At 47.4% G+C, this 288,358-nt stretch overlaps 1 long non-coding RNA gene across 3 annotated transcripts; it reads left to right on the top strand.

Moving 5' to 3' along the window:
• Positions 1 to 88,988: 88,988 nt before the first annotated feature.
• On the top strand, positions 88,989 to 264,387 carry LOC138250407 (uncharacterized). Of its 3 annotated transcripts, none has more exons than XR_011194959.1 (4): positions 89,007 to 89,062; positions 90,231 to 90,355; positions 263,058 to 263,130; positions 264,149 to 264,387. It is a non-coding gene; the product is annotated as an uncharacterized lncRNA (long non-coding RNA). The 3 variants fall into 3 exon arrangements; XR_011194961.1 differs by having other exon boundaries at positions 90,211 to 90,355; XR_011194960.1 differs by lacking the exon at positions 90,231 to 90,355 and having other exon boundaries at positions 88,989 to 89,062.
• Positions 264,388 to 288,358: the final 23,971 nt, after the last annotated feature.

Below are 288,358 nucleotides of genomic sequence, written 5' to 3'. Positions count from 1 at the left end.
CCGGGGGAGATTCCGCGCGAACAAAAACACGGCGGAAACAGGACTTCAAAGGGAAAACGCTCACCTCTACACACCCCACGAGGAATCAGGACGCCATGGACCCTGAGCTCCAGATCCTGCCAGCACTCACCTTCTTGCTCCTCTACCAGGAGCACGAACGCCGGCGGCGAAGACCACAGTGAGTACTGCACCTACGACACAGGGGAGGGGGAAGGGAAAAAACAGGGACACACACACGCAATATGAAACACCCCCCACCCCCACCCTCACCCACGACAACACACACACTAATACATATTGATACATTACAGTTACAGCCCCCAACCCCCTGGAAGAATGCAAAGACAAAAGGAAATGAGTGTAACCATTGTAATATATTAAAATCCAGGACGCAAAAAAAAAAAAATATATATATACACTATAAAAAAAATATACACCAAGAATAGTAGTCCAGGTAGTGCTGCATTGAAGTCCGTGGAACACTGGGCCCACACGGTATGGGCGAGGTCCACACTCAGTCCCCGAACATGACGGAGAGAACACTGCAGGGGCATCAGATAGCAATAAAACAGGCACCTCAGGGGGAAGGGAAAGGGGGGCACTTCAGCCGGGTGAGTGCACGATGCCAAATCCACAAGGGGGCCACATGCCCACTGTTCCATCCTGGGAGTGCAAAGCCACAGTCTCTCAAGTCTCTACAGTGGGTGGTTTGGCCACTGTTCCATCCTGGGGAGTGCAAAGCCACAGTCTCAAGTGGATGCCTTTCTCCACTGGTTCTGGAGGGGGCTTTGTGCCCAGAATGCTTCATTCTGCCAAGGACTGAGGTAGTGGATGTGATACTCCACTGGTTCTGGAGGGGGCTTTGTGCCCAGAGTGCTTTATCCTGCCAAGGACAGAGGTGGTGGATGACAATATCACTGGTTCTGGAGGAGGCTTTGTGCCCAGAGTGCTTCATCCTGCCAAGGACAGAGGTAGTGGATGTGATACTCCACTGGTTCTGGAGGGGGCTTTGTGCCCAGAGTGCTTCATCCTGCCAAGGACAGAGGTAGTGGATGTGAAGCTCCACTGGTTCTGGAGGGGGCTTGGTACCCAGAGTGCTTCATCCTGCTCGTGACGGACTCAGTAGCGTCAGTGCCCTTGGCGCCCATGGGCCAGCGGCGCTAGTGGCGGAAGTGCCCTGTTCAGCGGTGCTTATGGCGGCGGTGCCCTGTTCAGCGGTGCTTGTGGCGGCGGGGACCTTTGCAGTGACTCAGCTGCTGGCAGTGGCTGGTGCTGGTGGTCCTCTCTGGACACGGGGCTGGTGCTAGCGGTCCTGTCTGGCCCAGCGGGGCTGGTGCTGGCGGTCCTTCATGGCCCAGTGGGGCTGGTGCTGCCAGTCCTGTCTGGCCCAGCCGGGCTGGTGCTGGCGGTCGTTCATGGCCCAGCAGGGCTGGTGCTGGTGGAGGCCTCCTGGGCAGCTGTGCCGGTTGCTTTGTCCTCCTGGGAAGCGGGATGATGGCGGTGGCCTCCTGGGCAGCAGGGCTGGTGGCGGTCGCCTCGTGGGCAGCAGGGCTGGTGCTGGCGGTGGCCTCCTGGGCAGCGGGGATGATGGCGGTGGCCTCCTGGGCAGCAGGGCTGGTGGCGGTGGCCTCCTGGGCAGCAGGGCTGGTGCTGGCAGTGGCCTCCTGGGCAGCGGGGATGATGGCGGTGGCCTCGTGGGCAGCAAAGGCGGTGGCCTCCTGAGCAGCAGGGCTGGTGCTGGCGTGGCCTCCTGGGAAGCGGGGATGATGGCAGTGGCCTCCTGGGCAGCAGGGCTGGTGGCGGTCGCCTCCTGGGCAGCAGGGCTGGTGCTGGCAGTGGCCTCCTGGGCAGCAGGGCTGGTGGTGGCGGTGGCCTCCTGGGCAGTGGGGATGATGGTGGTGGCCTCCTGAGCAGCAGGGCTGGTGGCGGTTGCCTCCTGGGCAGCGGGGATGATGGCGGTCTTCTCCGCCGTGCTGCTCTTCCCAGCCTCGCTGACTTTCTTGTGGCCCTTCCCCACCTTGGAAGGTGTCGCAGCTGAATCCACACTCCCACCTGTACCCCTGGCTTTGGTGGCTGGAGTCTTCCCCCTCTCCCGCCGAGCACTGGGCAACTTTTTATGCTTGACAGGTGGGGGACTGTCCGTGCTGTGGCTCGGTGCTACACTGGCTGCCCTAGTGGCTGGTGCACTCCAGATTCCGGTGACTACAGGCACCACTGGTCCTGGAGATGTTGTGGCTGAGGTGCTAGTTTGGGACCTAGGAGATGGACGGGGTGGGGGAGGTGTGTGCAAGAGGTCAAGGTTGGACAGGAACACTGGGACGGGTAGCTGGAGGGGGTTTGGGAGTGGAGGAAGAGGTTGTGGTTGTAGGAGGTGCTCTTTTGGTGACTTTGGGTGAAGGTGCATACGCTGGAGGCTGTCGTGAGGTGGATGGCTGTTGAGTGGGTGTGTGCCTGCGTTTGTGAATCTTGGGAGGGGGCGTCACAGACACACTGGGAGAGGACACAGGGGACGTGTGAATTGCAGTGGGGGTGGTGACTGCATGTGAGCAGGGTGTGGTGGTGGGTGTGCTGGTGATGGAAGTAGTGGCTGTAGATGTAGTGCATGCAGGTGTGACTGTAGACGAGACAGGGAGGGAGACAAGGAGGAGGGGGACACAATGGTGGCAGTGGATGTTGGTGTGTCTGCATGTGTGTGATGCTTGCGTGAGTGCCTGTGGGATGTGTGGTGCTTATGTTTGCCAGAGCTTCCCTTGTGTGTTGACGTGTGTGCATGCTGGTCTGAAGGTGTGCTTGGGATAGGCTGAGCTAGAGGGGATTGGGTCTGGGTGGAGGAAGTTGGAGGGGGGAGGCTAGAGACAGGGACAATGGCTGCTATCAGTGCTGAGGCCAGAGTCTGAAAAGCTCGCTGAAGGGCCGCCTGACCAGAATGAATGCCCTCTAGGAATACATTTGTTTGTTGAAACTGCCTTTCTACACCCTGGATGGCATTCAAAATGGTAGACTGCCCAACAGTGAGGGACCTGAGGAGGTCAATGGCCTCCTCACTGAGGGCAGCAGGGGTGACTGGGGCAGGGGCTGAGGTACCTGGGGCAAAGGTGATACCCACCCTTCTGGGTGAGCAGGCACGGGGCAAAGGCTGCGGGGCTGCTGGAAGGGCAGTGATGGTAGGGGGGTTGGCGGCTGTACCTGTAGATGTGGGGGGCACAGATGTTGCCGCCACCACAAGGGAGCTCCCATCAGAGGACGAGTCTGTGTCACTGGTGTCAGCTCCAGGCCCCGCCAGGGAGCTCCCCTCGCCCTCCGTCACACTGGTGAACTCCGAGTCCGTAGTGTCGCCCTCCAGGGCCATGTGGGATGCAGCTCCCTCCTGCTCCGGTGCCACTGCTCCTCCGCCTGATGATGTTAATGCAAACAAGAACAGTGAGACCACAAAAAGGGGTGGGCGACAGAAGAAAGACATGTTGAGTGCATGCATTACCGCTACCGTTGGCGGACACGACAGACACAGAAGCCCCCTGTACTAAGCCGCGGACTTGGCCTCCACTGTTCAATCCCTGGGACATGGCCTACAAGGCTATGGCCGACATCTGCACACAGGGATGACACAGGAGCCTGACTAGTTGTACTTGGCACTGTACACAGGTGGGGTGGGGTGCCACAGGGTCTGCCAGAACAAGGGGACCTAACTAGCACACTCACCCTGGCCTAGGGAAACCCACAGCCCGCCTCCCCCACCCATACACCTCCACTGCACGCAAAATCAGCAGAATGAGAGTGTGCTCACCCCCTTGTGGCTACTGTGATGCCCTCAAGTGCCCATCCAACTCCGGGTACGCCACCGCCAGGATCCTGAACATCAGGGGGGTCATGGTGCGACGGGCACCCCTCCCACATTGGGAGGCCATCCCCAGCTGGGCCTCCGCCGTCTTCTTGCTCCAGCGGCGAATGTCCTCCCATCTCTTATGGCAGTGGGTGCTCCGTCTGTGGTAGACCCCCAGGGTCCGGACGCCCTTGGCGATGGCACGCCAAATACATTTTTTCTGGTGGGCGCTGACCTACATGAATTGTACAGGGGAAAGGATAAGTTATTACCAAATACACAGTCAAAGTCATTGGCCCCCATCCCTACCCTTGCAATAATGCACATACACTCACCGTCGTTTCATGCACGCCTCAATCTCCCCCCCCATCTTTCATCCACCCCACTCCACACAGGCATAGCCCATACAGCATGCTCCCAGTGTATTTACCTGTTTGTCTGGAGGACCGTAGAGTAGCATGTACTGGGGGAGGACCCCATCCACGAGTTTCTCCAACTCCTCCGTGCTGAAGGCAGGGGCCCTTTCCCCAGACGCACAAGCCATTGTCTCTTCCAGACCGAGGTCACAGCAGCACTTGCAGTGTAGGTCCTCTCCTGTCGAAGATCACGTATCGAGAGATTGAACAGATAGAAAATGGCGGTCACGTCCACGGGGGTTCATACCGTCACCGTCGGCGTACATCGTCATTCGCTCCTGGGACCATAGGGTCCAATGTTAACAAATGCAGCATTGCACCACGGTCTTCGACCGCCTACCGCAACGGTGTACAACGCCAGCGCAGTCACCTCACATCCCATTGTCCCACTTTACAGGCCAGGCAGCTGCCATTTCAGGGGCCCACATGGCTTCATTTCCAACTGCGTCACTCATACCTAGGCCTAGACACAACACACATACAGGCCACCTTTTGTGTATGATAGGTGTTCTGTGTAAACTGTGGTACGTACCTCTGACTTGTTTGACTCTGTGCTCGCTCTTGTCCCTCATAGGCACTGTCCGCTGGGACATGTGAGGAGATGGCGGCATCCTCCGGTGTACCGACCGTTGGTGGACCTGTCGACAATGGAGGAGCGACATTTGATTATCACATACAGGCTTGACCGTATCACAATCCAGGAACTGTGTACCCAGTTGGAGCCAGACCTGATGTCAGCAATCCGCCATCCCACAGGAATCCCCCCTCAAGTGCAGGTGCTGTCAGTACTCCATTTCCTTGCAAGTGGGTCATTTCAAACAACAGTGGCCATAGCATCAGGGATGTCCCAGCCTATGTTTTCCAACGTGTTGTCCAGAGTGTTGTCTGCCATGCTGAAACACATGCAGAGCTACATCGTTTTCCCTCACATGGAGGATTTGCCTACAGTGAAAGGGGATTTCTATGCCCTGGGACATATCCCCAACATCATAGGTGCCATTGTTCGGACCCATGTGGCTGTGGCTTTGGTACCCCCCGCAGGAGTGCATCCGCATGAATTTGCAGATGGTGTGTTTGGCAGACCAGTACATCTCCCATGTTAATGCCAAGTTCCCTATCTCAGTGCATGACGCTAACATCCTGCGGAATGGCAGCATCCCTTATGCGATGGGTCAACTCCAGAGGCACAGTGAGTGGGTATTAGGTGAGCACCTGGAAGCAAGTCTGTGGGAATGGTTGTCTGGATCTGTGGATATCCCTACAGGTTAGTGCGTGTCTAACAGTTGTCCCTCGCCATTTGCAGGTGACTCTGGTTACCCCAACCTGTTATGGCTACTGACCCCAGTGAGGAATCCCAGGACAAGGGCAGAGGAACGCTCCAATGAGGCCCATGGGCTAACTCAGCGGATAATAGAGCGGACCTTCGGCCTCCTGAAGGCCAGGTTCAGGTGCCTCCATATGACAGGTGGATCCCTATTCTACTCACCAAAGAAGGTGTGCCAGATCATCGTGGCCTGCTGTATGCTTCACAACTTAGCTTTGCGACGACAGGTGCCCTTTCTGCAGGAGGATGGTCCAGATGGCGGTGTTGTTGCAGCTGTGGAGCCTGTGGACAGTGAAGACGAAGAAGCAGAAGAAGAGGACATAGACAACAGGAACTCAGTGATCCTGCAATATTTCCAGTGAGACACAGGTAAGAATACAAACCTGCCTACTACATGTACTTTAACACTACTACCTCTCTACTGTCTGTTTTCACCCAGTGTATGGTCACTGAGTTGTCACTTTCCCTTACGATTTCACAGATGTGGGTCCCATTGTGTGACATCTGCTTTGTTTCCTCATGGACTAGAGCTGTGTGACATAGGTATGTTGACATTACATATGAAATAGCATTTTGACACTGTAATTGCTAATACACTATTTCGAAATAACAGACTGACTCCAGATTGTTTTGTGCTTGAAGGGTGTTTATTTAAGTGCTCAATATTGGAGGGGGTTGTAAAATGGTGAGGGGTGATGGTGGGGGAATGTCCATGGCAGAGTCCAGTCTATTTGTCTCACAGGTGCATTGCCCAAATGGGCATAGGAAGTGGACCTGGGGCAGTTTGGGGATGGACAGGGTGGAAGTTCTGTGGGTGATGGTATTGTGTGCCTGTGGATGCTTGGTCATTGTTTGTGGTGTCTCTCTCTGGCCTTCTCTTGGTAATTGTGGTCGTAGGGGTTTGTGGGTGATGTGGGTGTGTGTTTTATATTGTAATGGGTGTGTGGGAGTGGTGTGCGTATGTGTATCAGGTGTGTGTGTTTTGAATTGTCCGATGTGGCTGTGTTTTGCAAATGTGTGTGCATTTTGAGCGCGGCAGTGTGTACTGCCAATGGAATACAGCGGTTGAAAGACCGCTGCGTGGATTCGTGGGTCGTGATAGTGTGGGCGTATTTCTGTAGGCGTGACGGTGGAGGTTTTGTTTTCGCCAGTTTATCACTGACCTTTGATGTGGCAGACTTGTGTGGGTGTCTGAATTTTGGCAGATTCCGAGCTGTGGGTCATAATAGCTGTGGTGGATTTGGATTTCCATGGCCGCGGCGGTGTGTTGGCGGTCTTCTGCATGACGGTAAGTGGCTTTTACTGCCAATGTTGTAATGACCACCTAAGTCACAATTTGAATATAGGTACGGGGCGGGTTCTCGATCCACATTCCTCCAGCCATTGGAGCAGTTTGAAGGTTTTGAGTCACTGGGTGCGAAATGTGAAAATAAAGGCAATGAACTGTTGTTGAGTCTGTGACTTGATCAACTCATATACTTGAGGCTACAGGAAATGACAGTTGAGCGCAATTCAAACCATGGTTGGGCGCTGGTCCAGTGGCATCAATCCCATGTGCAGGCTACCTGAAGTTTCAGGGGTGCAGGCAGTGCTGTGTAAAGTCCTTTGCCAAGTGCTGGTATCTCATGTGACTGCAGCCCAAGTTTGGCTTACAGGATAGCATTAGCTTTTAAGCTCTCTTACCTGTGGAGATTCCTTGTGGTTCAATGATTCAAAAGGGAAGATGATCCCGAAATTCTCAGTACTTGTTCTGCTTTATTCAAGGCTAATCCCAATAATTCACTCACCATTAGCAGAATCTTTTAGAAGTTCTTTCTAGGAGCAGGCTCTTTCATACAGTAAAACTGGTCTCTAGGAATCACGCAGCAGGACAAGAGAAATGGAGGCAGAAGTTCAAAACAATGCCGGAGACAACTCTTTGCAGTACTCCGCAGACTTGCAACATTCTTCTGTACAGCAAACAAAGAAGTCTTCTTTTGTTAGTCCATTTTAAAAAGGTGCTCCCATTTGAGTAAATCGAATACTGAGTTTTAAACCATACCTCAATTATTGGTCTTGATGGTCTAGAACAGAGTTCTGCAAAGTCGGTCCTGGAGAGCTGGGTCCATGCCAGGTTTTTAGCATATCCACATTTAGAAAAAAGATGTTTCAGAAATCTACATTTTTCTAAATGTGGATATTCTAACAATCTGGCATGGACCCGGCTCCCCAGGACCGACTTTGCAGAACCCTGGTCTAGCTAATAAATATAACATTCCCAGATTCACCATGCACAATTTGCAGCAAAAATATTTACTTCCTTTCCTAGTGACTTGTTTTGTGACATCATAAACATTATACAGTCCCACGCTCCCTAAAAACAAATGGTGAATTGCTACCTCTCCCCTGTGGCTTTGTCTCAGGATTTGTTTTGTTTCTACAGGATTTGAAAATAAATGTTCTTTCCTTGTCCACAAAGAGGTCCTAATCTCCTGTAGTGCATGCTTCCAATTAGTCTGGAGTACTGCCTTCTCTTAAAGGAAAACATTGCATGTAGTCATATTAAAACACAAACAGCCCTCCCTCCAGGCAGACCACAGTGGCCTTCCCTCCACTATCACTTTTCTATTATATCTGGCCTGTTCATTGCAATAAGAGCTCCAACAGTGTTGACTTTGGGGTGACACCCAACAGGAACATTTTTGCATTTTAGAATGGACTTCAGCTGAGCACCTGTAAAATTTGCCTTATTCGGTAAAAGCCTAATAGGTAATCAGAATTTAAATACACCACTGCTACTCTCAGCTTAGTTTACACATGAAGTGCAGATTTGGTGGTGATGTTTCTTTCCTATCACAGTTTATAGAGATATGCTATGATTACTTTTTATACAGACAGGAAAATGCTTTTTGCAAGAGCTGCTAGAGAAAGCAAGTGATCCAAAATCACATCCTATATTTTAGGAAGACGTCAAAAATATCTCTTCTCCTTCTTACCATATCTGCACCCTCCGCAAATGAGCAAATGTTCAGCAGAAAGACATTGCATCACTAGAGTGATATTTATGGATCTTTAGGAATACAAATTTTGCTCATCAGGTTGAGCCTGTTCAAATGACCAAAGATGAATGTTCAATTACAGTATAAATCCATTGCATTTGACGTGTGAATGTTCGGGGCTCACAATCACAATATATCATACTACATGACAATTACAGACTGAAACATTGCAAAAATCCAGGAACACCTGAATATTTAGATGTACAAAGAGTGCACTCATGTGATCCATGGTAAATCAATATTGAAATGGGTCTGGTCGGGTCTCAGAAACTCATTATTTATGAGAACAACCTCTGGAACAGTAAATAAGAACCTTTAACTACCTAATTCTAGCCATACATATACGCCATTCATGTTTTCACAGTGGGAAGTGTCTCTTTTAGCAATCAATCGGCCCAAAAATAATTACTGTTTGCCTCCTATGTGCTCTGCCATGGTCCCCTACCAGTCCTTGAGTAGTTTTGGCATTTGATTTCCGATGCTAACAGACAACTGCAAGCAAAATCCAAAACATAAAGAAGCAAAAAACATACACAGAGTGGCGAGAATCCTCTTTTACGGATACACACCTCAAACAGGTAGAGATTGAGTGATGCTTTTTGTGGCAGTCTCACATATGCATGAATTAGGCAGAGCCTCAGTGAGATAGCTATTTCCTTCCACAAATGTTGGCCTACCTTCCTCTGTCCTCAGTTAACTCCCCCAAAATAAACTCCCAATGTTTCAGAATCACAAATGGGTCTGCGTTGTTATTCACAGGTGATCTCTACACTGGGAGTCTCCTTACTACTGAGTTAATCTATTGTTAACTTCACCTCTAGCAGGCTTGACTCTGGGACAGTGGTGTAGTGAAACTTAGGGGGGCCCCCTGCAAAGTACCTGCAGGGGGCCCCCTCCCCCTGGACCCTGTCAGAGGCCTGCCACCTACGCACAGTATACTGTGCTGAGTGGGCCCCATGAAGCTCGGGGGATACCCCGCACCGCAGAGGCTGCAACGGTCTTTGTTATGCCACTGCTCTGCGAAAGCTCCAAGCACTGTTCAGTGGGTGCACAGGACTTTACTTAGCTTGAGATAGCTGTGGAAACATGAGCTCTGCATTTAATACTCATGATGTAGATCAGCAAGTTATTGAACATCCCAATATGAGCCCATGCCCCCCTGCCCATGTCATAGAGTCAAACGGCTACTACTTATCCACCCCTAAATTGTCAAAAATATATCAGCCACCATTACTTTGCCTGAATTATTATTATTTGGGAGCCACATTAATACCTGAGTATCATCAGCATAGATGTGAAATTAATTCCATTGTCATCAACAGCTCATGAAGCAGCTGCACATAAGTATAGAACAAGATAGATGACCGATATTATCCTTCTGGCACTCCACAAGAAGAATAATTTTTCTGGATGGAAAATTTGAGCTACTTTAGAGACATCTCCATTACCACAGCCTTTGAGTTAATCTCTCTAGCAACATGGAGTGATCCAGAGTATTACCACTCAACTGAAAGATTCAGAAGCATCAAAAGAGCAGGATCCCTAGTGTCAAGTTACGAAGGGACGATTGACATCAATCAATACTGTCTCTGTATCTCTACATGTGCTGAAGCTTTATGCTTATCCAGAGGATGCCTTTGGACTCAACAGATTCTTTAAATAAGTTGTAGCAGCTTTTTCTAATACATTGAAAAATTAGTGTATATTTGAGATTGTGCTGTGTTTCTTATGATCTAATACCAGTGTAACTGTTTTCCCGAGAGGCCGTGTCATCCACATCTCCTTTTAATGAGCTAGTAAGCTTCCTTCTCTTAATGAACAGTTTACAACATTGCTTACAAATGGGACAACAATTCATGAGACAGTTAGATGGACAGAGATCACCCAAACAAGAATTTAGTTGGGGGTCCTTCTTTATTGAAATAGTTTCCTCTAAACAAATCTACTGAAAAGAGAATATGAGAAGACTGTTTACCTTCTCTCTCTGATCACAACCTTCCTCCCAGATAGCCATTGTGCATAGTCTCTTTTAGCATCTCTAGTTGGCTAGGAAATGCTCCTAGATTGTATCACACTAATTATTAAGCAATTCCTGTGGCAACAACTCTGTTTAGGACATATCATAGCTTTCAGGAACTGAAAGAGGATTTTTGACAAATGTGAAGCTTCTTTAATTTACTCCACAAAACAATCAATCTTGGCCATCTAAATAGTTGACTTATAGGTCTTTCTACTGTTCTTCAGTTTTGCTATGTGTGTCAAACATGTTCCACTTCCCTTACTTATTTCTGCATGACTTTAAGATCACCATTGGCAGAAGGTGTGTTGTCCTCCAGGTTTCCGCAACCTAGAGGTGTTCCTATGACACATGAACCTAAGTCGAATGGCTCATTATCTGTTCTGTGAATGCACAGTCCTGCCAAGTCGAATTCACCAATCTTCAAAATAACTTGTTCTCCACATTACCACAAGGCCTTATATTTTCTTTAACGTTTGTTCCCACCAGACACATGTATACAGTTAGGAGAAATGTTGCAATCATTTGCAGCAATGCTCAGCTTTCGATAAGTGCCTGATATATTGATTGATCATCACTCACTCATGCTGACTTTGACTAATGGGTTTTGCTTGAGCCTGCCTCTAACCTATGCACCACCACACTGTAGGTGCACATGTGGGCCTTGTTAGTGTGGGATATAGAGCTGGAAGAACCTGAGGCAAACCATGTGGAGAGGGGAGACCTGCAAGATGGCGCACCAGATCAGCCTAGTCAATTGCAGCTGATTATAGTGGCAGATTTGTGCAATGCATTGTTTTTACCCATCTCCTGGTAAGTGGTGAAAAACAGGTCCCTGCAACCTGCTGCTGCACAAGGAGGGGGGGCACCCTTCAATTGGCCCCTTTAGAAGCAAGACTATGAGTATCTAATGGATATGGGAGTCTCAGGAGCCCATCACCACAATCTGCTGCAGATCCCATCATGTTTTGTGAGGTCACTGACCTCCAGAAATCAATCTCAACCTGCCATTGTCAGTAGAATGGAAAAATAAGAAACAGAATACAATGAACATAAGCGAGGGCCTGCGTATATGTAGGCCAGCAGAAAGTGAGGAGAGTAGTTGACTGGTTGATGCTATTGAGCATTCCATTGTCCAAATTCTCAAAGGTGTTATGGAAAGCAGGGCAGCACCCATTAATATTCTGTTGCGTTACGTGAGCAAGAGAGAGCTGGAGAGCGCCATTTTCACATAGATAAGGGGCCCTCTTCCTCTCCTCCTAACACCAATGCTGATTTCAGCTGCCAAACACCACATATACCTTAGTGCAATAGTGCTGGGGGGTGTGTGTGTGTGTGTGAGTCCAGCATAGGTTTTGTACAGGAAGGATACTCTTTGTATACAACATACTATACCTAGACAAGTTTAAAAGCTGTTCCTACTTTGTATGTGTGCTGTACAATGCAACACACATGCAAAGTCGGAAAAGCATGGAGAAATAAAAACATTTCTCCATTTAGTGCCTGTTTTCAAAAGGCATTAATTTTTGGCTCTAAACCCTGTCTACTAATGTTAGTAAATAGGATTTAGCATCAAAAAGCATGGGTGGTAGCATGGGAAAGACCCAGGTATCACCCATGTAACACCACTTGATGCAAAGTAATACAAATCAGGGTTTTGCACTTCTTTGCATTACTTTTCCTTACAAACCAATGCAAATTCCAATTTGCTTTGGCTTGTTGATCCCCCAAAAAGTTTAGCGTCAGTTTAGCTTTAAAAAAAATAACACTAACCCAATGCTAGACCTTTGTGAATCTGGCCCCAAGAGCCTTAAGTCACCAAAAGCAGACAAAAGGAGCAAAAAGCAGAGAAAGAAGCCTACAGTAAAATTATATACCCCTAGCAGGCTTTTTTTTAGAAGACTGGGGATAATATTGGTCTTGCTTTAAAAGTACTTTATCACAGGCGCTGTGTTTTAACCCCTTCGCTGCCAGGCCTTTTCCCCCCTCAGGTGGCAGGCCTTTTTTAGGGCTATTTGGGGCAGTTGGCGCTTAGGCCCTCATAACTTTTTGTCCACATAAGCTACCTATGCCAAATTTGCATCCTTTTTTTCCAACATCCTAGAGAATCTAGCGGTACCTAGAGTTTGTGGGTTCCTCTGCAGGAGACCCAGAAATTAGCCAAAATACAGCAAACATTTTCATTTTTTCAAAAATTGGGAAAAAGGGCTGCAGAAGAAGGCTTGTGTTTTTTCCTCTGAAAATGGCATCAACAAAGGGTTTGTGGTGCTAAAAAAATAACCATCTTCCCAGCTTTCAGGAGCACACAGACATGAATCAGAAAACAACATTTTCCAACACAATTTTGGCATTCTACTGGACACACCTCATTTTTACTATTTCTCGTGCTATTCACCTCCTTTCAGTTAGTGACAGAAATGGGTGTGAAACCAATGCTGGATCCTGGACAGCTAAACATGTTGGAAAAGTAGACAACATTCTGAATTCAGCAAGGGGTCATTTGTGTAGATCCTATAAGGATTTCCTACAGACAAAAACAGCTGAAATTAAAAAAATATTAAAATTGAGGTAAAAAATAAAGAGCCATTTTTCTCCACATTTTACTCTGTAACTTTTTCCTGCGATGTCAGATTTTTTAAGGCAATATACCGTTACCTCTGCTGGACTCTTATGGTGTGGGCATATAAGGGCTTGTAGGTTCATCAGGAACCCTAGGTGCCCAGAGCCAATAAATGAGCTGCACCCTGCAATGGGTTTTCATTCTGTTCCGGGTATACAGAAATTCATTTGGTGAAATGTAAAGAGTGAAAAATAGGTATCAAGAAAACCTTTGTATTTCCAAAATGGGCACAAGATAAGATGTTGAGAAGCAGTGGTTATTTGCACATCTCTGAATTCCAGGGTCCCCATATTAGCATGTGAATTACAGGACATTTCTCAAATGGACCTTTTTTTACACACTGTCTACCCTTTGGAAGGAAAAAATATAGAGAAAGACAAGGGGCAATAACACTTGGTCTGCTATTCTGTGTTCCCCCAAGTCTCCCAATAAAAATGCGTCCTCACTAGTGTGGGTAGGCCTAATGCCCGTGAAAGAAAACGCATCATGGACACATCACATTTTTACATTGAAAATGTAACATTGTTTGTTGGAACGTACCTAGCTGTGGATTTTGATCTCGAGCTCAGCCTGCACCTAGGGAAACCTACCAAGCCTGTTTATTTTTGAAAACTACACACCTAGGGGAATCCAGGATGGGGTGACTTGTGGGGCTCTCACCAGGTTCTGTTACCCAGAATCCTTTGCAAACCTCAAAATGTGGTCAAAAAAGACTTTTTCCTCACATTTCGGTGACAGAAACTTCTGGAATCTGAGAGGAGCCACTAATTTCCTTCCACTCAGCGTTCCTTTAAGTCTCCCGATAAAAACGGTACCTCACTTTTGTGGGTAGGCCTAGTGCCCACAAAAGGAATGTCCCAAAATACTATGTGGACACATCAAAATTATCAAATACTAAACTACCAGTTTTTGCAGGAGGGGAGACCTGCGTTTTTGGTCCTGGACTCAGCAGCCATGTAGGGAAAACTACCAAACCCAAACATTTCTAAAAACTAGACACCCGAGGGAATCCAGGAAGGTGTGACTTGCCTGGATCCCCCAATGTTTTCTTACACAGAATCCTCCGAAAACCTCAAATTTAGCTGAAAAATCAAATTTTCCCACATTTCTGTGTGGGATTGCCGCACTGGGACATATTTCCTACCACCCTAATGTTCCTCTCAGTCTCCCGGTAAATAGGATATCTCACTTGTGTAGGTGGACCAAGTGTCTGTGACAGGAAAGAGCCAAAAACATGTTGAAGTTGAGGGGGAACCAAAGCAGGTCCAAAAGGGCAGTTTGAAAAAAAAAATTTTTAGGCTGACAAGTGGAGCAGAATTTTTATCGGTAAAGATGAGACAATGCTGGGTGGTAGGAATTTGTGGATTCCGGCAGATTCCGGAAGGTTCCATCACAGAAATGTGGGAAAAATGTGTAATTTCCAGCAAGGTTGGAGGTCTGCAGGGCATTGTGGGTAAGAAATTGTGCAGGGTGCATGTGAAGCACACCACCCTGGAATCACCCAGATGTTTAGTTTTCAGATGTGTCTAGGTCTTGTGGATTTTTCTATATGGCAACGTCCCAAAGTCCAAAAAGTGCAGCCCTCACCATTCCAAGTGGGATGATTTTGAGAGTTAGCCAAGCTCTCATGGCCCTAATGCAAAACCAAAACCCCCAAAAATCAAATGTCCTCTTGCATGCCGTGAGATAAGCTGTTTTAGTGTGTGGGGGGAGAGCTGAAAGACTGTTACACCCTTCAGTTGGGGTGGAGGCATAACCAGGCCCATACTGGTTGGTAGCCACCACCCCACTATTTTTATTTTTTTAATTCCCTGGCATCTAGTAAACTTTCTGCCCCCCCCTCATATTGTAAAACAAATCTTTCCTGGTCTCTGGTGGGCTTTCTGCCCCCTTTTGGGGCAGATGGGGCTTCCAAAAATAGGCCAATCTGCCACCCAGGAGGGCAGATATGGCCAACAGTAATGTACCCCCATGGGGAGCGATCCTTGCCCAAGGGGCTTCCCCCCAAACAAAACACACATACACACACACACACACCAATCCCTGGTTTCTAAGTGGTTTTTGGGCAGATTGGCCTAATAGAAATAGGCTGATCTGCCCCAAAGGGGAGCAGAAATGGCCTAAAATAAATCCCCCCCCCCCCTCAGGGGAGTGACCCTTGCTAAGGGGTCGCTCCCCTAACATGAAATTAGCACACAGAAATAAAAATCCCTGGTGTCTAGGGTTTTCTGCCCCCGGGGGCAGATCAGCATAATTACAATAGGCTATTCTGCCCCCAAGGGGGGGGGGGGCAGAAATGGCCTACAACAAATTTCACCCCCAAGGGAGCAGCCCTTGCCTAAGGGGTAGCTCCCCTCATGTGAAACTGACAAAAAGAATCCCTGGTGTCTAGTGGTTTCTGCCCCCTTTGGGTGCAGATTGGCGTAATAAATATAGGCTGATCTGCCCCCAAGGGGGGCAGAAATGGTGTAAATACAATTTGCCCCCCAGGGGAGCGACCCTTGCCTAAGGGGTCGCTCCCCATATATAAAACAGTAAATAAACAAAAAATATATATATATCCCTGTTGTCTAGAGGTTTCTGCCTCCCCGGGGGCAGATCAGACTAATTATAATAGGCCGATCTTCCCCCAGGAGGGGCGAATAAGGCATAAAAATATCTTGCCCCCCTGGGGAGTGGCCCTTGCCCAAGGGGCTGCTCCCCTTATATACATAAATACATGTAAAGAAAAAGTTCATGGTGCCTAGTGGGCATTTCTGCAATGCTTGCAGAGACATGAAAGGAAAGGAAATGCCTTTCCTTTCCTTTCATGCCTCTGCCTGCCCCCGCTTCCCGAGCAGAAGAGAAATGTTTAGCATTTCTCTTCCGCATTTGCGCTAGAAGCATGCTTTCAGCGCAATGGGAGGTGACCTCTGATGAGCTCAGCACAAGAATGCGTGCTGACGTCATCAGATGGCACTGGGGGTGGTTCAGGGGGGTCAGGGGTGGAAGGGGAAGTGATTCCCCTTCCATCCCTGACGCGTGGAGTGGGTGGAAGGCCCACAGGTGGGTCGGGTGCAGGACAAGCTGGGCACGTCCTCGGCACACAGCAACCGTGGCCGTGTACAATAAACTTAGCCAAATAAGATGACTCTCAGTGCTTAATAGAATGTACTGCATCAATATGGTGCAGGATCATCTTAAAGATTTTGTAGGCCCTAGGACAAAAGTATTTTGGTGGGCCCTATTCAGAACAGCTTTTAACTTATGATCCAGTTTCAGCTCTTTCATGCAGTGTTTGGACAGGCCACTCATAGTGCATAGATGCTCATCCAAATTCAAAATATGTTTACATCTAATATTCAGGGTTAGTGGCTCTTTCAATATTGTAAAACAGCAGCAGCTCACTAACATTACAGCAAATAATCTCTGTGACATTCTCCCATTTCTCAGCTGAGGTCCTGTTTTGTTCTAAAAGAAATGTTTTTATGGATTCTGTATGAAACATAAACACATTTCTCTGCAAAATGTCTGTTATATACTTTCACACATCACCCACAGTACAAATAAATTAAACTGGTATTTAAAACAATCTGTTTAAGAAGTATTATTATTAAACTTAGCTAAGCTAAGGGTATCTATCCTGCACATGATACATACACAAGACTTCTAGACAGGGGCCTGTGCAGGCAGCAACTAAGACCAACATCTTCGGAACTAAAAGGTTTCCTGCGTAGCCCAGTTTCCTGCCTACAAATGAATGACTGAAATTAGAACAGGACTAATCAGAATTCCAATAAAAAACAATGTTGAGCACAAACTTTATGCAGCGTTGGATTTGTGCTGGCTGGTCAGAAATTGTTTTCAAGTATCACCCCCTTTATTGCAAAAACATTTAAAAACGACTACGACAAGAAACTGTTGTAATCATTGTCCCTGTAAATTACCCAAACATTTCAGAGCAGATGGAGCATCAGGGAAATTTAGAGTGGCAGTTAACTGCCACTGTTTCAGGCATAGGCTGTGTGAAGAAGACATCCATACACATCTGATTCATATCACTTTAGAAGAACTGAGTGTTAACACTAGCAAGAAGGATGAAGTAGCACGTGTTGTTTCACTTCATCAGACCTGTTAACCATTACAATCAGTTTCTTTCAAGGTATCAGTCCCATTCCTGAAGCAGAAGCATACTGAAGTCATTACAAGACCAGCCAGGTTAGAAATGATATGTCATTTTCAATAAAAGTACGTAGTCACCAGGCGTGGCTCCTCTGTATGGGCGGAGGAGCGTCCCCCCCCCCCCTCCCACCAGCAGCAACCTCTGCAAATCATTTTACATTGAAAGGATAATAAACTGTGTTTATTCTCCTTTCCATGTGAAAGGGGTGGGGCATTGGGGGTTACGAGCTGAGGGGAGTGCACTATGCACTCCCCTCAGAGCACATGTGTGTTTGGCCTGCAATCTCGGCTGGCCAAACACACATGCGCATATGGCTCTCTCTAGCCTAGCAACATGGTTGCTGAGCTGGAGAGGACGTGCACAGGCTCCCCGTCTGCCTGGGAGTGCCCTGGCTGGGTGCTCCCAGCCAATCCTGATGCTGCTTTGAGCAGTGTCAGGATTGGCACAGGGCAGGCTGGGAGCCTGTGCCTGCAGTCGACGAAGGACAGAGGAGTGGCGCCCGGCAGTGAATAAAAAAATAATAATTTTCTCCAAAGCCCACGTGCCCTCCGCGCCTCCCACCCCCCCCACGCCACCCGACAAAGCCACGTGAGCCGCTCCTGATATTCATATGCACAAACATATCCCTACTAGTCACACAATTGTTTTACAGGGCACACTTTACACTGTGACTATAACATATTAGAATACCTTTCTGTTTAGGTGTATTTCCTTCACAGAGCAGTACTAGAGCCAAGAAGACATCGGAATTATCTGAAACCATCAAAACAGAAGGTAAATATTTATACTTGGCTTATGCCATTTTAACGTCAAAAATGTTGATGCTAAAATGGCGCATAGCTAACTCCATATTTATATTTTGATGTTAAACCCATCTAGCATCAAAATATTGGAGTTAGCCCCATGTTTAGGATGTGTGAAACCACATTGCATCAATGAGATGCAAGGTCCGCGTTCCCATTGTTAGAAATGGGGTCTTTGGTTGGCAGTCAGGCTACCCACTGTCCAAGCAAGGACCCTCACTCTACTCAGGGTAAGGGAGAAACACACTTAGATAACCCCTGCTTACCACTTTGGTAGCTTTGCACAAGCAGTCCGGCTTATCTCAGAAGCAGTGTGTAAAGTATTTGTACCAACACACACAGTAATACAGTGAAACACTACAAAATGGACACAACACAAGTTGAGAAAAATAGGAAATATTTATCTAAATCAAACAAGACCAAAACAACAAAAATCCAACATACAGAAGTTAAAATATTAATTTTCAAAAGAATAAAAGTCTTACTCTTAAAACAATGGAAATGTTGATTTTGCACAAAAAGTGCCTGGTTTGTATAAAAAATAAAGCAGCATGGGTGAGTGTGTGTCAGAAAAGGCAGCAATTCATTGATTCCTTCCTTGCAAGGAAGGCCGTGCATCATTTCTTCTCCGGTCGGGTCAGCAATGCATAATTTTTCTCCCTCACAAGAGAGCGATGCATCTATTTCCGGACGGGGCACCTAGAATCCACACAGCGTTGGGTCGACTTTGGTGCCCAGGGACGATGCATGGAAAATCCTGTTACAAGTGTTAGAAAACCATGCTCAATAGGGTTTGCATCATTATCACCAGTCACAAGCAGGTGTTGCACATCGTGTCTCCAGCTGTGATGCGTCTATCTCCTAGCAGAGATGCAGGTGGAGCATCGATTTTAGCCATGAGGCAGGCAGCACGTTATTTATCAGTTGGGTTGCAGATGGTGCGTCAAACATTTCCCTGCATGGCATTCTGTTCGTGGATTTTTCAACTTTCGTCTGCCAACTTCACCTTTCAAGGGCCCAGGGACTGGAGAGAACACCACTTGGCAGGGCAGAATTCTCAGCAGAGAGTCCAGATGTTAGCAGAGGAAGTCTTTGATGGCCCTGAGACTTAAAAACAGGAGGCAAGGTCAGTTCAAGCCCTTGGAGATTCTTCACAAGCAGGACTATACCACAAAGTCCAATCTTTGTCCCCTTTCACAGGCAGAAACAGCAACTGCAAGATAGCCCAACAAAGCACAGTCACAGGCAGGGACAGCAGACCTCCTCAGCCCTTCTCCTTGGCAGAGGTTCCTCTTTGTTACAGAAGTGCTCTAGGTTTGAGGGGTTTTGGGTCAATACTTATTCCTCTTTCTGTTTTTGTAGTAGGCCTACTTCAAAGGAAAGTCTCTGTTGATCACAAGATCCTGCCTTGCCCAGGCCAGGCACCAGAAACACACCAGGGGGTTGGTGACTGCATTGTGAGAGGGCAGGTACAGCCCATTCAGGTGTAGTGACTGCTCCTTCATTCACTCTAGCACAGATGGCTCATCAGGATATGCAGGCTACACCCCAGCTCCCTTTGTCTCACTGTTTAAAGGGGAGTTCCAAACAGGCTAACTGTCAAACTGGCCCAGACAGGCAATCCACAAACAGGCAGGGTCACAGAATGTTTAAGCAAAATAATGCCTTCTTCCTAAAAGTGGCATTTTCAAACTAACAATCTAAAAACAACTATACTAAAAGATGTATTTTTAAATTGTGAGTTCAGAGACCCCAAAATCCACATTTTTATCTGTCCTTAAAGGGAATCTGCACTTTAATAATATTTAAAGGCAGCTCCCATGTTAACCTATGAGAGGGATAAGCCTTCCAACAGTGAAGACTGAATTTAGCAGTATTTCACTGTTTGGAAAAACATTAGTGCATGTCCCACCCTTAACATACACAGCGCCCTGCCCATGGGGCTACCTAGGGCCTACCTTAAGGGTGCCTTATATGTATAAAAAGGGAAGGTTTAGGCCTGGTAAGTGGATACACTTGCCAGGTCGAATTGGCAGTTTAAAACTGCAAACACAGACACTGCCTTGGCAGGTCTGAGCCATGTTTACAGGGCTACTCATGTGGGTGGTACAACCAGTGCTGCTGGCCAACTAGTGGCATTTGATTGGCAGGCCCTGGGCACCTCTAAGGCACTTTACTAGGGACCTACTAGTAAATCAAATATGTCAATCATAGATAAGCCAATTGAACATACATTTTACATAGGAGCCTTTGCACTTTAGCACTGGTTATCAGTGGAAATGTGCCCAAAGTATCAAAAACAGCAAAAACAGAGCCCAGCACATATCAACAGCATGGCAAGAGGAGGCAAAAAGTTAGGCGAGACCACACCAAGGATGCCTGGTCTAACACCCGTCGATAACACAATGCTGACCCCCAGCACAATATTTATTCCCGATGCAAAAATGACACAAACAAAGTAAGAGGACTCAAAAATGGTGCAAAGTCCAATTAGCACCAAAATTTTATGTCTGTCAGACCAGGCATTAAAAAGAGGCTCACACACCACCACTCAAGGAAAAAACACAGAAGGAGCCTTGGAAACTGCCAGAACAGCATGGAAGTGCTACTGCACCAGCTTGGCACATGCTGCAGTCATCTGCGAAGACAGCAGATCCAACCAGCACCACCGCAGCAACCTCCAACCCCACCACAACGGCCACAGTGGCAGCCCAGAAGGAGGGAGAGAATCTTTAGACAGCCAATCACCATCTTTGAAATGAGGGAACAAGATGTGGTCCGGATGTACAGACTGATCCTGGAGTCCATTGCACGCCTGCTGCACCTGATAGCGCCACACATCACAGCAATGCTGCAAACTCCCCATATCATTCCACCCATGACAAAACTCTTTGCTGTCCTCCACATGATGGCTTCTGGACCATTCCAGACAACTGGTGCTCTAGTGGCTGGTATCTCACAGTCATCCTTCTCCGTCTGCCTACCAAAGATCCTTGAAGCAATCCTGCGCCTCACGTTCCAACACATCTGCTTCCAAAACAATCAGCAGCTGCAGAAGGTTTTTATCAGATTGCTGGGTTTCCACATGTGCTGGGTGCAATGGACTGTATCTATGTCCAACTGGTGCCACCTGCAGCAACAGAACAGGAACCGCAAGCATACCCATTCCATCAATCTGCAGGCCGTCGTGGACCACCGTGGGCTCTCCATCAGCATCCCGGTGAAAAATCCCGGCAATGTCCATGACGTATACATCTTTCACCAATGCACCATCAACCAGCAGTTCCAGAATGGTGAATATGGGGATGGGCTACTCATAGGTAAGCAACCATACCAATCATACCACACTACACACAATCCACCAAGGACAAACAAGACAAACAAAACAATTAATACACATGGGCAGGTCCACAGAGATGTACAGGCAACAGCACATAAGTTACATGCCACACTACACTGCACACATTGCATGTCACAAAAAAATACACCCAAATCTACATAACACAGCAACACCCTGACAAGCAAACCACGTGTGGACATGTCCAGCCAAGTCTCCTTTGCATACAGAAGCTGCTCACAAACCACTACAAGTGTCCACAGGTTGACAACTAAATACAGATCACACACACTTATGACACCAAACAAAGAAGTGCATAGGCATGCCAATGGCATAGGCTATGGTTATGATGAGGAAGTCACACATAGGCACAGTCCCACGTAAACCATGGTGTGCAAGCCTCGGGCAGAACCTAAATCCAGTATCACTCAAGTGGTGCCATAACCAAGTATACATCAGCTGCACATACCTGACATACCTGTAGTGTGCACATACACCTGCCTGCTGCATTGTGCCTTACACATACGTATACAAAAATATTTGCAATGGAAGACCATGGTTGCAGAATCATGAGAAATGGGGCTGCATATTTTGCCCTTAAGAACACCATGTCTGTTCCAACTACCAGAAATGGTCCACCATCGTGTTGTGTCTGTGAAAAAACACTCACATTCATGGATGACATAGTAGGAAGCCGTAGGAGTATAGTGGAGATACCTGACCTTATATGTACCATATTAAGGAACCCATGTGAAAAATAGCTGTGGCCCCTCCCAAAGACTGCACTGTGCATGTGTAGAAAGTGTCTGTCAGAAATCAAGTAATAGAAGCTAAGAGATACTTCTGCAACAAATTACATCAGCCTACCAATGTGGAACACACACTCACATACAATTGATGGTTGGCACAACCATCATCTGCCACAAAGGGTCACTAGGGCCTGTAATTAACGGAAAAGGATGGAGTGTGACACTGCACCAAAATTGGCAGCGCCGCGCTTCGTCATTTACACAATGCAGGGATGTGCAGTATTTAATTGAATACAGCGCACCCCTGTGTTGTCCACTGCCCTGGTGCTAAATTTGGCTACCAGCTCCAATGCAGGCATCCTTGCACCACTATGCAAGGATGTCTGTGTTGCGGGTATGATTGTTTATGTGTGGGAAGGAACCTAACCGCACAAAACTACCATGTCTGGCATTTTGCTCTTTCTATGCATGCTGCAGAATGCAGCACACATCAAAATTGCAAAAAAAGGAGGAATAAAAGTATTCCTCCTTGTTGCACCTTGCTAATGCCACCCCTAGGTTGGGGTTTGATTTTGGTACTGCCTCAGGTTTACAAAAGCTCGGAAATCTGAGGCAGCATCAAAAGGCAATGGATGTTGCTGTGGCACTCCCACAGCAACACCCATTGCATGCCCCTTCCACGCAAAGGGCTGTATGTGAAGAGGCCATATTTACAAGGTGGCATGAAGCTACAAAAAGTAGCATAATGCCACCTTTTAGATACGGGGCAGGGCATAGCGTCACCAGAGCTTCAATAAAAGTGTCGCTCTGGTGGTGCCGGGGGCTCTTAAATATGCCCCTAAGTGTCACACTGCATGCATAGTGTGACATGGTCATATGGACTTCACAGTCTGGCTTTGTAGGGCAACTATGCTGTATCAACATCTGACGACATTGTGCTGCTAGGAAGTGGTATGAGTCATGTACGAATTGCACACTCTTACAAATAATGACTACACAACACATGTCCCTAAATCATAACCATCAATTTTGGGAACACCATAAAAATTTGCCAGGCCCTTGAGCCACTACCCAAGTTTGTCATGTCCGTCAACACAGTCGAAAGAAACCATTCCACAAGAACAGGATCATACACTACACCAGAAGCATGTCTGTGTCATCACTCCAACTAAAAAGTGCAACTGCCATGGGTTGATCTAAACCACTATCAACACTTACCAACACATCTCCTCTCTGTCCTTTGCAGCTGACCAAGGGTGCGGCATACAGCCGTGGGTGATGACCCCTTTTGCTAATCCCACAATGGTGGAACAGTGGGCCTACAATGAGGGACACAGGAAAACCCACAAGGTAGTGGAGAAGACATTTGATCTCCTGAAAACCAGTTCGGGTACCTGGCCCTGACTGGAGGAAGCCTCTTGTATGCCCCGCCACATGTTTGCAAGACCATCTTGGCATGTGCAATCTTGCACAACATTTGTGTCTGGAGAAATATCCCCTGGGATAAACAGGATGATGTACCTAGTGAGGACAAGGATGACAGTGGAGCAGATAATGTGGCGTGGGAACAAATTAACACTGCTGCAGGAGTTTGTAGAAGACTCCCCATTGTGGAGAACTACTACACATAACCGCAATACTTTAAACATCACTTGTAAATAGCACTAATAAACCACTTTGCACCTCAATCTCCTTGGCCTACTCATTCTCCACTACATACACCATTGGAACGTGACTCAAACCTCAGTAAGCAGGTAGGTAACACAAAAGAGACCAGTATGGTAGCAACATTGTTTGTGACATGAGTGGGTCTACTGTCACCATCTCAAATATCTTTGACATGCAAGTTGTGGGCATGTGACTGCTGAAGGTCTAGATCCATGCACCACCACATATATTGTCCCTTCAAGTGGGCAAGGAGCCAATACATAGCCCATCCACCATAACAACACCATACATAACAGGGTGAATGCAAAGGGGACACACATGAGGTAGGGGCGGCAAATAAGTAGAAATCAAGTTATGTAGGAACATAACACTGTCACAACTCATGGTAACAGTAGCATTGCCTGTATGGTACATGTGTGACAAGGGTGCAACATCATTGTGAACTGTGGTCCCTCAGTAAATGTCCAGGCATTGTAACCAATGTCTGATGCTGCACCTGCACAGTGTATCTATGGGATTGTGTCCCAACACTGCCAAAGTGCACAACCCTGGCACGTGGTGGACTGAACCTCACGTATGGCATACATACGTTGGCTGTGGAGTGCGCAATGGGTTGCCTACATAAGCAGCTGTGGTTGCAGAATCACTATCCAAACCCATGCCCATAGTCACCATCCATGAATATTTTGGGGCAATGCACCACCACATATTCAACTGCGTTGAATGGAAACAGAGTACTAAATATTCACTATGTACATAAGGTGCACACTTGTCACTCAAATCTGCTGTCCTGACACATGGCTAGACCAAATCTAGGCAAACATGTGCAGACTGATGTATAGGTGTATGTTCTAGGTAGAAACGGATTTACCAGGATCAACAATGCTTAATGTGTTAGCATGTATATCTAGTATACTGTGTACAACTACATCATACAGCACAAAGCAATACACACCACCCATTGTCACCCACATGACAGAACAAGTTCACAATAGCAACATTAACAAATATTCCCAAACATGTTCTGGCCACTGTTAGAAATGGGGTCTTTGGTTGGCAGTCAGGTTACCCCCTGTCCAAGCAAGGACCCTCACTCTAGTCAGGGTAAGTCACACACAATCCAAATTATCCTGTGCCCACCCTCTGGTAGCTTGGCACTGAGCAGTCAGGCTCAACTTAGAAGGCAAAGTGGAAAGTATTTGTGCAATAAATCATACAATAACACAATATAGCACCACAAAAATATACCACACAGTGTTTAGAAAAATATATAATATTTATCTGGATATTTGCAGGTCAAAACGATAAAAGATGCAATTAGAAAATGTAGTGATATCACTGGAAAGTGATATAAAGGGGGTCATTACAACCCTGGCAGTTGGTGTTATAGTGGCAGTAAGACCGCCAACAGGCCGGCGGTAAAAAAAATTGCAATTACGACCGTGGCAGGAAACCGCCGACAAAGACAGCCACTTTAACACTCCGACCGCAACGGCGGTACAAAAAAACAGCTGGGCGGTCACAGTCAACAGACAGGTGGAGGACAATGTACTGCCCACAGTATCACAACCTACCAATCCGCCACCTTTTCTGGGGTGGATTCACCGCGAACAAAAACACAGCGGAAACAGGACTTCGAAGGGAAAACGCTCACCTCTACACACCCCACGGGGAATCCGGACGCCATGGAACCCGAGCTCCAGATCCTGCCAGCCCTCATCTCCTTGCTCCTCTACCAGGAGCACGAACGCTGGCGTCGAAGACAACGTTGAGTACTGCACCTATGACACAGGGGAGGGGGGATGGAAAAAACAGGGACACACACACGCAACACCTCCACCCCCACCCACACCCACTACAACACACACACTAATACAGCATGATACATTACAGTTACACCCTCCAAACCCTCCGGAAGAATGCAAAGACAAAAGCAAATGAGTGTAACCATTGTAATCTATTAAAATCCAGGACGCAAAAATATATATACACTATAAACAAATATATACACCAAGAATAGTAGTCCAGGTAGTGCTCCATTGAAGTCCGTGGAACACTGGGCCCACACGGCATGGGCGGGGCCCACAATCAATCCCCGAACATGACGGAGAGAACACTGCAGGGGCATCAGATAGCAATAAAATAGGCCCCTCAGGGGTAAGGGAAAGGTCGGGCACCTCAGCCGGTTGAATACAGACACCAAATCCACGAGGGGGCCACATGCCCACTGTTCAATCCTAGGGAGTCCAAAGCCTCAGTCTCTCAAGTCTCTACAGCCAGTGGGTTGCCCACTGCTTTATCCTGGGGAGTGCAAAGCCACAGTCTCTCAAGTCTCTCCAGTGGGTGGGTTGCCCACTGCATTATCCTGGGGAGTGCAAAGCCACAGCCTCTCAAGTCTCTACAGTGGGTGGGTTGCCCACTGCTTTAACCTGGGGAGTGCAAAGCCACAGTCTCTCAAGTCTCTACAGTGGGCTGGTTGCCCACTGCTTCATCCTGGGGAGTGCAAAGCCACAGTCTCTCAGGTGGATGCCTTTCTCCTCTGGTTCTGGAGGGGGCCTTGTGCCCAGAGTGCTTCATCCTGCCAAGGACAGAGGTAGTGGATGTATCTCTCCACTGGTTCTGGAGGGGGCCTTGTGCCCAGAGTGATCATCCTGCCAAGGACAGAGGTAGTGGATGTATCTCTCCACTGGTTCTGGAGAGGGCCTTGTGCCCAGAGTGCTTCATCCTGCTTGTGACGGACTCAGTAGCGTCAGTGCCCTTGGTGTTTGTTGCAGCGGTGTCCTTGGCAGCGATGCTTGTGGCGGCGGTATCCTTGGCAGCGGTGCTTGTGGCGGCAGTGTCCTGTTCAGCGGTGCTTGTGTCGGCAGTGTCCTGTTCAGCGGTGCTTGTGGCGGCAGTGTCCTGTTCAGTGGTGCTTGTGGCAGCGGTGTCCTGTTCAGCGGTGCTTGTGGTGGCGGGGTCCATGGCAGTGACTCAGCTGCTGGTGGTCCTGTCAGGCCCAGCAGGGATGGTGCTGGCGGTCCTGTCTGGCCCAGCAGGGCTGGTGCTGGCGGTCCTGTCCTGGGCTGGTGCTGGGAGTCCAAGTCTGGCCCAGCGGGGCTGGCGCTGGTGGTCCTGTCTGGCCCAGTGGGGCTGGTGCTAGCGGTCCTGTCTGGTCCAGCGGGGCTGGTGCTGGTGGTCCTTTCTGGCCCAGCGGGGCTGGTGCTGGCGGTCCTGTCTGGCCCAGCATGGCTAGTGCTGGTGGTCCTGTCCTGGGCAGCTGGGCTGGTGCTGGCGGTGGCCTTCTGGGCAGCAGGGCTGGTGCTGGTGGTGGCCTCCTGAGCAGCTGGGCTGGTGCTGGCGGTGGCCTCCTGGGCAGCAGGGCTGGTGCTGGCGGTGACCTCCTGGGCAGCTGGGCTGGTACAGGCAGTGGCCTCCTGGGCAGCAGGGCTGTTGCTGGCGGTGGCCTCCTGGGCAGCTGGGCTGGTGCTGGCGTTGGCCTCCTGGGCAGCAGGGCTGGTGGCAGTGGCCTCCTGGGCAGCAGGGATGATGGCGGTGGCCTCCTGGGCGGCGGGGATGATGGCGGTGGCCTCCTGGGCAGCAGGGATGATGGCGGTGGCCTCCTGGGCAGCGGGGATGATGGCGGTATTCTCCGCCGTGCTGCTCTTCCCAGAATTGCTGACTTTCTTGTGGCCCTTCCCCACCTTGGAAGGTGTCACAGCTGACTCCAAACTCCCACCTGTACCCCTGGGAGCGGCTTTGGTGGCTGGAGTCTTCCCCCTCTCCCGCCGCGCACTGGCCACCTTTTGATGGTTCACAGGTGGGGGACTGTCCGTGCTGTGGCTCCATGCCACACTGTCTGCCCTGCTGCCCGGTGCACTCCAGATTCCGGTGACTACAGGCACCACTGGTCCCGGAGATGTTGTGGCTGAGGTGCTAGGTTGGGACTTGGAGAGTCGGGCCCTAGGAGACTGATGGGGTGGGGGAGGTGAGGGAAAGAGGTGAAGGTTGGACAGGAAAAGTTTCTTGAGAACACTTGAACGGGGAGCTAGAGGGGGTTTGGGAGTGGAGGATGAGGTTGTGGTTGTAGGAGGTGTTCGTTTGGTGACTTTGGGTGAAGGTGCATGTGCTGGAGGCTGTCGTGAGGTGGATGGCTGTTGGGTGGGTGTGTGCCTGCGTTTGTGTATCTTGGGAGGTGGCGTCACAGACACACTGGGAGAGGACACAGAGGACGTGTGAATGGCAGTGGGGGTGGTGACTGCACATGAGCGGGGTGTGGTGGTGTGTGTGCTGGTGATGAAAGTAGTGGCTGTAGATGTAGTGCATGCAGGTGTGAGTGGAGACAGACTGGGAGGGAGGAGGGAGACGAGGAGGAGGGGGACACAGTGGAGGCAGTGGATGTTGGTGTGTCTGCATGTGTGTGATGCTTGCGTGAGTGCCTGTGGGATGTGTGGTGCTTTTGTTTGCCAGAGCTTCCCTTGTGTGTTGACGTGTGTGCATGCTGGTCTGAAGGTGTGCTTGGGCTAGGCTGAGGTTGAGGGAATTGGGTCTGGGTGGAGGAAGTTGGAGGGGGGAGGCTAGAGACAGGGACAATAGCTGCCATCAGTGCTGAGGCCAGAGTCTGAAAAGCTCGCTGAAGGGCCACCTGACCAGAATGAATGCCCACCAGGAATGCATTTGTTTGTTTCAACTGCCTTACTACACCCTGGATGGCATTCAAAATGGTAGACTGCCCAACAGTGAGGAACCTGAGGAGGTCAATGGCCTCCTCACTGAGGGCAGCAGGGTTGACTGGGGCAGGGGCTGAGGTGCCTGGGGCAAAGGTGATGCCCACCCTCCTGGGTGAGAGGGCACGGGGCAAAGGCTGTGGGGCTGCTGTGAGGGCAGTGCTGGTAGGGGGGGTGGCAGCTGTACCTGTAGATGCGGGGGGCACAGATGTGGCCGACACCACAAGGGAGCTCCCATCAGAGGATGAGTCCGTATCACTGGTCTCAGCTCCTGTTCCCGCCGTGGAGCTCTCCTCGCCCTCCGTCCAAATGGTGAACTCTGAGTCCATTGTCTCGCCCTCCAGGGCCATGTGGGATGCAGCTCCCTCCTGCTCCGGTGCCACTGCTCCTCCGCCTGATGATGCTAATGCACACAAGAACAGGGAGACCACAAAAAAGGGGGTGACAACAGAAGGAAGGCATGTTGAGTGCATGCATTACCGCTACCGTTGGCAGACACGACAGACGCAGAAGCCCCCTGTACTACGCCGCACACTTGGGCTCCACTGTTCAATCCCTGGGACGTGGCCTACAAGGCTATGGCTGACATCTGCACACATGGATGACACAGGAGCCTGACTAGGTGTACTTGGCACTGTACACAGGTGGGGTGGGGTGCCACAGGATCTGCCAGAACAAGGGGACCTAACTAGCACACTCACCCTGGCCTAGGGAAACCGACAGCCCACCTCCCCCACCCAGACTACTCCACTGCGTGCAAAATCAGCAGAATAAGAGTGTACTCACCCCCTTGTGGCTACTGTGATGCCCTCAAGCGCCCATCCAACTCCGGGTATGCCACCACCAGGATCCTGAATATCAGGGGGTTCATGGTGCGACTGGCACCCCCCCACATTGGGAGGCCATCCCCAGCTAGGTCTTCGCCGTCTTCTTGCTCCAGCGGCGAATGTCCTCCCATCTCTTACGGCAGTGGGTGTACCATCTGTGGTAGACCCCCAGGGTCCGGACGTCCTTGGCGATAGCACGCCAAATATCCTTTTCCTGGTGGGCGCTGACCTACATGAATTGTACAGGGGGAAAATTAAAAGTTATTACCAACTGCACTGTCACAGTCATTGGCCCCCATCCCTATCCTTGCCATCCTGCACATGCACTCACAGTCGTTTCATGCATGCCTCAATCTCCCCCCATCTTTCATCCACCCCACTCCACACAGGCATAGCCCATACAGCATGCTCCCAGGGTACTTACCTGTTTGTCTGGAGGACCGTAGAGTAGTGTGTACTAGGGGACGACCCCATCCACGAGTTTCTCCAACTCCTCCTATGTGAAGGCAGGGGCCCTTTCCCCAGACTTACGAGCCATTGTCTCTTCCAGACCGAGGTCACAGCAGCACTTCCAGTGTAGGTCCTCTCCTGTTGAAGATCAGGTATCGAGTAATTGAACAGATAGAAAATGGCGGTCACGTCCGCGGCGGTGCGTACCATCACCGCCGGCGTACATCGTCATTGGCTCCTGGAACCCATAGGGTCCAATGTTAACCAATGCAGAATTGCGCCCCGGTCTTCGACCGCCTACTGCGACTGTGTACAACGCCGGCGCAGTTACCTCACATCCTTTGTCCCACTTTACAGGTCAGGCAGCCGCCATTTCAGGGGCCCACATGGCTTAATTTTTAACTACGTCACACATACCTAGGCCTTGCCTCAACACTCATACAGGCCAAATTTCGGATTATGATTTGTGTTCTGTGTGGGCACGTACCTCTGAGTTGGTTGACTCTGTGCACGCTGTTGTCCTTCATAGGCACCGTCCGCTGGGACATGTGAGGAGATGGCAGCATCCTCCGGTGTACAGACCGCTGGTGGACCTGTCGACAATGGAGGAAAGATATGTGATCATCACATACAGGCTTGATCGTGCCACAATCCTGGAACTGTGTGCCCAGCTGGAGCCAGACCTGATGTCAGCTATCCGCCATCCCACAGGAATCCCTCCTCAAGTGCAGGTGCTGTCAGTACTCCATTTCCTTGCAAGTGGGTCATTTCAAACAACAGTGGCCATAGCATCAGGGATGTCCCAGCCTATGTTTTCCAACGTGTTGTCCAGAGTGTTGTCTGCCCTGCTGAAACACATGCAGAGCTACATCGTTTTTCCTCAGGTGGAGGATTTGCCTACATTGAAAAGTGACTTCTATGCCCTGGGACATATCCCCAACATCATAGATGCCATTGATGAGACACATGTGGCTTTGGTACCCCCCGCAGGAGTGAACAGGTGTACAGAAACCGGAAGAGTTATCATTCCATGAATGTGCAGATGATGTGTTTGGCCGACCAGTACATCTCCCATGTTAATGCCAAATTCCCTGGCTCAGTGCATGACGCTTACATCCTGCAGAATAGCAGTATCCCTTATGTGATGGGGCAACTCCAGAGGCACCCTGTGTGGCTATTAGGTGAGCACCTGGAAGCAAGTCAGTGGGAATGGTTGTCTGCGTCTGGGGATATCCCTACAGGTTAGTGTGTGTCTAACAGTTGTCCCTCGCCATTTGCAGGTGACTCTGGTTACCCCAACCTGTCATGGCTACTGACTACAAGTGAGGAATCCCAGGACAAGGGCAGAGGAACGCTACAATGAGGCCCATAGGCGAACTCAGCGGATTATAGAGCGGACCTTCGGCCTCTTGAAGGCCAGGTTCAGGTGCCTCCATATGACAGGTGGATCCCTATCCTACTCACCAAAGAAGGTGTGCCAGATCATCGTGGCCTGCTGTATGCTTCACAACTTAGCTTTGCGACGACAGGTGCCTTTTCTGCAGGAGGATGGCCCAGATGGCGGTGTTGTTGCAGCTGTGGAGCCTGTGGACAGTGAAGACGAGGAAGCAGAAGAAGAGGATATCGACAACAGGAACTCAGTGATCCTGCAATATTTCCAGTAAGGCACAGGTAAGAATACAAACCTGCTTACTACATGTACTTTAACAGTACTACCTCTGAACTGTCTGTCGTTTTCACCCAGTGTATGGTCACTGAGTTGTCACTTTCCCTTACGATTTCACAGATGTGGGTCCCACTGTGTGACATCTGCTTTGTTTCCTCATGGACTAGAGCTGTTTGACATAGGTATGTTGACATTACATTTGAAAGAGCATTTTGACACTATAATTACTAATACACTATTTCGAAATCACAGACTCCAGATTGTTTTGTGCTTCAAGGGTGTTTATTTACGTGCTCAATAGTGGAGGGTGTTGTAAAATGGTGAGGGGTGATGGTGGAGGAATGTCCATGGCAGAGTCCAGTCTATTAGTCTCACATGTGCATTGCCCAAATGGGCATAGGAAGTGGAACTGGGGCAGTTTGAGGATGGACAGGGTGATAAAGTGGCCTGTCCTCCCACTGTCGCACAGCAGCCCTCCCAGTTCCCCTGTGTTTCTGGGCCTCCGTCCCCTGGACCGTGTGCCTATTGCCCCCAGGTCCATGTTGTTGTTGGGGTGGTGGGTTAGCCTGGGTTCCCTGTAGTGGTGGACACACTGCTGATTGACGTGTCCCGGAGACAGAGGTATGGGCCCGCTGGGTGGGTGCTGTGCTGGTGTTTCCAGAGAGGGGAAGCTCTGTGGTGGCCTGTGACTGTGTCAGGGGAACCAACTGTCCAGAGGTTCCCGATGGGCCGGGCTGGTCATCTAGATCCATTTGGACAGAGCTGCTCTCTTGTGGGAGAGAAGAAATGACACACACCGACCCGACCGGAGGAGGAACGACGCATGGTCTTGCTTGCGATTGAGAAATTGACGCATAGCTGGCCTTTTTCGATGCACACTTGCCCATGTGGCTTTAGTTTGATACTACCCAGGTACTTTTGAGTGCTAACAGCGTTCCCTCTGTTTTCTAAGGATTAAGGCCCTAATTATGACATTGGCGGTAAATCCCACTTACTGCTGCAGTGACGGCCGCCAACATACTGTCATCGAGGCAAACATCCATTCGCCATATTATGACACAAACATTAAACAGACAGAATACTGCCCCAAACACATATACACAAGACCAAAGGTTAGGGGTAAACTGTTGATACGAACACCCATAACATTACGCCAACAAAACAACACCCTCCACATTATGACCCACAAATCACCACAGTGGACAATTAACAGCGGTAAACCATTGGCAGTACACACCGGTGTGGTCAGAAAGGCCACCCAAATGTATAACCACACAACATTGGCCAAAACTAAAATCTCACACCTGACACTGATACAAACACCACACCCTACTCCCACAGCACTTTAAAATGCACATCCACATTACCCACAACCCTTTACGAATATAAAAAATAGCCAAGAGATAGCTACACAAATCAACTACACTCACACCACAAACACCAATCCATCCGTCACACACCCCACCATATTACTCAACTCACACTGCACAACATACACCACACAACATCCATGTACCCACAAAGACACCCCCGTTTCACAGATGAGGAGTTAAGGGTCATGGTGGAGTAAATTGTCAGGGTAGAGCCACAGCTGTTTGGAGCACAGGTACAGCAAATCTCCATTGCAAGGAAGATGGAGATATGGCAGAGAATTGTGGACTGGGTGAATGCCTTGGAACAGCATCCAAAACAAGGGACGACATCAGGAACACTGGCAAGTCAATATTTACTACCTATCCCCCCATACCTGCATGCCAACACTACCCCTCACCCTGTCATCCAACACTCCACTCCATCCCACACAGTGCACCACCACAATTGACTAACCTGAATGCCAAGCCCTGCATGCCATACCCACTGCATGAACATCCCTCCCAGCCCGCAATGTACACCCACCACCAATGCATGCACAGCATGGAGAACTAACAATCCCACAAGACATCACCATACACAAATAAAGGTGCAGGGCAACAGCAACTATATAGGGGAAGCTAGGGAGGTAGAAAATGTCACAGACATGTAGCATAATACTCCACTTACATCCCCACAGGTGTCCCAGCCAATCTCAGCGGCGAGGAGGTGCCACGGCTACCCAGTCTGCCACCAGAAGATGCCCCCAGTGATGACAGTAATTCTGGACTTCTGTATTTGGATGAACTTCCTGGCCCATCAAGGACTACTGGCCAGTCTAATACCCCAGCCGACACCCGTCCACCACAGAGCCTCCCCCCTCAGTATCCAACACCACAGCAGCCATCCAACATCCCCACACCTCTGTCCCCAGGACACGTCAATCAGCAGTGTATCCATCTGTACAGGGACCCTACTCCACACCTCACAGTCAAGACAATTAGGGTCCTGGGGTCAGTGGCAGTGGGCACACCGTTCAGGGGACACAGGCACAGGGGTACAGGGACACTTGGAGGACAACTGTGCGCCAGGGGGAGGACAGGCCCAGGGAACCGACTACCCAGGAGGCACGCACCAATGTCCCTGGGGCTGACCAACAATTCCAGGACAGGATGGGTCAGATTTTAAACATCATGCAAGAGAACGAGCGGCTGCAGGAGGAACACCACCAGGAGATCATGAAAGATTTGCAGGCCCTCAACACCACCATGGTTTCCATAGCAGGGGTGCTGGGTGATATGTGCAACATCATGAGGGACTACACAGCACACCAGCGGACCCTTTCCACTAGACAATCAACTAAACAGCCCTCCACATCTGCTGCAGCTAGTGGACAGGTGGCCCTGCCACAGAACCAACTGGCCACCAGCATCCCTCCCCCTGCAGAAGGTGAACCACCCCGCAACCGTTCACTGTGATCCAGACAGACACCAGAGATACTAGCAAAGACCAAGACCACCACCAGGAAATGAGACCCGCCTGAATGTCCCCCTTGTGTTCCACTCTGTCACATTATCCACTTTGAACCTCCATTGGCCTCCTTCCTATGGCCCCTTGGACACTGGACCTGTGCTACAAACAGACTGGACCAATACCCTGGACTCACCTCTTCCATCACCACATTCCATTGCACTTGTCCTTCTATATTTTTCACTACAATAAACACCCTTGAACACAACTTGAGGGGTAGTTCTTTATGTGCCGAAAATGTAAAACAATATAAACAGTTTCATCTTGTGCAATTGTCCTGAACTTTGTGATTGCATCCAAATAATGGCCTGTAGCTGTCTGTACTCATCACATCCGAACACATGTGTAACCACACCAACATCTGCAGAATGAGAAGACATAGGTGACAATCAGTTCACATGGTAAGCCAGTGACTGCCATCCTGCTACAGCCACACTGAAAAGATAATCAGAGGAATGCTCAGTTCCACTGTCTTACCTGTGTGTTATTGGAAGTACTGCTGTATAACTGCAGTCCTGTTGTCTACATCCTCATCCTCTGCCTCCTCATCCTTACTGTCCTGAGGGTGCACTGCTGCCACAGGAGCATTTTCACCCTCCTCCTCCTGCAGATAGGACACATGTCGTCTGATGACCAGGTTTTGCAACATGCAGCATACAACAACTATCTGGCAGACCTTCTCAGGGGAGTAGCAGAGGGATCCAACTGTCAAATTGAGGCATCTGAACCTGGCCTTCATGAGGCCGCAGGTCTGCTCCATTATTCTCCTGGTTCGCCCATGAGCATCATTATACCTACTCTCAGCCCCTGTCCTGGCATTCCTTACAGAGGTCAAGAGCCACAATGGCTTTGGGTAGCCAGAGGCACCTGCAAAAACTGAAGAACAAACATTTACCTTGCAGAGTGGCATGGGGCATGACTCCTGAAGGCATACACTGACATGCATTGGGAGGGGACTCAGGCTCACCTGCTACCCACACCCTGGGCCTCTGTAGATGTGTTGTCACATTTGGGATGCTGCTATTCCTCAAAACCAAGGCGTCATGCACTGACCTAGGGTACTTGACAGTGACGTAGGAGATGTACTGGTCAGCCAGGCACACCATTTGCACATCGAGTGAGTAGAACCTCTTCAGATTCCTGAACATCTGTTCATTGTGCCAGGGGTGGGAATGCTATATGTGTTCCATCAATGGCCCCAATAATATTTGAAATTTGTCCCTTTGCATAGAATCCAGCATTCACAGTGACCAAGTCTTCCACCTGGGGGAAAGCGATGTGGCTGCACATGTGTTTGAGCAAGGCAGACAAAACCCTTACCAGCACTATTGAGGACATTGGTTCTGATATTCCTGCTGCCAAGCCCACTGTCACTTGGAAAGAGCCAGTTGCCAGGAAATGAAGCAAAGATAGAACCATCCTAGTGGGATGATGGATATCAGATATCAGATATCAGATCAGGCTCCAATTGAGTACACAGCTCTGTGAGTGTGGCCCTGTTGAGTCTATAGGTGAGTATTATGTGCATGTCCTCCAGTGTAGCCAGGTCCACAAGGGGGGAGGGGGGATCTGTACACAGGGGCTTGCCTCCGCCTCCTATTCTTCCACAGTGGTAGGTACCTAAGGGACTCAAGAGTGAGAAGGGAGTGACAAACTGAACAATGGAACCACCACCTCAGTGTACATTCAGCTTGTATGTAATTGGACTATTTAAACAGCAATGTATGTACAATTGACAGCAACAACACAGTTTTCAATTTCAGAATGTTGACCAGCACCATGAAATGATGACCACCTGTCCTGTATGCAGGGACAGGTGAAAGTGATGGAACTCCTCCGGCGTTGGGCGTCGTGGCAGAAGGTGGTCTTGCACCGCCATGCGATTCCTCAATGGCTAAAATGGGGCTCTATGGAGTACAGTGTCCAATGAGGATCACTGATGGTGGTGATGGTGTACACCACCGCGGACGTGACCGCCATTTTCTGTCTATGACCTCGTTTGATTCCTGACTTTCCACAGGATAACACATCCACTGCATGTGTTGCTGTGACCTGAGTTTGGATCCTGCCATGCTCTGTGTGACAGGGGAAAGGCATCAGACCTATACTTCAGAGGAGTTGGAGCACCTGGTGGATGGCGTCTTACCCTGTATGGACAGCTGTATGGGCCACCAGGCCAACAGGTGAGTACAGCATGGGAATGATGCAAGCAACAAGGTTGCATGGAGATGTGGGTGTGCTGGCAGTTTCTCATTTGGGTGGGGGAAATGGCTGGTGGTAGTGTACCTACAGGGCTCCAAGTGATGTGTGTGCCATTTGAGGGGAAATGGTTTTTGTGGGCCATATGTGTGACAAGCTGAACTGTATGGTTAATGGTGTCCTCTTGTTTGCATTTCCACTGCAGGTCAGCACCCATCAGAAGAAGGGATTGTGGCGTGCCATCGCCAAGGACAGGTGGACCCTGGGGGTCAATAGCAGGCGGAGTACCCACTGCAGGAAATGGTGGGAGGACCTGAGAGGCTGGGCCCGCCAGACCACAGAGGCCCAGCTGGGGATGGCCTCCCAACAAGGGAGTGATGCCCCTCGGAACCTGACCCACCTGATGACCCGCATACTGGCGGTGGCCTACCTAGAGCTAGATGGACGCTTGAGGGCAGCACAGCAGCCACCAGGGGATGAGTACATTGTGTGTAACAACAATCTTTACTGCCTGGTATGGGATCCTGGTGGTAGGTTTCAGTTGGTGGGTACCCCTCAATGCCAGCTCAGACATTGCTGCATGGTCCAGCTCAGGGTAAATGGGTGAATGGAAAATTTGTGTTAACTAGCTAGGTGGCATTCCATGTCAGAAAGGGTTTAGTAGGTCCCAGGAGGGGTGCAGATGGCAGTGGTTGGCTCTCATCTTGCTGTGGTACCTGGCCAATGGAATGCCAGTTTGGTGTATAGTGCTCAACCTTGATCCCTGAGCGAGATGGTAATGTGTATGCTATCTGTGGTGTTGTCATTGACCTAGTGCTCTCTTTCTCTCTCCTACCCTATTTTCTTCTGTCATCCTGTCCATGTGTGCATTAGCATCAACTGGCGGAGGAGCACGGGCACCAGCTACTGAGGGAACTGCAGTCCACAGGACCCAGGAGGCAGAGTCCAGCGACGCGGCAGGGACCAGTGGGACGGAGGGAGAGGGGAGCACCACGGCAGGGACAGGTGGTGACAACAATGACTCAGATTCCTCCTCCAATGGAAGCTCCCTGATGGTGGCAGACACCTCTGGAACCACCCCAGCTACAGGTACAGCTGCCACCCCTCCTACAAACACCCTCCCAGTAGCCCCCCACCAAGTTGCCTGTGCCCGCTCACCCAGGAGAGTGGGCATCTCAGTCACCTCAGGCACCTCAGGCCCTGCCCCAGTGAGCCCTGGGGCCCTCAGTGAGGAGGCTATTGACCTCCTGAGATCCATCTCTGTAGGGCAGTCAACCATAGTGAATGCCATCCAGGGGCTGGCATCCCAGATGCAGCAACTGCAATGCCTACCTGGAGGGCATCCATGGTGGGTTGGCGGGATCGTTTCAGTCTCTGGGCCCCCTCTCTGATGGCAGCCAGTGCCTCTGGTCCTACTGCCCCCCTTCCAACTACCACTTCCCAGTCTCCTCAACCCCAACATATCCCATGCACATACAGACAAGCACGCACAAAAAACATCACACAAGAGTGGCACAGACAAAAACAGGCAGCACGCTTCAAGCCACAAGTACTCACACAAACAACAGACAGTTGCACACACAACAACATCCACTGCATCCACTGTATCACCTCCTCCTCCTCCCTCACAGTCACATACACACTCACACCTGCATGCACTGCACCAACAGCCACCTCACCACATTATGCAGCACATACACCTCACCTGCAGACACCTCTACAGCATCCATCCTCACGTCGTGGTTGTCCTTTCCCACCCTGTCTGCCCCCCAAGAGACACAAAAGCTCCCACTCAGATACCCAACAGCCATCCACCTCACACACACACACACACACACACACACACTGTCCATGCACCTGCACCCAAGTCCAGCAGACATACACCTCCTACAGCCACACCCTCTACCTCCACTCCCTTCCCTCCTCCCACATCCCACCTCAATGTCCCTAAGAAGCTCTTTCTTGCCCAACTTGACCTCTTCCCTCCCCCTACATCCCCAGGTCCTGCCCGTAAGAGCAGGGTCCCAACGCCCCAGCCCAGTCCGCCACTGCTCCCACCAAAAAATCAGCTGCTGGCACAAACGGGTGGTGAAACCCAAGGGACAGTGGACTGGGTCAGTGGAGGCACCTCCAAGACCTGGAGTCAAGGACACTAGTCACATGTCAAAGGATAAGGGGGGCAGTCACAAGAGGGAACACATGGATCCCCCTCCACTACCAAAGAAAGCCAAGGAGCCCACTCCACCACCAAAGCCAAGGTTCCCCCTCCGCCACCAAAGAAAGCCAAGGAGTCTCCTCTACCACCAAAGAAAGCCACGGAGCCCCCTCCGCCAGCAGAGGGCAAGGAGCCCTCTTCACCAGCAGAGGCACCCAAGGAGCCCCCTCCACCAGCTGAGGACAAGGAGCCCTCTCCACCAGCAGAGGCACCCAAGGAGCCCTCCCCACCAGCAGAGGCACCCAAGGAGCCCTCTCCACAAGCAAAGGCACCCAAGGAGCCCCCTCCACCAGCTGAGGACAAGGAGCCCTCTCCACCAGCAGAGGCACCCAAGGAGCCCTCTCCACCAGCAGAGGCACCCAAGGAGCCCTCCCCACCAGCAGAGGCACCCAAGGAGCCCTCTCCACAAGCAAAGGCACCCAAGGAGCCCCCTCCACCAGAAGAGGGCAAGGAGCCCCCTCCACCAGCTGAGGGCATGTACCCCACCCTCCAAAGACTGTTGGGCACGGAGCCCCCTCCAGAACCAGTGGGCATGTTACCCACTTCAGAGACTGTGGCCTTTCACTCCCCTCCAGTGACAACTGGGCAGGGAGCCCCCTCCAGAACCAGTGGCCATGTTACCCACTTCAGAGAATCTGGCTTTTAACTCCCCTCCAGTGACAATTGGGCAAGGATCCCCCTGCAGAACCAGTGGGCATGTTACCCCCTTCAGCTGAGGTGCCCCCCGCCTTCCCCCGAGGTGCCTGCCCATTTCCAACATGATGCCCCTGAACAGTGGAGTCCAGATTATGTCAGGAGTCAAGTTAGGCCTTGGGTTGTGCCTTGTGGCCATGTGGGTCTTTGGTACTTTGTACTGGCCCTTGGCCCAATTTGGACATTGATGCCTGCATTAACATTTCATATTTCATTATGGTGGCTGTTGGCAGCAAATTACAGTGTTCATACATCAGAATTGTTGTCATTAAATTATTTCCATGTGGGTCCGGTGACATTTGTTTCGCTCTGCAGCTGGTTCAGTGTATGGTGTGTGTGTGTGAATGGTGTGTGTTGTGCGTGTAATTTTGCTTTTCCTCCCCCCTTCCCCTGTGTGCAAGGTGGCTGTACTCACCATGGTCTTCTTCGCCATCGTTGGTGTTCATGGTGGAGCAGGATGTAAAATATCATTGGAAATATTTGCAGCTCGAGCTCCATGGTGGGGTGGTTCTTCCCTATGTCTCCAATGGTGAGTCCTTTCCCTTCAGTGCAGTGTTTCCGGCAGCCTTTTGATGTTGTTGGTTCCGCCCCGGAAAAGGTGGCGGATTGGGTTGTCATAATACGGTGTGCGGAACATTGTCTTCCGCCTGGCTGTAAGCGGCTACCGCCATGGTGCCTGTTGTTTCCGCCCTGGCGGTCGGCATGGTAAAGTGGCTGTCTATCTGAGCTCTTTTCACTATGGTCATAATTTTGCAGTATTTACCACCAGCCTGTTGGTGGTATTACCGCCACTTTATCATCGACCGCCAGGGTTGTAATGAGGGCCTATGTGTTTTCTGTTTTTGAATGAAACCGCCTTCTGTATTTGAATTGTTGGTGTAACCTTGTCTTTTCTGGGTTTGTTATGTCCTCAGTTTGATAGAAGGACCCCATGAGGGGGAAATGAATTTGTTACTTACAGTATTCTGCATTACCCAGATTAGGGGTCCTCCTCATCCCAGTCCTCTTCTCTCCCACCCTTGTTGCACCTTGTGACTATAGCTTGGTAACATAACAGGAGGAGGTGAGGGCGAAAGGAGTTTTTATAACAACAAAAAAGGAGGGAGTGCATTAAAAATAAAAATAAAAATTAAGAAAGGACCTGGAGGGGCATTCCCCCAGTTTGTTAGGACTGGGACAAGGAAGACCTAATCGGGGTGCTGGCGATTACCAGTAAGTAACAAGGTCAACTTCTCACACAGGGGAATGCCTTGAATACAGACTTCAAACACTGCTGCAATGGTATACGGTCTTCAAAGCTGCTCTTAATTCACCTTGGGCCAGATGTAGCATTTTCCGATTTTGCGAATCGGAAATTGCGAGTCGGTGTAACTCACAATTTCTGATTTGCAAAATCAGATGCAGTACGGTGTCTCAGACACCGACTGCGAGTCGCTATGGGGTTGCAATAGCGAGTCCCTGCACTCACAGGGATGGTGGCCTGCTGTAGTCAGCAGACCACCATGTCTGTGACTGCTTCTTAAAAAAAGAAGTTTTTTATTTTTCTTCGCAACCCGTTTTCCTTAAAGGAAAACAAGTTGCAAAATAAAAAAAATAACAAAACCATTTGGTTTCGGTTTTTCAGAGTACGCAGTGGTCCATTGGACCACTGCCTGCTCTGAAAACCCCTTTTTGGCAACATTCACAAAGGGGAAGGGGTCCCATGGGGGCCCCTTCACTTTTGCGAATGGGTTACCACCAGTGTGACACTGGTGGTAACTGCGAATTGCTTTGCGACCGCATTCGCGGTCACAAAGCAATTTAGCGACACCCCTTCCTATTTGCGAGACGCATTTACAACTTGCGAGTCGGTACCGACTCGCAAATTGTGAATGAGCATCGCAAACAGCATTTTGCATTGCATGGCGCAAACTGCGATTTTCGCAGTTTGCACGATACAAAATGTTTGCTACATCTGGCCCCTTGTTCCTAACAACACACTTTCCATGTCAAAAAGGTGAATGAAATATAAATGGAATAAAGTTGCTTCCACAAAAGCCACATATTTCAAAGAAGGTATAACAACGCCACTATATATGTTACCAGAGAATCTACAAACAAGCAAATCGTTTGGTTTACTATTAATAAAAAAGAAAGCCAGAAGAAAAGCTTTGCTTCCTCAAATGCATATATATTTTCATTCAAAAATCACCTTAGTTATTCTAGCAATAAGTATCACTCTGTACTGTAGAGAAGAATAATTACCGTTCATTGAAGTGCAAATTTCATACATAAACTAAAAGTATGCCTAAAAAATACATATTTTGCACTCTTATTGTAGATTAGATAAGTATCACTGTTTGGTGCTTTTCCTTCAGAATAGCATCACACACAAAGATGAAAATTGTACACAAACCATACACTCCTAATATACTTTGCTTTAATCAATGCCCAAGTGTAGGTACAACTATAAAACTGCAAAAGCACAAACAGAGCAAACATCCGTCCATCACTTGAGACGCCAAGGAGCAGATATGAAATTTTAGTGCAAAGGGGCAAAGCATTCAAACTTGTTGTACTTTATTGTGCAAGGGGAAAAAACAGCACAGAGCCACCTTTATTTAAAATCAGTGGCAAAGCCAATAGGCCTGGCTTTGGCCACCTGCCTGTTGGCAATTCTAGTTTGGTTTTGCCATAGTTTTAGAAAACATTATTGTTCAAGCAGCTGCTGTGCCCTCATAAAAAAAGAACATTAGCTAAAGACAAAAATGTTTTTTTTGCTCTCAGAAACGCAGACAGTGCCATAGACCTCCCTGGCACTAAAGGGAACTAACTTTGTTTGTGGATGTGCTCCTTGTGAAAGGACTGCATGCATTAAGTAATATTGAAAGAAAAGGGTGATGGACGGAGTGCTGAAACTTTTCAAACACTCACCCCCCAGTCACAGATCTAGGTTAAATCCATTGTTCTTTTGCTTACCATGCCACCCCAGTTTGAACTCAGCCATATTCAAATCAGTTTTGACCTTGCTCCCCATTTGAACAGTCCAATGTAAACTGCCAGGCCAGGTCATCTCTGGACTGAAAACAGGCATCCTGGGACCGGTTTGATAGAATCACCCCTCATCAGCCACGCTAGCTTGAATCCAGTGGCACAGTGAACAAGAGACCCACATCTGTGCATACCCTAATTACTTTAGCAACACAAAAGGATGATGGAAGGAGTGCTGAAACTTTTCGATCACTCACCCCCAGTCACAGATCTGGTTTCAATCTATCATTCTTTTGCTCACCATGCCACCTCAGGTTGGATCCAGACATATGCAAATCAGTATGCTGGCCCATTGCCCCATGCTGTATGCTGTGGGTGGTGGAAGCAAAATGTCAATAACACAACAACAGACCAATAGATGACGAGAGGTGGCTAAAAGGCAGCTTAAGTAGGTATATAATACATATAATTTTAGTAAAATCAAAAGGTCTTGGGTAATGCCAGACCTTAGTATGACCTGCTGCTGTCATACCCAGTGCTGGCACACAAACTGGCTTCCTAGTGCCATGCACAAACGTTAAATCATGTACAGGTGTGTATGCATGACCTTTAACATACGATTTGATTTGGAAGCATGAGCTGGAAAGTAAATGTGCTTCCAATACTTTTCTCTGCTTTGCACACTTTGCCTCCCTTAGTACTGGCACAAAGCCTTTTCAAATCTGCTCCCAAAATTCTTTCCACCCAAGCTGCATTATAATCTTAAATGGGGACACTCATGTTTATGACATTTACATTTTTTATTTTAACATGACACTTCTAATTTGCTAATGTGTTTCGCTGTTAGTCTGTGTGAAGTGCTCATCTGCCCCCGGGTAGTTCACGCTGTATAGAACTGCTTAAAGAAATACAAAATAAACTAACTACAGGGGTGCCAGGCAACTGTCCAGCTAGAACACTGAATGGGCTAATTATAGATTAAAATTGTTTTGACGTTAGGAGAATGCAGTTTCAAATATTCTTTATTTTCATTATTGAATCATTATATCCTCTTCCAAGACTAGACTGATGTGAAATCCACGCTCTACTGAATTTTGAGAGACTTCGGCCCATATTTATACAAAATTACAGAAAACTGCGCAAACACAGTTTTGCGTCATTTTATTCAACGCTAGCTAGTGCCAGCCCCCTGCAATATATTTTAGGTATGAAGAACAACGCTAAGGAATGGTGAGTGTCAAAAAAATGATGGTAACAGTTGCACCCTGTCATAATGGAAAATTACATTGATACTGCAAAAGTGGTGCAAAACCGTTTTGCGGCCTCTAACCATGTCGCAAAAGGGTTACCACCAGTTTTACCCCGCATTAGCTCCAAATTTAAAAGCAGAAGCAGGAAAGAGTGCAATTGCAACCGAAAATGGAAGCATTAGGCCAGGAGAGACCCCAGGGAGACCCCAATCACCCAAGAACCAGCCAGGAGGATCCACAGAGGTCTCTGGAGAAGAAGAAGAAAAAGCGCAAGTGTCGCTTTAGTGAGGAGGAGCACGACATCCTTGTCAGAGAGGTGACAGAGCACGAACACCAGCTCTTTGTCACCTCCAAATTGCCAATTGGTAAGAGAGAGGCTATATGGCAGCAAATAGTGGACATCATCAACAGTGTGGCAGAGGTGAAGAAAACTGTCCCTGAGTTCAAGAAGCGCTGGCATGATTGCAAGCGGAGAACTAAGGAGAAATTGGCCAAGAACACAAAGACAGCGCTGCAGACTGGAGTTGGAAGTCCTGCACCAGAGGAGGACCTGGGTGAGCTGGAGGAGATGGTTGAAGCGGTCATCCTAAAAGAGCTGGTCACAGGATTCCAACGGCAGGACAGTGCAGACTACCAGCCACCACCAGAAGTGCAGGGTAAGTTGCATGGGGGAATTAACTGGAATCTTAAGAGTGCCAAAAGGGGGAGGTAGATAGGGTACACCCAGGGCATGCTAAAGGATTGTATGGGGACAGATTTGCACTGAATCAAGATGCCCCATCCCCACACAAGCCACACATGTACACAAGCCTTGGTTGAGCTATGCACTCCAACATATAAACAACGTGCATAAAAGCCAATCACCAGGGCTATATTCCACCACATAAATATGCTGCTCGTTGGCTGGACCGGACATGTAAATACTGTGCCATCTGAACACCCCTTGCTTATTGTCGACGCTCCTGTACCCACACAACTTAGACATCTGAGACTAGGACAGAAGTCAATACCATTGAGTGGGCTCAGGGTGGTGTATCTCACAAAAATGCTCCCCTACCTCTTTGTTGCATTGTCATAACACATGTGTGCTTCATCTTGCAGCACACATTGAAAGGCCACCTTAGCTAACGTGACTTGTACATGTGCAGGAAGGGGCACCACCCTGCACATAAACTATTCAACCCCTCAAGTCAGCCACTCCTTCATCATGCTGCAACAATTACCATCTAGGTGCAGGGAGAACAAATCAGTGCATCTGCAGGGGGAATTGCAGGACTGTCCTGTGTCACAGTAAACATGGCATTTCCTTGCGTAACTAACCTGGTGCAGTGTTGAGCTACACATATTGGTGCTGACCTGAACCGTGCCACAATAGAAAAATCTGCACTAAAGCTTGCAACCTGTGGAACACAACACATACTTGGTGAACCCACAATATTTCACACACAACCATATTACCCACATGGGAATGGGCAAACTATAGAACAAATACACACATGGTACATGTCTGTGAACATTATGGTGCCCAGTATGACATTGGTGGCTGGCAAAGTCCTATGTTGGAAAAACCGCCAGTGCAGTCTTCCCTCTGTAGGAATCACAAAATGTATGCTGGGACAGTGGGTGGAAACCGTGTTTCGGCCTGCCAGCTCTGTGGAAAACTCACCACAACATTGATGCTTGCTTGTAATATAGCCAGCGCCAATGATGGGTTGCGCTCATCACTACTGGCAAATTGAGTAGTGGAAAGCACAAAGGGGCTTCCCAATGCCAAGTGCATGGGCAGTAATTTCCTCAAGCCTTCGCATGGTGGATAGACTGCCATGCAAAGGCTGGTGCGAAAGTGGGAATATAATCTGGAGGGCAGCGCTGATTGCAGTGCTGACCTGGAGGATTAAGACCGGCAGAGGTGGGTGCCTCTGTCTCAAATTAGGGTGGATCATGCACATACATTTAGAAAATGCAGTCTCGACCGAAAATCATAAACATACGGGCTGTGACTGGGTCTACCCCTGTGGCAGTGGTAAGTTAGCTGCACAGCCCCAACACCGAATCCCTTGCACTATAGTGCAAGGATGGCTGCATTGAGGGGGAAAATATTGTTGTGTAGGAGGGAACACCATCCTGCACAACAAGAAACTCATAGGGCAATCTGCTCTGCTCATGTATGCTGTGGAAGGCAGCACACATAGACAAAGGAAAACATGAGGCGGAATTAAAGTATTTGTCAATATTGTGCCCTGCTAATGCCATCCATAAGGTGGTGTTAAATACTGGTGCTGCCTCAGGTCTATCAAGAAACATGTAAATCTGGGGCAGTGTCAAAATGCAATGGATGTTGGTATGGCTTACACACATCAACAGCCATTGCACGCCCCTTCCACGCAAATTGCTGCATGGGAAGGGGTCATATTCACAAGGTGGTGTCAAGACAAAATAAATGGCTTAATGCCACCTAGTAAATAGGACGCAGCCCAAAGCACCACCAAAGCATCCCTTTAGGTGACAGTCCAGTGGCACAAGGGGCTAAAAATATATGCCACATAAAGTACAATAACAACCTTGGCCCTTTAACTAGTAACTGAGCCTCCACTACCACATAAATGATGTACCATGTCAACTGCTACAACAATCTAAGATTGATTTTACACTATCTCATTGCAGAGGATGATGGCTTCCTCATTCCAACCTGCCTGTCCTGGATTTCAATGATGACCTGAATGACCAGCTGACATCCATCAATGAACCAACTCTCCAGGATGTCGTAGGATCCCTCTGACACCACCTCCAGTTGCAAGGAGGACACAGAGAGCTGCGGGGTCTCCACATGAACCACCCAACAACCAAAATATACCACCAGCCAGTACGGACACAGCCCTGGACTCCAAGGACCCAGAGACCATCTCTCAGAGGACAGTGGTAGGACTCCAGCGGGAGGGGGACAAGCAGGTGCAGGGGGGGGATGGAGACCATGGCAAGCAGCCTAGAGGGAGTGCAGATGTGCCTCATAACATTTAATGAAAACACAGCTGCCATCCAAGGCACACACTCCCCACTGCGTGGACTCCAGCAGTCCCTGGCAGACATAGCTGCTGCCAGGAGGGAGAGGCCACAACAATTCCTCTCCCAAACTGGCAGCAGCATAGCAGACAACAAGCTGGAGTCCATTCAGTGTCTTACCCACCGGTTCTGGAGGGGGCATCATGCCCTGTGATGTAGATATTGGGGAGTGCAAGGTCACAGTCTCTCAGCTGGGTGTCACACCCACAGTATTTGCAGGGGGCAGGCAGCACAACAGCCCATGGAGGCAGGTCTTCAGAATGTCCGCCGGCGGTGACGGCTGCTCAATGGTGGCAGTGGTGGTGCTGCCGGTGCTGGTGGTGATTGTGGGGAGAAGCTCCTGCCCATCCCCTGCAGCCTCGGACGGCTGCTCAGTGGTGGCAGTGGTACTCCTGCTAGTAGTGGTGGGGGGAGGCTCCAGCCCATCCCCTGCAGCCTCGGCTTGCTGCCCACTGCTGGTGGTGCTACTGCTTGTTGGTAGTGGTGGGGGGGGCTCCAGCCCATCCCCTGCAGCCTAGGACACTGCCCACTGATGGTGGTGGTGCTGGTGGATGTGGAGGAAAGCTCCTGCCCATCCCCTGCAGCCTCGGACGGCTGCACAACCATGGTTGGTGGTGGGGACTCTGACTGAGTCCCAGCCCCAGGCCTCTTGTCCTTCCTGCCTGCTGGTGCAGGCCCCTTGCCCTTCCTGGCAGCACTTGGTGCAGGCTCCTTGCCCTTCCTGGCAGCACTTGGTGCAGGCTCCTTGCCCTTCCTGGCAGCAGCTGGGGAGGGCTCCTTGCCCTTCAGGGCAGCAGCTGGGAAGGGGTCCTTGTCCTTCCTGCCAGCACTTGGGGCAGCCACCCTTTCAGTGAGGCATCTTGGTGCCCTGGATCCTTTACCATAAAGAGTTGTTGTGGACACTACTGGACCCGTGGACTGGGTGGCTGAGGTGCTTACCTGGGTTATAGCCACCCTGGCCAGATGTGAAGGACAGGGGTAGCGGTAGGAGAGAGGTCAATGGTGGAGAGGAAAAGCTGCTTTGGGACATTGGGATGGGAAGAGGGAGAAGGTTTGGGAGTGGAGGAAGAGGAGTGGTTGTAGGCGGTGTCTGTCTGCTGTGTTTGGGTGCAGGTGCTTGGGCTGGATGCTGTTGTGAGGTGGATGGCTGTTGGGTGTCTGAGTGCTTGCGGTTGTGTGCCTTGGGAGGGGGGCAGAAACAGTGGGAGAGGACACAGGGGACGTGTGCATGGCTGTTGGGGTGGTGTCTGCCAGTGAAGTGTGTGTACTGATAAGTGTGCTGGTGATGGCGGTAGTGGATGAAAATGTACTGAATGCAGGTGTGAGTGTAGACGCAACTGGGAGGGAGGTGGAGGAGGAGGGGGACACAGTGGAGGCAGTGGATATTGTTATGTCTGCATCTGGATGGTGTTTGTGTGAGTGCCTGTGGGATGATGTGTGGTGCTTGCGTTTGCCTGTGCCACTCTTGTGTATTGTCTTGTGTGCATGCTGGTCTGCTTGTGTGCTTTGGATAGGTTGGGGTTGAGGGGAATGGGTCTGGGAAGAGGAAGTTGGAGGGTGGAGGGGGAAACAGGGACAATGGCTGCAATCAGAGAGGAAGCTAGAGCCTGGATTGATCTTTGTTGGGCCGCCAAGCCAGTGGTCTGTTGCATTTGGGCTGTCAGCCCCTGGATGGCATTCACAATGGTTGACTGCCCAACAGAGATTGATCACAGGAGGTCAATAGCCTCCTCACTCAGGGCAGCAGGGCTCACTGGAGCAGGGACTGAGTGCCTGGGGCAAAGGAGATGCCCACCCTCCTGGGTGAGGGGGCACAGGAACTCGCTGAGGGGCTGCTGGGAGGGCGGTGCTGGTACGGGGTGACAGCTGTACCTGTAGCTGGGATGGGCACAGAGGTGTCCACCACCATCAGGGAGCTTCCATTAGAGGAGGTGTCTGTGTCCGAATTGTCCCCTACAGTCTCCGCCGTGGTGCTGCCATTGCCCTCCATTCCACTGGTGCCCTCACCATCGGTGGACTCTGCCTCCTGGGTCCTGTGGGATGCAGCTCCGTCCGTCACCGGTATCTCTGCTTCTCTGCCAGATGATGCTAATGCACATAAGGACAGGATGACAAAACAAAAAGGGAGTGTGAGGGGGAGAGACAAAAGATACACTGGGTCAATGGCTGCACAAACACCACCATTGGCGTACGCAGCACACTCACACACAGGGAACAGACCTATATACTATGCAATGCACTACCAGGAACAATGCTAGTCACCAGGGCACGGGGAGGGACACTGGGACCCACACAGCCCTGCCTAGTTTGGATGACTACAAGCTTGGTACGAGGAATATCACATCAGAACCCTGCCCAACATGGGACAAACTCTTCAATGTCAGGCCTGGACTAGGAGCACCCACAGACACACATCCCCCACCCGGATACCACCCCATCAGGCGTAAGTTGTAATGATGGGCACTGTACTCACCCCCTTGTGGCTGCTGTGATGCCCTCAATCACTCATCCAGCTCCGGATAGGCCACCACCAGTATGCGGGCCATCAGGGGAGTAAGGGTTCAGCGGGCACCCATTCCTCGTTGGGAGGCCATCCCCAGCTGGGCCTCCACCATCTTCCGTGCCCAGTGACTCAGGTCCTCCCACTGATTATGACAGTGGGTGCTCTGCCTTCCATAGACCTCCAGGGTCCGCACGTCCTTGGCGATGGCACACCATATACCCTTTTTTTGATGGGCGCTGAGCTGCAGAGGAAATACACACAGGAAAATGTATAATTCAGACCATCCTGCCTGTTATACTCATGGCCTACCATACCCCTTCCCATCCCCATTTGCACAGACATGGCCCAGCACACAAGCTGCATGCCGCCCGGGGGACATCCACGAACCCTCCCGACATGAGGCCTCAACACACATCACTTCATGCATTCATGCACCATGCATCGTGCTCACAATGTACTCACCTGTTGGTCTGGAGGCCCATACAGCAGTCCATACTGGGATAGGACCCCATCCACCAGTCTCTTCAACTCTGCCGAGGTGAAGGCAGGGGCCATTTCCCCAGTCACACGGGCCCTGGTAGGTTCCAGACACAGGTCACAGCACCACATGCAGTGTAGGTCCTCTCCTGTTGAAGGTCAGGTAGCAAGTGAGTGAACAGATAGAAAATGGCCGTGACGTCCGCAGTAGTGCATACCGTCACCACCGTCGTACATCACCATTGGCCACTGTACCCCAGAGGGCCTAATGTTATCCAATGAGGCGTTTCACGGCGGTTCCCAATCACAACGTCAGTGGAATTACCGCACTTCCACCTCTCCACAGGACGGGGGACGCCATTTCAGGGGGGGCAGGCCCTGGATTATAACTGCATCACAGTTCACATTTGGAGATACAGGACAAATGCCACTTATACATTTCAAATTAACATCATTCATTGTACTGTTGTGGCTACAATGTACAGTTTGTGACCGGCTCCTCACGCTTCTGATCCATTGATTGCTACCGCTGCGGATGAATAGGAGATGGAGACATTCCCCTGTGTACAGACCCCTGGTAGACTTGGCAACAATGGAGGACAGGCACATTATCCTCACCTACAGATTTGACAGGGCCACAATCACAGAGCTGTGTGCCCAACTGGAGCCTGACCTGATATCTGCTATCCGTCACCCCACTGGGATCCCCCCTCTTGTGCAAGTCCTATCTGTGCTTCATTTCTTGGCAACTGGTTGTTTCCAAGTGACAGTGGGCTTGGCAGCAGGAATGTCACAGCCAATGTTCTCAATAGTGCTGCCCTGATTAAACACATGTGCAGCTACATTGTTTTCCCCCGGTGGAGGATTTGGCAACCGCAAAGGCTGACTTCTATGCAATGGGACATATCCCCAACATCATTGGGGCAATTGATGGCACACATATTGCATTTGCCCCCCCCCTGGCAAAATGAACAGGTGTTCAGAAATCGAAAGTGTTTTTACTCAATCAATGTCCAGATGGTGTGCCTGGCGGACCAGTACATCTCCCACGTCAATGCTAGGTATCCTGGGTCAGTGCATGATGCCCTTATCCTGAGGAATAGCAGCATCCCAAATGTGATGGCCCAACTACAGAGGCACAGGGTGTGGCTAACAGGTGAGCCCTGGTTCCCACCCAATAGATGTCGGTGTATGGGTATGGTGTGGGCCATGTGGCATAGTGTGTGGCTAAATGTTGTTCCTCAATATTTGCAGGTGCCTCAGGTTACCCCAACCTATCATGGCTACTGACCCCTTTGAGGATTCCCAGGACAAGGGCAGAGGAATATTACAATGAGGCACATGGGCGAAGGCACATGGGCGAACAAGAAGGATAATTGAACGTTCCTTTGGCCTCCTGAAGGCCAGGTTTCGGTACCTCCATCTAACAGGTGGATTCCTTTGCTACTCACCCAAGAAGGTCTGCCAGATAATCGCGGCATGCTGCATGTTGCATAACCTTGCTTTGAAACGCCATGTGCCTTTTCTGCAGGAGGAGGAGGCTGGAGATGGCCGTGTGGCAGCAGTGAACCCTGTGGACAGTGAAGACGAGGAGGCAGAGGATGACGATGAGGACAACAGAACTGCAGTGATTCGTCAATACTTCCAATGTCACACAGGTAAGACAGTGGAACTTCCCATTTCATTGTCATTTGTTTGTTTCACATTGTCACTGGCAGGCTGTGATTTCCCACTTCTATGCCCACTCACTCTACCCTTTGGAAACTCTTTTTGCAGATGTTGGTGCCTACAGGTCTATCCTATGTGAACAGTACTGTTCATTTGATTTGGAATGTTTGAACCTTGTTAAACAAATAAATACTTAAATCATTTCACATACTCAATACTTGTATTTTTTCAAAGTGTGTTTATTGAAGTGCCAAGAAGAAGAGGGGGAAGTGCAATGGGATGGGGTGATCATGGAGTAAAGCCCAGGGTATAGTTCCAGTCGATTTGTAGCACAGATGCATTGTCCAAGGGGACATAGGAAGGGGAGCAATGCCAGTTCACAGTGGACAGGGTGACTGTGTGGGACACAAGGGTGACAATTAGGAGAGTCTCATTTCTTGGAGGGGGGCCTTGGCAATAGTCTCTGGCTTCTGCCTGGATCATAGGGAACATTTGCGGGGTGGTTCAACCTTCTGCAGGGGAGGTGTGCCGGTGGGCCTCCTGTTCACTAGCTACAGTGGAAGTGGAAGGTAGTTCAGATGTCTGGCTAGTGGCAGGGGCCCGCTGTTGTGAGGCTGCCTCCCTCATAATGTTGGCCATGTCTGCTTGCACCCCTACAATGGAGACCAGGGTGGTATTGATGGCCTGCAAGTCCTCTCTGATCCCCTGATACTGTCCCTCCTGCAGCCGCCTGTTTCCCTGCACGTTGGCCAGGATCTGGCCCAGTGTATCCTGGGAATGTCGGTATGCTCCCAAGATCTCGGTGAGTGCCTCCTGGAGAGTCAGTTCCCTGGCCCTATCCTCCCCCAGGCGCACAACACTCCTCCCAGTGCCCCTGCAATCCTGTGCCTCTGTCCCCTGAACCGTGTGCCCACTGACTCCAGGTCCCTGATTTTCTTGGGAGCAAGGTGTGCACTGGGGTCCCTGTAGTGGTGGACACACTGCTGATTGACGTGTCCTGGGGACACAGGCATGGGTACGCTGGGTGGGTGCTGTGGTGGTGTATACTGAGGGTATAGGCTCTGTGGTGGTGTGTGATTGTGGCTGGGTAACCGACTGTCCAGAGGATCCTGATGGGCCAGGTTGGTCATCCACATCCAGGTGACCAGAGAAGCTGTCATCACTGTGGGCCTCTTCTGTGGGCGGTCTGGATTGTGCTGGCACCTTCTCTCCACTGACATTGGCTAGGATACCTGTGATGATGTAAATGCTGTGTTATTGTTTCTGTGTGTGACATATTGTGCATGGGTGGGTTGCCCTCTTTGGTTGTATTTGCCCTGACAGCTTTAACTTGTGTGAGTTGGTATGTGGTGGGATCGCTGATTTTATCTAGTGTGCATGCTTTGGTGATAGGTGTCAATGCAGGTCTGCGAGTGGTGTCCATGAATTGGTATGGCATGCAGGGCTTGGCATTGGGATGAGTGAGATGTGATGGTGGGGCCTGTGGGAAGTGGTGGAGTGATGGGAGTGAGGGTGAGTTAGGGGGTATCTGATGGCATGCAGGTAGGAGGGTGATAGTAGTATAGAGTTGACTTACCAGAGTCCAGTCCTCCTCCTGCTCCGGCAAGGCCCTCAGGATGCATGATTGCCAAGACTTGCTCCTCCCATGTAGTTAGTTGTGGGGGAGGAGGTGGCAGTCCACAGTCAGTCCTCTGTACAGCGAGTTGGTGTCTTGCTGCAATGGAACGTACCTTCCCCCGTAGGTCGTTCCACCTCTTCCTGATGTCATCCCTTGTTCTGGGGTGCTGTCCCACGGCATTGACCCTGTCCACGATCCTCTGCCATAGCTCCATCTTCCTAGCAATGGATATCTGCTGCACCTGTGCTCCACAGAGCTGAGGCTCTACCCTGATGATTTCCTCCACCATGACCCTTAGCTCCTCCACAGAGAATCAGGGGTGTCTTTGTGGTGCCATGGGTGTTGTGTGAGTAGTGTGCGTTTGGTGTGTGTAGGGTGATGTGTTAGGGTGTGTGTTGTAAGGTGTGTGGGTGGTGTATAGGTGTGAATAGTGTGTGGCTTAAACAAGAAAATGCCTACTTTCTAAAAGTGGCATTTTCAAACACACAATCTCAAAACCAAATTTACTACAAGATGTATTTCTAAATTGTGAGTTCAGAGACCCCAATCTCCACATGTCCATCTGCTTCCAAAGGAATCTACACTTTAATCACATTTAAAAGTAGCCATCATGTTAACCTATGAGAAAGATAGGCCTTGCACAGTGAAAACCGAATTTGGCAGTATTTCACTGTCAGGACATATAAAACACATTAGTAAAAGTCATACCTTAAACATAGACTGCACCCTGCCAATGGGGCTACCTTAGGGGTGTCTTACATGTAAGAAAAGGGAAGGTTTTAGACCTCGCAAGTGGGTACACTTGCCAAGTCAAATTGGCAGTTTAAAACTGCACACACGGACACTGCAGTGGCAGGTCTGAGCCATGTTTGCAGGGCTAATAATTTGGTTGGCACAAACAGTGCTGCAGGCCCACTAGCAGCATTTGATTTGCAGGCCCTGGGCACCTCTAATGCACTGTACTAGGAACTTACCATTAAATTAAATGTGCCAATCATGGAAATCCAATCACACATACAGTTTATATAGGAGCACTTGTATTTTAGCACTGGATAGCAGTGGTAAAGTGCCCAGAGTAACACAAACAGCAAGTCCAGAACACATCAACAACCTGGGAAAAAGAGGCAAAAACTTAAGGGAGACCAGGCCAAGGATGCCAAGTGTAATGCGTGTCCCCCCCCCAGCTGAAGTGGGGGGCAACTACCCAACCTCATGGGAGTTCTCATCACTAAGGCAGATGAATCTGGAGAGACCATCAGCATTGGCGTGTTCTGTGCTAGGGTTGCGTTCCACCATAAAGTACATCCTCTGCAGGGAAATGGACCACCTCAACAGTTTTGGATTCTCACCCCTCATCTGCATTAACCATCTGAGGGGCCTGTGGTTGGTCTGAACCTGGAAGTGAGTCCCAAACAAGTAGGGTCTTCGCTTCTTCAGCAACCAGACCACAGCAAAAGCTTCACGCTCTATGGCACTCCACCTACGTTCCCTGGGAAGTAATTTCCTGCTAATGAAGGCTACAGGTTGATCTAGGCCCTCTTCATTAAGCTGTGAGAGTACTGCTCCTATACCATGCTCGGAGGCATCTGTTTGCACAACAAACTCCTTGGAATAGTCAGGTGCCTTCAGCACAGGTGCTGTGCACATGGAAGTCTTCAGGGCATCAAAAGCGGTCTGGCAAGCCTCCATCCAGATCACCTTCTTTGGTTGCTTCATGGAAGTCAACCCAGTCCATACTCTTGACAAAGCTTCTGTAATAGCCAGTGAGGCCTAAAAAGGCTCTCACCTCAGTCTGGGTCTTGGAAGAGTCCCAAGCCAGAATGGTATCAATCTTTGGCGGTAGGGGCGCCACCTGACCACTCCCCACTTGGTGTCCCAAATACACCACAGAACCCTGCCCTATTTGGCACTTGCTTTCCTTAATAGTGAGGCCTGCCTTTTGCAGAGCCTCCAACACTTTGCAGAGGTGTTGCAAATGTTCCTCCCATTTGGAACTAAAGACAGCAATGTCATCCAGGTAGGCGCCACTGAACTCATCCTGCCCAGCCAACACCTGGATGACCAACCTCTGAAAGGTGGCAGGGGCATTTCTCATACCAAATGGCATCACTTTAAACTGAAAGTGCCCATCTGGGGTAGAAAATGAGGATCTCTCCTTGGCCCCCTCAGTCAAAGCAATCTGCCAATACCCAGACGTGAAATCAAACGTGCTGAGGTATTTGGCTGTTCCTAACCAATCTATGAGTTCAATAGCTCAGGGGATGGGGTGTGTGTCAGTCTTACTGACCACATTGAGGCACCGGTAGTCCACGCAGAACCAGAGTTCTGGGGTGGCACCGGGTGCAGAGGCCTTTGGGACCAAAATCACAGGGCTGGCCCAAGGACTGCTGGAATCCTCTAATACCCCTTGGGTTAACATCTTGGATACCTCATCCTTAATGCTAGCTCTGACCTTGTCAGTTACCCTGTAAACCTTCTCTATAATGGGTGTACTGTCCCCAGTGTCCACATCATGTGTGCACAAGTGTGTGACCCCTGGGATTAAGGAGAACAGTGAGGCGAACTGTCCCAGCACCTGACAACAGTCCTTCTGCTGCGCTGCAGTCAGGGAGGGGTAGAGATTCCCTCCCTCCATAGACCCATCTTTCTCTACTGCAGGCAGGAGGTCAGGAAGAGGCTCACCCTCCTCCTCCACCCCATCATCTGTCGCTAGGAGCATGGCCAATTGAGTCGGTTCAGAGTGTGGCTTGAGCTGGTTCACGTGCAGGACTCTCAAAGGGTTCCTAAGAGTCTGCAAGTCCACTAGGCTCTAGGCTCCACTGGTGCCATCACCCATACTTGTTGACCAGGTTGAAACTCGACCACAGTGGCATTATGGTCATACCAGCGTTTCATATCCTCCTGGCTTGCTTCTAGGTTCTCCTGTGTGAGACCCCTAAAGTGGGCATTCTGGTAACTGAATACATCCTTGGGGGGGTTTACTAGGAGCTTTTTCCAAACGCCTCCTTCACCAGACTTAAAGGTCCCCTCACAGGGTGGCCATAGATCAGCTCAAAAGGACTAAAGCCAAGTCCCTTTTGAGGCACCTCCCTGTAAGCTAACAGAAGGCCTAACAAGAGGACGTCCCACTTAGCGTGAAGGGCTCTGACAGGCCCATTATCATGCCTTTCAAGGTACGGTTGAATCTCTCAACCAGACCATTACTTTGGGGGTGGTAAGGTGTTTTGAACTTGAATGTTACCCCACTTCCTGGGGTCAGTCAGATTGCTGTCAATTAGGTGCTGGTGCAGCTCTGTATAAGATAAACTGTACAAGTGCCCCAAGCAATCAAATTGTAAAGTACCTCATACGTTGTCACCTTACTGCCCTTTACTCAACCATCCAGTGACCTGCAGAATGAATCAACACATTCCAAACGTGTTTGGGATTCCTTCCTCTTATAGGACTTGAACTTTTCCTTGTACTGCTCAGGGGTGAGACTATATCTGGTGAGTAGGGCATCCTTCATGATAGAGTAGGCGAGTCCCTGAGGAAGGATTTCAGAGGATCCCTGACCTCTATCTCAAAGTGCTTCCACAGACCCACCCCCCAATGAGCTTCAGGGACCAGATTCATTTGGAGAGCAGATTCTTACCTCTTGAACCACAAGAATATGTCATCCTCCCTTTTGTAATCTTTCACAAGATCTTTAGGAATGTGCACCCTCCTCTCAGGCTGCACTGTGACATTTGCTGCCACCATCTCTACTGGAATAGCTCCTTGGATCTAGCTCCCTCAAGCTAAGTTCATGAGCCAGCAGTATCTTGTTTTCCTCAATGGCCATCTTTCTCTCTTCCCTCTCCTGCTCCATCTTGAGCTTCTCCAGCTACAATTGGTATTCCCTCTCTGCCTGTCTGTCCTGTAAATCTTCAGGTGTCAGACCATTGGAGGGCATACTGCTACCTGCCCTGGAGACTCTCTTCCTGGACATAACAGGCTCACTCACTATACCATTGTGAATGGATTGCACCTCCTCCTCTTCCTCATCCTCCTCCTCTGTGTGCCCCTCAGCTTCCTTGGCTTTTACCCAGGCCCTCAGTGCCTTCTGCAGCTCCTCCTTCCTGGTGGAGCATTTAATGGGACAAGCAAGGTTTTTGCAGAACTGTTTTAACTGGGCAACTGTCTAGCTCCCCAATTTCTCTAAATCAAAAGCAGCTCCAGCTGATGCATCTTTATACTGAGACATGATGAGAAGTTAAAAGTACAAAGTTGCAAAGGCAGAAAAACAGGTTCCTAAATGCAGTTCAAAAAAAGTCAATCAGGGGATCAGAAAAATATGGAAGTAGAAAAAAAAGAGTCCTAAAAGAGAAAAAGCTAAACTCACAAGACAAGTAATGTGTGGTCACGTAGTGGTCTGCACTGAAAACAGTAGTGTACACTTAATCACTGTATGTCATGTACAAATACAAGTCCAATCCCATTGCTGCTACCAATGTTAGAAATGGGGTCTTTGGTTGGCAGTCAGGTTACCCCCGTCCAAGCAAGGACCCTCACTCTAGTCAGGGAAAAGGAGAATCATCCTTAGCTAACCCCCTCTCACCCCCTTGGCAACTTGGCATGCTCAGGCAGGCTTAACTTCAAAGTCTAGGTGAAAAGTATTTGCACCAACACACACAGTAACTCAGTGAAAACACTACAAATTGACACAAAACTGGTTTAGAAAAATAGATAATATTTATCTAAACTAAATAAGACCAAACTGACAAAAATCCACCATACACAAGTCAAGTTATGAATCAAAAAGCAAAAAGAGTCTTAAATCCTTCAGATAACAGTGCTAACATTGTTAGTGTGAAATAGTATCCGGGATCCGTCAAAATAACACTACACTTACAACTGTACGTTGAAAAAGGCTAGCGATGCATCGATTTCTCTCTCGCAAGCGAGACCATGCGTTATTCCTCCTTCGGTTGGGTCAGCGTGCGTTGTTTTTCCTCTCCGCAGCAGAGCGGTTCGTCGATCTGGACAGGCACCTCAGGTCCAGGCAGGCTTTGCATAGTTTTTCCGCGCCCAGCGATGTTGCGTTGAAAGTCCGGTCGCATGGTACCCCAAAACCATGTTGCTTGGGGTTGCAACGTCGTCAGCCTCCTGAAGCGGGTGTTGCATGTCATTTCTCCAGCCACCTGCATCGATCTTCCAGCCGCAATGCAGGTGGAGCGTTGATTTCAGCCATGAAGCTGGCGGTGCGTCATTTTTCAGCCGCATCTCAGAAGGTGCGGTGAAAATTTCCCCTTAAGGCGATCTGTGTGTGGACTTTCAGTCTTGGAATGGCAGCTTCACCTTTCAAGGGCCCAGGAACTGCATAGGGCAGATCTTGGCAGGGCAGGAGTCTCAGCAGAGAGTTCAGGTGTTGGGAGGGGAAGTCTTCGATGGCGCTGAGCCTTAAACAACAGGAAGCAGGCTCAGGTCAAGCCCTTGGAGATTTCTTCACAAGCAGGAATGCACAACAAAGTCCAGACTTTGTCCCCTTTCACAGGCAGACACAGCAACTGCAGGATAGCTCCACAAAGCACAGTCACAGGCAGGGCAGCACTTCTCCTCAGCTCTTCAGCTCTTCTCCTTGGCAGCGGTTCGTCTTGATTTCCAGAAGTGATCTGATTTTCAGGGTTCTGGGTGCAATCAATACCCGGTGAGATCCCTCTATTCTATAGCAAACGCTCTACCTACCCATCTAATCCCTCTACCTTACCCTGCAGTAGAGTATGTCAAGTCAAGTTTCCTTTCCTTACTGTCAAGAGAATGAATTTGTTGAAAATAATTTGTGGTGGTGGGTGAGGCCAGTGAGTAAAGTAGGACTAGGTGCCTGATTTGATTTCAAGTTTGGTGTAAGGGATACTCTGTGATGATCCTGCCAAATACAATCTATGTAACCCTTTCCTTTCCCTGTAATAGAGTGCATCATTTTCCCTACATTCTATTTACGGCAGACAGGATAATAATATTCACATTTCATACATGACGTGTGCAAGGTAGTATCTAATTCATTATTCATCTGCCTCTTTGGAGGCAGGGTAGAAAGTCAAAGGCATTTGGAGAAGAGCAGGGCCATTGGAATTAAAGCTAGATGATTGTCAACTACAGCTGTCCCAGCTGCAAACAGTAGCAAAATGCCTAAAGCGCTGGCTAGCATGCCTCCATTAATTTAGTGTAACATATACTCCATAGTGCATAATGCCTTGCTCATAAATGAGAGGTAATTTGTTTTTATTTTACCACTCAAAGTGTAGCTACTATTGTTTGGGGAGAGGGTGGGCCCATTTTGGATGGAAAGGGTGGGTTTTCTTATTTATTAAAAAGGAGATAATTTATATTACTTAATGTATGTCTCAAATGTTTATTTTGGTGTTTTAGTTTGGGCTGCTGTCTTTTAGTGTAGCCTGTTTTTTACATCTGCTAGAAAAACGGTATGTAATTTACTTATACCCTTGCTTTACTGCCCTCTGTAACTATATTCACCACCAGGGGATGATTGAGCTGCTTATTTTGCTTTCAAAAACCTAGACACACAAACAACATATTTCCAGTAGAAGTTAATTACTAACTAAGCAAGTTCACTTTGATCTGTAGTTCTTTTCTTGCCTGAATAGATGAAGCGAGGGCTGATACCTCAGTTTTCGTACTGCAGGGTTTTTCCAAGATGGCATCTCATCTTAACTTAACGGGGTGATATTAGAAGGCTAGTGTGCTAACAGGGAAGACACAAGGTGCCACTCCCACCTATGGAAACTCCAACTACAGGATTAATGAAAGAGTTATCCACCACTGTCAACTAGATTGAAAGAAAACAGACTTTTAGTTGGTCATATATTATATCATAAATTTAGAAATACTAAGACCAAACAACCACAATGACAGTATTTGACACACAACAAAGACGATCTGATATGGTAATAAAAACTATGAATATCAACTTCTTCTGAGCAATGGGGAGCAAGTATTTCAAAACTAAATTTAGGAAATGAAATCCTTGAGTCAGGAGAAGTGGGCTCAAAGTCAGGAGTGGTTGTACAAGGTTAAGCGTTTACACAATACACAACACAAGGCCTTAATGACAATGGTGGTGTGGCTGATGTGGAATTATGCTCAGGTAATAGAAGGTCATGCAGAGAGTTAGTGTTTCACCACATCCGCCCCAGAAAGTGTGTGATCCATTTATGGTATTAAATTAAGTCACACCTCAAAAATTTACATAGCCTTGGTGTAGAGGTTTAGGGGCCCAATGAATGCATGGGAAAGGGGATTTGGCTTGAAAAGTACAACCTATGGAGGATTGAAGTTAACCACCCAGTTCTAAAAATTATGATTGTTAAAAGGAAAGTGATACTTTATTGCCAAATTGGGTGGTGCATCTCCATTCTTCTTGGAATGTCTGTCACTTTTGGGTGCCTGACTGAACCTGTCCAATAGGTAAGTTGAAGTGTTGAGTTTTCACAAAGTTTTGTTCATCCAGGAGAGGACTAGGAGAAAGCCTGCATATTGAAAAACAGGAACTGTGTTACAGAGTAAAGGAGAAGGACAAAAGGAAGCAAGGTAAGATTAATGAGGCGTCTGGAGAGTACCAAGAAGGCTCAGAGGCAGAGCAAGAACATAAAGACGGGTTTCATGTTTGAGCCAGCAATGCAGCAAACACACACTCAGCAGCATTTCCCAAATCAGTGCACCTCTCTCCATTCATCAGAGCTGAGTGAGTACTAGGCCTCAGAGTCTTCACCTTCATCATGGTTTCTCTTTGAAGTTGATAATGTTCTCCTTTTAGTTGTTGATGTAGTCCCGCCCTGAGTCCTTCCATTCTCCTTCTCCTGATTCTGAGTAAGTTCATCCTAGTCCGAAACCAAGCAAGGTAGACACGTGTAGTGCACTGCTTTTGAAGAACAAACAGAGAAACGGAATTCTAGATTTGTGTTCGGTAACTAAAGCGACCGGTCTGGTCTCTGAGGAACCAGAAAAAAAGGGTGGACCCTGCAGGTAAATTTCACTAGGTTTGAAAGCCTAATCACTTTCAGGAACCAATGATCACCCATCAGCCCCCAATCATTTAAATTCATCAAAATCAAGTTTGTAAATATTTGGAACCCCTCTCTCTGTCAGCCACCACATACATCATCAATCATCACTCACATTCACTTAATATATTACCACTAATTGATGCAATAGTTATTAGTTACCTCTTCCAATCCAAGCATGCTGATTGGTACAAAATATTTTCTCCTCTTTGATGGTAGCAACACATTGGAATTTGGCACTGGCAGTCTTTTAATCATTGATCTTCAGGGGCAGCCCTGCTAGATGATGTAAAAATAAAACAAGGATAGGCAAATGCATGTAAGGGAGGCAGGCATTTTCTCCAATGTCCTGAAGAGAATGTGGGGGCTTCTTCACTACACACACAGGTCCAACTCCAATCCGGCCATATATGTGACTGAAAAATGATGTGGCAGCATAAATGCAATACAAATAATATTCCACTGGCCATTTGTTTTGCAAAGAAAGAAAGAAAGAAGTTCAGCAAGAAATAATTAAAAGGTTCTATGGTGGCACTGGCATACTCATTCCGGGAAGTAGAGTTTGCCCTCAAACTCCGGTGGTTCACCCTGAAGTTAGTCAGCAAACACACTTGATTCTGACTAATCATTCTTCTCTTCAGTGGTGTTTTGCGATACAGTGTAATCAGGTGGTATAAAATGCTGGGTCTTTTTGACAATGGTTAATCCCTCCGTGTTTTAAAGTGAGAGACTGGTCCTTCCCACTGTAACAACTGCGCCAGCTGCACTGAACTCACGTTCAGCAGACACACTAGTTACAGGACAAGCCAGATACTTTATTGCCAGCCTGCTCAGCTCTGGACAATGGCATTTCTTCCCACACCAATACACCAATGAGTTTTGATCCACATACACCCTTTTTTGGTCATCCAGATACTCCTGGAACATTGTCTGAAGTGTTGTTGGTGCTGCCACTTGCTTGACCTCTTTTGCTTTCACCTCTGCACTGGACTTAAGATCTGCCACTTGAAACCAAGCCAATGCAGAGGTTGAGTTGGATTCTTCTGATGCTGTTGTTGTTTGTGTTCTTGTTGCTGATGTTGGCTGCTGTGAGACAAGACTGCCCCCTCTGGTAGTTGAAGGAGGCACCCCAGGACTGCAGAGTGGGACTTTAAGTTCCAGCTGTTCTTCTTCCAGTTCTTTCGCTCGTTCAACAATCCACTTTTTATATTTTGAAACATCCCCTTCAGAAAGTGAGAAGGTTTTTTTTGCAGTGTGGATCAAGTAGGGTGACACAGATCTACTCTTTGGACATGTCATTTTGCAGCCTTGCCTTACAAGTCAAGCAAGAGTTTAGGCTCTCAACCAAAGCATGAGCTTCTAAGTTTTCTTTCACACCTCTGATGTGAACCTTTCACACACCTTCTTTAGCTGCTCCTATAGCAGATGCAACAAGGGGATAGCTTGGCCCATTGTACTGCCCCCCTTGCTAACTCAGTGCGTGAAAACCTCAAAAGGGAGCGGCATATGTGTCAGACATTTAACTAGGCCCATTTGTCCGCATCCATGGTCATAGCTTTCCCAATTGCATCCCCTCCTCTTCAAATGAATTAGTCATTGATTTGTCTGTGTTGTTCAAACAGACGTTGCAACATATAATAGGTTGAGTTCCAATGTGTTGGCACCTCCTGTATCAGGGTTTGGTACTCTATTTCCACAGTGAATAATCCACAACCGCTTGCAGGCTTTAAAAGAATGGCTGAGATGAGTGCAGATTCATCTGCTGGCGGTCAGTATGTTGCTGTCTTCTTTTTTTAGAAAGTCCTGCAGAACCAGTTTGATACAGTGCTCCAAACACAGGACCCTGAAATACCTACTATCAGCCATGGCCTTGACTATGTTACTGCCATTGTCTGTGGCAACAAATCCAATTCTGAGACCTCTGTCTCGCAGCCATTAAGACACCTTGCTATTAAATTCATCCAAGATGTTAGCAGCTATATGTGATTTCTCCATGGCGAACATGGCTACTGTGGCTTGCTGACAAACTCTGTTAAAAATGTGTTCAGGGCCAAGACCTGATAGTTTTTGCTTTACCCCCACAAAAAAGATCCAGTTTGCAATGATGCACATGTAATAAGTAGCCTGACAACTGGTCCACATGTCTGTTGTTAGATGGTTAGTGTGGACAATACTTTGCTGCAAAGCTTGTCCAACCAATTGCAGCACATAATCATGGAGCACTGGGACAGCAACTATGGAAAAATAGGCCACAAACTCTAAAAATCACACTCCTTCCACAAGAGAAAAAAGGAGGAGGTCAAGCACTAACATTTTTGCCAGCTTCCCATTGTACAAACAGGATGGATGTGGTCATAGGGTACCTCCTGATTAAACATGCCTGTAATTGTAGCCTGGATTTTCTTTTTTTGTGGGGCCACTGATATAGGCTACTTTTGAGGTATAAGTGGTGGAAGAGTCAATGTGTGTCATGATGCAGTCACCGTATGCCATGGTGTCTCCATCTGACTCTGAGACTTCATGTGCCATTGTGTGGTTGCTGAGTTGGGTGAGTCTGGAACACTTCTGGGAACAGGGCTGCTTGTGTGAGGATATCACCCTCTTTTTCCTCACCATCCACTGTGATTTGCACAGTTGTAGCTGATGTTTCTGGTCTCTCCTCACTTCCCCGCCTCAACCACATTCTGCAATTTTTTCAAGGTGCTTCTTCCACCAGACTGCATGATGTTTTTTCATAATCGTCATCTGGCCTCTAGTACCATAATGTGAACCAGGCTTACCTTGACAAACACTTGTGTGGCAAATTGAGCATATTGCAATGTTCTCCTCCTGTTTGCTGTACGTAAAAAAGAACCAAACTGGGAAGAAATACTTTCTTACTGGGCCACTGTCAATGCCTGAAGAAGAACTGGAGGTAGGTGGGTGTATCGATTGCCTCTCTGCAGTGCCTAGTTCTACTGAGGTAGGAGTTCTCCGCTGGGGCCTTACAAATATGGGAGCTGGCAGGGCTTGCCGTGCTGCATCCCTTGGGCCAGGTTGGTTAGTGATGTCAGACTCCTCTGTGCCAGCTTCCATAATGTCTGACTCGTCATTGTCATCCTCCTCATCATCACCCCTTCCATGATTCTAAGGTTTACTGGAACTTTTCTTTTCCCTTGCCTCTTCTGACATCTACCGAACTCTGCCGGGTCCACTCCATGTGCTGGAGTAATACCCCTCCTTTTTCATGCTGAAGATCTGGAAGCCATTGATTCCAAAAGAGGAAGTTCTTGCTCTGCAGGAAACTTGACCTCCTATTCTGCTCCAACTTCAGGACGTTCTACTGTTACTGACTGCAGTCCACTTTGCTCTGTTTTCTGAAATGTTTGGGTACTACTTTGAGAAAGATACAAATCGAATCCAATGTCACTACTCATTGGCATCTCCATGAGTTCAGTGGTTGCCTCACTGACAGACATGGTCTTGCGCTTAGGTTGGGTTGCTGCTGTTGATGCAGGAGTGCTGCTCCCAGGTTCCTCCCCGGAGGCTAGTGTGGCAGGCACACATTTCCTGAAAAAGGTTGAGGTCGGCATGCCACTGGTGGAAAGCTGCTTTTTCTCACTGACCACTTTCTTTGGGGGCCATCTTAAAGCTCTCAGTTGGCAGTGGCACTAAGCTGCACAAGCAGAAGAGATTGGAAGACTGAAGAAACTGTGCAGGCCTTCTCTTTGGCAGTACTGCAGATGATGTGACGTATCTTCTTTTGTGCACCTAAAAGCAACCAAGCAAGAAAAAACTATAGTTAGTGAAATGTGGCATTGTTGCAGGTTGAAATAGTACAGACAAATGCAATAATAGTGTGGTTGGTTACTGATGAAATAAGTACTAATTTAATAAAACATTGTTAAGTCAAACCACACCTCACACCATACAATTTAATTTCAAATCAGGCAACACAACATTCAAATAAAGGTCTTTGTTTCAACTTCATCTGTTTTAAAGGAAACACCTGTGGTAGTCAGAAAAAGGTGCATGGGTAAATGGAATAATCGTTAAAAAACCTATGGTGGCAAGGTAATCCGGGGAAAATGGAATAATATTTTTTAAATGATTTATGCTGCTGATGTAACTGCAGTGCACCGCAGCCAGGGTGTCCAGGAGGAAAGGGAATTATTATACACCTAAAGAATCCGAATGCTGCAGCACGGCTGTGCACCTTTCGTGGATTGGTGGAAGGAGGAACTTATCGATGGATGGGTCAAGGCAAAATGCAGAATTAAATGAAATTAAATTAAAAATTAAAAAATTTAAAATAAAATACTGAAATAAAAATAAAAGTAAACATGAAATTAGAAAAAATTAAATAAAAAAATTGGAGAAAAAAAACTTAAATAAAGAATAAAATACAAAATAAATATAAAACATTAATTAAAAAATCAAAAGAAAATAAATCAAATAAAGTTAAAAAAAATAATAGCAAATTAAAATACAAATTACAATACAGTCTTAAAATAAACAAATGATCAATAATTACCAGTGTTTGTGTGCAGGTCTACAGCAAAGGCATACTGGCTGCATGCACAAAATGGCTGCCAGCCACATGGTCAAACAAAAACTAGGAGCAAGGAGGCACTGCAAACAAAGAACACAAGCAAGCCTATGGCAAAGGGACACTGGCTGGGTGTCCAAAATGGCTGCCAGCCACATGGTCAAACAACAACAAGGAGCAAGAAGGCATGGAGAACAAAGAACACATGCAAGCCTTTGGCAAAGCTACACTGGCTGGAAGCACAAAATGGCCGCCAGCCAAGTGTTCAAACAACAACAACAGCAAGGAGGCATGGGGAACAAAGAACACATGCAAGCCTATAAAAATAAAAAGATAACAAATAAAATAAAAACTTAAATACAAAATAAAAATAAAACATAAAAAAATTTAAATAAAATAAATACATTTAAATTAAAAATTCAAATAGAAAATTAAAATACAAATTACAATATACTCTTAAAATATATGACTGATCAATAATTGCCAATGTTTGTGTGCGAGTCCACTGCAAAGGCACACTGGCTGCATGCACAAAATGGCTGCAAACCACATGGTCAAACAACAACTAGGAGCAAGGCACAAGGAGGCATTGGGAAAAAAGAACACAAGGAAACCTCTGTCACAGAGACACTGACTAGAAGCACAAAGTGGCCACCAGCCACAAGGTCAAATAACAACCATATGGAGCAAGGATTCATGGGAACAAAGAGCACATGCAAGCCTTTAGCAACGACACACCAGCTAAATGCCCAAAATGGCTGCCAGCCACATGGTCAAACAACAAGGAGCAAGGAGGCATCAAGAACAAAGAACACATGCAAGTCTATCGCAAAGCTACACTGGCTAGATGCACAAAATGGCTGCCAGCCACATGTTCAAACAACAACGACAAGGAGCAAAGAGACATGGGGGGCAAAGAACACATGCAAGCCTATAAAAATAAAAAGATAATAAATAAAATAAAAACTCAAATACAAAATAAAAATAAAACATTAAAAATTGAAAATAAAATACATAAAATAAAATAAAATAAATTAAATAGAAAATTAAATTAGAAAATTAAAGTACAAATTACAATATAATCTTAAACTAAACAAATGATCAATAACTGACAATGTTTGTGTGCAAGTCCACGGCAAAGGCAGACTGGCTGCATGCGCAAAATGGCTGCCAGCCACATGGCCAAAAAACAAGTAGGAGCAAGGAAGCATGGCAAATAAAGAACACATGCAAGCCTATGGCAAAGGAATACTGGCTGGATGTACAAAAAGTCTGATAGCCACTAGGTCAAACAACAACAGCTAGGCAGAAGAAGGCATGGGGAGCAAAGAACACATACAGGCCCCTGGCAAAGAGACACTGACTGGAAGCACAAAATGACCAGCAGCGAGTTGGTAAAACAACAACCACAAGGAGCAAGGAGGCATGGTGAACAAAGAACACTTGCAAGCCTATGGCAAAGACACACTGGCTAGATGCACAAAATGGCAGCCAACAACATGGTCAAACAACAATAGAGAGCAAGGCAAACAAAGAACACATGCAAGCCTATGGCAAAGTACACTGGCTGGATGCACAAAATGGCCATCTACCACATGGTCAAACAACAAGGACCAAAGAGAAATGGCAAAAAAAGGACACGTGCATGCCTATGTCAAAGGGACACTGGCTGGATGCACAAAATGGCTGTCTGTCACATGGTGAAACAACAACAAGGAGCAAGGAGGCATGGTGAATAAAGAGCACATTGCAGCCTGTGTCAAAGACACACTGACTAGATATACAAAATGGTTGCCAGCCACATTATTCAAACAACAACAACAAGGAGCAGGGAGAACAAAGAACATATGCAAGCCTATGTCAAAGACACTGTGGCTGGATGCACAAATTGGTCATCAGCCACAAATCATCAAACAACAGCTACGTGCAAGAAGGCATGGAGAACAAAGAACACATGCAAGCTTACGGACAAAGACTACATAAAATCATCCCTTGCCACACGGCATGGTGAACAAACCAAATGGTTGATGATGACAAACACACACCCTCTGGCCAGAAGGAGTCTTGGTGATAACACAGAAGAAGACACTAACCTTAATTCAGCATTGCAAAACACAGACATTAACTGAGCTATAAAAATGTCACAACAACATACATCCTTCTATTCCATCAAATTTTACCCCACAACCTATACACTTTTTGCAAAAATGCAAACAATAGCAAACATTTTTATTTAATACAATGCCATCCCAGCCCTAATTGAAACTCTAAAAACATATACCACTGAAACATTTATTACATGCACTGATGACTACTAGCACTGGACCTACTGGCTAGATGACCATTTGGAAATCTAGGCCACATAGAAATTAACATTGCAACTGATACAAACATGTAGAAAAAGTACTGGGCTGTGCAATAATTTTCCTATACAAAAGATGAACAATCAATGAAATGTAAAACAAATAATAACTAGGCACATACTTTAACTCCAGCATATTCACCACAATAACATTTTAAAATCACATTAAGGTACAATGAAATACTGGTGCATGCCCAAACAAACAAAATCACACTTCTACAATAGTTTTTTAACTTACTTGTGTGATTTAATAAAAACAAAGTACTTAAATCCAAAGATGTATCCAGGAGACAAAGAGAGTGATCTTTCCACCTCCAAATCCAAGTGAAAAGTGAACAGTAGATTAACAAAGCACTGGGAGGAGCGAGCAGGACAGGAACAGGAAGTTGGAGTCTCTGGTGTACTTCCTGTTTGAAGAAAAAAAAAAAAGGCTTCTCACACTAAAACACAACTTGAAGGGTCCATTGAAGAAGAAAATCCATGTAGAAATCTCTTTTTGGCTAGATTTAGATACATCTTGAATAGAAAATCTACTCCAGGTACATTTGCACTAACGAGCAGGACTGTTGTGGCCGCCGTCGTGGCTGGAAGCAGCGTGAGTAAATGCAAAGTCTTGTGTGCAGCCGGAAACAGTGCAAGCAAATGCAAAGTCCTGCGTGTGCTCGCTAGTGGCCCGAGAGTATTGTGTTACTTGCTTGTGAGCGCCAACACCAAATGTTGTGTTTGAACACGAACAGTGCTCTGTTCCAGATTATGGTATTCAGGAACACTGTGCTACTCTGCATAGCACAAAGTGCCTGAATTCCACAAACTCCGTCTTGGGAGTGGAGATCTACACCGGGGCCTAACCATATCATTTAGTTCTGGGCCAAACAACTTCAAGCCCAAAAACGGAAGTTTATGAATCATCAACCTCTTACTGGCCTCCAGCTTCTATGATTTTCAGACAGAAGGACCTATGCCTGGAGTTGAAAGCTTCCGCAGCCATCGTGAAGGCCCAAAGACTGTCAGAAATAGAATCAGATTAAAAACAATGATGGCACCTCCATGTTGTTTAGGAGAGCAGTAGGATCCTCCTGTGCTTAAAGAAAGTCAAAGATAGTATGGAACTCTTTAAGGAGTGCCTGCATAGCATAAGCACCCTATGTATTTGCCCCATTACCATAATTAGTGGCAGCATACACCTTTTTGAAGGCAGACTCAACTTCTTTTCCACAGGATCAGAGAGGACAGCATCCTCCAAGGCCAAACAACTTCAAGCCCAAAAAAGTAAGTTTATGAATCATGAACCTCTGACTAGCCTCCAGCTTCTATGTTTTTCAACCAGAAGGGCCTATGCCTGGAGTTGAAAGCTTCTGCAGCCATCGTGAAGGCCCAAAGTCTGTCAGAAACAGAATCAGATTAAAAACAATTATGGCATCTCCATGTTGTATAGGAGAGCAGTAGGATCCTCCTGTGCTTGAAGACAGTCAAAGAGAGTATGGAACTCTTTAAGGAGTGCCTGCGTAGCATAAGCAGCCTATGTATTTGCCCCATTACCATAATTGGTGGCAGCATACACCTTTTTGAAGGCAGACTCAACTGTTTTCCACAGGATCAGAGAGGACCGCATCCTCAAAGGCCAAAAAAAGAGGAAGCGGACATGGATGCCAGAATAGTATCCACCTTAGGCTTCTGAGGGAACTGGTCCTTGAACCCTTCCAGCAAATAGTGTTTTGCAAGAAAACAAGTCACATCAAATTCATCAATGTCTTTTCATTCCTGTTTCCCCGAGGTCTGAATGCCGTTGTGAAGAGGCAAAACATCTGTTGTCACAGTATTATTTTGGGGAAAAAGTACTCTTCCACAGCATCAGGGGAGAAAACTCCAAGAGGTCTCTAATATAAGCCAAAACCTCTTTAAAGTGATCTGCCAGAATATAACCGCCTTTGGAATCATCAGGCTTCTCTGCATCCTCATTCAAATGCAGGGGTTTATCAGGGATTCCCTTCTCCTTGATGGTTGTGTCAACAGCCTCCTTAAAGAGGGCCTCTAAATCCTCTCTAGAAATCTGGAGGATCTCCTCGGTATGTGCCATTGGAATGAGGATTCTTGCTTTTATGCAGGCGCTTAGCCATGAGAAACACACTAGGCAGCAGCAATGCGCTAGTAGTGCAACCTGTTTCCTGTTTTTTACAGTCACCAAGCAATCAGATCTCATCTTGCAATGTCTGGCTACTCCGTACCTTGCACTCAACCCCCGCTCACCCACATACAAAAAGACACTGGCAGGGGCTTAGGAAGCCTTGTAACACAGCTCCCGGCTGAGAACGCTGAAAACTGCTCCCTACCCCAGCTCAGCACATGGGCAGGAAGCACGAACAATGGCCGGCCCAGAATGTGCCTCCACCGGCTCCAGTGAAGTAAAAAGGCAACAGCTCATCCACACGAGGCCCAGCTGCCTCCAGAAACAAGAGATGGTTAACCGCTTAAGTGCGGGCGTCGGCCACTGGCCGACGCCCACACTACCTCCCTGGTGCGAGTCACGAACAGTGGCCGACACCAGGGAGGGGGTTAATAAAACCTCGGGTGCGTTGCACCCGAGGATTTCTTTTTTTTTTTTTTTTTATCCCTGGGAGACACGGAAGCTCTTCTGTGTCTCCCCCTGACCCCCCCCCAAGTAAAAATCCCTGGTGTCTAGTGGTGTTTCCTGGCCCCCGATCGCAGCACAGCTGCGATCAGGGGCCAGGAAACACTTTCAGAAGGCCTCGTAAGAATGCTGCGATCGGGGGCCAGGAAACACCACTAGACACCAGGGATTTCACTTGGGGGGGTCTACCCCCTCGGAAAATGGGCCACCACCCTCCCCCCCCGGGGGCATATTATTTAAAAAAAAAAGATAGGTGCCCCCTCCAGGGGCTACATTTTTTTTTTCTTCCAAAAAAATAAATAAAATAAAATAAATGGATAGGGGGTCGCCCGGGGGCAGGGCGACCCCCTGTGGGGGCAATTTATTTTTTTGTTGTTGTAGGGTTTCCCTGGGGACCATTTTGGCCCCCCAAGGAAACCATACAACAACTAAAATATATATATATATATATATATATATATATAGATCTATATATATAGATATATCTATGTAGATATATCTATGTACATGGATATATCTATAGATAGATCTATATATATATATATATATATATATATATATATATATACATATATATATATATATATATATATATATATAGATCTATGTTTTAATGCCATAAAGAAGCGCAGAAGGTTTATATGCCTACTGCAATGAGCAAATCTGTATTTTATGTAAATAGCTGAGTACATTAGTAAAGTCAGCCATTATCTGCGCTATAATATCAATGAAATGTATGTGCGGGGAGGAGGGCGGCTATGGAGAGATGAAGGGCACTTTTGCTGGGTGGTAATGAGGGAATCCGAGGAGGAGGGAGTGGGAGCACCAATAATGATTGTTGGACAGGGCGCAGGAGGTGCTAAAGACTGTGACGAATGGTATGTGACAAGGTGGTTTTTGAGTGTCTTGAAAGAACGTGCTGATTGAGGGAAGAAGCGCAGGTAAGGTGGCCTCTACTGTTGCAGGTATCTCACACACACCATTGATATTGTGACTGTCTACGTAGGCTAGTGTTTTAGAGCAACAGTTTAGCCAATAGCAGAGATGGCATCTTGATGGATGACTGCTGCCGTCACTTGGGTCATAGAGGACAGCTCTGACATAGGATCAGAGACTGAGACATCAGATACTGAGACAGCATCTGAGGGATAGGACAATGGCGGAGACTCTGGGAGTGATTTTTCAGTCGGAGGAGTCCCATTCGATAACTCCTCTTTCAGTACATTATGAGGGAGGTGATGAGGACAGTCCTGCTGTCCCTTTGCAAGCAGTCTGTGTAACTGGGTAATAGTGGGTTAGTCCAACCCAGAGAGCAGGTGAATGCGGCGGCAAGCAGAAAGAGAGAGAGAGTGCTCTCTTGGGAGCTCCCCAATTTAGTTCAGCCCCAAATTCCACAGCCCAAATCGTATTGTGGAGACATCAAAGTGATCTATCGCAAAACAAACTGGTTTTGTAAGGCAGGCACCTGTGTTTTTGGTCCTGGGTTCGGCGGCCATATAGAGAAACACACTAAACCCAAACATTTCTGGAAACTAGACATTCGGGGGAGTCCACAGAGGTGTGACTTGTGTGGATTCCCCAAAGTTTTCTTACCCAGAATACCCTGCAAAGCTGAAATGTTGAATAAAAACTCTATTTTTCTCTCATTTCTGTCACACAAACTACAGGAATATGCTGGGATCCACAAAATTCCTACCACCAGGTGATTCCTCACCTGTCCTGATAAAATCACTACCCCACTTGAGTGCCTACACCTAGTGCCGGCATCAGGAATGGATCACCCCAGGGTCAACAGCTCCCTCATGTAAGGACCAACATTGACCATTGTGTGATCTATTCCTGTCGCGGGCACCAGGCCTACCCACACAAGTGAGGTACCATTTTTATCAGGAGACTTGGGGGAATGCTGGCTGGAAGGAAATTTGTGGCTCCTCTCAGATTCCAGAACTTTCTGTCACCGAAATGTGAGGAAACGTGTTATTTTAGCCACATTTTGAGGTTTGCAAAGGATTCTGGGTAACAGAACCTGATCAGAGCCCCACAAGTCACCCCATCTTGGATTCCCCTAGGTCTCTAGTTTTCTAAAATGCACAGGTTTGGCAGGTTTCCCTAGGTGCCGGCTGAGCTACAGGCCAAAATCTACAGGTAGGCACTTTGTAAAAAACAGCTCTGTTTTCTGTCAAAAAATGGGATGTGTCCACGTTGTGTTTTGGGGCATTTCCTGTCGTGGGCGCTAGGCCTACCCACACAAGTGAGGTATCATTTTTATCGGGAGACTTGGGGGAACATAGAATAGTAAAACAAGTGTTATTGCCCCTTATTTTTCTCTACATTTTTTCCTTCCAAATATAAGAGAGTGTGTAAAAAAGACGTCTATTTGAGAAATGCCCTGCAATTCACATGCTAGTATGGGCATCCCGGAATTCAGAGATGTGCAAATAACCACTGATCCTCAAAACCTTATCTTGAGCTCATTTTGGAAATACAAAGGTTTTCTTGATACCTATTTTTCACTCTTCATATTTAAGCAAATGAATTGCTGTATACCCAGTACAGAATGAAAACCAACTGCAGGGTGCAGTTCATTTATTGGCTCTGGGTACCTAGGGTTCTTCATGAACCTACAAGCCCTTTATATCCCCGCAACCAGAAGAGTCCAGCAGACATAACAGTATATTGCTTTCAAAAAGCTGACTTTGCAGTGAAAAGTTACAGAGTAAAACATAAAGAAAAATGGCTATTGTTTTCAGCTCAATTTCAATATTTTTTTATTTCAGCTGTTATTTTCTGTAAGAAAACCTTGTAAGATCTACCCAAATGACCCCTTGCTGAATTCAGAATTTTGTCTAGTTTTCAGAAATGCTTAGCTTTCCGGGATCCAGCATTGGTTTCACACCCATTCCTGTCACTAACTGGAAGGAGGCTGAAAGCACCAAAAATAGTAAAAATGGGGTATGTCCCAGTAAAATGACAAATTTATGTTGAAAAATGTGGTTTTCTGATTCAAGTCTGCCCGTTCCTGAAAGGTGGGAAGATGGTGATTTTAGCACCAGAAACCCTTTGTTGATGCCATTTTCAGGGGAAAAAACACAAGCCTTCTTCTGCAGCCCTTTTTCCCCATTTTATTGAAAAAAACTAAATTTTCACTGTATTTTGGCTAATTTCTTGGTCTTCTCCAGGGGAAACCACAAACTCTGGGTACCATTAGAATCCCTAGGATGTTGGAAAAAAAGGACCCACATTTGCATGGATAGCTTATGTGGACAAAAGGTTATGAAGGCCTAAGCGCGAACTACCCCAAATAGCCAAAAAAGGGCTCAGCACTGGGGGGGGGGGGCTGAAACGGCCCAGCAGCTAAGGGGTTAAGTAAAAACGGAGATTATGCGTTAAAAACGCACATAAATCCATTTGTAGGAAAGTGCGAAAGGACCAAAGCGGGGGAGGTGAGGGGGTCGTTTTTATTTATTTTTTAAAGGGGAGAGTGTAGTAAAAATAAAGAAAAGACTTTCATGCTAGGGCAATTGTGGGATGGGCATCCCCTCAGTTTGTTAGGACTTGGACTAGAAGGAACCCATGAGGGAGTAATGCACCTGGAATTTACCGAACTCTATTGACCTAGATTATCCTAAATCAGCTTGAATTTCGATGGGATATAGGATTCCCTTTGGAACAATACTATAGTTGGACCTTTCCAAATCTGAGACAGATTTTTGATCGAACATCCTTTCAGAATTGTACCTAGTGGTTTTTCACAACTAAAACGCTAATTAACACTCATGTTAGAAGGAATATGTGAAACTGCTGCCGTCCATAGTGGCATAGAAAGGGCGCCGTAGGTGTTAATGCAATCAAGAAAAAATGCCCACTTTGCTGTAATTGCGGTGCATTATGATACTCACATATCTGGGCATCGATGCCACTAAACCTACTGCACTAATAATAGCTTGACTGTCCCTTTTGTTTTGTGTTTTACTAGTAGAGACATTAGCATTTTTTGTCATTTGATAAATCCTATTTAACAATATTTGAGTCGTGAACAGTAATTTTGGGTTGCTTGAGAAGTGAATGTAGTACAGTGCTCAAGACCACTTCAAGTTAAGATCATTAGGAAACTTTAACTGATGTAATTTAGAAGATCGGTGGCAATGGTGTATGTTTCAGTTCTTTTCAGAGCAATCCTAACTCAGGAAGCACGTGCTCAATTATGCCATCTGTAAGATACACAAAGCCAGAAAAAAGAGATAAAACACATTTTCATGTTTTTTTCCTTCTGTCAATGAGCTTTTAACAACACCGAGGCAATGCCAGCATAAGGATCACACGTCTGTAAAATGCATATGAAATCACTGGAAATTGGGATAGATCTGAACATCCACTAGCTGTTTAGAATGCACTGCTATTTTCTCCTATAAATAGGTTCATCCTAAATGACAAAGGGTGTTCAATATTAAAGGCTTGTGGGAAAGTCACTGGCAGATTAGAGGTGCTATACAAATTAGAGGACTAGTGCCCTGACATCAATGTGGCCATTATTACAAGAGTTCCAGCGGATCTAGGGATAAGTATTACACCCAGTAAAATCAGTTACTCTTGGGTTAAGTATTTATCTGTTGCGGTAATTATCAATTATTATTATTTTACCCCTTCAAAATGGGGTATAATGCGGATTTGAGTGCCTACCAAATTAATATTCACATTACTTTCTACTACAATGCACCATTCTGATGTTCCTTGAATATCACCGACAAAATACCGAACAGGACTGGAGGACTTTTTAGGACAAGCAATGAATCAATAAAAACTAATGTAAGTGAATACATTGTGCTTCACTCTACTGTTTCCCTGTCCGCCAGCGACTTGTGAAACCGACAAGAATACGATTTTGCTGCCTCATATAGTGGCCCCTGAGCAGCAGATAATGTGATTTAAACTATGGATGACTGAAGCGATCTGGGTAAGAAAAGATTACAATCGAAAGAGAAGCCCGTGTGCCCAGCTACTGCTTAAATGCAACCAAATCATAGAGAGAGGTTATGTTCTGACTCTGGAAATTGAATTATGTGTCTGATGCATTGTCCAGGCATTGCCTAGTTATGAAAAGGAAATGCACTGTCATCAGTGCAGGAGTGAGCTTGTGCCTGGCACTGGGGACAGAAAGGCATGAAAAAACGGACACGTAGGTCACCTTTCTGACCAGACTGAGAAGAAAAAGGGCATAAGAATCTCCCCACAGATGGGTAGACTTTTAGACTGCAACTTCCTGCTGGAGGCTGTTTAGAAGCATATGTACAACCTGTGCAACCTCCCAAGCCACACCCTAAGGGGATACGTAACTTCCTGTGTGGCAAAGTCACCGCCCCTCTCAAGAGTCTTTGCCACTGCATCAATAATATGGTGTGGGTGCAAGGAAAAACGAGTTCCATGCCGCCATGTAAATGAAGGAATACCCCCTTAAGATTCATGAGTACAACATGTACAACCACATGATCCATGTTACAGCATGGGTGGTGTAAGCATGTGCAGCACTTTATGTAATATGAAAGTACCCTGAGGGCCCAAAAAAACAAACACAAACACAAAAGACTATTGAATTTTTTTCTCACTTCCATAATACTTCCCCAGATATGTAAACAACTGGCATCCAGTCAAAGTCCTGGTGTAGTTGGTAGCGACCCTTGACCCCAGGGTAGGTCGCTCCCCCGTCCTCACAGCGCCACCAGACCTGTGTGCCTTCTCCCTTTTGCTGTCTGCCTGCTTGGTTTTGCCTGTGTGTGCCCCTCGCTGCCTGCTTGTTGTGATCGCGCTCCCCTTCTCTCCGTGTACCCCGAGTGCCTGCCTTCGCCGAGTGTCCCCGCCGTCCCCCCCGTCCTTCCGCTGCCTTTTCTCCTCGTTTTCCGCGTTTTTTCCCCGTTTTTCGTACCTTTTTCGGTACTTTTTCATTTATAGGCCTCCTCGCCATTCTCGAGGCTTCCCGCCGTTGCTTTTCCCGCTTTTTCACCTACCCGCCCACCTCCCGCCTCCCAGCTAACCCCGCCTCCCCGGCTACCCCTTAAATGGCGGCCGCTGCGAGGCCGTGGTAGCGACCCTTGACCCCAGGGTAGGTCGCTCCCCCGTCCTCACAGCGCCACCAGACCTGTGTGCCTTCTCCCTTTTGCTGTCTGCCCGCTTGGTTTTGCCTGTGTGTGCCCTTTGCTATCTGCTTGTTGTGATCGCGCTCCCCTCTCTCCGTGTACCCCGAGTGTGTGCCCTTTGCTGTCTGCCTGCTTGGTTTTGCCTGTGTGTGCCCCTCGCTGCCTGCTTGTTGTGATCGCGCTCCCCTTCTCTCCGTGTACCCCGAGTGCCTGCCTTCGCTGAGTGTCCCCGCCGTCCCCCCCGTCCTTCCGCCGCCTTTTCTCCTCGTTTTCCACATTTTTTCCCCGTTTTTCGTACCTTTTTCGGTACTTTTTCGTTTATAGGCCTCCTCGCCATTCTCGAGGCTTCCCGCCGTTGCTTTTCCCGCTTTTTCACCTACCCGCCCACCTCCCGCCTCCCAGCTAACCCCACCTCCCCGGCTACCCCTTAAATGGCGGCCGCTGCGAGGCTGCGCAGCGGGAAGGCAAGCCCGTCTGCGCCCGTCCGCGCCTGGACCACGCCCAGCGCCCGACCCCCTGGTCCCCGCGCCTCCCGCCTGACCTACGACTCCACCACGCTCACCAAACTCAACCCCGGCCGCACGCCGGGCTGCTACTGCGCCACCCCGAAACGGACCCACGGATCCTTCACCTGCAACAAATGCCGCTTCACCTGCCTTCGGGCCCACTCCGCTCCCGCCAAGAACAACCCCCCCGGAAGCAATCTCCACTGCATCCTGGTCAACACCCGATCCATCCACAGGCACGCCATCGAACTGTGGAACCTCATCAACTCAACAAACCCGGACATCGCCTTCCTCACCGAGACCTGGATGAACCCCTCCTCGGCACCCGACATCGCCATAGCCATCCCCGACGGCTTCAAAATCATCCGGAAAGACCGCACCAACCGCATCGGAGGAGGCATCGCCATCGCACACAAAAATTCCATCCGCATCTCGACCCACACCGACGACTCACTCCCCGATGCCGAACATCTCCAATTCACGATCCACAGCGACCCCAAGACCACCCTCAGAGGCACCCTCATGTACAGACCACCAGGACCCCGCGCCAAGTTCAGCGAAGACATCGCAGACTTTGTCAACCCTCACGCACTCTTGTCCACCGACTACATCCTCCTAGGAGACCTCAACTTTCACCTGGAGAACCTCACCAACAAAAACACCACCGCCCTACTGGACAACCTTGCCAACCTGGGACTGAAACAACTAGTCAACACACCCACCCACCACGCCGGACACACGCTCGACCCCATCTTCTCCTCCAGCAAACACATCACCGTCAGCCACGCCACCGAACTCACCTGGTCGGACCACAGCTGTGTCCACTTCAGCTTCAAGAAGACCACCGTGCTTCACCACACCCAGCAACCACCAAGAAGACACTGGAATCGTATCACCACTGAACAGCTCGCATCAACCCTCTCCCAGAACCAACCCACCAGCACCACCGACCCAAACGAAGCTGCCAACAACCTCACAAGCTGGATCTCTGACTGCGCCAACCTCCTGGCCCCCCTGAAGACTCAAGCCAACACCAACAACCACAAGAAAAACTCCTGGTTCACCCCCGACCTCAAGAACTCCAAGAAAGAATGCCGCGCCCGCGAGAAGGCGTGGCGCCTCAACCAGACCGAAGAGAACATGTCAGCTCTCAAGGACGCCACCCGCCAACACCACCAACACCTCCGCGCTGCACAAAAAACAGCCTACCGGAACAGACTTGACAACAACGCCCACAACAGCAAGGAACTATTTGGCATCGTCAAAGAGCTCTCCAACCCGGACGCAGAAAACAACCCTATTCCCCCCTCACAGGACCTCTGCGACTCCCTCGCAACCTTCTTCCACCACAAGATCATCGACATATACAACAGCTTCCCGACCGCCAACGCAAACCCCCACCCGGAACCCGCCACCGACATCACCACCATCCTCACCTGGAGCCCTACCACCACCAAGGAGACCACCCGCGTCATGAACTCGATCCACTCCGGATCCCCATCAGACCCCTGCCCGCACCACATCTACAACAAGGCCGACAACATCATCGCACCGCACCTCCGAGACGTCATCAACGCCTCCCTCACCGCCGCCACCTTCCCGGAGAGCTGGAAACACGCAGAGCTCAACGCCCTCCTAAAGAAACCTACAGCAGACCCCACCGAACTCAAAAACTTCCGGCCCATCTCTCTCCTACCATTCCCCGCCAAAGTGATTGAGAAAATCGTCAACGCTCAACTCACCACCGCCCTGGAAACCAACGACTCCCTCGACCCCACACAGTTCGGTTTCAGGGCCAACCACAGCACCGAAACCGCCCTCATCGCAGCCACGGACGACATCCGAGCCCTGACCGACAAGGGAGAAACCATGGCCCTCATACTCCTGGACCTCTCTGCAGCCTTCGACACGGTCTGCCACCGCACCCTGATACACCGCCTCAGCAACGCCGGCATCAGAGGCAAGGCCCTGGAATGGATCGTCTCCTTCCTCTCCGGAAGGACTCAGAGAGTCCGCCTGCCCCCCTTCAGATCCACAGCCACGGAGATCATCTGCGGCGTACCCCAAGGATCCTCCCTCAGCCCCACTCTCTTCAACGTCTACATGACCCCCCTGGCGAACATCGCACGCAAACACGGACTCGACCTCATATCCTACGCCGACGACACCCAGCTCATCTTATCCCTCACAAACAACCCCACCTCAGCTAGGACCAGACTACATGAAGGAATGAAGGAAGTAGCGAACTGGATGACAGACAGCCGGCTGAAACTGAACACAGATAAGACGGAGGTCCTCATCCTCGGCCCTACTCCCGCCGCATGGGACGACTCCTGGTGGCCCCCCGCCCTAGGCAGCACTCCCCAACCCACCGACCACGCACGCAACCTCGGCTTCATCCTGGACTCATCCCTCTCCATGACCAGACAGGTCAACTCGGTGACCTCGGCATGCTTCAACACCCTCCGCATGCTCCGCAATATCTTCCGCTGGATCCCCACCGACACCAGGAAGACCGTCACCCACGCCCTCGTCACCAGCCGCCTGGACTACGGGAACACCCTATACGCCGGCATCACCACCAAGCTGCAGAGGAAACTACAACGGATCCAGAACGCTGCCGCACGACTCATCCTGGACATACCCCGCCACCACCACATTTCCGGACACCTGAAGAGACTTCATTGGCTCCCAGTCAACAAGCGGATCACCTTCCGACTCCTCACCCACGCACACAAAGCCCTCCACGACCTCGGACCCAAAATCATCAACAACCGCGTCTCCTTCTACACCCCTCCGCGCACTCTACGCTCGACCGGACAGGCCCTGGCAGCCGTACCCCGCATCCGCAAAGCCACCGCCGGAGGAAGATCCTTCTCTTTCCTAGCAGCGAAAACCTGGAACTCTCTGCCCAGCCACCTTCGCGCCATACCTGACCACCTCTCCTTCAGAAGGCAGCTCAAGACCTGGCTCTTCGAGCACTGACCCCCCCCCTCCAGCGCCTTGAGACCCTTTATGGGTGAGTAGCGCGCTTTATAAATGCGATTGATTGATTGATTGTAGTTCATGCATTTTTGGAGAAGTTCCCGCATTTGAACCATATGCACATTCAATCTCATAAAACTAAGGGTCAGATTTACAAGGCCGCAGTGCCTCCTTGCACGACATTAGGGTATTTTCTTTACGCTAATGTGGCTCAACAAGGCAAAAATCGCCACACCATATTTATGTAGTGGTGCAATGCATGCATTGCGCCACTTTGCGACCCCTTGCGCCACATTATGCATGCGCCAGCCATAATGTATGCGAGGGGGACGTTCCGGCGTTAGGAGGCCCACAAAAATGGGGCAAATAAATCTCCAAGATTTAATTGCTCCATTTGTGGCATCATTTTTAATGCCTGCTCAAAGTAGTTGTTAAAAGGACACACCCATTGAAATCTATGGGCTTCCTTGCACTTTGCTCCACTAGCCTCAAAATTTTGGATAAAATGTATGAAAACATTTGACACTAATAACTTAATGTGCGCCATGGTGTCGTTAGGTGGAGCAAGATATCTGGCGCCTCAGTACTGACGTGCCAGATTCTTGTGTATCTAGGCCTAAGGGGCTTATTTACAAGCCCCTTGCTTTGCCAGCGCGCCATTTTTTATTTGGGAAAAAGTGACGCAGCTGTGGCACAAGGATCTTGTAAATAACCCCCAAATTTTGACTTTGAACACAAGCAAGTACACACAATTGTGGACAGTGCTTTTGTAATTCGGTCAGTGTATTAACGCAGCACTGTTAAACATGTTCTTGACCACCACTTTTAAGGCACAGTCCAATTCGAATTGAGCATCTTCTTCTTCAAAAAGTAATACTTTTAATATTTCCAGTTGCACAAATAGGGTCTTGTTATCTATTACTTCTTGTCCTTGAACACTTGACTTGTTTAATGGCTCACTACACCCACTTACTCAGAGGTTTTGTGAGGCACATTCCCACAGCAAAAAACGTCATCACTTGTTGGTAAAAAAATTCAGTTTCTCGGCACAGTAACGGAAAACGGAAGTTTTGCTGTACGTTTTCATTTCGCAATACTTTGAGAAGATCCAGGGGCACATAAACCCAGATAGCATGCAATACAAGAATACAATTATTAAAAAAACTTTGTGTGGTCCTTCACAGTACACTTTTTCTTTGTAATACTTTTTTGTTTTATGGTTTTTAATCTTAGATTGCGGCGGAGTATGCATGCCCTTTGCTGTGTGCTCAGTCAATTCATGGAATAAAAACAGTTGCTAATTGTGCTTTCACATCCTGTCTTAGTCATCAATAGTTGTTATGCTTGAAAATAATGCACTTTCTGCTTGCATGAATTACATTTGTTTTGACTCATTTGTTTACTTTCTGAAATATTATTCGGTTGCAATTCTGTTAAATGTCACAATACCACGGATGACTTTTAATAATTTTGATGACTAATATTAAGGTAATGCCCGTTCCATGAGTGACGCTGGGACTCGGACCTATTTTGTTTATAGCAGTTGTCCTCACCATGGTTATTTGTTTTAATTTTATCAAATTAATTTAGCAGTTTTAAATTCCTGTACAGAAAAGGCATAATTTCTCCAAGGTTAAAAGTCAATAGGAGAATTTTCAACGTATTTCTTACCTATTCCCACCACACCATCACCTTTGCATACATGATTCAAAGATGCTTCCTTTGAAACTAATGGGCATGTTGTTTACGCGGTGCAGGTTCTGAGGTCGAACAGAAGTATTTGTCTTGTCTTTTTGAAGACTAAATTGCAATGATTTCGGTGACAGGTTGTAGACGCGCTTTAAGATATAATTTGAAAGCTTTCTTGCCTAAAGTGAGCCAAATGCGCCGCAATCTGTGGTTTAAGGGCCACATGCCCAACCTGATATTTTAGTTTTAGTTTTAAGTCCGACTGCAGACAGCTTTAACCGTTTAAAAGACCTCATGTCATTACTACACTCTACCAATCTAGAGAGTGCAAAATAGAACCTACCGAGATGTACAGAAAGGGACACGCGATGAGCCTTTTTAGTTATTGGCCTTTTTGTACGAGCTTACTTCTGCCATTGGTATGCTGGCCGATCTGTCATGTTTTGGGACCTACTCACAGAATTTCGTGGAAGTTTGCATTGTCTTGGTGACTCCTCAAAAAGTAGCCTTTTACATCGAGCATGACAAGGTCATACTGCTGCCTATTCAAACAGTACTTTTTTCTTTCAACAGAGCCATGAAACAGGAAAGTGAAAGTAGCAGTATATGTGCGTCATCTTACTGTGCATTTATTGATAACACTGTTCCAGATTTCAAAGTTCTGTATACCGATGTTATTGCTACCCAATTGATCGATCTATGGCAGAGTCATAGACAGGATTCAAACTCAAACCTGCAATCCCATAGCCCTGTCCCAGTAACAAGCATTAACTAGCTACGCCATTGTACTAGCTTGTCAATTGTGCTTATCTTAATAAGTAAGGCAAGTACAGACAATCCATTCAGAGCAGAGCTTCTCTTACCAGACCATCTCTGACCTCCCACGAGGATACTCAATTTATTAATACACGTACATAATTTGGTGTAATTTGCATGATATAATTCGGTGTACTTTGCATTGGTTGTACTGGGGTCAGGAACTGCACATCTCAATTCGAGAAAGAGAACAGCGACAGCTTATTAACATTATAAAAGTTCCAAACTACCTGTGTAATGTAATAAACGTCCACAATTATCAGGTTACTTGCGAGGAGCTTCTCTGCCTGTCCGTGCTCCTTTGCTTTCTGTTGCAGCAGCAGAGTTGGGAGATCTACCGGGAGCATGCCTGGGTACCTTATCATGTACATATGTAATACTTGGCGAGGGATTCAAAGTTGAAGGTATAGATAGCCATTTTCTCAGTATAGTTGAGCATGTACTTCAGTCACAGCATCTTTGATGTCATCCGTGTTCAGCAAGAGAGTCTATCTTAAAGTGTTCAGGAAACCCAGCAGTGTTTACTCCGTGACTAAAATATCTACTTTGAAGTATTAGAATTTGGATATTATACAGCTTTGTCATTGTGATGTGTCCCCTTTTGTGGGCAAACTGGAAGACCACTGTTCTGCACATGTGCTGGCATTGTTGCGATTTGGAAATCATTGCCCTCATGACGACCCTGGTGGGCCAAAGACTGCCAGGGCAGCTGTGACAGTGTCACCTCCGACGGGCCGGCAGTGAATACCACCAAATTAGGAGTTTGGCAGTTTGGCCAAAGCCAAATTGCCGAGCCTCCACCCATCTCACCACATTACTGTGTTCCGCCAGGCTGGAGGGGAGCCAGAAAAAGATGGCGGTCTTGCACCCTGATGTCAGGAATAAGCATTCCTGTTGCCAGGATACACTCACACACACGTCCACATACCCGCACACATGCACTCACACACTTCTGCACACTTCTGCACACAAACACACCTGACTCACCCACGCAAACACAACATACACACCCATTCACACTGACAAACACACACAAACGCTGCACTCATTCATGCATTCACTCCTCCCCTCCCCCTCCCCATGTGCATATCTACATTCACTCCCCCACCCCATGCGCATACATACATTCACTCCCCCTCCACCCAGGTGCGTACATACATTTACTCCCCCCTCCCTATGCGCATACATACATTCACTCCCCCTCCCCCATGCATAGACATACATTCACTCCCCCTCCCTCATGAGCATGTATGCATTCACTCCACCCTCCCCCAGCTCATACCTACACACACCCCCTGCACCGCATACATGCACTCACCTGCTCTCCCCCATCCACTCACCCCCTCCCCGTCCACACACAATCACTCACACACACTGACACGCACCCACAAACACTCCCCCCTCATTCGCGCCATTCACACACGCACTCACACACACAGACCCCCCAAACTGTTGGACGATCCACTTACCTCGTACGTCAAGGAGGTCATCCGGGAGGGGACGGGTCCTGGAGCTTCCACTGCCAGCAGCATCGCGCCATCTGGACACGGCCACACCGTATTACAGGTTCTAATACGGTGTGCAGCCTCTTTTTGGCATGGGCGTATCAGTGGCGGTACTACATCTGCACTGCCGACCGCCAGCATGACTGCTCTCGGAATTCCACCCGATTTCAGGTTGAAGTCAGAGATCAGTCGTATTAGGACGGTCTTAAGGCTGCCAGCACTGGCGGTATTTCGGCGCACGCGGCTTTGGAGGTCTTTGGAAAAGACCGCTGAAGTCGTCATGAGGGACCATGTGTGTTATGCCTTGATGAAGCTCTGTTTTGGGCAAAACACATTGGCTGCATTCCTCTTTGTTAAGAAGAATACTCATTCTACTTAATGTCCCATTTCATTGGAGTTTGTGAAATTGTATTTCATTGCATATCTTTATGTTGCCTCTCTATCGTAAACAATATTGCTCACAATATTTTAAGCAATATTAAACAGTATTGCAACACTGACTAACAACCACCCACCTTCCTAATAGCATTAAAAACCTTTTTTGGACTATGGGACTTTCAAAAATTGGATTTTATGGGCACATTCAAACAACGTTGTTTCAATGCCTCCACAGAAGAATTAAAGGTAAACAAAGACCACACACAAATAAGACACTTTAGGAGCAACACAAATGCAAAAGGAGATAGATACTCTGCAACCCAAAACGATAAAGGTTAGTTCACTAACTGAGAAATTAGTTTAACAACAATCTTTACTTATATGATAATTTCTAACAGAGGTTTTCAAATAAATAATTTTAAGGGCAGATTCAAACAACAGATTTTAACGGTGCATTTGAACAAGGCTCTTTCACTGCTTCCCGATATAACAGGCAGTTTTATGACTAAATAAAGTGGAACTTTCAAAGAGTGTCTACGGAGAACAGCCAGGCGAGCTATTGCAGTGGTATAGCCTTTAGCTAAAATTAATGTTCTAAAAACAAGTGTCGTCATCACTTTGTAAACACTGGTACATTTTGAACAGTGGTTTGGTGTGTTTATTTTAGGGTGTGCATTGGAAACTAGAAGTGATCCATACCCTGATCTGGTGATATTTGAAATCGTTTCCCAGCCCAAGGAAGTTCTACGCCTCCAGTTTCCTCATCGAGTGCCATACGTGTCATTTGTTCCAAACTCTAAGGGCCAAATGTAGCAAGCATTTTGCATGGTGCAAACTGCGAAAATCACAGTTTGCGCCAGGCAAAATGCTCAACGCGATGCACATTCACATATTGCGAGTCGGTACCGACTCGCAAAATGTGAATGCGACTCGCAAATAGGAAGGGGTGAGTCTTTTGGAGATACTTTAATATCTTTTTTTACTGGAAAAAACATTTATGTTTGAACCAGATATTTTCTACAATAAATATAACTTGTTTCATGTGATGTTTGCTGCCTCGATTGAGGCACTCTTCATAACAGATGTCTGTTATCAACCTCTAAAACATAGAAGTTTGAGCTGGATTCTTGACTGTAACTTACAGGTTACAGGCAAACAACTGTAATGGATCCCTAAACTCAGTGCATTTCCCAGCTTACACCATTACCATCTACCACAACCAGGTAGGTCTGCCCTTAATATGCTAGGACAGCTTTAGGACCTTGGCTTATGTATAAAACCTGTTCTCTTAAATACTTTCACTGGTTTTAAGTTGCCGCTCTGTCGACTGGATACCACCAAGCAGCCAGGAACGCTGTCTGTAAGCATTATATGCCAGCGCAACACCGCGCTGATGTCACCAGGTAGAGGCACCTGTCACTAAATTTCAATTAGCTGTAAAGGAGCCAAAAGCCATGTATATGAGTAAATGTGTGATTCAAGAACCTTAAATGAGGCAATGTTGGTGGAGAGATTTCCCTTACTGAGAATTGAGGATCTATTGTCTGCAATGGGACAAGCAAAATGATTCACCAAGCTGGACCTTTTGACACCCTATCCTTAAATTGTTTTATCATCAAGGTGTGGACATTATGTTGCACTTATCACTCCTGGATTTGGATTGGTCCCAGAGGTGTAAATATTCCCAATGATCATTTTAAACATGCTCAAAGATGTCGCCTTCAACAACAAAATACTAATTTTTAGGAACAGTTTCTAATAACATGATGAAAGAAAAGTAAAAGTCCTACAAGTACCTAAGGAGCGGGTTTTACAAATTTGTTTTTAGAAACACTAAGGAGGAGTATCGGTTCTTATGATTAGCAGTGTAAGTCCCAAACCTAGGAGCATATTTATGAAAAGTGGTGCTGCACCTAGTGCTGCACCAGCGCTACTTTTCTTGCGCCCCTTAGCGACCCCCTAGCACAACCATGTGTACACCGTATTCACACTATGGTGCATCATGGCGCTAGTTAGGGGGACTAGCGTCAATATTTTTTACACTAGTCTAGCGCTTTCCAGGGCCAGCGTCAAAATTGTTTTACACTAATCCTGCAAAGCACCCAGAGACTCATTTAATACAATAGGAGCCTCTTTTTAACTCCTGCAAACAGCAGGTGTTAAAAATGCCGCTAAAAATGGCTCAAAGGAATCTCATAGATTCCTTTGAGCCATTTTTATGGCCCCTTTAGAACTGGAACGCCCCTTTGCAAAGATTTTGCCTGGCGCAGGCATAATGTGGGGATAGGTTGTAAATACAACGCGGGGGAAATGCCACGTTAGCGTTGCCTTAGTCTAAAAAAAATGACGCTATGGTGGCACTAACGAGGCACTCAGGGGCTCTTGAATATGGCCCCTAGTTTGGTTGATGATATTGTGAATGCAACTCCAGCCTGCTGATAAGGATCAATTCTGTTTATTTCATAGCATGTGTGAGTTTTTTTCTGAGTACATGAAAGGCTTTGCCAAGTAGACTGCAGATTTAAGACATTAATAAAAAATGTCCTATTTGTGTGGGATGAGAGTTTTGGTAAAGCTTTGAAAAAGTTACAGTAATTGATCTCTGAGGCTCCTGCATAGCAGTCTTTTAGTGAGGGGCGTGCCTGTTGCATTACTGTTGATGCTAGGGCATTCGTCTTAGGGACTGGTCTCAGTCAGGTGGAGTGAAGCATGGCATTTTGTGGGGGATCTGAATGTAGGGCATTCAGGTAAGTAGAACACAGGTTGTTAGACCTGACAGCCTTAGGGTGTTTTTTTGCCTACCTCCTTCACTCTTCTGACCTCGTTGTGGCTGGAATTTAGGACTCGGTGCACTTTACCACTGCTAACCAGTGCCAAAGGGCTGGTGCTCTGTTCCCTAAATCATGGTAACATTGGCTTAACCCAGTTGGCATATTTAACTTACTTATAAGTCCCTAGTAAAGCACACTACATGTGTCCAGGGCATGTGAATTAAATGCTACTTGTGTGCCTTCAGCACTGATTGTGCCACACTCTTAAGTAGCACTCTAACCATGTCTCAGGCCTGCCATTACAGCCCTTGTGTGTGCATTTTTAACTGTCATGTTCACCTGGTAAAATAACCCTCATGCCAAGCCCAAGCCTTCCCCTTTTACACATATAAGTCACACCTCTCTAATATCAGACGGGCTAAGAAAAGAACCAGTAACATTCCTAGAGTCCCTTCTAACTAACACTACACGTGGGCAGCAATCCAGATTGACTTGTGTGACAACTTTTACCCCATTGAGTAATCAGATCAAGAAAATTGTGCAGAGACATTGGCTGATTCTCAATAGTGCTGGGGAATCACTAGAATGTCCTTTATTCTCCTTTAAGAGAACACAAAATATTAGAGATCTAGTGGTCCACACTAGACCAGCATCACAGAAACAGTCCAACCCCACCAGTATTAGACATTGGTTGGGAGTCATAGGGCATCACCACTGTGGCGGGTGTAATGTTTGCCCTTTTGCTATGAGCACGGAAGAATTGGACCTGGGGGAACCCAGGAAATGGCAATTAAGATCACACACTAACTGCCGAACACAAAATTGCATATATATGATTCTCTGCCCATGTGATTTGAGATACATAGGTATGACTACTAGAATGGTGAAGATACGTATTAACGAACACCGGAGCACAATTAGATGTAAAAGAACCGCTATGAAATTGACTAACCATTACATTGAAAAACACCATACCCCTGAAGATCTTAGATGGGTCATTTTGGAAACTATCAAGGACAATAGAGACTGCGCCAACAGGTTATTTGAGAAGGAACAACGTTGGGTGTTCAGATTAAAAACTCATCTCGGGCTTAACAATGAGATTCCCTGGACGAGCTTTATCCATAGATAAATATACCAATATTTTTTGGTGTATGGATTGGTTCTCTTCTATCCCCAAAAACCTGGCCTTAAGTAGGCACAGTAGAATTGTTCGTTAAATGCTCTGACATGGCTATATGTACATAACAATTTTTTTTTCATTGTGACTTTTATTTTGAAACCTGATTCAATCTCCTAATAGGACCCCTCCCTTTTTTCTGATTTAAGGTCTTGCTGTGAGAGTCCTTCTTCACTTTCAGTAAATTTCGATTTTGGGAACATTCCCTGTTTTATACAACTTTAACTGTTGCATTGTCCTTTGTTTGTGTCTATTAACACACTCTTGTTATAGTCCTTTGTCTCTTCTTCTGGCTCTCCCAGGCTCCTGTTGTCTTTATAAGGCTCCTCCCCCAGCTAATCTCCAATATTCCGGGAGCACAGAAGGAATGTAGGTGGTGCCGACAGATGTGGGATTTCCATATAGTGAGTACTTTCACACCCGCTTGTTGTATTTCGCTGTGGACGGTAGCCCCTTTGTTGGATCTTTGTGATCCATATCGTCACCGCACATCGGACTCAGCTGATGCCTGAATGCGTGAGTCGTTACGCACTCTTTAAATGAATGCGCTCAGTAGTGCCGATAAATTTTGACGAGCACTGCATTATGCTGTTGCTTAAACTTACGAGCTACATGACCCGTGTTTTCCAGCCTCATCACCGTTTTTGGTATGTTATTTGCCTTTGCAGTGATAGCCGGCTCTGAACATTGCTTGTTCCGTTTCTTCACTCTAGTTAGATGCTTTAGTATTTGAATTTATGATTTAGGAACATGTTGAAACCTAGCGGCATGTTTTTCCTTTTCATTTTTCTTATCCTTTTACTGACATTGAGCTTTAGGCCTTAAAGCGTTGATGCCTTTACATCTTAGCAGTATGAAAGATCAGAGCCACTATGTGTATATATATATATATGTCATGTTTGTATGTATCCCTTGCTCTTTTGGTTCTTATGTCATATTTTCCACTCGACTGGCGTTTACCAGCCTGTGGTATGTACATATTGGTTGTAGGGCTATTTAGCTAGTATCCCCGACACAACACCACTACAGGACTTTCATTTGTATGTCTACAATATATATGTCCATCAATACGATGGTTATTGACATCTGAAGGCATTTTTGTCTCTATATATATCTAAACCTTAACGGACCACATAAGCCTGGTGCTCTCCCCGATGGGGCCTATCTTTTAGTATATGGAGGGTAAGCACTATGATGTATTTATCTTGTTATATATTTTTTGACACTATTCTTTGACACACTTCACCTAAGGGAGTTTTTCACGTGTGTGCAGATGCGAATTGTTGACACTGAGCACACTTTGGATGTTTGCTATATCATTTTTTACTAATTAGCGAGAAACATGTTGACCAAATTTCAGAAGTAGCACAGGGGACCCTGTGTCTACTCTCACTATAACTCCATATTGAGTGATTTAGTGATTTTTCTACATTGTGTATTTTTTGGGGGGAGTTTAAACATTGTTTTATTTCCTCCCCCACTTTTGTTTTTAATCACGTCAGAGGTCAGACATTCTAATGAATTGTGTTTTACCTCTTGTCATTTTTAACAGTTTTTTCATATCAATCCTAGATCAGTATTTGTGCTGACCGTCTTTTTCACAAAAGATCTCCGGCTCTCCTTTGTGGGGCCAGTCAGGCATTGCAGTGCCGGCCTGACGAGGAGCATAGCCCTGTGATGAAGCATGTCACAGAAAGGTGAGTGAGGGCTCTTGCTTCAAATATTTTTGATTTCTAGCAACCTGCAATCTTTAGAGACATTTTGCATGGAACTGTGTATATCTTTTTGATTTAACATTGGGATTACCTTATAACATCTTGTCAGTCTAATTCACAATCTGGAAGAGATAAGTTTGTCAAATTTGTGACCAGATTTATCAGAAATTCCAATAATGATTACCAAATTGCGATTTTTTGTGAATTGCAATTACAAAATCACTATTGGAATGTTTGAAGCTCCAGGGGTTTTGTACAGCGATCCGCAAGGGCACGCAAATTGACCTACCTCATTAACATTCATGAGGTAGGTGGCAATTTGTGACCCATTGCGAATGGCTGCAATCACAGGGATGGTAGCCTGCTGGATTGCTTTTAAATAAAGTCATCTTTTTTGTTAAATGCAGCCAATTTCCCTTAAATGAAAATGGGATTCTTTTAAAAAAGAAAATTGAAAAGTTTTCTTTACATTTTTTAAGAGTAGGCCACGGGACCACTGGCTGCTCCAAAAATGTTTTTCACATGCATTCACCCCTCCCCCTTTGCGAATGGGTTACCACCAATTTGAAATAGGTGGTAACTGCGATTGTTTTATGACCGCATTCACGGTCACAAAACAATCATACATACCTCTGGAATTCGATATCAGAAAGGGACACCCTTGACATGCCTCTTGCTAATACCGATTCGGTATAAGTTGCAAATCCAGTTCTGCTTACTGGATTTTTGGCAATTTGATCTTGTTTTATGTTTTTCAATTACACTCTATTTTTATAACCTGGGGTGGATTATTTCTATGTGGTGTATTCACTGTTTTACTGTTTGAAGTGTTGCACCAATGCTTTACACATTGCCTTTTAAGTTAAACCTGACTTCTCAGTGCGAAGCTACCAGAGGGTAAGCACAGGTTAACCTAGGGTGTGTTTGTGACTTGCCCTATCTAAGATTGTGGTTTCTGCTTGGACGGAGTGCATACCTCTGCCAACCAGAAACTCAATTTCTAACACAGATATAAGTAAGCAAAAGAGAACCGCTTGCTTACATCTGGGGAGTGTAACAATTTAAAGCTTACTTGTGGAGCTGACCATTTGTCATCAGACCTGAAACCCAGCTGGTAATGCATTTGTGAGAATTCAGTTTTAAAGTTGAATACATACTAGATGGTTGAAGTGTGAGGATAGATTGTTTATTAAGGCTACCCGTTTGGTGGATCAGAATGATAGGGTGGATGATTGCTGATTTGGGAGTGTGTGCTTTTATTTTCATGGATGAGAATGAATGGAAGGAGGAGATGGTTAAGGATGGCATAATGTGGAATGTCTTAAGTTTTTAGTCCAGGTGCAACCAAGCGAAGTTAATCTGCAACGAATTGGGAGGATAGCACATGAGTTGTAGGACAATGGATTGTTGGTTCACTGTGAAAACTTGGTTCCTCCATAAGGGATACTTGAAAGGATTTTCAAACACCATCTTCTTTATTTTCTCCTCCCTTTTTTCTATGTCACTAACTCTCCTATTGGACATTAAAATGGCATGCTTCTTTCTCCCTGCTTAAGGCTTGTGAAGCTCATCACAACGCCAGGTGGCTTACAGAACTCATTGGAAAAAAACATGAGTTTCCTGTCACTTGGGAAGCACTCTGGAACAAATGTATTTTTTTCCCAGACCCATGGTCTGATGATTGCTCCTTCGACTTAAGCAGATTTTTAACAGTCTTTGATGCAGTCATGGGCCAGTGAATGTTTCCTTTTTTTCTATTTTGTTTCATACCCCTGCACACCCTTGTGGACCTAGGGTACACGCTCTTGTGCCCATGTAGATGTGTGCTGCCATTTGCAGCCAGCCAGCAGTGCAAAGGATACTCAGCACACTTAGGGTGACAAATGCAAAAAGAACAGATGCTGGATCGAATTCTGAACAATGTCAAATATTCACCTCTAGTCAGAGATCTGAGCCTAAATCCATTGTTCTTTTGCCCACCATGCCACCCCTGTTTGGACCCAACCATATGCAAATCAGTCTTGACCTTGCTTCCCATTGGGTAGTGTATGCATAGATGTGGGTCCACTGCTCACTATGCCGCCAGATTCAAGCTAGCCTGCTGATGAGGGGTGATACCCCAAAACCAGTCCCTGGATGCTTTTTTTCTGCTCCAGGGAGGACCTGGCCTGGCAGTCTGGGCTGGACTGTTCCCATGAGGAGCAGGGTTGAGACTGATTTGCATTTGACTGGTTCCAAACTGGAATGGCGCAGAATGGATATAGGCCCAGATCTGTGACTCAGGTTGAAGTTTTGACATTGTTCGTCATTTCATCCATCATCTGTTCTTTACTTTTAAAAAGAGAGACATGCACACAGCCCTTCTCCCTGTGCCAATATTAGCCCTAGGGACCCCATTCCGCAGGGCCTCGCCAAATAATAATGGGGGAAAGGGGCCACATGGTCTCCCTCCACAGACTGATTTCAGTCTGCAGCCCACCAAGAGCACCCACTGCATCCTTGTTGGGGGGCAAGGTCCCCAAGAATCCAGTCGGCTCCCCACCCCTAGCGGGAGCCGGCATTGCTCCTGTCCACGGGAAGCAACTAAAAATGCTGCTCCCTGTAGGTTGAAGCAATATTTTCCTCTGTTTCCTGGCCTGCTTCAGATATATGAATATAGATAGATAGATAGATAGATAGATAGATAGATAGTGTGTATGTGTATATATGCCTTGCACAGTTTTTACGTCAAAAGTTTTACTGCAAATATTACATTGACATTATCAATAATGTTCTCAAAGATGTCATAAGTGCTGTAATTTGTGGAGTAATTAGCAGTGTATGGCCAGGGTGCGGGTTATAGTTACCTTAGGACACAAGTTATAGTTCCTTGAGATAACTCTAACTATAACAGGTGAATTTCTATGGTTCTGTGTGTTTAAAATGTGAGCCTAACTATAACGTCCCTGTAACCTTTGTTTCTGTCAGTGAATTTTCTATGTTTTTTTACCCTAAAGTAATTTTCATTATTATACATTAATCCACGCACTGCCACGAATGACCTTTGGTCATGCACAGTGGGGGTTGGTCGCAGACCCTGCGGCCATCCATCCTAGCCACCCAACCCCACACTGTGCATGGCCTTTGGCCATCTGCGGCAGGGGTTGGCTTCTGCCTGTCTCTCTGGGTTTGACAATAGGTGTGACAGGGTGTATCTGGCTGTGAGATTGGCTGTGAGAGTGTCTGTCGGGGTGTGAGAGTGGGTACGTCAGTGTCTTAGCGGGTCTGTGAGTCGGTGTGTCAGTGTCTGTGTGGGTCTGTGAGTGGGTGCATGAGGGTTTCAGTTGATCTGTGAGTGGGTGTGTGAGAGTCTGAGTGGGTTTGTGAATGGGTGCGTGAATGTCTGAATGGGTCTGTTAGTGGGCATGTGAGAGTCTGAGTGTGAGAGTCTGAGTGGGGCTGTGAGTGGGTGCACAAGGGTCTGAGTGGGCCTGTGAGTGGGTGCGTAAGGGCCTGAGTGGGTATTTGAGTGGAAGAAAGAGATTGAAACATAAAAATTGAGAGAAAGAGAGAGAAAGAGATTGAGGAAGAGAGAGAGAGAGTTTTTTAGGCTTTGATGAATGATATACTTAGAATGAGATATTTCTGGACAAATTGAAAACAAAAATGTATTTGTAAATTAAAAAGAGTGAGATCACCTTTCAGTATGAACCTTAAACTTTTGAAGTTTAAAAGTTTAAAAGAAATTAAAGAAGGAAAATGTCCACGGGAGCACCTGGAATAGAACCCACAACTTTCAGTGTGAGGGTCTGGAACCATAACCTTTCTGCCACTTGTGACTCCTTACTATAGTTCTTCTAGACATGCCTATGACAGTTAACCCATCCATGTGATTGGAAAGAAACCTGAATGTTCCTTCACTGGGAAGGATTACCAGTCAAAACACTAGTAAAAAAACAAGCACACTGCCAAGTGATACTAGGATTTAAACACTTATCCTACTGAGTGATAGCACAAGACCTTGACCATTAGGCCAGAAGTGACTCTGTTCTGCTCTGCATCCAAACGTAACTATAACATTTATACCAAACTCCTTCCTAGTCTGACTCTTTGAAGTCATTGTGTGGAGAGACCATTACAATGACAATCTCTCACTCTCTTACTACTTTCTATCCCTTTACAGGATGGAAGAGAGAAAAAATGTGACAAGACTGCGGGGGGGGGCCTCAAGGCCCCTGCAGTCCTAGCCAGGTCCCCACATCCTGCTGGAGCTGGAATTGCTCCCACAAGCAGGGAGCTTCTTTAAATAGTAGCTTCCTGCTTGCAGGAGCAATGTTTTCACCTATTTTCCTGCACATATATTTGTGTGGAGGGAAACAGATGAAAACTCAACTTTCTGCCAGCGGGAGCTGTCTGACAGCTCCTGCTGTCAGAAAGCAGACTTTGTTTGCTTTTAGCCCCCGTCAAACAAAAGCAAACAGCTATGTCCCGGGGGTGCGTACCCCGGGACATAGCAGGACTCAGCCCTATGTCGTGGCAGTCCCCTGGGCCATCATTGGGTCCTCAAGGGGGCCGCTCGGCCCCCCTCCAATGAGTATTGTCCCATGTGGCCCCCGCATTTACTGCTATCATCACCCCGGGGAGGTGGTGGTCTCCAGGGCTGAGGAGGGGCCATGTGGCTGCCTGCACACATCAACATTTTTGCGCCGGGAGGTGGTGGTCCCTGGGGCAGCAGGGGGCTGCAAGGCCCCCCATTCAATTACAAATTGTGCCCCAGGGAGGTGCACCCCCCTGCATTTACTACTATCTGTGCCTCAGGGAGGTGGCAGTCCGCAGGGAGGCGGTGATCCCAAGGGTTTCAGACACACACATCTACATTTTTGGTCCGGGAGGTGGTGGTCCCTGAGACTGTGGGGGGGGGGGCATGTGGCCCCCCTGCATTTACTGCTATGTTCAGCCCGGGAAGGTGGCAGTCCCTGGGGTTGTTGGTGGTCACATGGCCAGAATGACATGCACTATGTAAACTGGTGGAGTGAGTGCGGCTCCGTTGCTGCCAGTCAGCAGCAATGCCCCACCCCCACAAGACTGCTCGGGCTAGGAGCAGTGAAAAATAAAATGGTAATTAATTTTATTGCCATTTAGATTTTCACGTTTGTTGCACTGGTAGCGGGGGTGATGCTCCTCTGCCCTAGTGGGGGGGCCGCCGCTACCCCTGTGCTTGTAAACTCACTTCTTTTTCCTCAGGTCAGTTACACTTCAGCATCACATTGTCACATAACATAAAATAACAGAACATTTTTATTATGAGTGCATTTTCTTTGATGTTACTTGCATAGTACTGTTACCTCAAACAAAAGTTATCCAATAATTTATCCAATCACTAGACACTTCAATAACATTCTGATGTTGTGCTCAAATTCACTGTTAATATTCAGTCAAAAATAAAGTTGTTAAGGATTCTTTCTGAGATGAATTCAACTCAAGTTTTAAAATTGAACTGCTCCCAGGCACTCAGAATTTTTTCAAATAATGATGATCGAGGGGAGGGACTTTGTATGTTTGAAGAGCAGCTCTTTTTAGCACTGAAGTCTGTCACTAGGCCACATGATAAGATGTAGAGACCATGACTCTTCCACTCTTGTTCTATTTTTACAATGGTCCCATACCCTTTTCTTCACATTTTCTGTCTTCCAAAGCAGTTCCAAAGCAAAATACAAAGAGCAAGCGAAGCATGCATGAAAGTAGCACCCATCCAATTAGGTTCCTTTTATCATAATATTTAATTTTTATAGTGCTTAAAACAAGCCATAGCTCTTTGGTTTTACCAGTATCCGATGTATTTATAGGGCACTGAATATTTCGACTTCAAGAGATTTAAGGGCAGTGTTCACCATGCTGGGACTCAAACGTAGGGCCATGAACTTCGAGCAGGTGTCAACACTGAATGCTGAACCTTCAAAGTCTGCTGACCTACTTTATGGCTGATGGTTTAAATTCACTTATGTGAAGTTTGACACCCACATCTGAATCCTGTCATGGTGTGGCAGACATGGGTGGCTGGTTAACCACAAGCACATTTCAAAATTGGAAGATTTGTACCTTTGTTACAACACTGTGTTTGTCTGTAGCCTTTTCTGGTGTAAGTTGGTTAGGAAATCTTGATTGGTCAGTTGCAAAACCCTCATTCACCTGGTTCCCACTGCTCCATTGGTACCTCTGCTTTGAATGCATCCACAGAACTATTTTACCTTAAAATATATACATACTCTTTAGGCTTGTTTAACAAATGTATATATTATTTATGGCCTTATGGTTAAATGCATATATATATATATATATATATATATATATATATGGTTGTTTTTTTACTTGTAAAATACTTTTTTTGTGGAAAAGCATAAAGGCATCCATTGTAAATATATATATATATATATATATATATATCTATATATATATATCTATATACATATATACATATATATATATATGCACACACACATACCTTTTAACTAATAACACCTGAATCACTTTTTCAACCCATAACCAACCGAAACACTAAAAGTTCCCTTACTGCCCAAAATCCCATACCCACCCCAAACCTGAAAAATTCCTTTATCACCCAAAAACCCATACCCATACTAGAAACTAAAAGTTACCTTACACCCAAAAAAACATAACCACCATAAAACCTAAAAGTTCCCTTAACAACCAAAAACCTATACCCATCCTAAACCCTAAAATGTTCCCTTACCACCCAAAAACCCATATCCATATTCACAAATGTAAAGTTACACTTTTGGTGTTAGTTTACTGACTCTTGCAGTGTAAGTTTATGCCCAGTAACTTTTCCATCGATAAAATTATGAGTAGTAACTTTGTGACCAGTAAGTAATCCCTGTCACTTTAAAAGGAGTTACTACTACTAGTTAGTCACTATTCATAAGTTTACTAGTGGTAACTGTAAATTTCTGTTAGTTGAGTTCAACTGCAAGAGTGATCTTTCACCAAAAGTGTAACTTTATCATTGTGAAACAGGTCAGATAGTGCACACTAGTACTACCTATCATGAGACAGACGTTGTTCTGACTGCACTGTGATGATTTTATACTTTTCATGCCTGAGTCGGTAAGTGGGAGTGACACAGGCTATTGTTCAGGTAAGAAGATCCCACAGTGAGTTGGTGGCACACCTTTAAATATCACACAGCCTGGGGGAAGAGGGTAAGGGGCTTGACAAATGGATGGGAATGGAGAATTGGGTAAAGGTGCAACAAAGACAAACACAACAGTCATCAGGTCAAGGAGCAACCACATCATCATCAATCTGTTCTGGGCGAAAATGAAGAAATGACAGTCCTTCAACCCCAGAGGCCCAAGTTATCTAATTATTCTAAAACTTATTTTTGAAAAACATAAATTAGTGAGGACCCACACAGTTCTACAAATTGTGATTTTTAAGACATAAAAAATTATACTGTATATAAATGCCAAAATAAACAGTCCGTCTGCAGTCTTCTTCCCAGAATGTCCATGTTTGGTGTTGGACTGAACCAGTCGGATAGTAAAGCGGTAGTGTTATGGTACTTATGTGCAGAAGAGGAGAAGGCCTGTGTATTGCAAAAAAGTAAATGTTGTTGATATTGTAGAGTCAGGGAGAAGGTAAGCTTCATGGTGGGTGAGGACCAAAGAGGGAAAAGCAAGAGCTTAGGGTGATGCAGTCTTATGTGACTAACTGAGAACTGAGAATAATTTTACAACAAATCCGAGACAAGTAGCTGCATCTACCTGTCTGGCCACTCTCACAACTGTCAACTGTCATAATAGTAGAGTGCATCCACCATGTGACATGTCTACAGTTACAGTCCCCCCTCAGATCACAGCCATTTAATTTAGAGAAGTTTGACATTTGAGCTAACACACTACTCAACATTTGAGAAATCAATGCTCTTCTCTTAAGTCCACAGTGTGAGAAGGCTTCTTATTGTCATGTTGTTTCTCACTGAAGGGGCTAGGCATTGTTCATAACCTGCTTTTTTTAGCTGTTGGAGTAATTCCATGACTGACTCCAAGTCCAGAATGAGTTTGAGAGAGATAGACCTGTAGTGCTGTTGATAAACAAAAGGAGCAAAAGAAATATAGAATGTGAGCATTGTTTGTATGGATTTTAACTTAAAGCGACTGGTCTAGTTTCTATAGAAAATGAAAAAGAGAAGTATAGCAAGGATTGGACCATCTAAGTAATTCTAGTGAATTGTAATGGGGCATTTATTCAGGCATAATGACCCATGGGACTGCAAATATTGCAATTCAGGTTTATAAAGTACTTGAACAACACCTTCGCTGCTACCACAGGAATCATCACTCACGCAATATATCACTTATTGATGTGCAATAGTTACTCACCTCTTCCAACAAGATGGTGGTACACATTTGTCTAGTGTATCTTCTTTTTTTCCTTTTTTCTTCATGTCCTTTGAGTGAGTGGAGAGGCTTCTTCTATGCACACTTGTCCAACTCTACTCCATTCCATACATGTGAATACATGCGAGGCTGCACCAGTTAGACAACAAATGTATAAATGTTTTTATATTTTTTTTTGTTGCCGTAGTTCAACGATGGAAATTCTATTGTGGCCTACTCAGTCAGGGGAGTACAGTTCATCCTCAAACTCCAGAAGTTCATCAACTCACACACTGGAGTGTGACCAATCTCCCTCATCCTCCTCCTCCTCTATTTCATTGACAGTGCAATCTTGTGGTATGTAGTGTTGGTTAATTTTAATCATGGTGAATCCTTCCAAGTTTTGAGGCAAGTGACTGGTCCTTCTGACTGTGACAACTGTTCCAGCTACACTGAACACACTTCCAGAAGACACACTGGCTACTGGATAAGCCAGTAAATTTATTGCCAGCCTGCTGAGCTCTGGCCATCGGCACATTTTTCCTGGGTTTGATCTCGCTAGACATCTTGCACCATGCTCTGAACGGTCATTGGTGCTGCCACTTGTTCTACCTCTGTTGCCTTCACCTCTGTATTTGACCTAAGCCCTGCCCCTTGAAACCAAGCTATTGTGGAGGTTGGTTAAGACTCTTCAGTTGCTTGTGTTTATGCTGGTGTTGCTGGTGTTGGCTGCTGTAAGACAACAGGACTGCCCTCTCTGGAGGTTGAAGACTGCATACCAGAATGTCTGCCCAGGCCTCTAACGTCCCACTGTTCTTCTTCCAAGTCTCATGCTTGGTCAATAATCCAAGTTTTGTATTGTAAACCATCCCCTTCTGAAAAAGGAATTAAAGTATTTTCTTGTTCTATGGATCAAGTACTGTTGCACAGATCTACCCTTTGGGGGATACAATCTGTCTTTGCAGCTTTGCATTTAAAGCCAACCAAGAGATTAGGCTCTGAACCAACCCATATGCTTCTTCATTCACATGAGCCATCATTTGCAACACCTTTTTTGACAGGTCCTGTAGCAGACCCAACAATGGGATTGCTTGTCCCAACGTACTCTCTTCCTTGCTGACTTCCCAAGTGAAAACCTCAAAAGGAAGTGGCATTTGCATCGGGCATTTGACTAGCCCTCATTTTTCCATCTCCGTGGTCATGATTTTACCAGTTGCATCGCCCATTCTTTTAAGGATATAGTCGGTCATCAGTCTGTACTGCTCAAACAGTTGTTGCAACATGTAGTAAGCAGAATTCAAATGTGTTGGCACCTCCTGTATGAGGGCTTTAGACAATAATCTATTAGCACACTGAATAATCCTCAACTGCTTCCGGGCATTAAAAAAAATGACTGAAATTAGTGCAGGTTCTTTTGCAGGTGGGCCAGTATGTTGTTGACTATGTCTTATTTTTTTAAGAAAGTCTTGCACAATCAGGTTGATGTAATATCCCAAACACAGGGCACTGAAATATCCATCATATGCCATGGCTTTGACCATATTGCTTCTATTGTCTGTGGAAAAAAATCAATTTCTAAAAAAACTGGGTCAAAGCCAATTCAAACACCTGGCTGTTGAAGTCTTCCAAGTTGTTGGCAGCTGTATGCGATTTCTCCGTAGTGAATATTGATACTGTTGCATGCCGCCAAATGTCCTTAAAGGTTTCTTCAGTGCTCAGACCTGCAGATAGCTGTTGGGTGGCCTCCACAAAAGAGACCCACTGTGCAGTGATACACATATAATCATTTACTTGACAACTGGTCCACATGTCTGTCATCAAATAGTGTAAATAGCACTCTGCTGTATAGCTTAGCCAACCAATTTCATCCCATCATAATGGAGTTCTGGAACAGCAATTCTGACAAAATATGGCCAGCTGGGAATCTTCCATTTCGGGTACCCTAATTTCTAGAAATCCCACTCTTTTCACAAATAAAAAGGGAGGAGGTCCAGTGCTAACATGCTAGCCAACTTCCTGTTGTACAAACATGCCATTGGGTGGTTGAGATCATAGGGCCCCTTCTGCCTAAACATGCCCTTAATAGCTTTGATTTGTTTCTTATGTGGTGCTACTGAGACAAGCCACTTCTGGAGAGAGCCAGGAGGTGGTAGTCTCAATGTGTGTCTTGGGGGGGAATCACTGTTTGCATCTGAGTCTTGTGTCACTTGGAGGTTGGTGATGCAGGCGATGCTGACACACTGCACGGGACAGGACTGCTTTGTGTAAAGCTGTTATCCTCTTCTTCTTCATCACCTCCTTCTATCACTGTGATCAAAGCTGCTTCCCCTCTCTCATTACCACCAGCTACCTTTGAAGGTTCTACTCCCACGGGATTGTGTGATGTTTTTTCATATGGGTCGTTTGGCCTCCAGTACATAGTGTGAACCTTGCTGACCTCAATAAACGCTTGTGTGGCAAATGGAACATATTACAATTTTATTGTCCTGCTTGCTAAACATAAAGAAGTCTCAAACTGAGGATGATAACTTTTTAGTATACCAATGCCTGTAGAACTGGAGGTAGGTGGATGTGTCATTTGCCTCTTTGCTGTTCGCACTTCGACTGAGGTAGTGATGGATACACATATTAGTGGGGGCCTTGCAAATGTAGAATCTGGCAGTGGTGGTGGTGGTCAAACCATTGCCACTTTACTCTGAGCAGGTTGAATAAGAGGATGTCCTCTGAGCACCCTGCATACTGACAATCATTGGTTCATTCTCATCACTGTCACATGCTATAATTGTGAGACTATCAGGTACTTTCCTTTTCCGTTGCCTCTAGTGGTGGGATCAGCTGGGATATCGTCCATGTCCAGATCCTCAGAAGGGGACTTGGAGAAGATAGTGGAGTAACCTTTCTTTTTCTTGCTGGAGATTCTGAAGCCAATGGTTCAAGAGCTACATCTTGCTCAGCAGGAAGCTCAACCACCTGTTCTGCTACTACTTCAGGAAGAACTATTGCTGGCTGTGGCTTCTGTTGTCCACTTTGCTCAGTTTCCTGTGACAATTGGGTTCTGTATGGTTAAGACAAAACCAATTCAGACTCAGAGTGACTGGCAACGTGAACCTCCAGCAATGACCATCTGCGATGCCTACAGGAACTTTGTGTCACAGTGACTACCATCCACGACTTCTTGCCTGCTCTTTACACGTGCATTGACGACAATCTGTGACGCTCTCCCTGCTCCTAGCAGCCTCTTCCACTGTGAACAGAACTCTTTGTGCTGGACTTTGAAAGTAACTTGTTCAGCACAGCTAACCATATTCTGGTATCTGACTTGCATTCCATCACAGTCAGACAGAACTTGTGACTTTCACTCGGTATCACATGACCAGATAACCGCGATTAGCAGTTTCTGCATTTTGGTGCTATTTTCTCTTGAATCATTAAAATAGAATATCCCCAATTCTACTTATTCGATTTTTTGTTGTTTGGGTGTCAAATGATGCTTTCAATTTTACTCAATATTTTCTAAGTTGGTGTGGGATTTCTCTACTGTTTTCACTTTATTACATTACACACTGCCTCCACGTTACTTTTGTGCTAGGCTACCAGAGGGTTAAGCACAGGTTAATTTGGGGTTTGCTTGTCTTTCACCCTGACAGGTTGCTGCTTGAGTGGGATTTCACTCTCCCCCCAAGCATTAACCCAATTGTCAACAATGCCAATCAAAAGTTATGTTTTAGACACACTTTATCTAAAGTACAAAACAGTTTGATCAATACAGATTTGCATCTCAACCAAAAAGAAATTGAATCTTTTTTTCAGATTCCAAAATTTAATTATATGGCCTACACAGGCCACAACTAAGTTAGTTTGAGTATCAACTGTGCACAGTGCAGATATTATTCTGAGAAAGGCAAGCAGTCCCTCTCCAAGCCTCCACACGTGCTCAAACATATGAACATATGATGTGCACCACCTGCTCAGAGACATTTATCACAGCTGTATATATACGCTCATGGTTAGCCTCATATCCCTTTTAACAGGAGCATTAAAATTAGTAAGACTACATTTGAGAGGATTACAAACAGGTCCAAAATCCAGAGATAAAAAGTGAAAAAATTTGGGTTTTCAAGGGTTGGAACCCACTTTCCTACCAACAGAATATAGCTTTGAGCGGCCAGTGGCTCAGCCTGAAACCTGATAAGAGTTACACATGCATGTGTTATTAAGTTCCAGTATTAAGCCCAAGATTTTTACTATCAGTTCATGCAATCCAGCGTAGCAAGGCAAGTTGTTGTGCTGCATTGCGTGAAGGAGAGAGAGCTGAACTTATGCGAAATTATGGTGCTCTTCAGCTATCCCCCAGAAATAGCACACTTGTAGCTGCCTAGTGCCAATGCATGCACCCTTGCGCCAAAAAGAAAATAACAAGGTGAAATAAAGATATATATCCTCGTTACCTCAAGCTTGGGTATGAACACCATTTTGGCATATACTCAAGTTTACTGAGGAGTTTAGTTAACCTTTTGGTTTGCGATCCACTCGTGTAACTCCTCACTTACTCATCCTTGAGTTCCTTTGCAGGTGTAAAGTTACACAAGGTGATGCAAATATTGGTTTTGCTTGGCTTTGTAGATATCACATAAGCAGTTGTGTGGCCTTGCTTCAGTTTGCATGATGGCAGGGCATGAAAATGCTTGGTAAATTTGTGTCCATGTGTTTTGTGATGTACCTTGTTTATACATGCCAATAACTCAAATTATATTATTCCTTACTGGTTTTGGAACAAGAGGTACAACCTCTTCATGCAATTATTTTATGAACTTAAATAACGTCCCTACACCCTAACCTTTCTTAATCCTCTACTGTATAAAGGCGCCTCTGTCATAAAAATCCTTCCAAATTTTACTATGCCTTTTGAGCTTCCATGCTTATTAAATTCAGCTGATCAGTGTTATGCTCAGCTATGCTATCATGAGAAAATGTTCAGTGCTCTCTGCGAGGTTTACCGTTTTTCCCTGACATATGTTGAATGAATTGGGAGCAGATTGTGGTAAGTAGCTCCGAATATTCGTTTGAAAAGTACATTAAAATGCTAACTAACCTGTTTTGTAAGAATAAATTATTAGCGTTCAAGTTTATTTCAAGGGCACTGCCACAGAGAGTAGAGCATCAAGCAAGCACTAGATCAGGCATTATTGCACACTCAGCAGCAGTAGATGGGAGATTACTGTGCACGTTGTAAGCACCGGGTGATTATTGAACATGCTGTCTACAATACCTTGATATTTAATGCCTGCACTACAAATGTGAAAAGGTTTATACACTCACAAAGGTAAGCATCAAGGTCATAATAAATTCATTTTTAAGATATGCCTATATTAATTCAGAACACTGTAATTGTTGAATCAAGCCACCAAATATGTTTATATGTGTTCTTTATCTGCAATTTTCCTAGCACAAGTTAAGGTGAAGTGGTGCTAACTAAGTACTTTGTATGTCAACCCCCTTAGTTGAATACACGTGGACCTGACCACCCTCTCCCAAAGGTTTATTTTGCCATCCTCATCATGTTATTTTGTAGTTTAACTGAAACAATTGCATGTATGGGCTTGGAAGAAAAGGCTGTCCCCACACTAGCCAGATATAGTTATGAGCTAGATTACACATTTCTCCTTATATGAATTGAATGCAGGGAGTGATTGAAAATTGGACCAACTAAACGAAGAGACAGTTTGTAAAAATGATGTTTCGTACCGACTTTTGCAACTTGTCTCTGATTTTGGGATGTGACCTGGTACTGATTGGTTGCATCACAAAATCAATATTAGTAGGGTATGGCAGTACATCCTGCCTAATGAATAGTATTTGTGTAGGCTACTATTTGGGATCACTCCTGATTAACAACGAGCACAGGATGGTGGCCTGTAAGAAACAGATGATCACTATGCTTGTGCTTGCATTGCCAAACAAGAACGTTTTGCTTTTAAAAGCAGAACATGTTCCTGAAAGGAACCAGAGCTGTTTAAAAAACATACAGATGTTTCCTGTTTAGGAATACATTAGTGTTAGGAAGCAGTGGTCCCCTTTCCACTGCCTGCTCCCCTCTGGGTTACTCAATATGATTTTCCCAGGAACGCTCTTCCACTTTGTGAATCAGTTACTACCTCCTTTGAAGTTTCAGTAACAAACCATTGATACATACTTTTAGAAATGGGGTCTCTGGTTGGCAGTCAGTTTGCACTCTCTCCAAGAAAGGACCCTCAATCTAGTCAGGGCAAAGGAGATACACACTTAAGATAACCCCTGCTTGCCCCCTTGGTAGCTTGTCACAAGCAATCAGGATTATCTCAAAGTCAATGTGTAAAATATTTCTACCAACACACAGAGTACTACAGTGAAAACACAACAAAATGGACACCACACCAGTTTAGAAAATTAGCCAATATTTACCTTAATCAAATAAGACCAGAACAACAAAACACAAGTAAAGATATGAATATTTAAAATAAAGAGTCTTGCTCCATAGATAACCATGGATCCATTGATGTTACACAAAGTACCTGGTTTGCATAAAAAATAAAGCCCCACGGGTGAGTATGCATCGGAAAAGTCAGCGATGCGTTTAATTCATTACAAGTGAGGCTCTGTGTCGTTTCCTCTCCAATCGGGTAGGCGTTTGTTGGAAAACGGGTTATTGGTAAGTGCAGGTAAGTACCTACACTTAACAATAGGCCACTAACCTCCACTTAGGTCCAGTTTGGTCTCATTAAATTAAACCCAGCTCAACCCTTGGTAGGTTGGCAATGGGTGTCAAAGCTTAACTTAGGAGACAGAGTGTAAAGCATTCAAATATCACAAAACAGTAATTAAATAAAATACAGGAAGCAGTTTAAAAATCCAAAACCAATTTATAAAAATAGATTATATTTTTATCTTTAAAATGACACAAAAATGTATAAATTCGGATAAGGTGAACAGGATATATGAATTTTTAAAGAATTATTGTTTTTTTAGCGCCTAGAAACAAAAAGCACCAATCGGGTCATCTGGTTGCACCTCGAGGCAAAGTCTAAGTTTAAGGCTGACCGCGATGGAGCCCTGCTCGGCTACAGCTCGCGGGAGGCCTTCGGACTTAGGGCCAGATGTAGTAAGCCGTTTGCATGTCGCAAACTGCAAAAATCGCAGTTTGCGGCAATCAAACGGCCGAACGCGATGCTCATTCCCAAATTGCGAGTCGGTACCGACTCAAAATTTGGGAATGCGACTCGCAAATAGGAATGGGTGTTCCCTTCCTATTTGCGACCGCATCGCAATTCAGAGTTGCTTTGTGACCGCGAATGCGGTCGCAAACCAACTCACAGTTACCACCAGTATCACACTGGTGGTAACTCATTCGCAAAAGGGAAGGGATCCCCATGGGACCCCTTCCCCTTTGTGAATGTCGAAAAAATAATTTTTCAGAGCAGGCAGTTGTCCAATGGACCTCTGCCTACTCTGAAAAAAACGAAACCCAATGGTTTCGGTTTACTTTTCATTTTGCAACTCATTTTCCTTTAAGGAAAACGGGCTGCAAAATGAAAAAAAAAAACTGCTTTATTTATAAAGCAGTCACAGACATGGAGGTCTGCTGACTACAGCAGGCCACCATCACTGTGAGTGCAGGGACTCGCTATGGGGTCGCAAAATGCGACCCACCTCATGAATATTGATGAGGTGGGTCTTTGCGACCCCATAGCAAGTCGCAGAAGGTGTCTGAGACACCATTCTGCATCCAATTTTGCGACTTGCAAATTGCGAGTCGGTCAGACTTGCAATTTGCAAGTCGCAAAATTGGATTTCCCTACATCTGGCCCTTAGTCTCTTTTCTGAAGAATTTCTTCAGCGGGACGAACCTGCCAGTCCAATCTGACCTCCTGGAACTCTTCTCCGGAGACGTGTCGCGGGAGCCCTCGGTGGAGATTTTTACCTTCAGAATTAGTTGTTTTTTTGAGGTGAAAATCCTTCGACCGGGGTAAACCTGGATCTTGATCCGACGTCCTTGGAGCCCTCCTCGGATACGCTGGCTGGGAGGTCACGGTCAACTTTTTACCTTCGGACTTAGTCTCTTTTTTGGAGATTTTCTTTACCGGGACGAACCTGCAAATCAGGCCGGGTCATGGTTGAGGCAAGCCGGCTAGAGTTGCCATGGCGGGTCGGTCCCTCTATGGAGCTTTTTTTCAAAAGTTCTCCAAACTTTGGGCTCATCTCCCAGATGTTCTTTTAAGGTTCTTTTGGGATCCAGAGCTCACCCCCAAGGGTCCAGAAGTTCTGAGGTGATCCTTGGGGGGTGGACTACAACTCGCAGAATGCACCTGGTGCAAACTACTTTTTGGCCACTGGGCAGTGGCCAGCTGGTTGATTTCTTCAGGAGTTGGTGAAGGGGGCTCTGGTTAGCAATTTTTCACCTGTAGCAAACAGGGAGTCCCTCCTTGAATCATTTGAAGCCAGGCAAAGTCCTTCTTGTGGTGAAGCCCAAGTGTGCAGCTGGTGCAGTCCTTCAGAGTGAGGTTCCAGGTGCAGGCCAGGGGTCCAGCAGGGCAGTCCTTCTTCTCCTTTGGTTCTTCCTTGTTGGAATCTGATGGGGATCTGAGGTGTGGGTGCAGGTCTGCCAGTTTTATCCTTGCTCCTGGGTGAAAAACAGGAAGGTCCTGATTCTCCAATCAGGTGCAGGGTCGTCCCCCTGTGATGACCACTTCCTGGGAAGTGTGGCAAAAATCAATCCCAGGAGGCAACATTCTTCAAAACTCCATCATGGCTGAATCTGTTTTTTGGAGGTTACATCTGGCTGAGCCCACCCACTGGTGTGGCTAAAAATCATAAACACACCCCTCGCCTGCCCTCTCCTAATCTAATCAAGGTGGCACCTAGTTGTCTGGGGTTGCAGGAGGTGGGGGTGTTGCTGGGTTGCTCCAAATGTCCTTCTCTGCCTTTGAAGACCAGTTTGGCAGCCCTCCCCCTTCCTGCCTCACCATCTGCTGAGGAGAAATTCCCTCCCACGGGCACATCTCTTTGTGTGAAGCCAGGCCAATTCACACCTCATCAAGCAGCCTGGCCAGGCTGCCAGAGGCTGGCCAATCAGAGCACAGCAGCAAAAACAATGCAGGGCTTAAATTGGCAACTTTTCAGGTAAAGTTTAAAACTCTTTACCTGAACAAGTTATATTAAATCCAACAACTGGAAGTTGTGGGGTTTATTATAACAATTAATTTGATACCAAACTCTTGGTATCCATTACTTAAGGGGACTTTTAAAATTAAAATAAAGTCTCCCCATTCTAGCCTATGGAGGCCATTCACTACAATGAGGGAAAAACGAATTTGGCTGTTTTTACCTCACCAGGGCTTATAAAGCTATTTTATAAGGTCCCTGCTTATAGTTACATGACACCCAGCCCTAGGGGCACATAGGGCACACTTTAGGGGTGACTTTTATGTAAAAATAAGGTAGTTTAAGACTTGGGACTACTTTTAATTCCAAAGTCAAATTTGCATATAACTTTAATTTAAAAGCAGCCAGCAAGGGGGCACCTCAGCAGTGCACCTATGGGTGCACTACCTATGCTGTGGTCCCTAAACCTACATGCCCTACCATATACTAGGGACATATAAGTAGGTTAACTTAGCCAATTATAATTAGCCTAATTTGCATATCCATTTTACACAGAGCACTGGCCCTGGGACTCGTAAGCAGTACCCAGGGCACAGCCAAGAGTCAGTAACCACCAGTACCTGTCCAAAAAGTGTGGGGGTGACCAGGGCAAAAAGGAAGGCTTTCCTACAGCAATGCATCATTTTTCTCTCCCGCAAGACAGCAATGCGTCGATTTATGGACAGGAACCTCAGATCTGGGCCAGTTCACTTTGATTTTGGCACCCAGCGAAGATGATTGCAAAATCTAGTTGCACGATGATGAGGAACCGCACTGTGTGGGCGTTGTGTTTTTTCAGCAGCTGTAAGAGGGTGTCCTTTCTCCAGCTGCGATACATGTGATGCACCGATTTCCCAGCCACGATGCAGGTGGTGGATTGGTTTTTCAGCCGTGATGCAGGTGGTGCATCATTTTTACAGCTGCGTTGCAGTTAGTGTGCCAGAATTTTCCCTGCATGGCTCCTGTGCGTGGAACTCAGTCTTGGTTCAACAAGCTTCACCTTTCAAGGGCCCAGGGACAGGGGTGGGTACGACTTGGCAGGGTAGGAGTCTCAGTATAGAGTCCAGGTGCAGACAGAGGAAGTCTTTTTATTGCCCTGAGACTTCAAAACAGAAGACAAGCTCAGTCCAGACCCTTGAAGACACTTCACAAGTAGGAATATACCACAAAGTCAAATTTGTATCCTCTTTCAGACAGCAACTGCAGGCCAACCCAGCAAAGCAGAGCCACAGGTAAAGGGGCAGTACTCCTCCTCCAGCTCTTCAGCTCTTCTCCTTGGCAGAGGTTGCTCTTGAGTCCAGAAGTTATCTAAGCTTTTGTGGTTTTGGGTCCACTACTTATACCCTCTTCTGCCTTTGAAGTAGGCAAATTTAAAAGGAAAGTCTCTGTTGTTCACAAGAACCTGCCTTGCCCAGGCCTGATCCCAGGCACACACCAGAGGGTTGGAGACTGTATTGTGTCAGGACAGGTTCAGCCCTTTCAGGTATAAGTGTCAGCTCCTCACTCCCCACTCTAGCCCGGAGGACACATCGGGCTATGCAGGCTACACCCCAGTTCCCTTTGTGTCACTGTCTAGTCGAGATTCACAAATGGCCCAACTGTCAGTCTGAGCCAGACATGGAATACACAGCCAGGCAGAGACACAGATTGGTTAAGCAAGAAAATGCCCTCTTTCTAAAAGTGGCTTTCTTAACCTGACAATCACAAAAATAACTTTACTAAAAGATGTATTTTTAAATTGTGAGTTCAGAGACCCCAAACTCCATTTCTCCATCTGCTCCCAATGGGAAACTTCACTTAAAAGACATTAAAAGGCAACCTCCATCTTAGCCTATGGGAGAGATAGGCTTGCAACAGTGAAAACCGAATTTGGCAAGATTTCACTGTCAAGACATGTAAAACACATTAGTACATGTCCTACCTTAGGAGTGACCCATATGTACAGAAAGGGAAGGTTTGGAGCTGGCAAGGGGATACACTTGCCAGGTCGAATTGGCAGTTTAAAACTGCACACATTGACCCTGCAGTGGCATGTCTGAGCCGTGTTTACGTGCTACTCATGTGGGTGGCACAACCAGTGCTGCAGGCCCACTAGTAGCATTTGATTTACAGGCCCTGGGCCCCTCTGGTGCACTTTACTAGGGACTTACTAGTAAATCAAATATGCCAATCATGGAAAAGCCAATTACACATACAATTTACACAGGGAGCACTTGCACTCTAGCACTGGTCAGTAGTGGTAAAGTCCCCAGAGTATCAAAACCAGCAAAAACAAAGTCCAGCAGAGAGTCAAAACATAGGAAGCAGAGGCAAAAAATACAGGAGAAAACCACGCCATTGGTGCCAGGTCTGGCACATACTATCTCAAACTGCAATTACTGAACAACGTTACTTTTCAGATGTCTCTTCCTAATTCCAGCACCTTTTTTTGTGAGTTGCATTTTCTGTTCCAACTTCTGAAATGGGCATAGTAGAAAGGAAACCCCCATTTTTCAGTCTCAACGCCTGTGATTTCACAAACCGCATGGTTTCCAATTCCAAAATGGCTTCATACATCTGGCTAATGGTTTTCCTATAAAGTTCTCTTTTTTTACTTGTCCATAACCAATAAACCTATTTGAAAGTATCAATAATCCCAAGTTTAATTTAAATACATTCCTCGTTCCAGTTCCCAAAATATGTTATGCCTTTGTGGGATCTGAACCCTAATATTTACCTGAACTCCAGCATTTAGATCATCCCAAAATATTTACCTTCAGTGGCTCAAATCCAGCACCCTTGATCTAGAACTAGGAGTCACCACCATTCTTAACATCATGCACAGCAAATAGGAAATTAATTAATAAGTGACAGGGTCCACTAAATAACTGAGTTCCTGTCCAAGGAGAAAGTTTTTAAAGTTTTATGACAATATCTCAGTTAGACAATACAGAAAAATAAGAATGCAGTGCCAAGAAAGCTCAGATACAGAATATATAGTCAAATACATTTCCAAGTCTCAGTCAGCAGCAAACGAGTACTAAGTTCTAACCATCAGATTTGCAAAGAATGCTGACAGCGGAAAAAGGAAAAGCCTAATAATAACCAGACAGCGTCTCAGGTAAAGTCTAGCAATAACACATATTAGATAAATCAGAATTGCGATCATCAAAAAAATATTATAGCACTAACCCATTTACAAGGCAGAGGAAATCTTTCATTATCTTCTACAACAATAACATAGTCCAGAGATGTACAACACAATATGAAATATTTTCAGATAAAGACTCAGACATCAGTGTGCTAGCAACCCTACATCGGAACTTCCAGTGGAAGTGTCCTTCAGAATGATACTTTGGGAATATGAAGAAAGATTGCATGCTCCGTAAGGCAAATAAACAATTGCATTACAGTGTCCTATACTCCATGAAACTGTTAGGAGAGAAGGCATGTGGGGGGAAATTGAGTGGGAGGGGTAATGAGCAGGAGCAAGATGAACAAAACACCAGAATGGTGTGTCTACAAAAATGTGGCATAGCTAATCTACATTAATAAACACACTTCTAAATATTCTGCAGCACACATTGAAAGATGAATACACATCAAAGAATTGTATTTGTGTAGGAAGGTATTAATTCCTGCCCAACAACAATCCTGCCTGAAACACGGGCACCCTTGCACCATGACTGCATTGGCGCAACACAATCTCAAGTGCAATAGCACAGGGCGAGAGCTGAAGAGCATTAGCATCAGCAACATTTTCCTGGTCCCTTTCAAAACAGTAGAGATTCTTCACAAGGAAAAAAATAGTCCAATAATTATTTGATCAAGGACAGTCATTCTCTTGTTCTTGATAGTCGATACTGCATGATCCCTTTTGGATTAGCATTTAACCCCTTCTGTGCCGAGGACGTAGTGGTTACGTCCTTCGGCACAGTGCTGCTGTGCCGAGGACGTAACCACTACGTCCTCGGCACACAGCCCAGAGGGAGCGCTCTCGCTCCCTCTGTGTGCTTCCCCCCCACCCCCCAAGTCAGGGATGGAAGGGGAAGCCCTTCCCCTTCCCCTTCCACCCCAACCCCCCCACCCCCCCTGTGACGTCAGCGCGCGAGCACGTACTGATTTGTCACAGGGTCTCCCCCATCGCGCTGGAAGCTCTGCTTCCAGCTCGATTGAAAGAGAAATGCTCAGCATTTCTCTTTCAATCACGTGGGGGAGGCCCGGAGAGGCTTCAAAGGGAAGGAAATGTATTTCCTTCCCTTTGAAGTCACTCCCAGGGTTTCAAAAGCCGGATTGCTTGCAATCCGGCTTTTGAAACCCCACTAGACACCAGGGATTTTTTTGTTGTTGTTGGAAATGGACATAAGGGAGCGACCCCTTGGGCAAGGGTCGCTCCCAGGTGGGGCATTTTTTTGGAAAGTCCTTTTCTGCCCCCCCTGGGGGCAGATCGGCCTATTATTAGGCCGATCTGCCCCCAGGGGGGGCAGAAACCTCTTGGCACCAGGGATCATTTTTTTTTTCTTTTTGTTTTGTTTTGGTTCTTTTTTAGGTGGGGAGCCCTAGGGGGCAAATTATTTTTAGGCCATTTCTGCCCCCCTTGGGGGCAGATTGGCCTATTTTGATGAGGCCAATCTGCCCCCAAGGGGGGCAGAAACCACTAGACACCAGGGAGTTTTTTTTTTACGTGAATTTCACGCAAGGGGGGTGACCCCTTAGGCAAGGGTCACTCCCTGGGGGGGGGAATTATTTTAGGCCATTTCTGCCCCCCCTTGGGGGTAGATCAGCCTATTTTGATTAGGCTGATCTGCCCCCAAAGGGGGGCAGAAACCACTAGGCACCAAGGATCTTTTTTTTTTGCGTCGTCACGCAAGGGGAGCGACCTTGTAGGCAAGGGTCGCTCCCCGGGGTGGTTGGGGGGGGGGAATTTATTTTAGGCCATTTCTGCCCCCCCGGGGGCAGATCGGCCTATTGTTATTAGGCCGATATACCCCCAGGGGGGGCAGAAACCTCTAGGCGCCAGGGCAATTTTTTTTTGTTTGTGTTTTTTTTTTTGTTTGTTTTTCTTTATAGAGATGGGGAGCGACCCATTAGGCAAGGGTCGCTCCCCTGGTGGGCAAATTGTACTTAGACCATTTCTGCCCCCCTTGGGGGCAGATTGGCTGATTTTAGATCAATCTGCCCCCAAGGGGGCAGAAACCACTAGGCTCCGTAGATTTTTTTTTTGGCGCCAATGTCACGCAAGGGGAGCAACCCCGTAGGCAAGGGTCGCTCCCAGGGCAGGGTTGGGGGGGTGGGGGGTCAAATTTATTTAGGCCATTTCTGCCCCCCCTGGGGCAGATCGGCCTATTGTTATTAGGCCGATCTGCCCCCGGGGGGGGCAGAAACCTCTAGGCGCCAGGGCAAATAGTTTTTTTGTGTTTTTGTTTTTGTTTGTTTGTTTTTTTTAGAGATGGGGAGCGACCCATTAGGCAAGGGTCGCTCCCCTGGGGGGCAAATTGTATTTAGACCATTTCTGCCCCCCTTGGGGGCAGATTGGCCGATTGTAGGTCAATCTGCCCCCAAGGGGGCAGAAACCACTAGGCTCCGGGGATTTTTTTTTTGGCGCCAATGTCACGCAGGGGGAGCAACCCCGTAGGCAAGGGTCGCACCCAGGGCGGGGTTGGGGGGTCAAATTTATTTAGGCCATTTCTGCCCCCCGGGGCAGATTGGCCTATTGTTATTAGGCCGATCTGCCCCCAGGGGGGGCAGAAACCTCTAGGCTCCAGGGCAATTTTGTTTTTGTGTTTTTTTTTTTTTTTTTTTCTTTTTTTTTTTTTTTTTAGAGAAGGGTCGCTCCCGGGGGGGTTGGGGTGGTGGGGGACAAATTTATTTTAGGCCATTTCTGCCCCCCCTTGGGCCGGCTGAGCAAGAGGCCAAAATCCACAGGTAGGCACTGTTTTCTATGAAAAAATGTGATGTGTCCACGTTGTGTTTTGGGGCGTTTCCTGTCACGGGCGCTAGGCCTACCCACACAAGTGAGGTATCATTTTTATCGGGAGACTTGGGGGAACGCTGGGTAAAAGGAAATTTGTGGCTCTTCTCAGATTCCAGAACTTTCTGTCACTGAAATATGAGGAAAAAGTGTTTTTTTAGCCAAATTTTGAGGTTTGCAAAGGATTCTGGGTAACAGAACCTGGTCAGAGCCCCACAAGTCACCCCATCTTGGATTCCCCTAGGTCTCTAGTTTTAAAAAATGCACAGGTTTGGTATGTTTCCCTAGGTGCCGGCTGAGCTAAAGGCCAAAATCTACAGGTAGGCACTTTGCAAAAAACACCTCTGTTTTCTTTAAAAATATGTGATGTGTCCACGTTCTGTTTTGGGGTATTTCCTGTCACAGGCGCTAGGCCTACCCACACAAGTGAGGTATCATTTTTATCGGGAGACTTGGAGGAATGCTGGGTGGAAGGAAATTTGTGGCTCCTCCTAGATTCCAGAACTTTCTGTCACCGAAATGTAAGGAAAATGTGTTTTTTTAGCCAAATTTTGAGGTTTGCAAAGGATTCTGGGTAACAGAACCTGGTCAGAGCCCCACAAGTCACCCCATCTTGGATTCCCCTAGGTCTCTAGTTTTCAAAAATGCACAGGTTAGGTAGGTTTCCCTAGGTGCCGGCTGAGCTAGAGGCCAAAATCTACAGGTAGGCACTTTACAAAAAAAACACCTCTGTTTTCTTTAACCCCTTCTGTGCCGCGGACGTAGTGGTTACGTCCCGCGGCACAGTGCTGCTATGCCGAGGACGTAACCACTACGTCCTCGGCACACAGCCCAGAGGGAGCGCTCTCGCTCCCTCTGTGTGCTTCCCTCCCACCCCCCAAAGTCGGGGATGGAAGGGGAAGCCCTTCCCCTTCCACCCCCGACCCCCCCACCCCCCCATAATGACGTCAGCGCGCGATCGCGCGCTGACTTCATTATGGGTTGCTCGCCGCACAGGAAGCCATTTGCTTCCTGTGCGGCGACGAGAGAAGAGGTGAGTTCCTCTTCCCGGTGGGTGGGGGGTTGGGGCTAAAGAGGCACCGGGGAAAAGGAAAGGCTTTTCCTTTTCCCCGGTGTCTCTTTGAGCATTCCTGCTGCCCGATCGCATTGCGATCGGGCAGCAGGAATGCCCACTAGACACCAGGGATTTGTTTTTTTTGTTTTACTTCTGTGTTTCTGGCATGCGGGGAGCGGCCCCTTGGGCAAGGGTCGCTCCCCTTTTGGGGGCAATTACTTACGGCCATTTCTGCCCCCCTTGGGGGCAGATTGGCCTACTTTTTAGGCAGATCTGCCCCCAAGGGGGGCAGAAAACACTAGATCACCAGGTTTTTATATTTTTATGTGCATTTATGTGGAGGGGGGTGCCCCCTTGGGCAAGGGGCGCCCCCCCCAAGGGGGCAGAGAACTGTTGGCCTTTTCTGCCCCCCTTGGGGGCAGATCGGCCTATTTTTTTTAGGTCCATCTGCCCCCAAGGGGGGCAGAAGCCACTAAGGCACCAGGGATTGTGTGTGTAGTGGATGGGGGGGCGCCCCCTTGGGCAAGGGTCGCTCCCCTTTGTGGGGCATGTCTTTTCGGGCCATTTCTGCCCCCCTTGAGGGCAGATTGGCTACTTTTTAGCCAGATCTGCCCCCAAGGGGGGCAGAAAACACTAGATCACCAGGGTTTTTTACTTTTATGTGTATTTATGTGGAGGGGGTGCCCCCTTGGGCAAGGGGCACCCCCCCCCAAGGGGGCAGAGAACTGTTGGCCTTTCCTGCCCCCCTTGGGGGCAAATCGGCCTATTTTTTTTAGGTCCATCTGCCCCCAAGGGGGGCAGAAGCCACTTAGGCACCAGGGATTGTGTGTGTAGTGATGGGGGGGCGCCCCCTTGGGCAAGGGTCGCTCCCCTTTGGGGGGCATGTCTTTTAGGGCCATTTCTGCCCCCCTTGAGGGCAGATCAGCCTATTATTTTTAGGCTGATCTGCCCCAAGGGGGGCAGAAACCACTAGAACGCCAGGGATTTTTTTTAATGTGTTTATTTTTGTGGGGGGGCGTCCCCTTGGTCACGGGGCGTCCCCCCAAGGGGGGCATGGACCTGTTGCCCATTTCTACACCCCCTGGGGGCAGATGGGCCTATTTTCTTAGGCCCACCTGCCCCCAAGGGGGGCAGAAGCCACTTAGACACCAGGGATAGTGTGTGTGTGTGTGTGTGTTAGTGGATGGGGGGGCCTTGGGCAAGGGTCGCCCCCCACTTTGGGGGCACATGTACCCAGGCCATTTCTGCACCCCTTGGAGACAGATCAGCCTATTATTTTTCGGCTGGTCTGCCCCCAAGGGGGGCAGAAACTACTAGAACGCCAGGGATTTTTTTGTATTTGTTTATTTTTGTGGGGGGGTGTCCCCTTGGTCACGGGGCGCCCCCCCAAGGGGGGCATTGACCTGTTGCCTATTTCTACACCCCCTGGGGGCAGATGGGCCTATTTTCTTAGGCCCACCTGCCCCCAAGGGGGGCAGAAGCCACTTAGACACCAGGGATAGTGTGTGTGTGTGTGTGTGTGTTAGTGGATGGGTGGGGCCTTGGGCAAGGGTTGCCCCCCACTTTGGGGGCACATGTACCCAGGCCATTTCTGCACCCCTTGGAGACAGATCAGCCTATTATTTTTAGGCTGGTCTGCCCCCAAGGGGGGCAGAAACTACTAGAACGCCAGGGATTTTTTTGTATTTGTTTATTTTTGTGGGGGGGCGTCCCCTTGGTCACGGGGCACCCCCCCAAGGGTGGCATTGACCTGTTGCCCATTTCTACACCCCCTGGGGGCAGATGGGCCTATTTTCTCAGGCCCACCTGCCCTCAAGGGGGGCAGAAGCCACTTAGACACCAGGGATAGTGTGTGTGTGTGTGTGTGTGTGTTAGTGGATGGGTGGGGCCTTGGGCAAGGGTCGCCCCCCACTTTGGGGGCACATGTACCCAGGCCATTTCTGCACCCCTTGGAGACAGATCAGCCTATTATTTTTAGGCTGGTCTGCCCCCAAGGGGGGCAGAAACTACTAGAACGCCAGGGATTTTTTTTTATTTGTTTATTTTTGTGGGGGGGCGTCCCCTTGGTCACGGGGCGCCCCCCCAAGGGGGGCATTGACCTGTTGCCCATTTCTACACCCGCTGGGGGCAGAAGCCACTTAGGCACCAGGGATAGTGTTGTGTGTGTTTTTTTTTTCTTTTTTTTTTTTCTTTTTGAGGGCTGTCCCCTTTGGCAAGGGTTGCTCTCCATGGGGACACACTACTAAAGGTATTTTCTGGCTTCCTTGGGATAGACAGGTCTATTTTATTAGTAGGCCCATCTGCCCCTATGGCAGAATCCACTTAGGCACCAATTTCTAAATGTTTGATGGTGGGGTGTTTGTCAACTGAAGAAGTCTTTGCATTTGTGATAAAAAATGTTTTCCTCCTTTTTGTTCTAGTTCAAAGCTTTTGCTTTATTTGCTGTGGCTCCTTGCGGTTTTGGCGGTGGTTGACCTGCAGTTTGCACAGTTGCATGTTTTAGGTAAGTAAAAACAATTTACTCCAAAGGAGTACTGTTGCCATGCATGAATGACATGTTTGTAGGGGGTGTACTAAATGCAGGATTGTGTGTGAAATTGTCCTTAGGTTTGTGCACAATGATATTTGTTTTGTCTTATTTCTAATTTGCCTTTCTTTCTTTATTTTTAGTGGGATATCATTGGTGATTGCTGTGTAGTTGCTGGTGAATCAAGCTTTTTCAGGCAAGTGAGCGGTATAGTTTTTGAGTTTATAACTCTTACTAACAAAGCTACACTTTGTCACTTGTCTTACACAGTGCTGGTTGTTGGTGGTGAATTTGTCCAGTTAATTTTAGAAGGAGAGATCATGGCTAGCCGCAGGATGACCGCTCAGCAGGTGGTTGGTATGCTTTTTGAGTCACAGTCTGATCATGACTATGAGACAGACTCTGCATCTGAGGCAGAGGAGGAAGTCAGAGATTCTAGCAGTGATGTTTCTCTTGGAGGGGAATCTTCTGATGATGAAGCCACACTCAGTGCAGATGAAGGTTCTGTTTTAGAGGAGGACATTGATGTGCCAATAGTGCAGCAACCTGGGGCTGAAAGGATTCCCGTTATAAGACCTGATGTCTGGGTTGCCCCAAACATGGAGCAGCCAGAGTTGCCTGCCTTTACTGGTCTCCCGGGGTGTAACGCCAATACAGAGAACTTTATGCCTATCAATTTCTTTGAGTTATTCATGGATGATGTGTTTTTGGAAGAGATTGTTGAGCAGACTAATTTGTATGCGGAGCAGCATTTGAGGGACAACGCTGCTAGACTTAGGCCACACTCTAGAGCTGCCCAGTGGATTCCCACAAATTTGGAGGAGTTAAAAAAGTTTTTGGGTTTGACTTTTTTGATGGGGTTGATAAGGAAGCTGTCACTGGCTTCTTATTGGTCTACTAGTCCCTTGATGGCAACAGGTATATTTCCAGCGACCATGAGTCGTAATCGGTATTTGCTTCTTCTTAGGATGCTGCATTTTGTTGACAATGCATTAGCCTTGCCACGAGATCACCCAGATTCTGACCGTCTTTTTAAGATTAGGCCTGTCCTTGATCATTTTGTAGATCGGTTTTCGGAGGTCTATGTTCCAGGCAAAGAGTTAAGTGTGGACGAGTCTTTGGTCCTCTTCAAGGGTCGTTTGGTTTTTAGGCAGTACATTCCTAGCAAAAGGGCACGATATGGAATTAAATTGTATATGCTGTCTGAAAGTAGGACAGGATATGTGTATAGTTTCCGTGTGTACACTGGTAGGGATTCCAATATTGACCCCCCTGGTTGTCCTCCCACTTTTGGAGTTACTGAGAAAATTGTGTGGGATCTTGGTAGACGACTGTTCAACAAAGGTCACCATTTGTATGTAGATAACTTCTACACTGGTGTGCAATTGTTCAAGGAATTGTTTAGAGTGGACACAGTTGCTTGTGGCACAATCCGTTCTAACCGGAAAGGCTATCCAAGGGAGCTTGTCTGTAAAAAACTTGAGAGAGGACAGTGCTGTGCCTTGCGGAACGAGGAGCTGCTAGCTTTGAAATTTTCAGATAAGATTGATGTCTACATGCTAAGTACCATCCATGATGAGAGTACTTCCCCTGTGACTGTTTGGGGCCAGGTTGCTGAAGTGCGCAAACCTGTGTGCATTTTAGATTATAATAAGCACATGGAAGGTGTAGATAGAGTTGACCAGAGGTTGGAACCTTATACTGCTATTCGTAAGTCTTACGTTTGGTATAAGAAGTTAGCACTTCACCTCTTCCACTTAGCAACCTTCAATGCTTTTATTGTGTTTAGGGATAGGTCTCCAGAGTCAAAGATGACATTTGTGAAATTTCAGGAGTCAGTGATAGAGAGCCTTATTGTGGTGGAACAGGCCAGAGTTCCTAGAGAAGCAGTGGTGGAGGATGTGGCAAGATTGAAAAATCGCCACTTTGCTGAGCACATTCCTCCCACACCCAAAAAAGACTTTCCAGCTAAGAAATGTAGAGTGTGTTTTCGAAGAGGTATCCGGAGGGAGTCTCGAATGTACTGCCCAGATTGTCCTTCAAAGCCTGGGCTGTGTGTCGGTGCTTGTTTTAAGAATTACCACACCCAGAAGAATTTCTGGGAACAACCATGAGTGTAAACTCATGTCTGTTTTGTATTTTCATGTGTTTAGTTTCATGGTTAGCATTTCTGTCATGTTCTTAGTTAGAGCTTTTGTGTTTGTAGTTTTCTAATTCTTTCTACTTAGTTAGGGGTTCCTCTGTTGAAAAAAAAAAAAAAAAAAATGATGCAATTGTGGGTGGAGTGGGGCTTGGCTGAGAGTGTACATATTGACTTGCTGTTGGCTACTGCAACACACTGCCAGCCAAACACCAGTCCACACACTCCCATCAGCTGGTGTGATTGTTGTATCAGGCATGTGGGCGTATGTAAGTGATGGGCCCTTGAGTGGCGCTGTCTGTCGATGTGAGTGTTGTAATGTGCTGGGCCCGTGGCTGGCGGTGTGAATGGCCTTGTGTGTGTCATGTATGAAAGTTGTGTGAATGGACTGTAAAGCGGTTGGTGCCTTGTCGCGGCTTTACAGCTCACGAGCTGTGAGTCATTGGTTCAGTTTTTTGCCTTTCAGTTACTAACAGTGCATTTCATTTTTGTGAAAGCTCTTGTTAGTAAAATTTGATCCACTGAACCCTCACTCACCCTCGTGCCAAATCCAACCAGTATGTGTGGTAAAAATGACAAAACCTGCTCCGCTGTAATCAGGCGTCGCAGCACACCTGTGACACGCTAGGTGCCTCAGGTGGGACCCCGATGATGAAGCATGCCACCAACTTGGTTGGTGGGTGAGGGGTCTTTTTCACATAACCTAACTGTTTCTTTTCAAAATTTTAGTGTTTGGCACATCACGGACGTATGTGGGCACATCAAAACGATATATTACAAAACTACCTGTGTTTGGGGGGGAGAGGGCACCTATGTTTTTGGTCCTGTGTGCGGCCTTCATCTAGGGAAACCTACCAAACCCAGGCATTTTATAAAACTAGACACCCCAAGGAGTCCAGGGAGGTGTGGCTTGCGTGGATCCCCCAACATTTTCTTACCCAGACTCCTCTGTAAACCTCAATGTGCTTAAAAAAAACATATTTTCCTGACTTTTCTTCGTAGGATCACCACTTAAGCACAAAATTCCTACTCCCCAGTGTTCCCCTCAGCTTCCCAAGTAAAATGACACCTCACTTATGTGGGTCCCCAAAGCAGAGTCAGTCTAAAGATGTATAAAAGAATATGTCCTTATAAACTTGCTGTGCTATCCCCTCTATCTCTACAAGTTTTGGGCCTTATTCTGTTGCAGGCACCTGGCCCACCCACACAAGTGAGGTATCATTTTTATCAGGAGACTTGGGGGAACGCTGGGTGGAAGGAAATTTGTGGCTCCACTCAGATTCCAGAACTTTCTGTCACCGAAATGTGTGGAGAATGTTTTTTTTTAGACAGAATTTGAGATTTGCAAAGGATTCTGGGTAACAGAACCTGGTCCGAGCCACACAAGTCACCCCATCTTGGATTCCCCTAGGTCTCTAGTTTATAGAAATGCACAGGTTTGGTAGGTTTCCCTAGGTGTCGGCTGAGCTAGAGGCCAAAATCTACAGGTAGGCACTGTTTTCAATGAAAAAATGTGATGTGTCCACGTTGCGGTTTGGGGCGTTTCCTGTCGCGGGCGCTAGGCCTACCCACACAAGTGAGGTATCATTTTTATCGGGAGACGTGGGGGAACGCTGGGTGGAAGGAAATTCGTGGCTACTCTCAGATTCCAGAACTTTCTGCCACAGAAATGTGAGGAACATGTGTTTTTTTAGCCAAATTTTGAGGTTTGCAAAGGATTCTGGGTAACAGAACCTGGTCCAAGCCACACAAGTCACCCCATCTTGGATTCCCCTAGGTCTCTACTTTTCAGAAATGCACAGGTTTGGTAGGTTTCCCTAGGTGGCGGCTGAGCTACAGGCCAAAATCTACAGGTAGGCACTTTGCAAAAAACTCCTCTGTTTTCCTTCACCAATTTGGCTGTGTCCACGTTGCGCTTTGGGGCATTTCCTGTCGCGGGCGCTAGGCCTACCCACACAAGTGAGGTATCATTTTTATCGGGAGACGTGGGGGAACGCTGGGTGGAAGGAAATTCGTGGCTCCTCTCAGATTCCAGAACTTTCTGCCACAGAAATGTGAGGAACATGTGTTTTTTTAGCCAAATTTTGAGGTTTGCAAAGGATTCTGGGTAACAGAACCTGGTCCGGGCCACACAAGTCACCCCATCTTGGATTCCCCTAGGTCTCTACTTTTCAGAAATGCACAGGTTTGGTAGGTTTCCCTAGGTGGCGGCTGAGCTACAGGCCAAAATCTACAGGTAGGCACTTTGCAAAAAACACCTCTGTTTTCCTTCACCAATTTGGCTGTGTCCACGTTGCGCTTTGGGGCATTTTCTGTCGCGGGCGCTAGGCCTACCCACACAAGTGAGGTATCATTTTTATCGGGAGACGTGGGGGAACGCTGGGTGGAAGGAAATTCGTGGCTCCTCTCAGATTCCAGAACTTTCTGCCACAGAAATGTGAGAAACATGTGTTTTTTTAGCCAAATTTTGAGGTTTGCAAAGGATTCTGGGTAACAGAACCTGGTCCGAGCCACACAAGTCACCCCATCTTGGATTCCCCTAGGTCTCTAGTTCTCAGAAATGCACAGGTTTAGTAGGTTTCCTTAGGTGGCGGCTGAGCTACAGGCCAAAATCTACAGGTAGGCACTTTGCAAAAAACACCTCTGTTTTCCTTCACCAATTTGGCTGTGTCCACGTTGCGCTTTGGGGCATTTCCTGTCGCGGGCGCTTGGCCTACCCACACAAGTGAGGTATCATTTTTATCGGGAGACGTGGGGGAACGCTGGGTGGAAGGAAATTCGTGGCTCCTCTCAGATTCCAGAACTTTCTGCCACAGAAATGTGAGGAACATGTGTATTTTTAGCCAAATTTTGAGGTTTGCAAAGGATTCTGGGTAACAGAACCTGGTCCGAGCCACACAAGTCACCCCATGTTGGATTCCCCTAGGTCTCTAGTTTTCAGAAATGCACAGGTTTGGTAGGTTTCCCTAGGTGGCGGCTGAGCTACAGGCCAAAATCTACAGGTAGGCACTTTGCAAAAAACACCTCTGTTTTCCTTCACCAATTTGGCTGTGTCCACGTTGCGCTTTGGGGAGTTTCCTGTCGCGGGCACTAGGCCTACCCACACAAGTGAGGTATCATTTTTATCGGGAGATGTGGGGGAACGCTGGGTGGAAGGAAATTCGTGGCTCCTCTCAGATTCCAGAACTTTCTGCCACAGAAATGTGAGGAACATGTGTATTTTTAGCCAAATTTTGAGGTTTGCAAAGGATTCTGGGTAACAGAACCTGGTCCGGGCCACACAAGTCACCCCATCTTGGATTCCCCTAGGTCTCTAGTTTTCAGAAATGCACAGGTTTGGTAGGTTTCCCTAGGTGGCGGCTGAGCTACAGGCCAAAATCTACAGGTAGGCACTTTGCAAAAAACACCTCAGTTTTCCTTCACCAATTTGGCTGTGTCCACGTTGCGTTTTGGGGCATTTCCTGTCGCGGTCGCTAGGCCTACCCACACAAGTGAGGTATCATTTTTATCGGGAGACGTGGGGGAACGCTGGGTGGAAGGAAATTCGTGGCTCCTCTCAGATTCCAGAACTTTCTGCCACAGAAATGTGAGGAACATGTGTTTTTTTAGCCAAATTTTGAGGTTTGCAAAGGATTCTGGGTAACAGAACCTGGTCCGAGCCACACAAGTCACCCCATCTTGGATTCCCCTAGGTCTCTAGTTTTCAGAAATGCACAGGTTTGGTAGGTTTCCCTAGGTGGCGGCTGAGCTACAGGCCAAAATCTACAGGTAGGCACTTTGCAAAAAACACCTCTGTTTTCCTTCACCAATTTGGCTGTGTCCACGTTGCGCTTTGGGGCATTTCCTGTCGCGGGCGCTAGGCCTACCCACACAAGTGAGGTATCATTTTTATCGGGAGACGTGGGGGAACGCTGGGTGGAAGGAAATTCGTGGCTCCTCTCAGATTCCAGAACTTTCTGCCACAGAAATGTGAGAAACATGTGTTTTTTTAGCCAAATTTTGAGGTTTGCAAAGGATTCTGGGTAACAGAACCTGGTCCGAGCCACACAAGTCACCCCATCTTGGATTCCCCTAGGTCTCTAGTTTTCAGAAATGCACAGGTTTGGTAGGTTTCCCTAGGTGGCGGCTGAGCTACAGGCCAAAATCTACAGGTAGGCACTTTGCAAAAAACACCTCTGTTTTCCTTCACCAATTTGGCTGTGTCCACGTTGCGCTTTGGGGCGTTTCCTGTCGCGGGCGCTAGGCCTACCCACACAAGTGAGGTATCATTTTTATCGGGAGACGTGGGGGAACGCTGGGTGGAAGGAAATTCGTGGCTCCTCTCAGATTCCAGAACTTTCTGCCACAGAAATGTGAGGAACATGTGTTTTTTTAGCCAAATTTTGAGGTTTGCAAAGGATTCTGGGTAACAGAACCTGGTCCGGGCCACACAGGTCACCCCATCTTGGATTCCCCTAGGTCTCTAGTTTTCAGAAATGCACAGGTTTGGTAGGTTTCCCTAGGTGGCGGCTGAGCTACAGGCCAAAATCTACAGGTAGGCACTTTGCAAAAAACACCTCCGTTTTCCTTCACCAATTTGGCTGTGTCCACGTTGCGCTTTGGGGCATCTCCTGTCGCGGGCGCTAGGCCTACCCACACAAGTGAGGTATCATTTTTATCGGGAGACGTGGGGGAACGCTGGGTGGAAGGAAATTCGTGGCTCCTCTCAGATTCCAGAACTTTCTGCCACTGAAATGTGAGGAACATGTGTTTTTTTAGCCAAATGTTGAGGTTTGCAAAGGATTCTGGGTAACAGAACCTGGTCCGAGCCACACAAGTCACCCCATCTTGGATTCCCCTAGGTCTCTAATTTTCAGAAATGCACAGGTTTGGTAGGTTTCCCTAGGTGGCGGCTGAGCTACAGGCCAAAACCTACAAGTAGGCACTTTGCAAAAAACACCTCTGTTTTCCTTCACCAATTTGGCTGTGTCCACGTTGCGCTTTGGGGCATTTCCTGTCGCGGGCGCTAGGCCTACCCACACAAGTGAGGTATCATTTTTATCGGGAGACGTGGGGGAACGCTGGGTGGAAGGAAATTCGTGGCTCCTCTCAGATTCCAGAACTTTCTGCCACAGAAATGTGAGGAACATGTGTTTTTTTAGCCAAATTTTGAGGTTTGCAAAGGATTCTGGGTAACAGAACCTGGTCCGGGCCACACAGGTCACCCCATCTTGGATTCCCCTAGGTCTCTAGTTTTCAGAAATGCACAGGTTTGGTAGGTTTCCCTAGGTGGCGGCTGAGCTACAGGCCAAAATCTACAGGTAGGCACTTTGCAAAAAACACCTCCGTTTTCCTTCACCAATTTGGCTGTGTCCACGTTGCGCTTTGGGGCATCTCCTGTCGCGGGCGCTAGGCCTACCCACACAAGTGAGGTATCATTTTTATCGGGAGACGTGGGGGAACGCTGGGTGGAAGGAAATTCGTGGCTCCTCTCAGATTCCAGAACTTTCTGCCACAGAAATGTGAGGAACATGTGTATTTTTAGCCAAATTTTGAGGTTTGCAAAGGATTCTGGGTAACAGAACCTGGTCCGAGCCACACAATTCACCCCATCTTGGATTCCCCTAGGTCTCTAGTTTTCAGAAATGTACAGGTTTGGTAGGTTTCCCTAGGTGGCGGCTGAGCTACAGGCCAAAATCTACAGGTAGGCACTTTGCAAAAAACACCTCTGTTTTCCTTCACCAATTTGGCTGTGTCCACGTTGCGCTTTGGGGCAGTTCCTGTCGCGGGCGCTAGGCCTACCCACACAAGTGAGGTATCATTTTTATCGGGAGACGTGGGGGAACGCTGGGTGGAAGGAAATTCGTGGCTCCTCTCAGATTCCAGAACTTTCTGCCACAGAAATGTGAGGAACATGTGTTTTTTTAGCCAAAAATTGAGGTTTGCAAAGGATTCTGGGTAACAGAACCTGGTCCGGGCCACACAAGTCACCCCATCTTGGATTCCCCTAGGTCTCTAGTTTTCAGAAACTCACAGGTTTGGTAGGTTTCCCTAGGTGGCGGCTGAGCTACAGGCCAAAATCTACAGGTAGGCACTTTGCAAAAAACACCTCTGTTTTCCATCACCAATTTGGCTGTGTCCACGTTGCGCTTTGGGGCATTTTCTGTCGCGGGCGCTAGGCCTACCCACACAAGTGAGGTATCATTTTTATCGGGAGACATGGGGGAACGCTGGGTGGAAGGAAATTCGTGGCTCCTCTCAGATTCCAGAACTTTCTGCCACAGAAATGTGAGGAACATGTGTTTTTTTAGCCAAATTTTGTGGTTTGCAAAGGATTCTGGGTAACAGAACCTGGTCCGAGCCACACAAGTCACCCCATCTTGGATTCCCCTAGGTCTCTAGTTTCAGAAATGCACAGGTTTGGTAGGTTTCCCTAGGTGGCGGCTGAGCTACAGGCCAAAATCTACAGGTAGGCACTTTGCAAAAAACACCTCTGTTTTCCTTCACCAATTTGGCTGTGTCCACGTTGCGCTTTGGGGCATTTCCTGTCGCGGGCGCTAGGCCTACCCACACAAGTGAGGTATCATTTTTATCGGGAGACGTGGGGGAACGCTGGGTGGAAGGAAATTCGTGGCTCCTCTCAGATTCCAGAACTTTCTGCCACAGAAATGTGAGAAACATGTGTTTTTTTAGCCAAATTTTGAGGTTTGCAAAGGATTCTGGGTAACAGAACCTGGTCCGAGCCACACAAGTCACCCCATCTTGGATTCCCCTAGGTCTCTAGTTTTCAGAAATGCACAGGTTTGGTAGGTTTCCCTAGGTGGCGGCTGAGCTACAGGCCAAAATCTACAGGTAGGCACTTTGCAAAAAACACCTCTGTTTTCCTTCACCAATTTGGCTGTGTCCACGTTGCGCTTTGGGGCGTTTCCTGTCGCGGGCGCTAGGCCTACCCACACAAGTGAGGTATCATTTTTATCGGGAGACGTGGGGGAACGCTGGGTGGAAGGAAATTCGTGGCTCCTCTCAGATTCCAGAACTTTCTGCCACAGAAATGTGAGGAACATGTGTTTTTTTAGCCAAATTTTGAGGTTTGCAAAGGATTCTGGGTAACAGAACCTGGTCCGGGCCACACAGGTCACACCATCTTGGATTCCCCTAGGTCTCTAGTTTTCAGAAATGCACAGGTTTGGTAGGTTTCCCTAGGTAGAGGCTGAGCTACAGGCCAAAATCTACAGGTAGGCACTTTGCAAAAAACACCTCCGTTTTCCTTCACCAATTTGGCTGTGTCCACGTTGCGCTTTGGGGCATGTCCTGTCGCGGGCGCTAAGCCTACCCACACAAGTGAGGTATCATTTTTATCGGGAGACGTGGGGGAACGCTGGGTGGAAGGAAATTCGTGGCTCCTCTCAGATTCCAGAACTTTCTGCCACAGAAATGTGAGGAACATGTGTATTTTTAGCCAAATTTTGAGGTTTGCAAAGGATTCTGGGTAACAGAACCTGGTCCGAGCCACACAATTCACCCCATCTTGGATTCCCCTAGGTCTCTAGTTTTCAGAAATGCACAGGTTTGGTAGGTTTCCCTAGGTGGCGGTTGAGCTACAGGCCAAAATCTACAGGTAGGCACTTTGCAAAAAACACCTCTGTTTTCCTTCACCAATTTGGCTGTGTCCACGTTGCGCTTTGGGGCGTTTCCTGTCGCGGGCGCTAGGCCTACCCACACAAGTGAGGTATAATTTTTATCGGGAGACGTAGGGGAACGCTGGGTGGAAGGAAATTCGTGGCTCCTCTCAGATTCCAGAACTTTCTGCCACAGAAATGTGAGGAACATGTGTTTTTTTAGCCAAATGTTGAGGTTTGCAAAGGATTCTGGGTAACAGAACCTGGTCCGAGCCACACAAGTCACCCCATCTTGGGTTCCCCTAGGTCTCTAATTTTCAGAAATGCACAGGTTTGGTAGGTTTCCCTAGGTGGCGGCTGAGCTACAGGCCAAAACCTACAGGTAGGCACTTTGCAAAAAACACCTCTGTTTTCCTTCACCAATTTGGCTGTGTCCACGTTGCGCTTTGGGGCGTTTCCTGTCGCGGGCGCTAGGCCTACCCACACAAGTGAGGTATCATTTTTATCGGGAGACGTGGGGGAACGCTGGGTGGAAGGAAATTCGTGGCTCCTCTCAGATTCCAGAACTTTCTGCCACAGAAATGTGAGGAACATGTGTTTTTTTAGCCAAATTTTGAGGTTTGCAAAGGATTCTGGGTAACAGAACCTGGTCCGGGCCACACAAGTCACCCCATCTTGGATTTCCCTAGGTCTCTAGTTTTCAGAAATGCACAGGTTTGGTAGGTTTCCCTAGGTGGCGGCTGAGCTACAGGCCAAAATCTACAGGTAGGCACTTTGCAAAAAACACCTCAGTTTTCCTTCTCCAATTTGGCTGTGTCCACGTTGCGCTTTGGGGCATTTCCTGTCGCGGGCGCTTGGCCTACCCACACAAGTGAGGTATCATTTTTATCGGGAGACGTGGGGGAACGCTGGGTGGAAGGAAATTCGTGGCTCCTCTCAGATTCCAGAACTTTCTGCCACAGAAATGTGAGGAACATGTGTTTTTTTAGCCAAATTTTGAGGTTTGCAAAGGATTCTGGGTAACAGAACCTGGTCCGAGCCACACAAGTCACCCCATCTTGGATTCCCCTAGGTCTCTAGTTTTCAGAAATGCACAGGTGTGGTAGGTTTCCCTAGGTGGCGGCTGAGCTACAGGCCAAAATCTACAGGTAGGCACTTTGCAAAAAACACCTCTGTTTTCCTTCACCAATTTGGCTGTGTCCACGTTGCGCTTTGGGGCGTTTCCTGTCGCGGGCGCTAGGCCTACCCACACAAGTGAGGTATCATTTTTATCGGGAGACGTGGGGGAACGCTGGGTGGAAGGAAATTCGTGGCTCCTCTCAGATTCCAGAACTTTCTGCCACAGAAATGTGAGGAACATGTGTTTTTTTATCCAAATTTTGAGGTTTGCAAAGGATTCTGGGTAACAGAACCTGGTCCGGGCCACACAAGTCACCCCATCTTGGATTCCCCTAGGTCTCTAGTTTTCAGAAATGCACAGGTTTGGTAAGTTTCCCTAGGTGGCGGCTGAGCTACAGGCCAAAATCTACAGGTAGGCACTTTGCAAAAAACACCTCAGTTTTCCTTCACCAATTTGGCTGTGTCCACGTTGCGCTTTGGGGCATTTCCTGTCGCGGTCGCAAGGCCTACCCACACAAGTGAGGTATCATTTTTATCGGGAGACGTGGGGGAACGCTGGGTGGAAGGAAATTCGTGGCTCCTCTCAGATTCCAGAACTTTCTGCCACAGAAATGTGAGGAACATGTGTTTTTTTAGCCAAATTTTGAGGTTTGCAAAGGATTCTGGGTAACAGAACCTGGTCCGAGCCACACAAGTCACCCCATCTTGGATTCCCCTAGGTCTCTAGTTTTCAGAAATGCACAGGTTTGGTAGGTTTCCCTAGGTGGCGGCTGAGCTACAGGCCAAAATCTACAGGTAGGCACTTTGCAAAAAACACCTCTGTTTTCCTTCACCAATTTGGCTGTGTCCACGTTGCGCTTTGGGGCATTTCCTGTCCCGGGCGCTAGGCCTACCCACACAAGTGAGGTATCATTTTTATCGGGAGACGTGGGGGAACGCTGGGTGGAAGGAAACTCGTGGCTCCTCTCAGATTCCAGAACTTTCTGCCACAGAAATGTGAGAAACATGTGTTTTTTTAGCCAAATTTTGAGGTTTGCAAAGGATTCTGGGTAACAGAACCTGGTCCGAGCCACACAAGTCACCCCATCTTGGATTCCCCTAGGTATCTAGTTTTCAGAAATGCACAGGTTTGGTAGGTTTCCCTAGGTGGCGGCTGAGCTACAGGCCAAAATCTACAGGTAGGCACTTTGCAAAAAACACCTCTGTTTTCCTTCACCAATTTGGCTGTGTCCACGTTGCGCTTTGGGGCGTTTCCTGTTGCGGGCACTAGGCCTACCCACACAAGTGAGGTATCATTTTTATCGGGAGACGTGGGGGAACGCTGGGTGGAAGGAAATTCGTGGCTCCTCTCAGATTCCAGAACTTTCTGCCACAGAAATGTGAGGAACATGTGTTTTTTTAGCCAAATTTTGAGGTTTGCAAAGGATTCTGGGTAACAGAACCTGGTCCGGGCCACACAGGTCACCCCATCTTGGATTCCCCTAGGTCTCTAGTTTTCAGAAATGCACAGGTTTGGTAGGTTTCCCTAGGTGGCGGCTGAGCTACAGGCCAAATCTACAGGTAGGCACTTTGCAAAAAACTCCTCTGTTTTCCTTCACCAATTTGGCTGTGTCCACGTTGCGCTTTGGGGCGTTTCCTGTCGCGGGCGCTAGGCCTACCCACACAAGTGAGGTATCATTTTTATCGGGAGACGTGGGGGAACGCTGGGTGGAAGGAAATTCGTGGCTCCTCTCAGATTCCAGAACTTTCTGCCACAGAAATGTGAGGAACATGTGTTTTTTTAGCCAAATGTTGAAGTTTGCAAAGGATTCTGGGTAACAGAACCTGGTCCGAGCCACACAAGTCACCCCATCTTGGATTCCCCTAGGTCTCTAATTTTCAGAAATGCACAGGTTTGGTAGGTTTCCCTAGGTGGCGGCTGAGCTACAGGCCAAAACCTACAGGTAGGCACTTTGCAAAAAACACCTCTGTTTTCCTTCACCAATTTGGCTGTGTCCACGTTGCGCTTTGGGGCGTTTCCTGTCGCGGGCGCTAGGCCTACCCACACAAGTGAGGTATCATTTTTATCGGGAGACGTGGGGGAACGCTGGGTGGAAGGAAATTCGTGGCTCCTCTCAGATTCCAGAACTTTCTGCCACAGAAATTTGAGAAACATGTGTTTTTTTAGCCAAATTTTGAGGTTTGCAAAGGATTCTGGGTAACAGAACCTGGTCCGAGCCACACAAGTCACCCCATCTTGGATTCCCCTAGGTCTCTAGTTTTCAGAAATGCACAGGTTTGGTAGGTTTCCCTAGGTGGCGGCTGAGCTACAGGCCAAAATCTACAGGTAGGCACTTTGCAAAAAACACCTCTGTTTTCCTTCACCAATTTGGCTGTGTCCACGTTGCGTTTTGGGGCACCTCCTGTCGCGGGCGCTAGGCCTACCCACACAAGTGAGGTATCATTTTTATCGGGAGACGTGGGGGAACGCTGGGTGGAAGGAAATTCGTGGCTCCTCTCAGATTCCAGAACTTTCTGCCACAGAAATGTGAGGAACATGTGTTTTTTTATCCAAATTTTGAGGTTTGCAAAGGATTCTGGGTAACAGAACCTGGTCCGGGCCACACAAGTCACCCCATCTTGGATTCCCCTAGGTCTCTAGTTTTCAGAAATGCACAGGTTTGGTAGGTTTCCCTAGGTGGCGGCTGAGCTACAGGCCAAAATCTACAGGTAGGCACTTTGCAAAAAACACCTCAGTTTTCCTTCACCAATTTGGCTGTGTCCACGTTGCGCTTTGGGGCATTTCCTGTCGCGGTCGCTAGGCCTACCCACACAAGTGAGGTATCATTTTTATCGGGAGACGTGGGGGAACGCTGGGTGGAAGGAAATTCGTGGCTCCTCTCAGATTCCAGAACTTTCTGCCACAGAAATTTGAGGAACATGTGTTTTTTTAGCCAAAATTTGAGGTTTGCAAAGGATTCTGGGTAATAGAACCTGGTCCGAGCCACACAAGTCACCCCATCTTGGATTCCCCTAGGTCTCTAGTTTTCAGAAATGCACAGGTTTGGTAGGTTTCCCTAGGTGGCGGCTGAGCTACAGGCCAAAATCTACAGGTAGGCACTTTGCAAAAAACACCTCTGTTTTCCTTCACCAATTTGTCTGTGTCCACGTTGCGCTTTGGGGCGTTTCCTGTCGCGGGCGCTAGGCCTACCCACACAAGTGAGGTATCATTTTTATCGGGAGACGTGGGGGAACGCTGGGTGGAAGGAAATTCGTAGCTCCTCTCAGATTCCAGAACTTTCTGCCACAGAAATGTGAGGAACATGTGTTTTTTTAGCCAAATTTTGAGGTTTGCAAAGGATTCTGGGTAACAGAACCTGGTCCGGGCCACACAGGTCACCCCATCTTGGATTCCCCTAGGTCTCTAGTTTTCAGAAATGCACAGGTTTGGTAGGTTTCCCTAGGTGGCGGCTGAGCTACAGGCCAAAATCTACAGGTAGGCACTTTGCAAAAAACACCTCCGTTTTCCTTCACCAATTTGGCTGTGTCCACGTTGCGCTTTGGGGCACCTCCTGTCGCGGGCGCTAGGCCTACCCACACAAGTGAGGTATCATTTTTATCGGGAGACGTGGGGGAACGCTGGGTGGAAGGAAATTCGTGGCTCCTCTCAGATTCTAGAACTTTCTGCCACAGAAATGTGAGGAACATGTGTATTTTTAGCCAAATTTTGAGGTTTGCAAAGGATTCTGGGTAACAGAACCTGGTCCGAGCCACACAAGTCACCCCATCTTGGATTCCCCTATGTCTCTAGTTTTCAGAAATGCACAGGTTTGGTAGGTTTCCCTAGGTGGCGGCTGAGCTACAGGCCAAAATCTACAGGTAGGCACTTTGCAAAAAACACCTCTGTTTTCCTTCACCAATTTGGCTGTGTCCACGTTGCGCTTTGGGGCGTTTCCTGTCGCGGGCGCTAGGCCTACCCACACAAGTGAGGTATCATTTTTATCGGGAGACGTGGGGGAACGCTGGGTGGAAGGAAATTCGTGGCTCCTCTCAGATTCCAGAACTTTCTGCCACAGAAATGTGAGGAACATGTGTTTTTTTAGCCAAATGTTGAGGTTTGCAAAGGATTCTGGGTAACAGAACCTGGTCCGAGCCACACAAGTCACCCCATCTTGGATTCCCCTAGGTCTCTAATTTTCAGAAATGCACAGGTTTGGTAGGTTTCCCTAGGTGGCGGCTGAGCTACAGGCCAAAACCTACAGGTAGGCACTTTGCAAAAAACACCTCTGTTTTCCTTCACCAATTTGGCTGTGTCCACGTTGCGCTTTGGGGCGTTTCCTGTCGCGGGCCCTAGGCCTACCCACACAAGTGAGGTATCATTTTTATCGGGAGACGTGGGGGAACGCTGGGTGGAAGGAAATTCGTGGCTCCTCTCAGATTCCAGAACTTTCTGCCACAGAAATGTGAGGAACATGTGTTTTTTTAGCCAAATTTTGAGGTTTGCAAAGGATTCTGGGTAACAGAACCTGGTCCGGGCCACACAAGTCACCCCATCTTGGATTCCCCTAGGTCTCTAGTTTTCAGAAATGCACAGGTTTGGTAGGTTTCCCCAGGTGGCGGCTGAGCTACAGGCCAAAATCTACAGGTAGGCACTTTGCAAAAAACACCTCCGTTTTCCTTCACCAATTTGGCTGTGTCCACGTTGCGCTTTGGGGCATTTCCTGTCGCGGGCGCTAGGCCTACCCACACAAGTGAGGTATCATTTTTATCGGGAGACGTGGGGGAACGCTGGGTGGAAGGAAATTCGTGGCTCCTCTCAGATTCCAGAACTTTCTGCCACAGAAATGTGAGGAACATGTGTATTTTTAGCCAAATTTTGAGGTTTGCAAAGGATTCTGGGTATCAGAACCTGGTCCGAGCCACACAAGTCACCCGATCTTGGATTCCCCTAGGTCTCTAGTTTTCAGAAATGCACAGGTTTGGTAGGTTTCCCTACGTGGCGGCTGAGCTACAGGCCAAAATCTACAGGTAGGCACTTTGCAAAAAACACCTCTGTTTTCCTTCACCAATTTGGCTGTGTCCACGTTGCGCTTTGGGGCGTTTCCTGTCGCGGGCGCTAGGCCTACCCACACAAGTGAGGTATCATTTTTATCGGGAGACGTGGGGGAACGCTGGGTGGAAGGAAATACGTGGCTCCTCTCAGATTCCAGAACTTTCTGCCACAGAAATGTGAGGAACATGTGTTTTTTTAGCCAAATTTTGAGGTTTGCAAAGGATTCTGGGTAACAGAACCTGGTCTGAGCCACACAAGTCACCCCATCTTGGATTCCCCTAGGTCTCTAGTTTTCAGAAATGCACAGGTTTGGTAGGTTTCCCTAGGTGGCGGCTGAGCTACAGGCCAAAACCTACAGGTAGGCACTTTGCAAAAAACACCTCTGTTTTCCTTCACCAATTTGGCTGTGTCCACGTTGCGCTTTGGGGCGTTTCCTGTCGCGGGCGCTAGGCCTACCCACACAAGTGAGGTATCATTTTTATCGGGAGACGTGGGGGAACGCTGGGTGGAAGGAAATTCGTGGCTCCTCTCAGATTCCAGAACTTTCTGCCACAGAAATGTGAGGAACATGTGTTTTTTTAGCCAAATTTTGAGGTTTGCAAAGGATTCTGGGTAACAGAACCTGGTCCGGGCCACACAAGTCACCCCATCTTGGATTCCCCTAGGTCTCTAGTTTTCAGAAATGCACAGGTTTGGTAGGTTTCCCCAGGTGGCGGCTGAGCTACAGGCCAAAATCTACAGGTAGGCACTTTGCAAAAAACACCTCCGTTTTCCTTCACCAATTTGGCTGTGTCCACGTTGCGCTTTGGGGCATTTCCTGTCGCGGGCGCTAGGCCTACCCACACAAGTGAGGTATCATTTTTATCGGGAGACGTGGGGGAACGCTGGGTGGAAGGAAATTCGTGGCTCCTCTCAGATTCCAGAACTTTCTGCCACAGAAATGTGAGAAACATGTGTTTTTTTAGCCAAATTTTGAGGTTTGCAAAGGATTCTGGGTAACAGTACCTGGTCCGAGCCACACAAGTCACCCCATCTTGGATTCCCCTAGGTCTCTAGTTTTCAGAAATGCACAGGTTTGGTAGGTTTCCCTAGGTGGCGGCTGAGCTACAGGCCAAAATCTACAGGTAGGCACTTTGCAAAAAAACACCTCTGTTTTCCTTCACCAATTTGGCTGTGTCCACGTTGCGCTTTGGGGCGTTTCCTGTCGCGGGCGCTAGGCCTACCCACACAACTGAGGTATCATTTTTATCGGGAGACGTGGGGGAACGCTAGGTGGAAGGAAATTCGTGGCTCCTCTCAGATTCCAGAACTTTCTGCCACAGAAAAGTGAGAAACATGTGTTTTTTTTAGCAAAATTTTGAGGTTTGCAAAGGATTCTGGGTAACAGAACCTGGTCCGAGCCACACAAGTCACCCCATCTTGGATTCCCCTAGGTCTCTAGTTTTCAGAAATGCACAGGTTTGGTAGGTTTCCCTAGGTGGCGGCTGAGCTACAGGCCACAATCTACAGGTAGGCACTTTGCAAAAAACACCTCTGTTTTCCTTCACCAATTTGGCTGTGTCCACGTTGCGCTTTGGGGCGTTTCCTGTCGCGGGCGCTAGGCCTACCCACACAAGTGAGGTATCATTTTTATCGGGAGACGTGGGGGAACGCTGGGTGGAAGGAAATTTGTGGCTCCTCTCAGATTCCAGAACTTTCTGCCACAGAAATGTGAGGAACATGTGTTTTTTTTAGCCAAATTTTGAGGTTTGCAAAGGATTCTGGGTAACAGAACCTGGTCCGAGCCACACAAGTCACCCCATCTTGGATTCCCCTAGGTCTCTAGTTTTCAGAAATGCACAGGTTTGGTAGGTTTCCCTATGTGGCGGCTGAGCTACAGGCCAAAATCTACAGGTGGGCACTTTGCAAAAAACACCTCTGTTTTCCTTCACCTATTTGGCTGTGTCCACGTTGCGCTTTGGGGCATTTCCTGTCGCGGGCGCTAGGCCTACCCACACAAGTGAGGTATCATTTTTATCGGGAGACGTGGGGGAACGCTGGGTGGAAGGAAATTCGTGGCTCCTCTCAGATTCCAGAACTTTCTGCCACAGAAATGTGAGGAACATGTGTTTTTTTAGCCACATTTTTAGGTTTGCAAAGGATTCTGGGTAACAGAACCTGGTCCGAGCCACACAAGTCACCCCATCTTGGATTCCCCTAGGTCTCTAGATTTCAGAAATGCACAGGTTTGGTAGGTTTCCCTAGGTGGCGGCTGAGCTACAGTCCAAAATCTACAGGTAGGCACTTTGCAAAAAACACCTCTGTTTTCCTTCACCAATTTGGCTGTGTCCACGTTGCGCTTTGGGGCATTTCCTGTCGCGGGCGCTAGGCCTACCCACACAAGTGAGGTATCATTTTTATCGGGAGACGTGGGGGAACGCTGGGTGGAAGGAAATTCGTGGCTCCTCTCAGATTCCAGAACTTTCTGCCACAGAAATGTGAGAAACATGTGTTTTTTTTAGCCAAATTTTGAGGTTTGCAAAGGATTCTGGGTAACAGAACCTGGTCCGAGCCACACAAGTCACCCCATCTTGGATTCCCCTAGGTCTCTAGTTTTCAGAAATGCACAGGTTTGGTAGGTTTCCCTAGGTGGCGGCTGAGCTACAGGCCAAAATCTACAGGTAGGCACTTTGCAAAAAAACACCTCTGTTTTCCTTCACCAATTTGGCTGTGTCCACGTTGCGCTTTGGGGCGTTTCCTGTCGCGGGCGCTAGGCCTACCCACACAAGTGAGGTATCATTTTTATCGGGAGACGTGGGGGAACGCTGGGTGGAAGGAAATTTGTGGCTCCTCTCAGATTCCAGAACTTTCTGCCACAGAAATGTGAGAAACATGTGTTTTTTTAGCCAAATTTTGAGGTTTGCAAAGGATTCTGGGTAACAGAACCTGGTCCGAGCCACACAAGTCACCCCATCTTGGATTCCCCTAGGTCTCTAGTTTTCAGAAATGCACAGGTTTGGTAGGTTTCCCTAGGTGGCGGCTGAGCTACAGGCCAAAATCTACAGGTAGGCACTTTGCAAAAAAACACCTCTGTTTTCCTTCACCAATTTGGCTGTGTCCACGTTGCGCTTTGGGGCGTTTCCTGTCGCGGGCGCTAGGCCTACCCACACAAGTGAGGTATCATTTTTATCGGGAGACGTGGGGGAACGCTGGGTGGAAGGAAATTCGTGGCTCCTCTCAGATTCCAGAACTTTCTGCCACAGAAATGTGAGAAACATGTGTTTTTTTTAGCAAAATTTTGAGGTTTGCAAAGGATTCTGGGTAACAGAACCTGGTCCGAGCCACACAAGTCACCCCATCTTGGATTCCCCTAGGTCTCTAGTTTTCAGAAATGCACAGGTTTGGTAGGTTTCCCTAGGTGGCGGCTGAGCTACAGGCCAAAATCTACAGGTAGGCACTTTGCAAAAAACACCTCTGTTTTCCTTCACCAATTTGGCTGTGTCAACGTTGCGCTATGGGGCGTTTCCTGTCGCGGGCGCTAGGCCTACCCACACAAGTGAGGTATCATTTTTATCGGGAGACGTGGGGGAACGCTGGGTGGAAGGAAATTTGTGGCTCCTCTCAGATTCCAGAACTTTCTGCCACAGAAATATGAGGAACATGTGTTTTTTTAGCCAAATTTTGAGGTTTGCAAAGGATTCTGGGTATCAGAACCTGGTCCGAGCCACACAAGTCACCCCATCTTGGATTCCCCTAGGTCTCTAGTTTTCAGAAATGCACAGGTTTGGTAGGTTTCCCTATGTGGCGGCTGAGCTACAGGCCAAAATCTACAGGTAGGCACTTTGGAAAAAACACCTCTGTTTTCCTTCACCAATTTGGCTGTGTCCACGTTGCGCTTTGGGGCATTTCCTGTCGCGGGCGCTAGGCCTACCCACACAAGTGAGGTATCATTTTTATCGGGAGACGTGGGGGAACGCTGGGTGGAAGGAAATTCGTGGCTCCTCTCAGATTCCAGAACTTTCTGCCACAGAAATGTGAGGAACATGTGTTTTTTTAGCCAAATGTTGAGGTTTGCAAAGGATTCTGGGTAACAGAACCTGGTCCGAGCCACACAAGTCACCCCATCTTGGATTCCCCTAGGTCTCTAATTTTCAGAAATGCACAGGTTTGGTAGGTTTCCCTAGGTGGCGGCTGAGCTACAGGCCAAAACCTACAGGTAGGCACTTTGCAAAAAACACCTCTGTTTTCCTTCACCAATTTGGCTGTGTCCACGTTGCGCTTTGGGGCGTTTCCTGTCGCGGGCGCTAGGCCTACCCACACAAGTGAGGTATCATTTTTATCGGGAGACGTGGGGGAACGCTGGGTGGAAGGAAATTCGTGGCTCCTCTCAGATTCCAGAACTTTCTGCCACAGAAATGTGAGGAACATGTGTTTTTTTAGCCAAATTTTGAGGTTTGCAAAGGATTCTGGGTAACAGAACCTGGTCCGAGCCACACAAGTCACCCCATCTTGGATTCCCCAAGGTCTCTAGTTTTCAGAAATGCACAGGTTTGGTAGGTTTCCCTAGGTGGCGGCTGAGCTACAGGCCAAAATCTACAGGTAGGCACTTTGCAAAAAACACCTCTGTTTTCCTTCACCAATTTGGCTGTGTCCACGTTGCGTTTTGGGGCACCTCCTGTCGCGGGCGCTAGGCCTACCCACACAAGTGAGGTATCATTTTTATCGGGAGACGTGGGGGAACGCTGGGTGGAAGGAAATTCGTGGCTCCTCTCAGATTCCAGAACTTTCTGCCACAGAAATGTGAGGAACATGTGTATTTTTAGCCAAAGTTTGAGGTTTGCAAAGGATTCTGGGTAACAGAACCTGGTCCGAGCCACACAAGTCACCCCATCTTGGATTCCCCTAGGTCTCTAGTTTTCAGAAATGCACAGGTTTGGTAGGTTTCCCTAGGTGGCGGCTGAGCTACAGGCCAAAATCTACAGGTAGGCACTTTGCAAAAAACACCTCTGTTTTCCTTCACCAATTTGGCTGTGTCCACGTTGCGCTTTGGGGCGTTTCCTGTCGCGGGCGCTAGGCCTACCCACACAAGTGAGGTATCATTTTTATCGGGAGACGTGGGGGAACGCTGGGTGGAAGGAAATTCGTGGCTCCTCTCAGATTCCAGAACTTTCTGCCACAGAAATGTGAGGAACATGTGTTTTTTTTATCCAAATTTTGAGGTTTGCAAAGGATTCTGGGTAACAGAACCTGGTCTGGGCCACACAAGTCACCCCATCTTGGATTCCCCTAGGTCTCTAGTTTTCAGAAATGCACAGGTTTGGTAGGTTTCCCTTGGTGGCGGCTGAGCTACAGGCCAAAATCTACAGGTAGGCACTTTGCAAAAAACACCTCAGTTTTCCTTCACCAATTTGGCTGTGTCCACGTTGCGCTTTGGGGCATTTCCTGTCGCGGTCGCTAGGCCTACCCACACAAGTGAGGTATCATTTTTATCGGGAGACGTGGGGGAACGCTGGGTGGAAGGAATTTCGTGGCTCCTCTCAGATTCCAGAACTTTCTGCCACAGAAATGTGAGGAACATGTGTTTTTTTAGCCAAAATTTGAGGTTTGCAAAGGATTCTGGGTAACAGAACCTGGTCCGAGCCACACAAGTCACCCCATCTTGGATTCCCCTAGGTCTCTAGTTTTCAGAAATGCACAGGTTTGGTAGGTTTCCCTAGGTGGCGGCTGAGCTACAGGCCAAAATCTACAGGTAGGCACTTTGCAAAAAACACCTCTGTTTTCCTTCACCAATTTGGCTGTGTCCACGTTGCGCTTTGGGGCGTTTCCTGTCGCGGGCGCTAGGCCTACCCACACAAGTGAGGTATCATTTTTATCGGGAGACGTGGGGGAACGCTGGGTGGAAGGAAATTCGTAGCTCCTCTCAGATTCCAGAACTTTCTGCCACAGAAATGTGAGGAACATGTGTTTTTTTAGCCAAATTTTGAGGTTTGCAAAGGATTCTGGGTAACAGAACCTGGTCCGGGCCACACAGGTCACCCCATCTTGGATTCCCCTAGGTCTCTAGTTTTCAGAAATGCACAGGTTTGGTAGGTTTCCCTAGGTGGCGGCTGAGCTACAGGCCAAAATCTACAGGTAGGCACTTTGCAAAAAACACCTCCGTTTTCCTTCACCAATTTGGCTGTGTCCACGTTGCGCTTTGGGGCACCTCCTGTCGCGGGCGCTAGGCCTACCCACACAAGTGAGGTATCATTTTTATCGGGAGACGTGGGGGAACGCTGGGTGGAAGGAAATTCGTGGCTCCTCTCAGATTCTAGAACTTTCTGCCACAGAAATGTGAGGAACATGTGTATTTTTAGCCAAATTTTGAGGTTTGCAAAGGATTCTGGGTAACAGAACCTGGTCCGAGCCACACAAGTCACCCCATCTTGGATTCCCCTAGGTCTCTAGTTTTCAGAAATGCACAGGTTTGGTAGGTTTCCCTAGGTGGCGGCTGAGCTACAGGCCAAAATCTACAGGTAGGCACTTTGCAAAAAACACCTCTGTTTTCCTTCACCAATTTGGCTGTGTCCACGTTGCGCTTTGGGGCGTTTCCTGTCGCGGGCGCTAGGCCTACCCACACAAGTGAGGTATCATTTTTATCGGGAGACGTGGGGGAACGCTGGGTGGAAGGAAATTCGTGGCTCCTCTCAGATTCCAGAACTTTCTGCCACAGAAATGTGAGGAACATGTGTTTTTTTAGCCAAATGTTGAGGTTTGCAAAGGATTCTGGGTAACAGAACCTGGTCCGAGCCACACAAGTCACCCCATCTTGGATTCCCCTAGGTCTCTAATTTTCAGAAATGCACAGGTTTGGTAGGTTTCCCTAGGTGGCGGCTGAGCTACAGGCCAAAACCTACAGGTAGGCACTTTGCAAAAAACACCTCTGTTTTCCTTCACCAATTTGGCTGTGTCCACGTTGCGCTTTGGGGCGTTTCCTGTCGCGGGCGCTAGGCCTACCCACACAAGTGAGGTATCATTTTTATCGGGAGACGTGGGGGAACGCTGGGTGGAAGGAAATTCGTGGCTCCTCTCAGATTCCAGAACTTTCTGCCACAGAAATGTGAGGAACATGTGTTTTTTTAGCCAAATTTTGAGGTTTGCAAAGGATTCTGGGTAACAGAACCTGGTCCGGGCCACACAAGTCACCCCATCTTGGATTCCCCTAGGTCTCTAGTTTTCAGAAATGCACAGGTTTGGTAGGTTTCCCCAGGTGGCGGCTGAGCTACAGGCCAAAATCTACAGGTAGGCACTTTGCAAAAAACACCTCCGTTTTCCTTCACCAATTTGGCTGTGTCCACGTTGCGCTTTGGGGCATTTCCTGTCGCGGGCGCTAGGCCTACCCACACAAGTGAGGTATCATTTTTATCGGGAGACGTGGGGGAACGCTGGGTGGAAGGAAATTCGTGGCTCTTCTCAGATTCCAGAACTTTCTGCCACAGAAATGTGAGGAACATGTGTATTTTTAGCCAAATTTTGAGGTTTGCAAAGGATTCTGGGTATCAGAACCTGGTCCGAGCCACACAAGTCACCCCATCTTGGATTCCCCTAGGTCTCTAGTTTTCAGAAATGCACAGGTTTGGTAGGTTTCCCTACGTGGCGGCTGAGCTACAGGCCAAAATCTACAGGTAGGCACTTTGCAAAAAACACCTCTGTTTTCCTTCACCAATTTGGCTGTGTCCACGTTGCGCTTTGGGGCGTTTCCTGTCGCGGGCGCTAGGCCTACCCACACAAGTGAGGTATCATTTTTATCGGGAGACGTGGGGGAACGCTGGGTGGAAGGAAATTCGTGGCTCCTCTCAGATTCCAGAACTTTCTGCCACAGAAATGTGAGGAACATGTGTTTTTTTAGCCAAATTTTGAGGTTTGCAAAGGATTCTGGGTAACAGAACCTGGTCCGAGCCACACAAGTCACCCCATCTTGGATTCCCCTAGGTCTCTAGTTTTCAGAAATGCACAGGTTTGGTAGGTTTCCCTAGGTGGCGGCTGAGCTACAGGCCAAAACCTACAGGTAGGCACTTTGCAAAAAACACCTCTGTTTTCCTTCACCAATTTGGCTGTGTCCACGTTGCGCTTTGGGGCATTTCCTGTCGCGGGCGCTAGGCCTACCCACACAAGTGAGGTATCATTTTTATCGGGAGACGTGGGGGAACGCTGGGTGGAAGGAAATTCGTGGCTCCTCTCAGATTCCAGAACTTTCTGCCACAGAAATGTGAGGAACATGTGTTTTTTTAGCCAAATTTTGAGGTTTGCAAAGGATTCTGGGTAACAGAACCTGGTCCGAGCCACACAAGTCACCCCATCTTGGATTCCCCTAGGTCTCTAATTTTCAGAAATGCACAGGTTTGGTAGGTTTCCCTAGGTGGCGGCTGAGCTACAGGCCAAAACCTACAGGTAGGCACTTTGCAAAAAACACCTCTGTTTTCCTTCACCAATTTGGCTGTGTCCACGTTGCGCTTTGGGGCGTTTCCTGTCGCGGGCGCTAGGCCTACCCACACAAGTGAGGTATCATTTTTATCGGGAGACGTGGGGGAACGCTGGGTGGAAGGAAATTCGTGGCTCCTCTCAGATTCCAGAACTTTCTGCCACAGAAATGTGAGGAACATGTGTTTTTTTAGCCAAATTTTGAGGTTTGCAAAGGATTCTGGGTAACAGAACCTGGTCCGGGCCACACAAGTCACCCCATCTTGGATTCCCCTAGGTCTCTAGTTTTCAGAAATGCACAGGTTTGGTAGGTTTCCCCAGGTGGCGGCTGAGCTACAGGCCAAAATCTACAGGTAGGCACTTTGCAAAAAACACCTCCGTTTTCCTTCACCAATTTGGCTGTGTCCACGTTGCGCTTTGGGGCATTTCCTGTCGCGGGCGCTAGGCCTACCCACACAAGTGAGGTATCATTTTTATCGGGAGACGTGGGGGAACGCTGGGTGGAAGGAAATTCGTGGCTCCTCTCAGATTCCAGAACTTTCTGCCACAGAAATGTGAGGAACATGTGTATTTTTAGCCAAATTTTGAGGTTTGCAAAGGATTCTGGGTAACAGAACCTGGTCCGAGCCACACAAGTCACCCCATCTTGGATTCCCCTAGGTCTCTAGTTTTCAGAAATGCACAGGTTTGGTAGGTTTCCCTACGTGGCGGCTGAGCTACAGGCCAAAATCTACAGGTAGGCACTTTGCAAAAAACACCTCTGTTTTCCTTCACCAATTTGGCTGTGTCCACGTTGCGCTTTGGGGCGTTTCCTGTCGCGGGCGCTAGGCCTACCCACACAAGTGAGGTATCATTTTTATCGGGAGACGTGGGGGAACGCTGGGTGGAAGGAAATTCGTGGCTCCTCTCAGATTCCAGAACTTTCTGCCACAGAAATGTGAGGAACATGTGTTTTTTTAGCCAAATTTTGAGGTTTGCAAAGGATTCTGGGTAACAGAACCTGGTCCGAGCCACACAAGTCACCCCATCTTGGATTCCCCTAGGTCTCTAGTTTTCAGAAATGCACAGGTTTGGTAGGTTTCCCTAGGTGGCGGCTGAGCTACAGGCCAAAATCTACAGGTAGGCACTTTGCAAAAAAACACCTCTGTTTTCCTTCACCAATTTGGCTGTGTCCACGTTGCGCTTTGGGGCGTTTCCTGTCGCGGGCGCTAGGCCTACCCACACAACTGAGGTATCATTTTTATCGGGAGACGTGGGGGAACGCTAGGTGGAAGGAAATTCGTGGCTCCTCTCAGATTCCAGAACTTTCTGCCACAGAAAAGTGAGAAACATGTGTTTTTTTTAGCAAAATTTTGAGGTTTGCAAAGGATTCTGGGTAACAGAACCTGGTCCGAGCCACACAAGTCACCCCATCTTGGATTCCCCTAGGTCTCTAGTTTTCAGAAATGCACAGGTTTGGTAGGTTTCCCTAGGTGGCGGCTGAGCTACAGGCCACAATCTACAGGTAGGCACTTTGCAAAAAACACCTCTGTTTTCCTTCACCAATTTGGCTGTGTCCACGTTGCGCTTTGGGGCGTTTCCTGTCGCGGGCGCTAGGCCTACCCACACAAGTGAGGTATCATTTTTATCGGGAGACGTGGGGGAACGCTGGGTGGAAGGAAATTTGTGGCTCCTCTCAGATTCCAGAACTTTCTGCCACAGAAATGTGAGGAACATGTGTTTTTTTAGCCAAATTTTGAGGTTTGCAAAGGATTCTGGGTAACAGAACCTGGTCCGAGCCACACAAGTCACCCCATCTTGGATTCCCCTAGGTCTCTAGTTTTCAGAAATGCACAGGTTTGGTAGGTTTCCCTATGTGGCGGCTGAGCTACAGGCCAAAATCTACAGGTGGGCACTTTGCAAAAAACACCTCTGTTTTCCTTCACCTATTTGGCTGTGTCCACGTTGCGCTTTGGGGCATTTCCTGTCGCGGGCGCTAGGCCTACCCACACAAGTGAGGTATCATTTTTATCGGGAGACGTGGGGGAACGCTGGGTGGAAGGAAATTCGTGGCTCCTCTCAGATTCCAGAACTTTCTGCCACAGAAATGTGAGGAACATGTGTTTTTTTAGCCACATTTTTAGGTTTGCAAAGGATTCTGGGTAACAGAACCTGGTCCGAGCCACACAAGTCACCCCATCTTGGATTCCCCTAGGTCTCTAGTTTTCAGAAATGCACAGGTTTGGTAGGTTTCCCTAGGTGGCGGCTGAGCTACAGGCCAAAATCTACAGGTAGGCACTTTGCAAAAAACACCTCTGTTTTCCTTCACCAATTTGGCTGTGTCCACGTTGCGCTTTGGGGCGTTTCCTGTCGCGGGCGCTAGGCCTACCCACACAAGTGAGGTATCATTTTTATCGGGAGACGTGGGGGAACGCTGGGTGGAAGGAAATTTGTGGCTCCTCTCAGATTCCAGAACTTTCTGCCACAGAAATGTGAGAAACATGTGTTTTTTTAGCCAAATTTTGAGGTTTGCAAAGGATTCTGGGTAACAGAACCTGGTCCGAGCCACACAAGTCACCCCATCTTGGATTCCCCTAGGTCTCTAGTTTTCAGAAATGCACAGGTTTGGTAGCTTTCCCTAGGTGGCGGCTGAGCTACAGGCCAAAATCTACAGGTAGGCACTTTGCAAAAAAACACCTCTGTTTTCCTTCACCAATTTGGCTGTGTCCACGTTGCGCTTTGGGGCATTTCCTGTCGCGGGCGCTAGGCCTACCCACACAAGTGAGGTATCATTTTTATCGGGAGACGTGGGGGAACGCTGGGTGGAAGGAAATTCGTGGCTCCTCTCAGATTCCAGAACTTTCTGCCACAGAAATGTGAGAAACATGTGTTTTTTTTTAGCAAAATTTTGAGGTTTGCAAAGGATTCTGGGTAACAGAACCTGGTCCGAGCCACACAAGTCACCCCATCTTGGATTCCCCTAGGTCTCTAGTTTTCAGAAATGCACAGGTTTGGTAGGTTTCCCTAGGTGGCGGCTGAGCTACAGGCCTAAATCTACAGGTAGGCACTTTGCAAAAAACACCTCTGTTTTCCTTCACCAATTTGGCTGTGTCCACGTTGCGCTATGGGGCGTTTCCTGTCGCGGGCGCTAGGCCTACCCACACAAGTGAGGTATCATTTTTATCGGGAGACGTGGGGGAACGCTGGGTGGAAGGAAATTTGTGGCTCCTCTCAGATTCCAGAACTTTCTGCCACAGAAATATGAGGAACATGTGTTTTTTTAGCCAAATGTTGAGGTTTGCAAAGGATTCTGGGTAACAGAACCTGGTCCGAGCCACACAAGTCACCCCATCTTGGATTCCCCTAGGTCTCTAATTTTCAGAAATGCACAGGTTTGGTAGGTTTCCCTAGGTGGCGGCTGAGCTACAGGCCAAAACCTACAGGTAGGCACTTTGCAAAAAACACCTCTGTTTTCCTTCACCAATTTGGCTGTGTCCACGTTGCGCTTTGGGGCGTTTCCTGTCGCGGGCGCTAGGCCTACCCACACAAGTGAGGTATCATTTTTAGCGGGAGACGTGGGGGAACGCTGGGTGGAAGGAAATTCGTGGCTCCTCTCAGATTCCAGAACTTTCTGCCACAGAAATGTGAGGAACATGTGTTTTTTTAGCCAAATTTTGAGGTTTGCAAAGGATTCTGGGTAACAGAACCTGGTCTGGGCCACACAAGTCACCCCATCTTGGATTCCCCTAGGTCTCTAGTTTTCAGAAATGCACAGGTTTGGTAGGTTTCCCCAGGTGGCGGCTGAGCTACAGGCCAAAATCTACAGGTAGGCACTTTGCAAAAAACACCTCCGTTTTCCTTCACCAATTTGGCTGTGTCCACGTTGCGCTTTGGGGCATTTCCTGTCGCGGGCGCTAGGCCTACCCACACAAGTGAGGTATCATTTTTATCGGGAGACGTGGGGGAACGCTGGGTGGAAGGAAATTCGTGGCTCCTCTCAGATTCCAGAACTTTCTGCCACAGAAATGTGAGGAACATGTGTATTTTTAGCCAAATTTTGAGGTTTGCAAAGGATTCTGGGTAACAGAACCTGGTCCGAGCCACACAAGTCACCCCATCTTGGATTCCCCTAGGTCTCTAGTTTTCAGAAATGCACAGGTTTGGTAGGTTTCCCTACGTGGCGGCTGAGCTACAGGCCAAAATCTACAGGTAGGCACTTTGCAAAAAACACCTCTGTTTTCCTTCACCAATTTGGCTGTGTCCACGTTGCGCTTTGGGGCGTTTCCTGTCGCGGGCGCTAGGCCTACCCACACAAGTGAGGTATCATTTTTATCGGGAGACGTGGGGGAACGCTGGGTGGAAGGAAATTCGTGGCTCCTCTCAGATTCCAGAACTTTCTGCCACAGAAATGTGAGGAACATGTGTTTTTTTAGCCAAATTTTGAGGTTTGCAAAGGATTCTGGGTAACAGAACCTGGTCCGAGCCACACAAGTCACCCCATCTTGGATTCCCCTAGGTCTCTAGTTTTTAGAAATGCACAGGTTTGGTAGGTTTCCCTAGGTGGCGGCTGAGCTACAGGCCAAAACCTACAGGTAGGCACTTTGCAAAAAACACCTCTGTTTTCCTTCACCAATTTGGCTGTGTCCACGTTGCGCTTTGGGGCGTTTCCTGTCGCGGGCGCTAGGCCTACCCACACAAGTGAGGTATCATTTTTATCGGGAGACGTGGGGGAACGCTGGGTGGAAGGAAATTCGTTTCTCCTCTCAGATTCCAGAACTTTCTGCCACAGAAATGTGAGGAACATGTGTTTTTTTAGCCAAATTTTGAGGTTTGCAAAGGATTCTGGGTAACAGAACCTAGTCCGAGCCACACAAGTCACCCCATCTTGGATTCCCCTAGGTCTCTAGATTTCAGAAATGCACAGGTTTGGTAGGTTTCCCTAGGTGGCGGCTGAGCTACAGTCCAAAATCTACAGGTAGGCACTTTGCAAAAAACACCTCTGTTTTCCTTCACCAATTTGGCTGTGTCCACGTTGCGCTTTGGGGCATTTCCTGTCGCGGGCGCTAGGCCTACCCACACAAGTGAGGTATCATTTTTATCGGGAGACGTGGGGGAACGCTGGGTGGAAGGAAATTCGTGGCTCCTCTCAGATTCCAGAACTTTCTGCCACAGAAATGTGAGAAACATGTGTTTTTTTAGCCAAATTTTGAGGTTTGCAAAGGATTCTGGGTAACAGAACCTGGTCCGAGCCACACAAGTCACCCCATCTTGGATTCCCCTAGGTCTCTAGTTTTCAGAAATGCACAGGTTTGGTAGGTTTCCCTAGGTGGCGGCTGAGCTACAGGCCAAAATCTACAGGTAGGCACTTTGCAAAAAACACCTCTGTTTTCCTTCACCAATTTGGCTGTGTCCACGTTGCGCTTTGGGGCGTTTCCTGTCGCGGGCGCTAGGCCTACCCACACAAGTGAGGTATCATTTTTATCGGGAGACGTGGGGGAACGCTGGGTGGAAGGAAATTTGTGGCTCCTCTCAGATTCCAGAACTTTCTGCCACAGAAATGTGAGAAACATGTGTTTTTTTAGCCAAATTTTGAGGTTTGCAAAGGATTCTGGGTAACAGAACCTGGTCCGAGCCACACAAGTCACCCCATCTTGGATTCCCCTAGGTCTCTAGTTTTCAGAAATGCACAGGTTTGGTAGCTTTCCCTAGGTGGCGGCTGAGCTACAGGCCAAAATCTACAGGTAGGCACTTTGCAAAAAAACACCTCTGTTTTCCTTCACCAATTTGGCTGTGTCCACGTTGCGCTTTGGGGCATTTCCTGTCGCGGGCGCTAGGCCTACCCACACAAGTGAGGTATCATTTTTATCGGGAGACGTGGGGGAACGCTGGGTGGAAGGAAATTCGTGGCTCCTCTCAGATTCCAGAACTTTCTGCCACAGAAATGTGAGAAACATGTGTTTTTTTTAGCAAAATTTTGAGGTTTGCAAAGGATTCTGGGTAACAGAACCTGGTCCGAGCCACACAAGTCACCCCATCTTGGATTCCCCTAGGTCTCTAGTTTTCAGAAATGCACAGGTTTGGTAGGTTTCCCTAGGTGGCGGCTGAGCTACAGGCCAAAATCTACAGGTAGGCACTTTGCAAAAAACACCTCTGTTTTCCTTCACCAATTTGGCTGTGTCCACGTTGCGCTATGGGGCGTTTCCTGTCGCGGGCGCTAGGCCTACCCACACAAGTGAGGTATCATTTTTATCGGGAGACGTGGGGGAACGCTGGGTGGAAGGAAATTTGTGGCTCCTCTCAGATTCCAGAACTTTCTGCCACAGAAATATGAGGAACATGTGTTTTTTTAGCCAAATTTTGAGGTTTGCAAAGGATTCTGGGTATCAGAACCTGGTCCGAGCCACACAAGTCACCCCATCTTGGATTCCCCTAGGTCTCTAGTTTTCAGAAATGCACAGGTTTGGTAGGTTTCCCTATGTGGCGGCTGAGCTACAGGCCAAAATCTACAGGTAGGCACTTTGGAAAAAACACCTCTGTTTTCCTTCACCAATTTGGCTGTGTCCACGTTGCGCTTTGGGGCATTTCCTGTCGCGGGCGCTAGGCCTACCCACACAAGTGAGGTATCATTTTTATCGGGAGACGTGGGGGAACGCTGGGTGGAAGGAAATTCGTGGCTCCTCTCAGATTCCAGAACTTTCTGCCACAGAAATGTGAGGAACATGTGTTTTTTTAGCCAAATGTTGAGGTTTGCAAAGGATTCTGGGTAACAGAACCTGGTCCGAGCCACACAAGTCACCCCATCTTGGATTCCCCTAGGTCTCTAATTTTCAGAAATGCACAGGTTTGGTAGGTTTCCCTAGGTGGCGGCTGAGCTACAGGCCAAAACCTACAGGTAGGCACTTTGCAAAAAACACCTCTGTTTTCCTTCACCAATTTGGCTGTGTCCACGTTGCGCTTTGGGGCGTTTCCTGTCGCGGGCGCTAGGCCTACCCACACAAGTGAGGTATCATTTTTATCGGGAGACGTGGGGGAACGCTGGGTGGAAGGAAATTCGTGGCTCCTCTCAGATTCCAGAACTTTCTGCCACAGAAATGTGAGGAACATGTGTTTTTTTAGCCAAATTTTGAGGTTTGCAAAGGATTCTGGGTAACAGAACCTGGTCCGGGCCACACAAGTCACCCCATCTTGGATTCCCCTAGGTCTCTAGTTTTCAGAAATGCACAGGTTTGGTAGGTTTCCCCAGGTGGCGGCTGAGCTACAGGCCAAAATCTACAGGTAGGCACTATGCAAAAAACACCTCCGTTTTCCTTCACCAATTTGGCTGTGTCCACGTTGCGCTTTGGGGCATTTCCTGTCGCGGGCGCTAGGCCTACCCACACAAGTGAGGTATCATTTTTATCGGGAGACGTGGGGGAACGCTGGGTGGAAGGAAATTCGTGGCTCCTCTCAGATTCCAGAACTTTCTGCCACAGAAATGTGAGGAACATGTGTATTTTTAGCCAAATTTTGAGGTTTGCAAAGGATTCTGGGTAACAGAACCTGGTCCGAGCCACACAAGTCACCCCATCTTGGATTCCCCTAGGTCTCTAGTTTTTAGAAATGCACAGGTTTGGTAGGTTTCCCTAGGTGGCGGCTGAGCTACAGGCCAAAACCTACAGGTAGGCACTTTGCAAAAAACACCTCTGTTTTCCTTCACCAATTTGGCTGTGTCCACGTTGCGCTTTGGGGCGTTTCCTGTCGCGGGCGCTAGGCCTACCCACACAAGTGAGGTATCATTTTTATCGGGAGACGTGGGGGAACGCTGGGTGGAAGGAAATTCGTTTCTCCTCTCAGATTCCAGAACTTTCTGCCACAGAAATGTGAGGAACATGTGTTTTTTTAGCCAAATTTTGAGGTTTGCAAAGGATTCTGGGTAACAGAACCTAGTCCGAGCCACACAAGTCACCCCATCTTGGATTCCCCTAGGTCTCTAGTTTTCAGAAATGCACAGGTTTGGTAGGTTTCCCTAGGTGGCGACTGAGCTACAGGCCAAAATCTACAGGTAGGCACTTTGCAAAAAACACCTCTGTTTTCCTTCACCAATTTGGCTGTGTCCACGTTGCGCTTTGGGGCATTTCCTGTCGCGGGCGCTAGGCCTACCCACACAAGTGAGGTATCATTTTTATCGGGAGACGTGGGGGAACGCTGGGTGGAAGGAAATTCGTGGCTCCTCTCAGATTCCAGAACTTTCTGCCACAGAAATGTGAGGAACATGTGTTTTTTTAGCCAAATTTTGAGGTTTGCAAAGGATTCTGGGTAACAGAACCTGGTCCGAGCCACACAAGTCACCCCATCTTGGATTCCCCTAGGTCTCTAATTTTCAGAAATGCACAGGTTTGGTAGGTTTCCCTAGGTGGCGGCTGAGCTACAGGCCAAAACCTACAGGTAGGCACTTTGCAAAAAACACCTCTGTTTTCCTTCACCAATTTGGCTGTGTCCACGTTGCGCTTTGGGGCGTTTCCTGTCGCGGGCGCTAGGCCTACCCACACAAGTGAGGTATCATTTTTATCGGGAGACGTGGGGGAACGCTGGGTGGAAGGAAATTCGTGGCTCCTCTCAGATTCCAGAACTTTCTGCCACAGAAATGTGAGGAACATGTGTTTTTTTAGCCAAATTTTGAGGTTTGCAAAGGATTCTGGGTAACAGAACCTGGTCCGGGCCACACAAGTCACCCCATCTTGGATTCCCCTAGGTCTCTAGTTTTCAGAAATGCACAGGTTTGGTAGGTTTCCCCAGGTGGCGGCTGAGCTACAGGCCAAAATCTACAGGTAGGCACTTTGCAAAAAACACCTCCGTTTTCCTTCACCAATTTGGCTGTGTCCACGTTGCGCTTTGGGGCATTTCCTGTCGCGGGCGCTAGGCCTACCCACACAAGTGAGGTATCATTTTTATCGGGAGACGTGGGGGAACGCTGGGTGGAAGGAAATTCGTGGCTCCTCTCAGATTCCAGAACTTTCTGCCACAGAAATGTGAGGAACATGTGTATTTTTAGCCAAATTTTGAGGTTTGCAAAGGATTCTGGGTAACAGAACCTGGTCCGAGCCACACAAGTCACCCCATCTTGGATTCCCCTAGTTCTCTAGTTTTCAGAAATGCACAGGTTTGGTAGGTTTCCCTACGTGGCGGCTGAGCTACAGGCCAAAATCTACAGGTAGGCACTTTGCAAAAAACACCTCTGTTTTCCTTCACCAATTTGGCTGTGTCCACGTTGCGCTTTGGGGCGTTTCCTGTCGCGGGCGCTAGGCCTACCCACACAAGTGAGGTATCATTTTTATCGGGAGACGTGGGGGAACGCTGGGTGGAAGGAAATTCGTGGCTCCTCTCAGATTCCAGAACTTTCTGCCACAGAAATGTGAGGAACATGTGTTTTTTTAGCCAAATTTTGAGGTTTGCAAAGGATTCTGGGTAACAGAACCTGGTCCGAGCCACACAAGTCACCCCATCTTGGATTCCCCTAGGTCTCTAATTTTCAGAAATGCACAGGTTTGGTAGGTTTCCCTAGGTGGCGGCTGAGCTACAGGCCAAAACCTACAGGTAGGCACTTTGCAAAAAACACCTCTGTTTTCCTTCACCAATTTGGCTGTGTCCACGTTGCGCTTTGGGGCGTTTCCTGTCGCGGGCGCTAGGCCTACCCACACAAGTGAGGTATCATTTTTATCGGGAGACGTGGGGGAACGCTGGGTGGAAGGAAATTCGTGGCTCCTCTCAGATTCCAGAACTTTCTGCCACAGAAATGTGAGGAACATGTGTTTTTTTAGCCAAATTTTGAGGTTTGCAAAGGATTCTGGGTAACAGAACCTGGTCCGGGCCACACAAGTCACCCCATCTTGGATTCCCCTAGGTCTCTAGTTTTCAGAAATGCACAGGTTTGGTAGGTTTCCCCAGGTGGCGGCTGAGCTACAGGCCAAAATCTACAGGTAGGCACTTTGCAAAAAACACCTCCGTTTTCCTTCACCAATTTGGCTGTGTCCACGTTGCGCTTTGGGGCATTTCCTGTCGCGGGCGCTAGGCCTACCCACACAAGTGAGGTATCATTTTTATCGGGAGACGTGGGGGAACGCTGGGTGGAAGGAAATTCGTGGCTCCTCTCAGATTCCAGAACTTTCTGCCACAGAAATGTGAGGAACATGTGTATTTTTAGCCAAATTTTGAGGTTTGCAAAGGATTCTGGGTAACAGAACCTGGTCCGAGCCACACAAGTCACCCCATCTTGGATTCCCCTAGTTCTCTAGTTTTCAGAAATGCACAGGTTTGGTAGGTTTCCCTACGTGGCGGCTGAGCTACAGGCCAAAATCTACAGGTAGGCACTTTGCAAAAAACACCTCTGTTTTCCTTCACCAATTTGGCTGTGTCCACGTTGCGCTTTGGGGCGTTTCCTGTCGCGGGCGCTAGGCCTACCCACACAAGTGAGGTATCATTTTTATCGGGAGACGTGGGGGAACGCTGGGTGGAAGGAAATTCGTGGCTCCTCTCAGATTCCAGAACTTTCTGCCACAGAAATGTGAGGAACATGTGTTTTTTTAGCCAAATTTTGAGGTTTGCAAAGGATTCTGGGTAACAGAACCTGGTCCGAGCCACACAAGTCACCCCATCTTGGATTCCCCTAGGTCTCTAGTTTTCAGAAATGCACAGGTTTGGTAGGTTTCCCTAGGTGGCGGCTGAGCTACAGGCCAAAACCTACAGGTAGGCACTTTGCAAAAAACACCTCTGTTTTCCTTCACCAATTTGGCTGTGTCCACGTTGCGCTTTGGGGCATTTCCTGTCGCGGGCGCTAGGCCTACCCACACAAGTGAGGTATCATTTTTATCGGGAGACGTGGGGGAACGCTGGGTGGAAGGAAATTCGTGGCTCCTCTCAGATTCCAGAACTTTCTGCCACAGAAATGTGAGAAACATGTGTTTTTTTAGCCAAATTTTGAGGTTTGCAAAGGATTCTGGGTAACAGTACCTGGTCCGAGCCACACAAGTCACCCCATCTTGGATTCCCCCAGGTCTCTAGTTTTCAGAAATGCACAGGTTTGGTAGGTTTCCCTAGGTGGCGGCTGAGCTACAGGCCAAAATCTACAGGTAGGCACTTTACAAAAAAACACCTCTGTTTTCCTTCACCAATTTGGCTGTGTCCACGTTGCGCTTTGGGGCGTTTCCTGTCGCGGGCGCTAGGCCTACCCACACAACTGAGGTATCATTTTTATCGGGAGACGTGGGGGAACGCTAGGTGGAAGGAAATTCGTGGCTCCTCTCAGATTCCAGAACTTTCTGCCACAGAAATGTGAGAAACATGTGTTTTTTTTAGCCAAATTTTGAGGTTTGCAAAGGATTCTGGGTAACAGAACCTGGTCCGAGCCACACAAGTCACCCCATCTTGGATTCCCCTAGGTCTCTAGTTTTCAGAAATGCACAGGTTTGGTAGGTTTCCCTAGGTGGCGGCTGAGCTACAGGCCACAATCTACAGGTAGGCACTTTGCAAAAAACACCTCTGTTTTCCTTCACCAATTTGGCTGTGTCCACGTTGCGCTTTGGGGCGTTTCCTGTCGCGGGCGCTAGGCCTACCCACACAAGTGAGGTATCATTTTTATCGGGAGACGTGGGGGAACGCTGGGTGGAAGGAAATTTGTGGCTCCTCTCAGATTCCAGAACTTTCTGCCACAGAAATGTGAGGAACATGTGTTTTTTTAGCCAAATTTTGAGGTTTGCAAAGGATTCTGGGTAACAGAACCTGGTCCGAGCCACACAAGTCACCCCATCTTGGATTCCCCTAGGTCTCTAGTTTTCAGAAATGCACAGGTTTGGTGGGTTTCCCTATGTGGCGGCTGAGCTACAGGCCAAAATCTACAGGTGGGCACTTTGCAAAAAACACCTCTGTTTTCCTTCACCAATTTGGCTGTGTCCACGTTGCGCTTTGGGGCATTTCCTGTCGCGGGCGCAAGGCCTACCCACACAAGTGAGGTATCATTTTTATCGGGAGACGTGGGGGAACGCTGGGTGGAAGGAAATTCGTGGCTCCTCTCAGATTCCAGAACTTTCTGCCACAGAAATGTGAGGAACATGTGTTTTTTTAGCCACATTTTTAGGTTTGCAAAGGATTTTGGGTAACAGAACCTGGTCCGAGCCACACAAGTCACCCCATCTTGGATTCCCCTAGGTCTCTAGATTTCAGAAATGCACAGGTTTGGTAGGTTTCCCTAGGTGGCGGCTGAGCTACAGTCCAAAATCTACAGGTAGGCACTTTGCAAAAAACACCTCTGTTTTCCTTCACCAATTTGGCTGTGTCCACGTTGCGCTTTGGGGCATTTCCTGTCGCGGGCGCTAGGCCTACCCACACAAGTGAGGTATCATTTTTATCGGGAGACGTGGGGGAACGCTGGGTGGAAGGAAATTCGTGGCTCCTCTCAGATTCCAGAACTTTCTGCCACAGAAATGTGAGAAACATGTGTTTTTTTAGCCAAATTTTGAGGTTTGCAAAGGATTCTGGGTAACAGAACCTGGTCCGAGCCACACAAGTCACCCCATCTTGGATTCCCCTAGGTCTCTAGTTTTCAGAAATGCACAGGTTTGGTAGGTTTCCCTAGGTGGCGGCTGAGCTACAGGCCAAAATCTACAGGTAGGCACTTTGCAAAAAAACACCTCTGTTTTCCTTCACCAATTTGGCTGTGTCCACGTTGCGCTTTGGGGCGTTTCCTGTCGCGGGCGCTAGGCCTACCCACACAAGTGAGGTATCATTTTTATCGGGAGACGTGGGGGAACGCTGGGTGGAAGGAAATTTGTGGCTCCTCTCAGATTCCAGAACTTTCTGCCTCAGAAATGTGAGAAACATGTGTTTTTTTAGCCAAATTTTGAGGTTTGCAAAGGATTCTGGGTAACAGAACCTGGTCCGAGCCACACAAGTCACCCCATCTTGGATTCCCCTAGGTCTCTAGTTTTCAGAAATGCACAGGTTTGGTAGGTTTCCCTAGGTGGCGGCTGAGCTACAGGCCAAAATCTACAGGTAGGCACTTTGCAAAAAAACACCTGTTTTCCTTCACCAATTTGGCTGTGTCCACGTTGCGCTTTGGGGCGTTTCCTGTCGCGGGCGCTAGGCCTACCCACACAAGTGAGGTATCATTTTTATCGGGAGACGTGGGGGAACGCTGGGTGGAAGGAAATTCGTGGCTCCTCTCAGATTCCAGAACTTTCTGCCACAGAAATGTGAGGAACATGTTTTTTTTTAGCCACATTTTGAGGTTTGCAAAGGATTCTGGGTAACAGAACCTGGTCCGAGCCACACAAGTCACCCCATCTTGGATTCCCCTAGGTCTCTAGATTTCAGAAATGCACAGGTTTGGTAGGTTTCCCTAGGTGGCGGCTGAGCTACAGGCCAAAATCTACAGGTAGGCACTTTGCAAAAAACACCTCTGTTTTCCTTCACCAATTTGGCTGTGTCCACGTTGCGCTTTGGGGCGTTTCCTGTCGCGGGCGCTAGGCCTACCCACACAAGTGAGGTATCATTTTTATCGGGAGACGTGGGGGAACGCTGGGTGGAAGGAAATTCGTGGCTCCTCTCAGATTCCAGAACTTTCTGCCACAGAAATGTGAGGAACATGTGTATTTTTAGCCAAATTTTGAGGTTTGCAAAGGATTCTGGGTAACAGAACCTGGTCCGAGCCACACAAGTCACCCCATCTTGGATTCCCCTAGGTCTCTAGTTTTCAGAAATGCACAGGTTTGGTAGGTTTCCCTAGGTGGCGGCTGAGCTACAGGCCAAAATCTACAGGTAGGCACTTTGCAAAAAACACCTCTGTTTTCCTTCACCAATTTGGCTGTGTCCACGTTGCGCTTTGGGGCGTTTCCTGTCGCGGGCGCTAGGCCTACCCACACAAGTGAGGTATCATTTTTATCGGGAGACGTGGGGGAACGCTGGGTGGAAGGAAATTCGTGGCTCCTCTCAGATTCCAGAACTTTCTGCCACAGAAATGTGAGGAACATGTGTTTTTTTATCCAAATTTTGAGGTTTGCAAAGGATTCTGGGTAACAGAACCTGGTCCGGGCCACACAAGTCACCCCATCTTGGATTCCCCTAGGTCTCTAGTTTTCAGAAATGCACAGGTTTGGTAGGTTTCCCTAGGTGGCGGCTGAGCTACAGGCCAAAATCTACAGGTAGGCACTTTGCAAAAAACACCTCAGTTTTCCTTCACCAATTTGGCTGTGTCCACGTTGCGCTTTGGGGCATTTCCTGTCGCGGTCGCTAGGCCTACCCACACAAGTGAGGTATCATTTTTATCGGGAGACGTGGGGGAACGCTGGGTGGAAGGAAATTCGTGGCTCCTCTCAGATTCCAGAACTTTCTGCCACAGAAATGTGAGGAACATGTGTTTTTTAGCCAAATTTTGAGGTTTGCAAAGGATTCTGGGTAACAGAACCTGGTCCGAGCCACACAAGTCATCCCATCTTGGATTCCCCTAGGTCTCTGGTTTTCAGAAATGCACAGGTTTGGTAGGTTTCCCTAGGTGGCGGCTGAGCTACAGGCCAAAATCTACAGGTAGGCACTTTGCAAAAAACACCTCTGTTTTCCTTCACCAATTTGGCTGTGTCCACGTTGCGCTTTGGGGCATTTCCTGTCGCGGGCGCTAGGCCTACCCACACAAGTGAGGTATCATTTTTATCGGGAGACGTGGGGGAACGCTGGGTGGAAGGAAATTCGTGGCTCCTCTCAGATTCCAGAACTTTCTGCCACAGAAATGTGAGGAACATGTGTTTTTTTAGCCACATTTTGAGGTTTGCAAAGGATTCTGGGTAACAGAACCTGGTCCGAGCCACACAAGTCACCCCATCTTGGATTCCCCTAGGTCTCTAGATTTCAGAAATGCACAGGTTTGGTAGGTTTCCCTAGGTGGCGGCTGAGCTACAGTCCAAAATCTACAGGTAGGCACTTTGCAAAAAACACCTCTGTTTTCCTTCACCAATTTGGCTGTGTCCACGTTGCGCTTTGGGGCATTTCCTGTCGCGGGCGCTAGGCCTACCCACACAAGTGAGGTATCATTTTTATCGGGAGACGTGGGGGAACGCTGGGTGGAAGGAAATTCGTGGCTCCTCTCAGATTCCAGAACTTTCTGCCACAGAAATGTGAGAAACATGTGTTTTTTTAGCCAAATTTTGAGGTTTGCAAAGGATTCTGGGTAACAGAACCTGGTCCGAGCCACACAAGTCACCCCATCTTGGATTCCCCTAGGTCTCTAGTTTTCAGAAATGCACAGGTTTGGTAGGTTTCCCTAGGTGGCGGCTGAGCTACAGGCCAAAATCTACAGGTAGGCACTTTGCAAAAAAACACCTCTGTTTTCCTTCACCAATTTGGCTGTGTCCACGTTGCGCTTTGGGGCGTTTCCTGTCGCGGGCGCTAGGCCTACCCACACAAGTGAGGTATCATTTTTATCGGGAGACGTGGGGGAACGCTGGATGGAAGGAAATTTGTGGCTCCTCTCAGATTCCAGAACTTTCTGCCACAGAAATGTGAGAAACATGTGTTTTTATAGCCAAATTTTGAGGTTTGCAAAGGATTCTGGGTAACAGAACCTGGTCCGAGCCACACAAGTCACCCCATCTTGGATTCCCCTAGGTCTCTAATTTTCAGAAATGCACAGGTTTGGTAGGTTTCCCTAGGTGGCGGCTGAGCTACAGGCCAAAACCTACAGGTAGGCACTTTGCAAAAAACACCTCTGTTTTCCTTCACCAATTTGGTTGTGTCCACGTTGCGCTTTGGGGCACCTCCTGTCGCGGGCGCTAGGCCTACCCACACAAGTGAGGTATCATTTTTATCAGGAGACGTGGGGGAACGCTGGGTGGAAGGAAATTCGTGGCTCCTCTCAGATTCCAGAACTTTCTGCCACAGAAATGTGAGGAACATGTGTATTTTTAGCCAAATTTTGAGGTTTGCAAAGGATTCTGGGTAACAGAACCTGGTCCGAGCCACACAAGTCACCCCATCTTGGATTCCCCTAGGTCTCTAGTTTTCAGAAATGCACAGGTTTGGTAGGTTTCCCTAGGTGGCGGCTGAGCTACAGGCCAAAATCTACAGGTAGGCACTTTGCAAAAAACACCTCTGTTTTCCTTCACCAATTTGGCTGTGTCCACGTTGCGCTTTGGGGCGTTTCCTGTCGCGGGCGCTAGGCCTACCCACACAAGTGAGGTATCATTTTTATCGGGAGACGTGGGGGAACGCTGGGTGGAAGGAAATTCGTGGCTCCTCTCAGATTCCAGAACTTTCTGCCACAGAAATGTGAGGAACATGTGTTTTTTTATCCAAATTTTGAGGTTTGCAAAGGATTCTGGGTAACAGAACCTGGTCCGGGCCACACAAGTCACCCCATCTTGGATTCCCCTAGGTCTCTAGTTTTCAGAAATGCACAGGTTTGGTAGGTTTCCCTAGGTGGCGGCTGAGCTACAGGCCAAAATCTACAGGTAGGCACTTTGCAAAAAACACCTCAGTTTTCCTTCACCAATTTGGCTGTGTCCACGTTGCGCTTTGGGGCATTTCCTGTCGCGGTCGCTAGGCCTACCCACACAAGTGAGGTATCATTTTTATCGGGAGACGTGGGGGAACGCTGGGTGGAAGGAAATTCGTGGCTCCTCTCAGATTCCAGAACTTTCTGCCACAGAAATGTGAGAAACATGTGTTTTTTTAGCCAAATTTTGAGGTTTGCAAAGGATTCTGGGTAACAGAACCTGGTCCGAGCCACACAAGTCACCCCATCTTGGATTCCCCTAGGTCTCTAGTTTTCAGAAATGCACAGGTTTGGTAGGTTTCCCTAGGTGGCGGCTGAGCTACAGGCCAAAATCTACAGGTAGGCACTTTGCAAAAAAACACCTCTGTTTTCCTTCACCAATTTGGCTGTGTCCACGTTGCGCTTTGGGGCGTTTCCTGTCGCGGGCGCTAGGCCTACCCACACAAGTGAGGTATCATTTTTATCGGGAGACGTGGGGGAACGCTGGATGGAAGGAAATTTGTGGCTCCTCTCAGATTCCAGAACTTTCTGCCACAGAAATGTGAGAAACATGTGTTTTTATAGCCAAATTTTGAGGTTTGCAAAGGATTCTGGGTAACAGAACCTGGTCCGAGCCACACAAGTCACCCCATCTTGGATTCCCCTAGGTCTCTAGTTTTCAGAAATGCACAGGTTTGGTAGGTTTCCCTAGGTGGCGGCTGAGCTACAGGCCAAAATCTACAGGTAGGCACTTTGCAAAAAAACACCTCTGTTTTCCTTCACCAATTTGGCTGTGTCCACGTTGCGCTTTGGGGCGTTTCCTGTCGCGGGCGCTAGGCCTACCCACACAAGTGAGGTATCATTTTTATCGGGAGACGTGGGGGAACGCTGGGTGGAAGGAAATTCGTGGCTCCTCTCAGATTCCAGAACTTTCTGCCACAGAAATGTGAGAAACATGTGTTTTTTTTAGCAAAATTTTGAGGTTTGCAAAGGATTCTGGGTAACAGAACCTGGTCCGAGCCACACAAGTCACCCCATCTTGGATTCCCCTAGGTCTCTAGTTTTCAGAAATGCACAGGTTTGGTAGGTTTCCCTAGGTGGCGGCTGAGCTACAGGCCAAAATCTACAGGTAGGCACTTTGCAAAAAACACCTCTGTTTTCCTTCACCAATTTGGCTGTGTCCACGTTGCGCTATGGGGCGTTTCCTGTCGCGGGTGCTAGGCCTACCCACACAAGTGAGGTATCATTTTTATCGGGAGACGTGGGGGAACGCTGGGTGGAAGGAAATTTGTGGCTCCTCTCAGATTCCAGAACTTTCTGCCACAGAAATATGAGGAACATGTGTTTTTTTAGCCAAATTTTGAGGTTTGCAAAGGATTCTGGGTAACAGAACCTGGTCCGAGCCACACAAGTCACCCCATCTTGGATTCCCCTAGGTCTCTAGTTTTCAGAAATGCACAGGTTTGGTAGGTTTCCCTATGTGGCGGCTGAGCTACAGGCCAAAATCTACAGGTAGGCACTTTGGAAAAAACACCTCTGTTTTCCTTCACCAATTTGGCTGTGTCCACGTTGCGCTTTGGGGCATTTCCTGTCGCGGGCGCTAGGCCTACCCACACAAGTGAGGTATCATTTTTATCGGGAGACGTGGGGGAACGCTGGGTGGAAGGAAATTCGTGGCTCCTCTCAGATTCCAGAACTTTCTGCCACAGAAATGTGAGGAACATGTTTTTTTTTAGCCACATTTTGAGGTTTGCAAAGGATTCTGGGTAACAGAACCTGGTCCGAGCCACACAAGTCACCCCATCTTGGATTCCCCTAGGTCTCTAGATTTCAGAAATGCACAGGTTTGGTAGGTTTCCCTAGGTGGCAGCTGAGCTACAGGCCAAAATCTACAGGTAGGCACTTTGCAAAAAACACCTCTGTTTTCCTTCACCAATTTGGCTGTGTCCACGTTGCGCTTTGGGGCGTTTCCTGTCGCGGGCGCTAGGCCTACCCACACAAGTGAGGTATCATTTTTATCGGGAGACGTGGGGGAACGCTGGGTGGAAGGAAATTCGTGGCTCCTCTCAGATTCCAGAACTTTCTGCCACAGAAATGTGAGGAACATGTGTTTTTTTAGCCAAATGTTGAGGTTTGCAAAGGATTCTGGGTAACAGAACCTGGTCCGAGCCACACAAGTCACCCCATCTTGGATTCCCCTAGGTCTCTAATTTTCAGAAATGCACAGGTTTGGTAGGTTTCCCTAGGTGGCGGCTGAGCTACAGGCCAAAACCTACAGGTAGGCACTTTGCAAAAAACACCTCTGTTTTCCTTCACCAATTTGGCTGTGTCCACGTTGCGCTTTGGGGCGTTTCCTGTCGCGGGCGCTAGGCCTACCCACACAAGTGAGGTATCATTTTTATCGGGAGACGTGGGGGAACGCTGGGTGGAAGGAAATTCGTGGCTCCTCTCAGATTCCAGAACTTTCTGCCACAGAAATGTGAGAAACATGTGTTTTTTTAGCCAAATTTTGAGGTTTGCAAAGGATTCTGGGTAACAGAACCTGGTCCGAGCCACACAAGTCACCCCATCTTGGATTCCCCTAGGTCTCTAGTTTTTCAGAAATGCACAGGTTTGGTAGGTTTCCCTAGGTGGCGGCTGAGCTACAGGCCAAAATCTACAGGTAGGCACTTTGCAAAAAACACCTCTGTTTTCCTTCACCAATTTGGCTGTGTCCACGTTGCGCTTTGGGGCACCTCCTGTCGCGGGCGCTAGGCCTACCCACACAAGTGAGGTATCATTTTTATCGGGAGACGTGGGGGAACGCTGGGTGGAAGGAAATTCGTGGCTCCTCTCAGATTCCAGAACTTTCTGCCACAGAAATGTGAGGAACATGTGTATTTTTAGCCAAATTTTGAGGTTTGCAAAGGATTCTGGGTAACAGAACCTGGTCCGAGCCACACAAGTCACCCCATCTTGGATTCCCCTAGGTCTCTAGTTTTCAGAAATGCACAGGTTTGGTAGGTTTCCCGAGGTGGCGGCTGAGCTACAGGCCAAAATCTACAGGTAGGCACTTTGCAAAAAAACACCTCTGTTTTCCTTCACCAATTTGGCTGTGTCCACGTTGCGCTTTGGGGCGTTTCCTGTCGCGGGCGCTAGGCCTACCCACACAAGTGAGGTATCATTTTTATCGGGAGACGTGGGGGAACGCTGGGTGGAAGGAAATTTGTGGCTCCTCTCAGATTCCAGAACTTTCTGCACAGAAATGTGAGAAACATGTGTTTTTTTAGCCAAATTTTGAGGTTTGCAAAGGATTCTGGGTAACAGAACCTGGTCCGAGCCACACAAGTCACCCCATCTTGGATTCCCCTAGGTCTCTAGTTTTCAGAAATGCACAGGTTTGGTAGGTTTCCCTAGGTGGCGGCTGAGCTACAGGCCAAAATCTACAGGTAGGCACTTTGCAAAAAACACCTCTGTTTTCCTTCACCAATTTGGCTGTGTCCACGTTGCGCTATGGGGCGTTTCCTGTCGCGGGCGCTAGGCCTACCCACACAAGTGAGGTATCATTTTTATCGGGAGACGTGGGGGAACGCTGGGTGGAAGGAAATTTGTGGCTCCTCTCAGATTCCAGAACTTTCTGCCACAGAAATATGAGGAACATGTGTTTTTTTAGCCAAATTTTGAGGTTTGCAAAGGATTCTGGGTATCAGAACCTGGTCCGAGCCACACAAGTCACCCCATCTTGGATTCCCCTAGGTCTCTAGTTTTCAGAAATGCACAGGTTTGGTAGGTTTCCCTATGTGGCGGCTGAGCTACAGGCCAAAATCTACAGGTAGGCACTTTGGAAAAAACACCTCTGTTTTCCTTCACCAATTTGGCTGTGTCCACGTTGCGCTTTGGGGCATTTCCTGTCGCGGGCGCTAGGCCTACCCACACAAGTGAGGTATCATTTTTATCGGGAGACGTGGGGGAACGCTGGGTGGAAGGAAATTCGTGGCTCCTCTCAGATTCCAGAACTTTCTGCCACAGAAATGTGAGGAACATGTTTTTTTTTAGCCACATTTTGAGGTTTGCAAAGGATTCTGGGTAACAGAACCTGGTCCGAGCCACACAAGTCACCCCATCTTGGATTCCCCTAGGTCTCTAGATTTCAGAAATGCACAGGTTTGGTAGGTTTCCCTAGGTGGCGGCTGAGCTACAGGCCAAAATCTACAGGTAGGCACTTTGCAAAAAACACCTCTGTTTTCCTTCACCAATTTGGCTGTGTCCACGTTGCGCTTTGGGGCGTTTCCTGTCGCGGGCGCTAGGCCTACCCACACAAGTGAGGTATCATTTTTATCGGGAGACGTGGGGGAACGCTGGGTGGAAGGAAATTCGTGGCTCCTCTCAGATTCCAGAACTTTCTGCCACAGAAATGTGAGGAACGTGTTTTTTTAGCCAAATGTTGAGGTTTGCAAAGGATTCTGGGTAACAGAACCTGGTCCGAGCCACACAAGTCACCCCATCTTGGATTCCCCTACGTCTCTAATTTTCAGAAATGCACAGGTTTGGTAGGTTTCCCTAGGTGGCGGCTGAGCTACAGGCCAAAACCTACAGGAAGGCACTTTGCAAAAAACACCTCTGTTTTCCTTCACCAATTTGGCTGTGTCCACGTTGCGCTTTGGGGCGTTTCCTGTCGCGGGCGCTAGGCCTACCCACACAAGTGAGGTATCATTTTTATCGGGAGACGTGGGGGAACGCTGGGTGGAAGGAAATTCGTGGCTCCTCTCAGATTCCAGAACTTTCTGCCACAGAAATGTGAGAAACGTGTTTTTTTAGCCAAATTTTGAGGTTTGCAAAGGATTCTGGGTAACAGAACCTGGTCCGAGCCACACAAATCACCCCATCTTGGATTCCCCTAGGTCTCTAGTTTTCAGAAATGCACAGGTTTGGTAGGTTTCCCTAGGTGGCGGCTGAGCTACAGGCCAAAATCTACAGGTAGGCACTTTGCAAAAAACACCTCTGTTTTCCTTCACCAATTTGGTTGTGTCCACGTTGCGCTTTGGGGCACCTCCTGTCGCGGGCGCTAGGCCTACCCACACAAGTGAGGTATCATTTTTATCAGGAGACGTGGGGGAACGCTGGGTGGAAGGAAATTCGTGGCTCCTCTCAGATTCCAGAACTTTCTGCCACAGAAATGTGAGGAACATGTGTATTTTTAGCCAAATTTTGAGGTTTGCAAAGGATTCTGGGTAACAGAACCTGGTCCGAGCCACACAAGTCACCCCATCTTGGATTCCCCTAGGTCTCTAGTTTTCAGAAATGCACAGGTTTGGTAGGTTTCCCTAGGTGGCGGCTGAGCTACAGGCCAAAATCCACAGGTAGGCACTTTGCAAAAAACACCTCTGTTTTCCTTCACCAATTTGGCTGTGTCCACGTTGCGCTTTGGGGCGTTTCCTGTCGCGGGCGCTAGGCCTACCCACACAAGTGAGGTATCATTTTTATCGGGAGACGTGGGGGAACGCTGGGTGGAAGGAAATTCGTGGCTCCTCTCAGATTCCAGAACTTTCTGCCACAGAAATGTGAGGAACATGTGTTTTTTTATCCAAATTTTGAGGTTTGCAAAGGATTCTGGGTAACAGAACCTGGTCCGGGCCACACAAGTCACCCCATCTTGGATTCCCCTAGGTCTCTAGTTTTCAGAAATGCTCAGGTTTGGTAGGTTTCCCTAGGTGGCGGCTGAGCTACAGGCCAAAATCTACAGGTAGGCACTTTGCAAAAAACACCTCAGTTTTCCTTCACCAATTTGGCTGTGTCCACGTTGCGCTTTGGGGCATTTCCTGTCGCGGTCGCTAGGCCTACCCACACAAGTGAGGTATCATTTTTATCGGGAGACGTGGGGGAACGCTGGGTGGAAGGAAATTCGTGGCTCCTCTCAGATTCCAGAACTTTCTGCCACAGAAATATGAGGAACATGTGTTTTTTAGCCAAATTTTGAGGTTTGCAAAGGATTCTGGGTAACAGAACCTGGTCCGAGCCACACAAGTCATCCCATCTTGGATTCCCCTAGGTCTCTAGTTTTCAGAAATGCACAGGTTTGGTAGGTTTCCCTAGGTGGCGGCTGAGCTACAGGCCAAAATCTACAGGTAGGCACTTTGCAAAAAACACCTCTGTTTTCCTTCACCAATTTGGCTGTGTCCACGTTGCGCTTTGGGGCATTTCCTGTCGCGGGCGCTAGGCCTACCCACACAAGTGAGGTATCATTTTTATCGGGAGACGTGGGGGAACGCTGGGTGGAAGGAAATTCGTGGCTCCTCTCAGATTCCAGAACTTTCTGCCACAGAAATGTGAGGAACATGTGTTTTTTTAGCCACATTTTGAGGTTTGCAAAGGATTCTGGGTAACAGAACCTGGTCCGAGCCACACAAGTCACCCCATCTTGGATTCCCCTAGGTCTCTAGATTTCAGAAATGCACAGGTTTGGTAGGTTTCCCTAGGTGGCGGCTGAGCTACAGTCCAAAATCTACAGGTAGGCACTTTGCAAAAAACACCTCTGTTTTCCTTCACCAATTTGGCTGTGTCCACGTTGCGCTTTGGGGCATTTCCTGTCGCGGGCGCTAGGCCTACCCACACAAGTGAGGTATCATTTTTATCGGGAGACGTGGGGGAACGCTGGGTGGAAGGAAATTCGTGGCTCCTCTCAGATTCCAGAACTTTCTGCCACAGAAATGTGAGAAACATGTGTTTTTTTAGCCAAATTTTGAGGTTTGCAAAGGATTCTGGGTAACAGAACCTGGTCCGAGCCACACAAGTCACCCCATCTTGGATTCCCCTAGGTCTCTAGTTTTCAGAAATGCACAGGTTTGGTAGGTTTCCCTAGGTGGCGGCTGAGCTACAGGCCAAAATCTACAGGTAGGCACTTTGCAAAAAAACACCTCTGTTTTCCTTCACCAATTTGGCTGTGTCCACGTTGCGCTTTGGGGCGTTTCCTGTCGCGGGCGCTAGGCCTACCCACACAAGTGAGGTATCATTTTTATCGGGAGACGTGGGGGAACGCTGGATGGAAGGAAATTTGTGGCTCCTCTCAGATTCCAGAACTTTCTGCCACAGAAATGTGAGAAACATGTGTTTTTTTTAGCCAAATTTTGAGGTTTGCAAAGGATTCTGGGTAACAGAACCTGGTCCGAGCCACACAAGTCACCCCATCTTGGATTCCCCTAGGTCTCTAATCTTCAGAAATGCACAGGTTTGGTAGGTTTCCCTAGGTGGCGGCTGAGCTACAGGCCAAAACCTACAGGTAGGCACTTTGCAAAAAACACCTCTGTTTTCCTTCACCAATTTGGCTGTGTCCACGTTGCGCTTTGGGGCGTTTCCTGTCGCGGGCGCTAGGCCTACCCACACAAGTGAGGTATCATTTTTATCGGGAGACGTGGGGGAACGCTGGGTGGAAGGAAATTCGTGGCTCCTCTCAGATTCCAGAACTTTCTGCCACAGAAATGTGAGAAACATGTGTTTTTTTTTAGCCAAATTTTGAGGTTTGCAAAGGATTCTGGGTAACAGAACCTGGTCCGAGCCACACAAATCACCCCATCTTGGATTCCCCTAGGTCTCTAGTTTTCAGAAATGCACAGGTTTGGTAGGTTTCCCTAGGTGGCGGCTGAGCTACAGGCCAAAATCTACAGGTAGGCACTTTGCAAAAAACACCTCTGTTTTCCTTCACCAATTTGGTTGTGTCCACGTTGCGCTTTGGGGCACCTCCTGTCGCGGGCGCTAGGCCTACCCACACAAGTGAGGTATCATTTTTATCAGGAGACGTGGGGGAACGCTGGGTGGAAGGAAATTCGTGGCGCCTCTCAGATTCCAGAACTTTCTGCCACAGAAATGTGAGGAACATGTGTATTTTTAGCCAAATTTTGAGGTTTGCAAAGGATTCTGGGTAACAGAACCTGGTCCGAGCCACACAAGTCACCCCATCTTGGATTCCCCTAGGTCTCTAGTTTTCAGAAATGCACAGGTTTGGTAGGTTTCCCTAGGTGGCGGCTGAGCTACAGGCCAAAATCTACAGGTAGGCACTTTGCAAAAAACACCTCTGTTTTCCTTCACCAATTTGGCTGTGTCCACGTTGCGCTTTGGGGCGTTTCCTGTCGCGGGCGCTAGGCCTACCCACACAAGTGAGGTATCATTTTTATCGGGAGACGTGGGGGAACGCTGGGTGGAAGGAAATTCGTGGCTCCTCTCAGATTCCAGAACTTTCTGCCACAGAAATGTGAGGAACATGTGTTTTTTTATCCAAATTTTGAGGTTTGCAAAGGATTCTGGGTAACAGAACCTGGTCCGGGCCACACAGGTCACCCCATCTTGGATTCCCCTAGGTCTCTAGTTTTCAGAAATGCACAGGTTTGGTAGGTTTCCCTAGGTGGCGGCTGAGCTACAGGCCAAAATCTACAGGTAGGCACTTTGCAAAAAACACCTCAGTTTTCCTTCACCAATTTGGCTGTGTCCACGTTGCGCTTTGGGGCATTTCCTGTCGCGGTCGCTAGGCCTACCCACACAAGTGAGGTATCATTTTTATCGGGAGACGTGGGGGAACGCTGGGTGGAAGGAAATTCGTGGCTCCTCTCAGATTCCAGAACTTTCTGCCACAGAAATGTGAGGAACATGTGTTTTTTAGCCAAATTTTGAGGTTTGCAAAGGATTCTGGGTAACAGAACCTGGTCCGAGCCACACAAGTCATCCCATCTTGGATTCCCCTAGGTCTCTAGTTTTCAGAAATGCACAGGTTTGGTAGGTTTCCCTAGGTGGCGGCTGAGCTACAGGCCAAAATCTACAGGTAGGCACTTTGCAAAAAACACCTCTGTTTTCCTTCACCAATTTGGCTGTGTCCACATTGCGCTTTGGGGCATTTCCTGTCGCGGGCGCTAGGCCTACCCACACAAGTGAGGTATCATTTTTATCGGGAGACGTGGGGGAACGCTGGTTGGAAGGAAATTCGTGGCTCCTCTCAGATTCCAGAACTTTCTGCCACAGAAATGTGAGGAACATGTGTTTTTTTAGCCACATTTTGAGGTTTGCAAAGGATTCTGGGTAACAGAACCTGGTCCGAGCCACACAAGTCACCCCATCTTGGATTCCCCTAGGTCTCTAGATTTCAGAAATGCACAGGTTTGGTAGGTTTCCCTAGGTGGCGGCTGAGCTACAGTCCAAAATCTACAGGTAGGCACTTTGCAAAAAACACCTCTGTTTTCCTTCACCAATTTGGCTGTGTCCACGTTGCGCTTTGGGGCATTTCCTGTCGCGGGCGCTAGGCCTACCCACACAAGTGAGGTATCATTTTTATCGGGAGACGTGGGGGAACGCTGGGTGGAAGGAAATTCGTGGCTCCTCTCAGATTCCAGAACTTTCTGCCACAGAAATGTGAGAAACATGTGTTTTTTTAGCCAAATTTTGAGGTTTGCAAAGGATTCTGGGTAACAGAACCTGGTCCGAGCCACACAAGTCACCCCATCTTGGATTCCCCTAGGTCTCTAGTTTTCAGAAATGCACAGGTTTGGTAGGTTTCCCTAGGTGGCGGCTGAGCTACAGGCCAAAATCTACAGGTAGGCACTTTGCAAAAAAACACCTCTGTTTTCCTTCACCAATTTGGCTGTGTCCACGTTGCGCTTTGGGGCGTTTCCTGTCGCGGGCGCTAGGCCTACCCACACAAGTGAGGTATCATTTTTATCGGGAGACGTGGGGGAACGCTGGATGGAAGGAAATTTGTGGCTCCTCTCAGATTCCAGAACTTTCTGCCACAGAAATGTGAGAAACATGTGTTTTTATAGCCAAATTTTGAGGTTTGCAAAGGATTCTGGGTAACAGAACCTGGTCCGAGCCACACAAGTCACCCCATCTTGGATTCCCCTAGGTCTCTAGTTTTCAGAAATGCACAGGTTTGGTAGGTTTCCCTAGGTGGCGGCTGAGCTACAGGCCAAAATCTACAGGTAGGCACTTTGCAAAAAAACACCTCTGTTTTCCTTCACCAATTTGGCTGTGTCCACGTTGCGCTTTGGGGCGTTTCCTGTCGCGGGCGCTAGGCCTACCCACACAAGTGAGGTATCATTTTTATCGGGAGACGTGGGGGAACGCTGGGTGGAAGGAAATTCGTGGCTCCTCTCAGATTCCAGAACTTTCTGCCACAGAAATGTGAGAAACATGTGTTTTTTTAGCCAAATTTTGAGGTTTGCAAAGGATTCTGGGTAACAGAACCTGGTCCGAGCCACACAAGTCACCCCATCTTGGATTCCCCTAGGTCTCTAGTTTTCAGAAATGCACAGGTTTGGTAGGTTTCCCTAGGTGGCGGCTGAGCTACAGGCCAAAATCTACAGGTAGGCACTTTGCAAAAAACACCTCTGTTTTCCTTCACCAATTTGGCTGTGTCCACGTTGCGCTTTGGGGCACCTCCTGTCGCGGGCGCTAGGCCTACCCACACAAGTGAGGTATCATTTTTATCGGGAGACGTGGGGGAACGCTGGGTGGAAGGAAATTCGTGGCTCCTCTCAGATTCCAGAACTTTCTGCCACAGAAATGTGAGGAACATGTTTTTTTTTAGCCACATTTTGAGGTTTGCAAAGGATTCTGGGTAACAGAACCTGGTCCGAGCCACACAAGTCACCCCATCTTGGATTCCCCTAGGTCTCTAGATTTCAGAAATGCACAGGTTTGGTAGGTTTCCCTAGGTGGCGGCTGAGCTACAGGCCAAAATCTACAGGTAGGCACTTTGCAAAAAACACCTCTGTTTTCCTTCACCAATTTGGCTGTGTCCACGTTGCGCTTTGGGGCGTTTCCTGTCGCGGGCGCTAGGCCTACCCACACAAGTGAGGTATCATTTTTATCGGGAGACGTGGGGGAACGCTGGGTGGAAGGAAATTCGTGGCTCCTCTCAGATTCCAGAACTTTCTGCCACAGAAATGTGAGGAACATGTGTTTTTTTAGCCAAATGTTGAGGTTTGCAAAGGATTCTGGGTAACAGAACCTGGTCCGAGCCACACAAGTCACCCCATCTTGGATTCCCCTACGTCTCTAATTTTCAGAAATGCACAGGTTTGGTAGGTTTCCCTAGGTGGCGGCTGAGCTACAGGCCAAAACCTACAGGAAGGCACTTTGCAAAAAACACCTCTGTTTTCCTTCACCAATTTGGCTGTGTCCACGTTGCGCTTTGGGGCGTTTCCTGTCGCGGGCGCTAGGCCTACCCACACAAGTGAGGTATCATTTTTATCGGGAGACGTGGGGGAACGCTGGGTGGAAGGAAATTCGTGGCTCCTCTCAGATTCCAGAACTTTCTGCCACAGAAATGTGAGAAACGTGTTTTTTTAGCCAAATTTTGAGGTTTGCAAAGGATTCTGGGTAACAGAACCTGGTCCGAGCCACACAAATCACCCCATCTTGGATTCCCCTAGGTCTCTAGTTTTCAGAAATGCACAGGTTTGGTAGGTTTCCCTAGGTGGCGGCTGAGCTACAGGCCAAAATCTACAGGTAGGCACTTTGCAAAAAACACCTCTGTTTTCCTTCACCAATTTGGTTGTGTCCACGTTGCGCTTTGGGGCACCTCCTGTCGCGGGCGCTAGGCCTACCCACACAAGTGAGGTATCATTTTTATCAGGAGACGTGGGGGAACGCTGGGTGGAAGGAAATTCGTGGCTCCTCTCAGATTCCAGAACTTTCTGCCACAGAAATGTGAGGAACATGTGTATTTTTAGCCAAATTTTGAGGTTTGCAAAGGATTCTGGGTAACAGAACCTGGTCCGAGCCACACAAGTCACCCCATCTTGGATTCCCCTAGGTCTCTAGTTTTCAGAAATGCACAGGTTTGGTAGGTTTCCCTAGGTGGCGGCTGAGCTACAGGCCAAAATCTACAGGTAGGCACTTTGCAAAAAACACCTCTGTTTTCCTTCACCAATTTGGCTGTGTCCACGTTGCGCTTTGGGGCGTTTCCTGTCGCGGGCGCTAGGCCTACCCACACAAGTGAGGTATCATTTTTATCGGGAGACGTGGGGGAACGCTGGGTGGAAGGAAATTCGTGGCTCCTCTCAGATTCCAGAACTTTCTGCCACAGAAATGTGAGGAACATGTGTTTTTTTATCCAAATTTTGAGGTTTGCAAAGGATTCTGGGTAACAGAACCTGGTCCGGGCCACACAAGTCACCCCATCTTGGATTCCCCTAGGTCTCTAGTTTTCAGAAATGCACAGGTTTGGTAGGTTTCCCTAGGTGGCGGCTGAGCTACAGGCCAAAATCTACAGGTAGGCACTTTGCAAAAAACACCTCAGTTTTCCTTCACCAATTTGGCTGTGTCCACGTTGCGCTTTGGGGCATTTCCTGTCGCGGTCGCTAGGCCTACCCACACAAGTGAGGTATCATTTTTATCGGGAGACGTGGGGGAACGCTGGGTGGAAGGAAATTCGTGGCTCCTCTCAGATTCCAGAACTTTCTGCCACAGAAATATGAGGAACATGTGTTTTTTAGCCAAATTTTGAGGTTTGCAAAGGATTCTGGGTAACAGAACCTGGTCCGAGCCACACAAGTCATCCCATCTTGGATTCCCCTAGGTCTCTAGTTTTCAGAAATGCACAGGTTTGGTAGGTTTCCCTAGGTGGCGGCTGAGCTACAGGCCAAAATCTACAGGTAGGCACTTTGCAAAAAACACCTCTGTTTTCCTTCACCAATTTGGCTGTGTCCACGTTGCGCTTTGGGGCATTTCCTGTCGCGGGCGCTAGGCCTACCCACACAAGTGAGGTATCATTTTTATCGGGAGACGTGGGGGAACGCTGGGTGGAAGGAAATTCGTGGCTCCTCTCAGATTCCAGAACTTTCTGCCACAGAAATGTGAGGAACATGTGTTTTTTTAGCCACATTTTGAGGTTTGCAAAGGATTCTGGGTAACAGAACCTGGTCCGAGCCACACAAGTCACCCCATCTTGGATTCCCCTAGGTCTCTAGATTTCAGAAATGCACAGGTTTGGTAGGTTTCCCTAGGTGGCGGCTGAGCTACAGTCCAAAATCTACAGGTAGGCACTTTGCAAAAAACACCTCTGTTTTCCTTCACCAATTTGGCTGTGTCCACGTTGCGCTTTGGGGCATTTCCTGTCGCGGGCGCTAGGCCTACCCACACAAGTGAGGTATCATTTTTATCGGGAGACGTGGGGGAACGCTGGGTGGAAGGAAATTCGTGGCTCCTCTCAGATTCCAGAACTTTCTGCCACAGAAATGTGAGAAACATGTGTTTTTTTAGCCAAATTTTGAGGTTTGCAAAGGATTCTGGGTAACAGAACCTGGTCCGAGCCACACAAGTCACCCCATCTTGGATTCCCCTAGGTCTCTAGTTTTCAGAAATGCACAGGTTTGGTAGGTTTCCCTAGGTGGCGGCTGAGCTACAGGCCAAAATCTACAGGTAGGCACTTTGCAAAAAAACACCTCTGTTTTCCTTCACCAATTTGGCTGTGTCCACGTTGCGCTTTGGGGCGTTTCCTGTCGCGGGCGCTAGGCCTACCCACACAAGTGAGGTATCATTTTTATCGGGAGACGTGGGGGAACGCTGGATGGAAGGAAATTTGTGGCTCCTCTCAGATTCCAGAACTTTCTGCCACAGAAATGTGAGAAACATGTGTTTTTTTTAGCCAAATTTTGAGGTTTGCAAAGGATTCTGGGTAACAGAACCTGGTCCGAGCCACACAAGTCACCCCATCTTGGATTCCCCTAGGTCTCTAATCTTCAGAAATGCACAGGTTTGGTAGGTTTCCCTAGGTGGCGGCTGAGCTACAGGCCAAAACCTACAGGTAGGCACTTTGCAAAAAACACCTCTGTTTTCCTTCACCAATTTGGCTGTGTCCACGTTGCGCTTTGGGGCGTTTCCTGTCGCGGGCGCTAGGCCTACCCACACAAGTGAGGTATCATTTTTATCGGGAGACGTGGGGGAACGCTGGGTGGAAGGAAATTCGTGGCTCCTCTCAGATTCCAGAACTTTCTGCCACAGAAATGTGAGAAACATGTGTTTTTTTAGCCAAATTTTGAGGTTTGCAAAGGATTCTGGGTAACAGAACCTGGTCCGAGCCACACAAATCACCCCATCTTGGATTCCCCTAGGTCTCTAGTTTTCAGAAATGCACAGGTTTGGTAGGTTTCCCTAGGTGGCGGCTGAGCTACAGGCCAAAATCTACAGGTAGGCACTTTGCAAAAAACACCTCTGTTTTCCTTCACCAATTTGGTTGTGTCCACGTTGCGCTTTGGGGCACCTCCTGTCGCGGGCGCTAGGCCTACCCACACAAGTGAGGTATCATTTTTATCAGGAGACGTGGGGGAACGCTGGGTGGAAGGAAATTCGTGGCGCCTCTCAGATTCCAGAACTTTCTGCCACAGAAATGTGAGGAACATGTGTATTTTTAGCCAAATTTTGAGGTTTGCAAAGGATTCTGGGTAACAGAACCTGGTCCGAGCCACACAAGTCACCCCATCTTGGATTCCCCTAGGTCTCTAGTTTTCAGAAATGCACAGGTTTGGTAGGTTTCCCTAGGTGGCGGCTGAGCTACAGGCCAAAATCTACAGGTAGGCACTTTGCAAAAAACACCTCTGTTTTCCTTCACCAATTTGGCTGTGTCCACGTTGCGCTTTGGGGCGTTTCCTGTCGCGGGCGCTAGGCCTACCCACACAAGTGAGGTATCATTTTTATCGGGAGACGTGGGGGAACGCTGGGTGGAAGGAAATTCGTGGCTCCTCTCAGATTCCAGAACTTTCTGCCACAGAAATGTGAGGAACATGTGTTTTTTTAGCCACATTTTGAGGTTTGCAAAGGATTCTGGGTAACAGAACCTGGTCCGAGCCACACAAGTCACCCCATCTTGGATTCCCCTAGGTCTCTAGATTTCAGAAATGCACAGGTTTGGTAGGTTTCCCTAGGTGGCGGCTGAGCTACAGTCCAAAATCTACAGGTAGGCACTTTGCAAAAAACACCTCTGTTTTCCTTCACCAATTTGGCTGTGTCCACGTTGCGCTTTGGGGCATTTCCTGTCGCGGGTGCTAGGCCTACCCACACAAGTGAGGTATCATTTTTATCGGGAGACGTGGGGGAACGCTGGGTGGAAGGAAATTCGTGGCTCCTCTCAGATTCCAGAACTTTCTGCCACAGAAATGTGAGAAACATGTGTTTTTTTAGCCAAATTTTGAGGTTTGCAAAGGATTCTGGGTAACAGAACCTGGTCCGAGCCACACAAGTCACCCCATCTTGGATTCCCCTAGGTCTCTAGTTTTCAGAAATGCACAGGTTTGGTAGGTTTCCCTAGGTGGCGGCTGAGCTACAGGCCAAAATCTACAGGTAGGCACTTTGCAAAAAAACACCTCTGTTTTCCTTCACCAATTTGGCTGTGTCCACGTTGCGCTTTGGGGCGTTTCCTGTCGCGGGCGCTAGGCCTACCCACACAAGTGAGGTATCATTTTTATCGGGAGACGTGGGGGAACGCTGGATGGAAGGAAATTTGTGGCTCCTCTCAGATTCCAGAACTTTCTGCCACAGAAATGTGAGAAACATGTGTTTTTTTTAGCAAAATTTTGAGGTTTGCAAAGGATTCTGGGTAACAGAACCTGGTCCGAGCCACACAAGTCACCCCATCTTGGATTCCCCTAGGTCTCTAGTTTTCAGAAATGCACAGGTTTGGTAGGTTTCCCTAGGTGGCGGCTGAGCTACAGGCCAAAATCTACAGGTAGGCACTTTGCAAAAAACACCTCTGTTTTCCTTCACCAATTTGGCTGTGTCCATGTTGCGCTATGGGGCGTTTCCTGTCGCGGGTGCTAGGCCTACCCACACAAGTGAGGTATCATTTTTATCGGGAGACGTGGGGGAACGCTGGGTGGAAGGAAATTTGTGGCTCCTCTCAGATTCCAGAACTTTCTGCCACAGAAATATGAGGAACATGTGTTTTTTTAGCCAAATTTTGAGGTTTGCAAAGGATTCTGGGTAACAGAACCTGGTCCGAGCCACACAAGTCACCCCATCTTGGATTCCCCTAGGTCTCTAGTTTTCAGAAATGCACAGGTTTGGTAGGTTTCCCTATGTGGCGGCTGAGCTACAGGCCAAAATCTACAGGTAGGCACTTTGGAAAAAACACCTCTGTTTTCCTTCACCAATTTGGCTGTGTCCACGTTGCGCTTTGGGGCATTTCCTGTCGCGGGCGCTAGGCCTACCCACACAAGTGAGGTATCATTTTTATCGGGAGACGTGGGGGAACGCTGGGTGGAAGGAAATTCGTGGCTCCTCTCAGATTCCAGAACTTTCTGCCACAGAAATGTGAGGAACATGTTTTTTTTTAGCCACATTTTGAGGTTTGCAAAGGATTCTGGGTAACAGAACCTGGTCCGAGCCACACAAGTCACCCCATCTTGGATTCCCCTAGGTCTCTAGATTTCAGAAATGCACAGGTTTGGTAGGTTTCCCTAGGTGGCGGCTGAGCTACAGGCCAAAATCTACAGGTAGGCACTTTGCAAAAAACACCTCTGTTTTCCTTCACCAATTTGGCTGTGTCCACGTTGCGCTTTGGGGCGTTTCCTGTCGCGGGCGCTAGGCCTACCCACACAAGTGAGGTATCATTTTTATCGGGAGACGTGGGGGAACGCTGGGTGGAAGGAAATTCGTGGCTCCTCTCAGATTCCAGAACTTTCTGCCACAGAAATGTGAGGAACATGTGTTTTTTTAGCCAAATGTTGAGGTTTGCAAAGGATTCTGGGTAACAGAACCTGGTCCGAGCCACACAAGTCACCCCATCTTGGATTCCCCTAGGTCTCTAATTTTCAGAAATGCACAGGTTTGGTAGGTTTCCCTAGGTGGCGGCTGAGCTACAGGCCAAAACCTACAGGTAGGCACTTTGCAAAAAACACCTCTGTTTTCCTTCACCAATTTGGCTGTGTCCACGTTGCGCTTTGGGGCGTTTCCTGTCGCGGGCGCTAGGCCTACCCACACAAGTGAGGTATCATTTTTATCGGGAGACGTGGGGGAACGCTGGGTGGAAGGAAATTCGTGGCTCCTCTCAGATTCCAGAACTTTCTGCCACAGAAATGTGAGAAACATGTGTTTTTTTAGCCAAATTTTGAGGTTTGCAAAGGATTCTGGGTAACAGAACCTGGTCCGAGCCACACAAGTCACCCCATCTTGGATTCCCCTAGGTCTCTAGTTTTCAGAAATGCACAGGTTTGGTAGGTTTCCCTAGGTGGCGGCTGAGCTACAGGCCAAAATCTACAGGTAGGCACTTTGCAAAAAACACCTCTGTTTTCCTTCACCAATTTGGCTGTGTCCACGTTGCGCTTTGGGGCGTTTCCTGTCGCGGGCGCTAGGCCTACCCACACAAGTGAGGTATCATTTTTATCGGGAGACGTGGGGGAACGCTGGGTGGAAGGAAATTCGTGGCTCCTCTCAGATTCCAGAACTTTCTGCCACAGAAATGTGAGGAACATGTGTTTTTTTAGCCAAATGTTGAGGTTTGCAAAGGATTCTGGGTAACAGAACCTGGTCCGAGCCACACAAGTCACCCCATCTTGGATTCCCCTAGGTCTCTAATTTTCAGAAATGCACAGGTTTGGTAGGTTTCCCTAGGTGGCGGCTGAGCTACAGGCCAAAACCTACAGGTAGGCACTTTGCAAAAAACACCTCTGTTTTCCTTCACCAATTTGGCTGTGTCCACGTTGCGCTTTGGGGCGTTTCCTGTCGCGGGCGCTAGGCCTACCCACACAAGTGAGGTATCATTTTTATCGGGAGACGTGGGGGAACGCTGGGTGGAAGGAAATTCGTGGCTCCTCTCAGATTCCAGAACTTTCTGCCACAGAAATGTGAGAAACATGTGTTTTTTTAGCCAAATTTTGAGGTTTGCAAAGGATTCTGGGTAACAGAACCTGGTCCGAGCCACACAAGTCACCCCATCTTGGATTCCCCTAGGTCTCTAGTTTTCAGAAATGCACAGGTTTGGTAGGTTTCCCTAGGTGGCGGCTGAGCTACAGGCCAAAATCTACAGGTAGGCACTTTGCAAAAAACACCTCTGTTTTCCTTCACCAATTTGGCTGTGTCCACGTTGCGCTTTGGGGCACCTCCTGTCGCGGGCGCTAGGCCTACCCACACAAGTGAGGTATCATTTTTATCGGGAGACGTGGGGGAACGCTGGGTGGAAGGAAATTCGTGGCTCCTCTCAGATTCCAGAACTTTCTGCCACAGAAATGTGAGGAACATGTGTATTTTTAGCCAAATTTTGAGGTTTGCAAAGGATTCTGGGTAACAGAACCTGGTCCGAGCCACACAAGTCACCCCATCTTGGATTCCCCTAGGTCTCTAGTTTTCAGAAATGCACAGGTTTGGTAGGTTTCCCGAGGTGGCGGCTGAGCTACAGGCCAAAATCTACAGGTAGGCACTTTGCAAAAAACACCTCTGTTTTCCTTCACCAATTTGGCTGTGTCCACGTTGCGCTTTGGGGCGTTTCCTGTCGCGGGCGCTAGGCCTACCCACACAAGTGAGGTATCATTTTTATCGGGAGACGTGGGGGAACGCTGGGTGGAAGGAAATTCGTGGCTCCTCTCAGATTCCAGAACTTTCTGCCACAGAAATGAGAGGAACATGTGTTTTTTTATCCAAATTTTGAGGTTTGCAAAGGATTCTGGGTAACAGAACCTGGTCCGGGCCACACAAGTCACCCCATCTTGGATTCCCCTAGGTCTCTAGTTTTCAGAAATGCACAGGTTTGGTAGGTTTCCCTAGGTGGCGGCTGAGCTACAGGCCAAAATCTACAGGTAGGCACTTTGCAAAAAACACCTCAGTTTTCCTTCACCAATTTGGCTGTGTCCACGTTGCGCTTTGGGGCATTTCCTGTCGCGGTCGCTAGGCCTACCCACACAAGTGAGGTATCATTTTTATCGGGAGACGTGGGGGAACGCTGGGTGGAAGGAAATTCGTGGCTCCTCTCAGATTCCAGAACTTTCTGCCACAGAAATGTGAGGAACATGTGTTTTTTTAGCCACATTTTGAGGTTTGCAAAGGATTCTGGGTAACAGAACCTGGTCCGAGCCACACAAGTCACCCCATCTTGGATTCCCCTAGGTCTCTAGATTTCAGAAATGCACAGGTTTGGTAGGTTTCCCTAGGTGGCGGCTGAGCTACAGTCCAAAATCTACAGGTAGGCACTTTGCAAAAAACACCTCTGTTTTCCTTCACCAATTTGGCTGTGTCCACGTTGCGCTTTGGGGCATTTCCTGTCGCGGGCGCTAGGCCTACCCACACAAGTGAGGTATCATTTTTATCGGGAGACGTGGGGGAACGCTGGGTGGAAGGAAATTCGTGGCTCCTCTCAGATTCCAGAACTTTCTGCCACAGAAATGTGAGAAACATGTGTTTTTTTAGCCAAATTTTGAGGTTTGCAAAGGATTCTGGGTAACAGAACCTGGTCCGAGCCACACAAGTCACCCCATCTTGGATTCCCCTAGGTCTCTAGTTTTCAGAAATGCACAGGTTTGGTAGGTTTCCCTAGGTGGCGGCTGAGCTACAGGCCAAAATCTACAGGTAGGCACTTTGCAAAAAAACACCTCTGTTTTCCTTCACCAATTTGGCTGTGTCCACGTTGCGCTTTGGGGCGTTTCCTGTCGCGGGCGCTAGGCCTACCCACACAAGTGAGGTATCATTTTTATCGGGAGACGTGGGGGAACGCTGGATGGAAGGAAATTTGTGGCTCCTCTCAGATTCCAGAACTTTCTGCCACAGAAATGTGAGAAACATGTGTTTTTTTTAGCCAAATTTTGAGGTTTGCAAAGGATTCTGGGTAACAGAACCTGGTCCGAGCCACACAAGTCACCCCATCTTGGATTCCCCTAGGTCTCTAATCTTCAGAAATGCACAGGTTTGGTAGGTTTCCCTAGGTGGCGGCTGAGCTACAGGCCAAAACCTACAGGTAGGCACTTTGCAAAAAACACCTCTGTTTTCCTTCACCAATTTGGCTGTGTCCACGTTGCGCTTTGGGGCGTTTCCTGTCGCGGGCGCTAGGCCTACCCACACAAGTGAGGTATCATTTTTATCGGGAGACGTGGGGGAACGCTGGGTGGAAGGAAATTCGTGGCTCCTCTCAGATTCCAGAACTTTCTGCCACAGAAATGTGAGAAACATGTGTTTTTTTTAGCCAAATTTTGAGGTTTGCAAAGGATTCTGGGTAACAGAACCTGGTCCGAGCCACACAAATCACCCCATCTTGGATTCCCCTAGGTCTCTAGTTTTCAGAAATGCACAGGTTTGGTAGGTTTCCCTAGGTGGCGGCTGAGCTACAGGCCAAAATCTACAGGTAGGCACTTTGCAAAAAACACCTCTGTTTTCCTTCACCAATTTGGTTGTGTCCACGTTGCGCTTTGGGGCACCTCCTGTCGCGGGCGCTAGGCCTACCCACACAAGTGAGGTATCATTTTTATCAGGAGACGTGGGGGAACGCTGGGTGGAAGGAAATTCGTGGCGCCTCTCAGATTCCAGAACTTTCTGCCACAGAAATGTGAGGAACATGTGTATTTTTAGCCAAATTTTGAGGTTTGCAAAGGATTCTGGGTAACAGAACCTGGTCCGAGCCACACAAGTCACCCCATCTTGGATTCCCCTAGGTCTCTAGTTTTCAGAAATGCACAGGTTTGGTAGGTTTCCCTAGGTGGCGGCTGAGCTACAGGCCAAAATCTACAGGTAGGCACTTTGCAAAAAACACCTCTGTTTTCCTTCACCAATTTGGCTGTGTCCACGTTGCGCTTTGGGGCGTTTCCTGTCGCGGGCGCTAGGCCTACCCACACAAGTGAGGTATCATTTTTATCGGGAGACGTGGGGGAACGCTGGGTGGAAGGAAATTCGTGGCTCCTCTCAGATTCCAGAACTTTCTGCCACAGAAATGTGAGGAACATGTGTTTTTTTATCCAAATTTTGAGGTTTGCAAAGGATTCTGGGTAACAGAACCTGGTCCGGGCCACACAGGTCACCCCATCTTGGATTCCCCTAGGTCTCTAGTTTTCAGAAATGCACAGGTTTGGTAGGTTTCCCTAGGTGGCGGCTGAGCTACAGGCCAAAATCTACAGGTAGGCACTTTGCAAAAAACACCTCAGTTTTCCTTCACCAATTTGGCTGTGTCCACGTTGCGCTTTGGGGCATTTCCTGTCGCGGTCGCTAGGCCTACCCACACAAGTGAGGTATCATTTTTATCGGGAGACGTGGGGGAACGCTGGGTGGAAGGAAATTCGTGGCTCCTCTCAGATTCCAGAACTTTCTGCCACAGAAATGTGAGGAACATGTGTTTTTTAGCCAAATTTTGAGGTTTGCAAAGGATTCTGGGTAACAGAACCTGGTCCGAGCCACACAAGTCATCCCATCTTGGATTCCCCTAGGTCTCTAGTTTTCAGAAATGCACAGGTTTGGTAGGTTTCCCTAGGTGGCGGCTGAGCTACAGGCCAAAATCTACAGGTAGGCACTTTGCAAAAAACACCTCTGTTTTCCTTCACCAATTTGGCTGTGTCCACATTGCGCTTTGGGGCATTTCCTGTCGCGGGCGCTAGGCCTACCCACACAAGTGAGGTATCATTTTTATCGGGAGACGTGGGGGAACGCTGGGTGGAAGGAAATTCGTGGCTCCTCTCAGATTCCAGAACTTTCTGCCACAGAAATGTGAGGAACATGTGTTTTTTTAGCCACATTTTGAGGTTTGCAAAGGATTCTGGGTAACAGAACCTGGTCCGAGCCACACAAGTCACCCCATCTTGGATTCCCCTAGGTCTCTAGATTTCAGAAATGCACAGGTTTGGTAGGTTTCCCTAGGTGGCGGCTGAGCTACAGTCCAAAATCTACAGGTAGGCACTTTGCAAAAAACACCTCTGTTTTCCTTCACCAATTTGGCTGTGTCCACGTTGCGCTTTGGGGCATTTCCTGTCGCGGGCGCTAGGCCTACCCACACAAGTGAGGTATCATTTTTATCGGGAGACGTGGGGGAACGCTGGGTGGAAGGAAATTCGTGGCTCCTCTCAGATTCCAGAACTTTCTGCCACAGAAATGTGAGAAACATGTGTTTTTTTAGCCAAATTTTGAGGTTTGCAAAGGATTCTGGGTAACAGAACCTGGTCCGAGCCACACAAGTCACCCCATCTTGGATTCCCCTAGGTCTCTAGTTTTCAGAAATGCACAGGTTTGGTAGGTTTCCCTAGGTGGCGGCTGAGCTACAGGCCAAAATCTACAGGTAGGCACTTTGCAAAAAAACACCTCTGTTTTCCTTCACCAATTTGGCTGTGTCCACGTTGCGCTTTGGGGCGTTTCCTGTCGCGGGCGCTAGGCCTACCCACACAAGTGAGGTATCATTTTTATCGGGAGACGTGGGGGAACGCTGGATGGAAGGAAATTTGTGGCTCCTCTCAGATTCCAGAACTTTCTGCCACAGAAATGTGAGAAACATGTGTTTTTATAGCCAAATTTTGAGGTTTGCAAAGGATTCTGGGTAACAGAACCTGGTCCGAGCCACACAAGTCACCCCATCTTGGATTCCCCTAGGTCTCTAGTTTTCAGAAATGCACAGGTTTGGTAGGTTTCCCTAGGTGGCGGCTGAGCTACAGGCCAAAATCTACAGGTAGGCACTTTGCAAAAAAACACCTCTGTTTTCCTTCACCAATTTGGCTGTGTCCACGTTGCGCTTTGGGGCGTTTCCTGTCGCGGGCGCTAGGCCTACCCACACAAGTGAGGTATCATTTTTATCGGGAGACGTGGGGGAACGCTGGGTGGAAGGAAATTCGTGGCTCCTCTCAGATTCCAGAACTTTCTGCCACAGAAATGTGAGAAACATGTGTTTTTTTTAGCAAAATTTTGAGGTTTGCAAAGGATTCTGGGTAACAGAACCTGGTCCGAGCCACACAAGTCACCCCATCTTGGATTCCCCTAGGTCTCTAGTTTTCAGAAATGCACAGGTTTGGTAGGTTTCCCTAGGTGGCGGCTGAGCTACAGGCCAAAATCTACAGGTAGGCACTTTGCAAAAAACACCTCTGTTTTCCTTCACCAATTTGGCTGTGTCCACGTTGCGCTTTGGGGCATTTCCTGTCGCGGGCGCTAGGCCTACCCACACAAGTGAGGTATCATTTTTATCGGGAGACGTGGGGGAACGCTGGGTGGAAGGAAATTCGTGGCTCCTCTCAGATTCCAGAACTTTCTGCCACAGAAATGTGAGGAACATGTTTTTTTTTAGCCACATTTTGAGGTTTGCAAAGGATTCTGGGTAACAGAACCTGGTCCGAGCCACACAAGTCACCCCATCTTGGATTCCCCTAGGTCTCTAGTTTTCAGAAATGCACAGGTTTGGTAGGTTTCCCTAGGTGGCGGCTGAGCTACAGGCCAAAATCTACAGGTAGGCACTTTGCAAAAAACACCTCTGTTTTCCTTCACCAATTTGGCTGTGTCCACGTTGCGCTTTGGGGCACCTCCTGTCGCGGGCGCTAGGCCTACCCACACAAGTGAGGTATCATTTTTATCGGGAGACGTGGGGGAACGCTGGGTGGAAGGAAATTCGTGGCTCCTCTCAGATTCCAGAACTTTCTGCCACAGAAATGTGAGGAACATGTGTATTTTTAGCCAAATTTTGAGGTTTGCAAAGGATTCTGGGTAACAGAACCTGGTCCGAGCCACACAAGTCACCCCATCTTGGATTCCCCTAGGTCTCTAGTTTTCAGAAATGCACAGGTTTGGTAGGTTTCCCGAGGTGGCGGCTGAGCTACAGGCCAAAATCTACAGGTAGGCACTTTGCAAAAAACACCTCTGTTTTCCTTCACCAATTTGGCTGTGTCCACGTTGCGCTTTGGGGCGTTTCCTGTCGCGGGCGCTAGGCCTACCCACACAAGTGAGGTATCATTTTTATCGGGAGACGTGGGGGAACGCTGGGTGGAAGGAAATTCGTGGCTCCTCTCAGATTCCAGAACTTTCTGCCACAGAAATGAGAGGAACATGTGTTTTTTTATCCAAATTTTGAGGTTTGCAAAGGATTCTGGGTAACAGAACCTGGTCCGGGCCACACAAGTCACCCCATCTTGGATTCCCCTAGGTCTCTAGTTTTCAGAAATGCACAGGTTTGGTAGGTTTCCCTAGGTGGCGGCTGAGCTACAGGCCAAAATCTACAGGTAGGCACTTTGCAAAAAACACCTCAGTTTTCCTTCACCAATTTGGCTGTGTCCCCTTGCGCTTTGGGGCATTTCCTGTCGCGGTCGCTAGGCCTACCCACACAAGTGAGGTATCATTTTTATCGGGAGACGTGGGGGAACGCTGGGTGGAAGGAAATTCGTGGCTCCTCTCAGATTCCAGAACTTTCTGCCACAGAAATGTGAGGAACATGTGTTTTTTTAGCCAAATTTTGAGGTTTGCAAAGGATTCTGGGTAACAGAACCTGGTCCGAGCCACACAAGTCACCCCATCTTGGATTCCCCTAGGTATCTAGTTTTCAGAAATGCACAGGTTTGGTAGGTTTCCCTAGGTGGCGGCTGAGCTACAGGCCAAAATCTACAGGTAGGCACTTTGCAAAAAACACCTCTGTTTTCCTTCACCAATTTGGCTGTGTCCACGTTGCGCTTTGGGGCGTTTCCTGTCGCGGGCGCTAGGCCTACCCACACAAGTGAGGTATCATTTTTATCGGGAGACGTGGGGGAACGCTGGGTGGAAGGAAATTCGTGGCTCCTCTCAGATTCCAGAACTTTCTGCCACAGAAATGTGAGGAACATGTGTTTTTTTAGCCACATTTTGAGGTTTGCAAAGGATTCTGGGTAACAGAACCTGGTCCGAGCCACACAAGTCACCCCATCTTGGATTCCCCTAGGTCTCTAGATTTCAGAAATGCACAGGTTTGGTAGGTTTCCCTAGGTGGCGGCTGAGCTACAGTCCAAAATCTACAGGTAGGCACTTTGCAAAAAACACCTCTGTTTTCCTTCACCAATTTGGCTGTGTCCACGTTGCGCTTTGGGGCATTTCCTGTCGCGGGCGCTAGGCCTACCCACACAAGTGAGGTATCATTTTTATCGGGAGACGTGGGGGAACGCTGGGTGGAAGGAAATTCGTGGCTCCTCTCAGATTCCAGAACTTTCTGCCACAGAAATGTGAGAAACATGTGTTTTTTTAGCCAAATTTTGAGGTTTGCAAAGGATTCTGGGTAACAGAACCTGGTCCGAGCCACACAAGTCACCCCATCTTGGATTCCCCTAGGTCTCTAGTTTTCAGAAATGCACAGGTTTGGTAGGTTTCCCTAGGTGGCGGCTGAGCTACAGGCCAAAATCTACAGGTAGGCACTTTGCAAAAAAACACCTCTGTTTTCCTTCACCAATTTGGCTGTGTCCACGTTGCGCTTTGGGGCGTTTCCTGTCGCGGGCGCTAGGCCTACCCACACAAGTGAGGTATCATTTTTATCGGGAGACGTGGGGGAACGCTGGATGGAAGGAAATTTGTGGCTCCTCTCAGATTCCAGAACTTTCTGCCACAGAAATGTGAGAAACATGTGTTTTTTTTAGCCAAATTTTGAGGTTTGCAAAGGATTCTGGGTAACAGAACCTGGTCCGAGCCACACAAGTCACCCCATCTTGGATTCCCCTAGGTCTCTAATCTTCAGAAATGCACAGGTTTGGTAGGTTTCCCTAGGTGGCGGCTGAGCTACAGGCCAAAACCTACAGGTAGGCACTTTGCAAAAAACACCTCTGTTTTCCTTCACCAATTTGGCTGTGTCCACGTTGCGCTTTGGGGCGTTTCCTGTCGCGGGCGCTAGGCCTACCCACACAAGTGAGGTATCATTTTTATCGGGAGACGTGGGGGAACGCTGGGTGGAAGGAAATTCGTGGCTCCTCTCAGATTCCAGAACTTTCTGCCACAGAAATGTGAGAAACATGTGTTTTTTTAGCCAAATTTTGAGGTTTGCAAAGGATTCTGGGTAACAGAACCTGGTCCGAGCCACACAAATCACCCCATCTTGGATTCCCCTAGGTCTCTAGTTTTCAGAAATGCACAGGTTTGGTAGGTTTCCCTAGGTGGCGGCTGAGCTACAGGCCAAAATCTACAGGTAGGCACTTTGCAAAAAACACCTCTGTTTTCCTTCACCAATTTGGTTGTGTCCACGTTGCGCTTTGGGGCACCTCCTGTCGCGGGCGCTAGGCCTACCCACACAAGTGAGGTATCATTTTTATCAGGAGACGTGGGGGAACGCTGGGTGGAAGGAAATTCGTGGCGCCTCTCAGATTCCAGAACTTTCTGCCACAGAAATGTGAGGAACATGTGTATTTTTAGCCAAATTTTGAGGTTTGCAAAGGATTCTGGGTAACAGAACCTGGTCCGAGCCACACAAGTCACCCCATCTTGGATTCCCCTAGGTCTCTAGTTTTCAGAAATGCACAGGTTTGGTAGGTTTCCCTAGGTGGCGGCTGAGCTACAGGCCAAAATCTACAGGTAGGCACTTTGCAAAAAACACCTCTGTTTTCCTTCACCAATTTGGCTGTGTCCACGTTGCGCTTTGGGGCGTTTCCTGTCGCGGGCGCTAGGCCTACCCACACAAGTGAGGTATCATTTTTATCGGGAGACGTGGGGGAACGCTGGGTGGAAGGAAATTCGTGGCTCCTCTCAGATTCCAGAACTTTCTGCCACAGAAATGTGAGGAACATGTGTTTTTTTATCCAAATTTTGAGGTTTGCAAAGGATTCTGGGTAACAGAACCTGGTCCGGGCCACATAGGTCACCCCATCTTGGATTCCCCTAGGTCTCTAGTTTTCAGAAATGCACAGGTTTGGTAGGTTTCCCTAGGTGGCGGCTGAGCTACAGGCCAAAATCTACAGGTAGGCACTTTGCAAAAAACACCTCAGTTTTCCTTCACCAATTTGGCTGTGTCCACGTTGCGCTTTGGGGCATTTCCTGTCGCGGTCGCTAGGCCTACCCACACAAGTGAGGTATCATTTTTATCGGGAGACGTGGGGGAACGCTGGGTGGAAGGAAATTCGTGGCTCCTCTCAGATTCCAGAACTTTCTGCCACAGAAATGTGAGGAACATGTGTTTTTTAGCCAAATTTTGAGGTTTGCAAAGGATTCTGGGTAACAGAACCTGGTCCGAGCCACACAAGTCATCCCATCTTGGATTCCCCTAGGTCTCTAGTTTTCAGAAATGCACAGGTTTGGTAGGTTTCCCTAGGTGGCGGCTGAGCTACAGGCCAAAATCTACAGGTAGGCACTTTGCAAAAAACACCTCTGTTTTCCTTCACCAATTTGGCTGTGTCCACATTGCGCTTTGGGGCATTTCCTGTCGCGGGCGCTAGGCCTACCCACACAAGTGAGGTATCATTTTTATCGGGAGACGTGGGGGAACGCTGGGTGGAAGGAAATTCGTGGCTCCTCTCAGATTCCAGAACTTTCTGCCACAGAAATGTGAGGAACATGTGTTTTTTTAGCCACATTTTGAGGTTTGCAAAGGATTCTGGGTAACAGAACCTGGTCCGAGCCACACAAGTCACCCCATCTTGGATTCCCCTAGGTCTCTAGATTTCAGAAATGCACAGGTTTGGTAGGTTTCCCTAGGTGGCGGCTGAGCTACAGTCCAAAATCTACAGGTAGGCACTTTGCAAAAAACACCTCTGTTTTCCTTCACCAATTTGGCTGTGTCCACGTTGCGCTTTGGGGCATTTCCTGTCGCGGGCGCTAGGCCTACCCACACAAGTGAGGTATCATTTTTATCGGGAGACGTGGGGGAACGCTGGGTGGAAGGAAATTCGTGGCTCCTCTCAGATTCCAGAACTTTCTGCCACAGAAATGTGAGAAACATGTGTTTTTTTAGCCAAATTTTGAGGTTTGCAAAGGATTCTGGGTAACAGAACCTGGTCCGAGCCACACAAGTCACCCCATCTTGGATTCCCCTAGGTCTCTAGTTTTCAGAAATGCACAGGTTTGGTAGGTTTCCCTAGGTGGCGGCTGAGCTACAGGCCAAAATCTACAGGTAGGCACTTTGCAAAAAAACACCTCTGTTTTCCTTCACCAATTTGGCTGTGTCCACGTTGCGCTTTGGGGCGTTTCCTGTCGCGGGCGCTAGGCCTACCCACACAAGTGAGGTATCATTTTTATCGGGAGACGTGGGGGAACGCTGGATGGAAGGAAATTTGTGGCTCCTCTCAGATTCCAGAACTTTCTGCCACAGAAATGTGAGAAACATGTGTTTTTATAGCCAAATTTTGAGGTTTGCAAAGGATTCTGGGTAACAGAACCTGGTCCGAGCCACACAAGTCACCCCATCTTGGATTCCCCTAGGTCTCTAGTTTTCAGAAATGCACAGGTTTGGTAGGTTTCCCTAGGTGGCGGCTGAGCTACAGGCCAAAATCTACAGGTAGGCACTTTGCAAAAAAACACCTCTGTTTTCCTTCACCAATTTGGCTGTGTCCACGTTGCGCTTTGGGGCGTTTCCTGTCGCGGGCGCTAGGCCTACCCACACAAGTGAGGTATCATTTTTATCGGGAGACGTGGGGGAACGCTGGGTGGAAGGAAATTCGTGGCTCCTCTCAGATTCCAGAACTTTCTGCCACAGAAATGTGAGAAACATGTGTTTTTTTTAGCAAAATTTTGAGGTTTGCAAAGGATTCTGGGTAACAGAACCTGGTCCGAGCCACACAAGTCACCCCATCTTGGATTCCCCTAGGTCTCTAGTTTTCAGAAATGCACAGGTTTGGTAGGTTTCCCTAGGTGGCGGCTGAGCTACAGGCCAAAATCTACAGGTAGGCACTTTGCAAAAAACACCTCTGTTTTCCTTCACCAATTTGGCTGTGTCCACGTTGCGCTATGGGGCGTTTCCTGTCGCGGGTGCTAGGCCTACCCACACAAGTGAGGTATCATTTTTATCGGGAGACGTGGGGGAACGCTGGGTGGAAGGAAATTTGTGGCTCCTCTCAGATTCCAGAACTTTCTGCCACAGAAATATGAGGAACATGTGTTTTTTTAGCCAAATTTTGAGGTTTGCAAAGGATTCTGGGTAACAGAACCTGGTCCGAGCCACACAAGTCACCCCATCTTGGATTCCCCTAGGTCTCTAGTTTTCAGAAATGCACAGGTTTGGTAGGTTTCCCTATGTGGCGGCTGAGCTACAGGCCAAAATCTACAGGTAGGCACTTTGGAAAAAACACCTCTGTTTTCCTTCACCAATTTGGCTGTGTCCACGTTGCGCTTTGGGGCATTTCCTGTCGCGGGCGCTAGGCCTACCCACACAAGTGAGGTATCATTTTTATCGGGAGACGTGGGGGAACGCTGGGTGGAAGGAAATTCGTGGCTCCTCTCAGATTCCAGAACTTTCTGCCACAGAAATGTGAGGAACATGTTTTTTTTTAGCCACATTTTGAGGTTTGCAAAGGATTCTGGGTAACAGAACCTGGTCCGAGCCACACAAGTCACCCCATCTTGGATTCCCCTAGGTCTCTAGATTTCAGAAATGCACAGGTTTGGTAGGTTTCCCTAGGTGGCGGCTGAGCTACAGGCCAAAATCTACAGGTAGGCACTTTGCAAAAAACACCTCTGTTTTCCTTCACCAATTTGGCTGTGTCCACGTTGCGCTTTGGGGCGTTTCCTGTCGCGGGCGCTAGGCCTACCCACACAAGTGAGGTATCATTTTTATCGGGAGACGTGGGGGAACGCTGGGTGGAAGGAAATTCGTGGCTCCTCTCAGATTCCAGAACTTTCTGCCACAGAAATGTGAGGAACATGTGTTTTTTTAGCCAAATGTTGAGGTTTGCAAAGGATTCTGGGTAACAGAACCTGGTCCGAGCCACACAAGTCACCCCATCTTGGATTCCCCTAGGTCTCTAATTTTCAGAAATGCACAGGTTTGGTAGGTTTCCCTAGGTGGCGGCTGAGCTACAGGCCAAAACCTACAGGTAGGCACTTTGCAAAAAACACCTCTGTTTTCCTTCACCAATTTGGCTGTGTCCACGTTGCGCTTTGGGGCGTTTCCTGTCGCGGGCGCTAGGCCTACCCACACAAGTGAGGTATCATTTTTATCGGGAGACGTGGGGGAACGCTGGGTGGAAGGAAATTCGTGGCTCCTCTCAGATTCCAGAACTTTCTGCCACAGAAATGTGAGAAACATGTGTTTTTTTAGCCAAATTTTGAGGTTTGCAAAGGATTCTGGGTAACAGAACCTGGTCCGAGCCACACAAGTCACCCCATCTTGGATTCCCCTAGGTCTCTAGTTTTCAGAAATGCACAGGTTTGGTAGGTTTCCCTAGGTGGCGGCTGAGCTACAGGCCAAAATCTACAGGTAGGCACTTTGCAAAAAACACCTCTGTTTTCCTTCACCAATTTGGCTGTGTCCACGTTGCGCTTTGGGGCACCTCCTGTCGCGGGCGCTAGGCCTACCCACACAAGTGAGGTATCATTTTTATCGGGAGACGTGGGGGAACGCTGGGTGGAAGGAAATTCGTGGCTCCTCTCAGATTCCAGAACTTTCTGCCACAGAAATGTGAGGAACATGTGTATTTTTAGCCAAATTTTGAGGTTTGCAAAGGATTCTGGGTAACAGAACCTGGTCCGAGCCACACAAGTCACCCCATCTTGGATTCCCCTAGGTCTCTAGTTTTCAGAAATGCACAGGTTTGGTAGGTTTCCCGAGGTGGCGGCTGAGCTACAGGCCAAAATCTACAGGTAGGCACTTTGCAAAAAACACCTCTGTTTTCCTTCACCAATTTGGCTGTGTCCACGTTGCGCTTTGGGGCGTTTCCTGTCGCGGGCGCTAGGCCTACCCACACAAGTGAGGTATCATTTTTATCGGGAGACGTGGGGGAACGCTGGGTGGAAGGAAATTCGTGGCTCCTCTCAGATTCCAGAACTTTCTGCCACAGAAATGAGAGGAACATGTGTTTTTTTTATCCAAATTTTGAGGTTTGCAAAGGATTCTGGGTAACAGAACCTGGTCCGGGCCACACAAGTCACCCCATCTTGGATTCCCCTAGGTCTCTAGTTTTCAGAAATGCACAGGTTTGGTAGGTTTCCCTAGGTGGCGGCTGAGCTACAGGCCAAAATCTACAGGTAGGCACTTTGCAAAAAACACCTCAGTTTTCCTTCACCAATTTGGCTGTGTCCACGTTGCGCTTTGGGGCATTTCCTGTCGCGGTCGCTAGGCCTACCCACACAAGTGAGGTATCATTTTTATCGGGAGACGTGGGGGAACGCTGGGTGGAAGGAAATTCGTGGCTCCTCTCAGATTCCAGAACTTTCTGCCACAGAAATGTGAGGAACATGTGTTTTTTTAGCCAAATTTTGAGGTTTGCAAAGGATTCTGGGTAACAGAACCTGGTCCGAGCCACACAAGTCACCCCATCTTGGATTCCCCTAGGTATCTAGTTTTCAGAAATGCACAGGTTTGGTAGGTTTCCCTAGGTGGCGGCTGAGCTAGAGGCCAAAATCAACAGGTAGGCACTTTGCAAAAAACACCTCTGTTTTCCTTCACCAATTTGGCTGTGTCCACGTTGCGCTTTGGGGCGTTTCCTGTCGCGGGCGCTAGGCCTACCCACACAAGTGAGGTATCATTTTTATCGGGAGACGTGGGGGAACGCTGGGTGGAAGGAAATTCGTAGCTCCTCTCAGATTCCAGAACTTTCTGCCACAGAAATGTGAGGAACATGTGTTTTTTTAGCCAAATTTTGAGGTTTGCAAAGGATTCTGGGTAACAGAACCTGGTCCAGGCCACACAGGTCACCCCATCTTGGATTTCCCTAGGTCTCTAGTTTTCAGAAATGCACAGGTTTGGTAGGTTTCCCTAGGTGGCGGCTGAGCTACAGGCCAAAATCTACAGGTAGGCACTTTGCAAAAAACACCTCCGTTTTCCTTCACCAATTTGGCTGTGTCCACGTTGCGCTTTGGGGCACCTCCTGTCGCGGGCACTAGGCCTACCCACACAAGTGAGGTATCATTTTTATCGGGAGACGTGGGGGAACGCTGGGTGGAAGGAAATTCGTGGCTCCTCTCAGATTCCAGAACTTTCTGCCACAGAAATGTGAGGAACATGTGTATTTTTAGCCAAATTTTGAGGTTTGCAAAGGATTCTGGGTAACAGAACCTGGTCCGAGCCACACAAGTCACCCCATCTTGGATTCCCCTAGGTCTCTAGTTTTCAGAAATGCACAGGTTTGGTAGGTTTCCCTAGGTGGCGGCTGAGCTACAGGCCAAAATCTACAGGTAGGCACTTTGCAAAAAACACCTCTGTTTTCCTTCACCAATTTGGCTGTGTCCACGTTGCGCTTTGGGGCGTTTCCTGTCGCGGGCGCTAGGCCTACCCACACAAGTGAGGTATCATTTTTATCGGGAGACGTGGGGGAACGCTGGGTGGAAGGAAATTCGTGGCTCCTCTCAGATTCCAGAACTTTCTGCCACAGAAATGTGAGGAACATGTGTTTTTTTAGCCAAATGTTGAGGTTTGCAAAGGATTCTGGGTAACAGAACCTGGTCCGAGCCACACAAGTCACCCCATCTTGGATTCCCCTAGTTCTCTAATTTTCAGAAATGCACAGGTTTGGTAGGTTTCCCTAGGTGGCGGCTGAGCTACAGGCCAAAACCTACAGGTAGGCACTTTGCAAAAAACACCTCTGTTTTCCTTCACCAATTTGGCTGTGTCCACGTTGCGCTTTGGGGCGTTTCCTGTCGCGGGCGCTAGGCCTACCCACACAAGTGAGGTATCATTTTTATCGGGAGACGTGGGGGAACGCTGGGTGGAAGGAAATTCGTGGCTCCTCTCAGATTCCAGAACTTTCTGCCACAGAAATGTGAGAAACATGTGTTTTTTTAGCCAAATTTTGAGGTTTGCAAAGGATTCTGGGTAACAGAACCTGGTCCGAGCCACACAAGTCACCCCATCTTGGATTCCCCTATGTCTCTAGTTTTCAGAAATGCACAGGTTTGGTAGGTTTCCCTATGTGGCGGCTGAGCTACAGGCCAAAATCTACAGGTAGGCACTTTGCAAAAAACACCTCTGTTTTCCTTCACCAATTTGGCTGTGTCCACGTTGCGCTTTGGGGCATTTCCTGTCGCGGGCGCTAGGCCTACCCACACAAGTGAGGTATCATTTTTATCGGGAGACGTGGGCGAATGCTGGGTGGAAGGAAATTCGTGGCTCCTCTCAGATTCCAGAACTTTCTGCCACAGAAATGTGAGGAACATGTGTTTTTTTAGCCACATTTTGAGGTTTGCAAAGGATTCTGGGTAACAGAACCTGGTCCGAGCCACACAAGTCACCCCATCTTGGATTCCCCTAGGTCTCTAGATTTCAGAAATGCACAGGTTTGGTAGGTTTCCCTAGGTGGCGGCTGAGCTACAGTCCAAAATCTACAGGTAGGCACTTTGCAAAAAACACCTCTGTTTTCCTTCACCAATTTGGCTGTGTCCACGTTGCGCTTTGGGGCATTTCCTGTCGCGGGCGCTAGGCCTACCCACACAAGTGAGGTATCATTTTTATCGGGAGACGTGGGGGAACGCTGGGTGGAAGGAAATTCGTGGCTCCTCTCAGATTCCAGAACTTTCTGCCACAGAAATGTGAGAAACATGTGTTTTTTTAGCCAAATTTTGAGGTTTGCAAAGGATTCTGGGTAACAGAACCTGGTCCGAGCCACACAAGTCACCCCATCTTGGATTCCCCTAGGTCTCTAGTTTTCAGAAATGCACAGGTTTGGTAGGTTTCCCTAGGTGGCGGCTGAGCTACAGGCCAAAATCTACAGGTAGGCACTTTGCAAAAAAACACCTCTGTTTTCCTTCACCAATTTGGCTGTGTCCACGTTGCGCTTTGGGGCGTTTCCTGTCGCGGGCGCTAGGCCTACCCACACAAGTGAGGTATCATTTTTATCGGGAGACGTGGGGGAACGCTGGGTGGAAGGAAATTCGTGGCTCCTCTCAGATTCCAGAACTTTCTGCCACAGAAATGTGAGAAACGTGTTTTTTTAGCCAAATTTTGAGGTTTGCAAAGGATTCTGGGTAACAGAACCTGGTCCGAGCCACACAAATCACCCCATCTTGGATTCCCCTAGGTCTCTAGTTTTCAGAAATGCACAGGTTTGGTAGGTTTCCCTAGGTGGCGGCTGAGCTACAGGCCAAAATCTACAGGTAGGCACTTTGCAAAAAACACCTCTGTTTTCCTTCACCAATTTGGTTGTGTCCACGTTGCGCTTTGGGGCACCTCCTGTCGCGGGCGCTAGGCCTACCCACACAAGTGAGGTATCATTTTTATCAGGAGACGTGGGGGAACGCTGGGTGGAAGGAAATTCGTGGCTCCTCTCAGATTCCAGAACTTTCTGCCACAGAAATGTGAGGAACATGTGTATTTTTAGCCAAATTTTGAGGTTTGCAAAGGATTCTGGGTAACAGAACCTGGTCCGAGCCACACAAGTCACCCCATCTTGGATTCCCCTAGGTCTCTAGTTTTCAGAAATGCACAGGTTTGGTAGGTTTCCCTAGGTGGCGGCTGAGCTACAGGCCAAAATCTACAGGTAGGCACTTTGCAAAAAACCTCTGTTTTCCTTCACCAATTTGGCTGTGTCCACGTTGCGCTTTGGGGCGTTTCCTGTCGCGGGCGCTAGGCCTACCCACACAAGTGAGGTATCATTTTTATCGGGAGACGTGGGGGAACGCTGGGTGGAAGGAAATTCGTGGCTCCTCTCAGATTCCAGAACTTTCTGCCACAGAAATGTGAGGAACATGTGTTTTTTTATCCAAATTTTGAGGTTTGCAAAGGATTCTGGGTAACAGAACCTGGTCCGGGCCACACAAGTCACCCCATCTTGGATTCCCCTAGGTCTCTAGTTTTCAGAAATGCACAGGTTTGGTAGGTTTCCCTAGGTGGCGGCTGAGCTACAGGCCACAATCTACAGGTAGGCACTTTGCAAAAAACACCTCTGTTTTCCTTCACCAATTTGGCTGTGTCCACGTTGCGCTTTGGGGCGTTTCCTGTCGCGGGCGCTAGGCCTACCCACACAAGTGAGGTATCATTTTTATCGGGAGACGTGGGGGAACGCTGGGTGGAAGGAAATTTGTGGCTCCTCTCAGATTCCAGAACTTTCTGCCACAGAAATGTGAGGAACATGTGTTTTTTTAGCCAAATTTTGAGGTTTGCAAAGGATTCTGGGTAACAGAACCTGGTCCGAGCCACACAAGTCACCCCATCTTGGATTCCCCTAGGTCTCTAGTTTTCAGAAATGCACAGGTTTGGTAGGTTTCCCTATGTGGCGGCTGAGCTACAGGCCAAAATCTACAGGTAGGCACTTTGCAAAAAACACCTCTGTTTTCCTTCACCAATTTGGCTGTGTCCACGTTGCGCTTTGGGGCATTTCCTGTCGCGGGCGCTAGGCCTACCCACACAAGTGAGGTATCATTTTTATCGGGAGACGTGGGCGAATGCTGGGTGGAAGGAAATTCGTGGCTCCTCTCAGATTCCAGAACTTTCTGCCACAGAAATGTGAGGAACATGTGTTTTTTTAGCCACATTTTGAGGTTTGCAAAGGATTCTGGGTAACAGAACCTGGTCCGAGCCACACAAGTCACCCCATCTTGGATTCCCCTAGGTCTCTAGATTTCAGAAATGCACAGGTTTGGTAGGTTTCCCTAGGTGGCGGCTGAGCTACAGTCGAAAATCTACAGGTAGGCACTTTGCAAAAAACACCTCTGTTTTCCTTCACCAATTTGGCTGTGTCCACGTTGCGCTTTGGGGCATTTCCTGTCGCGGGCGCTAGGCCTACCCACACAAGTGAGGTATCATTTTTATCGGGAGACGTGGGGGAACGCTGGGTGGAAGGAAATTCGTGGCTCCTCTCAGATTCCAGAACTTTCTGCCACAGAAATGTGAGAAACATGTGTTTTTTTAGCCAAATTTTGAGGTTTGCAAAGGATTCTGGGTAACAGAACCTGGTCCGAGCCACACAAGTCACCCCATCTTGGATTCCCCTAGGTCTCTAGTTTTCAGAAATGCACAGGTTTGGTAGGTTTCCCTAGGTGGCGGCTGAGCTACAGGCCAAAATCTACAGGTAGGCACTTTGCAAAAAAACACCTCTGTTTTCCTTCACCAATTTGGCTGTGTCCACGTTGCGCTTTGGGGCGTTTCCTGTCGCGGGCGCTAGGCCTACCCACACAAGTGAGGTATCATTTTTATCGGGAGACGTGGGGGAACGCTGGGTGGAAGGAAATTCGTGGCTCCTCTCAGATTCCAGAACTTTCTGCCACAGAAATGTGAGAAACGTGTTTTTTTAGCCAAATTTTGAGGTTTGCAAAGGATTCTGGGTAACAGAACCTGGTCCGAGCCACACAAATCACCCCATCTTGGATTCCCCTAGGTCTCTAGTTTTCAGAAATGCACAGGTTTGGTAGGTTTCCCTAGGTGGCGGCTGAGCTACAGGCCAAAATCTACAGGTAGGCACTTTGCAAAAAACACCTCTGTTTTCCTTCACCAATTTGGTTGTGTCCACGTTGCGCTTTGGGGCACCTCCTGTCGCGGGCGCTAGGCCTACCCACACAAGTGAGGTATCATTTTTATCAGGAGACGTGGGGGAACGCTGGGTGGAAGGAAATTCGTGGCTCCTCTCAGATTCCAGAACTTTCTGCCACAGAAATGTGAGGAACATGTGTATTTTTAGCCAAATTTTGAGGTTTGCAAAGGATTCTGGGTAACAGAACCTGGTCCGAGCCACACAAGTCACCCCATCTTGGATTCCCCTAGGTCTCTAGTTTTCAGAAATGCACAGGTTTGGTAGGTTTCCCTAGGTGGCGGCTGAGCTACAGGCCAAAATCTACAGGTAGGCACTTTGCAAAAAACACCTCTGTTTTCCTTCACCAATTTGGCTGTGTCCACGTTGCGCTTTGGGGCGTTTCCTGTCGCGGGCGCTAGGCCTACCCACACAAGTGAGGTATCATTTTTATCGGGAGACGTGGGGGAACGCTGGGTGGAAGGAAATTCGTGGCTCCTCTCAGATTCCAGAACTTTCTGCCACAGAAATGTGAGGAACATGTGTTTTTTTATCCAAATTTTGAGGTTTGCAAAGGATTCTGGGTAACAGAACCTGGTCCGGGCCACACAAGTCACCCCATCTTGGATTCCCCTAGGTCTCTAGTTTTCAGAAATGCACAGGTTTGGTAGGTTTCCCTAGGTGGCGGCTGAGCTACAGGCCAAAATCTACAGGTAGGCACTTTGCAAAAAACACCTCAGTTTTCCTTCACCAATTTGGCTGTGTCCACGTTGCGCTTTGGGGCATTTCCTGTCGCGGTCGCTAGGCCTACCCACACAAGTGAGGTATCATTTTTATCGGGAGACGTGGGGGAACGCTGGGTGGAAGGAAATTCGTGGCTCCTCTCAGATTCCAGAACTTTCTGCCACAGAAATGTGAGGAACATGTGTTTTTTTAGCCACATTTTGAGGTTTGCAAAGGATTCTGGGTAACAGAACCTGGTCCGAGCCACACAAGTCACCCCATCTTGGATTCCCCTAGGTCTCTAGATTTCAGAAATGCACAGGTTTGGTAGGTTTCCCTAGGTGGCGGCTGAGCTACAGTCCAAAATCTACAGGTAGGCACTTTGCAAAAAACACCTCTGTTTTCCTTCACCAATTTGGCTGTGTCCACGTTGCGCTTTGGGGCATTTCCTGTCGCGGGCGCTAGGCCTACCCACACAAGTGAGGTATCATTTTTATCGGGAGACGTGGGGGAACGCTGGGTGGAAGGAAATTCGTGGCTCCTCTCAGATTCCAGAACTTTCTGCCACAGAAATGTGAGAAACATGTGTTTTTTTAGCCAAATTTTGAGGTTTGCAAAGGATTCTGGGTAACAGAACCTGGTCCGAGCCACACAAGTCACCCCATCTTGGATTCCCCTAGGTCTCTAATCTTCAGAAATGCACAGGTTTGGTAGGTTTCCCTAGGTGGCGGCTGAGCTACAGGCCAAAACCTACAGGTAGGCACTTTGCAAAAAACACCTCTGTTTTCCTTCACCAATTTGGCTGTGTCCACGTTGCGCTTTGGGGCGTTTCCTGTCGCGGGCGCTAGGCCTACCCACACAAGTGAGGTATCATTTTTATCGGGAGACGTGGGGGAACGCTGGGTGGAAGGAAATTCGTGGCTCCTCTCAGATTCCAGAACTTTCTGCCACAGAAATGTGAGAAACATGTGTTTTTTTAGCCAAATTTTGAGGTTTGCAAAGGATTCTGGGTAACAGAACCTGGTCCGAGCCACACAAATCACCCCATCTTGGATTCCCCTAGGTCTCTAGTTTTCAGAAATGCACAGGTTTGGTAGGTTTCCCTAGGTGGCGGCTGAGCTACAGGCCAAAATCTACAGGTAGGCACTTTGCAAAAAACACCTCTGTTTTCCTTCACCAATTTGGTTGTGTCCACGTTGCACTTTGGGGCACCTCCTGTCGCGGGCGCTAGGCCTACCCACACAAGTGAGGTATCATTTTTATCAGGAGACGTGGGGGAACGCTGGGTGGAAGGAAATTCGTGGCGCCTCTCAGATTCCAGAACTTTCTGCCACAGAAATGTGAGGAACATGTGTATTTTTAGCCAAATTTTGAGGTTTGCAAAGGATTCTGGGTAACAGAACCTGGTCCGAGCCACACAAGTCACCCCATCTTGGATTCCCCTAGGTCTCTAGTTTTCAGAAATGCACAGGTTTGGTAGGTTTCCCTAGGTGGCGGCTGAGCTACAGGCCAAAATCTACAGGTAGGCACTTTGCAAAAAACACCTCTGTTTTCCTTCACCAATTTGGCTGTGTCCACGTTGCGCTTTGGGGCGTTTCCTGTCGCGGGCGCTAGGCCTACCCACACAAGTGAGGTATCATTTTTATCGGGAGACGTGGGGGAACGCTGGGTGGAAGGAAATTCGTGGCTCCTCTCAGATTCCAGAACTTTCTGCCACAGAAATGTGAGGAACATGTGTTTTTTTATCCAAATTTTGAGGTTTGCAAAGGATTCTGGGTAACAGAACCTGGTCCGGGCCACACAAGTCACCCCATCTTGGATTCCCCTAGGTCTCTAGTTTTCAGAAATGCACAGGTTTGGTAGGTTTCCCTAGGTGGCGGCTGAGCTACAGGCCAAAATCTACAGGTAGGCACTTTGCAAAAAACACCTCAGTTTTCCTTCACCAATTTGGCTGTGTCCACGTTGCGCTTTGGGGCATTTCCTGTCGCGGTCGCTAGGCCTACCCACACAAGTGAGGTATCATTTTTATCGGGAGACGTGGGGGAACGCTGGGTGGAAGGAAATTCGTGGCTCCTCTCAGATTCCAGAACTTTCTGCCACAGAAATGTGAGGAACATGTGTTTTTTAGCCAAATTTTGAGGTTTGCAAAGGATTCTGGGTAACAGAACCTGGTCCGAGCCACACAAGTCATCCCATCTTGGATTCCCCTAGGTCTCTAGTTTTCAGAAATGCACAGGTTTGGTAGGTTTCCCTAGGTGGCGGCTGAGCTACAGGCCAAAATCTACAGGTAGGCACTTTGCAAAAAACACCTCTGTTTTCCTTCACCAATTTGGCTGTGTCCACGTTGCGCTTTGGGGCATTTCCTGTCGCGGGCGCTAGGCCTACCCACACAAGTGAGGTATCATTTTTATCGGGAGACGTGGGGGAACGCTGGGTGGAAGGAAATTCGTGGCTCCTCTCAGATTCCAGAACTTTCTGCCACAGAAATGTGAGGAACATGTGTTTTTTTAGCCACATTTTGAGGTTTGCAAAGGATTCTGGGTAACAGAACCTGGTCCGAGCCACACAAGTCACCCCATCTTGGATTCCCCTAGGTCTCTAGATTTCAGAAATGCACAGGTTTGGTAGGTTTCCCTAGGTGGCGGCTGAGCTACAGTCCAAAATCTACAGGTAGGCACTTTGCAAAAAACACCTCTGTTTTCCTTCACCAATTTGGCTGTGTCCACGTTGCGCTTTGGGGCATTTCCTGTCGCGGGCGCTAGGCCTACCCACACAAGTGAGGTATCATTTTTATCGGGAGACGTGGGGGAACGCTGGGTGGAAGGAAATTCGTGGCTCCTCTCAGATTCCAGAACTTTCTGCCACAGAAATGTGAGAAACATGTGTTTTTTTTAGCCAAATTTTGAGGTTTGCAAAGGATTCTGGGTAACAGAACCTGGTCCGAGCCACACAAGTCACCCCATCTTGGATTCCCCTAGGTCTCTAGTTTTCAGAAATGCACAGGTTTGGTAGGTTTCCCTAGGTGGCGGCTGAGCTACAGGCCAAAATCTACAGGTAGGCACTTTGCAAAAAAACACCTCTGTTTTCCTTCACCAATTTGGCTGTGTCCACGTTGCGCTTTGGGGCGTTTCCTGTCGCGGGCGCTAGGCCTACCCACACAAGTGAGGTATCATTTTTATCGGGAGACGTGGGGGAACGCTGGATGGAAGGAAATTTGTGGCTCCTCTCAGATTCCAGAACTTTCTGCCACAGAAATGTGAGAAACATGTGTTTTTATAGCCAAATTTTGAGGTTTGCAAAGGATTCTGGGTAACAGAACCTGGTCCGAGCCACACAAGTCACCCCATCTTGGATTCCCCTAGGTCTCTAGTTTTCAGAAATGCACAGGTTTGGTAGGTTTCCCTAGGTGGCGGCTGAGCTACAGGCCAAAATCTACAGGTAGGCACTTTGCAAAAAAACACCTCTTTTTTCCTTCACCAATTTGGCTGTGTCCACGTTGCGCTTTGGGGCGTTTCCTGTCGCGGGCGCTAGGCCTACCCACACAAGTGAGGTATCATTTTTATCGGGAGACGTGGGGGAACGCTGGGTGGAAGGAAATTCGTGGCTCCTCTCAGATTCCAGAACTTTCTGCCACAGAAATGTGAGGAACATGTTTTTTTTTAGCCACATTTTGAGGTTTGCAAAGGATTCTGGGTAACAGAACCTGGTCCGAGCCACACAAGTCACCCCATCTTGGATTCCCCTAGGTCTCTAGATTTCAGAAATGCACAGGTTTGGTAGGTTTCCCTAGGTGGCGGCTGAGCTACAGGCCAAAATCTACAGGTAGGCACTTTGCAAAAAACACCTCTGTTTTCCTTCACCAATTTGGCTGTGTCCACGTTGCGCTTTGGGGCGTTTCCTGTCGCGGGCGCTAGGCCTACCCACACAAGTGAGGTATCATTTTTATCGGGAGACGTGGGGGAACGCTGGGTGGAAGGAAATTCGTGGCTCCTCTCAGATTCCAGAACTTTCTGCCACAGAAATGTGTGGAACATGTGTTTTTTTAGCCAAATGTTGAGGTTTGCAAAGGATTCTGGGTAACAGAACCTGGTCCGAGCCACACAAGTCACCCCATCTTGGATTCCCCTAGGTCTCTAATTTTCAGAAATGCACAGGTTTGGTAGGTTTCCCTAGGTGGCGGCTGAGCTACAGGCCAAAACCTACAGGTAGGCACTTTGCAAAAAACACCTCTGTTTTCCTTCACCAATTTGGCTGTGTCCACGTTGCGCTTTGGGGCGTTTCCTGTCGCGGGCGCTAGGCCTACCCACACAAGTGAGGTATCATTTTTATCGGGAGACGTGGGGGAACGCTGGGTGGAAGGAAATTCGTGGCTCCTCTCAGATTCCAGAACTTTCTGCCACAGAAATGTGAGAAACATGTGTTTTTTTAGCCAAATTTTGAGGTTTGCAAAGGATTCTGGGTAACAGTACCTGGTCCGAGCCACACAAGTCACCCCATCTTGGATTCCCCTAGGTCTCTAGTTTTCAGAAATGCACAGGTTTGGTAGGTTTCCCTAGGTGGCGGCTGAGCTACAGGCCAAAATCTACAGGTAGGCACTTTGCAAAAAAACACCTCTGTTTTCCTTCACCAATTTGGCTGTGTCCACGTTGCGCTTTGGGGCGTTTCCTGTCGCGGGCGCTAGGCCTACCCACACAAGTGAGGTATCATTTTTATCGGGAGACGTGGGGGAACGCTGGGTGGAAGGAAATTCGTGGCTCCTCTCAGATTCCAGAACTTTCTGCCACAGAAATGTGAGAAACATGTGTTTTTTTAGCCAAATTTTGAGGTTTGCAAAGGATTCTGGGTAACAGAACCTGGTCCGGGCCAAACAAGTCACCCCATCTTGGATTCCCCTAGATCTCTAGTTTTCAGAAATGCACAGGTTTGGTACGTTTCCCCAGGTGGCGGCTGAGCTACAGGCCAAAATCTACAGGTAGGCACTTTGCAAAAAACACCTCCGTTTTCCTTCACCAATTTGGCTGTGTCCACGTTGCGCTTTGGGGCATTTCCTGTCGCGGGCGCTAGGCCTCCCCACACAAGTGAGGTATCATTTTTATCGGGAGACGTGGGGGAACGCTGGGTGGAAGGAAATTCGTGGCTCCTCTCAGATTCCAGAACTTTCTGCCACAGAAATGTGAGGAACATGTGTATTTTTAGCCAAATTTTGAGGTTTGCAAAGGATTCTGGGTAACAGAACCTGGTCCGAGCCACACAAGTCACCCCATCTTGGATTCCCCTAGGTCTCTAGTTTTCAGAAATGCACAGGTTTTGTAGGTTTCCCTAGGTGGCGGCTGAGCTACAGGCCAAAATCTACAGGTAGGCACTTTGCAAAAAACACCTCTGTTTTCCTTCACCAATTTGGCTGTGTCCACGTTGCGCTTTGGGGCATTTCCTGTCGCGGGCGCTAGGCCTACCCACACAAGTGAGGTATCATTTTTATCGGGAGACGTGGGGGAACGCTGGCTGGAAGGAAATTCGTGGCTCCTCTCAGATTCCAGAACTTTCTGCCACAGAAATGTGAGAAACATGTGTTTTTTTAGCCAAATTTTGAGGTTTGCAAAGGATTCTGGGTAACAGTACCTGGTCCGAGCCACACAAGTCACCCCATCTTGGATTCCCCTAGGTCTCTAGTTTTCAGAAATGCACAGGTTTGGTAGGTTTCCCTAGGTGGCGGCTGAGCTACAGGCCAAAATCTACAGGTAGGCACTTTGCAAAAAAACACCTCTGTTTTCCTTCACCAATTTGGCTGTGTCCACGTTGCGCTTTGGGGCGTTTCCTGTCGCGGGCGCTAGGCCTACCCACACAAGTGAGGTATCATTTTTATCGGGAGACGTGGGGGAACGCTGGGTGGAAGGAAATTCGTGGCTCCTCTCAGATTCCAGAACTTTCTGCCACAGAAATGTGAGAAACATGTGTTTTTTTTAGCAAAATTTTGAGGTTTGCAAAGGATTCTGGGTAACAGAACCTGGTCCGAGCCACACAAGTCACCCCATCTTGGATTCCCCTAGGTCTCTAGTTTTCAGAAATGCACAGGTTTGGTAGGTTTCCCTAGGTGGCGGCTGAGCTACAGGCCACAATCTACAGGTAGGCACTTTGCAAAAAACACCTCTGTTTTCCTTCACCAATTTGGCTGTGTCCACGTTGCGCTTTGGGGCGTTTCCTGTCGCGGGCGCTAGGCCTACCCACACAAGTGAGGTATCATTTTTATCGGGAGACGTGGGGGAACGCTGGGTGGAAGGAAATTTGTGGCTCCTCTCAGATTCCAGAACTTTCTGCCACAGAAATGTGAGGAACATGTGTTTTTTTAGCCAAATTTTGAGGTTTGCAAAGGATTCTGGGTAACAGAACCTGGTCCGAGCCACACAAGTCACCCCATCTTGGATTCCCCTAGGTCTCTAGTTTTCAGAAATGCACAGGTTTGGTAGGTTTCCCTATGTGGCGGCTGAGCTACAGGCCAAAATCTACAGGTAGGCACTTTGGAAAAAACACCTCTGTTTTCCTTCACCAATTTGGCTGTGTCCACGTTGCGCTTTGGGGCATTTCCTGTCGCGGGCGCTAGGCCTACCCACACAAGTGAGGTATCATTTTTATCGGGAGACGTGGGGGAACGCTGGGTGGAAGGAAATTCGTGGCTCCTCTCAGATTCCAGAACTTTCTGCCACAGAAATGTGAGGAACATGTTTTTTTTTAGCCACATTTTGAGGTTTGCAAAGGATTCTGGGTAACAGAACCTGGTCCGAGCCACACAAGTCACCCCATCTTGGATTCCCCTAGGTCTCTAGATTTCAGAAATGCACAGGTTTGGTAGGTTTCCCTAGGTGGCGGCTGAGCTACAGGCCAAAATCTACAGGTAGGCACTTTGCAAAAAACACCTCTGTTTTCCTTCACCAATTTGGCTGTGTCCACGTTGCGCTTTGGGGCGTTTCCTGTCGCGGGCGCTAGGCCTACCCACACAAGTGAGGTATCATTTTTATCGGGAGACGTGGGGGAACGCTGGGTGGAAGGAAATTCGTGGCTCCTCTCAGATTCCAGAACTTTCTGCCACAGAAATGTGAGGAACATGTGTTTTTTTAGCCAAATGTTGAGGTTTGCAAAGGATTCTGGGTAACAGAACCTGGTCCGAGCCACACAAGTCACCCCATCTTGGATTCCCCTAGGTCTCTAATTTTCAGAAATGCACAGGTTTGGTAGGTTTCCCTAGGTGGCGGCTGAGCTACAGGCCAAAACCTACAGGTAGGCACTTTGCAAAAAACACCTCTGTTTTCCTTCACCAATTTGGCTGTGTCCACGTTGCGCTTTGGGGCGTTTCCTGTCGCGGGCGCTAGGCCTACCCACACAAGTGAGGTATCATTTTTATCGGGAGACGTGGGGGAACGCTGGGTGGAAGGAAATTCGTGGCTCCTCTCAGATTCCAGAACTTTCTGCCACAGAAATGTGAGAAACATGTGTTTTTTTAGCCAAATTTTGAGGTTTGCAAAGGATTCTGGGTAACAGAACCTGGTCCGAGCCACACAAGTCACCCCATCTTGGATTCCCCTAGGTCTCTAGTTTTCAGAAATGCACAGGTTTGGTAGGTTTCCCTAGGTGGCGGCTGAGCTACAGGCCAAAATCTACAGGTAGGCACTTTGCAAAAAACACCTCTGTTTTCCTTCACCAATTTGGCTGTGTCCACGTTGCGCTTTGGGGCGTTTCCTGTCGCGGGCGCTAGGCCTACCCACACAAGTGAGGTATCATTTTTATCGGGAGACGTGGGGGAACGCTGGGTGGAAGGAAATTCGTGGCTCCTCTCAGATTCCAGAACTTTCTGCCACAGAAATGTGAGGAACATGTGTTTTTTTAGCCAAATGTTGAGGTTTGCAAAGGATTCTGGGTAACAGAACCTGGTCCGAGCCACACAAGTCACCCCATCTTGGATTCCCCTAGGTCTCTAATTTTCAGAAATGCACAGGTTTGGTAGGTTTCCCTAGGTGGCGGCTGAGCTACAGGCCAAAACCTACAGGTAGGCACTTTGCAAAAAACACCTCTGTTTTCCTTCACCAATTTGGCTGTGTCCACGTTGCGCTTTGGGGCGTTTCCTGTCGCGGGCGCTAGGCCTACCCACACAAGTGAGGTATCATTTTTATCGGGAGACGTGGGGGAACGCTGGGTGGAAGGAAATTCGTGGCTCCTCTCAGATTCCAGAACTTTCTGCCACAGAAATGTGAGAAACATGTGTTTTTTTAGCCAAATTTTGAGGTTTGCAAAGGATTCTGGGTAACAGAACCTGGTCCGAGCCACACAAGTCACCCCATCTTGGATTCCCCTAGGTCTCTAGTTTTCAGAAATGCACAGGTTTGGTAGGTTTCCCTAGGTGGCGGCTGAGCTACAGGCCAAAATCTACAGGTAGGCACTTTGCAAAAAACACCTCTGTTTTCCTTCACCAATTTGGCTGTGTCCACGTTGCGCTTTGGGGCACCTCCTGTCGCGGGCGCTAGGCCTACCCACACAAGTGAGGTATCATTTTTATCGGGAGACGTGGGGGAACGCTGGGTGGAAGGAAATTCGTGGCTCCTCTCAGATTCCAGAACTTTCTGCCACAGAAATGTGAGGAACATGTGTATTTTTAGCCAAATTTTGAGGTTTGCAAAGGATTCTGGGTAACAGAACCTGGTCCGAGCCACACAAGTCACCCCATCTTGGATTCCCCTAGGTCTCTAGTTTTCAGAAATGCACAGGTTTGGTAGGTTTCCCGAGGTGGCGGCTGAGCTACAGGCCAAAATCTACAGGTAGGCACTTTGCAAAAAACACCTCTGTTTTCCTTCACCAATTTGGCTGTGTCCACGTTGCGCTTTGGGGCGTTTCCTGTCGCGGGCGCTAGGCCTACCCACACAAGTGAGGTATCATTTTTATCGGGAGACGTGGGGGAACGCTGGGTGGAAGGAAATTCGTGGCTCCTCTCAGATTCCAGAACTTTCTGCCACAGAAATGAGAGGAACATGTGTTTTTTTATCCAAATTTTGAGGTTTGCAAAGGATTCTGGGTAACAGAACCTGGTCCGGGCCACACAAGTCACCCCATCTTGGATTCCCCTAGGTCTCTAGTTTTCAGAAATGCACAGGTTTGGTAGGTTTCCCTAGGTGGCGGCTGAGCTACAGGCCAAAATCTACAGGTAGGCACTTTGCAAAAAACACCTCAGTTTTCCTTCACCAATTTGGCTGTGTCCACGTTGCGCTTTGGGGCATTTCCTGTCGCGGTCGCTAGGCCTACCCACACAAGTGAGGTATCATTTTTATCGGGAGACGTGGGGGAACGCTGGGTGGAAGGAAATTCGTGGCTCCTCTCAGATTCCAGAACTTTCTGCCACAGAAATGTGAGGAACATGTGTTTTTTTAGCCACATTTTGAGGTTTGCAAAGGATTCTGGGTAACAGAACCTGGTCCGAGCCACACAAGTCACCCCATCTTGGATTCCCCTAGGTCTCTAGATTTCAGAAATGCACAGGTTTGGTAGGTTTCCCTAGGTGGCGGCTGAGCTACAGTCCAAAATCTACAGGTAGGCACTTTGCAAAAAACACCTCTGTTTTCCTTCACCAATTTGGCTGTGTCCACGTTGCGCTTTGGGGCATTTCCTGTCGCGGGCGCTAGGCCTACCCACACAAGTGAGGTATCATTTTTATCGGGAGACGTGGGGGAACGCTGGGTGGAAGGAAATTCGTGGCTCCTCTCAGATTCCAGAACTTTCTGCCACAGAAATGTGAGAAACATGTGTTTTTTTAGCCAAATTTTGAGGTTTGCAAAGGATTCTGGGTAACAGAACCTGGTCCGAGCCACACAAGTCACCCCATCTTGGATTCCCCTAGGTCTCTAGTTTTCAGAAATGCACAGGTTTGGTAGGTTTCCCTAGGTGGCGGCTGAGCTACAGGCCAAAATCTACAGGTAGGCACTTTGCAAAAAAACACCTCTGTTTTCCTTCACCAATTTGGCTGTGTCCACGTTGCGCTTTGGGGCGTTTCCTGTCGCGGGCGCTAGGCCTACCCACACAAGTGAGGTATCATTTTTATCGGGAGACGTGGGGGAACGCTGGATGGAAGGAAATTTGTGGCTCCTCTCAGATTCCAGAACTTTCTGCCACAGAAATGTGAGAAACATGTGTTTTTTTTAGCCAAATTTTGAGGTTTGCAAAGGATTCTGGGTAACAGAACCTGGTCCGAGCCACACAAGTCACCCCATCTTGGATTCCCCTAGGTCTCTAATCTTCAGAAATGCACAGGTTTGGTAGGTTTCCCTAGGTGGCGGCTGAGCTACAGGCCAAAACCTACAGGTAGGCACTTTGCAAAAAACACCTCTGTTTTCCTTCACCAATTTGGCTGTGTCCACGTTGCGCTTTGGGGCGTTTCCTGTCGCGGGCGCTAGGCCTACCCACACAAGTGAGGTATCATTTTTATCGGGAGACGTGGGGGAACGCTGGGTGGAAGGAAATTCGTGGCTCCTCTCAGATTCCAGAACTTTCTGCCACAGAAATGTGAGAAACATGTGTTTTTTTTAGCCAAATTTTGAGGTTTGCAAAGGATTCTGGGTAACAGAACCTGGTCCGAGCCACACAAATCACCCCATCTTGGATTCCCCTAGGTCTCTAGTTTTCAGAAATGCACAGGTTTGGTAGGTTTCCCTAGGTGGCGGCTGAGCTACAGGCCAAAATCTACAGGTAGGCACTTTGCAAAAAACACCTCTGTTTTCCTTCACCAATTTGGTTGTGTCCACGTTGCGCTTTGGGGCACCTCCTGTCGCGGGCGCTAGGCCTACCCACACAAGTGAGGTATCATTTTTATCAGGAGACGTGGGGGAACGCTGGGTGGAAGGAAATTCGTGGCGCCTCTCAGATTCCAGAACTTTCTGCCACAGAAATGTGAGGAACATGTGTATTTTTAGCCAAATTTTGAGGTTTGCAAAGGATTCTGGGTAACAGAACCTGGTCCGAGCCACACAAGTCACCCCATCTTGGATTCCCCTAGGTCTCTAGTTTTCAGAAATGCACAGGTTTGGTAGGTTTCCCTAGGTGGCGGCTGAGCTACAGGCCAAAATCTACAGGTAGGCACTTTGCAAAAAACACCTCTGTTTTCCTTCACCAATTTGGCTGTGTCCACGTTGCGCTTTGGGGCGTTTCCTGTCGCGGGCGCTAGGCCTACCCACACAAGTGAGGTATCATTTTTATCGGGAGACGTGGGGGAACGCTGGGTGGAAGGAAATTCGTGGCTCCTCTCAGATTCCAGAACTTTCTGCCACAGAAATGTGAGGAACATGTGTTTTTTTATCCAAATTTTGAGGTTTGCAAAGGATTCTGGGTAACAGAACCTGGTCCGGGCCACACAGGTCACCCCATCTTGGATTCCCCTAGGTCTCTAGTTTTCAGAAATGCACAGGTTTGGTAGGTTTCCCTAGGTGGCGGCTGAGCTACAGGCCAAAATCTACAGGTAGGCACTTTGCAAAAAACACCTCAGTTTTCCTTCACCAATTTGGCTGTGTCCACGTTGCGCTTTGGGGCATTTCCTGTCGCGGTCGCTAGGCCTACCCACACAAGTGAGGTATCATTTTTATCGGGAGACGTGGGGGAACGCTGGGTGGAAGGAAATTCGTGGCTCCTCTCAGATTCCAGAACTTTCTGCCACAGAAATGTGAGGAACATGTGTTTTTTAGCCAAATTTTGAGGTTTGCAAAGGATTCTGGGTAACAGAACCTGGTCCGAGCCACACAAGTCATCCCATCTTGGATTCCCCTAGGTCTCTAGTTTTCAGAAATGCACAGGTTTGGTAGGTTTCCCTAGGTGGCGGCTGAGCTACAGGCCAAAATCTACAGGTAGGCACTTTGCAAAAAACACCTCTGTTTTCCTTCACCAATTTGGCTGTGTCCACATTGCGCTTTGGGGCATTTCCTGTCGCGGGCGCTAGGCCTACCCACACAAGTGAGGTATCATTTTTATCGGGAGACGTGGGGGAACGCTGGGTGGAAGGAAATTCGTGGCTCCTCTCAGATTCCAGAACTTTCTGCCACAGAAATGTGAGGAACATGTGTTTTTTTAGCCACATTTTGAGGTTTGCAAAGGATTCTGGGTAACAGAACCTGGTCCGAGCCACACAAGTCACCCCATCTTGGATTCCCCTAGGTCTCTAGATTTCAGAAATGCACAGGTTTGGTAGGTTTCCCTAGGTGGCGGCTGAGCTACAGTCCAAAATCTACAGGTAGGCACTTTGCAAAAAACACCTCTGTTTTCCTTCACCAATTTGGCTGTGTCCACGTTGCGCTTTGGGGCATTTCCTGTCGCGGGCGCTAGGCCTACCCACACAAGTGAGGTATCATTTTTATCGGGAGACGTGGGGGAACGCTGGGTGGAAGGAAATTCGTGGCTCCTCTCAGATTCCAGAACTTTCTGCCACAGAAATGTGAGAAACATGTGTTTTTTTAGCCAAATTTTGAGGTTTGCAAAGGATTCTGGGTAACAGAACCTGGTCCGAGCCACACAAGTCACCCCATCTTGGATTCCCCTAGGTCTCTAGTTTTCAGAAATGCACAGGTTTGGTAGGTTTCCCTAGGTGGCGGCTGAGCTACAGGCCAAAATCTACAGGTAGGCACTTTGCAAAAAAACACCTCTGTTTTCCTTCACCAATTTGGCTGTGTCCACGTTGCGCTTTGGGGCGTTTCCTGTCGCGGGCGCTAGGCCTACCCACACAAGTGAGGTATCATTTTTATCGGGAGACGTGGGGGAACGCTGGATGGAAGGAAATTTGTGGCTCCTCTCAGATTCCAGAACTTTCTGCCACAGAAATGTGAGAAACATGTGTTTTTATAGCCAAATTTTGAGGTTTGCAAAGGATTCTGGGTAACAGAACCTGGTCCGAGCCACACAAGTCACCCCATCTTGGATTCCCCTAGGTCTCTAGTTTTCAGAAATGCACAGGTTTGGTAGGTTTCCCTAGGTGGCGGCTGAGCTACAGGCCAAAATCTACAGGTAGGCACTTTGCAAAAAAACACCTCTGTTTTCCTTCACCAATTTGGCTGTGTCCACGTTGCGCTTTGGGGCGTTTCCTGTCGCGGGCGCTAGGCCTACCCACACAAGTGAGGTATCATTTTTATCGGGAGACGTGGGGGAACGCTGGGTGGAAGGAAATTCGTGGCTCCTCTCAGATTCCAGAACTTTCTGCCACAGAAATGTGAGAAACATGTGTTTTTTTTAGCAAAATTTTGAGGTTTGCAAAGGATTCTGGGTAACAGAACCTGGTCCGAGCCACACAAGTCACCCCATCTTGGATTCCCCTAGGTCTCTAGTTTTCAGAAATGCACAGGTTTGGTAGGTTTCCCTAGGTGGCGGCTGAGCTACAGGCCAAAATCTACAGGTAGGCACTTTGCAAAAAACACCTCTGTTTTCCTTCACCAATTTGGCTGTGTCCACGTTGCGCTTTGGGGCATTTCCTGTCGCGGGCGCTAGGCCTACCCACACAAGTGAGGTATCATTTTTATCGGGAGACGTGGGGGAACGCTGGGTGGAAGGAAATTCGTGGCTCCTCTCAGATTCCAGAACTTTCTGCCACAGAAATGTGAGGAACATGTTTTTTTTTAGCCACATTTTGAGGTTTGCAAAGGATTCTGGGTAACAGAACCTGGTCCGAGCCACACAAGTCACCCCATCTTGGATTCCCCTAGGTCTCTAGTTTTCAGAAATGCACAGGTTTGGTAGGTTTCCCTAGGTGGCGGCTGAGCTACAGGCCAAAATCTACAGGTAGGCACTTTGCAAAAAACACCTCTGTTTTCCTTCACCAATTTGGCTGTGTCCACGTTGCGCTTTGGGGCACCTCCTGTCGCGGGCGCTAGGCCTACCCACACAAGTGAGGTATCATTTTTATCGGGAGACGTGGGGGAACGCTGGGTGGAAGGAAATTCGTGGCTCCTCTCAGATTCCAGAACTTTCTGCCACAGAAATGTGAGGAACATGTGTATTTTTAGCCAAATTTTGAGGTTTGCAAAGGATTCTGGGTAACAGAACCTGGTCCGAGCCACACAAGTCACCCCATCTTGGATTCCCCTAGGTCTCTAGTTTTCAGAAATGCACAGGTTTGGTAGGTTTCCCGAGGTGGCGGCTGAGCTACAGGCCAAAATCTACAGGTAGGCACTTTGCAAAAAACACCTCTGTTTTCCTTCACCAATTTGGCTGTGTCCACGTTGCGCTTTGGGGCGTTTCCTGTCGCGGGCGCTAGGCCTACCCACACAAGTGAGGTATCATTTTTATCGGGAGACGTGGGGGAACGCTGGGTGGAAGGAAATTCGTGGCTCCTCTCAGATTCCAGAACTTTCTGCCACAGAAATGAGAGGAACATGTGTTTTTTTATCCAAATTTTGAGGTTTGCAAAGGATTCTGGGTAACAGAACCTGGTCCGGGCCACACAAGTCACCCCATCTTGGATTCCCCTAGGTCTCTAGTTTTCAGAAATGCACAGGTTTGGTAGGTTTCCCTAGGTGGCGGCTGAGCTACAGGCCAAAATCTACAGGTAGGCACTTTGCAAAAAACACCTCAGTTTTCCTTCACCAATTTGGCTGTGTCCCCTTGCGCTTTGGGGCATTTCCTGTCGCGGTCGCTAGGCCTACCCACACAAGTGAGGTATCATTTTTATCGGGAGACGTGGGGGAACGCTGGGTGGAAGGAAATTCGTGGCTCCTCTCAGATTCCAGAACTTTCTGCCACAGAAATGTGAGGAACATGTGTTTTTTTAGCCAAATTTTGAGGTTTGCAAAGGATTCTGGGTAACAGAACCTGGTCCGAGCCACACAAGTCACCCCATCTTGGATTCCCCTAGGTATCTAGTTTTCAGAAATGCACAGGTTTGGTAGGTTTCCCTAGGTGGCGGCTGAGCTACAGGCCAAAATCTACAGGTAGGCACTTTGCAAAAAACACCTCTGTTTTCCTTCACCAATTTGGCTGTGTCCACGTTGCGCTTTGGGGCGTTTCCTGTCGCGGGCGCTAGGCCTACCCACACAAGTGAGGTATCATTTTTATCGGGAGACGTGGGGGAACGCTGGGTGGAAGGAAATTCGTGGCTCCTCTCAGATTCCAGAACTTTCTGCCACAGAAATGTGAGGAACATGTGTTTTTTTAGCCACATTTTGAGGTTTGCAAAGGATTCTGGGTAACAGAACCTGGTCCGAGCCACACAAGTCACCCCATCTTGGATTCCCCTAGGTCTCTAGATTTCAGAAATGCACAGGTTTGGTAGGTTTCCCTAGGTGGCGGCTGAGCTACAGTCCAAAATCTACAGGTAGGCACTTTGCAAAAAACACCTCTGTTTTCCTTCACCAATTTGGCTGTGTCCACGTTGCGCTTTGGGGCATTTCCTGTCGCGGGCGCTAGGCCTACCCACACAAGTGAGGTATCATTTTTATCGGGAGACGTGGGGGAACGCTGGGTGGAAGGAAATTCGTGGCTCCTCTCAGATTCCAGAACTTTCTGCCACAGAAATGTGAGAAACATGTGTTTTTTTAGCCAAATTTTGAGGTTTGCAAAGGATTCTGGGTAACAGAACCTGGTCCGAGCCACACAAGTCACCCCATCTTGGATTCCCCTAGGTCTCTAGTTTTCAGAAATGCACAGGTTTGGTAGGTTTCCCTAGGTGGCGGCTGAGCTACAGGCCAAAATCTACAGGTAGGCACTTTGCAAAAAAACACCTCTGTTTTCCTTCACCAATTTGGCTGTGTCCACGTTGCGCTTTGGGGCGTTTCCTGTCGCGGGCGCTAGGCCTACCCACACAAGTGAGGTATCATTTTTATCGGGAGACGTGGGGGAACGCTGGATGGAAGGAAATTTGTGGCTCCTCTCAGATTCCAGAACTTTCTGCCACAGAAATGTGAGAAACATGTGTTTTTTTTAGCCAAATTTTGAGGTTTGCAAAGGATTCTGGGTAACAGAACCTGGTCCGAGCCACACAAGTCACCCCATCTTGGATTCCCCTAGGTCTCTAATCTTCAGAAATGCACAGGTTTGGTAGGTTTCCCTAGGTGGCGGCTGAGCTACAGGCCAAAACCTACAGGTAGGCACTTTGCAAAAAACACCTCTGTTTTCCTTCACCAATTTGGCTGTGTCCACGTTGCGCTTTGGGGCGTTTCCTGTCGCGGGCGCTAGGCCTACCCACACAAGTGAGGTATCATTTTTATCGGGAGACGTGGGGGAACGCTGGGTGGAAGGAAATTCGTGGCTCCTCTCAGATTCCAGAACTTTCTGCCACAGAAATGTGAGAAACATGTGTTTTTTTAGCCAAATTTTGAGGTTTGCAAAGGATTCTGGGTAACAGAACCTGGTCCGAGCCACACAAATCACCCCATCTTGGATTCCCCTAGGTCTCTAGTTTTCAGAAATGCACAGGTTTGGTAGGTTTCCCTAGGTGGCGGCTGAGCTACAGGCCAAAATCTACAGGTAGGCACTTTGCAAAAAACACCTCTGTTTTCCTTCACCAATTTGGTTGTGTCCACGTTGCGCTTTGGGGCACCTCCTGTCGCGGGCGCTAGGCCTACCCACACAAGTGAGGTATCATTTTTATCAGGAGACGTGGGGGAACGCTGGGTGGAAGGAAATTCGTGGCGCCTCTCAGATTCCAGAACTTTCTGCCACAGAAATGTGAGGAACATGTGTATTTTTAGCCAAATTTTGAGGTTTGCAAAGGATTCTGGGTAACAGAACCTGGTCCGAGCCACACAAGTCACCCCATCTTGGATTCCCCTAGGTCTCTAGTTTTCAGAAATGCACAGGTTTGGTAGGTTTCCCTAGGTGGCGGCTGAGCTACAGGCCAAAATCTACAGGTAGGCACTTTGCAAAAAACACCTCTGTTTTCCTTCACCAATTTGGCTGTGTCCACGTTGCGCTTTGGGGCGTTTCCTGTCGCGGGCGCTAGGCCTACCCACACAAGTGAGGTATCATTTTTATCGGGAGACGTGGGGGAACGCTGGGTGGAAGGAAATTCGTGGCTCCTCTCAGATTCCAGAACTTTCTGCCACAGAAATGTGAGGAACATGTGTTTTTTTATCCAAATTTTGAGGTTTGCAAAGGATTCTGGGTAACAGAACCTGGTCCGGGCCACATAGGTCACCCCATCTTGGATTCCCCTAGGTCTCTAGTTTTCAGAAATGCACAGGTTTGGTAGGTTTCCCTAGGTGGCGGCTGAGCTACAGGCCAAAATCTACAGGTAGGCACTTTGCAAAAAACACCTCAGTTTTCCTTCACCAATTTGGCTGTGTCCACGTTGCGCTTTGGGGCATTTCCTGTCGCGGTCGCTAGGCCTACCCACACAAGTGAGGTATCATTTTTATCGGGAGACGTGGGGGAACGCTGGGTGGAAGGAAATTCGTGGCTCCTCTCAGATTCCAGAACTTTCTGCCACAGAAATGTGAGGAACATGTGTTTTTTAGCCAAATTTTGAGGTTTGCAAAGGATTCTGGGTAACAGAACCTGGTCCGAGCCACACAAGTCATCCCATCTTGGATTCCCCTAGGTCTCTAGTTTTCAGAAATGCACAGGTTTGGTAGGTTTCCCTAGGTGGCGGCTGAGCTACAGGCCAAAATCTACAGGTAGGCACTTTGCAAAAAACACCTCTGTTTTCCTTCACCAATTTGGCTGTGTCCACATTGCGCTTTGGGGCATTTCCTGTCGCGGGCGCTAGGCCTACCCACACAAGTGAGGTATCATTTTTATCGGGAGACGTGGGGGAACGCTGGGTGGAAGGAAATTCGTGGCTCCTCTCAGATTCCAGAACTTTCTGCCACAGAAATGTGAGGAACATGTGTTTTTTTAGCCACATTTTGAGGTTTGCAAAGGATTCTGGGTAACAGAACCTGGTCCGAGCCACACAAGTCACCCCATCTTGGATTCCCCTAGGTCTCTAGATTTCAGAAATGCACAGGTTTGGTAGGTTTCCCTAGGTGGCGGCTGAGCTACAGTCCAAAATCTACAGGTAGGCACTTTGCAAAAAACACCTCTGTTTTCCTTCACCAATTTGGCTGTGTCCACGTTGCGCTTTGGGGCATTTCCTGTCGCGGGCGCTAGGCCTACCCACACAAGTGAGGTATCATTTTTATCGGGAGACGTGGGGGAACGCTGGGTGGAAGGAAATTCGTGGCTCCTCTCAGATTCCAGAACTTTCTGCCACAGAAATGTGAGAAACATGTGTTTTTTTAGCCAAATTTTGAGGTTTGCAAAGGATTCTGGGTAACAGAACCTGGTCCGAGCCACACAAGTCACCCCATCTTGGATTCCCCTAGGTCTCTAGTTTTCAGAAATGCACAGGTTTGGTAGGTTTCCCTAGGTGGCGGCTGAGCTACAGGCCAAAATCTACAGGTAGGCACTTTGCAAAAAAACACCTCTGTTTTCCTTCACCAATTTGGCTGTGTCCACGTTGCGCTTTGGGGCGTTTCCTGTCGCGGGCGCTAGGCCTACCCACACAAGTGAGGTATCATTTTTATCGGGAGACGTGGGGGAACGCTGGATGGAAGGAAATTTGTGGCTCCTCTCAGATTCCAGAACTTTCTGCCACAGAAATGTGAGAAACATGTGTTTTTATAGCCAAATTTTGAGGTTTGCAAAGGATTCTGGGTAACAGAACCTGGTCCGAGCCACACAAGTCACCCCATCTTGGATTCCCCTAGGTCTCTAGTTTTCAGAAATGCACAGGTTTGGTAGGTTTCCCTAGGTGGCGGCTGAGCTACAGGCCAAAATCTACAGGTAGGCACTTTGCAAAAAACACCTCTGTTTTCCTTCACCAATTTGGCTGTGTCCACGTTGCGCTATGGTGCGTTTCCTGTCGCGGGTGCTAGGCCTACCCACACAAGTGAGGTATCATTTTTATCGGGAGACGTGGGGGAACGCTGGGTGGAAGGAAATTTGTGGCTCCTCTCAGATTCCAGAACTTTCTGCCACAGAAATATGAGGAACATGTGTTTTTTTAGCCAAATTTTGAGGTTTGCAAAGGATTCTGGGTAACAGAACCTGGTCCGAGCCACACAAGTCACCCCATCTTGGATTCCCCTAGGTCTCTAGTTTTCAGAAATGCACAGGTTTGGTAGGTTTCCCTATGTGGCGGCTGAGCTACAGGCCAAAATCTACAGGTAGGCACTTTGGAAAAAACACCTCTGTTTTCCTTCACCAATTTGGCTGTGTCCACGTTGCGCTTTGGGGCATTTCCTGTCGCGGGCGCTAGGCCTACCCACACAAGTGAGGTATCATTTTTATCGGGAGACGTGGGGGAACGCTGGGTGGAAGGAAATTCGTGGCTCCTCTCAGATTCCAGAACTTTCTGCCACAGAAATGTGAGGAACATGTTTTTTTTTAGCCACATTTTGAGGTTTGCAAAGGATTCTGGGTAACAGAACCTGGTCCGAGCCACACAAGTCACCCCATCTTGGATTCCCCTAGGTCTCTAGATTTCAGAAATGCACAGGTTTGGTAGGTTTCCCTAGGTGGCGGCTGAGCTACAGGCCAAAATCTACAGGTAGGCACTTTGCAAAAAACACCTCTGTTTTCCTTCACCAATTTGGCTGTGTCCACGTTGCGCTTTGGGGCGTTTCCTGTCGCGGGCGCTAGGCCTACCCACACAAGTGAGGTATCATTTTTATCGGGAGACGTGGGGGAACGCTGGGTGGAAGGAAATTCGTGGCTCCTCTCAGATTCCAGAACTTTCTGCCACAGAAATGTGAGGAACATGTGTTTTTTTAGCCAAATGTTGAGGTTTGCAAAGGATTCTGGGTAACAGAACCTGGTCCGAGCCACACAAGTCACCCCATCTTGGATTCCCCTAGGTCTCTAATTTTCAGAAATGCACAGGTTTGGTAGGTTTCCCTAGGTGGCGGCTGAGCTACAGGCCAAAACCTACAGGTAGGCACTTTGCAAAAAACACCTCTGTTTTCCTTCACCAATTTGGCTGTGTCCACGTTGCGCTTTGGGGCGTTTCCTGTCGCGGGCGCTAGGCCTACCCACACAAGTGAGGTATCATTTTTATCGGGAGACGTGGGGGAACGCTGGGTGGAAGGAAATTCGTGGCTCCTCTCAGATTCCAGAACTTTCTGCCACAGAAATGTGAGAAACATGTGTTTTTTTAGCCAAATTTTGAGGTTTGCAAAGGATTCTGGGTAACAGAACCTGGTCCGAGCCACACAAGTCACCCCATCTTGGATTCCCCTAGGTCTCTAGTTTTCAGAAATGCACAGGTTTGGTAGGTTTCCCTAGGTGGCGGCTGAGCTACAGGCCAAAATCTACAGGTAGGCACTTTGCAAAAAACACCTCTGTTTTCCTTCACCAATTTGGCTGTGTCCACGTTGCGCTTTGGGGCACCTCCTGTCGCGGGCGCTAGGCCTACCCACACAAGTGAGGTATCATTTTTATCGGGAGACGTGGGGGAACGCTGGGTGGAAGGAAATTCGTGGCTCCTCTCAGATTCCAGAACTTTCTGCCACAGAAATGTGAGGAACATGTGTATTTTTAGCCAAATTTTGAGGTTTGCAAAGGATTCTGGGTAACAGAACCTGGTCCGAGCCACACAAGTCACCCCATCTTGGATTCCCCTAGGTCTCTAGTTTTCAGAAATGCACAGGTTTGGTAGGTTTCCCGAGGTGGCGGCTGAGCTACAGGCCAAAATCTACAGGTAGGCACTTTGCAAAAAACACCTCTGTTTTCCTTCACCAATTTGGCTGTGTCCACGTTGCGCTTTGGGGCGTTTCCTGTCGCGGGCGCTAGGCCTACCCACACAAGTGAGGTATCATTTTTATCGGGAGACGTGGGGGAACGCTGGGTGGAAGGAAATTCGTGGCTCCTCTCAGATTCCAGAACTTTCTGCCACAGAAATGAGAGGAACATGTGTTTTTTTTATCCAAATTTTGAGGTTTGCAAAGGATTCTGGGTAACAGAACCTGGTCCGGGCCACACAAGTCACCCCATCTTGGATTCCCCTAGGTCTCTAGTTTTCAGAAATGCACAGGTTTGGTAGGTTTCCCTAGGTGGCGGCTGAGCTACAGGCCAAAATCTACAGGTAGGCACTTTGCAAAAAACACCTCAGTTTTCCTTCACCAATTTGGCTGTGTCCACGTTGCGCTTTGGGGCATTTCCTGTCGCGGTCGCTAGGCCTACCCACACAAGTGAGGTATCATTTTTATCGGGAGACGTGGGGGAACGCTGGGTGGAAGGAAATTCGTGGCTCCTCTCAGATTCCAGAACTTTCTGCCACAGAAATGTGAGGAACATGTGTTTTTTTAGCCAAATTTTGAGGTTTGCAAAGGATTCTGGGTAACAGAACCTGGTCCGAGCCACACAAGTCACCCCATCTTGGATTCCCCTAGGTATCTAGTTTTCAGAAATGCACAGGTTTGGTAGGTTTCCCTAGGTGGCGGCTGAGCTAGAGGCCAAAATCAACAGGTAGGCACTTTGCAAAAAACACCTCTGTTTTCCTTCACCAATTTGGCTGTGTCCACGTTGCGCTTTGGGGCGTTTCCTGTCGCGGGCGCTAGGCCTACCCACACAAGTGAGGTATCATTTTTATCGGGAGACGTGGGGGAACGCTGGGTGGAAGGAAATTCGTAGCTCCTCTCAGATTCCAGAACTTTCTGCCACAGAAATGTGAGGAACATGTGTTTTTTTAGCCAAATTTTGAGGTTTGCAAAGGATTCTGGGTAACAGAACCTGGTCCAGGCCACACAGGTCACCCCATCTTGGATTTCCCTAGGTCTCTAGTTTTCAGAAATGCACAGGTTTGGTAGGTTTCCCTAGGTGGCGGCTGAGCTACAGGCCAAAATCTACAGGTAGGCACTTTGCAAAAAACACCTCCGTTTTCCTTCACCAATTTGGCTGTGTCCACGTTGCGCTTTGGGGCACCTCCTGTCGCGGGCACTAGGCCTACCCACACAAGTGAGGTATCATTTTTATCGGGAGACGTGGGGGAACGCTGGGTGGAAGGAAATTCGTGGCTCCTCTCAGATTCCAGAACTTTCTGCCACAGAAATGTGAGGAACATGTGTATTTTTAGCCAAATTTTGAGGTTTGCAAAGGATTCTGGGTAACAGAACCTGGTCCGAGCCACACAAGTCACCCCATCTTGGATTCCCCTAGGTCTCTAGTTTTCAGAAATGCACAGGTTTGGTAGGTTTCCCTAGGTGGCGGCTGAGCTACAGGCCAAAATCTACAGGTAGGCACTTTGCAAAAAACACCTCTGTTTTCCTTCACCAATTTGGCTGTGTCCACGTTGCGCTTTGGGGCGTTTCCTGTCGCGGGCGCTAGGCCTACCCACACAAGTGAGGTATCATTTTTATCGGGAGACGTGGGGGAACGCTGGGTGGAAGGAAATTCGTGGCTCCTCTCAGATTCCAGAACTTTCTGCCACAGAAATGTGAGGAACATGTGTTTTTTTAGCCAAATGTTGAGGTTTGCAAAGGATTCTGGGTAACAGAACCTGGTCCGAGCCACACAAGTCACCCCATCTTGGATTCCCCTAGTTCTCTAATTTTCAGAAATGCACAGGTTTGGTAGGTTTCCCTAGGTGGCGGCTGAGCTACAGGCCAAAACCTACAGGTAGGCACTTTGCAAAAAACACCTCTGTTTTCCTTCACCAATTTGGCTGTGTCCACGTTGCGCTTTGGGGCGTTTCCTGTCGCGGGCGCTAGGCCTACCCACACAAGTGAGGTATCATTTTTATCGGGAGACGTGGGGGAACGCTGGGTGGAAGGAAATTCGTGGCTCCTCTCAGATTCCAGAACTTTCTGCCACAGAAATGTGAGAAACATGTGTTTTTTTAGCCAAATTTTGAGGTTTGCAAAGGATTCTGGGTAACAGAACCTGGTCCGAGCCACACAAGTCACCCCATCTTGGATTCCCCTATGTCTCTAGTTTTCAGAAATGCACAGGTTTGGTAGGTTTCCCTATGTGGCGGCTGAGCTACAGGCCAAAATCTACAGGTAGGCACTTTGCAAAAAACACCTCTGTTTTCCTTCACCAATTTGGCTGTGTCCACGTTGCGCTTTGGGGCATTTCCTGTCGCGGGCGCTAGGCCTACCCACACAAGTGAGGTATCATTTTTATCGGGAGACGTGGGCGAATGCTGGGTGGAAGGAAATTCGTGGCTCCTCTCAGATTCCAGAACTTTCTGCCACAGAAATGTGAGGAACATGTGTTTTTTTAGCCACATTTTGAGGTTTGCAAAGGATTCTGGGTAACAGAACCTGGTCCGAGCCACACAAGTCACCCCATCTTGGATTCCCCTAGGTCTCTAGATTTCAGAAATGCACAGGTTTGGTAGGTTTCCCTAGGTGGCGGCTGAGCTACAGTCCAAAATCTACAGGTAGGCACTTTGCAAAAAACACCTCTGTTTTCCTTCACCAATTTGGCTGTGTCCACGTTGCGCTTTGGGGCATTTCCTGTCGCGGGCGCTAGGCCTACCCACACAAGTGAGGTATCATTTTTATCGGGAGACGTGGGGGAACGCTGGGTGGAAGGAAATTCGTGGCTCCTCTCAGATTCCAGAACTTTCTGCCACAGAAATGTGAGAAACATGTGTTTTTTTAGCCAAATTTTGAGGTTTGCAAAGGATTCTGGGTAACAGAACCTGGTCCGAGCCACACAAGTCACCCCATCTTGGATTCCCCTAGGTCTCTAGTTTTCAGAAATGCACAGGTTTGGTAGGTTTCCCTAGGTGGCGGCTGAGCTACAGGCCAAAATCTACAGGTAGGCACTTTGCAAAAAAACACCTCTGTTTTCCTTCACCAATTTGGCTGTGTCCACGTTGCGCTTTGGGGCGTTTCCTGTCGCGGGCGCTAGGCCTACCCACACAAGTGAGGTATCATTTTTATCGGGAGACGTGGGGGAACGCTGGGTGGAAGGAAATTCGTGGCTCCTCTCAGATTCCAGAACTTTCTGCCACAGAAATGTGAGAAACGTGTTTTTTTAGCCAAATTTTGAGGTTTGCAAAGGATTCTGGGTAACAGAACCTGGTCCGAGCCACACAAATCACCCCATCTTGGATTCCCCTAGGTCTCTAGTTTTCAGAAATGCACAGGTTTGGTAGGTTTCCCTAGGTGGCGGCTGAGCTACAGGCCAAAATCTACAGGTAGGCACTTTGCAAAAAACACCTCTGTTTTCCTTCACCAATTTGGTTGTGTCCACGTTGCGCTTTGGGGCACCTCCTGTCGCGGGCGCTAGGCCTACCCACACAAGTGAGGTATCATTTTTATCAGGAGACGTGGGGGAACGCTGGGTGGAAGGAAATTCGTGGCTCCTCTCAGATTCCAGAACTTTCTGCCACAGAAATGTGAGGAACATGTGTATTTTTAGCCAAATTTTGAGGTTTGCAAAGGATTCTGGGTAACAGAACCTGGTCCGAGCCACACAAGTCACCCCATCTTGGATTCCCCTAGGTCTCTAGTTTTCAGAAATGCACAGGTTTGGTAGGTTTCCCTAGGTGGCGGCTGAGCTACAGGCCAAAATCTACAGGTAGGCACTTTGCAAAAAACACCTCTGTTTTCCTTCACCAATTTGGCTGTGTCCACGTTGCGCTTTGGGGCGTTTCCTGTCGCGGGCGCTAGGCCTACCCACACAAGTGAGGTATCATTTTTATCGGGAGACGTGGGGGAACGCTGGGTGGAAGGAAATTCGTGGCTCCTCTCAGATTCCAGAACTTTCTGCCACAGAAATGTGAGGAACATGTGTTTTTTTATCCAAATTTTGAGGTTTGCAAAGGATTCTGGGTAACAGAACCTGGTCCGGGCCACACAAGTCACCCCATCTTGGATTCCCCTAGGTCTCTAGTTTTCAGAAATGCACAGGTTTGGTAGGTTTCCCTAGGTGGCGGCTGAGCTACAGGCCACAATCTACAGGTAGGCACTTTGCAAAAAACACCTCTGTTTTCCTTCACCAATTTGGCTGTGTCCACGTTGCGCTTTGGGGCGTTTCCTGTCGCGGGCGCTAGGCCTACCCACACAAGTGAGGTATCATTTTTATCGGGAGACGTGGGGGAACGCTGGGTGGAAGGAAATTTGTGGCTCCTCTCAGATTCCAGAACTTTCTGCCACAGAAATGTGAGGAACATGTGTTTTTTTAGCCAAATTTTGAGGTTTGCAAAGGATTCTGGGTAACAGAACCTGGTCCGAGCCACACAAGTCACCCCATCTTGGATTCCCCTAGGTCTCTAGTTTTCAGAAATGCACAGGTTTGGTAGGTTTCCCTATGTGGCGGCTGAGCTACAGGCCAAAATCTACAGGTAGGCACTTTGCAAAAAACACCTCTGTTTTCCTTCACCAATTTGGCTGTGTCCACGTTGCGCTTTGGGGCATTTCCTGTCGCGGGCGCTAGGCCTACCCACACAAGTGAGGTATCATTTTTATCGGGAGACGTGGGCGAATGCTGGGTGGAAGGAAATTCGTGGCTCCTCTCAGATTCCAGAACTTTCTGCCACAGAAATGTGAGGAACATGTGTTTTTTTAGCCACATTTTGAGGTTTGCAAAGGATTCTGGGTAACAGAACCTGGTCCGAGCCACACAAGTCACCCCATCTTGGATTCCCCTAGGTCTCTAGATTTCAGAAATGCACAGGTTTGGTAGGTTTCCCTAGGTGGCGGCTGAGCTACAGTCGAAAATCTACAGGTAGGCACTTTGCAAAAAACACCTCTGTTTTCCTTCACCAATTTGGCTGTGTCCACGTTGCGCTTTGGGGCATTTCCTGTCGCGGGCGCTAGGCCTACCCACACAAGTGAGGTATCATTTTTATCGGGAGACGTGGGGGAACGCTGGGTGGAAGGAAATTCGTGGCTCCTCTCAGATTCCAGAACTTTCTGCCACAGAAATGTGAGAAACATGTGTTTTTTTAGCCAAATTTTGAGGTTTGCAAAGGATTCTGGGTAACAGAACCTGGTCCGAGCCACACAAGTCACCCCATCTTGGATTCCCCTAGGTCTCTAGTTTTCAGAAATGCACAGGTTTGGTAGGTTTCCCTAGGTGGCGGCTGAGCTACAGGCCAAAATCTACAGGTAGGCACTTTGCAAAAAAACACCTCTGTTTTCCTTCACCAATTTGGCTGTGTCCACGTTGCGCTTTGGGGCGTTTCCTGTCGCGGGCGCTAGGCCTACCCACACAAGTGAGGTATCATTTTTATCGGGAGACGTGGGGGAACGCTGGGTGGAAGGAAATTCGTGGCTCCTCTCAGATTCCAGAACTTTCTGCCACAGAAATGTGAGAAACGTGTTTTTTTAGCCAAATTTTGAGGTTTGCAAAGGATTCTGGGTAACAGAACCTGGTCCGAGCCACACAAATCACCCCATCTTGGATTCCCCTAGGTCTCTAGTTTTCAGAAATGCACAGGTTTGGTAGGTTTCCCTAGGTGGCGGCTGAGCTACAGGCCAAAATCTACAGGTAGGCACTTTGCAAAAAACACCTCTGTTTTCCTTCACCAATTTGGTTGTGTCCACGTTGCGCTTTGGGGCACCTCCTGTCGCGGGCGCTAGGCCTACCCACACAAGTGAGGTATCATTTTTATCAGGAGACGTGGGGGAACGCTGGGTGGAAGGAAATTCGTGGCTCCTCTCAGATTCCAGAACTTTCTGCCACAGAAATGTGAGGAACATGTGTATTTTTAGCCAAATTTTGAGGTTTGCAAAGGATTCTGGGTAACAGAACCTGGTCCGAGCCACACAAGTCACCCCATCTTGGATTCCCCTAGGTCTCTAGTTTTCAGAAATGCACAGGTTTGGTAGGTTTCCCTAGGTGGCGGCTGAGCTACAGGCCAAAATCTACAGGTAGGCACTTTGCAAAAAACACCTCTGTTTTCCTTCACCAATTTGGCTGTGTCCACGTTGCGCTTTGGGGCGTTTCCTGTCGCGAGCGCTAGGCCTACCCACACAAGTGAGGTATCATTTTTATCGGGAGACGTGGGGGAACGCTGGGTGGAAGGAAATTCGTGGCTCCTCTCAGATTCCAGAACTTTCTGCCACAGAAATGTGAGGAACATGTGTTTTTTTATCCAAATTTTGAGGTTTGCAAAGGATTCTGGGTAACAGAACCTGGTCCGGGCCACACAAGTCACCCCATCTTGGATTCCCCTAGGTCTCTAGTTTTCAGAAATGCACAGGTTTGGTAGGTTTCCCTAGGTGGCGGCTGAGCTACAGGCCAAAATCTACAGGTAGGCACTTTGCAAAAAACACCTCAGTTTTCCTTCACCAATTTGGCTGTGTCCACGTTGCGCTTTGGGGCATTTCCTGTCGCGGTCGCTAGGCCTACCCACACAAGTGAGGTATCATTTTTATCGGGAGACGTGGGGGAACGCTGGGTGGAAGGAAATTCGTGGCTCCTCTCAGATTCCAGAACTTTCTGCCACAGAAATGTGAGGAACATGTGTTTTTTTAGCCACATTTTGAGGTTTGCAAAGGATTCTGGGTAACAGAACCTGGTCCGAGCCACACAAGTCACCCCATCTTGGATTCCCCTAGGTCTCTAGATTTCAGAAATGCACAGGTTTGGTAGGTTTCCCTAGGTGGCGGCTGAGCTACAGTCCAAAATCTACAGGTAGGCACTTTGCAAAAAACACCTCTGTTTTCCTTCACCAATTTGGCTGTGTCCACGTTGCGCTTTGGGGCATTTCCTGTCGCGGGCGCTAGGCCTACCCACACAAGTGAGGTATCATTTTTATCGGGAGACGTGGGGGAACGCTGGGTGGAAGGAAATTCGTGGCTCCTCTCAGATTCCAGAACTTTCTGCCACAGAAATGTGAGAAACATGTGTTTTTTTAGCCAAATTTTGAGGTTTGCAAAGGATTCTGGGTAACAGAACCTGGTCCGAGCCACACAAGTCACCCCATCTTGGATTCCCCTAGGTCTCTAATCTTCAGAAATGCACAGGTTTGGTAGGTTTCCCTAGGTGGCGGCTGAGCTACAGGCCAAAACCTACAGGTAGGCACTTTGCAAAAAACACCTCTGTTTTCCTTCACCAATTTGGCTGTGTCCACGTTGCGCTTTGGGGCGTTTCCTGTCGCGGGCGCTAGGCCTACCCACACAAGTGAGGTATCATTTTTATCGGGAGACGTGGGGGAACGCTGGGTGGAAGGAAATTCGTGGCTCCTCTCAGATTCCAGAACTTTCTGCCACAGAAATGTGAGAAACATGTGTTTTTTTAGCCAAATTTTGAGGTTTGCAAAGGATTCTGGGTAACAGAACCTGGTCCGAGCCACACAAATCACCCCATCTTGGATTCCCCTAGGTCTCTAGTTTTCAGAAATGCACAGGTTTGGTAGGTTTCCCTAGGTGGCGGCTGAGCTACAGGCCAAAATCTACAGGTAGGCACTTTGCAAAAAACACCTCTGTTTTCCTTCACCAATTTGGTTGTGTCCACGTTGCACTTTGGGGCACCTCCTGTCGCGGGCGCTAGGCCTACCCACACAAGTGAGGTATCATTTTTATCAGGAGACGTGGGGGAACGCTGGGTGGAAGGAAATTCGTGGCGCCTCTCAGATTCCAGAACTTTCTGCCACAGAAATGTGAGGAACATGTGTATTTTTAGCCAAATTTTGAGGTTTGCAAAGGATTCTGGGTAACAGAACCTGGTCCGAGCCACACAAGTCACCCCATCTTGGATTCCCCTAGGTCTCTAGTTTTCAGAAATGCACAGGTTTGGTAGGTTTCCCTAGGTGGCGGCTGAGCTACAGGCCAAAATCTACAGGTAGGCACTTTGCAAAAAACACCTCTGTTTTCCTTCACCAATTTGGCTGTGTCCACGTTGCGCTTTGGGGCGTTTCCTGTCGCGGGCGCTAGGCCTACCCACACAAGTGAGGTATCATTTTTATCGGGAGACGTGGGGGAACGCTGGGTGGAAGGAAATTCGTGGCTCCTCTCAGATTCCAGAACTTTCTGCCACAGAAATGTGAGGAACATGTGTTTTTTTATCCAAATTTTGAGGTTTGCAAAGGATTCTGGGTAACAGAACCTGGTCCGGGCCACACAAGTCACCCCATCTTGGATTCCCCTAGGTCTCTAGTTTTCAGAAATGCACAGGTTTGGTAGGTTTCCCTAGGTGGCGGCTGAGCTACAGGCCAAAATCTACAGGTAGGCACTTTGCAAAAAACACCTCAGTTTTCCTTCACCAATTTGGCTGTGTCCACGTTGCGCTTTGGGGCATTTCCTGTCGCGGTCGCTAGGCCTACCCACACAAGTGAGGTATCATTTTTATCGGGAGACGTGGGGGAACGCTGGGTGGAAGGAAATTCGTGGCTCCTCTCAGATTCCAGAACTTTCTGCCACAGAAATGTGAGGAACATGTGTTTTTTAGCCAAATTTTGAGGTTTGCAAAGGATTCTGGGTAACAGAACCTGGTCCGAGCCACACAAGTCATCCCATCTTGGATTCCCCTAGGTCTCTAGTTTTCAGAAATGCACAGGTTTGGTAGGTTTCCCTAGGTGGCGGCTGAGCTACAGGCCAAAATCTACAGGTAGGCACTTTGCAAAAAACACCTCTGTTTTCCTTCACCAATTTGGCTGTGTCCACGTTGCGCTTTGGGGCATTTCCTGTCGCGGGCGCTAGGCCTACCCACACAAGTGAGGTATCATTTTTATCGGGAGACGTGGGGGAACGCTGGGTGGAAGGAAATTCGTGGCTCCTCTCAGATTCCAGAACTTTCTGCCACAGAAATGTGAGGAACATGTGTTTTTTTAGCCACATTTTGAGGTTTGCAAAGGATTCTGGGTAACAGAACCTGGTCCGAGCCACACAAGTCACCCCATCTTGGATTCCCCTAGGTCTCTAGATTTCAGAAATGCACAGGTTTGGTAGGTTTCCCTAGGTGGCGGCTGAGCTACAGTCCAAAATCTACAGGTAGGCACTTTGCAAAAAACACCTCTGTTTTCCTTCACCAATTTGGCTGTGTCCACGTTGCGCTTTGGGGCATTTCCTGTCGCGGGCGCTAGGCCTACCCACACAAGTGAGGTATCATTTTTATCGGGAGACGTGGGGGAACGCTGGGTGGAAGGAAATTCGTGGCTCCTCTCAGATTCCAGAACTTTCTGCCACAGAAATGTGAGAAACATGTGTTTTTTTTAGCCAAATTTTGAGGTTTGCAAAGGATTCTGGGTAACAGAACCTGGTCCGAGCCACACAAGTCACCCCATCTTGGATTCCCCTAGGTCTCTAGTTTTCAGAAATGCACAGGTTTGGTAGGTTTCCCTAGGTGGCGGCTGAGCTACAGGCCAAAATCTACAGGTAGGCACTTTGCAAAAAAACACCTCTGTTTTCCTTCACCAATTTGGCTGTGTCCACGTTGCGCTTTGGGGCGTTTCCTGTCGCGGGCGCTAGGCCTACCCACACAAGTGAGGTATCATTTTTATCGGGAGACGTGGGGGAACGCTGGATGGAAGGAAATTTGTGGCTCCTCTCAGATTCCAGAACTTTCTGCCACAGAAATGTGAGAAACATGTGTTTTTATAGCCAAATTTTGAGGTTTGCAAAGGATTCTGGGTAACAGAACCTGGTCCGAGCCACACAAGTCACCCCATCTTGGATTCCCCTAGGTCTCTAGTTTTCAGAAATGCACAGGTTTGGTAGGTTTCCCTAGGTGGCGGCTGAGCTACAGGCCAAAATCTACAGGTAGGCACTTTGCAAAAAAACACCTCTTTTTTCCTTCACCAATTTGGCTGTGTCCACGTTGCGCTTTGGGGCGTTTCCTGTCGCGGGCGCTAGGCCTACCCACACAAGTGAGGTATCATTTTTATCGGGAGACGTGGGGGAACGCTGGGTGGAAGGAAATTCGTGGCTCCTCTCAGATTCCAGAACTTTCTGCCACAGAAATGTGAGGAACATGTTTTTTTTTAGCCACATTTTGAGGTTTGCAAAGGATTCTGGGTAACAGAACCTGGTCCGAGCCACACAAGTCACCCCATCTTGGATTCCCCTAGGTCTCTAGATTTCAGAAATGCACAGGTTTGGTAGGTTTCCCTAGGTGGCGGCTGAGCTACAGGCCAAAATCTACAGGTAGGCACTTTGCAAAAAACACCTCTGTTTTCCTTCACCAATTTGGCTGTGTCCACGTTGCGCTTTGGGGCGTTTCCTGTCGCGGGCGCTAGGCCTACCCACACAAGTGAGGTATCATTTTTATCGGGAGACGTGGGGGAACGCTGGGTGGAAGGAAATTCGTGGCTCCTCTCAGATTCCAGAACTTTCTGCCACAGAAATGTGTGGAACATGTGTTTTTTTAGCCAAATGTTGAGGTTTGCAAAGGATTCTGGGTAACAGAACCTGGTCCGAGCCACACAAGTCACCCCATCTTGGATTCCCCTAGGTCTCTAATTTTCAGAAATGCACAGGTTTGGTAGGTTTCCCTAGGTGGCGGCTGAGCTACAGGCCAAAACCTACAGGTAGGCACTTTGCAAAAAACACCTCTGTTTTCCTTCACCAATTTGGCTGTGTCCACGTTGCGCTTTGGGGCGTTTCCTGTCGCGGGCGCTAGGCCTACCCACACAAGTGAGGTATCATTTTTATCGGGAGACGTGGGGGAACGCTGGGTGGAAGGAAATTCGTGGCTCCTCTCAGATTCCAGAACTTTCTGCCACAGAAATGTGAGAAACATGTGTTTTTTTAGCCAAATTTTGAGGTTTGCAAAGGATTCTGGGTAACAGTACCTGGTCCGAGCCACACAAGTCACCCCATCTTGGATTCCCCTAGGTCTCTAGTTTTCAGAAATGCACAGGTTTGGTAGGTTTCCCTAGGTGGCGGCTGAGCTACAGGCCAAAATCTACAGGTAGGCACTTTGCAAAAAAACACCTCTGTTTTCCTTCACCAATTTGGCTGTGTCCACGTTGCGCTTTGGGGCGTTTCCTGTCGCGGGCGCTAGGCCTACCCACACAAGTGAGGTATCATTTTTATCGGGAGACGTGGGGGAACGCTGGGTGGAAGGAAATTCGTGGCTCCTCTCAGATTCCAGAACTTTCTGCCACAGAAATGTGAGAAACATGTGTTTTTTTAGCCAAATTTTGAGGTTTGCAAAGGATTCTGGGTAACAGAACCTGGTCCGGGCCAAACAAGTCACCCCATCTTGGATTCCCCTAGATCTCTAGTTTTCAGAAATGCACAGGTTTGGTACGTTTCCCCAGGTGGCGGCTGAGCTACAGGCCAAAATCTACAGGTAGGCACTTTGCAAAAAACACCTCCGTTTTCCTTCACCAATTTGGCTGTGTCCACGTTGCGCTTTGGGGCATTTCCTGTCGCGGGCGCTAGGCCTCCCCACACAAGTGAGGTATCATTTTTATCGGGAGACGTGGGGGAACGCTGGGTGGAAGGAAATTCGTGGCTCCTCTCAGATTCCAGAACTTTCTGCCACAGAAATGTGAGGAACATGTGTATTTTTAGCCAAATTTTGAGGTTTGCAAAGGATTCTGGGTAACAGAACCTGGTCCGAGCCACACAAGTCACCCCATCTTGGATTCCCCTAGGTCTCTAGTTTTCAGAAATGCACAGGTTTTGTAGGTTTCCCTAGGTGGCGGCTGAGCTACAGGCCAAAATCTACAGGTAGGCACTTTGCAAAAAACACCTCTGTTTTCCTTCACCAATTTGGCTGTGTCCACGTTGCGCTTTGGGGCATTTCCTGTCGCGGGCGCTAGGCCTACCCACACAAGTGAGGTATCATTTTTATCGGGAGACGTGGGGGAACGCTGGCTGGAAGGAAATTCGTGGCTCCTCTCAGATTCCAGAACTTTCTGCCACAGAAATGTGAGAAACATGTGTTTTTTTAGCCAAATTTTGAGGTTTGCAAAGGATTCTGGGTAACAGTACCTGGTCCGAGCCACACAAGTCACCCCATCTTGGATTCCCCTAGGTCTCTAGTTTTCAGAAATGCACAGGTTTGGTAGGTTTCCCTAGGTGGCGGCTGAGCTACAGGCCAAAATCTACAGGTAGGCACTTTGCAAAAAAACACCTCTGTTTTCCTTCACCAATTTGGCTGTGTCCACGTTGCGCTTTGGGGCGTTTCCTGTCGCGGGCGCTAGGCCTACCCACACAAGTGAGGTATCATTTTTATCGGGAGACGTGGGGGAACGCTGGGTGGAAGGAAATTCGTGGCTCCTCTCAGATTCCAGAACTTTCTGCCACAGAAATGTGAGAAACATGTGTTTTTTTTAGCAAAATTTTGAGGTTTGCAAAGGATTCTGGGTAACAGAACCTGGTCCGAGCCACACAAGTCACCCCATCTTGGATTCCCCTAGGTCTCTAGTTTTCAGAAATGCACAGGTTTGGTAGGTTTCCCTAGGTGGCGGCTGAGCTACAGGCCACAATCTACAGGTAGGCACTTTGCAAAAAACACCTCTGTTTTCCTTCACCAATTTGGCTGTGTCCACGTTGCGCTTTGGGGCGTTTCCTGTCGCGGGCGCTAGGCCTACCCACACAAGTGAGGTATCATTTTTATCGGGAGACGTGGGGGAACGCTGGGTGGAAGGAAATTTGTGGCTCCTCTCAGATTCCAGAACTTTCTGCCACAGAAATGTGAGGAACATGTGTTTTTTTAGCCAAATTTTGAGGTTTGCAAAGGATTCTGGGTAACAGAACCTGGTCCGAGCCACACAAGTCACCCCATCTTGGATTCCCCTAGGTCTCTAGTTTTCAGAAATGCACAGGTTTGGTAGGTTTCCCTATGTGGCGGCTGAGCTACAGGCCAAAATCTACAGGTAGGCACTTTGCAAAAAACACCTCTGTTTTCCTTCACCAATTTGGCTGTGTCCACGTTGCGCTTTGGGGCATTTCCTGTCGCGGGCGCTAGGCCTACCCACACAAGTGAGGTATCATTTTTATCGGGAGACGTGGGCGAATGCTGGGTGGAAGGAAATTCGTGGCTCCTCTCAGATTCTAGAACTTTCTGCCACAGAAATGTGAGGAACATGTGTTTTTTTAGCCACATTTTGAGGTTTGCAAAGGATTCTGGGTAACAGAACCTGGTCCGAGCCACACAAGTCACCCCATCTTGGATTCCCCTAGGTCTCTAGATTTCAGAAATGCACAGGTTTGGTAGGTTTCCCTAGGTGGCGGCTGAGCTACAGTCCAAAATCTACAGGTAGGCACTTTGCAAAAAACACCTCTGTTTTCCTTCACCAATTTGGCTGTGTCCACGTTGCGCTTTGGGGCATTTCCTGTCGCGGGCGCTAGGCCTACCCACACAAGTGAGGTATCATTTTTATCGGGAGACGTGGGGGAACGCTGGGTGGAAGGAAATTCGTGGCTCCTCTCAGATTCCAGAACTTTCTGCCACAGAAATGTGAGAAACATGTGTTTTTTTAGCCAAATTTTGAGGTTTGCAAAGGATTCTGGGTAACAGAACCTGGTCCGAGCCACACAAGTCACCCCATCTTGGATTCCCCTAGGTCTCTAGTTTTCAGAAATGCACAGGTTTGGTAGGTTTCCCTAGGTGGCGGCTGAGCTACAGGCCAAAATCTACAGGTAGGCACTTTGCAAAAAAACACCTCTGTTTTCCTTCACCAATTTGGCTGTGTCCACGTTGCGCTTTGGGGCGTTTCCTGTCGCGGGCGCTAGGCCTACCCACACAAGTGAGGTATCATTTTTATCGGGAGACGTGGGGGAACGCTGGGAGGAAGGAAATTTGTGGCTCCTCTCAGATTCCAGAACTTTCTGCCACAGAAATGTGAGAAACATGTGTTTTTTTAGCCAAATTTTGAGGTTTGCAAAGGATTCTGGGTAACAGAACCTGGTCCGAGCCACACAAGTCACCCCATCTTGGATTCCCCTAGGTCTCTAGTTTTCAGAAATGCACAGGTTTGGTAGGTTTCCCTAGGTGGCGGCTGAGCTACAGGCCAAAATCTACAGGTAGGCACTTTCGAAAAAAAACACCTCTGTTTTCCTTCACCAATTTGGCTGTGTCCACGTTGCGCTTTGGGGCGTTTCCTGTCGCGAGCGCTAGGCCTACCCACACAAGTGAGGTATCATTTTTATCGGGAGACGTGGGGGGACGCTGGGTGGAAGGAAATTCGTGGCTCCTCTCAGATTCCAGAACTTTCTGCCACAGAAATGTGAGAAACATGTGTTTTTTCTAGCAAAATTTTGAGGTTTGCAAAGGATTCTGGGTAACAGAACCTGGTCCGAGCCACACAAGTCACCCCATCTTGGATTCCCCTAGGTCTCTAGTTTTCAGAAATGCACAGGTTTGGTAGGTTTCCCTAGGTGGCGGCTGAGCTACAGGCCAAAATCTACAGGTAGGCACTTTGCAAAAAACACCTCTGTTTTCCTTCACCAATTTGGCTGTGTCCACGTTGCGCTTTGGGGCATTTCCTGTCGCGGGCGCTAGGCCTACCCACACAAGTGAGGTATCATTTTTATCGGGAGACGTGGCGGAACGCTGGGTGGAAGGAAATTCGTGGCTCCTCTCAAATTCCAGAACTTTCTGCCACAGAAATGTGAGGAACATGTGTTTTTTTAGCCAAATTTTGAGGTTTGCAAAGGATTCTGGGTAACAGAACCTGGTCCGAGCCACACAAGTCACCCCATCTTGGATTCCCCTAGGTCTCTAATTTTCAGAAATGCACAGGTTTGGTAGGTTTCCCTAGGTGGCGGCTGAGCTACAGGCCAAAACCTACAGGTAGGCACTTTGCAAAAAACACCTCTGTTTTCCTTCACCAATTTGGCTGTGTCCACGTTGCGCTTTGGGGCGTTTCCTGTCGCGGGCGCTAGGCCTACCCACACAAGTGAGGTATCATTTTTATCGCGAGACGTGGGGGAACGCTGGGTGGAAGGAAATTTGTGGCTCCTCTCAGATTCCAGAACTTTCTGCCACAGAAATGTGAGGAACATGTGTTTTTTTAGCCAAATTTTGAGGTTTGCAAAGGATTCTGGGTAACAGAACCTGGTCCGAGCCACACAAGTCACCCCATCTTGGATTCCCCTAGGTCTCTAGTTTTCAGAAATGCACAGGTTTGGTAGGTTTCCCTAGGTGGCGGCTGAGCTACAGGCCAAAACCTACAGGTAGGCACTTTGCAAAAAACACCTCTGTTTTCCTTCACCAATTTGGCTGTGTCCACGTTGCGCTTTGGGGCGTTTCCTGTCGCGGGCGCTAGGCCTACCCACACAAGTGAGGTATCATTTTTATCGGGAGACGTGGGGGAACGCTGGGTGGAAGGAAATTTGTGGCTCCTCTCAGATTCCAGAACTTTCTGCCACAGAAATGTGAGAAACATGTGTTTTTTTAGCCAAATTTTGAGGTTTGCAAAGGATTCTGGGTAACAGAACCTGGTCCGAGCCACACAAGTCACCCCATCTTGGATTCCCCTAGGTCTCTAGTTTTCAGAAATGCACAGGTTTGGTAGGTTTCCCTAGGTGGCGGCTGAGCTACAGGCCAAAATCTACAGGTAGGCACTTTGCAAAAAAACACCTCTGTTTTCCTTCACCAATTTGGCTGTGTCCACGTTGCGCTTTGGGGCGTTTCCTGTCGCGAGCGCTAGGCCTACCCACACAAGTGAGGTATCATTTTTATCGGGAGACGTGGGGGAACGCTGGGTGGAAGGAAATTCGTGGCTCCTCTCAGATTCCAGAACTTTCTGCCACAGAAATGTGAGAAACATGTGGTTTTTTTAGCAAAATTTTGAGGTTTGCAAAGGATTCTGGGTAACAGAACCTGGTCCGAGCCACACAAGTCACCCCATCTTGGATTCCCCTAGGTCTCTAGTTTTCAGAAATGCACAGGTTTGGTAGGTTCCCTAGGTGGCGGCTGAGCTACAGGCCAAAATCTACAGGTAGGCACTTTGCAAAAAACACCTCTGTTTTCCTTCACCAATTTGGCTGTGTCCACGTTGCGCTATGGGGCGTTTCCTGTCGCGGGCGCTAGGCCTACCCACACAAGTGAGGTATAATTTTTATCGGGAGACGTGGGGGAACGCTGGGTGGAAGGAAATTTGTGGCTCCTCTCAGATTCCAGAACTTTCTGCCACAGAAATATGAGGAACATGTGTTTTTTTTAGCCAAATTTTGAGGTTTGCAAAGGATTCTGGGTAACAGAACCTGGTCCGAGCCACACAAGTCACCCCATCTTGGATTCCCCTAGGTCTCTAGTTTTCAGAAATGCACAGGTTTGGTAGGTTTCCCTATGTGGCGGCTGAGCTACAGGCCAAAATCTACAGGTAGGCACTTTGGAAAAAACACCTCTGTTTTCCTTCACCAATTTGGCTGTGTCCACGTTGCGCTTTGGGGCATTTCCTGTCGCGGGCGCTAGGCCTACCCACACAAGTGAGGTATCATTTTTATCGGGAGACGTGGGGGAACGCTGGGTGGAAGGAAATTCGTGGCTCCTCTCAGATTCCAGAACTTTCTGCCACAGAAATGTGAGGAACATGTTTTTTTTTAGCCACATTTTGAGGTTTGCAAAGGATTCTGGGTAACAGAACCTGGTCCGAGCCACACAAGTCACCCCATCTTGGATTCCCCTAGGTCTCTAGATTTCAGAAATGCACAGGTTTGGTAGGTTTCCCTAGGTGGCGGCTGAGCTACAGGCCAAAATCTACAGGTAGGCACTTTGCAAAAAACACCTCTGTTTTCTGTGATGTGTCCACGTTGTGTTTTGGGGCATATCCTGTCGCGGGCGCTAGGCCTACCCACACAAGTGAGGTATCATTTTTATCGGGAGACTTGGGGGAACATAGAATATCAAAACAAGTGTTATTGCCCCTTGTCTTTCTCTACATTTTTTCCTTCCAAATGTAAGACAGTGTGTAAAAAAGACGTCTATTTGAGAAATGCCCTGTAATTCACATGCTAGTATGGGCACCCCGGAATTCAGAGATGTGCAAATAACCACTGCTTCTCAACACCTTATCTTGTGCCCATTTTGGAAATACAAAGGTTTTCTTGATAGCTATTTCTTACTCTTTATATTTCAGCAAATGAATTGCTGTATACCCGGCATAGATTGAAAACCCACTGCAGGATGCAGGTCATTTATTGGCTCTGGGTACCTAGAGTTCTTGATGAACCTATAAGCCCTATATATCCCCGCAACCAGAAGAGTCCAGCAGACGTAACGGTATATTGCTTTCGAAAATCTGACATTGCTGGAAAAAGTTACAGAGTAAAACGTAGAGAAAAATTGATGTTTTTTTCACCTCAATTTCAATATTTTTCTTTTTCAGTTGTTATTTTCTGTAGGAAACCCTTGTAGGATCTACACAAATGACCCCTTGCTGAATTCAGATTTTTGTCTACTTTTCAAAAATGTTGCGGTTTCTGGAATCCAGCGTTGGTTTCATGCCCATTTCTGTCACTGACTGGAAGGAGGCTGAAAGCACAAAAAATCGTAAAAATGGGGTATGTCCCAGTAAAATGCCAAAATTGTGTTGAAAAATTGGGTTTTCTGATTCAAGTCTGCCTGTTCCTGAAAGCTGGGAAGCTGGTGATTTCAGCACCGCAAACCCTTTGTTGATGCCCTTTTCAGGGGAAAAACCACAAGCCTTCTTCTGCAGCCCATTTTTCCCATTTTTTTTAAAAAAACGAAATTTTCACTGTTTTTTGGCTAATTTCTTGGCCTCCTTCTGGGGAACCCACAAAGTCTGGGTACCTCTAGAATCCCTAGGATGTTGGTAAAAAAGGACGCAAATTTGGTGTGGGTAGCTTATGTGAACAAAAAGTTATGAGGGCCTAAGCGCGAACTGCTCCAAATAGCCAAAAAAAAGCTCGGCACAGGAGGGGGAAAAGGCCTGGCAGCGAAGGGGTTAAAACAATGTGATGTGTCCACGTTGGGTTTTGGGGCGTTTCCTGTCACGGGCGCTAGGCCTACCCACACAAGTGAGGTATCATTTTTATCTGGAGACTTGGGGGAACGCTGGGTGGAAGGAAATTTGTGGCTCCTCCCAGATTCCAGAACTTTCTGTCACCGAAATGTGAGGAAAACGTGTATTTTTAGCCAAAGTTTGAGGTTTGCAAAGGATTCTGGGTAACAGAACCTGGTCTGAGCCCCACAAGTCTTCCCATCTTGGCTTCCCCTAGGTCTCTAGTTTTAAAAAATGCACAGGTTTGGTAGGTTTCCCTAGGTGCCGGCTGAGCTAGAGGCCAAAATCTACAGGTAGGCACTTTGCAAAAAACACCTCTGTTTTCTTTAAAAAATTGTGATGTGTCCACGTTGCGTTTTGGGGCGTTTCCTGATGCGGGCGCTAGGCCTACCCACACAAGTGAGGTACAATTTTTATCAGGAGACTTGGGGGAACATAGATTAGCAAAAATTAGTGTTATTGCCCCTTGTCTTTCTCTACATTTTTTCCTTCCAATTATAAAAGAGTGTAGAATGAAAATGCACTGCAGGGTGCAGCTCATTTATTGGCTCTGGGTACCTAGGGTTCTTGATGAACCTACAAGCCCTATATATCTCGCATCCAGAGGAGTCCAGCAGACGTAACGGTATATTGATTTCGAAAATCTGACATTGCAGGAAAAAGTTACAGAGTAAAACGTAGAGAAAAATTTATGTTTTTTTACCTCAATTTCAATATTTGTCTTTTTCAGTTGTTATTTTCTGTAGGAAAGCCTTGTAGGATCTACACAAATTACCCCTTGCTGAATTCAGAAATTTGTCTACTTTTCAGAAATGTTGCGGTTTCTGGGATCCAGCATTGGTTTCATGCCCATTTCTGTCACTGACTGGAAGGAGGCTGAAAGCACAAAAAATCGTAAAAATGGGGTATGTCCCAGTAAAATGCCAAAATTGTGTTGAAAAATTGGGTTTCCTGATTCAAGTCTGCCTGTTCCTGAAAGCTGGAAAGCTGGTGATTTTAGCACCACAAACCCTTTGTTGATGCCATTTTCAGGGAAAAAACCACAAGCCTTCTTCTGCAGCCCCTTTTTCCCATTTAAAAAAAACAAACACATTTTTCACTGTATTTTGGCTAATTTCTTGGCCTCCTTCTGGGGAACCCACAAAGTCTGGGTACCTCTAGAATCCCTAGGATGTTGGAAAAAAGGACGCAAATTTGGTGTGGGTAGCTTATGTGAACAAAAAGTTATGAGGGCCTAAGCGCGAACTGCCCCAAATAGCCAAAAAAAGGCTCGGCACAGGAGGGGGAAAAGGCCTGGCAGCGAAGGGGTTAAGGGCCATTGACCAGTTTTCTTATAGGTGACTAGTTGACACATTGTGCTGTTGTGTTGTGTGTTGAGCAAGAATTAATATACCAACTAAATTATTTTTACTCATTCTCAACTGCTAAAATGCAGTGTTATTAGTTCAAAATCAAATCTTCTTTGTTTTATTAAAGTGCTTAATACAGTGTTGAACTGGTTGGGAACACCACTGTGACACAATAATGGAGGCTGTGTTATATTCATTTATAAATAGCCTCCTCACAATGAACAATCATTGCTCTTCATCATGTATATTCAACTTTTCATGAATACACATACCCTTTATGAATACAATTGTTTTAATAATTGCATAGAAACATCATTAAAGACCAAAGACATTTTCTCACAAATCACTCCATCATGATTGTAACAACTTAAAAATATTCACGTTTATCAATACCCTCAAACAATGGGATACTATTTAAAATACTTTCATGTTAGCATTATTAAGATTGCTTCATTTTTCAAAATATTGCTGTTAAACCTGACATACTTGTGAAATTCCCCCGAGCTTTTTGCCTTTATTCCCTGATTATCACTGTACTTGTTTTTGCTTGTTTTAAGACTCTGTGCACGTTGCCGTGTTAACCTGTGCTAAAGTGCTTGTGTTCTCTCATAACTGAAAACCCCTTTTTTCTTGAAAGAATAATTTCTGGGTAGAGCGTGGTGGGTCTAGTGAGGCCCAGGTGGGAGAGGTCAATAACATAACCCATACTTAGGAAACCTTCAAGGCAATTCAAATTCACTCCTTTCATATGTAATACCAAATAACAAGATCCCTATTCTGACTCCTAGGTCTTTCTAGACTTTTTCACTTCTATGACCAGAATGGGAAAGGGGACCTTCATTTCTATCACCATAATCATTTGATGACATCATCACCATCCTACCACACTGCTCATTCTCAAAATGACTTGCAAGGAGGGGTTTAATCATGTGATGAAAGTGAAGGGCTGCATGGAGAAGGGCATCAGATTGGACATACCATTCCAAAATCCTATAGAACCAAATAAGGCATCTAGATTTAATAGGAGAATAGTACAGTTTTAATTTTGCAGGAATTGGATAATTGTAAAAAAAGTGTACATTACAGACTCAAAGAGCACAACTGTTCTCTACTAGCAAAGAGAGTGTTTCCTAAATAGAGTCTATTGAAAATAAACAAGACTTGAAGATGGATTGCTCAGAGATATATGTGGTTTATTCTGACTACCAAAGAAGGGAGGTCCGATACAACAAATGGGTCATCCAGGTCAAAGAATTTAACTTTAGAGTTAATCTCTGAAATGGAAGTCAGAAACTTCCAGTGGATGTCCAAGACTGTGGAAAGTGATGATTTATAAAAGTCTAAATGTGAGATACATCCTAGTTACACTCCCACTAAAGCCATTGCTTTTGGCTTCAAATGCTCTGAGTGGGACTAAGTTGGAGTCAATGGTCACACAGGGTACTTTGTCAGTCAGATACAAATGCCACCTTGAATGTTTCCAACATGCTAATATTGACTTACTTCCCTTTTTGATTGTCAAAATCCTCCAGCAGGGCAAGGCTGAATGTACAGCAGTGCTGACGACCCCCTGAACCTGTTTTCAGCAAAGTAAAAAGGTCTCACTGGGATGAACCAGGTTTTCTTGACTGCCTTATGTGAATCCTTTTCTCTAACTGGTGAGAAAAGGTCTTGGTCAGTCCTTCAGCTCCTAGGGCCATATATAAAAACCAAGTTGGCTTTCAGAAATGCCCAGAATGGGCAGTTTCCAACCTCAGAAATGCTTTTTCAAATATGCAAATGTCAGATTATGATTCAATAACTTGATACTGAATTGCAGTTAGGCTCAGCGATTCTGCATTTGGAAAGGGGGTGTTTAGGGCATTCCTTCCCAATACTAAAATTACAGTGCTATACATGAATGTTTTTTGCAACCAAATTACAGTTGCAAAATGTTAAATTTTTACTGAATACTAAAAGGTATTGGTAAACATTTGCAAATGGGAAAGGGTTCCCATGAGACCTCTTTCCCTTTGAGAATGTAAAAAAATATATATTTTTTAAGAGCAGGTTGTGGTCCCACAACCTACTGGCTACTCTTAAAAAAAAAACAGAAAGTTCAAAGTTGTAATTTTTTATTATAAAATGCTTCCCATTTTCCTCTAAGAAAAAGGGACTGCTTTAAAAAAAAAAGCTTGCTTTATTTATAGGCAGTCACGGGCACGGTTGTCTGCTGAATCCAGTAGCCACCATGCCAGTGGTGGCTATCATTCCTAGTAGATTGCAAATGGTGACCTACCTCATTATTATTCATAAGGTAGACTATATTGCGACCCATTAGGAATCATTATTGGAACCTTTTAAGATTTCTTACGTTACAAATTGTGATTTTATTAAATTGCAATTTAGTAGGAATTGAAATTAGGAAATCTCAAGTCCTATATTTTACATTGGCAGCCCCTAGTTCCTTAATGCAGGCGTCTGTGCACTAGTCTCTCTCCAGCTAGATTACCCGCTAGGTCCAGTCATTTGTGGTCAACTGCGCACTCTTGACGTCAGTCATCCTTATTACATTTTTTAAGCAGGCAAATAAGGGTCCAACCGCTTGATCATTGAAAAGCAGTTCCAATCCCTGGTTGCCCGTAGAAGCTGTCACCCCTTGTGAGTAGCATATTCTTCCAGCAGAAGTCTGGTGTTGGGAGTTTTCCTTTGTCCAGCAGGACCTTCTTCTTTTGGTAGTCTTTCTCAGTCCAGGAAGGTTCTGAGGAGGTGGTGGTTGAGATGCCTGTGATTGAAAACATTCTTCCACTCAATGCTAACTAATTTGTCAACATCCCATACCTTATTGTTTAAGAACCTTCTCTTTGCCTTAGTACAAAATTAACCAGGAACCCATGTTTCAAGATAGTGTAATCCTTCTATCACCACGCAATACCGTATTCAGGTCTTAGCCACTCCCATGCATTTCCAAGGTAAAGGAGGCAGTGCTATGGCTGTCCTTTTTCTGCCAGCCATTTCTGTCCATTCCCTGGTAGCCATTCTCTACTAAGTGGTTCAGAAGTTAACATTACCCTGCCTTTCTGGACTTGGAGTCAGGCTACTGTCTTCTGAGTGAGATTCATGAACTTTCTCAGCCAAGCGTGTGTATCGCAGCTCTGAAGTTGTGATGAGTGGCAGAATCATCTGTAAGCACATTTAAATGATGTTACGTTTCCACTGAAGTTTCAAAAATCTCATTTCATCCTTAAATCAGGTTTTCAAAATTAGGTGGGAATACCTTTTCTAGCATTTTCCCTTGCAGGGATGTAGAATTAAATATTTTAGTTACACCTAGGCCCATCTTACAGAAAATATAGCTGGCACTAAAGAGTGGAAATTGTTATTAGGCCTTCTATCAATTTAAAGTTAAACCTTCCAAATACATACTGTGCCACTTTTATTTTACTAGGCACAATGCCTTGTGGGCATAAAAGGTGTATTTTAGAGGTGACTTATTTTTATTTAAAATTGGTTTCTCTACATGGCAAAGGAATCTTTCGTTGCCATCTGTTACTGTTGTGCCTTTAAACTACAGGCCAGCAAGGTCAGAGCAGTGCTCCTGGGAGCCATATATTCATGTCATATATGTAGTTGGTGTAAATATATACTGTACTTCATGTATTACATTTGACTACCAGGCAATAATGCATTTGTGTGCTATCTCCAACAGTCTTACAGAAATGTTATATGGACCAATTGAGTAAAATTAACATTACCAATTCTAGTGTAGGGCCAGAACGCAAACACTGTGGTACTGAATAGTGTCACAGTGTACCAAGAACAATAGGTTCCAGAAACTGAAAATAAATCTTTGACTCCATTCTCTGTACCAGGCCTTTACATCTACGATCCTTCATGACAGATGCACCACAAATAATTGACAACCTTTCCTCAATCTGCTGGTCATGCTGCAGATTTCCAGTAAGGACGTTTTGAATAAAGGGGGACTTCCTAACATTTGAGTTACAGTATTTGAAAAAAAGTGACTTAATCAGATATGGCAAAAGAGACAGCAGGAAACTTCAGTTCAGCCAAGATCTTTTGTGGAGCATATCAGAATGACAGAACATTTTGACTCAAAATGCCAGAAGAGACATTGAGGCCCTGATTTAAGAAAAGTGGTGCTGCATCCAATGCTGCACCACTTTTATTATGCCCTTTGGTGCTCCCCTAATGCCGCCATGTGTGCGCCGTATTAAAGATCTGGCGCACAATGGCGGTAATAAGGGGACTTGCATAAAAATTTGTGAAATATGCTAAACTGACTCTCTGTTGCTGTGCTTGAAAACATTTGCTGGCGTCACATTTGCAAGTCATTGTTTGGAGAGAACATTTCAATCTTTCGAGCTCCCACCTCCATCCCATTGAGGGATGGAAGAGAGAGAGCCTCAAGTCCCCCGCAGTCCTATCTGACTCCTGACTTCTGCAGGAGTCGGCAATGCTCCTGCAAGCAGAGAGTTGCTTTTAGTAGCAGCTCTCTGTTTGCAAGAGCAATGTTTTCATCTGTCTTCCCTGCACATATGTTTGCATGCAGGGAAATGGAAGACAGATAAAGACTCCACTTTCTGAGTTTGTTTGCTTTTGTTTGGTGGGAGCTGTGAGCTCCCACCAAACAAAAGTAAACAGCTATGTCCTGTGGGTGGGCACCCCGGGACATAGCAGGAGCCAGCCCTGCGGGGTGGCAGTCCCCAGGGCCATTATTGGCTCCATGAAGGGGGCTGTGTGGCCTAACTCCAATGTGAAGCAACCCCAGGGAGGTGGTGGTCCCCGGGCTGCAGGGGGGGTGTGCTGCCCTGCACCATAATCATTTTGTGCCCAGGGGAGGTAGTGGTCCCTAGGGCTGTGTGTGCGATAGGCAGCCCCCATCCCTTTTTCTCTTCCCCACTTGAGGGATCACCCCAACACTTTCAAGACAGCAGCTGAACTGACTGTAGTATTAGCTTTAAAATTGTTGTGAATATTTGTCAAAGGACGCCAAAGTTATTGCCAAAAACACTCTTTTCCTATGGAAACTAGGGCCTAACTATAACTAAGAATCTATATATATTTCTATATAGATATGGATATCTATCTCTCTCTCTCTCTATATATATATATATATATATATATATATATATGTGTGTGTGTGTATATATATATATATATATATATACATATATATATACATATATATGTATATAGAGATCTCTCTCTCTCTCTCTATAGACATATATATATATATATATATATATATATATATATATATATATATATATATATACATACATACATACAAAGAAAGAAACCAGGCACCTTCAGCCAACGCTGTGAGGAAGATCTCTCTCTCTCTCTCTATAGACATATATATATATATATATATATATATACATATATACAAAGAAAGAAACCAGGCACCTTCAGCCAACGCTGTGAGGAAGATCTCTGGGAGATCGAAACACGTTGCCATTAAACTTTTCTATCACGCACCATTATCCTGTGGAGTGTGTTTTTTCCAGGCACCAAGGATGAAGGTGCCTGGTTTCTTTCTTTGTATATATTGGAGCGGTGGCTGGTTTCCGCTGTTCGCACCGACATTGACAGTGTGGAAGTAGCCGGGAAATACCAGCAACCAGTATTCAATTAATATATATAAGACAAGACTGTTTTCCTGTGGACAGCCGCAAAAATGCCAGCCTACCACCATATAGCCTAAGAAACATTAGGTTCCTTCAACAATATCAATAGAAGTCAAAAACCTAGGTGTAATTATGGATTCAGACCTATATTTAATACCAAATCTTAAAAGTATTCCAAGTGCACAATGAGAACACTACGATGCATCTTTCCATCCCTTGGATAGCAACATAAATTGCAAGTCATCCTAATACTCAGGGACATGTTTATCAAATTTTCACACAGCACAGCAAGTCACCTTCATTCACAATACAATCCTCTGAGGCATGTTCTTCTTTCTGTATGTGCTGCAGAAGCTCTCCTACAGCCTTTTCAGGTGTAAGTGTAAGACTGTGTCTAGCTCCTCCCTTCCATCCTGCTCAGGATGGGCCATCAGGAATAGATTGCCCACCAGTCACAGCTAAGCTCCTTTTCTGTGTGGCAGTCTAGAGTGAAAGCACAAAGCCCAGTTGTCAACCACTTCAGACATGTATTGGAGACAGAATGAAGGCACACAGAGCTAAGATCAAGAAAATTGTATTGATAAATCTGACTTTGCCATTAAAGGGTATTTGTCATTACAATATCAACATGACAGATTCATCCTTTCTCAATTAGGTATTACTGCTTACTAAATGTAATAAGTAATTGCCAATGTTATCCTATGAGTGAGGTGGGCCTCACAGTAGTGAAAAGCAAATTGGAGCGTTTGTCACTACCGCACATATAAAACGTACAACTTATATATACCCTGCCTTTTAATTACATAACACCCTGCCCTGAGTGTTAACTAGGGCCTACCTTAGGAGTGACAAATATGTAAGAAAAGGAACGTTTAAGGCTTGTAAAGGGGTTTTAAATGGCAAGTCAACATGGCTGTCTACCACTGCCTTCAGAGTACCATGGCAGTCCTGAGACATGTTTTCAAGTGTTACCTAAGTAGGTGACCCCTAAATGACGTCTATGGAACAAGGCGGACCAATACAAACCAGAGCAAATATGAGAGTGTGCCTGCAGACTTAACAAAAATAACGAAAAGGAGACTCCTTCTCCAGTAACCGCTCAGCCCTGATGAAGTCCGTGAGAGGGATCTCTCATTGGACGAAACACGTGTTGGCTGTGGTGGCTAATTGTATATGATTTTCAAGGATATTTCTCTATTATGATTGAACTGCTTCAAGAAATAAATCTATCCTAGACCAGATCTTGGCGTGATTGCCTTCCATATAGAGGATCTATTACATCATCATACTCTTAAATTTTATTTCGTGAGTGCTCTGACAGCTGTTTGTTTCCTAAGTAGGTGGCACAATCAGTGCTGCAGGCCCACAAGTAGCATTTCATTTATTGGCCTTAGGCACATGTAGTGCTCTTTACTAGCGAAACATAAGAAATCTAAATATGGCAATTAGGTATATACCAATCAAACAATGTTTTGGGGAGAGAGCACAATCACTTTAACATCGGTTAACAGTGATAAAGTACAGTCCTAAGGCTAACAAAAACCAATTTAGCAAAATTGGGGGCACGCAGGCTAAACATTTGGGGAAAGACCACCTGAGGCTGTCAGGTCTAACAACAACCTAGTGCAGTAACCAGCTAGGAAGCCTATAATTATAAGAAATACAAGAAATTAATTGGCATACCTGTTTGAAGGTGCCTATTTACTGTAAAACCAAATACTGCACATATGTGTCTCAGAACACATCATCCACCACAATTCTATGGGGACATAACACAATAACTGCACCTTGGTAGTCCTCGCACATAGCATAGGAACTCATCCAAAAAAAGATCACTCAAAGGCAACAGGCTTTAAGCACACACCCTATGTGTTGTAGCTTGCTACTGATGTAGGTAAGTGTTTCAGTGCCCTACCCTTGGGGTTGTAAGCACTGTAGCAACCTGGCTGTTTATACAACATATCAAAATTAGATATACTGTGCAAAGATTCTAGGGGTTCCCTTACTAGTGGGCAGAGGCTAGCTCTAGTAATCCCAAGGGGCTCTCTTAGCGGGTTGTTTGGTCCAGCAGCCCTAGGCTTATCGGAGAGGGGTGTTAGACATCTGCAAATACACACACAGTCAATAAATGACACACACAACTTAATAAGGAGATACACACCAATCTACAAAAATAACAAGTATTGTTGTGTATATATTTAGGCACCAGAATCAATACGATCAGGTAAATACATCTTGCAAGAAAAATACTTTCGGGTTTCAAAAGCTGACTCAGTTCATTTTTTGGAAGCAAAAATGTCATCCTATGAAGGAAAAAGAAGTTCTGCATTCAGGTATAGTACAGCAACTTACTACTCTATTTTAAACTCTCTTCTGAGAAGGGGTTGTACATTGAGTGCTTGATTACGACCTTGGTGGATAGGAGACTCCGTCACAAATGTGACAGATTTCCTGTCCGCTGTATTCCAAGTTCCATTGTACCCTATAGAACTTGCAAAATGGCGGGCAGGATATCCGTCATGTTTGTGACGGAGTATCCCATCCCCCAAGGTCATAATCAGGCCCTAAAAGAGTTACATATATTATTCCCACTCCAATCTATTTAATTTAGAGGAATGTTTTGGACACAAGGTGAACAATTATGGGGAAGGGGTTGGACACCAAAGATGTAATGTTCCCACTCCATTGTAAAAGTGATTTAAATATATTTTTTACACAAAGCAAATTGTATTTAATAGTCATATTAACTTATAATTAAGTTATAGAAAAGGATTAAAAACAAATTAGTATAATTTAAAACTGACATAAAAGCATACATAGAAAATTATCTACCAATAACAAACGAATAAATATATCTTTACACATTATTTCAAATATATGTAAATTAATACAAATTCACATAATGTAACAATATTGTAAAACTTAATACATAAAAAAATCAGAATTGTATTCTACTATTGATACTAATTTTAAGTAATAGCAACCCTCATCTCACATAAACCCCCCACAATAAATTAACCTAATAATGCACATTTCAAAAATGATTTTATAAATAGTATAAATGAAGCACAAAAAGAAACACTATGACATTAAAAAATAAGACAATATTCATAAAATGTGTACATTATTTACAAAATAAATGAATTTAAAATTAAACAAATAATAAATACCACTTTAACTACCATAACAAATATATTTAATATAACAAAATATTACTATTTGAATAATTTATCAAAGCTGTTTAAAACATAAACATTAAAAAAGTAAACAACCTAGTATAATTTATATCATTTTTAAATCTTATTCCTATTTTCTTTAAACATATTCAAATAATAAAAAGTAAAACAAAAATAAGTTAAAAATCCCAAATCATTTTCACCTATAAACCTTAAATCAAGTTTTGAAAAAGTTTAAAAATATATACTTCAAAATTAAAAAAAGTACAACAAAAATGTTTCAATAAAAATCACATGAAACAAATTATAAAAATAACACAAATACCATTAACCTGAAAACAATATCACTTACAACAATATATTGGTTAATTATATTTTTTACAGCAATAATCAAAACAACTTGTAAGGTGATATTCTTACTTTCGATATTTATGTCCACGATATTTTAGACATCATGATAGTCCTGCAATGATATTTCTGTAGCACCATATTCATTTTCTAATATTTTGTCCAAACACCATTGACTTTAGTCTATCCTTCATACAGTCAGTTGTGTTGAGTGTATTAGGGATGGGAAAATCTTTTCTAATCCTAGTACAAAAATTTAGGAGTATATTAAACAGTTCATATTCGGAAGTCATTTAGGGGGTCATTACAACATTGGAGGTATAAGCCGCTTACCGCCGTGCAGAAGACCGCCAACATACCGCCACGGTCATTATGACCCACTGCTCGGAATCCGCCAAATTTCAGACACCCACAAAAGTCCGCCACACCAAAGGTCAGTGATAAACTGGCAAAAACAAAACCTCCACCGTCATGCCAACAAAAATACACCCACACTATCACGACACACGAATCCACGCGGCGGTCTTTCAACTGCGGTATTCCATTGGCGGTACACACCGCCGTGCTCAAAATACACACACCCTTACAAAACACACCACTCCAAGGAGACGATGGCAACGGTACTGGCCAAGTTTCAGGAGACCCAGCGCATGCAGGAGGAACAGTATATGGGCTTCAGGGAGGAACTCAGAACCATCAGCTCCACCCTGGACACCATCGTAGGGGTGCTGAAGGAAGTACTCAACACCAGCAGGGACACTGTGGCACTACAAGGGGCCCCTCACACTAGCATGGATGATGAACTGCCCACCACCTCTGCCGGCGCTAGTGGACAGGATGCCCCGCCACAGGACCACCACACCAGCACCCCACCCCCTGCAGACGGAGAACCACCCCGCAAACGGTCCCTGAGATCCAGGACAAAGACAGAGCACGATGCCAAGACCCCCGCCAAGAAATGAGACCACCCTGATTGTCATCCCACTGTCCCACTTTGTCACCCTGTCCATTATTAAACTGCCCAAGCTCCACTTCATATGCCCATATGGGCAATGCACCTGTGAGACTAATAGACTGGACTCTGCCATGGACACTCCTCCGCCATCACCCCTCACCATTTAACTTCCCCCTCCAATATTTTGCATTTAAATAAACACACCTAAAGCACAAAAAGATCTGGAGTCTGTCTGTGATTTCAAAATAGTGTATTTGCAATTACAGTGACAAAATGTTCTTAAAATAGTAATGTCAACATACCTATGTCACACAGCTCTAGTCCATGATGAATCTAAGCAGATGACACACATTGGGACCCACATCTGTGAAACCGTAAGGGAAAGTGACAACTCAGTGACCATACACTGGGTGAAAACGACAGACAGGAATAGAGGTAGTAGTCTAAAAGTACATGTAGTAGGCAGGAATGTATTCTCACCTGTGTTTCACTGGAAATATTGCAGGATCACTGAGTCCCTGTTCTGCATGTCTTCTTCCTCTGCTTCATCCTCCTCACTGTCCACAGGCTCCACAGCTGCCACACCGCCATCTGGACCATCCTCCTGCAGAAAAGGCACCTGTCGTCGCAAAGCCAAGTTGTGAAGCATACAGCAGGCCACGATGATCTGGCACACCTTCTTTGGTGAGTAGAATAGGGATCCACCTGTCATATGCAGGCACCTGAACCTGGCCTTCAGAAGGCCGAAGGTCCGCTCGATCACCCTCCTGGTCCGCCCATGGGCCTCATTGTAGCGTTCCTCTGTCCTGGTCCTGGGATTCCTCACTGGGGTCAGTAGCCATGACAGGTTGGGGTACCCAGAGTCAAGATGGCATTCACATGGGAGATGTACTGGTCTGCCAAACATACCGTCTGTACATTCATGGAATGATAACTCTTCCGGTTTCTGTACACCTGTTCACTCCTGTGGGGGGGGACCAAAGCCACATGGGTACCATCAATGGCACCTATGATGTTGGGGATATGTCCAAGGGCATAGAAGTCACCTTTAACTGTAGGCAAATCCTCCACTTGAGGGAAAACGATGTAGCTCCGGATGTGTTTCAGCAGGGCAGACAACACTCTGGACAATACATTTGAAAACATAGGCTGGGACATCCCTGATGCCATGGCCACAGTTGTTTGAAAAGAGCCACTTGCAAGGAAATGGAGCACTGATAGCACCTGCACTTGAGGGGGGATTCCTGTGGGATGGCGGATTGCTGACATCAGGTCTGGCTCCAACTGGGTACAAAGTTCCTGGATTGTGGCACGGTCAAACATGTAGGTGATTATCAAATGTCTTTCCTCCATTGTCGACAGGTCCACCAGCAGTCGGTACACCAGAGGATTCCGCCATCTCCTCACATGTCCCTACGGACGGTGCCTATCAAGGACAACAGCGAGCACAGAGTAAAACAACTCAGAGGTACGTACCCACAGTTTACCCAGAACACCAATCATACACAAAATGTGGCCTGTAAGTATGTTGAGACTAGGCCTAGGTATGTGTGACGCAGTTGGAATTTAGGCCATGTGGGCCACTGAAATGGTGGCTGCCTGACCTTTAAAGTGGGACAATGGGATGTGAGGTAACTGCGCTGGCGTTGTACACCGTTGCGGTAGGCGGTCGGAGACCGCAGCGCAATGCTGCATTGGTTAACATTGGACCCTATGGGTCCCAGGAGCCAATGACGATGTACGCTGGCGGTGATGGTACGCACCGCCGCGGACGTGACCGCCATTTTCTATCTGTTTAATCACTCGATACCTGATCTTCGACAGGAGAGGACCTACACTGCAAGTGCTGCTGTGACCTCGGTCTGGAAGAGACAATGGCTCGTGCATCTGGGGAAAGGGCCCCTGCTTTCACATCAGAGGAGTTGGAGAAGCTCGTCAATGGGGTCCTCCCCCAGTACATGCTACTCTACGGTCCTCCAGACAAACAGGTAAGTACACAGTGAGCATGTTGTATGGTCTATGCCTGTGTGGAGAGGGCTGGATGTAAGAAGGAAGGGGGCAGAGTTCTGCGTGCATGAAAGACGGTGGGTGCATGTGCCACATGGCAAGGGTAGGGATGGGGGCCACTCACTTTGACAGTGCAGTTGGTAATGACTTCTCTTCTTCCCCTGTACATTTCATGTAGGTCAGCGCCCACCAGAAGAAAGATATTTGGCGTGCGATCGCCAAGGACGTCCGGACCCTGGGGGTCTACCACAGACGTAGCACCCACTGCCAGAAAAGATGGGAGGACATTCACCATTGGAGCAAGAAGACCGGTGGAGGCTCAGCTGGGGATGGCCTCCCAACGTGGGAGGGGTGCCCGTCGAACCATGACCCCCCCTGATGTTCAGGATCCTGGCGGTGGCCTACCCGGAGTTGGATGGGCGCTTGAGGGCATCACAGCAGACACAAGGGGGTGAGTACACTCTCATTCAGCTGACTTTGCGCGCAGTGGAGTCATCTGGGTGGGGGAGGAGGGCTGTGGGTTTCCCTAGGCCAAGGCGAGTTCCGTAGGCTAGGCCCCTTCATAAGGCATGGCCCTGTGGCCCCCCACCCCACCTCTGTAGAGTGCCAAGAACAGCTATTCATGCCGTTGTGTCACCTATGTGTGCAGATGTCGTCCATAGCCTTGTAGGCCATTTCCCAGGAATTGCACTGTAGAGCCCAAGAGCGCGGTGTAGTGCAGGGGGCTTCTGTGTCTGTCTTGTCTGCCAACGGTAGCGGTAATCCATGCACTCAACATGTCTTTATTCTGCCCCCCCCCTTTTTTGTGGTCTCCCTGTTCTTGTGTGCATTAGCATCATCAGGCGGAGGAGCAGTGGCACCGGAGCACGAGGGAGCTGCATCCGACATGGCCATGGAGGGCCACACTACGGACTCAGAATTCACCAGTGGGACAGAGGACGAGGAGAGCTCCACGGCGGGGACAGGAGCTGACACCAGCGACACGGACACGTCCTCTGATGGGAGCTCCCTTGTGGTGGTGGCAACATCTGTGCCCCCTGCATATACAGGTACAGCCGCCACCCCCCTACCAGCACCGCCCTCCCAGCAGCCCCTCAGCCTTCGCCCCGTACCCTCTCACCCAGGAGAGTGGGCTTCACCTTCGCCCCAGGCACCTCAGGCCCTGCCCCAGTCACCCCTGCTCCCCTCAGTGAGGAGGCCATTGACCTCCTCAGGTCCCTCACTGTTGGGCACTCTACCATTTTGAATGCCATCCAGGGTGTAGAAAGGCAGTTGCAACAAACAAATGCATTCCTGGAGGGCATTCATTCTGGTCAGGTGGCCCTTCGCCAAGCCTTTCAAACTCTGGCCTCAGCACTGATGGCAGCCATTGTCCCTGTGTCTATCCTCCACCCAGACCCAATCCCCTGTACCTCTGCCTATCCCAAGCACACCATAAGACCAGCCTGCACACACCTCACCACACAAGGGAAGCTCAGGCAAACATAAGCACCACACATCCCACAGGCACTCACGCAAGCATCACACACATGCAGACACACCAACATCCACTGCCTCCACTGTGTCCCCCTCCTCGTCGTCTCCCTCCTCCCTCCCAGTCTCGTCTACACACACCTGCAAGCACTACCTCTACAGCCACTACGTCCCTCACCAGCACACCCCGCTCACGTGCAGTCACCACCCCCACTACCATTCACACGTCCCCTGTGTCCTCTCCCAGTGTGTCTGTGACACCCCCTCCCAAGATACACAAACGCAGGCACACACCCACCCAACAGCCATCCACCTCACGACAGCCTCCAGCGCATGCACCTGCACCCAAAGTCACCAAACGTACACCTCCTACTACCACCACCTCTTCCTCCACTCCCAAACCCCCTCCAGCTACCCGTCCCAGTGTGTCCCAAAAACTTTTCCCGTCCAGCCTTGACCTTTTTCCCACACCTCCCCCCCCGTCCATCTCATAGGTCCCGAACTAGTACATCAGCCACAACATCTCCGGGACCAGTGGTGCCTGTAGTCACAGGTATGTGGAGTGCACCGGCCACCAGGACATCCAGTGTGGCACAGAGCCACAGCACAGCCAGTCCCCCCCCTGTGAAGCACCAGAAGTTGGCCAGTGCCCGGCGGGAGAGGGGGAAGACTCCAGCCACCCAAGCCGCTCCCAGGGGTCCCGGTGGGAGTGTGGACTCAGCTGTGACACCTCCCAAGGTGGGGAAGGGCCACAAGAAACCCAGCAAGTCTGGGAAGAGCAGCACAGCAGAGAAGACCGCCATCATCCCCGCTGCCCAGGAAGGCCTCGCCAGCCCCATCCCCGCTGCCCAGGAGGGGCCTGCCAGCCCAGCTGCCCAGGAGGGCCCCACCAGCCCCAGCCCAGCTGCCCAGAAGGGCCCAGCCAGCCCAGCTGCACAGGAGGGCCCCGCCAGCCCCATCCCAGATGCCCAGGAGGGCCCGCCAGCCCAGCTGCCCAGGTGGGCCCCGCCAGCCCCAGCCCAGCTGCCCAGGAGGGCCCCGCCAGCCCAGCTGCCCAGGAGGGCACCGCTAGCCCCATCCCCGCTGCCCAGGAGGGCCCCGCCAGCCCAGCTTCCCAGGAGGGCCATGAAGGACCGCCAACTCAAGCACCGCTGAACAGGGCACCGCCAACTCAAGCCCCGCTGAACAGGGCACCGCCAAATCAAGCACCGCTGGGCCATGAAGGACCACCAACTCAAGCACCGCTGAACAGGGCACCGCCAAATCAAGCACCGCTGGGCCATGAAGGACCACCAACTCAAGCACCGCTGAACAGGGCACCGCCAAATCAAGCACCGGTAGCCCATGGGCGGCATGGGCACTGACGCAACTGGGACGTCACGGGGTGAGTGATGCACTCTGGGCACCAGTCCCCCTCCAGAACCAGTGGAGACATGCATCCACTACCTCTGTCCTTCACAGGATGAAGCACTCTGGGCACCAGTCCCCCTCCAGAACCAGTGGAGACATGCATCCACTACCTCTGTCCTTCACAGGATGAAGCACTCTGGGCACCAGTCCCCCTCCAGAACCAGTGGAGACTGTTATCCACTTGAGATACTGTGGCTTTGCACTCCCCAGGATTGAACAGTGGGCAAACCACCCACAGTAGAGACTTGAGAGACTGTGGCTTTGCACTCCCCAGGATTGAACAGTGGGCAAACCACCCACTGTAGAGACTTGAGAGACTGTGGCTTTGCACTCCCCAGGATATGGCAGTGGGCAAACCACCCACTGTAGAGACTTGAGAGACTGTGGCTTTGCACTCCCCAGGATTGAACAGTGGGCTAACCACCCACTGTAGAGACTTGAGAGACTGTGGCTTTGCACTCCCCAGGATATGGCAGTAGGCAAACCAGCCACTGTAGAGACTTGTGAGACTGTGGCTTTGCACTCCCCAGGATTGAACAGTGGGCATGGAGCCCCCTCGTGGATCTGGCGTCGTGCACTCATCCGGCTGAGGTGCCCCCCCTTCCCTTGCCTGTTGTATTTCTATCTGATGCCCCTGCAGTGTTCTCTCTGTTTTGATCTAGTATCGAGTGTGGGCCTCGCCCATGCATTTTGGGCCCAGTGGTCCATGGACTATGAATGGTGCAATACCTGGACTACTATTCTTGGTGTATATTTTGTTAATAGTGTATATATGTATATTTTTGCGCTCTGGATTTTAATATATTACAATGGTTACACTCATTTCCTTTTGTCTTTGCATTCTTCCAGGGGGCTTGGGGGGTGTAACTATAATGTGTAGATATGTATTAGTGTGTGTGTTGTAGTAGGTGAGGGTGGGGGTGGGGGTGTTGCGTGTGTGTCCCCCTGTTTTTTGCCTCCCCCTCCCCTGTGTCGTAGGTGCAGTACTCACCGTGGTCTTCGCTGCCGGCGTTCGTGCTCCTGGTAGAGGAGCAGGAAGACTATCGCAGGTAGGATTTGGAGTTCCGGGTCCATGGTGTCCTCCTTCCTCGTGGAGTGTGTAGAGGTGAGCGTTTTCCCTTCGGAATTCCTGTTTCCGCCGTGTTTTTATCTGCGGTGAATCTGCCCCGGAAAAGGTGGCGGATTGGCCTGTCATAATAGTGTGGGCGGTACATTGTCTCCCGCCTGTCTGTTGGCGGTTTCCGCCAGGGTCGTAATTCCAAATTTTTGACCGCCGGCCTGTTGGCGGTCTTACGGCCGCTTTAACACTGTCAGCCAGGGTTGTAATGACCACCTTAGATCTTTCGTTTTTAAGCTCTATGTGACCCTTGCCTTCCTTGTGGATTATCAGAATAAATGCCTCTGAGGAAGGTCCTTCTATCTTGCCTTATGGTTGAAAATTATTGAATAGTTCTTCAAGGTAAGGCAGTAGTGCGTCTTGAAAGGATTCCTAAAAGGCAGCTGGGAAGCTATCCAGTCCAAGGGCCTTTCAACATTTAAGAGTAGCTTTGATTATTTGAGAATCACCAAACTTTGTATTCAAATCTTTATTCATGTCATATGAAAGCCTGTGAAGGTTTAAGGTGTACAAAGGCCTCATTACGAGTTTTTCGGTCTTTTAGCAAGACTGCTGCGGTGGTGGCTGTCAAAAGACCGCCATGTTGGCGGTGATCTGACCGCCGTATTAAGAGTCACACAGCAAATTAAAGCCAAAATTCTGAAACCGCCAGGACACAGGAAAGAGGTGGTCCCACCACCAGCACCACCAGCCCACCAGAAAACCTCCGATTATATTACGATCCACAAACCACAAGAATGGTTCTTCCGTGGCAGAAAACCAACGGCACTGCAAACCGCGGCGGTCGGCGGTCACTACAGTAATGCAACACACCACAGTGGATCGTTTGAAAACCCCACACCTGACACATATCAACACACCCGACAAACTTATTAACTGCACTATATAAGACAGACCTTCACATCCCACAATCCTTTGCAGCTAGAACACCAACACAGCCAGAAAGAAGCCAAAATAGAAAATATTAAAAACACACACAATTGGTACCTCTACACATTTTACTCAGCAACAATCCCACACCTGCACAAAACACACAACACACAATTTAGTACCCACGCAATACACAACCCTCACCCACTCACAACACAGCACCCACACCTCATCACCTATTCATTTTCCTCCCATTTTTCACTACCTCACTGTCTCGTACACCACTACCATGTCCCCAGAAAAACTTTCAAGTTTCACTGATGATGAGTTGAGGGTCATGGTGGACGAAATTACCAGAGTAGAGCCATACATTTTTGGAGCACAGGTCTAGTAAACATCAATAACCAGGAAATGGAGCTGTGGCAAAAGATAGTCGACAGGGTGAATTCAGTTAGCAGCTACCCATGCACAAGGAAGGACATCAGGAAGAGGTGGAATGAGCTCACAAGGAGGGTCTGTTCCATGGCTGCCAGACACCAGCTGACATTCCTCAAGACTGGCGGTGAACCCAATTTCCTACCCCCACTTTCACATAATGGGAGGAGAAGGTCTTGTCCATCCTGCATCCTGAGGGCCTGACAGGAATACCTGGGGGTGTAGAGTCGAGTAAGTCAGTACACCATTCATGTCACCAAACATTTTTGTATTAGATGCTCACTGATCACTTTTCCCCACCTCAATGACCAAACCACCCACCATCCCTATGTCTAAATGTATACATACCCCTCTCTGGCTTGCCACATGTCAACTAAACCCACCTGGGGGCATACTGTCTGTGTCTGGCATGGGTAGTACTGGGACTGATAGCACTACAAATGCCAGCAGTCACTGTTCCACCTGTAAGAAAACCAGAACAAATTACTAATCAACCACCTTGAATGCTCCACTATTGAAGAGTCTATGGCAATGATAGCAATGCTATGGCCCAGTACCATTACAAGCTAAATACAACTACAGCTGTGTTCCTTACTAAACTGATCTTTGAAATTACCATCCAAACAATGTCATGTACTCACCTGAGGGGAAACATTAAATGGGAAGCTAGATGCACTTGCAATACACCCATACAAAGTCCCAGGTTAAATGGTAACGCCCATACTGTTGGCCAACTCTGTTATCATTGTACATTGTCCACCCGGTAGTTGACTCAATGATGCCATACACCTTATTAGGAGATAACTTTACATTGTCAGGTCTTTACTCAGACAAGATATGAGGGAATCAACAGTCATCTAACCACCAACATACTCCAAGAGCTTGGAGCATGGTGTATGTAAATGCATATCTCTGTGTCCCCCATAGCTCTAACCCAGATTTGGAAGAAGCGCTCATTGTCATGTCAGGAGATCATGCAAAGGCATTGTGCGCATGTCACATATCATGTCTAGTGGTCAAAGTTAAACATCACTTGTTGCATCACTTACCGCAACTGTGTGTTCCACTTCTCCTGCAGGTAACCTTGCCATTCTCACCATGGAGAGGACACCAGAGACTGCCACTACCTCTCCGGATGAAGGCCCCAGTGAGGAAAACACTCCTGAATGTTTGGACAATGAAGACGAAGCTGGCCCATCAGGGACACCTGGCCAATCAACAACTGTGAGCCTCACCCTGACCACATCGACTCCGCCCAGCCCTGTTGCATCTACATCACTGGCAACCATTTGACCCCAGGCCTGGGTCTCTAAGGAGCGGTCTTCCATTGTGTGCCCCCCAGGACAGGTACCTGAGTCTCCTGTTGTGACTCCTGACAATGATGTACCTGCCACTAGTGGGAGTGGACACACTGTGCCAGGGGCACAGGCACTTGTGGGTAGGGTGCATTGGAGTGATTGTGTGGGCCAGAGGATGGGGGCTCCAAGGGACACTACTGGCCAGGATGTCTTCTCCCAAGTCTTGGCAGCTTACCAACATTCCCATGATGTGGTGGGACAGGTATTGACCATGATGGGGAACATCAGACAACTGCAGAGAGACAATCACCAGGAGATCATGCAGCAGTGGCAAGCCCAAAAATACACACATGGCTTTCATTCATGGACTGCTGTGAGACATGAATACCACCCTGAGTAGGTTTGTACCCAACATCTGGCCTCTTCCACTAGCAATGAAACATCAGGCCCTTCTACATCTGTGCCAGCTAGTGGCATGGAGGCCCTGCCAGGGGAAGGGAATGCCTCTGACATCCCACCCTCTGTAGCTGAACCCTCTATACAAACATGGACTACCACCCAGATATCCTGGAGGAACAGATGCCAAGACCAAAACCACTGCCAGGAAGTGAACCTCTACTGTGGCAGATACACCCTGTTAGCTGTTCTGAAACCTAGCTCCATTTTCCTACAGTACAAGGACACTGGAGTTGTGTTTTCACATGGTGTAGCAGCTACCCTGATGATTTAATCCACCATGACTGAACCCTTCACTGTTTTCGTTCTTTTCTTCTGGTTTCAAAACATTCATTTTGCTGTGCACTCCCCAATAAATAACACTTAACCACAGATGGTGTCTTAGTGTTTCTATCAACCATATACAACAGTATAACAAATCCTGCTCTAAAATGTTTCTCTCTTAAATGTAAAACCTTTGTCATGGTCAACACACATGTACTGTATAACGAGGCTATATATTTCATTGACTAATTATAGGCCCTCATTACAACTTAAGTTGTAACCGCCACCAATGCGGCCGCACTTCCGCGGTGGCCATCACAACATCCCTGAGTTTCCGCCAGCCCGCCAGCCCAGTGGGGATGTTGGCCGCAACACGGGAGCCAGCTCCAAATGGAGCCGGAGGTGTTGCGGCAGTGCGACGGGTGCAGTTGCACCCGTAGCACTTCTCACTGTCTGCTATGCAGACAGTGAAAAGCTCCATGGGGCTGTGCCAGGGGGCCCCTGCACTGCCCATGCCAAAGGCAAAGGCATGGGCAGTGCAGGGGCCCCGTGACTCCCCTTTCCGCCAGCCTTTTCATGGCGGTTCCGACTGCCATGAAAAGGCTGGCACGAGGGGGACTCGCAATCCCTTGGCCAGCGCTGCAAGAGGCCGGTACCAATGTGCCCAGTCATATTAACCTTCCACTTACCATAGTCAGATATCTGTAGGCTTGCCATTCACCTATGTCAGACTTTAGACACATGGACATTGGTCTGCAAAGGGGAAACACACTGACAGGTATGTACAAGTTAGTTTCCATTCAACATAAACCATTATGATGTTAGAGGGACTGGATACCACATCATGACGTGTCAGAGACAAATGAACACATTAATGGCATCTTTGGTCCCACTTCTAATGCCAAACAGGTCTTAAGTGTGGAAAAGGACACTACGATCCCACTGTCCTAACAGTCTTGGCATTTAACTTACACACTACAAATCTCATGCCAGACAGTACCAGGTTCAATCAATGTTCACTTCACATGTCATACTGCAAATCCCATATACCTGTGACACTGTCTGATATTGCTAAATGAGGATGAGCCAAAGAGCCAATTTGCAATTTGTAATTGACAAGCATAAGGTATAGGCCACATTGATACATATAAATTACACAGCCAATTCATATATACAAATGAAACTTTGTGCATTGTAAAAACATAAGACTATGTTCATAACATGTTTGTACACAACTCCATGTAACAATCTGCAAGCATATCTGAGTCATAGGCTTTGGAGCCACTTATGACCTCTCTGTTGGTCATAATAAGGACCTTATCTGGCATTCCTAATCTCACCAATACCCCACTTAATTACTTTAATTATAACACATCACATAATTTAAGTCAGATGAAGTACTGTTTGATGAGATCCGCCCTGATGTCTCCAGCTTCATCCTTATCGTGTTCATCCTCACTTGGCAAATCTGCATTTCTACCCGCAGAATCTGCTGGCTCCCCCTCATCTAGCATGCATCGTATCTGATGTCTCAGTGCGAGGTTGTGGAGCATGCTACAGGCAACAATAATTTGACATACTTTGTTGGGTGAATAGAGGAGGGCTCCTCCCAGTTTATTGATGCTGCAAAATCTTGCCTTCAGGAGCCCAAATGTCTGTTCCACAATGCGCCTTGTCCTTCTGTGGGCCTCATTGAAGCAGACTTCCCGTGTCGTGGTTGGGTGCCTCACTGGTGTCAACAACCAAGGACAGTTTTGGTATCCAGAGTCCCCTGTAAGGAAAAGTTACAACAAGCCAAACATAAATCTTGGATATCCACATATTTGGCAGCAGATAAAAGTTACAGACACACATGACATATATAACTTACCAACCAGCCAGGCCCTCTTTGTGTATGGTTGTGTCATTAGCAGTGGGATATTGCTGTCAGGCATGATGAAGAAATCATGGACTGACCCAGGATATTTTGCTCAAACTTGTGATATGTAGAGATCAGGCAAACAGACCACCTAGACATTGATGGAGTGGAAGTTTTTCCTGTTCCTATACACCTGTTCATTGGCATCTGGGGGAACCACAGCTACTTGAGTGCCATCTATGGTTCCAACCACATGTGGAATGTGTCCAAAACATAAAAAGCAGCCTTTACATGGGTGCAATCTTCACGTTGTGGAAACTTAATGCAGCTGTCCAGGTCTTTCCAGCCAAGACAGCCTTCAAGATCAGACTGAACATAAGCTGAGAAATCCCTGCAGTTAGGGCCACTATATTTTGAAAGGACCCATTGGCCAGGAAGTGTAGCACTGAGATGACTTGTACAATGGGAGGCATGCTAGTGGGATTACGAATGGCAGACTTCAGATCTGGCCCCAACTGGTGACAGAGATCCATCATTGTCTGCCTATCTTGGCGGTATATTTGAATCACATGTCGCTCCTCCATGTTCTGCAGGTCTGCTAGTGGAGGGTACATTGGAGGTTGACTTGCACTTCTCATGCCAGGGTAACTATGTGGGACAATGCCAGAATGTATGTATATCACTCAATCAATACAGCCTAAGTTTGATCACACCTACGTCACATATATTGCTACATTTTGTCACATGAAACTGTGAAAAACCTTGTACTCAGCACATACCTAGGCAACATGTGGCTAATAACTGCATTCAGATCCCCTAACCCCTATCATGTTCTTTAACTGGAGAAACATATCACTGACAGTAAATGTGACATTAACTCACTTAACCTGGTGAACATATTTGGTAGACCAATACTATCTTCAGATTGTCATTACTCTGCTGACAATACCATTTAATGTACATAACTCAGGATACATCAATGTAACCTCCTCTACTTGATACATGCACATTTCTACAAGTTTACACAAAAACAGCAGTTAACACACTTTTGTAAATATGTTTCACAGTTAGTGACGCACCTTTCAGAACCTTAGTGTTTATATAGGAGTCTTAAAATGTCAGCTGCCTGACCTACTGTATTGGATTTTAGGAAGTTACCTAACTTTACCGGCGGATGTCATCATGGCGGTAGTCACATACCACTGTGGTGGACATTGCCATTCGAACACATTGATCCCTTTGGTGGACTTGAGCAAACAAAAGGTCCACCAGCGGTGATGGTCCTATATGTGGCAGAAGTGACCGCAATGTGATACTTAATCCCTTACTTGACTCCTGACGCTGCTGTTAGCAAGATCTCCACGACCTGAGCTGCAGGGTACTGGCTCTGGGAGCAATCATGCCACGTCCTACAGGTGATAGGTCCTCTGCCTTCTCAGCTGATGAGCTGGACAAGCTTGCGGTGGAGGTCCTACCCCTGTATGAACAGCTCCATGATGCACCAGAGGAGCAGGTAAGTGCAATGCAATGCCAATGTTTGAAATGTTTGAAATGTTGAGTGTATGATGATGTTGGGCCCGAAAGACTACTGAGGCCCAGCTGGGGATGTCCTCCCTAGGAGGATAGGGTGCCAGTCGGACCTTGACACCCCTAATGGCCCGCATATTGGCAGTGGCCCTCCCTGAGTTGGATGGGCGTTTGAGGGCAGCACAGCAGCCACAAGAGGGTAAATACAGACTTATCACATTTTCATCCCTCTGACAGGTCAGTGTATGAAGTGATAGAATCTAAGCTCTGACAATGTGGTAAGTGTAAAAGGTCAACAATCTCAGAGGAACACATAGATGTGCAGTCCTCAACATTGGTACACAGGTGTGCACATTTTATTGTGTATAGGGACATATTGCTCACCCATGTTATTTCTCTGCACAGGAGCATATGATGATGCACATGTGGATGTGTCACATGTGTACCACTAAACAGTTTTTCATACCCTGTTGGTTGTTCCTTCCCACCTACAGATCAGTTCCCTCAATATCATGATGGTAGGTTGTCCAGGTTTTTGCTCTCTGTTCATTCCAATGTCCCTTGATCCATGTCTATGTTTAACATAGAGTCTAACAATTTAAATTCATTCCTACTTTTCAAAAGGTTGCTGATGAGTGACAACATCATGTGAGGCCGTCATGTCCATCTGACATTTCACATAGCATACTTGCATAACGTACTCAGAGCTGTTAGAAGGTGAACCTACAAGTAGGTAACCATGAAGGTATTGCTAGATTCCTATTGGATCACATATATTGATATAAGAGTATGAATGTTAATACTATGTACATGTTCTGTGGGTGGGTATTCGCTACCCAGCTATCTCCTTAGCCATAGTGAAAAAGAGGCAAAGATAATCTGAACCAACACCATGTCTACATTGTAAGGTTGTATCAAAATCAACATTGTAAAGTGTCTCAAACATAAATTTGTTTGCTATTTTGGATATGTTTTGAATGCTTGGGTATGTTTGGAAAACGTTTGTTTGCACTGACTACATTGTGGTGCAAGTGTGGAAGATCACATTAACATATGGGTGCTCTGGTATGTGTAGTAATGCATATGGCTTACATCAAGGTGTATATCCCTATCATGGTAACCTCAGATGAGGTTTGTATCATTGATATTTTCCCAAACAGATGTAAGACTAGTCATGTCTGAGGTGTGGATAGCGATGTTGCCACTCAGTCACTGGGCTATTGATGTTGCCACTTATCATGATATGTTGAACTGTATGTCACCTTCATGCACATGACAGATATTTATTGTATTGAAAAACTAGTTATACTGCCTGTGGGTGTGTGGGTAAATGGTGTAGGCTAAACTGGCCCTTATAAGTGTGCAGGACTTTGTTTACAAGAGGACAATGACTTAAATAAGTAGGTCTAGAAAGTATGTATCAGCCTTTCCTACATCACTATTGGCACATGTGTTAGAGAACATGAGTTATCATACTCGAAATTTGGATATGCCAAATAGAGTAGTTGAATGTTTGTAAATTTCCATTGTGAAGGTTGTAAACTCTGACATGAAATGGTTCTGTCTTGTATGCAACATGCTGTCTTGAGTTTAGCATATGAAAAGGTCCTTTTCCTGGCACACAACATCTGATCAACTTGTAAGTATGTGTAGATTTTGTGTATGTGATATGTGGAACTAAATGTTGCCACTATTTCCCATAGCTTGGTTGTTGGTTGACTATGTTGCCGTGGATATGGACCCAGAATCATGTGGCCAAGTCAGCTTGTCATGGAATGATTAGTGTGATAGCTCTACTGATATGATGGTGGAGTAGGTATGTGATAGGTGGCTTAGCTGATGTGTGTACATTGTATCTTGTTGTGATATGATGTTGGCACTAACTTAGTTCTACCTGGGAGTGTAGATGTAATATTAATGATGTGTACAGTGTGATGTTAGTGGTATGAAAAGAATGTGATGACCCTACCTCTCTTTCTATTATCCAGCATCAGCAGGTGAAGGAGATGGGGCACAGCTGAGTGGGGTAGCTGCTGGCCATGAGACCACCAGTCATGAGACACTGAGGGATGCAGTGGATCAGAGGCCGAGGGGAGTGCCACAGGGGAGACAGGATCCACTTCCTCATCATCGGAATCCTCCTCCAGTGGACACTCACTGGCAGTGGCGGACCCATCTGTGACCACCCCAGCACCATCCCTATCTGCCACCCCCCTTTCTATCACCGCCCTCCCTGTAACTCCCCACCCAGTTGACCGTGGCCGCTCACCCAAGAGGGTGGGTGTCTCCTTTGCTGCAGGCACCTCTGCCCCAGCCTCTGTTAGCCCTGCTACCCTCAGTGAGAAGGCTCTTGGCCTCCTAAGGTCTATCTCTGTGGGTCAATCGACCACCGTGAATGCCATCCAGGTACTGGCTACTCAGATATAACGGAGTAATGCATTTCTGGAGGGCAATCATGTTGCACTGTCTGGCCTACAGAGATCATTTCAGGCACTGACCTCCACACTGATGGCAGCCAGTCACCATTTGTCTCCTGTCCCCCCTCCACCTTCCTGCTTCCAATCCCAATCCTCCATTCCCCGACCCAGCCAAAGCACACAAACAGACAGGCAAGCATCCACCTCAACATCCAAGGGTAGCACAGACAAACCAAAGCACCACAGGACACACCACAGGCATACACACAATCAACATACAACACCTGCACACACAGCAAGAGTCACAACCTGCCCGACACCGCACCACCCTCAGCATCACAGATAGCACACCTGCCACAGCTGCAAATACCACACCAACATTCACAGATTCAGCCACTACACCTATCCTACCCGCAAACAGCACCCCAGCAGACCCTCAGACACCACACACACAGAAATCACAACCACTGACACTCCTACATGCCGCACATCCACTATACCTGCAGTCACCACCTCACCGGATAGCCATGCACCCACCACAGCATCCCCCAACACCTCCACCACCCCCTCAGCCCAAGATACATGAAATCCCTCACTCACCCTCCCAACAGACACCCACCACCCACAAGCATACCTTCCACAAACATGCACCCAAGACATCTACACCAACATCTCATACAACCACTCCTTCTCCTTCCACACCCAAACCCTTTTGCTATGACCATCCCAGTGTGTGTAAAAAAGCTTTAGACATTGGTTGTGTGTCAGTATTTGTGTGCATGTGTGGTAGTTGTGCTTTCTGTATTGTGAGGGCAGTTTGTGAGGGTGTGTGAAATGCTTTTGTTCCCCAGGGAAAGAGTGTGTGTTGTGTGATGGGCATGTGTTTGTTGCAGACATGTTCTTGTGGTGGTATTGTATGGTGACTGTGTTGACATGTGATTGTTGTTGTGGTGTGTGGCTCTGTGTGCTTTGACTGTGTGAGTATGGGTGTATTGTGTATGGTATGATAGGTACGGAGGGCTGTGTGATTTGTGATGTGGATGTCGATTGGTAAGTTGTATGATTGTGTAATTGTGTGTGTTTGTTCCCTGTTGGTCGTATGTTGTGTTGTATGTGTAATGTGTTCCTGGGTATTGTCTATTGTGAGTGCTTGCCAATGTGTTAACAACGGTGTGGTTGCGGTGTTGTTGTGACATGTTGTGGTGTTGTTTTGTATTGTTTGAGACTGCGCCTGTGTTGTGTTGCTGTGCGTAAGAGTGTGTTTTTGAGGTGTGGTGTGTGTGTGTGTGTGTGGTGGCTGTGCTGTGTGTGTTGTGTATATGTGGGTGTCTGTGTGGCTGGACGCGAGTGTGCGTGTCAGTGAAGTGTTACGGGTGAGTGTAGCCCTCGCACACCCTCCCCTATGGCATGTTATGTAAGTGTACACATTTTGACAATCTATGAATGTTACAGGTGGTCGTGTGTACTCATGGTTGCTGTCGTCGTCAGCGACGAAGATTCCGTAGTCTTTTGGCAAGCAGGAGCAGCGGAATGGCATCTGGTTCTGGTTCCATGGAGGCTCTGGCCGACTATGGCTTCCTGAAGGTGAGTGTCTCCTTTTCTACAGTTTGTTTTCACCTAGGTTTCTATGGTAGTCTAACCGTGACAACAATCTTGCCGATGTGCAACCTCCTAATATGTCCGGCAGAAACATAGTTTCCGCCAGCCTGCAGGTACTTTCAGTCGTCTATGATGGTCTGACTGCAGTGGTAGGGTCGGCGGTGCTTTGGCTGTATTCCGCAGGGATTACGGCCAATGTCTTAATTTGGCAGTCTTCTCTGCCAGGCTGTTGGCGGTATGACCGCCTCCACCAACATGACAGCCGCAGGACTGCCAAACATGTAATGAGGCCCTAAGTATTTTTTGCACAAATTAATATCAGAGAGGTCCTTGGGATTGTGTAATTCAGAGTCTGAATGTCATATTTCATTTGTATTCCTGATTGTAGAAGGGATAGAGATATTCCTGCCTTATTTAATTCTAAGAGATTTTTTTTGCTTCATATGCTACTGAACTTGTATTTAAGTAGGTGTGACAGGTAAGTACAATGGATACGTAAGGAAGCAAATTATGTTTACGGTTTTCTCTTTTTATTTGTCTTCTTCAATAAATGTCTCTTATTTATATTTTCTCTATTTCCACTTGTCTGTATGTCTGAAGGCTGTATTCTTCCTTTTGTTCTTCCCTGTTCCTTATTTTCCTTTTTTCTGTTTCAGGTTGGCACCTCAGGGATCCAGAAGATTGTCCACTGTGAGAGGGAGAGAAAAATAAGAAGCCCGTTTTAAAAAGGTACGTTTGTCTTTAAGGTAGGTATTGCTCTTTCCTCTCTGGCTATTCTTTCTCTCTTTCTGTCTTCTTTCTTGTGCTTTTCTGTGCCCCTCTTCTTTTGTGTTTTCTTTAGTTTCTAGGTGAATCTCTCTTATTTTCTTTGGCTGAGGCCCTATCACTCTAATTTTCTGACTTCTTACATGCCTTCTTTTATAGTATCCTATCTTTCTCTTAAGTTAGTACCCCACTTTCCTTTCACCCAGTGCCTTTTCTTATTTTGTCCTTTTAATTTATGAAAAATTCATATTTTTCTAATCTGGTGTGATGCACAAATACTCATACACATTGCCCTTTAGTTAAATCTGACTATTCAGTGCCAAGCTACCAGAGGGTTGAGCACAGTTTAATTTATGGTTGGCTTGTGCCTCATCATTACAAGGATTGTGGTTGCTGCTTTACTAGGCTCACACCCGTCAGACAACTACCCAATTCCTTACACAAATGGTAAGATCTAATGTAATACAAGCATGATCGTAGATCATTATGCTCCCTATGTTAGAGTTCACAGAATGTGACATAGGAGCATTGCTAATAAGCAGGTACGAGATATTTTACGCTGGTTTGCACCTGAATATCCAGGCCTGATCCACAAACCATATTCTGTGATCATTTTCAAGGCGTAAGACATGCTTTCTCATGGAAACCGTGTTTAAGCATGTCTTCCTTTCTTGAAATTAATGAGTAACTCGCACCCAAGCGTGGATAAAGGAACAGCTGCTCAGAGAAAATACTTTGTGAATCAGGCCGCATATCTTACAACGCGTTGGTCAGTGTACTGGCTTAAAAGCAGGGTATATATACCCTCTGTAATGTTATAAGTAGTAAAGAGAGACGAGTATATAACTGACTGTATTGACTTGCGATATCCGGCTGTGATGGAAGATTTATTGCTAAGCAGGCTCCGTGTATGTCACGGAAAATAAAATGCAAATCAAAGAGACTGGCTCGGAAAGATCTAACTTTCTTTTCTATTTGACAGATTCTGTGCCTCGGCTCCATTTGATTTAAAAATAGCACAGAGAATGCAGCAAATCACCCACTCGTCATCTCATCTAAACTCCAGTAAAATCCAAGGCCTTCGCACTGAAATGTAACTTGTGCTGTTCTCAGAAAAAAAATTAGACTGTCTCTGAGGCTGTGAACCATGGCAGCTTTAAAAGAGCATCTTTGTGAAACTGAGATATGCTCCAGTCTGCAGCAAGCGTTTTTGTAATAAAAAAAAAAATATGTCGCTCGCCAGTGTCTTTCTTGTTCAGGCCATAACATCTTTTCTAAAATGTGACCGCTACCATTTACCAAAACAAGCTACAGTCACAAAGGTATCCTAACTCCAACCGTTGTTATCTTGGGGTACATTACATAGCTTTTTGTTGTTTTTTGTGGTGAAAATATACATTTTGGTTCTTATTCATTCTATGCTTTTTTTCACACAATATAGCCCCCTTACTAGTATTCAGATAACTTGTATGGCATTTTTCTCAAAATACACTGCTTGTCAAACAACATATCGTCACAGGGTAAAATCCTGGCGGTGCTTAATTTGTAAATAAAAACGTGCCAGAGCCCAAAGCTCTCTTTGAAACGCACGGCTGCTGCATTTAAATTTGCGAGTACCGGATACTGAGGCAGCACAATTCTTAACTACCTCGACCTCTTTAATCAATTTACACTCTCTACCATTTCAGCTCACTCTTGCAGCTGTCTGGTTTCTACTTTTGTGACGCTTTTTAATTTTCTCTTCCTCTGTTTCACATTAGTGTGTTTTGTTTGCTGTAAATGCCTGATACAGAAAATTAAGTGCTGGTCCTAAAAAATAACTCCTGGTGCCTACACCGTAAAGCACCAGCTCAAATTAAGCATGGTCTCTTGGATCCCAAGCATAGCGATTCCCACCAACTTTGAACCGCATGTGTCACTGGAGGGGCCCGTGGAGAGAAAGACTTGCTATAGTCTCTCCACAGGCGCGTTCGGGAGGACAGGAAGTGGCGCCGAGGGACGGGATAGGTTCCAGGTAAGTGGGGGTGGGTCTAGGGTTTGGGGTTTAAAAGCGGTGTGGGGGGAGGGATTGGCCTCTTTCCGCGCCAACGGTCGAGCAGGGCGGAATTTGGCCAAGTCGGGTTGTTGTGTGGAGGTAAGTGGGGTTTTTGCTATTTAGGTAACCGAGAGGCTTTCTGCCCCATCGGTTAACACTAACATGGCACTCCGCCGCTGTTACTGTTTCAGCGCCATGGCAACCAGCCACGGCGCTGAGGCAGTCAGAGCCGCGCTTCGCATTATCGGCAAAGCCGGCAGGGCCGACTTGCTCAGGCCTGGTGTCCTGAACCAGGCCTGGGTCGGCATGATGCGGCCGACGCAGGCTGTGTCGAGCCGGGTAGAGGCTGTTATTGCCGCATTTTCATCCCCAGAGCAGGAGGGGGGGCGGGTGCGGGGGAGGGGCCTCCAAGTTTTGAAAAAACCCCAGGGGGCCATGCGCGAAACGCATCCAGCCCCATAGATCAAGAAAAGATACCACAGGGACCTTTACAGCAAACAAATGCGGCGGGTGCGAGACAGGCCCTGAATTTTCTATGTTTATGCCTCCAGGGGAGAAGCAGGTCATGTCCCAGTGGGGAGGACCTGACACACACACAGAGGCAGGGGATCAGCCCTTGCAAGGGCCCAGCCATACATGGGCACCTTTGGACCTTTCTTGTCCCAAAGAGGACTTAGCACACAGTACAGGCCCCGAGGCCCCAGGCACGAAACGCAGCAAGTGCATAGCGAAGGGAAAAGGTGGGCCAGCCAAGGCTAAGGCAGGGAGCAGGCAGGGTAAGAAGACCAAAGTAGGGGCTGGGGAGGGACCAGAGGGACTGGGGTCTGCAGGGGGCCCGAGGCTGGGTTGCTGGGACCAGGTTGAGGCATGGGATTTGGAAGCCAGGATCAGAGAACAACACTGCGTTGTTGCAGAGACTGAAGCTTGGTGAGCCCAGTTGTGTAGGGACAGGGAGGAGGCAGAGGCATGGGGCAGGCAGTTTAAGAGGGCGTCAGAAGGCACCAATGGCAGGGGGCCACAGCCGACAGTTTTGAGGGCCTGTAGTTCGGTCAGGGTGCCACAGGTTGAGGAAGGAAGGGGTCAGGAGGCATGTGCGGCCGGAGGGCTGGTCAGCGCGGGAAACCCCAGTGGTGCACACAGCCACAGGGGAAGAGGTCGTACAATGCCAGCAGCTGAGGTTGGCAGAAAGAAGGTGATGCCAACGGGGCGCAATACGGCCCCTGCACGTTGGTCTGAAGCACTAGAGGGGTATTCAGCGGCCTTCTCTACGCCGATGGATCAGGGCCCTCGCAAGGATGGTTTGCGCCATGAGGGGCAGGAAGAAACTTTCAAAACAACGGCGAGACAGAGGTGTGGTGTCGCCAACAGGTGTGAGCTAGATGATGATGAGGCATTTGATCTCGATTATGATAAGGAGGTGGATGAATGGGAAGAAGGAGAGATTTGTGAGGGGGAGGTGAGCAGTGCCAAAGGGGGGGCAAGGGCACAAGTACGGTGCAACCTCTCCTTCTGCTTTTGTTTTACAAGATCCCGGGTCTGCTGATGGCCCAACGGAGGTGCGTCAGGTGTTGGCGCGGGGTCGAGGGTTTAAGAAGGTTGCAAGGCCTCTGGGGCCGCAAGGCAGAGGTAAGGGGCGATGGTGGTCAGTTTGGGGGGGGGGGGGGGGGCAGTGAGTCATACACACGTAAGTCCATCGGGGTGGGGGATGGCTCAGTGCTGGAGACAGCTAGGGATGAGATAGTACAAGGTGGAGAAACGACAAAAGCTAAGGAGGCCAGTTCTATAACGGTTACAGAACCAGGTAATCAGAGGTCAGGGGAGGTCACAGGGGCTGATGACAAGAAAGGCCACAATAAGCCGCTCCCCTAAATGGGTTTAGCCATGCCTTTGGGTTCGCACGTGGCAGACAAAACAAAAGCGATAATTTGGAAGCATGAATATGTGGATGTTTTTAAGCTCCTACATAGGGATATGCAGGCAAAAGAGGGATCCAAGGAAGAAGAGTGGGAATTAGCACGCAGGCCCAGAGTCCCAATCACGATGGATAATTGGACATCAGCCTTTTTCATTATTGCCAGTATTTTTTTTTTTTTAAATATCCAGCTAGGGCCATAGCGCTGTTCAAATATATGGACGTCATTGAGACGGCCCAGATGCATTTTGGGGGCTTTGCATGGCTTAGCTATGACGAAGAATTCAGGGCCGGGGTGAGCGTCAATCCTGAGAAGCCATGGGGGGACGTAGATCCAGAACTATGGATGCAGTGGATGGCGCCCGCCCAATCCTCTGCATCTACACATGCGGCAAGTGGGTTACCCGTAGTCTACAAGCCTTTTCAGGCCTGTCCTGCCCAGGGAGGGGCAGGTGTGGGTCCTAGGACCACGATGTTCAACACAGGGCATGTTGGAACTTCAATAAAGGTTTCTGTTCACGGCAGCCCTGTAGGTTTAAACATGACTGCTCCAAGTGTGGGGGTCGTAACCCAGTCATTCAATGTTTTTCCCTCTCCAGCCCGGCAGAGCAATGGAGGGCGTCCAAAAGACGAGGCATGCAGGGCGCTACTGCACCAAAAGGGTCCTATGCCAATTAGGCTGGAGATCCTGCTGCCAAGGCTACACATCTATCCAGGTTCTGACAAGGCTTGTATGTTGGAGTGGGGTTTTCAAGAAGGTTTCTGCGTGGGCTATCAGGGTCCCCGGGGTAGGAGATGGGCAGACAATTTGCGGTCTGCCAAAGAACAGCCACAGGTGATATGGGCAAAATTGGCGAAAGAGGTGTCGCTTGGTAGAATTGCGGGGCCATATTACAATTTGCCAAGTGTACATTTAATGATATCCCCTTTGGGGGTGGTGCCCAAAAAGGCCCCAGGCGAATTTAGTTTGATTCATCATTTCTCCTGGCCGGAGTGTGCTTCCATCAATGACTTTATTGTGCCAGAAGACACCAAGGTAGTTTATGCATCGGTGGATGATGCCATCAAGTTGGTTAGAGTTTGCGGGCGTGGTGCTGAATTGGCAAAATGTGATAACCAGTCTGCTTTCAGGCTGCTGCCAATACACCCAGTGGATTTGGACCTGCTAGGCATGCAGCTGGATGGAGCCATTTATGTTGACAGGGTGCTGCCCATGGGTTGTGCCATTTCATGCGCACTTTTTGAAACATTCAGTACCTTCTTGCAGTGGTTTTTTGTCAGACAGAGTGGGCATCGGATGGTGACTCACTATTTGGATGATTTTCTTTTTGTAGGGACTGCCACTTCTGGGAACTGTGGACGGGCGTTGATGGCCTTTCAGGAACTAGCTCAACAGATGGGGATACCATTGGCTCCAGAAAAGACGGAAGGGCCGTAATCAGTCCTAACCTTTTTGGGTATAGAATTAGATGCAAACACTTTGGTGGCCAGATTGCCGGCGCCAAAGGTAAAAGAAATGTTGGACTTACTGGGCGGGGTGCGGGTGCATTGCAAGATTGACCTGCAGACTGCTCAGAAACTGATGGGCTACCTTAATTTTGCTTGAGGGTAGAGAGGAGAGGACGGACCTTTTGCAGGCTATTGGGGTTAGCTATGTCAGGAGCGGTGCTGCCACATCACAGGATACTAGTTTCAGTAGGCCTGCAAGAGGACATTAGGGTGTGGGAAACCTTTTTGCAGATTTCAATGGAGTATCCATGTTTTTCTGTGACATAGATACGGTGTGGCAAGTCCAGATATTTTCTGATGCCGCAGGAACCTCTGGTTTCGGACTTTTCTGGGATGGCCTACGCAGTGGTTGCAGCAAGGGAGGAGCTTTGCTTTCCTTGAGTTTTTCCCACTTCTGGTGGCCTTGGCAGTATGGGGGTAAGAACTAGCAAATAGGACAGTAGTTTTTCAGGTGGACAATATGACAGTCGTTGAACTCGTCAACAGACAGCGAGCGAGGGACCTCAGAGTCTTGTTCACAGTGGCAAAGTTTTCACACATTGGTGCCAGGAGCAGAGCAAGACTGCGGTCCCGGCAGACATTTGGGAGTGGGGGGTGTGATGATCACAGGGCTGATGGAGATGTCCTTAGCGGAATCCTGCCAGCGGAGTTACAGGCTTGCATGGTTGGAGTTTCAATCTTTAGAGTTGTTTTCAGGCAATTTTTGGTTACAGGGCATTCAGGAGCTGGAATCACGCGAACTGCGTTTTGTGCTTTTTCTGATTGGGGAAGGTTTATCTCCAGTGACCATTGGGGGAAAATTGGCTGGCGTCTCTTTTTACAGGAAACTCTTTTTTGGTTCCGATCCAGCACGTAATGTTTAGCTGGGTAGGTTGCTGAAAGGCTGGGGCAGGTTTAGGCCTGGTTGGGGTAAGTCTGCTAGAGAGCCCATTACTTTTGATGTACTTTTGGAGCTCTTGCATGTACTGCTGGTATGCTGCACTGACGAATACGAGTTGGCGTTATTCCGTTTGTGTATGGTCTGGATGTTTTTTGGGGCTTTTCGAGCATCTGAATTGTTGGGGTTGGGAAAGGGGGTGGGTGTGATGTTTAAGGAGGTTTGCTTGCATGGAGACCATTTGGGGATTTGGCTCGGGGGTTCTAAGACTGATCAGTTGGGGAAAGGGAAATGGGTATGGCTAGACAAAGGTGGCAGCTTGCCCGGTATGGGAATAGATGGGTTTTAAGCACATGCAACGTCTGACAGGGGTGAGTGGTGTGTTTGTACGTAGGACAGGGGTAAACTTAATTGTTACCAGCTGTTGCAGGTTTTGAGGATGGCGCTGAGGCGGACAGGTCGTCAACCGCTGGAGTTTAGCATGCATTCATTCAGGATTGGGGCAGCCACGGCAGCAGCTCATCAGGGTTGGGACTGGGCTAGAATTAGGGCTTTAGGTAGATGGAAATCTAGATGCTGCAAGCGCTACGTGAGGCCTTAATAAAGTTTTGACTCCAGCCAGCATGGCTAGTTAGTTGACTCTGTTTTTTAGATGGGGTCCGTTCTGAGACAACCTTTACAGTTATTTTTCTTTGCAGGATGTGTGGCTGGCCCACAGAAGGACAGTATGGTGACATGGCTGGTCGGCCATTCCTTTATTCACTGGGCAGTGAAGTTTGCAGAGAAACAGATTTACGGTAGGGTGCTGGGACTCCCTAGCAGACATCATGACGTTTTCTGGTGGGGCAAAAGCGGCATGAGGTGGGGAAGTCTGCTTCCATTTATTACTGCTAGTTTGCCGAACTGGGGATGTCCTGACTTGCTGCTGATTCATCTGGGGGAAACAGTGAAGCAATCAGGGCTCACACTACTGCAACACATGCATAGAGATTTGGAACTCCTCAAACAGAGGTTACATGGTACCTGCTTGGTATGGACGGAGTTTCTGCCCAGAAGAGTTTGGAGAGGGGCAGTTAAACATGGAGCCATGGAGCGGGCTTGCAAGAAACTGAACAGGGCCATGAGGGTATTTTGTTGGGCACAGGGGATAAAAGTTTTAAGGCATGGGGACATCAAGGAACAAGATGAGGCACTGTTCAGAGCGGACGGGGTGCACTTGTCTCAGCTGGGAAATGCATGTTATTTAACAGAGTTGAGGTTGCTGGTAGGGGAGTTGTGGAGTGAGAAGTTGTGGCTCAGAGAACAAGTATGAGTTTAAGGTTGCAGTAGTGTGTTTAAGATTCCCAGGGTGGGGCAGCAAAACACCAAATGGGTTTTGCTGGTTGGCAGTAGATGGGGGAGGGTGGAGAGCCAGATGCAGGCTTGGCCACACTTCCAAGGGGAAAAACAAGCAGGTGAAGGATCAGAGTGGGGGGATGCACGAAGCAAGTAGGGCATGAAAGGAAAAAGGGAGTGTCCAGGGCAAGGGAAGTGAAATGCGGGTTTGGAAGTCAGAAAGATGAACGAGGAAATCTTAAAGGATGAGGTTCTGTTAAAGTTGGGGTGTATACATTGAAGTTAAATGATGGTATCTGGTTAAATCCTATCCTAAATAAATGACTTTTTACACTAAGTATTGGTGTCACTGTAAGTGTGTCCCAATGTTTCCATGCTCTGCATTGCCTCTGCTTCACTTACTCTTCTTTGGTGGAAATCCGAGTACATTTTAGCAGTTGTCCCAGGGTACACACTTAACAGTAGTTATGGTAATTCCAGCTGCACAATCAAAGCTGAATAGACTGCTATCCCAACCACTGAATTTGATTCCTAAATTATAAAGGTAAATACATAATCAGTCCAGGGGAATATATGTGTAGTTAATTTAAATCTACTGTTGGGATTGTGGTCCTCGCAAACTCATACATTGCTTATCCAACCTTTTACCTAGCATGCAAATGATCTAGTTGCATTCATTCAACTTCTACACATTTAAACTTGATTTGAGTTGTTTGAAATTGGTTTGATTTTCTATCTCCACAAGGCCAACTGAAATTAAAAAATAGTTAGCCATTGGAGCTAATTTTCTGATGCAAAGGCGTGCACACAAATGTTATGAGTCCTTGTTATTTCTCTTCATTGCCTTCTGCCATGAAAGCAACCACCACAGAATGTGTTTATAAGCTTTCCTAACCGTCAGGATTTATTTTGCTGAGAATGGTCTAGCACACAAAGCTTTCTTTCCCCCAAATGAAATAAAATGGCAACGGAAGAAAAAAAGGCTTATATCTGTGATATTTAACTCAAAATATATAACCGCAAAACCTGAACTTAATCTGACTGCGGGAATATGATTCCAACTGTTAATTTTCTGCAAGCACTAGAATCAAGTGGTGGTAAAACGTTTTGTTTGCCTGAGCCTCCTGCGGCTGGGGAAGTCAGAAAATACACTTATCATGTCAACACTATAGGCCCAGGAACGAGAGGGATTGACACATAGTTGAATTTGGGGAAGGAGAGGATTAGCATCTGGCCCCCAACAACTGTGAATCCTTTCTAGAGGATCTCATTTCCTGATCTCTTCCCATCTGCTATTACCTCCACACCTGAGCTAGTTGTGTTTGTTGGGATTACCAACATACATGCTTCTGCCTACCAACCTCTGTCCGCTTTTCTGTATTAGTTCAACCACGGCCAAATTTCTATATTAGTATAACAAAAAACAAAGCTGTCAAGACCAGTGTCAGGACCTGAATCAGACACCAAGTATGAGCTGTGCATTAGGTGCCCACCCTCCCCTCAGTGAGCCACCTGCAAAAACATTGAAAAATAGAGTACATGTAACACAGCTGCAACTGGTCAGCTAGGTATTTCCAAGGAGTTGACTGTAACCATATACATCTCGTAATCCCCACCAACTGTTTGGTTTCTGTGCTCCCTCAAAAGTAATAGAATGTCTTAACACTCTAAGGGAATCTCCTTTCACTCGCACTCTGGATAACAATCGGTTAGAATTACAAGTTGTTTTTAGCCAACCTTGGACTCTCATCACAGCTATCGATTACACAGAAACAAAATGGTGCTACTCCTTCCAAGGAGTCACATTGAGCAAAGCTTCTAGAAAGATTAGGATGTCACAGGGCTTTGAAAAGGTGTACAATTTCCTTATGCATAGAGGAAAAATTTCCACATTTGAAGGTCACTTTTTCTTATCCACTCACCCACACTGTTTCCCTCTCCTTCTCCTACTACTGAAGAATCTGCTTCATCGCCTGACATCACCTCCTATTGCTGCTTTTATGATATTGACAAAACTGTTAAATTAACACTAATAAAATATATTTTACAGGCATATGTGAATTATAATGTGGTCACAGTCTTGCCTGTTTATGTTTAATTTATTATCACCCCTTGTTTAAATACTTACCTTCATGACTGTTGGAAAGTGATTCACCTAGTTGCGTTCTTTCTGCATTTGTGTGTGATGTACATAGCACCATAAAACTGTAGGGGTTGTCTAAATCACGGTTTATTTTTAAATCTGAGTTAGATAAGCACTTCAGAATAAGATACCAATGTGACTGAGTTCACTTTCTGCAGTGAATATTGGGCTGCATTTACAAAATGATTTTGGCATCACAAGCACTATAGAACCTCCAAATACATTTTTCTAATGTATATAACCCATCCCAAGTCACAATTTTGAATTGCATAAAAGGGGCGTTCCTTCCTGAAGACATTTGTTTTTTGATTGAGAGGGGTAAATACCCCTCTCAAGCACAACCACGATACCTGTCAGGGTAAGCCACAAAGGTCAGCAAATTAACCTGTGCTTTACACTCTGGTAGCTTGTCACAAAAGCTGCCAGGCTTAACTTAAAGCACCATTCTAAGTATTTATACAGCGCACAACCAGTATCAAAGAGAAAACACAACACAAGGAAAATCCCACACCAATTTAGAGAAAATGTTAATAAACAAAAATGGCACAAAAATGAATTTAATCCAATCATTAGAACCAGAGTTATGATTTTTTTAAGTTTGACCTGAAAAATAGTGCTAAGAAGATCAAAGCGCCCACTATGGGTATATGGTTAAGCGAGCCTGGGGAAGAGTCCAAAGTTATGGCTGATCACAATGAACCACAGTTCAGCTAGACTAAGTGGATTGGGCCTGGTCTCCGCTTACCTTTGGAATTATAAGACATTTTGAAGAAAAGTTCCTGAGAGGGTAAAGTTCAGCAGCGCAAGATAGTTGGTGGTGTCTGAAGGAGAAGCGTAGTCATCAGGAAACCGCTAGATGAAGTTGCGGTGAAGAATTCTATGTATGGACTTTGCCACTTTTTTGAAAGTTGTAAATCTCCAGAGGGACAAAGCTGCAGGATGTAGCAGACAAAGGCTCCATGAGGCCTGATACCCCTTCCGAGAAGTCCTGCTGTACAGGATTTGCTGCTGAGAAAAAGAATGTAGCAGGACCCACCGTAAAGTCTGGCCAGCCAGCAAAGCACCTGGGGTGGATTGGCAAAGAGGTATGTCTTGGGCTTCTGTTGATTCTCAGCCCAATTTTTTGATGAAAGTTTCAGGGTTTTGCTGGCAAAGCACCTTTGTCACCACTTCCAAGGGTCCATGACTGGTTGGACACCACTTTGGGGTCAGAATTCAGCCTGGGCAGAGGCCAGGTGCAAAATTCAGGGTCTCTGGAGCTTGTTATGTCCCTGTTGCTAACACAGAAGGCCAGACATCTAGTCTTTGGAGTCACTCTGGTGGTTCTGAGATCAAGCAGGAAAACCGGGCTCAAATGGGGCAGACCTCTGACTGTCCAAGGCAGGTTTTAAACAGCATGGAAGTCTTCTGGTACAAGCAGGCTAGCCCTCTGAGATACAAAGCAGATATCAAACAGAAAGGCAGTCCTCTGAAGTACAAGTCAATCCTTCTGGTGGCAATTTGCAGTCCAGGAATGCACTGAAGTGTTGATCTGAGAGTCCAATATTTATACCTAGTGCCATCCTTTGAAGTGAGAAAAAATTCTAGGCTATTCACCCATCTGGTTCTGGAAATTTCCTTTACCTTTCCAGGCTGCACTGGGTTTAGGGTGAGAAAAAGGCTGATGTCAAGTTCCTTCGTGGGTGTGCTGGACGCAGTCCTTTAAAATGAAATTGCTAGACCTGAGTGAAATGTAATTACGCTGCTGGGTGTCACATAAATTCTTAATTTTACATAATGCTACCTTCACAAACTTTTATAATATACCATGTCATGTTATTTTTTTTTTGCATGCCAGGAGCTTGTGAATACAGAAATTGTTCCACCAAGATATATTTTCTGCTCATACAAGTTTGGTATCTCACTAGACGTTTTAGACAAAGTAAAGGCTCATGTGCTAAAAATGATGTGACATCCCCACAAACTACATTCCACCGTAAAAGCATAATTTCAATTGTGTTTTATAAAATTTGTTACATACAAAAAAAAACGTGATTTCATGATTTTGCACACCCGTAGTAATTACTAACCTGCTGGCTTTTCCCTGCTCGATTTTCTGGTAAAAACTGGAGGAACCCATTAAGGAGGAACACAGCATTGTAAATATCACCCCTTGGAACTTAGAAGACATGCAGTATTGCCTTGTTCCTTCTCGTTGTCAGGTGTGAAACTCAGATTGGTGCAGTAATACTGCATGCAGTAAATGGTGCAACTTCTGATATTTGTATTTAACGGGCACAGCATTACTGTCCAGAATCTCATATACATTTTAATGAGCCCCAGAATTTATATATATGCGTAAGATACACTAAATTATTAGGAAAGTGCATGTTCCTTATTTGTAGAATGGAAACACTTTTTAAAAATTACAGTTAAGCTGGGAAAAAAGATATTGGGCCTGATTACAAATTTGGCGGTCGGACGAGCAGACCGCCAAACTCGTGGGGAGGACGCCACCGTCATACTGGTGGCATTCTCCCCAAGCATTTTACAATGTTCCTGCCAGGCTGACCAGTGGGAACATTGTATTGCACATTCCCGTTGGGCTGACTGGCAGGAACAGTGCTACGATATTGGTCTCGGCTCTTTTAAGGGAGCCAAGACCAATATTGTAGTACACCAGCACCATTGGAGTGCGCACTGTTTGCTTTGAGCATTCTGATGGTACTGGGCAGGGAGGCCCCAGCACTGCCCATGCTATAGGCAGTACAGTGGCTCCCTGTGGCCCCCGGCACTGGCTTTCCATAAATTTTTCCTGGGGTCCCCACCATGGAAAAGCTGGCAGAAAACTGAGTTGTAATCGGCCAGGCATCACGAGTTCAGCGCCGGGTAGCTGAGTACTACTCAGGCCACCATCTGCCCGTCAGGAGCCATGTTCCTGGTGGGGACGGCAGCCCCCTGGTGCAGCCAAGGCTGTAATGTGGAGGTCGGACCACCTGGAGTGAGGTGGTCCAACCGTCACCCCGAGTGTGACGTCCAAGGACCGCCACACTCGTAATGAGGCCCATAGATCCTGACGACTCTAATATGGCTTGAAAACTTCCATGTATTTCAAATCAACGCCTTTTGTCTCAGAAATGTTCTTTAAAAGAAAGCTGTTGAAAAAATGCCAGCTAGAAAATATCACTTTTATTTGTACTTTAGCCAAGTGGGTACAGCAATGCAATACAATAGCTCCTAACAATGCCTTTTCAAAACTCCATGTTTACGATGCGGTGCGGTGGTCACAAAACCCTTGCTATTATCATTTCATCTTCGTGCATCTGTTCCATATATTAAATCGCAAAGTCTGCAAACACGGAGCAGTTCAGTACATAGACATTTCCAATTAGACGATGGAAGTGGAACACAATACGGTCTCTGGAACAGAGCAATAAAAGCCGCAGAAGGGAGTGCAGCCATGATGCAAGCCAATTTGTCTGGCTCCGTGGACAGCTGTATCAACACGACTGACCTTTTTCTGAAATAGATTCTCATTTGCAAAATGAGCTACTGCACTGAGCACAAATAACATTATAAACTAATGTTAGGAGCGTTGTTGAGTAGGACGCTTTTTTTTTTTTTTTACAGATTATAAGCACAAAAATCAATATTTCAGAGAAGTCAATAATACTTTGTCTTCTTCCCTGATGGGCTGAACATTTTGAAGAAAAAAGGCTCTCATGTACCATCTTGAAGTTGCCGCTCGCTCAGAAGTGAAACCGAAGTGTGTTAGATTCAACTTTTTCAGCATCTAGTCAATATACCTAATATTGTTCCCTGAAGAGGACACCAGAAAGAGGACAATGTGCTGTAGAAAATACCTTAGTTTAGTAAATTGTGGCAAGAAGTGAAATGCTATTCCCTCGCCTAGTCCCTTAATGAGAAAATAAATAAACAGGCTTTGGAAAAGGAGTAATTCTATTTTTTCCTAAGTGCTGAACAAAATACATACACGAATAAAGATACAGAAAAGAACACGACTTAAACAGCACATCAGAAGACCGAGCGGATATTTGTTAAACATGTTGCATCCAGGGTTGTATGAAAGGTTGTTGAATACAAGAAAGTCTCATGAGCAATATACTTACAAGGCATGGAAGAAATACAGTGGGACAGAGGACTCATCCAGGAACACATTATGGTATCACAGCAAAACGGGGATAAACAGGAAATGCCAGTGGGTCACAACAAATAAACATGGAAAGATGTCTTCAAGATAGCCTGTAGATCCAATGCTGGTGATTTCAAGAAAGATCAAGGTAGGATTAGAGCAGTATATGTCTATGGTATGGAGGTCTTCAGAACAGAATGATACAAGGCAACCTAGAAAAAACAATGAGGCAGCAGTAATAACATAATTAGGATACCCTAATAAGGAAAGGTCTTTAAAAAAATGCATAATGTAGAGTCACAGGTACCAAACTTGGGCACCTGCAAGTTTCAGTTACAGAGAAAGAACTGGGAGTAAGTAAGAAGAGAAGGATCATCAACAAGGTAGAATGAGTGCATTCATTGTCCTGGGGGTCTCAAAGTAGGGAATTTGTCACCAACATCCTAATATGCACTGCGGACACAAGTGTCCGTATTCCTAAAGTAATTTCTGAATTCATAAACCATTTAGGGCCAGATGTAGCAAAGGGTTTTACCCATTCTGTCCTTATGGGAAAATGTGTTCGTACATATGGCCCTTAGTAACATATACTGGGCTCGAAATCCAACATTAACATCATTAACACCATCGCTGAGTGAGCAGGGATATCTCCCCCTTTAAATTGGCATACTTAATCAGGGATGGTGAAGTTATTGCAGTAATGAAATGTGCCGAAAGGTGTTTCTTCACCTTGAAAGGTGAACTGATTATTCAGGCTCTTTCCTTGCCCTAGGTGACAGCCAGGCACAATCTAAATAATTTGCTTTGTTATCCTGGGCTGCCCAGCTCAGAAAAAATATAATGTAATTTCTTTATTTATATTTGAAGTTTCATTTGGGCAAACAAGGCTAGAAGCACCATAGGCAGAAGTGATAAAATGTTGCATGTAATACAAACCTGAAATGCAATTAAGTCACAATATAAGGATGCTAAGACATCTTCCTTCAACTTGAAACAGGGAGCTATTTACAAGGTGTAAAAATGCACGTATACTTAAAATGGGGAAACTATTTAGATGATATTTGCTTGTATCATGCACTGAGTGGCATTAAATTGGATTGCAGTAATGTGCCTTCTCTGACTAAAAGAAGCAGCCGTAATGCAGAATAAAGCCATTCGTTACTGAAGCCCTTTTAATTAAATTGCATTAGACCAGAGAGTGAAGGTGTTATTTATTCAGTAGAAATGTCCGTTTTTATTTTAAGCCAAGTAGCACGAGGTGGTCCTGAATGATTGTGGACTGGAATTCAAAATCGTATGAGCACTTACGAAGAACGCTAGAACAAGAGTGTGCTGCTGCTTTTAGGGCTTTTAAACCTCATGTTATCAACAAAAACGCAGATTTAGAAATAATTAGAGTTAAAGCGACACTGCTCGCATACTTTTATGTATTTGTATCAGTTCTTCTTTGCTTATTGGAACTTTTTAGACTACCTTAGTGCTTATTGTTTAATTTTCATCTTTTTCTTTTTCCCAGTTGAATGATGATGCTAAATGCAGACTTATGATAGTGGGCCGAGGATTAATTAACAACTTTGTTTCCGCAGTAATTTCAGAAGGACCTCAACTATTTGCAAGGATCTTTATCCTCCATGTAGTAGTAAGTGTAGTCATTTTGGAATGCACCTATGTGCATTCTTTAGTACAGTTTGGGATAGATCACTGTTATTTTATCAGTCAACAATGCTGTAGGAAATTAGGTTACTGGTTGAAAGGGTGAAACCTTTCTGAAGGAGCAACCACAATCTCTGTCAGGGTGAAACACAGGTAAACTCCAAATTAACATCTGCTCATTCACTGGTAGCTGACACAAAGGCAGTCAGGATTAACTTGGAGGCAAAGTGTAAAATGTCTAAGCAGCATTTACAACAGTAAGAAAGTCAAATCTCAACATAAAAAAATGCAACACAAATTAAAATAATAGAGTAAAATTTAATACATTATTTGAGACCAAAAAGACAAAAATGTAATCAGTAGTACTGGATATATGCAATTTTAAACATTTAAGTGAAAATAGCACAAAGCACCAACTGTGGTTTTGCAAGATTGGATCTTAGTCAGAGCTTTAGGATGACTGCGATGGAGTGTGGGCTGGATACAGGGATCAAGTCAGTCCCACTCAACAAAGTACCTTAAATCCTGGTTGCGGAGCACTGAGAGATCCTACATAGAGAATGCTTTGGGCCAGTGCTTAATTTGTAAATAAAAAGGTGCCGGTGCTCAAAGCCCTCCTCTTCAACACGCGGCTGCTGCAATTAAATCTGCAAACACGGAATACTGAGGCAGCCTAATTCCGATGCCATCTCTGACCTCTTCAATCCATTTAAAGCCACTCTCTGCCCCTTCAGCTCACTCTTGCAGCTTTCTGCTTTCTCTCATCGTGCCGCTTTTTCGTTTTTATCTCCCTCTGTCTTTCCCAAACGTGTCTTTTGCTCACAGCAAATGCTCGAGGCAGAAGACTAAGCGCCGGCCCTCAAAAATAAGTGCCGGTGCTCAGCACCGGAAAAACAAGCACAAATTAAGCACTGCTTTTGGCATCAGCAGTTCATGGAAAGCTGCAGGGCTGTAATATGGAGTTCTGCATTTTTATCGATGAGGCCGGGAATGAGGGGCATGCAATGCAAAGTCCTGCATGGAGGATGTGTCACATTCAAATTAAGCTGTGGGGCTGTGATGAAAAGTCACGTGTAGTCATTGAGGAGGGGATTGCAATGCGAAGTCGTGCACTGAGTATGAATAGCACATCAGTGGTTCTAAGGGGCTGCAAGGAGATGCATGATGCTGCGTCAGTTCTGCTCATAGGACTACAGCTTGGCTGGAGGAATACCTTCAGTCCCGCTTCCAAGGGTCCAGTACTGGGGTGGCACCAAAGACTAGTGTCAACCTCTTGTTAATGTGTTCAGACAGAGCCTTTTTGATGTGCAAGTGCGGTAGGTGACAGCTCTTCCCCCTCAACATGTCATAGATGGCCCATCCTGCCAAGACCTATCCTTCCTTTGTCTCACTCTCTGGGAGCAAAACACAAAGACCAACTGCCAGCTACACCTAGTCATGTGACCCAGGATACAGGCTACATTCATCAGATGAGTAGGAGAAGAAAAGGCCAACTTTCTAAAAGTTACATTTTCTGAAGTGTGACTTAAAATTCAACTTTACCATTAGAGAGGTTTTAAGATTGTAATGCTTTAGACACCAGACTTGACATTCCTATCTGTTCCCACTTGAAAGTTACCACTTACTAAATTTATTAAGGGAACCCAGTGTAATCCTATGGGAGAGGTAGGCCTCACAGCAGTGAAAAGAAAACTTAGTAGTTTTTCACTACCAGGACATGTAAAACTTAAGAGTACATCTACAACTTTTCAAATAGCCTCTGGGTTGTTTAGGGCCTACTTTAGAAGTGACTTATATGTTTTAAAATGGAATATTTATGCATGGCAAAAGGTTTATTTTGCTATGTCAAAATGACAGTTTAAAACTACAGACACTGGCTGGAATGGCAGACCTGACACATGTCTATGAAGGTTACTTAAGTGGGTGGCACCATCTGTGCTGTAGGCCCACTAGTATCATTTAATTTAAAGGCCCTGGGTACAGGTAGTACCACTTTAAAAATGACTTGCAGGTACATTAAATGTGCCTCTTGGGTGAAAGCCAGGAGAGGTCACAAGCACTTTACCACTGATTATCCATGGTAAAGTGCACAGAGTCCTAAAAGCCAACAAAAACGGTTCAGAAACCAGAAAGAGGAAGGCAATATGTTTTGGGATGACCCTGAAGAAGGAGCCAAGTCCAACAAATACAATATATTTGGGCTGTTGATATTCCACCATTATACCACAGTAGGCCACTCAGAGGGCGCTAGCTATGTCATGTTACTTATGTAGGTGCTGTTTTGGTATTTGACCAAGATAAATGTTTTATCTCCTCACTCCCATTGTACATGTATGGTGCAATCTTGGGAAAGGTAATGCATTTGTGTTTGGTGTGGTAAAATTATGGGTTGAATTAATTAGCTGTTTGTGTTTCTTTCGGTCCAAAATTAATTTACCTTTTATATTTTTCAATATGTTCTTTATTGGTAGATTACACATGTTACTGTGTTAACATTTAGGAATGGTTTTAAATATTTAAAAAATCTATTAGTTATTTATAGAATTTATAAATTTTTTTGCAAATGTTAATGTTTAAATATTAATGTATAGGTTGAATTTTTGGTTAGTCTGTTTTTATATTAAATTGTAGTTTATTTTATAGTTAAAAAAATGTATGTGTGAGTGGAAAGTATTGATTGAGTATAAAAATGTTTAATTTTATTAACTTGTATAAAATGTTTTAGACTGCAGAGGAAAAAGTACATTCCACCTCTCTAGCATCCAAAAACATCTTTAAATAGGCTCAGATTGGAGTGGGAATAGTGAATGTCACCCTCTCAGTGTCCAACACCATCCCCATTTATGGTTAGATTGGAGTGGGACTAGTAGTGGGAATAGTAAATGTCACCCCTTTAGTGTCAAACACTTCCTTCAATATAGCTAGATTGGAGCAGGAATAGCAAATCTCACCCTTTTAGAGTCCAAGAACTTCCCCTAATATGGTAAGATTGGAGTGGGAATAGTAAATGGCAATCCTTTATTATCCAACACCTTCTCCAAATTTGTATACATTAGAGTGGGAATAGTAAATGCTACATTTTCCTGTCCAAAATGTTCCCAAAATTGTCATAAGTTGGAGTGGGAATAGTAAATGGCACCCTTTTACTGTCCAACACTTTTCCCAAATTGTTTTCGATTAGAGTGGAAATAGTAAATAACACCCTTTTACGTTCCAACAATTTCCCTAAAATTAGCTTAGTCTGGAGTGGGAATAATAAATGCCATCCCTTTAGTGTCCAACACTGTCCCTAAATTGTTTTTAAATGTAATGGGACTAGTAATGATAAGTTTATAGTGTCCCAGTGCAAAAAAAAGGGAGCACACTGCCTCACACTCCAGCAAAAAGTTGGCCCCAATGCATCTTGGTAAATGCAGTCAGATTCGTTTCACATTAACAAAAGTAATCAAAGTCTTTCACCTTAGTAGGTGCAGCAAGTGCTGTGTATCTCTGGACACGTGTTTCTGGGTTTCGCCCGTCATCAGCAGAGAGCAGCATATTTTGTGGGGTTGCTTGAAATGCCACCAAAAGTCTTCTCAGGTTTATGTACCACTCTGGCGCACAGGTGCCTCACCAAGGCTTCTCAGCCCATTAGCTCAAGGGAGCCGTCATTCGACACAGTGCAAAAAAAAAAAAGGGAGCACACTGCCTCACACTCCAGCAAAAAGTTGGCCCCAATGCATCTTGGTAACTTCTTAGTGTCCAACAATTTCCCCAAATTGTTATAGGTTGGAGTGGGAATAGTAAATATCAACCCTTTAGTGTTCAAAACTTTCTAAAAAAAATGGTTTATGTTGGAATGTAATTACTTAATTGTATAATTTTAGTTTGAAATCCTTTGTTTTAATTTTGTATGTAGTAGCAATAGTTGTGTTATTTAATTTGTTTTATTTGTGTTTAGAAACATAATTGAAATAGTTAATTGAATGTTTTAAAGCAATTATACTAATAACTAATTTTTTATAGAATACAAAGGTAGTTATAGTGTTGTTTGTGGGTTTGTAGAATATTTAGATGTTTTAATGGTAGCGGTTTTCTCTAGTTTGTGGTTTGTGGTTTTCATACACTGTTTTAGTAATGTATAGTTATGTTACATTACGTTAAATTGTGTTATGTTACCTATATTTTTATGATTAAGGGCCTCATTGTGAGTTTGGCGGTCGGACTGCCAGATCACCATGCTGGCGGTCTTTGAGACTGCCCTCTCACGAGATATACAAACAGGACTGCCGACCTCCATGCAAAAATGGCAGAACACCAGTGGTGCGCCAGCCTGGAAATAGGCAGCCCGACCTCCTGCGCCGACAGCACAGCGACCAACCCCTGAGCTTATTACAAGCACAAAGTCGCCATAGCGGTCAGCTAATGGCAGTCCGAAGCACAGCAGTTTGGGGTCAGCAAAGCAATACACAACTGCACAGTGGATGGATCTGAAAATAGCACAGCTGACACACATTTTCACAGTGGACACACCTGCAAAGGACACTGTGAAACACAAGGCTTCACAGACCACAGTCCTTTGCATTTATAACGTCAAACACAGAAGCCAGAGCAACATTTTTCACAAACACTCTATAGATTAGACACACCTTTTTTCACCATCCCCTAGAACACCCTACACACACTTTTGTCCATTCACACCCTTTTACACTTCCCCTGTTTAGTGAGTCAGTGCCACCCGTTGTTTTTTTTCACCATGGCACGTTTAATAAATCTTTGTTTCTCAGAAGGTGAGTTAAGAGTCATTGTGGATGAAGAGTAGAGCCACAATTGTTTGGAGCACAAGTCCAACACACTCCTCTCAGTAAGAAACTTGAAATGTGGAACAGAATAGCCGGCAGAGTCAATGCTGTAGACACTACCATGCGCACAAAGGAGCACCTCAGGAAGAGGTGGAATGACCTCTGGGACAATGTACGTTCCCAAGTCTCCAGGCACCAGCTCCAGGCCAAGAAGACTTTCGGTAACCATCACAGTACCCCATTTCATCTCTTTCCCTTGGAGGAGAAGATCTTGGCCATCCTGCATCCTGAGGGCTTGACTAGAATACTTGGGGGCGTAAAGTCTGGTAAGGGCCAACAAAAAAAAATCACAAAAAGGCAATGTCTTGCATGTTCATAGCTTACCTTTTGTCACTGCCTTGTTCAAGTACCCCACCAATGTTCAATACCCAGAGTATCTGAGATTAACCAGATTAACTGTGAATCTGTATTGTTGGACCCAAAAGCACAGCTGCTAAGGTCCATCACATGCCATATGTTCAAATGGGGCCTGTAAATCTTTCAATATACAATAATAATACCAGGACTCATGGTATGTCTCAACAGGTAAATATATGCCAAACCTAGATGTAGTCTGCATATAGATATGTAGTACCCAACATTTGTATAGTGTGTAGTACAGAGAGTTAACTGACTGCAACTCCCAGGAGGAACTGTTTCCCTAACTCAAAACACCAGACCAATGTTCACTTGCCCAAATACCCCTGTGTGGTTACTCACAATTGAAGTGTACTCACCTGGGAGGATACCTTTTGTATAGGGTGCGTAGTAGAGAGAGTGACATGATTGCAAAGTCATGAGGCACTGTTTCCCGAACTCCAAACACCAGACTAGGGGGAACTTGCACATTTATAACCTGTGTTTTCACTCCAAATTGAAGTGTATGCACCTGGGGAGATAACATTTTTATAGTGTGTGTAGTACAGGGAGTGGCATGACTGCAAACCCCAGGAGACCCTGTGTCTGTAATTCCAAACACCAGCCCATGGTACACTTGTCTAAACAACCCCGTTTGTTATCTCTCAATTGAAGTATAGTCACCTAGGAGAATAACATTTGTATAGTGTGTGTAGTATAGGGACTGACCTGACTACATCTCCCAGGAGGCACTGTTCCTGTAACTCCAACCACCAGTACAGTGGTCGCTTGCCAAAATACAGCTGTTAAAAATACAGCTGTTTAGTAACTCTCAAATAAAGTGTACTCACCTGGGGAGATATAATTTGTGTAGCATGTGTAGTACGGGGAGTGACATGGCTGCTAAGGCCAGGAGGGTCTGTTACTGTTACTTCTCTCAGCAGCCCTGTGTTCTCTTCTCCAAGTACCATTGTTTGATAACCCACAAATGAAGTGTACTCATCCGTAGAGATAACATTTGTTTAGTGTGTGGAGTTAAAGGACTGACATGACTGCTAAGGCCAGGAGGCCTTGTGTCTGTAACTCCAAATATCAGACCAGGGTTCACTTGTCCAAATCTGTCTGTTAGTAAGCTTTCAAATTAAGTTTACGTACCTGGGGGACACTATTTGTATAGTCGTGGGAAGTAGAGGGAGTGGCCTGAATGCAAAGCCCAATAGGCCCTGTTTCTCTAACTCCAACCACCAGCCCAGTGTCCACTTGCCTAAAAACATCTATATGTGAACCTTCAAATGAAGTTCACTCACATGCGAGGATAACATTTGCCAAGTGTTGTGAAGTAGAGGAAGTGGCCTGATTCAAAGCCCAATAGGCCCTGTTTCTCCAACTCCAACCACAAAGGTCACTTGCCTAAATACTTGGTCTGTCAAATCTCAAATGACGTTCACTCATCTGGGGTATATCAGGCACAGAGGATGGCCAGATCACAGATGTATCTGTCAAAATAGATCCATCTTGACATGCTAACCCACGATTAAATTTTGAGGACAGAAATGACACCTTACCCAGTGTGCAGAACAATGATCCCTAAGGCCTCAAGATGAATAACCAGTATGATATTGGCAGCAGACACATTCACACCGCACTGACCACATGATGACTCCAGTCACATACACAACAAACTCCTATGCCTGCCTGCGTCACAGTCAACTATGCCTCAAAATCGCCAAAGCCCTATTTTGCTTAGCCCCTGTTTTGGCTGCACTGGTGGCAAGATGTCATTCTCAGGCCATCCTACCAAGTGCTAATGATCTGCACATTTCAGCAGCTACTTGAGTCAAAATGAATTGGTACGCTTCACATATCTCATGTCAATACACCCAATACCATGGGTACTTGCCACAGTAGGATTAACTGCAATTAACTTTGTACAAAGTTTCTGGTTACTGTAACACTAAACTGTTGGAGTTAGATGTCATAATACAACCAGTAAAATTGTACATTTTACATCAACAGGTTGAGCTACCACTGGGCACGCAGAGGCCACAGGAGAGACCTACACTGCCCCTTCAGTTAAGAAGACACTCCTGGATGTCTGGACTTGGAGGATGGTTCTGGCCTATCTGGGCAGGCTGGTCAGACACCAACAGTGAGTGTTACTGTGCCCACATCAACACCTCCCAGCCCAATTTCCTCAATATCACAGGCAACCATTCACCCCCCCACCTGAGTGCCTAGCACAGTGTCTACCATCTCATGCTCACCAGTCCTGGATCTTGAGTTGCAGCTCAACACCTCTGACAATGAGGGTGCAGGAACAAGTTGGATAGGGCATCCTGTGGCAAGGACACAGGCCCCTGGGGGACGGGTGTGTGGGAGGGATGCTCTGGGCCAATAGGGTGAGACAACTGGGGCTGATCTTTGCTAGGACACAATCAGCCACATCTTGGGGGTCTATCAAGAGCCCCAAGGTGTGATGGTCCAGGTCTTTACTGAACTCCGGGGAATCAAGCAACTACAGAGGGACATGCACAGAGACATGCGGGAACAGATGGAGGCCCACAATACCAACTTGGTCTCCTTAACAGGGGTGCTGAGAGACATTCACACCATCCTGAGCAGGGCTTTTCAACCCTTTCCTTTGACTCATCAATACTGGGCACATCTCCATCGGTGCCGGCCACTGGAAGGGAAGCCATGCCAGAGGAAGAACCAGACCCAGACACCCCTGCCTCTGTAGCAGCAGAACACTAGGGACATCCAGCAATGAATCAAGGAGGCTCAGATGGCAAGATACCTACCTCTGACAACAAGTTACCTCTTTCTAAAGGACCTACTTTGTGTGCCACACATTCACTCTGCTAACTGATCCTCAGCCACCTACTAGTTCCAATGTGAGGAGTACTCTGGACTTTGGACTCCCATGGTTGTGTCATTTACTCCAATGATTTCATTCACCATGACTTACCCCTTCACTTTACGTCTTTGTTTCTTCATGTCACACATTCTTTTCTGTATTTACATTGTAATAAGTTCACCCATCACAAGCTCAGTGTCTCCTTGCTTAATTTTCAACTTTTTGCTATGTTGAGTTGTGAGACCATGTGAACCATATGATGAAGACACAAGTTACTTGTGCAAGGAGGGACATCACAGGTACACAGTGTCCAATTTAGGATTACAACCACTACACACCAACAGATTAGTAAAAGTGCTTGGTCAAACCAAAACTTTTATTCTAGTGTACAGCACATAGGCTGTCAATATGTCTGGACTTTTAGAAACAAGAATGTGTAACTCATACTGAGTCAAAGTACATATTTCAAGGTACAAACTCCCAGACCACCAAAGGAAGGGATTTATCAGATAGTGTTAGCAGTTTGAGCCTTATCACACACTACACCAAAGTAAACTAACATCACATAATCCAAGATACATACAGACTGCAGTACAACAGTCCCTGATCACAGGCCCATCATCATCCAATGCTCATGCATCTGGTGGTATGACACAAACATATGTCAGTGTTGTGGCACAGGTACTGTGGCATGCACTGATGAAACACATCTACAGCTAGATACTGATCAGAGAAAAAAATGTTTAGCCAATGTGAAGGTAAAATGGCTTGGTCAAAAGCTACAACTACATATCTTATGACCACACAAATAATGAACCAGGCCCATCACCAGACATAAAACCTGTCTAATGTGCATTTCTGTGCCTCCACCCAAAAACTGTGGAAATGGTCTTAGTACAGATCTCATACATCCAAACTCTGCAACCTACATTACCTGGAATAATTCATGACCACTTTGTATGTCAGAATACCACCAGATACCTGCCAATGTCACAACTCTGAAATGCCCACATGAAGATGCCATGGCGAAGGTACCTGTACAGAGAACAAAATAAAAAGTATAGACATGAAACCATACCTCTGAAACAAGTCACATAGCAAGCAACTGGAAAACAAAGTATATTGCAAGGAAACTGACACAAGGCAATATCATCAAGGTGGGGATGTGCCAAAAGATATTGTATCATGCAGTCTTTGGCTGAGTATTGCAGAGTACAAGCTTCTTAGCTGTTTCTCAAACACTCAACTACACACATTCGCACAACTACAGTTCATTATACAGTCACAGTCATTACATGACATGACATACTTACACTATTAAACTATTAAAAGTAGTTGTTGATGAGATCTTCAAGCAAGTAAGCTCTTTCCTCTTCACCACTGTCACCCTCACTTGGCATTTCAGGATTCTCACACGCTGGCACTGCAGGCTCCCCCCTTCTGTGTTGTACTGGATATTCCTCCGCAGGGCGATGTTGTGGAGCATGCAGCATGCCATAGTGATCTGATACACTTTCCCAGGTAAGTAGAGGAGGGTTCAACCAGTCCGGTCCAGATACCTA

Source organism: Pleurodeles waltl, chromosome 8, assembly GCF_031143425.1.
Source record: "Pleurodeles waltl isolate 20211129_DDA chromosome 8, aPleWal1.hap1.20221129, whole genome shotgun sequence".
NCBI classification, from domain to species: Eukaryota; Metazoa; Chordata; class Amphibia; order Caudata; family Salamandridae; genus Pleurodeles; species Pleurodeles waltl.
The sequence above is the reverse complement of the archived record's forward strand: the minus strand, read 5'-3'. Positions and strand labels throughout refer to the sequence as shown.